This window comes from Zeugodacus cucurbitae, chromosome 2 (genome assembly GCF_028554725.1).
Source record: "Zeugodacus cucurbitae isolate PBARC_wt_2022May chromosome 2, idZeuCucr1.2, whole genome shotgun sequence".
NCBI classification, from domain to species: domain Eukaryota; kingdom Metazoa; phylum Arthropoda; class Insecta; order Diptera; family Tephritidae; genus Zeugodacus; species Zeugodacus cucurbitae.
The window spans coordinates 83251293-83538547 of NC_071667.1; the positions used below are offsets into that span (position 1 = coordinate 83251293).

Genomic DNA, 287255 nt, shown 5'->3' on the forward strand with positions numbered 1-287255 from the left:
AATAATAAAATAAAATAAAATAAAATAAAATAAAATAAAATAAAATAAAATAAAATAAAATAAAATAAAATAAAATAAAATAAAATAAAATAAAATAAAATAAAATAAAATAAAATAAAATAAAATAAAATAAAATAAAATAAAATAAAATAAAATAAAATAAAATAAAATGAAATAAAATAAAATAAAATAAAATAAAATAAAATAAAATAAAATAAAATTTGATCCTAAATATTTTTATTCGGATGGATATATCGAATGGTACACCCTAAATTATGTGTATGAATATAATGCTGACTATGTTAGCATACGGTATTTTGCATACTTATCACAATTTTCTCATCTCTCAACCTCTTGAATTCTGAAATTCCCTCTCTTCAATAGTTCTCTAATACCGTGTGCTATAATTTAACAAAAATTTGCAATGTCATTTTGCTTGGTTTTGGGCAGTACACTATACAATAATCTCACTTTGTAATAGATGCGCCTTTATCGCGAAATTTCACAACTGGTGATATATTTTATAATAAATTCAATTGATACAATAATAAATAAAAAGTACATGTGTACATACGTTGGAGCAGCCGGCAAGCTCATCAAAACATATGCTAATCAACCAACAGCTGTATAGCCGGCCAATTTTGATATGAGCTAGTAACCCAGCGAACCATTGTCGCTATAAAGGAGACTATTTTTAGAATAGTTGAAAAATGTATTGCTAATATATTAACATATATTATTTATTAATATATTGTTTAATATTTTTCCAAGTTTAGATTGCTACAATTTGTTAATGCTACTTGAGCAATATGCTGTAATCTAAATTATGACTATAAGTGCCTTATCACTTTAACAATTCTCCGGTCGGGGTGTGCGTTATCAGTGCACGATAATAAAAAATGTAATGAGGTAATATGTAGCATCGAAAATACTTAGTTACTAAGAGTATTCCACACACACTCACATATATTTGTTCCTAACCTATTCACCATCAAACAAGTTAACCAAATATAGAAAAGTTCCATAAGTATACTGGAATATTTTTAAAAACCAATACTCTGGGTACTCAATAAAAAAAAATAATGTTGATAAGATTCCTCTAAAATTGGCAAGATTTTGTTTGTTGGGAAGTTCGGACTATTCGCACACTTGTAACAACATAAATATATATGGTACATACCTTATGTATTAATTTATGCTCTCTCTATTTGATGTGTGGTACGGTAGTAGTGGAACCTTTAAATAGACCACTATTTGCGAAGCATTTTCAGTTGTGAATAGTTCCTAAAAGTGAAAGCAGTGGAATCGAAGCAAATTATTAGGTAAAATGCGAATTTATCTTATAATGCACATGTATACATAAAATATATATAATAATTTCTTAAAATTTTAGTCGCCATGGATTTTTATTACCTCATCGAATCTGCGCCCTGCCGTTCCATTCTAATGCTCGCTAAAACATTGGGCCTGGAATTGAATCGCAAACTGTTGAGTTTGAAGAATGGTGAGCAGTTGACGCCTGAATTCCTGAAGATCAATCCGCAACACACCATCCCCACTTTGGTGGACAATGGTTATTCGGTTTGGGAATCACGTGTCATACTCATCTACCTGGCCGAGAAATATGGCAAAGACGATTCGCTCTACCCAAAATGCCCACAAAAGAGAGCTCTTGTTAACCAACGTCTATTCTTCGATCTCAGTTTGTATGGATTCTTCGCCGATTACTACTATCCCATCGCTAGAGATAAGCAGGCGCCAGTACCAGAGCGTTTGACCAAACTCGAAAGCCAATTGGAGTTTTTGAACACATTCTTGGAGGGACAAACATATGTGGCCAACAATAGCTTGTCCATTGCCGACTACACTCTGTATGCCACGATCTCGACGTTTGAGGCTGGCGGCATTGATTTGAGCAAATTCCCAAATATTGTGCGATGGAGTGAACATCTCAGCAAAACGCTGCCCGGAGCAGATGAGAATAAAGAGGGCTGTGAATTGTTAAAGAAATATTGGTAATTCGTGTATCACTCATGAATTGTGATACTAATGGAATATATGGAATATTTTAATTTCAATAATAATAATAAGTGCTTATTCATGTTACAGTTACAGTAATTATCATAATCAACGTGTAGCTAAGTGTAGCTTATCAATCCATTTTGTATAAATAAACTTTTGTTATCGTATTACCACCGCAGAATACATTCTTATCTCATGTGTTGATAATTTACTTTAGTTTAGTGAACCGATTCTCATATTATGTTTGCTATAAAATTATTGCGAAATGAAAAGGTTGGGTGAAGATGTGGGTAAATCATGTTTTCATATACATAGTATGTATAGTCCATTAACCTCATATATTATTGTCATAGGACAAGCTCGATTAAAAGACATCTGAATCTTCTGAGCTGTATGTTCTGTTTAGCTGGAAATACATATGTACATATATATTTGTTATACTACAGTTTTTGGTCTGAGTAATGCGTTGAAAATCAAAGTATCTTCTAATCGTATCGTACTATAAGGATCTTATTGCGACAGTCAAGTAGTAAAAGTAGCATAACATACTGCTATTAATTTGCTCAACAGTGTAATAATATGAGCGTATGGAACAATATGCATCTGCACAAGTGAAGTTAATCCCGAAATTTTAATACTACTTGAGTCCGGAAAATATCAGTATTAGATCAACAATGTCGTGTTTTCCGTGATTTCTCTAAAATATTGGAATGGAAACCGAATTTGGTTGACGATATAAATTAGTATATTTTTAATATGAATTATTCGAAATATTTGTGGCTTTAAGAGTGTTCGGGATTAGCTGGAAGTGGACCATCTTCTTTAAACACAACCGAGTGCAAAACATCCTTGGATCGTAAAAACCACACAATGGAAAACCCTACCATCTTCCTATATAAACTGCATAAGTCATGTCCATGTCTAGAAATAATTGCGTTAGCGGGGAATTTCATGATCGAACAACAAGAATTGCACGCCGAAAGAGAATACATACAAACCAAAGAAGATTTCTTGTTCGCGAGCAAAACTTGTTTATGAATATGGTATTTACCGGCTTCAATCATCAGCAATGGGAGTGCATACCGTTTGGTCTAAATATGTCGTAGCTTCGCAGAGAATCAATACGCATTTGCCCATGTATGTATGTTTGTAAGTTTGTGTGTGTAGAAGTTTGTATGTCAAAGTGGAAATGACGTATGCGTAGGAAAATAGAGAAATATCGGTGCTCTGAATCATCTCATTGAACTGCAACGCAAAGGGTTTCGGAATTCCCATTTTATTTGTATGTATGTAAGAAATACATTTCTCTTATTAGTTGATGAGTAAATTATTGTTGAAGAGTATTCTGCAAAAATTTGCGTGGTCATCAAAAATCAATTAAAAGAATATTCGAGCGTTTGCCTAAATTGAGTTTTTTACTATAAAGTTTATCATAAAAATTTAACAAAAAAATTTGAAAATATTTCTTAGAATGTGGAGGAAGTGGATCTTATTATTTAACATTTATTAATAATACTCAGTACATTCTAAGTATTTGAGAGATCATTATAAGAGCTTGCGCTGAAAATATGGCATTGGGTTGACTACCTTCGTACCTTTTCTGAAAATAATATAAATATACGCCGAACCCTATGTGAGACAATTAGTAGTTGAATTTATGTAGTTTATTTTACAAATAATTCCAACTCACTAATTGTCAAAGTCACTCAGATAATGAAACATTGTACTTCCACATTTACTAATTAATTAGTCAATTACTAACTTTGAGCACTTAAAGAAGCGCCAATTTAGTAAAAATAATTTAAAAATGAGGGCCAAATACATGAGCCTGAACTTAAAAAAAACATTTATTTAAATAATGATTTCTTTGGAATTACTCGTCTTAGTCATTTCATATTGGCATGAATATTTCAAATATTTCGTTTTAAAATAAAAATATATTTTATTGATAACAAATACGCTTTTTTGTTGCTTTTTCCACTTTGCGATAAGAGCAAAAAATGCGAAGAGAAATATAGTTTCAGTGTAACTCTCTTATGACTCTGGCTCTGACTGTGCTCAAACAGTGCGTCATACACGTCAGTGGCTTAGACCGGCCGCCGCTTGTACACCAAGCGCAAGTTGACTATAAAAGGCCAACAACACGACGCTAAGGCATCAGTTGCTAATACGCCGTTCAAGTTCAAGCACTTAGGGTAAGTTGAAAGTTTAAAAAAGTTGAAAGCAAAAAATGAAAACCGATTAGTGTTTGAAAGTGTGGATTTATCTTTTTTTGTCTTTGAGTTATATGTGACTTGCTGTGTAGTTAATGAGTTTTTCGTTCAAAAAAAGCATCGCGTCTGTGTCTATTTATGTTGTTCCAAAAATGTTATTGTGTAAAAAGTGATAGAAAATCAATGTGAAGTTGAGTTTTGTAATCTGTAAATTGTTGATTGAAAGGCTTGGTTAATATATTCATGAGGGCAATAGACAAAAGCTGTGTGGGTATTGAGTTAGCTTTTGTTAGAGAAAATGGAAATCTTAAAGCACAAACTACATTCACTTGCTTTTGTATAGATATTACAACGGCGTGCGGTGTTTGAGGGAGAAAAATCATAAGAAATTTGTAGCTTTGTGCTACGGAAATGATTGCCGGATTTCTCAAAAAGCTTTGAATAACAGTTAACTTTCGAAATATTTAGACCTTGACAACTGAAGTTTAGAAACTAAAGGCTATAATGTACAGAGCTATAAATTGCTATGAAACTTGCGTTGTGTTTCTACAACAAATGCACACACACATTAAAAAAATATATATTTATCGCTTTCAAGCTTCTTAATCACCTTCCGTTTATAGCGTGAATATTGCGATTGAATTAGCTAATTGACTAAATTAAGAAACTAGTTGTACTAAAACATTTCTCTCTCTCTTTCTCTACCATTCCAGCATTTACCAAAACAACACAATACAAAAATGGATTTCTACTACACTGCCGGTTCCTCACCCTGTCGCGCCGTCATCATGACCGCCAAAGCAGTCAATGTCAACTTGAATAAGAAGAATCTGAATCTTATGGCCGGCGAGCATTTGACACCAGAATACCTGAAAATCAATCCCCAGCATACCATACCCACTTTGGTGGATAACAGTTTCGCGCTCTGGGAGTCACGTGCCATTATGGTCTATTTGGCTGAGAAATATGGCAAAGACGATTCGCTGTACCCCAAGTGCCCGAAGAAGAAGGCCGTGATCAATCAGCGTTTGTACTTCGATATGGGTACACTGTATAAGAGCTTCTCCGACTACTACTACCCGCAATTGTTCGCCAAGGCACCGGCAGATCCCGAGTTGTACAAGAAAATCGAGGCGGCCTTCGCATTGTTGGACACCTTCTTGGAGGGTCACAGCTATGTTGCCGGCGACGCACTCAGCTTGGCTGACATAGCGATTGCTGCAACGGTCTCCACATTCGATGTGGCCGGCTTTGATTTCAGCAAATATGCTAATGTGGCTAAGTGGTATGCTAATGCCAAGCAGGTGGTGCCCGCCTTCGATGAGAACTGGCAGGGTTGCTTGGAGTTCAAGGCGAAATTCTTTCACTAAATATTCGTACTAATCTAGTTTGTAGCTTGTTTGCACTGTGTGCTGTTCTTTTTTCTTTGCAATTGAAAGACAAATGTATTATCTGAATAAATATGTATTATTTTTTTAAGAATATTTTTTGGTAAATTTTTATTTATTGCACTAAGCGCTAAGCTAACAAATACTCTTGCAACAGGTACTTTGCTCCTAAATAGAATACAATTAACAACTAAATAAACATACATACAAAATAGCTAAGTTTTATAAAGAACTCTCTGCTCGTTGACTTAAAAGATCGAACTGGGCTTCGTGTAGTCCATGGGCCGTCGAAACGATTGCTCCAGATTATGGAGACGCTCCTCCAAATCGTTCATGGAGTTGCGTAGCATGTGGCCGCGTGGACGCAGCGAAATCTGCGGCGAATGCTGCACCAAGTCGTCCTTGACACCGGAGAAGGAGTGTCGCACGCACGAGCGTTTCTCAAAGTTGGTGTTTTGATAGTCGTGTCGATGGTGATGATCGCATAATGAGCTGTGCATGCCATGCGTGCTGCGGCAATTGGACGCCACCAGGGGCTCGTCGTTCTTCAGCGAGTCCTCGTAGTTGTCACTTTTGAGTGGGTAAGAGCTTGATTGTGTGTACTTGAAAGGATATATGCCTTAATTACCTGCTGTCGTTGCCTATCGCTATGGTGCCGCTACCGCCACTTCCACTCGTATTGTTGTTGCTGTTACTGCTGTTGTTGTTCTGGTGCTTGTGCTTGGCATGCCTGGGGCAGAGCAAATCCGACGGGTTCAAACTCTGTGAATGCTGTGAACTGGTTTTGAAGGAATCCGGCGAGGTTTCGTACAACTCTCGACTGCTGCGGAAGTCCACGCCCGAATCTTGTCCATTGGAGTGCAACGAAAACATAGAGGTCTCGTATGCGCTGGGTGAACTATTGAAGGAAAGGCAGTGAGAATATATATTTGTACAATTTGGACAAAAATTTATTATGGGCGGCGGCACAAATGCATACATATGTAGACATGTAATTCTTTATCCTTATCTGCAAGTTAATATATAGTATATATTGATATGCATGCATTGAACTCTGTAATTGTGTCAAAACCCATTTTTTATATCCGACACAACATTCCAATCCAATACATTATATACCAATGCATAACTGTTTTATCTTACTTTTAAAAGCTATGTGTATTTGCTTTTGATTTTGTTTTTTATTTTTTAATTTTTTGTTTGTAGTTGAACTTACAGATTATTCACTGGTTGGCACACATTGTAAGAGAGTACAAATGGCAGCGACGTGGGCTCGTTCTCCATTGTTGTACAACGATTATTTGCCGCTAGCTTGGCCACCGATTTGGGTAGTGGCACGTCGATATATTCACGCTGCCGCTGACTGTTTGTAGAAAAGATAAAAATAATGTAAAAAACATTAAACATTATGTGCATGCAATTTATTTCAGGCCGATATACCAATATGGAGTTTGAAGGCCATTCTTTTTATACATACATAAAGCTAAAGAACAGCTGCACCAAATTTTTGAATATTATTATTTAAGAGTTCAAGGCTAGATTCTCGTTGTCTTAGACAGACAAAATTTAAAATTTCTTAACAATATAGAGATGTACTTTGAGAGGCTCTATTTGAAATAAGCTTTCTCTATAATTTGAAATTTGTCCCGAGCGCGATTCGAATCCATCAAAGTGGTTCTCACGTCCTAGCCTTGGGATTATAATTTCATATTCATTTGTGTTGCCACTCTTCCAGGCTTCAAAGCGCTCGCCCTAAACACTTTTTATAAGGGTTTGAGCTTTTGCTCAAATGCGGACTTTTTAAGCATATCAAATGGAAACAGGAATCATAATCACTAGATCTCTTCTATACTAAGGAGGTGGGCCGAAATGATGTTCAAAACCGCCTGTTGTTAATAAAGCTCAAAAATTTATGTATTTGAAAGTCTTTAATTTGGGGTTCTGGACTGGATTCTCGGAGCCGCAATCAAAGAAAGCTTTTTTCATAATTTTAAATTTTATTCCGACCGCAGTTTAAATCGATGGTCTTAATGGTTTTCACGCAATTAACGTAACCTAGCCGACGGCTTACGCCTTCAAACTTATTTGTGTCGGTGCTTTTCAAAGCGCTCGTCATAAGAGCTTTTGGTTTAACGGTTTCGAGCTTTGGTTCTAATATGATCTAATCAAACGCTCTTCTAAAATAGAACTTTCGGTTTTAAAAACACGAGTTACGGTACATAGATCCCTTAAACACTAAGCAGGTGAGTCGAAATGGATACCAAAGCCGGGTTTTGTTCGACTCTGGAAAGGTAAAGGTTTGCAAAAGTCTAAAAACACCCCTTATAAGAGTACTTTAACGGGAATATTTTTACTTAGAGCAAGTAAGATCTCTGACATTTGTTTATTACGGTAATTGATTTAAAAAATGTAAAAGGATGAAGAAGATGCTATAAACTCGATAGAGATAATATGTATAATTAAAATCAAATTCTGATAGCCAAGTTAAATAAGTTGACTTCTTTCTCCACAGAGTGCGGTATTAATCATCTGCGTCAAAGAGAGAAACTGTCGGTCTACATATCGTTCGAATTAGATATACCAGGGTTCTACATAGTACGTAACATACTTATACTCCTTTCTTTACGAAGCATATCAATGGCCCATATTTTTGACACGGATAATAACAAGTATTTGCTTTCACATGCTGCACCTACGTAGTTTGCTTTGGAATGCTCCTAATAGATCAGCACATATGTAGTTCTATGTACTTGCACCCATTCAGGTCTGACCCAAATACGAGGATACGAGTTTTATATATACATATGTCTTATGCAGACAAAAAATCGATCTAATTCTAAGTCTAGACTCACTCTGCATGATGTTGATGGGACAACTGTTGCTGTTGTTGTTGCTGCTGCTGTTGCGCATGACCACTCTGAGTGTAATGATTGAGATGCGAGTGGAGCGCATGATTATGATTGTGCGAATGGTGATGGGAATGTTGATGTGGATGCAACGATTGCAATTGATTATGTTGCTGCTGATGTTGTTGTTTATGTTGATGCTCACCGTTCGGTGAAGCAGCAACCGCTGTGGACGGTGTCTGCGACGAGGACGAACACACCGACTCTGGAATGAAAGAACTTGTGGTCTTGACAGACTTACCGCAATGTTGTACTTGCTGTAGCTGGTGCTGTAGTTGTTTGTGCTGATGTTGTTGTTGCGTATGTTGCAATTGGCGTTGGCGACTGTTGCGATGTTGTCGACAGCTGCCGGCCACCGCAAGGCCAGTACGTGCAACACTGTAAGTGAGACCGGTTTCCGATGAGGGAAATTCCGGCTGTGTCCAAATGTTGTTGCTAATAAATCAACAACGATCGGTAATCGGCAATTGACAAGCGGCAAAGTGGCGGTTGTTGTTGTTGGTGGTGTAGTTAAATGTGCATTTTAATGAGTGAATCAAATATGAGTGTGCGAGATTAAACTATAAAGTAATATGCTATATACATATATAAGCGCACTACACACATACATACATACATACGTATTCGTATTAACTACTTGTCCTGCATTGCTTTCAGCAATACCGTACATTGTGTTCTAGTGCGCTTGGCCTCAAACATGACTTTGGCCGCGCTTGCGCAAATCACACACAAACTGGTTGGCATTCAAGTCGGTTGGATTGGTAAATGTTGTGGGCAAAAGAAACAATGCCGCAAATATGGGTTGCATTAGCTACCAATGAACCGTTTGGTGGCATTGCTACACAACTTGCTACACATTGCGCTGTAATAGTTAGAGTGGTTGTTGTTGTTGTTGTTAATGTTATTGTAGTTTATTATTATTTTTTGTTGTTGTGTCGCCTTATGTGCCTGGACTTTTACAGTTATAAATTTTTATGTACGAGTTCACATGCCACAACCGGGCAGTCCGGATGATCGACCATCGAAGTGACCAAAAAAGTCGGCTCGCCAGCCTTGGCTAATACATAATGAGTTCCTCTTAAGTGACGGCCAATAAACTTGCCAACTCGCCACGGAATGTGTGCAAACATTTCTGGGATAATTATGTGACGAACGTGTGTCCGATGTAGCATTGAGAAATAAACAACAAACAACCAACTCGTTTCCATTACTTCACATTTATTATTTGATGTGTTCAAAGTGAGCCTTAAGCCTGTACTAGTTACTACACTAACATTAACTATGGCTAACCTATGACTAAATATGCGTGTAAATACCGTGTGTATGTATGTATGCATGTGCTTATATGGCGACTAAGCTACGCGTAATACTAGAAGAATGTGCTCTGTTTATATATCAAACTCACATGCCACACTTCAGTGTAAGTATGCATGTATGTGAATGTGTGTTTATCAGTCTTAACATATTTCCAATTACAATACGTGTGTGTAAGTGAAAGAATTCTTAACTAAATGTTAGCACTCAATTTTTATATTGATCTTTACCGTTTCTGTCGCAGACACAGGAAGCAAAGCGCTATCATTGATGCACCAATGCCGCACAGCACAATCAATACAATGCTGACAATCTCCAAGCCGCTGATGAAGTTCGCCGAATGCGGTGTGTTATGTGTCAATTGTCCGAATTCGGCCAATTCTATGATACGTGGCATTATTTTGTTGCTATCGTATGCGCCACCATCGGCTTGTTGCTGCTGTTGGTGTTGCAATTGCAATGCGTCTAGCTGCAGACCGGCAAGCAGCCTGAAATGTGAGAAAACAATTAGCCTCTCGTGGCGGAAGTGTAAAATATTTTAAATTTCAAGTTGAGTTTGAATTCTCTACCGTTAAGTTATGTATATGCCAAGTAAAGTTACATTGAAATGCCAAGAAGCCTTGGTATAATAGAATAAGGAAGTAATAGCAAGATGCTATGCTAATACAGTCTCTAAATACTCCTTAACTTTATTCAAGAATATAACTGTATTGTTGCAATGTGTAAAGTGTTATACAAGAAAGCATAGTTCAAACATAAGGAGCAGAGATGTGGGCAATCGAACACTGCTAGTAGCTTATATTCACGACTGGTCACGCGTTTACTCGTCAACTTATGCCATATCATTTGTTACCCCTTTGTCTGTGGTCCGATCCCTTCGAAACAACAATAAACAACATAGTGGGTACCATAGGACCAAATAAAAGCTGCACAGAAATTTCTGATAGAATTTGTTCCTAACATTTAGAGCCCCTGTAGACTGGCTCATAGTCATGTGGTTCGAACTCTTTATTAGGATTGCACTGTTCGTTGGTTCAGTCACTTGGTTGGAAATCAATCACTTTAGATCCGTGCATGATGCAAGGAGGTCAGTTTATGACTCAGGAAATGATAAAGTAAGAGTAAAGAGAGAGACGTAAAATATTTAGTTTCTTTAAACAAATTTTATTCGGAATGAAAATAAACTGAAGGTGGAGCAGCACAGAAGTGATGTTTCTGGAATTGTAATGGTGTTTAAAGTGACAAGGTCGGACATGTCACTAGTTTCACAAAAGGGTTGATTGGGAGAACGTACGTTTCATAGGGAAGAACGTACGTAGTAATTATATCTGATGAGATATGAGTGTATATGATCCCATTTCAGCCTCTTAGCTCTTCAAATATCAATACCTTGAACCAGATGTTCATGATTATACTTATCGGAGAATTTTGAGTTCAAAGAGATGATGTTTCAGAACCAGGAACACTTCGTTTCTTTGATAGATCTATCTTCGATAGAATGCTTCCCCAAATTAATGTAATTTAATGACTATGATCATGACATATGGCCAGATAGATATGTATATTGGGTTGGGATACAATTTACTTATACTATTCAAAAAGTACTCACTCCTGCAGTTGCTCCATTTCCAAAATCGCATTGGTGCGGAAATCCACAGCATAAATATAGGCATCAGTGCTATAAAAAATAAATGCAAAAATCATAATAATTTTACGAAAAGTTTTCTCTAAATTAAGAGAGGTTTTGACTTACGCCGGTTCAAGTCCGCCCACATGTGGTTCCAACAGACGTACACGCACATCCATTTGTATAGCCTCACTAAGTACCTGCATGAGCGCATCGATGCGCTGCTCCACTTCTACAGGCTTCCCAGCGACCACAATGCGCACTTGCCGCGCCTCATCGATGATGTAGACAAAAACGTTTACAATACTGCTGCGTCCATCGTCGGCACCACCACGATCCGTGGCTTTCACATCAAACCCATAGACGCGCTGATCCACCGGTATGGTACCGATAAGACGTATTTTACCCGTCAACTCATCGATGCCAAAGAGACGCGATGGCTCATTTAACAAACGATAGCGTATTTCAGCATTTAGTCCCTCGTCTGCATCGAATGCTTTCACAATGGTGACGGGATAACCAAAGGTAGCAGAACGTGGCACCACTGCAATAAAGGACTGGCCTGCGGACTTGAAGCGCGGCTCATTATCATTCTCATCTTGTATGTTTACAATGATGCGACATTCGTTCGGATCCAAGCCGTCGACACGCTCATCTGTTACGGGATATGAAATACGCGCGTAGTTGCGCGGTTCACGATTTAGGCGATCCGCTCGCACACGTAACTGATAGCGGTTCTTCAGTTCACGATCGAAAGATTTTAAGGCAAAGAGCGTTGTGGACTTCGGATCTAATTCAAACAGTGGTTGTGCATCGAAGTTCTCTTCGTCACTCTCTTCAATAACCAAGCTCCAACGGAAGACTTCGGGGTTTAGACCATTGGTGATGTTGATCTTGATTAGTTGCAGCGGAACTATATTATTCTCTAGCACTTGCACTTCGTGGTATTGATGTTGAAATATGGTAACATTGCGCTGCTCATTGGGTAGCTCTGTTTCATCTGTGGTGGGCTCTGTGACAGCTTGTCCCTGCAAATTGATCAGTACAATGGCGGTGGACGAATGTGCAGGACTGCCCAGATCCGAGGCGACAACAGTCACATTTAAGTGCTCATAATCATTGTAGCTACGAAAACTTGCGACAGTAGTGATCGTGCCGTCACGTGAATCTATTTGGAATATGGGATTGTGAATATCCTGGTGCAATATAGAGTAGAGCACCAAACCATTCCCGTTACCAACATAGTCCTTATCAATGGCATTCACTTGCTTCACAAACATGCCAGGCTTCGTGCTGCGATCAAGATAAGCCTTGTAAATCGGTAAAGTTAATGTGCGATCTGTCAAATCGGCAATATATTTATCGGCGTTCACCACATCATCGTACCCGATAAACTCGGGCTTATTGTCATTGATGTCTATTACATTAACTTCTACATCAACAGTGCTGGACATGCGATACAGTGGTTCGGCGTTATCTGTGGCAATAACTTGAAAGTTATACTTGGGATGCACCTCTCGATCCAACAAACCGGTGATCTTTATCACTCCCGACAATTCTTTTATTTTGAAGGGCAAATCGGTTTCGCTTAGACTGTACGAAATATTTGCATTTTCACCATAATCCAGATCTACGGCCAACACTTGCCCCAACACGCTGTCCTTATATTCGCCCTCCTCTGTGTCGAAGCTGTACCAGGACTTCTTAAAAACGGGCGCATGATCATTGACATCGACTACCGTGAAGCGCAGACAAGTGATATCCCTAAGTCCGTCGATGTCAGTGGCGCTGAGATTAAGCAGCATATCCAGATTTGCGGCTAACGGATAATTGACTGTGAGCTCACCGCTCAACTTGTCAATGGCAAAATGCCTGGCGCCGGTAAAACGTGGTGAAAATGGTGCGCCCATTATGGGACGGTCGACGTGTTCAGCGATCAGCTCGTAATGCACCAACGCATTGCTGCCATAATCTTCATCCGTCGCCATAACTTGCAACACTTTAGTGCTGATGGGTGTGTTCTCATATATGGCAAAAAGCGGGCATTTCATAATTGGACTTTGTGCAGTGCCACGACTTAAACGCTTACGTAAACGTCGTCCGCGCTGTTGTCGTACATCTGCGAAGCTGTTGTTCAAGCTAAACTCGGAATTGAGACGTGGCGAGCCCGGTATATGATAGGGTGGCGGTACCATTGCCGATGACATCATGCCCATCATTTGTACGGCTGAGTTGTCCACAAAGTATATTTCCATATCGGTGGTGTACTCGCGTATCTCAACCTTGGACTCCTTGAATACAGAGATTCGTTCGAAAATGGGTGCGTTATCATTAACGTCGGCCACAAGTATATTGAGATGTGAGTAGGTGGACAAACCGCCAGTATCGATGGCGATTAGCTTGAGCTTATAAATCTGATCTTTTTCGCGATCCAGCGGTCGTTTACCACTGTAGGTGACACGGAAGTATGGACCGCTGGTCAATCTAATATCCGATTGCATAAGCATATTTTGCATCTCAACGAATTTAAATTCCTCATGCCATTGGTCGGTCAAATTGAAAACGCTGAAAGTGGCAGGCGTCTGCGGCGCGTGTCGACTTTTATTTTGCGCCTCATTGCTGGCATTGTAGAACTCAATAGTGAATTGGTCGCTGTAGTCACCTTGTAGTATGACACGAAACTCGGCGTTCTTACCCAAATCGGCATCGATAATTTGTATTGGTTGATTCACCGATATCTCTGTGCCACTAACGCTATTCTCATTGATTAGTCCCACATAAGACAAGCTATTGAATTTGGGCGCATTGTCGTTCACATCGTCTACTTCGACGGTCACTTGATATATGCCGGCGCCACTAACCAAGCCAGTTGTGTACTCAACAATAACGGTTAGATCATACTGATCCTTTTCTTCGCGATCCAGACCGGTTAGTGTGAGCAGTGTGCCATCTTCGGCGATGCTGATTTTGTTAACCACTTCCTGTTGGTTCGCAATGATATAACGCAATTTGAGGTTCGAGTCGCTGACTAGACGTCGGGGAGCGCGCAAACGTGCTGACGTGGATGTATTTCGACTACGGCTGCGACTGCGAAAGCGGCTACCCATTGTTACATTGCTGGCGGGCTGGAATTGTCGGTAAGTGGCCAATTCGTTGTTCAGCACATTAATGCCGTTCTTATAAAGCAGTTGACCTATAATGCCGCCCACAATATTCTCCTCGATATGAAAGTGTATGACATTCAAGTTGATTTCCCTGCATCAATTATTTGAATTAGAAAAGTAGTTGAAATATTTAAAGAAAAGCTTACTCGATAACCGGACGCAATGGCACTTTATTCTCCGGCTTCATGACAACATGTATGGTGACATTGGTTATTAATACGCCCTCATCGGTGAGCTCGGCGGGCGTAGGTGCAGTAGTGGCAGGTGGCGAGCTGCGTGACATGATGAGCGATTTGGTGGAATTCGCGAAAAGCTGAAAGGTTTTAAAATTAATGTAACGGTAGAACAGAAGGAAACGGCGCGCTACTCACATAATTGGCTACCGCTTCGAAGAGGTACACCTTTCGTGTGAATTCGGATAATTCGCGTATAACAGTAATAATGCCGGAACGCTCTTCGATCGCAAATGGTACGCCTTCCGAATAGGTGTGCAGCAGATCGTACATAATTTCATCTTCGCTATCGTAGATGAGTGTGGTGCGTACCTGGCCGACAGAGGTGCCTAGGGGTGCGTTAGAGCCTACCCAGAACTCATATGGAGCGCCAACAAAATCGATAACTTGATCATCGATTGTTGCGTAAACCTCAATCGTAATAACGGCAAGCGAAAAACGACGCTCCGATGGATTTGTGGGCTGTAAGCAAGTTCTTTAGTATCACAAATTTTATATTAGACTAAATATTACCTGATCGCTGGCTTCCACAAATACCGCAATACGTCCTCGTCGTAGCGGTCCGTTCACATAAATTGTACCATTTTTCGTATCCAATTGAAATGGTATGTAACCGCTGCCCTTCGGTCGATGCAGCTCATATAATAATAGGCCGTTGGGACCCTCATCTGGATCCAACGCAACCACTTGCCCCACTTTGTAGCCCACCGGCGCCGTTATGGGTACCTTGAACTCATACAAATTGCCATGTTCGAATTTGGGCGTATTATCATTTGTATCGAGTAACGTAATGTCGACTTTGACTTTGCTCGGACCGGGTTTGCGCAGATTGACGTCTGGCATGTAAGGGGGATTACGTTCGATGGCTTCCACCATTAGATGTAAGGACTTGCGTTGCTCGCGATCAAGCAGTCGGTCATCATTCACTGTGATCCAACCGCTTCTGGCGTCGATTCGAAATGCATCAGCCGCTTCTGGCTCCTCGGTTAGCTGATATAAAAATTCGGCATTCTCGCCTTGATCGCGATCGATGGCGTTCACTTGTAGCACGCTGAAGCCGGTGGGTAGGTTTTCAACAATTGAAATGTTGTAGAAATCTGCTTCGAATTCTGGTATATTGTCATTGAGATCGAGTACTTCCACCTCGATTCTATTGAAGCAAAAAGGAAAATGTTTAAAACTAAATTAGAGGAAGATCTAAAGATCTTACCTAGCAACAGCTTTCCGCAAAGGATTTTCACGTTGTCGCGCCTCCACCTGCAGCACGAACGTATTGCCCGGTAAACTCTCTTCCTCCAAATCGACCTCTTTTTGCAGATACAATATGCCGTTGTTGGGGTTGACACGAAATAATTTACGCTCGTTGCCCGAAATGATCTCATATATGAGCGTGGCATTCAGTGAGTCCTGATCAAAAGCCATGATCGGCGGTGAGAAGTAAAGTGGTACTCGTATGGGTATGCCCTAAAGTAGTGAGGAGTAGGAAATTGACATGAGATAGAACTCTAAAAATATAAAAACTCACCGTCATTGGGTAGAACTCGTTGATTTTCGTGCGATAAACGCCTTCGGTGAATTTCGGTGGCAGATCATCAACATCGCGCACATTAATGGTGATCGTTGTATTCACCTGATTGGCTGGAGTGCCGCGATCCCATGCGAATAGCGGTAGTTTGAAGAGACGTATGCCATTATCGAAATCCAAGTCTTTCTTCAGTATAAGCAGTGGACGATGTGGACTCTTTAAGGAAAAGTATGGACTGCCATCAGCCGACAGCTGTTCCGGCACTGTGGACATACTGAAATGCACCTCCGAGTTGGGTGTATTCGGCTTATCACGATCGAACGCTTGTATGCCCTCAAAGACGATAGTACCCGGCGGCGTATTCTCATCCACATCAATGATGTAGGGTGTGTTGAGGAATTCCGGTGCGTTATCGTTGACATCTTCGATGTAAACGGTTATCGACATGTAACTGCCCTACAGTTGGAGAATTTTAAGGTTTGTAATACTTTCGCTAGTGTTTCTATGAAATAAATCACTTACCTCTTCGAGCTTTTCATTTTTACCCGCACAAAGCACACGGAATTTCAACAAATTGCGCGGCACATCACGATCCACCAGATCCTCAATAGAACGTGTTAAAGAAATGCGCACCGTGGTCGTGTTCAGTTCGGTGAGTCCAAAATATTTGTGATCACCGGAATTGTCCACACTCCTTAACGCTATGGCCGAACGCGGATAGGCGCGTAACAGCAGTATTTCCTTGCCAATCTCGGCGTCCTCGCGTAGGCGTATGAAACGCACACCTTCGCTTTCAGCGGAGACGCCATCGTACATGTGAAAGGCACACCCTGGGGTAGCTGTGTGGTGCAAAAAGACAAGAAATAAGATTAAATTAATTGAAATTCATTAGAATGAGGGGCTTAGTAGTCCTTGAACAATCCATATGATAAAAGAAATTCCATCGTGATTCTTTAGTATTGGAAGCAAATCCTCTCAGAAACCAGCTATAGGTTTCAGAAAGATTCGACGTAATGAAATGGGTGACCTCTTAATCCAGTTTATTCAATAACTTGAAGTACCTTTCATGACCGGAGATTACAACGAGAGAATATATTTCTTTAAATTATAGGTTAGATTCGTCAGAGTTAAAAACCAAAACTTTTAATAACACACCGTGAGAGTTTAAACACCCCGAGACTCTCGAGAATATTTAACGACTGACGAAATTAGAACTTTTAATACTAAAATAGGGACTTGAAGGCAACTTAGACAGACTATTATATTCCGGAATTGAAGCTTAATGCTCAAATTACCACTCCCAGACTACTTTTTAAAGAATTAATTAATAGAAAGGACCGATCTCGATCCCAATAGACGAGAAAAGAGTTTATAAAAATTAGCAATTAACGGTAAATCAACAATTCCACAAAGTACATAGTTGATTTCAATTCAGCTCAATAAAATCCTAATTATTTTCTGCTTAAGCAATCGCTAATTTGTGTCAGTAAAATCAGAAAAAGACAAATAAACACCTTACAAATCAAACAAGAACAACAACAACAACAACGCCAAATGTATGAAGAGTTGACCGTGCGAAATGCTTGCAACACTCCCACAAACCCACAAAGCAACGAGCAGCAGCAACTTTTCCTTGCCATACAGCAGAATGTGGAAACAGTTGCCGTTGTTGCAGCAATAAGCAAACTTGTGACAGAAACGACAAAAACTTTCTTTGTTTAATTTTTTGCGTTTTTCGCTGCTGCGAGTTGGTTTGGCTAGTGGAAACTGGATGAACTCCCAAAGCCACAGCCGCCTTGCACACGAACCGGTGGGGTGCCAAGACAACATTTGGCTGGGAATGGGTGGTGGTTGAAACTGGAGGAGCGTAGGCACGTGTGTGTAGTTGGTTGTGCCACACCTGGTTGACTGGCGTATGGTTGCACATAGCAATTTCAGTTTTTCTGCTATTGCTGTTGTTGTTGTTGGCTTGTGAGTTTTCCTCGACAATTTTTCACTCTTACTACTTGCTTATGCTGTTGTTTTTGTTACGCCTGTACACCTTCCGAAACAATGCCACAACAGCCTTAAATGAAATGCATGCAACGTGCAGCATTTTAATATTTCTCCCACCCTCATGACATAATTAACTAATTTTTCCATATGGCATGAGTACAACAAACAAACAATTAGCTTGCAAGCACCCTCATACACACACACCATACATGCATTTGACTGCATAGGTGGCAGGTTGGCAGTGGTGTTGCAGCAATGTTGATGAAATTTTTATTGCTCTCGCGCTTTTTGTTGCTATTGTTTTTGTTCTTTTTCATGTGCGGTTTTGATTTAAGTTAATCTATTCAAAGCAGCAGGTCTCTTGCATTCGAAGAATTGTTGCACATATGACGGGTTGTTGGCAACGCAACATTTTCATTGCAACGTTGAGCTATTGACACGCGACGCTCCAACAGTTGCTGACATTTTTTCCGGCAACTTGATTGTGAAATGCCTTACTTTTGGTGAAATCAAAAGATATTTTTTTCTTTTCCGTGTGTCTTGTTGTTGTGACGTGTGCATATAATCTACAGGTTGCAGATAAAAAAATTTACAGAAAAAAAAAGTTGAATGCAAGCGCTTTTCATTGTAACCTAGAAATATTGCAGATTTCGCTTGAGATAAAGCAAGGTCTTCGCATTCTAATCAATTTCATTTTAATTAAAGTAATGTTGCTGGCAACAATGTTGCAATGTTGCTCACAAATTAACACTTTATTTTGCCTGTATTTGTCCTTTCAGGTTGGTACCCACTTTGGTGAAATCTTATAAAGGACATATTTTCAAGAATAATCTATTCCTGAAGGGTTTATAAAAACTTTTTTGATTTCTTAACTGTTTATGATCAGGCTCAGATTTAATGTTATGACCAAGAATATAGATTTTTTATAAATATAACGGTTTTCCATTATGTTCTAAAATTGATTTCTGACAAGTGATCGCCGCAACTGGTTCGAATAGATTTAAACTGAGAGGCCTAATTTTCAAACATTTTTTGCAGCAATTGGGACAGTATGGAAGCAAAGGGAATTGTTCCGGAGAAGGTCCGTTCAATATAAAATAAAAACCAAACTGAGTCTAAGTAGAAATCAAGTAACATCTGTCAAAAAGCAGAACTCGGAAAAAAGTATAGCCTCTTTGAAAACCACATATCTAAACACACCTTATACTTATAAGTTGAACTTTTCATAAATCAAATCACAATATCAATGTTCTAGTTTATTCATAACGGGCTATAACTAAGTTTTTTAAATTTTATTTTATTTTGATAACAGTTGTTTTCTTGTTGGCTAATTTCTGTTTGCAATGTGTATATTTTTCCAGTAGAAACTCTCTACTTCCCGACTTTGATGGATATTTCTTGATAAAGACTATAATAGCCTGTATTTATTAAGAATACGAGGCGTAAAGAAAACGTTTTGAAAACTATCTTCAGGCGAAATCAGACGTGCAGAAATCTGAAGAACCATCAGGAAACCATTTGACGTTTTGGTGATTTCAACATTATCCATAAACATTAATCAAAGGAAATAGTTTTGGTGAAACAGAATACTCTACAGATGATAAAAGAGGAGATTAATTGCTCTTTTAAATAAGAAACAAATAAATATCGAGTTAAGTATACATAGTTCAATAGATTAAAGCATTAAATCACGTACACATTAACATGGTATCAGATCACGGTGCCTCATAAGGAGAGGAAACAATTACATTCTAACCCAAGAATGATAAAGAACAGAATAGAGATTCCGACAATTCCGTACCATTACCTGCCTTTGGTGTGTGTATGACAGAAAAATACATTAGTTCATGGCATCGTAAACCAATGAACAGAAGGCTTTTTTATAATTGGTTTTAATTTATAATATGGTTTGGCATTTCCAGTAGATAAGTGAGATAATCTACTCAACAGCCTGAATCTCGCGATTAAGTAATTCTTAATCTGAATTAAGTGTGGCATCAGCTGTCACGAGAATTTTTAAATCTTCAGAAATTTCTGAGATTCTTTCCAATTTCGTTAGTCATGGAACAGAGTCAGAACCTCGGGGTCTCCGAAAGATTTTTTAAATATGTATATATCTCAAAATTTGTATTTTATTCATTTCAATCTTTGATTTGCAGAGTCTATACATTTTCGCAGGTTTTCTCTTTCAAAAGTGCATATTGTGATTAACTATTGCAACTTCCGCCAATTAATTGCAGGCAACGCTGTCAAACTCCGAAATTGGTGCTTTCCTCAAGTCACACCTTTAAAAAGTTAAAAAGTGCAACTAACAATTTTCATAATTTAGATTTACGTGCGGAGGAAATTGGGAAAATTGAAAATTGCACAGCCACGGCCGGCCCACTTGCCGACGGCGCATGTTGCAAGCGTACATGAGCGCCGTACGCTTTCCTGCTTTAAACAGCTTGCGGTTCCCGAATGCGAGCGTGCGAGCTTCGAAAATCGGGTTCACAACCAAATAAACCACAAATTGTGGCGGCAATTAAAAGTAGTTACTTTGACCGAGTATATATATTGCGCATTTATTAAGGTGCCACAGAGAGCAAGCGTTAAACGGGACATTTATGAGTAAACACAAACGCTCGTCGACGGCATGAAAACACCAAAACAAATGAGCATAAAAGTTGAAAAATTAAAAAAAAAATGATTAAAAATGAAAATGATCACATAAAAGCATACGAAAGAGGAGCAAAAAGTCAAACAAGATGTACGGCCATTTAATACAAAATGAGGTTATTTAACGGATCATTCAACAAAGTGGCAGCAGCAGTGGTTGTTGGTGGCGCTTGTGCTTGTTGGTGATGGCCAATGCCATGGACACAAGAAGAGCGCGGACGCGCGAGGCCACATAATGGCCACAACGAGTACGCGTTGACCATAAAGGTGCGTGCGCGCTGAATTAATGCGGACGCGCGCACACATGCGCACTTGATGATATTATGAAGCGCGCACACACGCGCCGACGCAAACGCAAAACGCCCGCATGCAACACAGAAATATGCGACCAATTTGACGTTATTGAACCACAAATAGCTTTTAATCGCAGCAATTGGGGAAATAAATATATGGCGAAAATAATGCATATGGTAGGCGGCAGGTGGCGCGCATGCACCGTCAGTAAACTTGCCTCGCACAAACCCCAAATTCGTGGCATTTAAAACGATGCAATTACAGATGAATATAATCCACAGGTTCAATGTATCCTTGGCGCTCAAAAGCATTTGCATTTTTCCACAAACTCGCGCTCAGCACTGTTGCACTTGCAGTTTTATTGCTTTTTTGCTGTTACCAATTAGCAGGCGTAGTTGGTTTAATTTGTTATTCCAATTTTTTGTGGTTTGTGGTTTTTGGTCAGTTTTCACAACATTTCACTTCACTTCACTACAAATGGTTGGTGGCAAGTTTAAGGTCACACTGTGGCCCGTGGAGATCCTTAAACGCTTCGAGCGCGACGCGTTGGCTGGCGTACGGTAGCCGTTGGTACTTAATTTTCCGGGTTAACTGCGATGTCAGCAGTCACTAAGTCACACACAGACACATTTCATTTCATTTTTCAAAGCCACAGCAGGCGACTCACTGGATATTCACTTTGGTTTATTTTTCAATTTCTTTTTTAAGCACTTCAAGCCACTTAGCTTAGCTATATTTGTACGCGCGTTTGCTTGCTTGCAATTCAACTGAGTGACGCTGTGACTCGGGATGCGCGCGCGCTTACTTGCAACAACGACCGCACTCTAAGACGAACTAACTTAACTAAATCTGCGTTAGTTAGACTAAGCAAGTGCGGACTAGCTACACGCCACGAATTACAGCAACGACGGCAGACAACAGACGACCAAGTGTCGAAGTCGGTCTAACTAAGTGGCTCACTCAACTGGTTGTTGTCGAATGCGATGCGATGGCTTGCGCCGAGTTTGCTGTCGTACGCTGTTGTTATTGCTGGTTGGTGTTGTTGCAATGGTTGTTGCTTCTGCTGCATCGCAGTCGCAGCTCGTCATGTCGGCAAGATCGCCCACTTGCGGTTGCATGTGGCGCAGCAAGTGCGCGTAAGAGAGGAAGCGCGTTGCATGTTACACCGAGTGCCCGCACCGCTTCTGGCGCGGGTCCACAGGTGTGACTTGTTGCAGCAGTTCATGCGCTTATCAGTCAGTCAGCCAGCCAGCTGTCGGACGGCTTTGCGCGCACAAGGAAGTGTTGCATGTTGCTTTGTGCTGCTGTGGTGCGAATTGTTTGCGTGTTGCATTGTCGACGCAGCGTACAAGTTGCTGGCTGCCAAGAACTTGCGACCATGCAAACAACAAATGCAGCAATGCCATCAACGACGCGCAGCGCGTGTGCATTGAAAGTAAGTACTAAGCAATGACGGCGATTATGCAAAGACCCAATTCAAGTTGAAGTTTCGCACACGCTCTGCGCGCAAACACATTTTCCACGCTTTCATTGGATTAACACAAATATTTTCATTTCATGGCTTGGATTTCCGCAAAAATTTCTCGAACGCTTTCTTTTTCGTTCGCGTAGGGCAGGGCTCAACGTTGGTCTTTGCATTTCCATTGGAAGTTCGCTATATTCTCGCATTCCTTCTGGGCACAACCTGACCGTTATATTGACATCCCCTGTTTAATATTCTCTATTTTATACAAGAAAGTAAGTACCAGAAAAAAGTACTTTACAGCTGTTTTTTCAATAATATACCATACCAAGAATATGTATATTAGAGACCAATAAGAGATCCAAGGGTAAATCTCAGCGAAACTTTTATTTGCTAGAGGTTCTCTAAAGGAGAGAACTTAAGATTAGATGAATTTTGAGTCAAAATATTTTTGCGCATAAAGTATCAATATATACGAAATGCCGATTGATATGGAAAAAAAATAAAATTTGAGAAACTGGGCTAGAGCATTCAATAGGGTGATTAGGAGCTGTCGTCTATTCAAGTCGGTTCTCGCTGGAGTAAAAACTTTTATTTTCTTAGTCCTTTGGGTCAACAATGTATCAAAAAATGTGACTTTACTTTATCCATAATTTTCGTTATAAATCGATATTGTTTACTATCGATTAATATCGATATTTTAAATATTTGAAAAATATAAATACACCAAAAAATTTTAGATTCCTTAATCGAAAAACTTACATATAAATCGGTGTTATCCATAAATATCGGGAAATTCATCAAAGATTTGAATTTACTTTGTCGATATTTTTTGATATAAATCAATATTATTTATTATCGATATATGTATATCGTTATTATGGGTATGGGAATACATTTTTTATATTTTCTATTCGTAACTTCTCATGCTACAATTTTTTAGACCTACCCGCACTGTCTCTTGATTTTGTACCCGGGGATCGATAACCCTTTTCGTATTAATTTTCTTTATCAGCTATCATAGTGAATTTTGTACAGTCTTACAAAGGATTGATTAAGACTGATCGATTTTAAAATTGTCAGAATTTTTCTTGTTTATAATCGAATATTTATAAGGTAATGGTTATTCTACCAATTTGAATTGCATTTTTTTTTTAATTAATTAAATAGTGATTTTCCAATTGGGTGCAGAAAGAGTACGAAATTTAGCAATTAAAGATCATCAATAGTAAGGATTAGTTACTTTCTTTACACAAGATGATTTCGCAGCTTAAGCCATTCAACAAGAAGTCAAATATTGGCACAACACTCGGATAAGGGCCAATGCACTTTAGCACTGCAGTGTGTAGATTGCTGAAAAAAGTCAGCCAACAAATTAGCAGCTCACAAAAGTTAAGCGAAAACTTTCATTTGCATAAAGTCATGCGCGTTGGGTAACTGTCTTCGGTTGTATGTAATATGTCTTCATTTTTTGTCTGCAACGCAGATATTTATATTTCGCCCATTCACGGTTAACTAAACCAAAACATTTCGATATTTCATGCTCACTTTGTGCATTATCATAGCGACATAACTAAAATAAAAACAAAAACAACAACAAATTCACGAATATCACAATCAGCCAAGCCATTCACTCGAACGCTGCCGATTGTTATGGTTTGTCATTGATCAAGTGATCACATAAAAGTGAAGAAAAAAGTGGAAATAAATAAAAATAAAATATTTTCGTTTTCGCTATCACTGCGCCAATGAAATCCAACAAAAAATCCGTATTGGTAGCTGCAGCCAAGCGCAACAACAACAATAAGCAGACGGGTCACAATCGAATGCGGACGACGGCAAGTGAATAACTGCTTTTCATAACTTTGAAAATAGTTTAATTTCATAATAACAATAAAAAGGCATTAGCATAAAACAAATTCACAACACGCTAATCTCTGCGCGCTCGCCATGTCTGAAGCGCTTAACTGTAACATTATGGCTCATAAAACGGCGACCATAAACACTCGCAAACACAGTCGTAGAGGCGTGTCTGTGTGCGTGTGAGAAAAGAATGAAGCGCATAACTGCCCACCGCTGACCACATGGCTGCGGACCCACCATACCGACATTATAGCCATTAGGTGAACGGCATGCAACCTGTTGCACCACCAACCGCCGACCGCTAACAACACGGCTGGCTGTCTTTGCCGCTGCTTACTTTCGTGCAACATTCGTAACAAAGTTGCCGCTTTTGTGTGTGTGGCAACAATGAAGAGCGCATAAAGAACAATGCAATCGTTAAGGCGACTGTCGAACTGGTGAATGCCGCCACAGAAAGAAAGGAATGAACGGAAAGTAAAGAGAAAGAACTCTTGCAATGCAATGCAGCTGCAGCGGCAGTGGGCGCGCACGGGGCACACATGACAGTCAACAGACACAAAAGAATGGAAAGCAACTGAACAGCGCGCCGAGGTGCCAAGTGTAAATTTTTACGAACACTCGCAGCTGCTGAGTTGCTGAGCTGCGGAGCTGTTGGGCAGTCAGACAATGAGACATCCAAGCAGCAGGCGATTTCATGGTGGGGTGCATCAACGCCGCGTAACGGTGCATCACGCGTTGCTCACACATCAGCATCGGCTATCATATTGATTAGTATTAACATAATTGTAGAGTTGTAAGCTTTGGAAGACTCAGAGATTTGTATGAATACGCAAAAGCCATGCAGGGAAAACGATGGGTATGAAGTGAGTGTCTTATGAGTGAGAATCAGACAGCTGGTTTGAGTGGGAAAAGACGAAAAATGAAATAGAGTTAATCTTAAAAAAGTTTCAAATAATCTGTATACTTCTATTTGATGTTCTACTCAGAATTCGCTTAGGTTAGATTCGGTTAAGAGACAGATCTCTACGACTGCAGAGAATCTCACTTAAACTGCCCTTTGTGGCATCCGAATACTCCTAACGGATCAAATGACTCCCACGATTAGACAAAGCGCTTTCACTCTATTACATAGTTCTTAGGACGGCTTATATTAATTCCAGTCAATGCGCTACGTCTTCCGAAGATGTGTCTACCGATGTTTTTTAACCTCAGTTTGGCGAATGCTGGACATTGAAGCAGGAAGTGCTTGGATGTTTCCTTTTCGTCTTCCTCCAAACAGCATTGGTAACTTGCGTCTGGCAGGATCTGGAATCCCAACCCAAGTGTATCTATTGGACAGTATACAATAAGCACGCCTATGATAGTGCCGAGATGAACCTTTCTGAAAGAAAACAGCTTGAAGGACAGTTTCGGTCCACCGCGGACCAAAAAGACCTCGCAACTGCACTGTCCAGTGGTGGTCCAGCATTTGGCGAAAAAACTTGTCTAGGGTCTAAACTATTTCCATTCGGAGTATTTTCGTTGAACTGGTCGAGTGTTTCAAGACAGCGTTACTGTCATCCGAAGGCATATGAAATATCAAAACAGCCTTAGGAGAACTTTAAAGCTCTTGCGGTATGTGAAAGCTCCTCATAGCTTTTTTTCAAATATTAAAGGGACAAACCCACGTCCTTATGCCTTAATATTTCATAAATTATCACAATTATTGTATTTTAGTCATCTTTTTCTTAATTCCACACGTTTTAACTAGCCTCTTGGGGCTTGCTAAGCTTGTATAACAAGAAGAAATGTAGAGCTTTCATGTTGTTTGGTGTGTAAGTCGCTGCTATTTTGAGCTCGCTATCAAAATAAAACATTTAAAATTCAACAAATCAGGCAAACCAGTCTTAGTTGATATGAGCATAGACCATTTACAATCGTAACGGTGTTTTCATATACAACAAGTGTAGAAATATAGAAAAAACCGTCGCGCCGTTCAGCACTCAGACAAAATCGATTAGACGGTTATCACACTAAGAAATCCGAAGAAAAAAAGTCTTTAAGTCATTTCGTTGTGCGAAGAAAATCCTTCGCAAGACAGTAATTTAAATTGAGAGCATTTCATTATTTCGCTGCATATATGCACATATCAACTTAAATACAACAAACACATGCAGGTATGTCATTACTAACTTCCGTCACACTTTACATAACAGAAACTCACACCATTTTACACAATTTATTTATTAACTCAATTGAATATTTTCCGTTGGCGTGCAAAGCACACATTTTCCTTTTCAGACGTGATTTTTTGTGTGCTCAGAGAAACAGGAAAGTCTGCTGAAAATGCGGTCAACCGTGGCGAAAGAGGTGATCCAGCTGCAACTGGAGGCGCCGCCGCGGCAAAGCTGTTGCTGGTTGCAGGCGCTGTGATGAGGCTAACAGACAAGGCTCTGGCGGTTGCAGAAAATTAAAAAAAAATCAATTAGTTTATTTACTTTGTACACGAAGAGTCGCGCCAGCAATAGTACTACGACAAGTACCAAATGCTCATTGTGCAGGCCGCCATGGCTGGTTCTAACTTTTTTGTTGCCTTTATTAGGATATCCGCGTCCCGCGTGTTGGCCCGTTTTTGTCTTTTGGTTTGTCAAGTTCAGGCTTTCGGTTGCATGCTGACTGGGTCCAGTGGTATTTGTTGTGATGGTGGCGAGTGGTGAGTGAGGCACTGGTGGTTGGTTGTCAACCAGGTTGTGGCGGCTTCAATTTGCGGTCAGTAAACATAAATGTGACAAGCTGTACTTAACCTGTATATATGCACGCCAAAAATAGCTGTTGGCTAACGGTAAGGAGTGGCACTTTCATCCTCTTACTGGGACAAATTGTTGTAGTTTCTTCTGCTAAGCAGAGTAGCAGCGTATTGATACGCGGGAAATTCTTGTTTGCTGCTTTCCTTTCTGCAGGCGCAATGCTATTAATTAGCTACTCTTGCTGAGAGTCATTGAATATTTTTAATAATGAATATTTTATGGATTTTACACGCTCGATCAAAAGCGAGAAGAAGAAATTTTTGAAGAAATTAGTTGAAATCCTTTAAATTCTTCTTCACTCTGACATAGTCATCCGTTATTGCTATCCGGACTTGTTGTTGCAAATTTAAAAAGATTAACTGTTGGATTGGTGATGGATAAAGGTACAAAATGGGCTAATGTGTAAAAAATAATCCTAAAACTATGTTCAGATAAAAGAACATAGAGTTTTATTTCTTTTTTATCACAACTAAGAAAGGCGCAACATGGTTCTACGTTTTAACATTTAAAGAATTTTTTATCTAAAATATGCTTCTTCTAGAAGGTAGCATGGCTAAGCAGCTCTATCGAAATATCTCAAACCAAAACTAGATACCGATACAAACAATATATTTAGCTATAAAAGCATGAAGACACCTTATAGTTCATTCCCATGATGGATAAATATGCTTAACATAAATAAATTCTATATGAATATTACGAATTGAGGAAAGTAATAAATAAATTGGTTTTAAGCGAGCAATCTGATTGTACATCCGTTTTCCGGTGCTACCAAGTGTCGTACGCTTGACATTTGAGAGGCACTGTAGTAACATACAATATGGAGTTTAGCGCCACCTATCTTTGATTTTTACCGAAATCAGAAATCAGACGTTAAATAAAGCAAGTAAGAAAGTGCTAAGGGTGTCACCGAACATTTTATACTCTCGCAATTTATTTATATAATTTTATACTCTGAGCAACATGTTGGAGAGTATAATGAAAATACTTTTTTATGCTGATATGGTTATCTTTTTCAGATAATAGTAAGAAACTCTTGTTTATTTAAATTTGAGTTAGCGGAACCTAAGAAAACAATCCTTTTCAACTTTTACACAGTTTGAAAAGTCCATCCAAATGACGCAACTTGAGAACTCAACGGTTGTTTTCATCTCACAAAACGTTCCTTTAATTGAAGAAGCCAAACTGCACTATGATGACTATGAAATTCACCGAATAGGAGGCGAGGAACAGCCAAAACTCATTGTTCAGCTCAAACATGCCAAGAATATCAAATCTAATCGGTTGCGGCCATAATACGTCTGAGTGAGTTAATTCGAAGCGCCAATGCTAAAAGAGAGTAGAATTAAATAACTGTCACCTGCATTAAATACAATCCATACTTACGGCCGACGGCTCCTCCAAGACCAAATCGCGATTAAGAAATAGGTGAGTGACCTTCCTGTGCAATTCGCAACAGAAATGCACCACGTGTATGAGTAGGTACAGTTCAATGCTGATCTTGGCGCAGTAGAAGACAAAGGCGAACCACCAAGCTTTCGTTATGACGTAATAGTAAAGCTGAGCGTACAAATTGGCCAACACGTTAATGAATTCGCCCGTGACAAGTAGAAAGAGCGGCAGCTGAAAGACACGCTTCAGCTGTAGAGTAAGCTCATACAAAGCATCGTGCAGTGAAACCAAATCCTCGTAGTGTAACTGCTCACCGCTTGAGTCTTCAGGGAAGTGCTCCAAGCATTCCGCCAACTGAGCATAGCAAGCGATCAGCAACAGCAAGTAGCCCATAACCAGCAATTGCAGCGTTGCGCGGCACTGTTGCAGGTACAGCGACAGCAGGTTGACCAGAAACTGCCACGGGTCGATTTTGAACGCCAGTTTCGACAGAAAGACGAGCTGCATCAACACATCGTACAGCGTCAAGCCCAGCTGCAGCCACAACAGTAGAAGAACGCGCGATTTTATGAAGTGGCGGCCGTGTATGGTGCGTACGCGTTGCACCGTGTCCTCGAGATGATTCAGGAACTCACATAAGCGTCGGCGTTGCCAGATCTGCGACAGCAGGGAAATTAGCACAATGCTGATGTCGCAGACTTGTGATGTCATGGCGATGAGCACGAAGATGTTGTCGAATTGCACGCCCACGCGCTCATAGGTGGCGGCGATTATGCGCAGCAGGAACGGTGCGGCGCCACACAAGAGCAGCAGTACGAGCACTGCAAAGCAGCTCAAAGCACCATGCGTCCGATATGTACCGCTCGGTTTGGAACGTATAATCGGTGCCAGTAGCATCACTTGTGCGGCGAGCAGGACGACGCGCAGGCTGAAGAAGAACGCGACGCTGTAGAGACGACGGCGGCGTTGCGCCCAATTCGACATTGCAAGTTGGAGTGGAAAGTTTTGCGAGTACAAAAAATAGCGACCTTCCGCGGTTAGTGTCTATCGGTCGTTGAGTGCTGGGGTAAAACTAAAGTGAGGCAAGGTCCTGTCGTGCTGTTGGATTTAATGACTTGGTACCTGCATTGATATGTGTAAGTATGAGTTTGTATATAAAGGGTATATTTTCAGACATTCAAGAAGAAATAAAACGCAACACTTAAAGCTATGTCCAAGATCTAGCTTCATTATAAAGATAAGTGATTGTTTAAAAAATAATTTCTGGCATGTGATTGCCGTCGCCAAATCGAATAAAATCCAACCGAGAGGCCCTATTTTCGTCTATTTCTGTAGCAATTGAGGCCGTATGTTAGCAATAAAAGTTGCTCCGGAGTAAATTTGTTCATGAAATGAAATGGCAAACTAAACTGAGTTTAAATGAAGTAAAAGCTGTGAAAAAGATCAATCAGGTAGAAAGTATTAACCCATTGAAATCTACACGTCTCAATAAACACCCGTTATAATACATATGTGTAGAGGCACTATATAGGCTGCAGTCCGTCATTGCGTGCCTTATTACATCATTTTTATAATTGCATACTTTTCAATGAGCAGTTATTTTATCGGTCAGCCGATTCTCCAGTGAGAATTGACTCTATTGGGATCCACGGTTCGGTGATTGTTGCAGACAGTGCTAAAAGCGTTAGCAGAAGTAGCCTCATTGGTGGGAAATAATAACAATAAAATTGGAAAAATGTAAAAAGTTACGTTCATATTTCAGTTCAATATTAACTTTCATTAAGAATTGAATACAGTAAAGAAATAAACCATATAATAACGTTTAATATTGAAAATAGTCGTTCAGTTGTGTTAAGTCAAGTGGAATATCAAAGGAATATCATTTTCAATAATTACCATCATTAAGCGTCGAACTCTTCTGTGCTTGAAACAGTAAGCCAATGAGAGTGTGGAAAATAATCTTAGAGAGCCTTTTATTGCAACGCTACGCGTTTTAACATCCGTGGAACAATCTTACAATCAGAAACGAATCAAAATTTCATTGTAACTGTAACAAGTGTTTCCCATCAGTTCATTCAAGACGTTATGAAGTCAGGGGCGAACGCAGGGGGGTTTTGGGGTGTTAAACCCCCCCCCCCCCCCCAAGTAATTGAATTGTTAAATAATAGAATTTAATTCTACATAGTCATTTGAAAAATTGTAATTTGTTTTTTTCAAAGCAATCTTTCTGCCGACGATGTATGAATATGTAAAATAAATGAATACATTAGTCACTAACAGCGTTGCCATTTTGATACATTTGTATCTTATTTGATACTTTTTTTCTAAATTTTGTGATTTGATAATTTTTTCGTTCACAAACGGCCTATTTTGATACATTTCTGCTGATAGAATTTAATTTTTTGTAACTATGAAAATGTTAAACTAAAAACAAACCTAATGTATCTCGATAGTATTAAAAAGTTGTGGGAATGTAGGCCAATTAAAAACCCAGAAAAATATAAACTGGACAGAGACATTTTTTTAATTTACTTCAAAGTAATGAGTTTGCCTTATAACTCTGTGGCTGAACTGGATTTTTTAAGATTTAAGGGGAATTGTGAGTCGAAAATGGACTTCTTTTGAAAATTAGTTCTGAACTGAAAAGTCACCAATAAGGTTTCTATTACTTTTTTAGAGTTTATTGTTAATCATAACACAGGAAAACTAAAAACTCATTTATTATGACTTTCAGTTTTCGTTCCATGAGCAAACTGTTGTGAAATAAATTTAAATTAAAAAAAATTATGGTATTTGCAAAAAAATACTTGAGTGCCTTAACTAAAATGTCTATATTTTTAATAAAAACAACCACAAAAAACTGGTCTGAATTAGATACACAACTTTACTTATTATTTGTTTTTCAAATGAAAATTTTCAAAACAGTGAATCGTTTTTTAAAGATTGGAGCAACAATCCCTATATCTGTCGCTTCAAGTGAACGCTCGTTTTCCTCACTTCGCAGGCTTAAAACATATTTAAGAAATAAAACTGGAGAAACACGCCTGAACGGAATGGCTCTCTTGAATATCCATAGAGATATAGACGTGACGGAGGAAGAGATTTAAAATGTTATGGCCCAAAATAAAAGAAGATTAGACTTCAATTTGTACATAAAATAATGGAACATTGTCTTTTTACCTAAAGCCCCCCCAAATTTTTTTCCTGCGTTCGCCACTGTATGAAGTGATGAATTCTTCCGTAAAACATATTCAACAAAGTGTTACGATGCTGTCGCAATATCGTCAGCTTTGGATCAATGGAACCTGGAATGCTGGTGCGAAATTTAAGTATTTTCGGGGGTGTTCGAGTAGAATAACCAAGTAAGCCAAACATTTCATGAAAAATTATGGCTTCTTTTGAACTACTTGACATGACTTGACTTTTAATTAGCGCAACTTTACAAATGGTGCGTCATCTATCTGCAGCTGGTGACAAAATTAAAGCACATTGTTATAAGTATTCTGATAAGCGTTTAGGTCCCGCTAATTTAATAATGGACTTTAGGTGTCGAGTGAATCATATGTGAAAATAATAAAAATGTGTTTGCAGAAATATTAACGGTTTATTGACTATAAATTTTCTTGTGTGATAGTAACAATAATATTAGTATAAATTATACAATATTCAAATAAATTAATTGTTAATAACAAATAAATTTTACCGTTATTTCTTGCATTATCTTTACAAAGTGCAAAAAGAGTAATGTTTTCTATATTTTATTTGTGATTGCTAAAGCCAAAACACTTCAATTTGTTTTTGTTTTTGCATTTGTTTTTTATTTTTTTAACTGATAAGAAAAGCAAGGCGATTACCGTTTGAATACAACAGCAAAAACAACCCACGAATTACTGATATAAATGTATGTGTGCTTGTGTAGACTGTAGACACATACTCGCGCACACTTAAATGTCAATGAAAAAGATATGATAATAAAGCGATTTGTTTTGCCCGTTAAGTAGAAATTTGTTGTCATTTGTAATAATGTTGGTGTGGGCGCCGCTTTTTGTCGCCTTGATTACCATTGCGTTGACTCATTTGCCGGGACGACTCTTTACTTTGAGGTAGAAGGTTTTGGTGAGCGTTGAGAGGAAATTCGGCATCTCCTTCATCTGATTCAAAACCTCCACTTTGGCCAGCGACTGGTACTCGTAGGCCACCTTGCGATTGACAGCGGTCAGCAGACGCAACAGATCGCTACCTTCGCTGTAGGCTTCTGGTTTACGCGCGGCGGCAATAAGCACATCGCACACACTTTGTATGAACCACGAGCCATTCTCCACGTTGCGGAATGAGTAGTACTCTGCAAGTGAGATATATAAATATTAGTTTCACTCTAAAATAGTTCATTATTTTCAGCTACTCACTCTCAAAGGTCGAATACATCACCAGCATGTCGGCGGTATTCGGTATGGCGTAGGTTATCACAGGTGGGGTCTCTTCGGCCTGACTGGGTCCGCCAATTACTCGCGTCATCACGGAGAACTCGTTGAAGGTGACGGGTTTGTCCAAACGCTCACCGCGACAGGCCTGCGAGTATTTGTGTTGAAATAAAATAAAATTAAAATATTTAAGTTTAGTAAAGTTAAAAGGAGTTTACCTGTACAAAGAAAATTTTCGGCTTGTTGATTAAACTTTGGCAATTTTCGCCCAAAAATGGCTGCCAGAGCCGCTCTACGGGATAACTCATATCACTGGCAAATATGCGTCCTTCGGCACCGTGAGACATGACAACCAATACAAAGCAATCATTTTGGGTGTGATCCTCTTTGGCGACTGAAAAATAAAATTTATAAAACGATTAAACTTGATTAATATTGTCAATGGTGCAGATCGGACTATTGTCACGAACACAAATTATTCAAAATAAATAAAGAAAAATAAAAAAAAAGAAATTAGCACAGAGTCTAGGGTCCAAAAGCTTTGATCTTTCTGAGATGTCATATAATCAGAGTTTTCTCATCCAATGTTGTGGTCCGAATGGATCGGAAGCACTAACTTTCGAAAGAATAATGTCGGAAACATAAGGATTTTTACTCAGATACGGTCTACATAAAATTTGCTAATAATTCAGATAAGAAAATTGCAAAACATTTGCAATTCGATGTCTGAATATATAAAATTATACACACACCGTTATCGTTAGAAGACTTAGAACTGTATGTAGTACGTTTTGTATAGACACATAAAGTTATATTTGTGTATTTACGATGTGATAAGTGCCCCCACAGACATTTTCATATCGCATTGGCAGTGAAGGCGAGCTATTGTAGGTACAAAAACTGAATTTATATTTGTATTGATTTCTTTCACTTTTTCAGAATTTTCAATATTTATTCACTTTGAAAAGAAATCATCCAACACTTACTTGCTTTCAGTTGTGCGTCCACTTTTTCGAAGCTCAAATCATTATAGACACGCACATCGAAGCCGTATAGTGCTAGCGCCTCAGCGACTGTGTCGCGATCCTTCTCCGTGCCCACGCGATCCTTCTGACCCTTCACGTATTTGTGGTTGAAGATGACAGCTACGCCCACATAAGGATTGTTATTTCTATAGAACTCTTCGTCGGTGGGGCGTGATTCGATTATTTGATTTGTTGCTGGGGTGACGTCACGCTTTTGTTCAGAGACTTTAGCGGCGTCGGCCTTGTCATGTTTGCCTTTCGATTTCTTACTGGAGAAAAGCTCAAAATCAGTCTCATCAGACATGCTGCTGTCGTCTTCGTGATTTGCACTCTGATTTTTATATGGATTACAGTTGCCTATTTTGGATATATGGCGTTCTACCGACGCGCGCTGTGTCACTTGTAACAACGATGGAGTTTCTTCGCGAACTGCTGCACTAAATTCGCTTGAAATATTAGCGAGTGAATTTGGATTTATCTTATCAGAAGAATCGTTATCAGGGGTCGTAGTTAGATAGAGAGTAATTTGAAAAGTATTAGTTGATGCTCTTAATTAAATAACCATTTAAGAGAAATAACTCAGAAAAGAGAAAGAGTCACAATTTATTAAATATTTCCTATGCAGCGATTGGATTTTGATCCCATCATTGATTGATTTCACATTTTTTTTTAATATTATATAAATCTTTATTATTGAAAAACTTACAATGAAATTCAAAACAAAATATAATTTTTGGTTTAAATACGAAGCACAAAATTATAAATGCAAATAAGAACAATAAAGGCAAATAGCGGCTTCCACGGGAATGCTTGCGTTTAAATATATTGGTGTGGAGTGCTAAACAGTGGTGCATATTGCGCCTCCATATTGAAAATCCGATTTATTCTTTCCTCCAAATCGATTACTCCATCGAGTACTGGCAGATCGTCTTCGATCTTAGCATCGACACTTTTCGGCTTCACTTTCAGATAGAATGATTTGGTGAGTGTCGACATGAAATTCGGCATTTCCTTCTTCTCATTAATCAATTCATTGTCGCTGTACGATTGATACTCGTATGCCACTTTGCGATTAACGGCGGTGAGTAGTCGTAACAATTCAACGCCATCGGCTTGTGCCTCGCTGCTCTCGGCTGCCTCATTCAAAATACTGCAAAGGCTTTGTATGAACCAGGAACCACTTACGCTGTTCCGAAAGGAGTAGTAATCTGTACGCAACGAAGGAGAGAGACATTGAAGATATTGAAGAGTATAGATCAGTCGTCAAACATAATAAGGTGAGAGGTGATTTAAATTAGTTAAGGAAATTACTTACCTTCAAATGTGGAATACATAACCAAAATATCGGCCGTGGTTGGAATGGCATAAGTTGTGGGTTGGGGCATACTGGCTGGTTCAAAGGTTGCTCGTTGAAAAGCTGCACGTGAGGCTATCAATACTGGTTGCTGTATGCGCTTTCCACGACAGGCCTAAATTGAGAGTTGAGGTAACCCACACACATAAAATGAGTACACTTTTATTGTATCTACCTGTATGAAGAATAACTTCGGTTTACCCAATAAACTTGGGCAGTTGTCGCCGAGTAGTGGCTCCCACAGCTCCTCGGTTGAATAAAAGTCATCGGCTGCGCATATTCTGCCTTTATCACCATGAGACATAACGACCAAGACGAAGCAGTCATATTGGCTGTGATCCTCAGTGGCCACTATGGAATAATAAATAACGGTAAATTAGTGAATATACGGTTCTAAAAGCAATGGAACACACCTGTGTTCAAAAGCGTTGCAATTTTCTTCTTCTTCAAATCATTATAGACGCGCACATCGAAACCATAATTTTCCAAAGAAGCCGTAATATCATTGCAATCTTTCTCGGCTCCATTACGTATCGTCTGGCCCTTGATATGCTTGTGGTTGAGCACAATGGCAAGACCGATGTGTGGATTATCTGTTCGGTAATCGACTTCTGTTGTGGGTCGGGAAATTATTTTAGCGTCTTGTGAAGTCTTGGGTTTCTCAGGCACAGCTTCTAGATTTTGTGTTGATTTGCTTTTGTCCTTTTTCTTACTGCCGAAAAATGAGATGTCCTGTTCGTCCATTTCCACTTTGATTGGGTAGATCTGAAATAAAATATTAATGGATTTTAGGAATCTCGTAGAAGTATGGTAGTGAAGAGCTTCAGGCAAAACATTTCTTAGTCTAAAAGGGGATCCATTTCGAAGTTCCCAATTTTTTTAAAGAAAAAAACATAGAAAATTCAAATTTAATGGGAAATGTTTATTATCATTCGAAATAATATTCTTCGTCTAAGATGGCCCATCCGTTGAATCCAGTTTTCGATGACCTGTTCGAGCATTTCGATTGGTAACTGGCAAATGACAAGCGGGATTGTTCGCATAGTCTTTACACTTTACATACATCTACAGGAGAAAGTCGAACGGCGTGATATCACACTATCTTGGTGGCCAATTGACCGACCCGTGAAATTATCTGCTCACCGAAGTGTTCTCTCAATAAACTCATTGATTGATGTGATGTGTGGAAAGTGGTGCCGTCTTGTTGAAACCAAATGTCGCCGAGATCTCGAGCTTCAATTTCAGGTATCAAATAGTCGGTTATCATGGCGTGATAACGGTCGCCATTGACGATTACATTCTCATCGGCAATATTTTTGAAGAAATATGAACCACACCAAACCGTTGTTTTCTGAATAAAATGGCAGCTCTTGAATCTCTTCAGGTTGCTTTTCGTCCCAAATGCGGCCAAGAACGTGATTTTCGTAATAAAGTTGAACAATTTGTAACTGACTGATTGGCCTCTGAATGGCTGTGTCGCACATCAACACTTTCCAACACCAATGAGTTATTACCATTTAATATTATGAACTCCGACAAGTGAGAGTCAATTTGATTTCGCCATCATTATTAGCTGTCTAACACCTCGTGACTGGGGAATATCCCGCCCAATAACGGAAGCACTCAGTACCAGCAAACATGTGCCATCCGGGGTTGAAATGCCTTGAAATTTTCAAGACATGCTGGCTGTTGTCGTTGTTGGTGGTGGTAAAAGTACTATAGCGCCGGCGGAAGTGGGTGGAAATTTTCGGAAATTGTAAAAATTCATCGCAGACATTTTAAGGAAATGCGCAGAAATTACACATTGCCAATAAAAATCTAATTAGCCTATAAAGCGGTAAATAACTGTGACTGCTGACAACCACAATGTGACAAGTAACTGTTTTACTCCACTTACATACGCTAAGCGTGAGTGCGTGGTTGTGTGTGAGTGCGCGTGAGCGCAGTGAAGAGCAGAGTTGCGCGCACGACGGAAGCCGGAAATGACGACGCGGCTGAAGACATGAAGGCATATCGGCGCGAAAATCGTAAGGAAAGTGAAATTATGCATTGCGCAATAACGCAAATAGCCAGTAACCGGTGGATGGTTGTTTTGGTTCAGGGTGGAAGTTTTTAAATGAGCGGGATTTTTGATATAGACTAAGACGTCTATTAAATGTAATGAAAATATTCTTAAGCGAAATATCAATTCTAATGATTTTTAGAGGACTTCAATTCAACATATGCTTTGATATTTTTGTTATGGATAAATAAGATGTCTGTTAAAAAAATAACGGGAATTTTAATTTTTTGAAAAAAAAAATTAATTCGTCTACATTAAGATTGTCCTCTTTAAAATAGTCCCCATTCGTTATTGAGCTTCGTCCAATCGTTGAAACACTTCTCAAACTCGTTCTTCGTGATAGCCTTAAGCGCTTTCAGCGATTTCTGGTATGCTTATAAGACGGGCCTTTAAGGTTCTCTTCATTTTTAGGGAATAGAAAAACTCACACCGAATCATGTTTAGCGTATAAGGAGGATATATGATTAAAATTTCGTAATTGGACCCTTTAAACCCGGTACACTTTAAATTTTATAATTCCCGTTATTTTATGAACACATCATCGTAGGAGATTCTCTGGAAGTTCGTTTGAAAAGTCATGTGAGAATGGCTACATCCTCACGTGTAATTAAAATATATACTCGGAAAAAATATTGAATGAAAACATTGAGATTCTCTTTTGAGCGCAAAAAACGATTTTTCAATCAAAAATAATTCAAACAAATAACAGAGTTTAAAATTCACAAAACCTCTCTGCTTAAGTTCACATAAACGAGTGCCTACAGTATTTTCACGCGCCAAGCATTTGTCTACAGCTAGAAACAATTCCACACCACATGATGCCCACATTGACGGCACTCAACGCTCTCGCGCTCGCAATCGGCGAGCAGCCATCGGAAGTCACACGAACGCCATCGCCGCCGACACTGAACAGTTTCGGACTCAACGGCCAGGCAAACGCAACACACGCAGTCAGTCGAAGAATTAAAGTGGTCTAAAACACATTTGTGTCGACGGTTACGGACGCAACGCAGGGCAGTCCATGTTATTCGAATGCTAAATGTGCAGCAGACGCGCTAAGCTGTATGCCGCAACAACAAAGTGTGTGCGCACGTTGTTAATAAATAAAATAGTTAAAGCAATAAAAAATAGATAGAATAGCTCTATATGAAATGAACAATAACGGAAAGTAAATCACGGTTTATAAAAAAATATTTAAACATAGAATCGGTGTTACAGTGAGTGTAAGAAGAAAGTCCAGTGAATTGTGTAGAAATATTGCATAGAAAGCGTTAGCGTTAAATTAAAGGAAGAATTTCAAATTCTTTAAGGTCAAAGTGAGTGAAATACATACGAGTACATAGTGTAAGGCAATAATGTGCCAACAACAACAACAATATATCGAGCGTAAAGTTTAGTGAAAACCAAAACATAAAGAACGCCGACTCAAGTCCTAGGCGGGGTGGATTACAAATCAAATAAAAATACATACAATCCGATCCGATTCGAGCGGAAGAGGCGAAATAAAAACAAATAATAAACGCCGTGCTGTGGCGCAACTGAATTGTCAAGTAAGAACAACGGTAACTACAATAACAACAACAACAATAATAAATAATAAACAACAAGTAGTAAAAGCAATTCAAGCAGATGGCTGGCGAAAAAAGTAGAAAGAGGAGAAATCGGTAGTGGGTGTAGGAGTGTGTATGAGTGTGTGGGAGGGTGCATGAAGTATATTATGAATTGAGCGAATGAATGTGCCAAAGGGAATGCGCGAACACGCTATAAACACAACACAACGGCATATCGCGCGGCGGCGGCGGCGTGTAAGACCGTTTTCACACGGGCAATTTTTGTCGCGGCAATTCTTAGTTGTGAGTCCTGTTTGGCGAACGGCTGGCTGGCTGAGCTTGCCAGCGTCCTCTGCCGCTGTTGTGTGTGCGTAGCTGTGTGGGCGTTTGTATTTGAGTGGGTGCAGGAGTATGCTAGTGTGTCTAGGACACATGTTGGGCAAAGTGCAGTCGACTGAAGTGCCACCGCGTCAGCGCAACGCGTCTGAAACGTGTGCCAATTAGCGGCGAATAAAAATTTTTGCAAATAAAAATCGGTGGGTTTAAATAATCACTGCGATTTTGAATTGAAATTAAGATTTAAGCTGTGCAAGAGCTTGGCGGCGAATTAAGACTTTAGGTAGACTTCGTAGACGACATAAAGAATTGACAGTCCATATAACAAAAATAATACTTGAAATCTGTACATTTGCTATCAGAAGAAGTTGTGGTCGCATATAAGATTCTTAACTGTGAAGTTAGAAATGAGCTTTCTCTTCTTTTAAATATATATATCATAGACCGTGGGTAGGTTGAAAATGTATCTAAACGAATATGAATACTTTTATACTAAAAAGAGTGGAACGCATATTCATTATTACAAGTCCATTGGCATAAACCTCGACATTAATGTCATTACAATATCGTCTTATACTACTGACTGGCAGTCTACAGCCACGCCCTCTCCACTTAAATTATAAAGAAATTGTGAATGACTGATTTTTACTGTTCGATTGGCTCCTTTTCCAGGAATACATGAAATTATTTGAAGATCAACTTTAATCCGGGTATAGTTTCCAATAAGGCATAGGAATGGCCATTGTTGTAGAAACGGCTTATAATTAGACTGTTTCAATACACAGTTCGAATTCTCTCTAAAAATATGTTTAGAAATATAGTTTATTATTTAAGATTTTCACAATACTCCTTATTCCTGGCATGTAAAAGTGATCACGTTGAGTACACAAAGATTCCATAACAAATCTAAAACTCTTCTAGAGGCGTTTAATGTCAATATATCCAGCACAGCAATAACTTGAAAGTGAACTATCAATTTCCAACAGTTTATGTAACAGTACAAATAATTACTAAAACATTTCCGCAGTCCTCTCGCAATCCTCCGTACACAGCAATTAAGAGATAAGGCATATTTGCTTTTCCTTATTTTTTATATACCAATTTGATAGTAATCAAACAAGTCCATGGAGCTTTTGAGTAATTTAAGCGTACTGCTGGCCTAAAAGGAATTCAATTATTTATTTGTAGTTGTGGGCGTTTGACCACACGAGCAGCAACTATTGCAATTTTACGTACTACACTTGCTTTTATTATTCATGAAAAATTCATTTCTGAGCAAATACGCTCGCAAAAAGCTTTTATGAGCACATGCACACACACACAGACACACATTGATTGCATTTGTTTGTGTGTGTCCGCCAATTGGTTATACAATTAATAGCCAAGAATTGATATGCTTAGAGTCGACGAAGCCTTGGAGTCGTAAAACGAGCGAACTAAAATCATCAAAATACAGCACGTCGACCAATGCAATGCGCTGGCTAACGGCGTGCTTGACTACTGACTGACTAACGAACTGACAGCCAGTCAGGCTGTATGACGGAGTCACTGCAGCTACATCGTCGGTCGGTCGGTTGGTCGTCAAGCTTTGACTGTTGGCGGCGCACCACAACACTTCATAGCAGCGTGCTACAACAATAAAAACGCCTAAAACCGTTGTCCTACTTCCACCCCCACAACCACCAACACACACACACACAGTCATGTACGAGTGCAGCCCACATTTCGCTCTTATCCTGCTTGCGAAGCACTTGGAGGAGCGCGCAGTACACTGTGCCCGACGGCCAGAGTGTGGCGGTCTACGCAGCACTTGAAGGCACTTTAACCACTATCAAAGTGGCAGTCGCTCGAGTATCTCGTCAAGTGGCCCGGAATGGAGTAACGAAGGCATTGACGCTCTGGCGTCATTGTCGCCTGGGATGCGATAGCCGCTCTAGATGCCTGTCGGCTCAGTCGATGAGCAGGCAACCATTGACACACTTACCACACACCATCGACAATGGCTGGCAGGCTGTGAGGCAGGCAGGCAACAAATTCTGCAGCTTGCAAATAAATACGAGTATAATAAAAGCACAATCTCTCCGGAAAGTGATTGCAGATTGCCAAGTGAATATTCTAACCATTGCACTCGGCAGTAACTTGCCTTTTCGTCTCGAAACTAACTGAAATTACTATATTGTAGTGCCTCCATTTCTCCACTTGGCAGTCTCGGAGGTTTGTGGGCAGGGCAGCGTGTAAATGTTTGAATTTGGATTGATTAGAGGTTGAAGCTACATTTAATGGACTCCTGTCGCCTGCTCCTCAATAATAAGTACATAACTGTATAAAAATGAATAGTGATGTTGGTGTTGTTGCTAGTGCTGGCTGCAATGTTTCTTTTCAACTTGACCACGTACCGACAGTTGGCGCGGTACTCTGCAGTTTTCATCATCTCTTCAGCTTCGATGGTTTTATGCAGATATCGAAGGCGAAACTATGATTTCGCTTCAATTTGGTAGACTGTGTTGGCTATTCGAAGGGGTAGCACAGTTCCTTTTTTGGTGTGTTCGATGTTATCCGACAAGTTGATGGTACTTCGACTTTAAACTGTATCTGTTAGATTCGTTTGCATCCTTCCCAGGTGGAGCCAGTTTTGTCTTGAGAGGCAGTGGCAATCGGCATAATTTTAATCATCATCCTCATCTTCTCTGTTCCAATGTTCCGCGAAGCTTAGGTGCATTTCTAGTTCTAGGAGTGTTCGAAAAAGAAATCACGCAAGTCTTAAGTGAACTCAGCAATAGTGGAATTAGAAGAATTAAAACCTACTGGATCCGTTTTTCGATTTAATACAATTTTAATGATCTTGATTGCATTCAATATAGTAGCAGTTACTAGTAAGAAGTGAAGATAGTGCGGATGTTGATAGGACTTTGTGGAACAGATGGTTATTTGTAGCAATCAATCAAAGTAGCCTTTTCGAGAGCTCTAAAGAATAGGTGAAAATGATAAGATCGGAGTTTGTTTAAACATTTTCGAAAAATATGTTTTAAGAAACCTCCTCAATGTTGACACAACCAAAAATACAAGTATTAGATATGGGTCTCTCAAAATAGTTTCTGATAATTGCCTTACAACTAGTCACTAAAATCTTCGATGTTTAATTTAATCAATTGAACTTCGAATGGTTATGAAAAGAGGAAGAACTCTCTCAGGCTTCGTACAGAAATGCTACAAAAAATATACATAACAATTCCAGGCATTTGATTGTGTGTAATTGAGAAAAAGGCGCGTTGAAGCGTTACATATTTGACTTTGCCACAAGGCGCTGCAACACCAAACTCATACCCGTTTATGGCGTTATGATAGATGGTACAACAACACGACATACAACTGGCCGCAATGAATGAAATGAAACGCACAATGAAGTGGCACCAAGTACTCAGCAGAGAAGAGTTGAAGTGGAGTGGAGTACCATTGAATTGCGCTGAGAGGAACGGCGTGAAGCAACTGGTGCAGCAGGGGAATGCGGCAAGGCGGGTAGCGTGGCAAAAATCTGTTGATGAAATAAATGTTGCTGGTGGCGCGGCAGCTAATGTGCCTCAATGGTTGATGCTGCCACCGCCGCTGTTGCCTGCTGTAGATTATGACGCGAGATGGGTGATAGGCGATGGCGGTGGTGGTTTGTGTGATAATGTATGAATGTGAAGCAACGGCGACGATGACAATTTTATGAACTCAAATCAACCCTCTCATTCGGTGTGCTGTGTCACAGCGCGCGTTAGAACGGCAAAGCGACGACAACAATTGACTCGAATGGTCGGAAGTTGAACTGAAAGTCAAGTCGAGCGAAATCAAATGCAATAAATGCTACTCTATAAAATGCCAATGGGTTACGTACTCGTACAGCATACGCTGCGTTGTGCGCTATCAACACAATTATGAGACTAAATTGAGTAACCGGAGGCGCGACGCATTATTAAGCCGCACTACAACGGCTGTGCTTCCACACGTTCGTATACTCGCACACATTGCATGGCATATATATAACAGTGGCAGCAATCTCATCGGCTGCTGCGTAGCCCCCAGCGGACCAGAGATTCTCGCGGCAACAGCGCGTCATTAGAGCGCGAAAGCCGTCCAGCAGCGGTAAATGCGCCATGGTACATTTGTGTTCGCTGATTGTGCTGTTGTCTCACTGATGGGGGGTTGCGGCAACACCACCACTCGACATGAGTATAAATTTCGAATGGGCAAAATTATCCCGCTATTTGTGCTGCGTTGTCAATGAACCTGCTGCCGTAGCTAAAGCTGAAGTATAATTGCTACAATCGCTTGGCGTTGGGAATTTTCCAAGTGTGGAAGCCAAAATAGTTGAAAGAATAAATACTGAAATAAATACAGTAAATGATGCCACCCTTTAACTACCGCATTTACATATACTTCTATGTGCACAGCAGCATTAAGTGTGTGTAGTTAAGTGCCAGTGGACCAACAATATGCAACAACAACAAGTCTGCTTTAATGATAACAACCGGCGCATCACATCACATTTATTGATAACAGCAGAGAGAAGCGAACAGCCACTGTGTGTGTCCATTGCACAGCAACAGCAGCAACAACGTCCAATCAACTGTGCACCCCATTCAACAATTCAGCAATTCATTCGTTCCTTCCTTCCTTTTGCTTTTTCTTCGTGCTTCGTGCTTCCTGCCTCGTTGTTGTGTGTGTAATTTTATAGTCATAACAATAAACCTTTTATTATAATAATAGAAAATACGGAAATAATTTGAAAGCTCTACGAGCTGTGTGAGTGCGCTGCCAATGTTGCTTTGGAGTTGTCGCTACAGTTTGCGTACTTGCAACATGGCATGGCATGAACGTTATGAGTGGCATGGAAATTTAACTAGCTGGCGGCAGGGTTGGGTGGCAGTATCTGTGATTTGCCAAGAGTTGACTTTTCATAATTTTTCATATGTTATTCTTATTGAAGCACACTAGAAATCACTTTTGCGAAAGTGAAGTGCATATTTACAATTTTAATAGATGGAAACCATTGAATTTAACTAGAAATTTCAGTATGGAGTTTAGTAAAAGGCAGTAATGTAGTTGCAGTATGTTGTTTTTTTTTTTTTTTTGACAGATTTCGACCGATAAATTGCAAGCTCCAAAAAAACCAGATATTCATATCGAAGAAAAATTTATAAAAAAATGTTATAGTGTCCATCAGGCGATACACAAATTATAGCGATCTATCAAATTTTCGGTATCATTTTTGTATGTCTTTGGATTTGGAAACATATAGGAACACCGCTTTTCAATGCCGGTTTAATACTGGACAGTTTGACCTCGGCAGAGCTAGTGAGCTGGGCAAGCGCTGGCCAGTCATTAGCATTAGCGCAGTCGCTAGATTTGGCTTTAAGTGAATCACAAGGGGTCTATGGAAAGTTCACCTCCCCTTAGTTGTAGGGATTCTAACTAGTCATTGTCCCATAGGGTTAGAAAACTTAGTGGATGCTAGCTGTAAAAGTTGCCTTTAAGAGGACGAGATGGAATCATTTCATCACTTTCTGCTGGAATGCCCCTCCCCGGTCGAGACAACGATTTCTTGGATTTCACTTTTTTGAACAACCCGTTCGTAGGGTATATACGTATATATATAAAAGTGAAAAATCTCTGCAGGTTTGTGGTAGATTCACTGCAAATTGTCGAATCTTAATATCTAATCAAGGCGGGTGATACTGACTTCACAAAGGACTGTCTCTCATATCTTAAATGTGTTTCCCTCTGAGAAACAGCCATACACATTAACCTAGCCTAGGTCTTTTCTTCAAAATAATTTTCCCTTTGAGGTTAGGAAAGAGGTGATTCGCAGAATATGGTAGATGCGGAAGTGATCCGATTCTCAATTGATGAAGAGCCATCTTTTTTTATAGATTCGAGACACCGAACTAGCATTAATTCAAGTTCTTATTGCTCAATCCCGATTTAATAGTTCTAAGCGTCTTGGCAATTCTGTGTATAAAGAAAGTTTAAAATATCTCGAATTCTATCGTTTTTAGAAATATATATTTTAGCTGAAACACCGATTTATTTTGTTTTTGTAGAAAACCTTCGTGGGTGTATCACGGAAGCTAATAGATGTCTTGTAAATATCAAAAATTCTTTTCGAAAATATTTAGTCGTCCTATGTCTCATATGTCCATGTCTCTGAAGTATTAAATCAAATATAAATTAATCTGTAAAAGTTGTTCTTTACATGACAGACTTTTTGACCTTTATTCATATTATGTGATTGATTTGATTTTGTATGACCGGTCACGGCAGTAACGGAGTGTGTTTCGAAAACGCTGTTTTTTAACGAACAGTTATTTACACGATTAGATTTCAATGCAGATTAATAATAAAAAGCATGAGGCAAGCTCAAATATATTTATGTTCCATGTACTTTCTCCAATTCTTTACTCTCCTCGAGTGCTTCTCATTACAAGCCTACATATGTAGAATACTGTACAGAAAAATAGTAAGAAATGCAACGTCAAAAGGGAGCAAATTTATTTTGAAATTATGCAGTAATGGCCGACATTCTGCGAAATCAACCGACTGTTGGCGCAGAAAGCGTATGCGCCATTGACAAAGCTGCAGTGCGGAATCCGGAGTGCGCACGAATTCATTCACTCATTAAATGCGCCGTTATATGAACGGCAATATGCGGCAAAGCTAATGCGAAGCTGTGTCGTTTGAATGTCTATGTGTGTAGAAAGAGCGTAGGGCAAATGAGCGGTGATGCCTTACTGATGCTGTCAACGCTTGAACGGAAGGTGAAAATTAAGAAATTACTGCCGCATAATGGCACGACTGAATGTGAATATATTTATCTGTGTGTGATTGTGAGTATATATCATAAATAACGGTCATGGCATACTCGTATGATGACTGATGGGGCAGCATACCTGCGCTGCTATGTTGCAGCTGCTGTGTCGCAAATTGGTTGCGCGTAAGAGCTTTTCAAAAACTTGAGCTTCACATCAGTGTGGCAGGTATGTACATATGTACAATTTACAACACAAATATGTCCACATGCCGCACTTCACCTATCTTTTTTTTACATTTTCATATGTTTTTGCGATGCCACATTGCCGCTGCAGCCGGTTTGAGGCACAACTTGCAACTTAATTACGCGTATTTTTGCTGACTTGTCATATATGCAACCACTCTACTGCTGTTGTTGTACTTGTTTTTTGTGTCATATGATTTTTTTTCTGCGCGCTTGAGCCTCAAAAACCAAAAATTCCTACCAAAAATTGCAACGTTGTAAGCGAAGTGAAGTTAGTTTATTCTATTTTTATACGCTTTTTGTGGGCCCAAGGTTGATTCTGTGAGTCTGTGAAGTTTGTAAAAAGGCTGCCATAAAAACAACGCAAGTAACTAAGTGCCGCTGCAAGTGCCACCGTCATTCGCATAATTAATTTAACGCGCGCAAAAGGCCAGTGTTAAAATGCAAAAGAATTATAAAAACACAGTAACAACAACAACAACTATGCATATCAAAAGCAAAGTGTCACTCTGAAGTGCAGCAACCGCATTCACTTGGTAAGCCAACAAATGCAACAAATCATTTAACTGCCGACTTAACGCCGTTACTTAAGTCGCACGATGACGATGCGGCAGTTTGGGCGAAGGATGCTGCCGCTGGTGCGCTCAGAAGTCACAGTCAAGCTATGCTCAGGGCCAAGCGGAAATGTTTGGAATTCGGAGCACACAATTTTTTCGAGTCGAGACTTTTAAGTCCTTTCTTTCCATCTCAAGCGAAAGAGATCTGAAACGACTTTCATTTAGAAATCTCGAAATTATTCTCAATAAGCTCCTTGGGAACTTGCAAGTCAAATATAACGTTTAAAATCTGTTCCATTTCCTCGTCTATCAAAATCTCTCCACAAAATTTCCCATCGGCCCCACAACGAACGCTCGCCTCACACAATGCAATTACGTGTAACACACGCATTTAGAAAGGCTTAAATCTCGGCATCGGTAGCTTAAAATTAAGCTGACAACAAAAGATTGCTGCTGCAGCGTGTGCCACGTACAAAAGCAGCAACAACAACAACAAGGAAAAAACCTTGCAATAACAACCGCAGTGTGACAAGCGGGTCGTATTACACATTTGAAAAATTGCATGCCACCGGAGAGCAGTGCAAATTACTTAAATGCCCATTTGTGCGCACAAAAGCTCCCAGAAGAATGCGATGGAGGTGCGATGTCTCATGAAATGTGTATGAGTATGCATATTCATACGCATGACCGCAGCATGCTCGTACACGTGTACCTTTATGTGGCGACAGATGTATATATTTACATGTTTTTAGTAGCTCCGGGCATTAGGGTGCTACGAAAAAAAATAATATTAAACATGAAAGCTTTCGAAAGTTGTATGGTTATTACCAAATCTGACTTGAAAGTCCTCAAATATTATATAATGTATCGGTCCAAGGAATCTAAGTCTAAACTAATCTATCACCTAGATCCTAGAAAGAACTGGTTTTGGTGCATATTGGTCCGAGGGGTCTAAATCCAAAATTTCAGCCAGTAACTGTCTCAGGTTACAGCAGGTCCATATAGGTCTAAGGGGCCTAAATCCAAATTGCCGCCAGTACCAGAGTTTTTAGAAAGACAGCTTCAATCGCTTCGTCTTTGATAGTTAATGCTTGAACTTTTCTGTCCAAAAAGAATGATATTCGTTCAACCGCAGTGGTTTCTTTATTCTGGCTTAACATACAAAAGAAATATATTTTGGATCGAAGGATTCCGTGTTATTTCCACAAGGACGTAGTTCTATATTTCATTGATCAAGGAAAATATTTGCGTCTCCACTGGTTTCGTGAAACTTCGACAAATAATCGACTTACGATGCTACAATACATATATCGTGCAGTTCTGGAACCGAAAACCATCGGCATGGAATTCCTACGAAGTCCAAGTTGCACATAACATTTTTGGCACACCCTAATGAGAATATTTGTGCAAACCCGACACATGAAAAATCTACCTGGACAACGACTACCACACACCCCACCGTCTTCGCACCCAACTTTTCGGTAGCTAATGTGACCTGCCGCCACCGTATGACCGTCCGGTGGTGGTGGCGGGTGAGCCGCTGCTATTGGTAGCCGTTTCAGTGCGGCATGTGTGCGACCGAATGGTTCACCGAATTGCCTTGCCGCACACGCTGGAAACATAAATGCTTAAGCTCACTTGCTGTGCGCGCACCTCGTGCTATCCGCATAAGTCATCGCCAAGCGAAATGAGCGTCTGTTCGGCTCCACCACCTCGCTGTCGCCCTGTGTGTTTGCTGACCGGCTCTCGTCTGTTTGCCGTACGATGTTCTTTCTGCGCCAAACAAATAGCGCTAACGCAGTCTCTGCGGCTTTCAGCCTCTGAACCGAGACTACGGCAGGACACAATTGCACAGACACCTCTGTGTGTTTTCTTTCCTTCCTTCTTTCTGTCTTTCTGTTTCAAAGTAATTTTCCATATTCACATAAGGCAGTCCGTTTCCATTCACTCGGCCGGCAGATTGACCGGCTGATAGTTAGTTGGCTAAGATGCCGTTGCGCGAGACCTTTGCCACTCTGCCTGCTGGTCGGTCGTTCTGTTTACATTCTGTCTTTTGTTATGGACAGTAATTGCTGTTGTCGCTGTGTGTTTGGCTGTATTGTGTGTAGTGGTTTCTGGTCTTTCACACCATTTGCGGTTGCACATGCACACAGGCGGCCAAGTCATTTACATGTGTTTCGAGTTGTTGTTGTTTGTGTTATTCTGGTCACACCACAGCATGCGTAACAGCGCACCTTTGCACCCCAGATGAGATCAGTACACACACACATACATATGTGTATCTGTGTACAGTGACTGGCTTTTAACGTCGTCTAGGTGAGTTTAGCTGCCACTTTGCTGTGATATATGGGCTTGTGTGGCATCCACTTTCGAGTGTGGACAAGTACACATGTTAGTCTCTCACATTTCATCATAACTGCAGGCTCTAACTGTGGCTCTATACTATTTACTGGCACACCAGTGTGTTTGCACACAAAACCTGCTTGTGAAAATTAAGACTCTTCCGGCTTCATGTTTATTACTTAGAATCCAATTGCAATCCTTCCTTGGAACACCAGTGGCTTACCTGAGTGTAATTGTTTGTTTTGAAGACACGTACATGTGTAATCTGCTGTAGACATGTGCGATTTGATTTGGTAATTCTAAATTGGTAACAAGACAGCAGTTCTTCTTAAAAGAAATGTATTTGTGGAATAGAGTAATAGTGTACAAATTTGAGGAATCATAATCACAATGGCTTGAGATTCATTGTTTCTTGCTTCATTTAACTTCTGAAGACACTTTCTTGGGAATCTAAATTAGGGTTTATATCCGTAATTAAACCAAATACTTCGAAGAAACTGTCGAAAATATTGGAGTAATGACCTTACTTAGTGGAAACTTCTCTTTCCAGAGATACCGGGTGTGGAACCCAACTAGTATATTTGCAATTATATTTAAAATACCGCAACTAATCAACTTTCTGCTTCTCTCGAGTAGTCTCCAGCCATTCAAATGGACCTGGAAATAGTTCGTTTTCTTAACTTTTTGTTGTACAAAGTCGATGAGAACCCTTTCTATATGAAATAAATGATAATTTTATTCCATAATTGCAGTAATAGATTTCAAATTCAAACACTGCCTTCCGAGTATCCATTGGTATATAAAATTTGAAATTATTAGATTATAACTATTTTGCGTTTATATACTCAGAAGGCTTGTATTCTACCTTTATATACATACTATAAGCTTTAAAATCTACGGTTGTCTTAAGTGCTGACCTGGAAAATGAATGTCTAGCAAATTTTTCACAGTTTTAACGTCGGTCTATCCAAAAGTCTTACCATAATGAGAAAAACTTTGACATATCACAAGACATTTATTATGCACCTGCACATATTCTGGAAGACACACATGCATATTTACATAAACACAAACAACAACATGCTCAGCAACTAAACTTGGCGCATTTTCAGTTACTATCTCATGTAAAAGATGCTCGCAGACATTGTTATTGCTAAACAACTGCAGGCGAAACGTACTCGTTGGCTCACATACACTTACCTGTACATACAGATATACATATATGTATGTATGGTGGAACGACTCGTTCTTTTCCTGAGTTATACAGCATTAACTTCTATTTGTTTAGTAAACTAAAACCTTTGCCGCAAGTCGCTGTCGTGTTTATCTATTCGTGTGTCTTTTGCTCGAGAACTCAAATGTCTGTACGTATGTATATATAATATCCATGGATATAAGTTTACCAAATTACAGGTGTACATATGGAACTACTTATATACTTGAAGCAGTTCTACTTCTCTCACTTGTAAGTTTCATACATACATATATGTTATAGGTGTAACGGACTATATAGATGTAAAGTGCCATATTCTAAAGACTTTCTTGTGAAGCTTTCAGTTTAATATCACTTTTTGAATATAAATATGCTCGTTAATAGTCTATGAGTGATTTTAAGAAACATTTATGAGTTATGAATGGTATTCGCCTAATAATATGGTGGCGAAGCACATGGAATATAAGAGGGTTCCTGTATTTAGGCCCAACTTCAAAAATAACAGACAAGAATAGAAGATTCAGAAATACTGAACTCCAATTTCTTGCGAAGCATGAGATTACAATTTAGAACAATCATGAGAAAATCTTCTCTATTGACTCAATAGCTCAAATTGAGAGATCCTCAAAATGTTTGATATTCGATGTAAGTATAGTTCTCTTACGGACTTTCATTATCACAAATTCCCGGCTAGTCGTACTACCAAACGTGGTGTGGCGCTGGAAGCTCACTGAGCGTCTGCTGTTGTCTGTTCGTTCGCTTCGCCGTTGTTTACACAGTTGAGATTCTGTGTTTATTTGCAAAGGTGTGCAGTTAATTGTGATTCCGCTTTACTTTATTAAGCACCTTTTGTTGTGCCAACACACATACACATCGCGCAGTTGTGCGCTTCATATGCAGCGGTGGCACGTACGAACGAGTTGAGCCCGAATGCCGTAACCAAAACAAAGAAGGTAGTAAAACTACATATTGCGCATACGCACAAACATAAATAAGCCGAAAGGAAATGTGGCAAGAAAAATCGCACGTAAGGCCACTGCAGAGTCAATGGTTCCAATGCGCTGTAAATGGTGGCTCGAAAACAAGTTGCTGCTATTGGGTAGACTGACGGCTCTAGGTTGAGTTACTAACTTAGATAGAGCTTTTGATATAGAGTTGAAGGTAAACTCATAGATATGTGTCATCGAACTAATTTATATTTAACTTCTCAATATTTCTTTAAATAAGTAGAAAGTCAATTTCATATTTATTTAAAAAAATATGAATTTGGCTCACCCTGTCAAGCGTATAAACACCGTCACAGTGCATTCGTAGTCAAAACGGCGTGTGGCAGCAATGTGCGCCCGTAAAAATTCCTTGCAACACCACAACGAGTTGTGTGAATTTCGCAGAAAAGAAAGAAAATTAAATTCGAACGCGGAAATCAAAAACAGGTAAAACAAAAATTAAACACAACACAGTTAGAGTTATGCGTGTGTGTGTGTGTTGCCACCGAAATTCCGGAAGCATTTGGTGCACACAATTGCGCGGACGCCGCACTTTAGAAGAGACGTGGTTGCAAATGTTGTTGAACAAGAAGAAGAAGAAGAGTGTGTTGCAGTGCAAGTGCAAAATTGAAATTCCAAAAATGAAGCACTAATATCTATATGCACCCTGTAGGAATGTTACCACTCAAATGGTTAGTCTTTAAATATTGTTGAACTTGCAACTTAGAGCTATAATTAAACGTCTTTATTGTGCATTAAGCTGCGAAATTGATACCAGTCATCAAATGATATGTTATGCTTCCCCATCAATATATTTGTTCACTTTGTTTCATTGCGGTTCGTGCAACGGTCCCGCGCGCTAACATTTGTATTGAAATTGGAAACCACTTGCAATGCCAAAGGCTTTTAATCACTCCAGTCAAGTGTCTTGATGATGAAATGCACATGCAAGTCCATCGACACCAGTCAATACATATACACTCACTCACACACATTTCTTTGTATGTGTGCACAGTGGTAAATAACTGTTAACTTAAGTGTGCACACTTCTTGAAATGCCATTTCGCATTCATTTGGTTTACGATATTTGTAAAATGAGCGGATAAAGGGATGAGCGGATGAGTCGTGATGCGTCGGATTTATTGCCGCTTTCTATGACTTCATCTTGGCCTTTCAATTAGTTTCATTAAGTCATGAAATTGTTTGTGTTGAGTGTTAATAATGGGCGTGGGTCTTATGTGTGTGTGGTGCTATAAGCATTAATATTTACTTACAAATATATATATATATGTCTATAAATTACCGTTAAATGTTTGATATTTTAATTTATTTTATTCAATAATTTAGTAAATTCAGAAAATATGCCCTAATAAAGGCAAATTAGTTAATTTGTCTTTGAGTTCAATAATATTGATACAGGAGTAAAAATGGGGTGGAAGAGATGTTCCGACGATTTTTTTCGATGCATTAAATTTTTATTGTTTCGAAAATACTGACATCCCTTTATAAGCTCCAAAGTAAATATCTACGTAGACGGCCAAGCAGCCATCAAGGCAACAACCTTGGTTCGCATTTCGGCCAAAAGTGTTTTGGATACCAGGGTGGCAGTGTTGAGTGTTGCCAGGAACAAATGGCTACACTGCTACTGGGTGCCAGGCTATAAAGGCATTGAGGGCAACGAGATTGTCATTTGCCCAAAATTCCTACTGACACTTGATAGAAGGGGCTGTAGGAGTATGGTTGAAATACTCGCTGACTACTGTCTGGTAACGGCACACGCTTATAAGGTGGAACTGGCGGATCGAGAAACAATGGAGCATCTCTTGTGCATTTTTCCTACATTGTTAGGGCAATGTCTTCAGCAGTTCGGGCCTCACAGTATGAGAATCTGAAAGAAGCATCGATAGTGAAGCCACATAACCTGATCAAATTCGCGTGAAGCATGTTCATCCTAAAGGATGACTACTCCTCGTGGACTACGTGGCGGGTGACGGGATTCTATCTGGTATTGCAAAGCACCAAAACTTGGTCTATGTGTGGCTGATTGGCCTACCAGTCGAACCTACAGTGACAACCAGGCTCCAGTTATGTCATCTTGACTATAGTGGGACCCGGGCGCTATATGATTTGTTGCACTAATAATCACCTTTTTTTAACACATTTGTATAGTTCTATGAAATTCGGCCGTTGTTTAGTCGATCCGACACTATACATACATCATTGTTAAAATTTTTTTAGTGGGAAAAACTCAAAGATATAGTCTATATGATGTCAATCGAGCCTAATGAAACCCAAATTTCACCGTGTGAGTAATGCTTACGAAAATTTAGGAAATTATAGCGGAAGCTTCAGAATTTTTAATAATCTTTCCAATTTTTTTTTCAATAATCCAATTTTGTCAACATTTTTTGTTTGTCTAGCAAAGTAATGGCAGTAGCAGGAGCTCATTCTTCAAAAGCCATAATAAAATTTGGCAGCGTGAGATTTCACAATTAAAAATAGTGCATGAATGAACCATTCAATGCATGTTAATATGTATGTATGTATGCTCAATTCATGTTATTGATAAAAAAATTGATTGCAATATTTGCCTCCTTTTACACTTTTTATTTGCTCTTTTAGTTGAGAAGTAGTCGATACTTTTATATTCACATACATTTTTACATTTCAAGTTTGTTTACACTCATTTATCTCATTAATATTATACAAAGCGCTCACCAAAGCTAGAAATGCGAGAGAGCGCTTTGATCGTGCGCACTGATCTGCAATTCGCTCGCATCAAAACAAACATTTCAATTTCAATATTTATAAGAAAATGATAATATGTGCATTTGTATATGTAAATATATATTTAATGCACTTAACGGGTGGGTTCTGGGTTCATGCGAAGTATTGCTGAGTTGTTTAATTATTTTCTAAGAAAACTAACTCAGGTAGATAAGATGCATATATAATATAATAAATCAAAAAAAAAAAATTCAGTAAAATTCTATGAACTTAATAAATAAAGTACTTGTAAGCATTAATTAAAAAGAAAAGCTACGATTTTTTCGTTTTTCCTTACTTCAAATTACACAATCTAATCAGCAGAACAAAGGGCCGCGCGCACAAATGAATCACCCTTTATATGTACTACAGATCTTACTGGTGTATATATGTGGCGCGTGCGATTACCAGCAAAACATTTGGTTGCACAATGTACTACATATACATATATGTATGTAGATGTAACCAAAATTTACGATCACCGAAATCTTACCTTAAACTTGAAACTTTTTATTGATTTTTGGCTACTCTTCTCTTTTTTAGTTTTGTTGCTTTTAAATTTTATTGCTTAGCTTTTACGCTTCTACTCGTATGCTTATTTTAATTGAATTATCTCACGGATCGTACAATCGCACACGCTTATTCACCGCTTCCCACAGCGATGCTAACCGACCGAAAGCGAATATCAAACTGAGCGTAAATCGCTCATTGTTTAGTTGAGAGTTGTTGAATTTCGCAAATGGCAAAATGCGTTTAAAACGCTCAACACATGAATAAACACACACACATACTCCTACTTATATTCTTAAGAACATATTATTAAGCGTTAGTGCAATCATTTTCCTTCTTTTAGTGAATGCGGGGGAAAAACACGCACACAATTTGTAATTATTTTGAGCTACAGTGGCACACAGTGGTTAGGGTCTAAGTGAATTTTTTTTTAGATTACATAATAGTAATGTAAAATTCGAGATTTTAAGATAAATAATAAAGATCTTCATGCTATTTGATAACTTAAAACGTTTTTATTTTTATTTTGAATTTTATGATTTGTTTTAGATTGGTTTTGAAAACACTCTTCGTTCGATTTTCATTGTATGCCACTGTTTAATGTTTTTGATGTGATTTATTTTTCTTATAATTAGTCATAGGTTCTGTGCTTTTTCTGAAGAACATTTTACCATATGAACGTCTTTTTATAGACTTATTATCTATGAATTTGTCTCTTTTATTAGGGACTTTTTATAAGATAGGTGATAGAAATGTATCACCTTTTTAGTTTACTTTTTTCTATTTAAATCTATATTCATAATTTTTTTACCCATGTTGCACATAATACAATAGTGCTAATCAGACTTATCAAGACCCAAGATACCGAACTTGAGGATCTATGAATAATTTTTTTCCGCAACTACCGGTAAATCTCTCAGATATTGTAAAGAAATTCTTCTAATAACCTGTCTCTGTTCTAAAACTTGTTAGAATTGGGTCATAACTCCACTAGCTCCCATATACCTAATTATAGGTGGACTTCATACCTTATTAATCGGTTCATATGTGAAATATCTTAGCCAAATTAAGTATAGTCTAGGATCTAGGCGATTTGGTGGTGAAAATAGGTTCAGGAATTTCCTCTTCTTATACCATATATGATAATTTTCGTTATTCTAGTGGACTTTATGCCGAATATATGCGTCAAATTGTGTGTTATCTAAACAAAATTACATCAATGAATTGCGAGTTTAAAATGTTCGGTTACACCCGAAATTAGCACTTCTTCTTTTTTTCAGTTTTATCTCGACCAATATTCATTTATGAATCTATATTGAGTCGGAATATTACTATTAAATGCTTCCGCTTTAATTTCTATGGTCAATCTATAAAAATTATGTAACTAATAAGATAAAGGAGTTTAGCTTCAAGCGCATCCAACTTAATGAAATTTCAAAAGACAACCCCTTCAACTTTTTTTGTTAATCCAGCTTCGCTTGGCGCTATAATCTTTCTCAACATAGTTTTCCTCCATCGGCTACTTACACTTTAAATTTATGTGCACAGCGTTGCAACGGAAGGGAAAAATGTTTAGTTGCAGATAGCTTATTGGCTTTAGCTTGCCGAATACTTCAGTACAACTAGAGAATCTCAATGATTTCGGTGAATGCGCCTGCAAATTTCCCAACATTTGTTATACAATGTGGCACGTGTCATGTCGCTGTTGCACAGTCAGCACGTTGCGCAAATCAAGCGCTCGACGGCCTTCAATCAAAGTGAACTGACCATGCGGCCGCAAATAAAAGATACACCAACGACGGACCAAACGGTGATTGGCGAAAATTCCAATACATTTTCGTATAAGAGTGCTGCATTTCCAAAAGAAGCCTGTGCCGTGCAGGGTAGTTGCAAGCATTTCAAGTGGCAAGTGAAGTTCTTGGAACTAACTTTCTATTTTAAAAGTGGTTCCTGAGTGTCTAACGGCATTCTCTGAAACAATTTTTGGAAAGTTTCTTAACCAGCGGGAAAGAGCTCTCAGTTTTGGACTCTCTTGAGGCGAGTTTGGATCTATATATGTATGTATGTGATTGGATCTATATATAGTTCACACTTTATTGGTTACGTATAAGCTTTCATTCAAATTAAGCTTTCGGCACAACAGTGATGCAATTATGAAATAATTTTCGATGACTTTTCTAACCTAAATACCTGCTGAGCTGAGGGTTGGTCAATGCTCCGCTGGGTTCACGCTTGTTGAAACAATGTGTCCGCCTCTCCTCTCTGTGTCTGTATGTGAAAAGAAGTTCTTGCAGCTTTCGCCGGCTGTCTGCGAAATTCCTACACTTGAATTTACGAAAGTTTTGTTTATTTCATTTTACATGTCGATTTAATTTAACTTTTTTTTAACACTTTTTTCAGCAAAAAAAAAAAATCTATATGAACAGCATGACAACTGGGCAGTTTTTGTTGTAAGAACAAGCAGTGCAGAAGAAAAACGCCAAAAAATATATAGAACATTACTAAAGTTGCCACAGCCGTGTGTTGCAAGTGTTGTGCTAAAACAACAGTAATAAAGCAGCGAGAACAGCAAACTTGGCAGACAAGCGCCGCAAGTGTAGGGAAAGAGGTGGCACGGTGCGGGCAGAGCGTTGTTAAAATGGTTGGAACGATGACAATTGCCAGTTGTTGCAAGTAGCAAGCGTAGACTGTCAAAAACTTGTCAAACCAGCACACACAAGTGGCGGACGGCGCACAGAAGCTGCCAGGGAAGTGTGGCACGACAACAATACGAGCAGAACACTAGAGCCAACAGTAGCAGCGGCTGAAGACAGCACAAACTAGTTTTTGTGTGAAAAAAAAACAAAAATAAAACGAAATAAAAAATTTAAGTTGTTTCCTTCTTTTGCGCCAAAGTCCTTTCATTTGTCTTGGGCGACATAAGAAGAACAAGAGCAACTAATAAATCCAACAAAAGAAGTAGTACAAGCCTCTTACACGAACAAAACAAAAGTGTAGTCGGTCGAAGCATTAAACCGGCAGTGAACGCCACCCAGCAAAGGAACATCAACCTGACCCGAAGTTACTTGAACGACTTGAAGGAGCGCACACCAAAAGCGCAACAAAGCCATAAAAGCGCTTGAGTTTCGCAGAACACAGGAAAAGGTGTGACTGAGGGGCCGATAACCGTTAGTTAGGTTACGCAGCGTTGTGACAACGCTGCTGATAGGAATTTGTAAGCGTCAAAAGTCGGAGACAGCGACGGCGAAGAAGGGACGCCCACATGCTTTTGATTAGATGTTCGTAGAAATGTAATCATGCAGATAATGCGAGCATACCTACAAATGGCAACAATAACAACTGCTTACTAATAGCTGACACAATAACAGCAACAACAACAACATCAAGTAAGTGAACTTGAAGAAGCTACAAACAAATAATAAGAGCAATATTCAGCAAAAGTGAGCAAAGTGAGCTTGAAAGCGTGCTTCCATACTGGCAACGAGATATTCAAATCAAAAGACGTAGCAACTGTAACAGCAACAACAATAATAACAGTAGCAGCGCACACTAGCCAGAGGCAGAAATAAATGAGCAAAGTTGTTGGCGCGCTGCGTGCAGCATGTCCGTGAGGACATTGGAATTCTACAACGTCAAAGACAAGCGAGCAGGACACAGCAGGATAACCGGAATGTAATATTCTGCTGCTAACGGTGAAGCACAATGTTTGCATGATTTGATAGCAACAGCAACTACCAGCGCAGTAACAAAAATAACAAGAAAAGAAAACCAAAAAGCAAGACAAAACAACAACAAAAATCAAAACAATTACCTCAGCAGCAGACGCAGACGCAAACGCAAAAGAAAGAAAACAGTCAACAACAGATTGCAGTCGACGGCAGTCAGCAACAGCAACTGATCCGTAGTGCAACCTGAGTTTGGCAGCAGCGTATAATGCGCCAAGACAAGGCATTGAACGCCAGCCGAACGGCAGCCACTAACAGCACACAAAGCGAAACACCAACGCCAACAACAGCAACAACACAAGTGTCCACAGCAATGCCGCAGCAACAACAGCGCGTCACCAACAAGGCCAACACACAGCCAGAAGCTGCAGCAGCGCCGCTATCTGCGGGTGCCACAGCGACAGCAACCGAGCGAGGCGAAACCGAAGCCGAAAACACGCCGTGCGCCGAGCACCGTGTTGACATGAGCTGTCCAAACAGTATTCGCCAACAACAAATGTCCAAAATGGATGCGGCCTTGAGCGGCCTGCCCAGTGCAGCATTGGAGGGCAGGAGCAGCAGCGGCGCCGCGACGCACAAATTACATGGTCAACAAACAGTAATGCCAAATGCAGCGCATGCGGCCACGGCCGCTGAACTGCAACTAACGACAACAGCAGCAACAACAAAGGCAACAATAGATTGCGAAATAGTGCATGTCAGTCGCCTGCCAGCTGCTGATAAGGACAACGACAACAAGAGCAAGCACAATGCCAGCAGCAGCTTGTTGACACAACAACAACAGCAGCAGCAACAACAACAACAACGAACCGTGGCCATCACCGCAAAGTCAACGCCAAAAGCAGCCGAAAAGGCGAACGCTGCATTCCACACAACAAATATTTTCACAGCTGTCTGCCGTGGCTACAGCTGGACCAGGTCGAAGGATCGCGCCAACAGCAAAGCGCTCTTCCATCTACTCCATTTGATTTTCTTCATGCTGTGCCTCATTGCGTGCGCATTGGCGATGTACAGCATTGTGCGGCATTCGCGCAACGAGCAGCGGCTGCGGCAAGTCCTCCAACTGGACGAACGAATAAGTGCGCTGGAGTCGAGGCTGCAATTATGTGAGCAGCGCCACCAGCAACAACAACAATTTGATTTGAACACACAGCGACCGCTAAATAATGAGCACGAAGCCACGAGCCCCGATCTGGACACGGGTGATTTGCATAATCGGTCAGGGGAGCAATTGCCGCAGCAACAACAATTGCCGTTGGATGTGACACAAACGTTGCAGCGATTGTCGCGACAGGTGAGCGATTTGCATCGTTTGCGTCGTGATGTTTCGCATTTGCAAATGTCGCGTCGCCAACAGCAGCGCCGGCAGGCGAGCTTGACGGCGGCCACCACCGCCGATGGACTACTGTTGCAGACACCGCAGCAAAATGCGCATTCCGGCGAGTGTGGATGTACGGCAGGTGAGTGACTTTTAATTAAGGCAAATGATAACATATTTCCTAAATTCTATATAGTAGTCACAACAGTCGGTTAAAAATTCGTTTAGAACAAAAAGCCTAGGAGCCCTTGGGGATGATACGCTAATTGCACGGATCTTCTAACTACTCGATATCAATTTTGCTTAGTTTTGAGAATGATATCTTCTTATAAGAGTACATCTCTTTCAACCAAATTTTACTTTTCCAAAGTGTCCATTCATCATCTTCGGGTCTCATATGACCTCTATGGAATTGAAGAAAGTATTTACGAATGGTTTCTTCGTTTACCTCAGAGCTCGGATAAAACCCATAACACAAACCAATTGCCCAAAATATGTATACTCCTGCCTTTCTAAGGTTAAGCCTAACTGCAACTGCCCTAGTAACATAACGGTCTTTGACGCCACAGCTTGGAAATACGTAAACAGATAGTAAATAGATTCCAATTGCAATTTAATAGCACAACATTAATTTAAATTCCACCAGCCGTGTGTTGTGTGTCGCTACAAACTGTGCTATTCCCATTAACCCAGGAAATCAGTTTAAAATCAATGTGATAATTTCTCTGACAACATTATGCCTGCCGCTGCAACTGAGAGCTAATCGTATCGAAATAATAATTGAATTAATGCGTAGTTATTGCCAAACTTATGCACATACGAACACCAGACCCCCGAAAACCTACTGACCAAACGCACCAATATTACATACGTAAATATGTATACAGTTACTAGAGGCAGCTCAGCTAGTTCAATATACTTATCTATGAACGTATACAATAGGTATGGGTGCACCGATGTCCAATAATTACAAAGGAATGTGTAGGAGGCTAACGAAATTAACGAACCCCATTGCATGTGTTGGTTGCAGTAATGTGTGGTGTGGCGGTGGCAGTCGGTAATTATTTACGTGCAAATAGCAAAACCAGCTTAGGACTGTTAATTGCGTACAAGGTATCTGCTCAGCGGTACATACGGTATATATGTCTGTACAAATTGTATATAAGAGAGTACCTATGTATGTGCTTATATAAGTGGTAAGCCACGCGGCTGTTCGTGGCTAGTGCATAGCTTTGCATAAAGCGCGCCGACTAATCACTAAGCCCAACCAAAAGAATATATAGTTTAGCTTAATAAATATGTTGAGCAGTAACTAGCATTCAAATATATACTGTTATATATGCAAAATCATGCCTTCACATTATTCCTATCCAGCGTCCTCAGGGAAATTAGAAGTACTGACTCTTCACTGTTAATCAATTTAATGCTCTGAATAGTTCGTAATAGAAATGGACTTTCAAGCAATGATGTAATTGTATTAAGTATTTGACAATTGTCTTGAAATATGTTGGTCAACTATTCATAGAACTAAAAATTTATATAATTTTTTCATAACCTCAATTAATATTAATCTTCTATATCACTTTTAAAGATATTATTGTCACTGCTTTCATGTTAATCTTGGGTTAAGATAGTACCCATCTTTAGATTTGATAAATCCTTTGTTTTAGATCAGAGCTAAATCTCAAATGTAGAAAACAGCAACAGTACAAAATCGTGTGGGTTTTCAGAATCCCAGATGAGGTTGTGTTAATATAGACTTTAAAACATCCGTCGAGTTATACTCGGCAAAATATTCTTTGTCAGAGAAAAGCTATTTCGCCCTTTTCAGACACTATTCTCGAAGACTTCGAGTTATACTCGGCAAAAAATACTTATTTCGAGAAAAAACTATTTTCGCCCTTTTCAGACACTATTCTCAAAGGGCTGAATATAATAACACTCTATAATAGGATTTATAACATTCTTGATTGAGATTATATTGTATTATGTAATAAAAAAGCCAGACCCGACCACCCTAATACATAAAATTCGGCATGCGAGTACAAAATTGTGAGTACGAGTGTGTATTGCCAACAGGGAAGCCGGGATACAGTTTCTTAAATTTCGTCTTCTTGCGCCGAACTTCAGCTGCTGTTAATGCTCTTGACCGCAACGTCTGCGAGCCACAATTAGCAGTTTTGCCACACAGTTAGACACACATAAAGACAACCACTATATATACACTCATACTTGAGTATAAGTTACGCGCTGCTTTTTGTTCGGTCACATGCTTACTTTTTCGACCTTTGTACGAGTATTCGCACCCTCGCCAACTTCTAGTACAACGCATCCGTCGCCGTTTATTCACTTCGTTCATGTCTTGCGGCCAAAGTTTGTTGTTTTCCTTTCTTAAACCACCTCATCTCCACTGTCTTGCTATTGTTCTTATAAATACAGACTCGTATATTTCTTTCTTGTTGATGTTTTATCCACCTCCGGCTGTCGTTTATACCATTTCGTCCAGCAGCTTTGGCCCACCAGACCACCACAGTTGCTGCCTCATTTTCGCTGTTGATATTTAATTACTTAAGAGGGTGGCAAATTTATGGCAGTTTAGAGATTTCATTAATTGGAAAAGCGTTTCCAAAGCAGTCGGGTGATTTTGAGTATGTGTGTGGATGGATCCAGCACATATTAGGTGACTCGCCGATGGTGTGCAAATGAAATTGGCCACACTCGGTGTTGGAGATAGTATATAGTTGTAGTTAGATATGCCTGAACGAGTACATCCGCGTTGGAGCTGGTCTACCTCTCGTCTGCTTGACTCGCCTATTTAGCTTACTAAAGTTAATGGTGCGATAAATTTGGTTAAGGCTAACTTTTTCCATATAGGCTGCGTATTACCATTATGTATGCACTTATTCTCATATTTATGTAGGAATTTATTTATTTTAATATTAGCAAATAGTTTGGAAAATTGTTTTGCACATTGACATTTTTAATCTAGAGAGTTTGGTCGACTCATAAACACGTTTGGGTTATTTGAAGGAAGTGCTGATCTTAGAGTTTATGACATTTAAAAATATGTTTTTATTTAAAATAAGATTATGTAATGGAAGCGATGCTTCTTCTTTCCAAAGAATACCAAAAAAGTTTGTGTGGGAACTGGAACTCATGATGATATTTTAGCGATTTGAGGAAAATCACTTCAAATATAAAGCTTGAATCTTTTAAATCGCAACATTATGTCTTCTAATTTTGAGAGATAATGGCAAGGGTTTCTACGAATGTTTTTTTGACCCTTCTTGGTGCAATTACCTACCGATTCGTCCGAATCTCTAAAGATGTTATATAGTTTCTCGAGCTTCCAAACCGTTTCATCAACATCTAGTGTTCGACTAAAGTGGTTTTGAAGCCTTTAACTAGCAAATTCAAAATATTAACAGTTGTAAATCATTTTAATACAGTTTTCGATTTTTTGGTAGTCGAAATATCAGTCGGTTTCCATTTATTATAGTTTTCTTCGACACGAAGTGGTTGACCTAAACAAATTTGAAGTTTTCGTAAGGAAATGAAAGTTTTCTCAGAGATTGTTCCTTTTTCGTTTAACTTAATGCATATTAGTGAATTTGTATTCAAATTGGTATGCAAATATTTGTAGGTTAGAAATCCGAAGAAACATTCGAAGAGAAACTTTTAAATATAACTACAGTTGTAGTTGCCCACACCTAATTTAAAAAGTGCCAAATATGCACATATGTATCTAACACAGGTAGCCTTTTCATGCCATATTTTTTACGCCCATCCCCAACATATGTATGTATATACATATATATGTATATACATTTTCCATTTATACCTTTTTCTTTCTTTACACTTTTGTCCTGCGGTCTGCCGCCTCCAGCTCAACCAACTTCCATTACTCGCAACATGTTCAGTTTGCTCGCCTCACGCATTCATCCCACGCCCACATATTGCCTATCTTTCTTCCCCTCCTCCGACTTGGAACACTTCTAATGTATATATTTATTGGTGTTTAGCGTGTTTAGAGCTCGTGTCACTTGGGAAAAGTATTTATGTAGTTCGGTGTGTCGATAAAGTTTGATTATTCAGGGATTACTGTCGGATTGTACGCACCGGCCCACTGCAAAATCGTTAGAACGAACTACCGTTCACTCAAACATTGTTCTTTTGTTATTGTTGTTGTCGATGGCGTTATCCGTTTTGCATAAATTCGCACAGACGCTTGAGAATATGGAAATAACGCAGCGGCGAGCAGAGCGAGAAAAAAATTCAGTCAAAATTTATTTCGGACATGCGACGGCTGTGACGATGGCTGCGACGGTGACGGTGGCGGGGGTGAGCTTAGGAGGGCGCCGAGTATTAACACAATTTGTGTTGACATTCACACAATTAAGTCGCCTGCAATAAAAGTAAGTCTTGGGTTATAGTGATTGCGGCGCTCGGCGAGACGACGACTGGACCTGGCCATTTATGAGCACGTTTCATGCACTCGCTACGCAAACACACCGACACACACACTCTGGCGGTGGTGTTTATGTTTGCAGAAAAGTTTATCTAGGGATTAAAGTGGCGACAACATTTGTTGCACAGTCGGTCACTTAACAAACAGCACAGACAAGCCGCAAACTAACGACAAAGAAACTATTAGGAGAACAAAGAGACAAGTTCAACAACTAGACGTTAATCCTTTGTGTAGCAGCTTGTCTGCATATGAAAATATATGCGAATGTTCCAATGTGCGGTGTGTGGATGTGTGGGGGGGATTTCAGCAAGAAAAAGTTTGTAGCGCTTTGGCGCACATATTTCATATGCATTTGTGATTCACTCTTCGAGGGTCATTAAATTAAGTGTTGACATAAAGTGATGAACATCAACGCCATGCTGACGCTCACACACACACACACGTGCATACATGCAAACGGTACATATGTGACAAATAACAGTGTAAATACAAGCGCTTTCGCATATGAGCAAACAGTTTAAGGAAAGAATTGGCAAAAGGAAAGTGTGAGATTTGTTCAATAAAAAAATGGCAAAGGAGCAACTTCTCTTGGGAACTTATTTTTCGATAAAAATTATGTAAATTTGTGTAAACTTTTTGAGTATCCAATTCATTACTCAAGTATTAAGTCATTTTTGGGCGAACTGTTGGATTGCCAGTTGCTGTTTGCTCTTAAATTATAAAAAGAATCATTTTTATCAAGTAAAAGTCCTTTAACGATGTTCTGATTTCCCAAGATTAAGAAAGTTTGCATGGGTTAACAAATAATAATACAATAGCTATTTGAAGAATATTACTTTAACTTGGTATATTACTTTTAAATCGAAAAATTATGTCATATAAGTTGGGAAGTTCATTTTTTTACGGATGTTCCATCCTTCTTAACTGCTAACTAATTACTAACCGTTTCGTCCTAACCACTAAAATTGTAAATTATTTTTTCGAGCTCTTAAACTGTTTCATCAAAATCTGAGTGATCAAAGCCGTTCAATAGTGGCTTCGAAAGGTCTCAATAAATTAAAGGTCTCATAAAATTATAGATTAAGTTAGATTACAACTGATATTAACTGAGGCTGCAGCAGTTTTAAATTTGGAAGTCCAGTTTTGAGAACCGTTTGATAAAATTTGACACCCAATACGGAGCACCTTTTCTATTTCCAATGGACTGAAGACCAATACTATATTTACAAATTTGGTTTCCATTAGGTCGTACCTTCTTAAATGCTCAAAGAAAGCTACTGAGACCTTTTCCTTTTCCTTTGGAACTCTTCACGAATAGTGGCGCCTTGGTTCAGTATAAATATTTGAGATTTTTCGTCTTTACTATAGCGATTAATAACCAAAGCTAAATCGATAATTAACCAATCTTCTTAAGAAATATTACCTAGAGTTCTTTAAATATAACAGGAAACGTGTCGGATAAGGGATCAAACTATAATATTGAAACAAGGTACTTATGAGTCAGCGAATGGAACGATCTCATTAAAAGGCTACTGAACCTTTATTATGTTCAGCAATTGGTCATCGGAGAAGTCTCACATTTTAAGTATACAAATCTTTAACAAAACGCTAGAGGCGTCTCTAAGCTCTTAAGAGATATTTTATTGTGCCTATGGAGAAACTAATTTAAATAATTTTTACTTCTCTTCAGCTTGTAGTTTAAATTAATCAATTATAAAGTTATGATAATAGTGTAATATTTAAATTTTGGAAGAAGCTTCCCCAACACATTTCCTAATTTTGAGCTAGATTTTAACCTAAAAATAAAAGATTTTTTTGTGCGAAAAACTCTTTGGTTGAGGTATATATTAATTTATTCTTAAAAAATCTGATCTTAAGAACTTTCGCATTCCAACACATGTTCCATCAAGTATATGCCATAAATTGTTCCCACTTTGCTGTCACCAACAATTCCTTTAAATTCTTTCTCAAAATAGATGGCACTCCAACAAACCGCATTAGAGTGATTCCAATGATGACTCAATTTGTGTACACCTCACGTAAACACACACACATACAGGTCCATGCATCTACAAACCTGACTATTTTGTCATTATTGACTTCAAAGCCAAAATGGCAATCTTTCAAACTTGCCATTTTCGTTCTTATTGCCTAAGTTAGTTTGGTGCGATTGTAAAACAAAAACCAAGTGACCTCAGTAATTTTAGCCACATGAGGAATGCTTTCGAATGCAAATGTAAGTGGGAATTCAGAACACTGGAAGTAATTCGACACTGCACACAAACACACGCACAGAGAGACAAGACAAAAGTGGTCTTGCACACACATGGACAGGTGTATTGAAAGCATTTGAGTCCATGTCAACCCGTTAGCTCTCTTTCAGCATTAGCAGAGTTGTACTAAGCTGAGATGAGCCGCACACTGAGAGCAAGCACTTGCTGGCGCGCTGCACTCACCAGTGACCAGCCAAAGTGGATTTTCGATTTAGGATTTCGGCCTTACTCTTAATGCTTGGAGCAGCAGCAGCGTTGGTGCCGATGATAAATGAAGCACCTGATGACTGCAACTGTCGTTTTCAAACAAACACTCATAGCCCTTACTCTCGCACGGCAACAAAACACAGCTGGGCGAGGATGAACGCCTCCCACTCGGAGATATTTTTGCGTTTTTTTTTTTGTTCACAACATGCTCATATCGAGTTGGCAGCAACGCTTTTTGTCGCTTTCGTTAGCTTTGTTCCATTTGCTGTGTGCCGTTTCTGGCTTTGTACTGTGATCATTTGCACCCGTCAGCTATTTAGGACACACCAAAGCACTCAAAGCACACGCAATCGCACTCACAGGTTCGCAACGCATGTCTACATACATCTGTTGTCATGAAGAGTGGTGGGTGCCATCCACATGAGGATTGTGCAAATAGACGCGTGCTACTCATGAGGACATTGGAGTGCATCAAACCGTCAATACCAACGGTAAATGTACTTGAACCCTTGTGGATTTGTTGTGTTGGGTGCCAGTTGTAGTGTCTGCCTTTAATGTTGTTGTTGCTATTGCTGTTGTTGTCAGTGAGCACCTAACTGTTGCCGGGAACAATAGTGTGCCCAACGCTTCGATGACATTGTCATCTGCAAGCGAAAAATCTGCTGGCGCCCACGGTCAACTCGTCCAACCATTCGATTGCACGACCAGAGACCGTTTGCGACCATCGACGACCAGGCAAAGCTGAGTAAAGCCGTCTGGAGCTCGCCGAAAAGTAAGGTCATGTGGACTCTGCGTCTCTCCCATCCCTCAACTTCGCAACGGTATGCCATCGATTGTGTTGAAGTGAAATTTCACATATTTTTCCTTCCATCACGCTGGAATATAGACATAGTAGACAAATGGGCATATGCCAATGGCACAGCGATTGCCCGTGACCACATTGACATGTCATTGAACAGAATTACGAATTTGCATTTGGATTTGCATTCGAAAGGGCGATTGCTGAGAGCGAAGGGAAGGGCGCTGTGACATTGGCTGTCAGGGCGAGGGAATGCTCGATCTTTTCACATTCGTAGACACTCGCAGACAAATGCTGTTGACCAAGCGGCCGAACTGTGGTTTACTACACCAATCAGTTATCGACTGCAGATACATGAAACGCACACAATCACACACTCTCATATCAGTTTGAAGCATGACGCAATTAGATATGTATGCAGGCATTTAATATGTACATATGTAGGCAATCAATGATAGTTTTAGGCATACATGCGGGCCTCTGGCGAGAGCCCATTACACACTAGACATCGGTGTGCAGTCGCACTGTCACCAGCAGTGGTTCGATTTAAATGTGATTTATTATGAATGACTTTCACCTCAAGGCTGACATCTACACATGTATATGTATATATCTATGTATATGTGTGGTACGAACTCAAGTTGTCAGAGATTTATGTAATGCAATTAGTTGTAGTTAGGTTATCTGTACTATTGTTGTCTATTATTTGGCATGAGTATTATTTAAAATTGAACGCTGCTTGAAGTGCTGGTAACGACGTTAAAGAGCAATACTAATTGCAGCTCTTAATTTGATTTTCTGACTTTGTGTGCGATTGATTCTATCAGGAATCAGATTTAGTGCGTCCAATTGGGTTTGTGTGTTGTAGTTATGGAGTTGAACTTAAGTTTCATGCGTTTAATTTAGAGATCAACTAACTTGCAATAAGGTTTTAATGAAATTTACTTAATTTAAGTAAATAAAGCAATACAAATATAATCGAAGAAAACCTAAGTTTACTAAAATTGTTCTCAGTGGTGAGACTGTTGGATTACATATGACTTAGTTATGTCAAAATCAATGAACGTCTTTGTCAAACTGATGAAAATGGTAATTATTAAAATTTCATAGTAGAATGAGGTTCGTTCTTGCCACTAAAGTTCATTTAGCGGCATATCACAATTGAAATTGGCTGTTTCTTATCTCTTAATCAAAAACGCACTGTTGTCAAATTATTGTCACTAAATTTGACATAATGAAATTGCTCTTTAGATTATGAGAACAGCATAGAGATTTCTTCGTTTTTAATTTTCTCACAAATATTGAGAATTCTTCTAAATTTTCTCAACAGTTTGTTATGTAGAATTTCGTTTTATATATAAGTATATATAATTATATAATAATATCCATCACTTAGAGACTAAATTTTTCATTAACTTAACTGGCTGCTCAATAGCAACAATATTAAAGCTATATAGTAATGATGCCCTAAAGTTGTTGCAGAACTTAAACATATGAAATTAATTGATGCTCAAAGGCTAGACTGTTCGATTTAATATTAACTACAAACAAATGTCAGCAAATAACAACTGTAAATGCAAGCTACAAAGGATCATATTTGTACAGGTTTTGTGTGTAAAAATTATAATCACTTAACAAGTAGCACAGTTGTGGTATTAAAGGCATTGAAGTCATATGAAAATATGCCATAAATTCCTTTGAGTTTTATATATATGACCATCCATATAGTGTATATTTAACCAAAGGCAACATATCGCTATATAGCATAAAGGAAAATTGATTTTATTTATGGTATGTGAATAAGTTATTATGCTTATGTAATGAATGAATACGCAAATACTCATACATATGCTCCCGCTGCTGATAATAAAAGATAAATAAATTATTTTATACATAAGTTATAAGATATACGTAATTATATACATACAGGTATCAGTTATAATATGAAATGTTTTTAAGTTTATATCTACTATATATACCTACATATGTGCTTGCTGTCCACTTTATGCGCCACAAAGTGTAAACAGTTAAAAGTCGGTGAATGCAACATAATATACATATAAATATATGGCGTATATAATTGTTGTGCTTTTAATTATATACATACATAAATATATGTTTGTTTTTCACACCACACCAGTACAATCGTAGACAAATCATTACTCTGCATATTAATTGCATTCATTATCTGTTTGTGTGCTCTTTAATTAAGCGAATTTTTAGCAAAAGCCATTTACTAGTGAAGATGCGAGGGCTGCCGCTTTGAAAGTTGAACTGAAAGGTCACAACTCACAATAAATTTATACAACAAAATACTGTATCTTTGTAAAGTACATAGCTTTTTGAATTGGCCTCATAATTTCACAGCAATATCATATGACTTCCCATGTATCTACTGTCCTAAAGGACTTTTCCCGCTATATAAACCGTTGAAATTCCAGAAGACTAAATTCAGTGAAAATTAATTTGAATAAAGCATTTCGATTTACTTAATATTTTTTAATATTTAATGCTATTAGGTTCAAATTAAACATAGAAGTCAAGTTTGACCTTTGACCTCTTGGCAAAAAATCTGGGAACAAAACTACTTCACATAAGTGACCTAGTATCATTCTCTGGTATCTATATGAAGTTACTTACTTCTTCGATCCTTTGACAACAGTTAGTTCCAACTACTGGAAATAACTCCATTAACTACAACCAACAATTCTCAGTTGCACTCTCACGCTCTCTCACTTTACTCTTCTCTGCCATTATTTTAGCGTGGCGACCTATTGCTGGTTAACTGCAGTAAAGTGAGGTAAATTTTTTTAATTACCTACCCTCGTAAACTGAAAATGTGAAATAATTTCAAATGTAAAAATATTAATTGATAAGAGTATGTCTGTGCAGCACAAAAGAACATTGCAAATGATGCGTTTTGGCTTTTTGTTTTAATTTATCTGCTATTTTTCGCAATTTAAATTCTTAACACTGAGGTAATTTAAAAGCCTCATTAAAACCGTCATGAATGTTTCAACAGCTTTAATATCGTCCATAAATCGCTGGATATAAAGTAATGCTTTTTAATTGGATGCTGTTTCAGTTATTCAAAAGGAACAGACTATATCTAGATATTTATTAAACTGAATATTATAAAAGCTGGAAAACATATGAGTCAACCTGATGTGGTGCAATGCTGCAGAGAGAGCAATCAGTGCAGCTTTGGTTAACTCAAGTGACTCAGATCACGATTTAATATACAATATGTGATATGATTTGTTTTAAGGCAGTAGTCTGCTTTAGAAGTCGAAAAAAAGTTTTTTTTAGCAATTTTTTTGTTTTTAATTTTTACAAGCTTCTTTTCTGTATGAACTAAAAAAATACAGAAGCTATTATAAAATTCCAAATTTTTTTTGAAGTTTGATAAAAAAAATTCACTTTTTTAAGAAAAAAATTGACTTTAAGTTGCAAAACAAGTAGTTTAAATAATACTTTTGTCCAACTTTTTTAGTTCAAATAGAAGATAATTTATTACTGAAGCTAGATGACTTTGGTTTTTTTCGATCGGACATATATTCTTTTTGCTATCGCCCGCACCGTTTTCTAACACTTGTTAAAATGAAAACTCGAGAAAACGCGCTTTAAAGTCTGCCTGAGCATTCGCACCTGCTCGACGCTCGGCCACTAAAACTACTCTAGCTTCGAAAATATGTCGAATTGGCCTCTGGAATTTTAAAGACATATTCTTGGATAGTTTTGGAAGAGATTTAAAACAAAACAAAAAAAAACGATTTTTTGAAGCCTGTAAAGCAGAGTACTGCCTCAAGGGGCTTACAAGTGTAACCCATGAAAAATTAGGCGATTTTCGTGAATTTTTTTTAAAGGAAAGTACTCAATCGATTGTTTCGAAGTTTCTTGCACATAATAAGGTACATTTTCAGCTGCCTTTAAAAATTTTTATTTTGCAAAATATTGAAAAATAACGGAGTTATATGCTGTCTTCGGAGGTGCCAACAAAAAAAAAGTTCCTAAACTGCTGACATGATTCCGGCAGAATGAGTTGCTAAAACAATCGATTTTTTGAAAATGTTCCACTATTATAGCCCTATAGCCCCTTAAACTGATGCCATTGACACATAAAAATAATAATTATATATAAACCCAAGAAGTTCACAGACATTCATGAAGAGCGTTTTAAGGGTAATAATAACGGAAATTAGGCACCCAAGCTTTATAATAGGTGTTTAATGAGCTTTCTGCAAGTTTTCCAGCAAATATGAATTTTTTGCTCATTAATGAGCAACAACAATGAATTTAAGTTCGTGTGTTGTTGTTTATAATTATGGAACAATAATATATTAATCGGAATAAATAAACATTTCGAAATAAACTGCATTTCTCAAGTCTATTCATTTTCATATAAATCCATCTTACATATGTATAACAAGTACAATTACATGCCTAAGCAATTAAGAATCCACTTGCCTATTTATACATACCTAGAAATAAATACATTTCAAAGATTTATCCAAAGTCTTAATTGTTTTGCCAAGTGCGAAATAGTTTTGCTCGAAAATTTCCGCACTCGCTGCACAAAATGCCATTATTTGATTACTATACCGTTATACGGCGTGTGCTGAAATGCAGTGTCTGCTCTCACAAAATGCTTTCGTCTGCGCTCGAGCTTTTGTGCGAAACAACAATAATGACAGCTATAACGGCAGTTACAGCCGAAAAGCAGCGACGACGAGGCCGGAATTGTAATTGCATAATTTCCGAATGTTTTCCTCTTTGAATTGCCTGTAATTTCCCCTCAGTGTGCTTTGGTGATTTGCAAATGTTTTTTTTGTTTAAATCAATACTTGAATTAAATTTCAATTAAACCAAATACAATGTACATACATATATATATATGTCTGATTACTTGTTTGTATGTTTGTATGTTTGCATGCATTTGCATATATTTGCCATAATTTGTGTTTGCCTAGGCTTGTTTAAGGATACAAGAGAAGCGCTTCAATTCAAATCATTAGCATTTATAAGCGATACAGTACATACACAGAAGCAACAAAACAATACCAACAATGGTAAATATTTAGCATAAAGCGATTAGTTTGACTTTGACTTAATGCATGCGCTTTAGAGAGTCTACATTAGTCTCAGTACCCTCAACAACAGTGATTGTTCGAGAAATTCGTGTGAATTGCGGGTTAAATGAACAACTTGATTTTATGAAAGTCGAGGATAATAAATACACGGTGGTAATATATGAAAATTAAACGATTTTGAAAAATGTGTAGCATACTTCAAGGCGTTTTTCGGTCTAAAATGATGATTTCACAAATATGAAGTATTTTATCATTAAGAGTACGAAAAACTGCCTTGTATCTTACAAAAGAAAGTGGAAGCGCAAAAAAATCGACCGGAAAACAAAAAAGCTTCGATCCGAATGTAAACGGAAACGTGTGGCAAATGGGCATTTCCTCGCCAATTAAACGCACACACATACGCAGCGGCATGTTTGTTTATCCGTTAGACGCCGGCAACAAACGCTGGCAGCGACAGCCACGCCAGCCATGACATCAACACCACTTCGATTGGCGTCAGCCGCAGGTAGCTTTCGCACGCCGACACGCGCGTTTGTTGTTGTTGTTACTGTCGATTTGCTTGTTTGTTGTAATGTTCGTGTTGCAGCGCTCAATATTGCCGCTGTTACACTTGTCGTACGTGTAAGTTGACTTGCCACATAACCGACGTCGGCAAACGCGTTGCATGCCTTCCACCAAAACCACTGTCACTTGCCACACACAGTTGACGCTAAGCGCGGCGCTTCAACGCATCTTACGCAAGCTAAGCGTGTTCAAAACAAGAAAAAAAACAGTGAAAAGGCAATTTCCATTAACGGCAACTTGTTTGCGTTGTTGTGTTTTGAGGCGCTTGCGGCAAACGTGGCAGCACGCACACACACTTACACACATCTTCTATGTAGACTGTCTTCGAGCATTCCTTCTACTATAAACATATATGTTGCGTTTGTTTGTGCTTTTATGCCAATTTCCTTTTTCCTCTTTTTGTACTCCATCGGTTTGTGGCTGCTTTTATCTACGCTTCTCACTTTTATCAAATCAATTCGCTTTTGTTTTTGCAGCCCTAAAACACATTACAGACACGCACTCAACAATCCGTACAATCTTCATCGCATCGCGAGATAAACTTGAACGTGCGCGAGGCAGTCATTTATGGAGGGGTAAGCGTCTTTCACTCGTTGAAATCTGTTTCAAAGCCGTTAATCGTGAATGTGCCTATCGAGGTATCCTATCGACATAAATAAGTCAAATGAAAGTGAAAGGACCACTTGAGAAGCAAGTCATTTAAAGCGCCTTTTTGAACTTTGAGCTTTCAAATCTTAGAAGAAAGCTTTTAATATGACTTTACCCAGTTAAATCGAAGGTTCGCGAAATGTTTTTAGTGAGATGAAAGAATTAGATCCCAAATGAATCCATAAAACTATTTTAAGATTGAAGGGACCAGATTCTAGAAAACCAAAATTCATTTATGAGATTATTCGTCGAGTCTAATCTTTAATGAAAACATCAATCTATGCCTGAAAAGTGTCTATGACACTCCACATATGCACCCTAGTTACTCTGGGTCTATATATCGCATACTTAGGTGCACCTAATCGAAAACGTATCAACATAAAACGATTACTCAGAAGACAAATACAACAAAATTCATGCTGCACACACGAATAAATATATCATCTCGTTTCGTCTACAGTCGGTTTCAATGGCATGCCATATTTGTCATTGTTATTCCACAGAATATTCCTACAACTGTCGCATTCCCTTTGCACTCATCACCTTCAACCAACCAACCTCCATCTTATGCTCCTCTTCTAGCTGGCTGCCTCTTATTTAGCCGTTTATCTTTCTCGTACGAATTTCTTTTTCACTTGAATTATATTTATAACTTGGAGCATGTTTGTTTGCTTATTTGTTGTTGTTGTAATGTCTCGCGTGACTTGTTCGTATGTTGGCTGTCGCATCGGTTACGCCCGCATAGTCTTAAATGTTTACTAATAGCCAATAAAGCATTCATCATCAGCCAGTGAAAACACAAAGGAACCCACAAACTTGGGTTCATAAGATAAGTATATACATATGTATCTGCGCATATATAAAACTATATACCTTATATGTATGTGTATAAACCGTCGACATATTGACAAATATTGCAACTATCGTTGTGCTACAATAACAACAACTAAATTATTAATTAGTACAAATTGAGAAATGTGCGATTGTCATCATCAATTTGTTATTGTTGTTGGCATCAGGATAGGGTCTCAGCGCTTTGAGTGGCTAGGTGATGACATCGCGTTGTTGTTGGCGGCACAGTGATTCGTTGAGTCCAAAGTCTATTCGTGGTGGGATTATTGTTCGTGAACGAGTGTAGCGTTTGTGTTCTTCGGAATTATTTACACTGTCTTTAGTTGGTGAAATGCGGTGGCAAATCCGGCCACTCAATATTGTAGTGTTTATCAAGACGCTTAGAACACAATCACTATTTTCAAGTAAATTAGTTGTTTTTTAATTAATTGTCTGTTAGTTAACCCAGTGACCTTCGTAATGTTTAATTGATGAATGTTTGAAACCAATTGGTTTGATATCTGCTGGCAAGTTTCTCTTTTCTTTGCTATTTTGGAAATATTTAGTAGTACATATCTAAGAACTTTTAGAGAAATATTTCCGATATTTTAATTTGATTTGGATATTCTGAATTGAGTTGAATCCAACAAATGAAAGATCATCTAACTCGACGCTGTCGTTCTTGATTTATATATATATTAAGAGCGGAGAGCCTAAAGTATCGATTAAAAACCCAAAGAAACTCTCAAGAGATTGAAAAGTAAAGTCCTCTTTCGTCGAACCAAAACCAAACTATACAAGTCCCTCATCATTCCCATACTGCCTTATGGTGCTGAAGTGTTGAGATGTCATATTTTTGCGGAAGATTTATGGTCCTTTGAACAATAGCAACGGCACTCCACCTTTGAAAGTACTGGAAGCAGGGGGAGAGGAAGACCTCCGTTGGAAAGAACAGGTGGAGAAGGATCTGGTAGTAGTTGGTATCACCAAATGGAGTTAAACAGCGGAAATGAAAAACGAATGGCGTGCTGCTATAATCGCGTAAGTGGTGTCAACGCCAGTAAACAAAAAGAATTCTGTAGACGATCATAAACTTGATAGTCCTATCAATGATACCAGGAAACCTAACTGAGCTGTGGGAAAGAAAGGCATAGTGTAACTTATAATTTTGCATAATATCACTTTGAGACCACAACATTTTTTAAACCTAACCTCCAAATTTTGGTACATTTTTTCACAGCCAACACCACTGTACGGCTATCCGGGTATGTACTCATATATCAGCGATATTCATTTCAAGTAGAGACGTGTATGTTTGACAGGCTCCTTCAGCAGCCACAAATCAGCGATCAACAGCCGCTCCTTCAGACACAAGTATATCATTGTCACTAGCCACTAGAAATGGTAGCGGCGGCGGCAATGATTGCTTGGGTCTCGGGCGTATGATTGCCCGTAACTGTGCCGCACCCTTTTTTGCTGTGCGCCGAGCGTTTTTGTCGACGGTGCCACTGATACTGGCGGTGGACACGGTGAACACGCATTGTTGTTGACAAATTTATATGCGACCGCGTTGGGGCAACATGTTGTCAGCGACAATGACAACAAAAGCAACTACACACTGGTGAATATAATAAAAGGAGTGTGTGTGTGGGGAGACCAGGAGGATGACTAAGTTTTATTTATTTCTGTGGTGTTTTGACGGCTGTCGCTGACAGAAGCCAAGCCGAGCCACCGTTGGGTACACAGAGCACCGTTCGGGGCGGCAGCTAATATGTACGAAATAGTTGGCAACTGCTGGCGACTTCAAGTGGAGTTGTAGTGCTTACCTCTCAGTGCTTATGTGTGTGTGTGTGTGTTGGATGGCATATTGGCCCATGTGACATTGCCACATTTGTCTTGTATGACATTGAGAGTGTGTGTGTGTGTGAAAATAATTCCTTGCATTTTTTGCCGGCGAGCAGCGAGCAGCGAGTACAAGCGTCGCCAAGGAGCGAGCATGCAGAGGATTAAACGCCAAAGCCAAAGTGGTGCGGTGAAATATTATTACAAGAATTTCATTAATTCTGTTGTGAATGTGTGATTTGTTGGTTTTGCGCACACGACGAACACACACAAACAGATGACAATGAGCTCAAAGCAGCAGTTTGTCAGTCGCGCCGCCACTGCGAGCAGTGTGGAGGGAAGGAGTGGTGCGCTGGAGCAGCTGCCATTTGTCGGCATGTCTAGGTATGTGTGGTCCATTGTGTGCCGCCGTCGTCGGCTGAAATTTAGATTGAACGTGTGCGCCGCACAGCGCATGTGGATCAAGCGGCGAGCGGCTCACAGATGTCGCCGCCAACCGCCTCGTATGTGCCGTTGATGCGCGCGTAAATCAAAACGTATAAAAATTGCTGGGGAATAACCGGGAGTAATTTATTTCTGCCGCAGATTTTTGTCAGATTCGGCGTATTTTATTGCGTCGGCCGCTGTGCAACACAGGTCACGTTGCGCTGCTGCTGACGGAGTCCAAGCGCTGCGTGTTGCTTGCCTCCAAGTCGGCGTTGTGCTTATGTTGCAATGCTTTTTCTTTGCTCATTTGTTGTTGTTGTCATTTGATTTAAATTACATAACAAAAGCGAGCGCCGAAATTCTGGTCCGCGCCTCAATCTGTGGCAGCTGGCGGGAGCTTGCGTACGTGCGCACTCATGTGTGTGTGTGTGTATGTCTGTGTGCTTTTATTTGCGTTTAATATTTGCACTTTATTGTCTTTGCTGCGCCGCCAAACAGTCAAAGCAGGCTCCTGAGGCGGCAACACTGATGCTATCAGGCGGCGGCACGCCCTGTTGTTGTTGGCCACTCCAATTGCTATTGTCTCCTTTATCAGCGACATTCCAGTTCATTTTCTTCCTTTCAACACGGACGGTGACGGCGGCGGCGTTCATTTGCTTGCTGAGACACTTGTCGTGCGTTTTTTGTTTGCTCTCCGCTGTTGTTGTTTGTCTTACATTCTCTTCTTATCAATTTAAGTCGCTTATCTGCGACGTCGTGCAAGTCGATGCGTGGTGGCGGCAATACGTCTGCTAGTCAATCGGCAGTCGGCCCATGTTGCAACATCATTTACTTGCTCGTCTACTTACATAGCGCGTCTGAATTTCTTTGGCACGTTTTTGTTGCTTTTGTTTTTGCTTTCGGTGATTTATTGCCGACGCAAATTCCAAGAGATTTGTGTTGATGCGCGCGTGTAAATGGATGAGTAGATTTTTTTTTTCGTTCAAATATGTAATGATGGTGTTTGCCTCGTGCTTGGAAACGCGTTCAGCCTACGCCGCCACCGCCGCCGAGACTGACAAAGGTGCTGGCGAAGAAAAATGGAATCTTACATCAACGGGATTACTAAAGCCATCATCAACAATGCTGCGCAGATATGGTGCGGTTTTCTCCAGACACACATACTTTTACACGTGCATACCTACATATGTGGATATTTAGGAGGCAGTAGAATTTCACGTAAAATGCAATAAAAGGACTTTTAGGAAAAATGATAAAGCATCAAATATTTTGATATAGAAATACAAAAGAAAGTGTCTTGATAAGGGGTCTCCTTCCAACTGGATTTGGCTGGTCTAGACTAACTATTGTTTACTTTTTGTGTTAACAAAATAACCCGATTTGTTTTCTCTTTTAATTGTCTTGATAATGATTTTTTATCTTAATAAAGTGTAATGTGTGAAAGCAAGACTGCACTTCTGATTTGGTCTTGGAACTATTAAAAGTCATAAGGACTATATTCGCTTCCTTCTAAGACCGTCTAGATTTCTGCTTGGATATGAAAGTGTCCATAAAAGTCAATTACATAAGGAAAGAGTAATCAAGTTGATCAAGCAGCTCTTCAGATTCCACACAAAAAACTGAAAAAAATCTTCCCAGAGGTACCCTGATAGACAACCGAAAGTCAAAATCGCCTAAACAAATCGGTAGATTTGACGAAACTTCTAAGTTTTTGCCATCCCATCTGCCCAATTTCTCCAAGGTTAAAGTATTAGGAACCGTGGAAAGTCATCCTTCTTAACCGACTGAAGGCTGGACATTCGCAAAGATAATGCTCTAGCGTCTCATGATCCTACGCGCTCGCCCTGCATTCTGCCGATTCTACTGTACCTGTGATACTGCTTAGTTCTCCTTTGCTCAAAATAAGAATACTTACTTGATTTAAAAAATTCCAATTCTTCTCATTTACTTTAATACAAAACTTAATTCATAGACAAAATGCAATAGTAGACGGTAAATATGTCAGTAAACATGTCAAATTGAAAATTTAGCTAGTTATTGCATACAAATGAATATATTCAACCAAGGTAGGCCTCACGTATTCTAACATCTCCTGCGAATTTGCAAATTCGGACAATATCGCCTTAATCCTTATTAATAGCGTTGCATTGCAAACACCAGCACAGCAACCAACGCCGAAGACTTGTGTCTGTAACCAACGGCAAAGGCCTACAAACCGCTGGCATGCAAGGCCCCAAACCCCAATTGCAGCAGCGCCAGTGCAACCATTAGTCCGTAGGTGTCGCTACCACTCTGTATGTGTGTGTGCGCGTGCCGTGACAACAGGATTTGTAACCTTCAACGCCTCCGTTGTGGGATTTGCAGCTGTCTCCCAGCCGCTCTCTCACATGTACATAGTACCTGCCTGCCAAGCAATAGCAAAACGTCGCTTTCATCACTGTTTGGCTTCGGCGGGGACGTCGCGTCGAGTCGCTGCCCGCATATTAAGCGATAAATATAAGTTTTATGATGGATAATAAATGGCTTCATTCTCGGTGACAAATAGTCCGGTTTGTGCTTTTCGCTTTCGGCCTCGGCCCGTCCAACTACAGTACCGGTTTGCATGCTGCAGCACCCGCCAAGACACCGAAGCGTCGCATTTTTATCACTCACTTGCCTTGCTGGAGAGCTAGTCCGCCTTTATCTGTTCCGCAGCCCCTTTACTTTGCGTTTTTTCTTCTTGTTCCATGTAATATTTGCTTTATCTTCGCTTAATATTTGTTTTCTCTTTGCTTGCTACAATCACTGATTGTTGTTGTTGTGTGTGGTGCTTTTGTTTTTCTTGTAAATAAGCGAGCGAAAAATGGCGTTAAAGTGAAAAAACTTGATAGTGAAATGAGAAAAGTGACAATCGAAGATAGCACGGCTCTGCGCTTGTTGGGCGCTACGAAAATGGATGACAGGTGAAGAATGGTTGCCGTTGATGAATTATTTTCTTGGTGATGTCATTGCTGGGGATGCTAAAGCTTTAAGTTGGCTGTGTACGTAGGCATAGCTTCTCGTGGGTTTATTTCTAGCGAATGTTTAATTTAAGGTCGTCCTTTAATGATGGGCGAAAAAATGGTTGACAACTAAAATTACTGTTGGAGTGGCAAATTGTGTTGCAATGGAATTGTCAACCCACTCGAATTGTTAGGCTTTTTTGGTGTTTAACAGTAACTACCATGTAAAGGGAGTTTCTTTAGGTTTTCAAGAAAAAAATAATGTGTATACAGAGAAACCTCTCCAAGCGGACACCTCCCTAGAGTGGTCATGTTTTCATGCACCAAGTTAAATTTTTAGAACAATTGACCCTCTATTAAGTGGACACCTCTCTAAAAAACTGTGTTCCAAGGCTAACATGACCCCATTAACGATAGAGATTTGGAGCTTAATTTGAAATATTTGGAGACTAGCTGGAGAGTTTCGAAATTTAAAAATTGTTGTCTTTAGTCGGCAGTCCATAGGTTCGATTCTCTGCCCGATTAAATCTAAAAAATTTAAATTGACAGGAAGGTTGTTAAATGAAAGCTTTCGTGAGCTTTCGCAAGAGACAAGTTTAAAGCTCTTGACACTTCTGCACTAAATTATGTACTATAGCACTAAATGTCATAAATTCATATTCCATAAACTGATTTTGAAGAAATTCAACGAAATAAAAGCTACACTTTCTATTTGAAAAACTTTCAGAGCTTTTTAGAGCCGTGGCCCACCTTCGTCCTCCAACGCATTTAAGCAGCCAATCTGCGCTGCTATCACCATGAATTTAATCATTAATTGAAATCAACACTAAATCGTAAATAATCAGATGTCACCGAAAATGTCGACACAAATGTCATAAATGATAGATGTCATGTAGATATGTCACGGAAATTTCACTCACATCCATCAAGTGTCAACGACAGCAACGACGGCAATGACAGCAATGGCGATAAACACCAACAACAATAATAATAAAAGCAATAATAACAAAAGCAACAACAATAACAAAAACCATACAAATTACCAATGAATTAACATAATTTGTGACGGTGTTAGCTAGACGAACCATTTTATTGAGTTGGGGTGGGGAGTGGAAAACTATAAAAATACTAACACTAATATTTATGTATGTACCGTTACAGCTGCTAACAACTGAAATTGACACCAAATTAAAATTTAGTAGGAAAACAATATGACAGTAAAAATGTTTAATGTGCCTGAAAATTGATTATGATGATTTTCAACTCGACGCACAATGCACAATGAGATAACCGTTTTACTGGTTTATGATTAGTGGCAACTAACTACACTGGAGCTGGTGTGTGTGTTTGTAGATTTTCATGGCTTTTCAAGCGTTTTGTGTTTTCAACTATTTTGCTTCTATTTTTCTGTGTGTTTGTGTGTATTTAAGTAATGAAAACCGAAACCGCCAATCAGTGTCACGCCGTAGGTTTGACAGCGCGCTGTGGAGCGGCAGCGGCGCGGCGTGGCAAATTAACGTTATATGTAGCGCGGCATGGCGTGGCTTTTATGGCGCTGCAAATGCATTTTAGAGTGGTTTCCCTTCGTTGACTTGCTTTTAGGTACTGCTCCACGAATTTTATTTTATTTTGCTCCACTTTTTTTTGGCTGCTTAAATATGACCCACTAACGTTTGGGATGCGGGTGCGCTCGCTGGCTTATACAAACAAAAACTACAACAAAAACACAAACTACCAACTCTCACAACTTTGGCAGCGCTTGTTGTTGCACGTTGCGCGTACACAAACATGTTGCAAGTTGGAGTAAATCCGAAAAATCAATCTTCACGCTGTGCTGCCATATCAATTTCATTTCGCCTGAATGCAAGGCGCGCTCTACACAGCTTTTTAAACCTTTCTCGGTACACATTTTCGGCTGCCTCCAAAAACTTTCAAGCTTTCAACGCGTGACCCGTTTCTCTGCACCCCACACCCTCAGCGCTTTTTGTGGCTTTTTATATTAATTGTATTTTAGCGGGAAGAAGGTGGAGTGTGAGCGCTTTTCGTAATACGCAGTTAACCTAAAAACTGTCTGCGACGCTGCTCGTGGGGCGGGGGGAATTACACAATCGATCATTGTCAACAGCGATAAAGAACATACATACATGTCCAAGTAAACAAGATGAAGAATGAGAAAAGAGCGATTAATAAAAATAAAATATTTCAATCACATTAATGAACCGTATGAAGCGAATGAAGCGAACGGCAGTGCGTTGGGGGGCGGAGGGGAGCCTCAGCAGCCGGTTCAATTAGTTGGTTGGCCGTCAAGCGGACCTTTCTGCACTGAAGCGACGACCCAACCGATGTGCTTTTTTTGTTGTTGTCTTTTTTCTATTTGTCATTAAGCAGCAATACTCCAGCTCTGCTTTCCGGCAACCACATTATTTGTTATTAATACGGGCAGTCAAATGATTGCTATTGTTGTTGCCGTTGTTGTGCATACTGTTGACATTATTAATTGCGACGAACGGCGGCGAGACAGTCACCCAGCCAAGCACAGGCAAGCGGGCAAGCCCCTCATTTGTACTGATTGAATTTGATCGCCAATCAACTTTGGTCAACTGCATAAATTTTCACTCGCAATGCAATCAATATTCTCTCAACAACAACAATGGCAACAACAGCGTCAAAACAAAAACAAAAACAAATGCGTTGACAACGAACGCAATCAGCGTAAACACGCGCACTTGTACTTCTTTTGACGCGCTCATAAGTCAAGTTGATGCGTACGTGCAACAATAATATTCATGTAAATGGTGGCACAAATAAACGAGCAGTTACAAGTGGACACTGGCACACACAGACACACCTACATATGCATGTTTACAAACTAATGAAAATATTTTAGATATACACATACATACATATAAGCAAGTGTTGCATGTGTGTGTTGCACATTGCCTTTTGCGGCGCATCGCACACAGTACATTACCATATTGCATTTGGTCAGTCGCAGCCGCTGCTTGGAAATTGAAATTCCACTTGCAACGCCCTGTTCACGCGCACATACACAAACACATACTCAACAGCGAGCCCAGCACCGCTGCACTGCCGGCTTTGCTTTGCGCCTTTTGCGGTGAATGTCGGTGATTTATGCGCACATTCACACTATGAAACAATAATAAAGCGGTAAAATTGTGTGGTTTCGGTTGTCGTCAAGTGGAATAAACGATAAGCAGCGCTCACATAAATATGCATTTCACCATTGAGTGTGCCATTGGCGGTGCTTAACTCGCATTTAATGGCTTAAATTTATTTTTAAGTAAGCACCAACAGCAATTCGGGCATACAAATGGGCCAGAGGTGCGCCTCTTACCCATTACCGAAGAATATTGTCACTTGATATGGCTAACTAATATGTCTTACCATATTCGGAATGTAGCCATTAAATTATGCAGGTTCACTTGCAGTGAGCGTTTTCTAGCTGCCGAAGAGGTGCAAGCTTTCGTTCACATTTTTATGTTCAATGTTGTATGTGTTGTTGTTGTTTTTAATATTTCTTAATCACAAGTTTTGGTAATAAAAAATTCAATTTCTCATAAAACATTAAGTTGAGCTTTAATGTGCAGTTACTGTGGTAAATGTTTAAGTCTTCGAGAACAGGTTACAGTAGTCCAATTCTCGACATGTAATGGATTGTTGAGAATAATAAATAAATAAATCTCATCCCACTTGCTCTCACTGATTATACGAAAATAATATTTTTACAATGCAAATTAAGCATTGATTCTACACTTTTTTGTTAGTTTTTGAGGTTATGTCAAATAATGGGAAATTAAAGTGATTAAAAAGGATCACAGAGAAAAGTGTGGATGCCCCTTTAGTTTAAAAGTCTTTCAAACTAATCGCTTGTTACACCTTCTAATAGATTAATTTCACTTCCTATCAGTAAATTGTAGTATCTTAAATACAAAGTGAGAGAACTGCGTGAAAAAAATTTCTTCGTTCTATGTTAGACCAATAGTATTTTATGATAACGGAGAGAAATAGTTAAACGCAAAATATACTTTGTATATAACGATGCGATGTGAAATTAGTTAAAGTCCCAGAATTCTCTGAAGAATAAATCCAGAACAAAAAAATATTTGTATTACGACTATTTTTGACACTTAACTCTTCTTAACTATCGGCACGCTCTTTAGTTGGGCAATCCATTTCGACTTCTGGCTTTCTGGTGCCAACTGGAAACACCAAGTGAAGCCAAGTCAAATTCCACTTGGTCTTTCATAGAATTGAGCACTGGTCTTTCCGCGGCTTCCTCAAGCGGGCACTGCATCGAAAACTTTCAGAGCAGATCCAATATATGACAGCAGTTTTATTAGCACTGTTCTTTTATTTCCGAGAGAAGGGATTATTATAAAGAGGTACATTTTCTAAAATCAGTTTAATGCTATCGAGTTTACAGCATTTGGACGAATAAACACCCAGGTTCGTTCCACTTACATATGTAGATCTGCCTCTTGCACTTATTTATAGGACGCTTAGATTGCTTTATGTTTAAGTTGTCTCACAAGGTCTGTCTTCATCTACCAACAGATCCAGCAAATGGTTTAAAATTCGTTTGCCCAAACATATAGTCACAACTCAAATCACAGTGGAATTGATATTAATATCGAAGTATACTACATAGGATATGATATATTATATCTTATTTGGATATGAGGCTAAATATAATTCTATAAAAGTAATTGTATTGCTTTCATTCTTTTTTCTATTTTTCTTTTGATATCGGGATATATACAGTAGACAACACTGATCCACATTGACTTAACATTTAAAGCGATACAGAGTATGCAATTTAAACTGTTTATTTCGTATAAAATAGTTGTACCCAATTTTAAATTTATTGGTAAATCCCTCCCCTCAATCTCAGGTTCATCAGATTAACGAGACTCCTGAAGATAAACTTTTATGCTACCTTTCCGAACCATCCAAAAAAGCTTGAAATTCGTGTGTCCTTCTTACTTGCCAGAGATTGATGCAGGAAGAAGAGCAAATTCAAAAACACCAATTTTGCCTTCGATTTGAATTTCCTAACAAGTAGGCGGGTTTAACACAGCTCTTTGTACGGACCAACTCGCATGGGGAATTCATAGCCTTGGAGCACTTACATAAATGTCATGGGCACGAATTGAAGAGTCGTCTCTAACAGAGCAGCAGATGAAAGGTAAAAGGCGGAAAAATGCCGAAAACGACGACGAAGGAGATGTCGCAAAAGCTAGAGACCAGATCAACCAAAAGAAAATGAGTTGATGAGAAAAACGGACAAGCTGACCATAGACAACTGATCAAATAAACTTCGACGCTGGCATGTGGGTGGACTGGACGCCACATTTGCATACGCATGCACACACCTTCACATTCCTACATAGACGGGCTTGTTGTTTCGTATGTAAACACTTGTATGCATGTTTTTATGCGGAGCTGTCATGTTGCGTGAGTGTGTGCACTTAGATTGAATGTCTGCGGTCTGGGCTTGTCACATTGCTCAATTTGACAATGCCGTTGCCAAAGCCTTTGTGTCCGCACAGACAGGCGAGCGTAGCAATTTAAGTGTCAATGCGGCGGTTGAATATGGAGAAGCGAGTGGTCGACACACAACGCATTGCAACGCATCGCATGAATATATGCAACACTCGTGTGTGATGTGTGGTGTGTGTGGCATGCCACCGGCCAGCATGCATATGCATAGATAAGCGCGTAGAATGGGTTTTATATTGAAAATTCATTATGCATTGTGACGCTTCGACGCGTTTGCGTAGCGCTTTGATTTTTCGTTTGTCCGCGCTAATAACGGTACAAAGGGAATTTCCCAGCTCAGCCGATAGTTTGGGCCAAATCATCATAGCTTGACCGCAGTGTGCATATTGTTTGTATTTTCATGCGCTTTGGAAGCGTTATTAATACGTGCGACACATGCTTGCAACATACCACAAAAAACAATGGCCTCACACACGCCAGCAAACTCAATTAAGGCAATCGATGCAACGCGCCAATGCGGTCACTCGCTTTAGAGCCCGGCCCGTCGGTCTCACAATGGGCGCTGCGCCAAAAAGAATTGAGGAACTGCGTTGCGACATGTTGTCAACCGCAAGTCAAGCGTTCAATTTAAGCGTGTCACAGCATTTTTCCATATTCCACACATATCATATTGAACGGCCGCATTGAGAAGCGCGGTTTTGATTTGTATCTTTGGTTTGGAGCGTTAATAATGTTGATGCTTTCAGGCTTTGTTATTGTTTTTGGTTTTGGCGTCGCACCAAACACTTGTGCAGTTAATAATAATAAAAACCATTAGCATCATATCTTCACACGCGCACATATATTTCCACCATTTCAAAGGCGATCCGCATCCACCAAAACACAGCCGTATTTGCCTTTGTCTACCCCAGTTGCACTGGAGCTTAGGCCATCCGGTACAACGCGTCCCAAGCAGCATCAGTACAGCTTTGGCGCTATGCTGCGATACTCGAGTTGCTCGACACCACCAAGAAAGACGCCAATGCCGCACGTCCAGCGCCTCTGCGTAGCGCTTTAATTTGCCGCGCTTTTGTGGCGCCCCCTTTACCTCTAATACTTCAGTGGCTCCACACGCACGAGACACAAAACTCTAAACTTTTGTAAGAGCACATCTTTGTCGCCTCCTAGCATTACTTCCAGCACCTTCCACCTGCTGTCTGACTATTTAACTCTACTTCCACGGCAAGCTTCGTCGCTTGACTGCCTTCGCGCTCTGTGGCATTGTTGCTTTGTTGTGCAGTGTTGCTGCGTTCTTGGTATGTTGCTGGTATGTCGTCCTCTGAAATGCGCTTAGTTTATGGCATTTTCATATACGCAGTCTCGCATTCATATTAGTTTAGCTGTTGCTTTGCTTTAAGTTTTTAACTTTATTTCATTCGTCTTCTTCCTCTTTTTTTATTCTTTCGCATTTCGTTTGTTTTTATTTTTCATACAATTTCATTTCGTATGCGCTTGCGACAAATTCTAATGGGTCTGTTACGCCTTCGCGTCACAGCTACGGGCTCAGCTTTGTTGCAGACACAGACTCGGCGTCGGGAAGTGGAGTTGGCGTGATAAATGTTCGTCTGCGAGCTGACAAGTGCCACGAAAGGTGGGAAAACAAAGGATTTCGTTTGGCGTATGAAAATTACTCTTTAAAATTGAATTTAGTTTAAACCATGTTGCAATAAGAAGTTGAGCAAGGTTGAAGTCCAATATATGAAATTTAGTAGTCAAAAGTGGAAAATTTTTTCCTGAAAAATATATGCTTTAATTCATCAGCAAATCTAAAATTAGTTTGTCGTTCAATATTTTAAAATTTTCCCTTAGAGAAGTAATAAGAGGATTTTGTTTCTTTATATAGTTTGCTGTTCAATAAGTCCTTATCTCCTTTCATTAATGACTTCACGAACCAAGTATTATTCTGTCAAACGTTCTATATTTCTTTGATTCTTGGTGTGACTTATGAGTACAAAAAATGCCAGAATGAATTTAAATTCGTATAGTCATTCAATGAAGAGGGAGTAGCTTGACTTAAACTTAGAAGCAATTTTGAAGTTTTTTTAACCACCTTTGGTTATAGAATCCGAACTTGAGCACTGTTCTTTGAAGTGTCAGATCGTCTTTATTCTCGTCATTCGTTTATCTTCGTTCAGTTAGGTTCCATCATATTCGGTTCGTCTAATGTCATCTGTGCGATAAGTCCTGCCTAGAGGAAATAATACTATAATTTCAGCATTTTTATTAGCATTATATAATATATGGTTTCGAAAAACGAACTGAAGGTGAAGATCAGAAATTTTATCTGTATTTGTCAAGATAAAGATTTGTGTAAGTATCTTCTAAGCAGTGTTATGTTTGAAGAATCAAATATTTCTTCATTCTTACAAATTTCTTTGAGTTCATAAGTTCTTATACTGCACTCGCTTATAGCACTTCACTTAAAAACAGAGTGCAAGTAATTTAAGAGATTAAAGTCTTCAACATATAAATGTCTGCGCGGTTCAACAAACGGGAAAAGACAAAACTCTTTCACTTACTCACTTCCATTCGATATCGTAGAATAATTTTATAAAATAAGTAATTTAGTGGTGATAAATATGTAGATTAAGAACTTTACTTGCGTGCATGCGACACTTTCTGCAGCAAGGGATTGATCAAGTTTGTTGTTGTTATTTTTATTCTTGAATTGTGTCATGCATGTACTTAGGTGTTCAATAAAAATTGATTTTTAGTACTTTTTATGTCATGATAAATGCAAGCTGCCACATGTACCCCGTAGGAAAAAAATCACTCTTTATTAATTTGGTTGAGGAAAGGGTATTTCTTGAGATTCAAACGGTATGTAGTAATTTACGCTTTCTTGGAAGAATTTCTGTTAAGAAAACAGTAAAAAATCGACTACTCTTGTAATATTATTAGTTCCCGGGTTCGATTTCAATTTAAGTCCTATTAAGCAATTACAAGATGACTTCTTGGAATGTTCTTCGTCGAATAAATTTATCAAGCAATTCTTTTTGTTTCGATCGAGAGTAGAAATTCTCTGCGAGCTGGAAGTGAACACCTATCATATCGCCAATGAGAAAATATTACGTCCAATAGGCCTGAAACACTACTATGATTTCTTGACTTGACGGTGCTAAATGAGATCCTATGATAAGAGTTGATAGTACAATAGACCATAGGTAGCAGTGCGGTCCTTTTAATCTATTAAATTCTTACTCACAAGCCAATTTGAGGATCATTTGTCTGAGATGGTTGGACCAAGATGAATTGAGTCACAAATTATGATTTGTTATCTGGTTGTTTAGACTATCATGGAAATGCTCTGATATGACTAACTTCGACATTTTGGCATAGAGACCTGTGGAACTGTTTGGAACTCAAAATTCTACAATTTTGTTTTACCCGGAGCATCGAATGGTGGTTCCAACGTTTGCAAGATCATTCTCATGAAGAAAATTTGCGTATGCCAGTAACCCTCAACTCTAATGTGCTTTGAAAACCCTTCATATAAACTCGTTCGATTCACACTCGCTAATGCATTGTTGCCCACTATTTCTCAAGTGAACTGTTGTGTTGTAACAAGAAGTTAAGCAATGTTGAGCAGTCACTTCAGGGATGCCACTAAATCCAAATCGTTTAATAAAATTAAAACAACAACAACAACAGAAAAGTATAAAAGAAGTACTACGGAAGAAGTTAAAAGTAGAAATAACATTATTAACGCCAAGAGGCTGCGCTGCCTCTCAACTCAACAGACAACCAAACCAATACATTTACATAATACAAACCTTGATACTCGTATATATATATATATATATATAGAATATATATATATATATATATATATATATATTGATTCAAGTATGAGCATGGCAGCGACAATCTGCTCTATTGACTTGTGCAACTTGTGGCACTCACAATATATGTACATAAGTATATCTGTTGGAACGCAAGTAAATGTTGCAATCTGTGCGACAACGAGGCACTTAGCGTGACGCGCGATGGCGTCGTCGCGTCGCTGTGGCAGGCGACAGCGGCAACATTTATTATGTTCACAAGCGATGAAAATGGTGACAATACTGACACCTTTTTAGCGATTCACGAGTCAGCGATTTACATAACATACAACGGGAGAGGTGGGTGGCGGCGGTGGTGGGCAGAAGAGCAGCAGGTGGCTGGTTGTTGGTTGGCTGTTGCTTGTTGCAGCTATCAATAACGTTGCGCCTCGGGCGTCATGATGCTTTGCAATTGAAATATTGAGAGTTTCTACGATAATGAAATATAAATAAGTAGAGAATAGGAGCAGAGGACTTACATAAGCACATAAGTGGGCGCAAAGTTGCAGCATTGAAGATGCGGAGTAAGAAAGTGCGCTAAAGTAAAGAGTATAAAAGAAGGGTTCTCGTGCTTGCCTGCATGTTGTTCTTGTTGTTGACATGTTACCAAGGATATGGTTGTTGTTGTCGACAACCATTAAATTAGTTAGTTATGTTGTAGTTGTCATTCAAGCTGGCCGTCCGTTCGAGCGTGTATGTGTGTGTGCTTGCGTTGTCTGCTCGCTTGTCATTTAGTTAATCTACTGTTGCACAGTGACAGTTGCAACAGCAAACTCATTTCCCCTTACGCAGGCAGGCGGGCAAGCAACCAGTAACAGTAACAAGTTGTGCGTCAAATATGTGCACGGCTGTCAACTTCGGCTTACAACTCTATAACAGTGATTTCGACTCATGCTGCAGGCGCACAAAAACACACACAAACACACAGATACGTCAGGAAAAAAGCTCATTGCTCGTTTTGTCTGCTCACGTGTGCGTGTGTGTGTGTGGCAAGTGCATTTGTGTGACGTTGCAAATGTCACAGTCTGGTTTCAGGTTTTGCTCAACATTTTCTCAGAAAAATATTAAAGCCACATTTATGCAACACGTTTGGTTGAGCAACTGGAAAACCAGACATGAAGCATGTTGCAAGAAAAATAAAGAATCTTAAAAAATATATTTTTTTCCGTCGCACGGCCGCAAAATACTGTTAAGGTTTAACCAGAAATGTAGCCAACAGAATTTTCCTTATTGAGGTTTTTAAATTTTTTGCTTTTAATATATTTTTCTAGCATGATTCCTTTTACTATTTTCTTTTTTGTACTTGTTGTTGTTTTACGCCAAATTTCATTATGCAAGCGCGTGTGCCGCAAGCAGCTAAGTGTCCAATGTTTTTGCTCAGCTGGCTGCCCTCACACTGCACTCTCCACCCAACTGCCTTCTTCTTCGCATTCAGCAACTCATCCTCTCTCTTCTCTCCTCACTCCTCCACTTGCACTCACCGCTTATTTGGTTGCACCTTTTGCTGTTTGCCATTTGGCAGCAGTGTCAGCAGCATCAACTGCGTGTTGTTTTGGTTGCGTTTGTTGCAAGGCGTCTCGCTCATGCATAATCCCAGCGATAAAAATCATTTGTAGCCGCAGGTTTTTCTTTTTCCGTGGAAAAATTTATACTGTGTACCAATTTGTACGTCGTCTCTGAGAGATTTCGGAGTATTATTTTCGTGTCGTGGCTTGTGGGCGCGTCGCTGAGCCTGTCTCGCTGCACAAGTAAGAATTTGTTAAATTATAATTTAGCATTTCAAATTCTCAGCACACACATACATACATACATATACACCTTTTGGTTAGGAAATCTTCACGGTAGTGGCTGGCTCACGTATTTTCAATATCGCTCGCGGGAATTAAACAATCAAGAGCGCGCAGCGGGAAAATAAAAATAACGGTGTTTTTTTCGCTTGGCTTTACCCAGCGCCAGCTTGGAGTTTGGGTAATCATTTGTCAGCCGCAAGCTTCTAGATTGGAGATTATATGAGAAAGAAATACTTGTTCTATCAGATAATTAGAGGTTCTTTTTAACGGTAGTTTGCTAAGTCAAATTATAAAAATCATTTTTACAATTTTCTCTAACTCCTTCTAAGCGTTGTTAATTAAGCTTGAATTGATAGTCAATACACACAATAAATATCATTTGAGGCTAGTGCAATTCTATAAAGAGTACGAACCATAAGGTTCAATCGAAGTTTTCGCGGGTTCGGAACTATAACAATGTATTCGAAAAAGATGTCCAAATGACTGTAAACAACATCTGAGTACCAAGAAGTAGAGTTAGAATAACAACAAAAATATCCTCTACCTCTCTCTAATGCCTCTACCAGAAACCCTGGCTTACCAGAAAACAAATATGCATACATGCAACAAATAGGCGCAAAGTAGTACCGTAGCCGCCATAATTACCCTAAATACAAATGTATTATTAACATTACAGATGTATTTGAATTTTAATCTCTCGCCCTTTTGCATTCTACGAGGCTTATTATTGAATAGGCATTTCGACGAAGGGATTTTCTTTTCCTGATCCCTTTACTATACACATACACACACACGCATATTTTTCTGTTCTGATTGTAAAGCATTGAGTTTCCCTATTGGTCTATGCATTTTTATTATTTACTTAGCTCTCGATCGCATTCTTAAGAGTCGCAATGTTACTGCCATGAAGTTCAGTGAGTCGTGTGTACACATTTCAAATTACAATGCAATCAGCAGTGGCACAGTAGGTCAGGACGGATTAAAACAGAGTTAAATTAATTAATGTGAATGAAATTTCATGACAAATTATTACAGTTTTAAATTTAAGAGTACAAGATAATATAAATATATAATAATTATGATATCATCCAGGTTATAAAAAATATGTAAGTAACAGGTTCTTTCTGACCTGTTGTCAGCTTGACATATTCAGTGTCTAAAAAAATTTGATCGCTTTTCACTAATATAAACTGAAACAATATGAGTTCTTTATTATAATTGAAAATATTCAATATTGAACTTATTGTTCGAACTTGTGGACTTTTCTTATTGTTTAAGTGGGTATTCCGTTGTGAAGGGCATGAATTTCAAGTAAATTTTGCAGTGTAAAAATTCAAAAAATTCATAGCTGAAGAAGTGGGAGGTCTTAAAAAAATGGCACGTAACCCTATCCAAAAAAATTTTAATCTAGAGTACTTTTCTCGAAAATAATAAAAATTATAATTTGACGTTAAATATATTGTTCCAGCGATAGAGACGTCTTAAAGGATTTTCAAAGAATTGCTCCAGAAGTACTTAAAAAATCGTGAGTTTTGTTTAGAAAAAATGGGTTTCGAGAAAAAGGAAGTTAAAGTTTTTTCAAGCCGATGCATTTTGGATTTTGCACCAGAAACTCCTATTTCTTCGAAAATAATTTGAATTTTTAAAAATCTTCTAGTAGGCGTATTCTTAACCCCATCTAAGCCCTTTTACACCAGAATACTACTTAAGAGCATTCCGTTGATTATACCTTCCGACATTTTGTTTTGGCTAGTTAAAAAAAAATAACTTTCTGGTAACATCTTGTGGAAAATTCCATATTAAACTCAAAAAAAAAATAATACCGAACTAAAGTTACGGCTTCTCAAAATGATTTTTGAATAATTAATAGTTTCCAAATGGAATTTTCAATTCGAATTCATTATGGAGTCATAAATGATTTTTAGATTATTGATAAGATAAACAGTATTTTAATATGATCATTTGAATTCTGATAATAATAATGACATTTTTTTTTCTTCGGTTCGTCCCACTGTGCCATTGTGTAGCAGTCACTAAACGACTTAAACACCAGTTCGTTTGCCTCGCCTCTCTCCACAGCTCCCTCATTCGTAATAACTGCCTATGCCGACTCAAATTACACCCCTTTAACGTCGCACGGCGAGCATTGTGTTGCACCAAAGACGCAGCCTGCACATCTTTGCATCTGCAAGGCAACTGTCTCAACTGCCTTTTTCCAACTGTGTTCAAATGAGTGTTCGTGTGTGTGTGTGCGTGAAGAGTGCATGTTAAACGCTGAATGCTTGGATGCTTGAATGTTGAAATGCTGCGTGTTTTATTGTTATTTTGATTAGTTATTGTGTGCAGCTATTAAGGTTTATTGTTGCGCCTTTTTACTATTTTCACAATATTTCATGTTAACGTCTTTTGTTGCTATTTGTGCTATTATTGTTCGGATTGTTCGGCCGCAACGAGTGTCACGTTGCGACGCAGCACGCCTTTGCTACAGTGCATTTCTCATGGCCCTCGATGACAGTGACGCCAACTGCGACGCTGACAGAGTGCAGAGGCCATACTCGTTTATGGCAAGCAGTTCAACGCGTCGCCGTAGCCGCATCATCATCATCGTCATCTCTGTTGCTTGTTTTACTTAATTTGCCTGCTTCTTTTATTTCACATTGTTGTTATTGTCGCCTTTGCCACTGCTACAATTGCCTCTTGCCAGTGGACCAGTGCACCAAGGCGGGGAAAACACGCGTACACACACGCTGCTTACATATTTACATTGAATGTGAGTATGTATGTTTGTGTGCCTGAGTGTGATTTTATGGCCGCTGCGCACTGAGGTGTGAGCAAAGCCATATTGGTTGCACTTACAGCCAACAACTATCCGGTTGATGTGGAAGCGAAAGGCAAGCAAGGCGCTGAAGGAGATGAAGCAGAAGCGAAGAAACTGTTTGGCTGTTGCGGTTAAATGGGCCAGCTTCGTATTGAGTTCGTGTGCGTATGCGTGTGCGTGTGTGTTCCCATTGGTGTCTTTATGTGCGCCCATAAAAATCGCTTTTAATAATTGGTGCTATAAGTTTTAGTATTTGTTGTATTATGGTGTTAAACCATGGCATCGATTACGTCACAAGCATTGAATTGGCTGCGGCGACGACTTCATTACAATGCCTCAAAAGGCTCATGAAAATTTGTGACAAAAACTTTGAGATTATTATCACACTTAAGTGCAACAATAAAGACACGAAACGAGTTTAACATTGCGACACAAATTCATAAATTCACTTGAGAAACAGTCAATGAGCCGGAATAAAGTAATTGTTTCGCACAATTGACAGCTCTCCAGCCTGGGCATATTAAGCGTCTTAAGTTAATTATTGTTGGCGTTTTCATTGGGATGGAATGCTCTTTTCACTGGAAGTTTTTGGAATATGTGAATATGAATGCATAGAATGTGAACTTTAAGTCCAGTAGCCTTGAGAGACAAACAATATTTAACCATTATGCTTTTCTTAGTGTTTACAGCTCCTTATAGACTTTACTTTTCACTTCTCTTAACCCCGAAATTCATTACCATCTTGTGTCTTTGAAATTATTCTTTAAGATACCAGACGATGGTAGTAAATGCAGAAGCAAAACTTCCTTTGAGTTAGAAATCAATGAAGGCATGGGGTCCTTCGTGGTGATACCTATTGGTGTACTCTTCCTAGATCAAATAGGGCGCTGGTGATCTGTAGAATCTATCAGTTTTCATTACTTCTTTCAAAGATCTCGATTCAATCCCAATTCTGACTGTATTCAAAAAATTTTTTTGATCAGAAGCCTCCGACAAATAAATAAAACATTCAGACCCACTCCTGAATAATTAGCTTCAAATTAAAAAAAAAAAAAAAATAAAATCAAAATCAGACCATTTATATGTGATTTCTGAAGTTCGAAGCATCAGCGCCATCTTGCGTCCATATAGATATTAGCTAACGGAGTAATACTATTATTTTTGGAGTGAACTGTCTACATACGAACTTTTATCTAATTGCATTGTAACTCCCATAATATTTTAAATGTATTTCGTCTGCACTACCCTGTATATAGATAGACATTGTCTGCCATAACGTACTTTCAGTGACACTAATTAAAAACTCAAATTCGCTTAAACTCTTGCAGGAAGTACACTGCATACTCGTAGAGTATACGACTGTCTGTCGCTAGCAAAATTAACCCCCCAATGACCCTCAAGTGTGAACTTTGCATACTGTTGCGTACACAATATGCTGCAGCCGTAAGCTTGCCAACGCTGCCAAAGCTCTATGGACTGGTAAAACCCAAACTTCACCACTTTTTTTGCGCAAAAGCACAGCCAAATTCCCTCGAGCGCCAAAACTTATACTATTACGTTTGCCAGCGATGGCGGGAATGTGCGCTGTGTGCGTCTGAGTTTGTTATTTCTACTTATTTAATTATATTTTCATGCAACGAGCGCTCTTATAATCCCAACGGGAATTATTAGAAAAGCTAAGCTGGTTTGCATTTTTGAAGATAAATATTTTCGCAGTGAAATGGGAAATATATGAAAATTACGAAAAAAAAGCAGCAACAAGTTGATTTTTCATGCTTGCAAAATATATATAAAAATACAAAGTTTCGAAAGCTCGAAAAGCTAATTAGTATTAAGCATGAACTTAAATAAATATTTTAAATATTTGTCTTAAACAGTCTAATAACAATAATTTTTATCTCTTTTCCAGGTAATAAAATATTGAAAATATCCATAAAAGTGTCATTAATGGTAACATGAGCTTTAAGCACTCGAAATTTACTATTTATACGCATACATAATTTTAAGCGTCTTCGCATAAATCGTCTACAACATAAGTGATTAAATATTATATTTCTATAACTTTAATATTTGTTCGCCGTGGCAATAGAAAAAACACCGTGTCACACAGGTAGTTGACAACCGTTCCCATAAACATTAGCAACAATCTCAAGTAAACAATGCCCCTCATCTCGGCACTCAACTCTAATGTACTCATATTCCCTAGCACCCATTTACCCGCGTGTATTCGTACAAATATTATTCCCTTTTTGTGTGCTGTTCGCCTGGTGTTCGATTTCAACTTAATTGAGTTCCATAGACCATTGGCGTCACCGGAAAATTGCCTTAATTTATGATGCGTCAGATTAGGCCGGTCAGCTGGGCAAATATGTGTGTGAGCGCCTTGTTCCCAGCGTCTTCGAGCAGAAAGTATCGAGTTTCCCCTGATAACACAGAGGAAGCAATAATGGATTTCGAGTGATGCTCATAAAAAGTTCGAGCAGGTATTGAGCTGTAATTTCAATATTTTGTGTGTGTCTGCAGCGTGGAAGAATTATGAATATGGTTTTGTCAACAAAGTAGATCGTATCGCTAATTACCGTTGGCTTTTACGATTATATTATAGCAAAAACAAAACGACAAAAACACCAAATTAATGTTAAAATGAAGAGAATTGAATTTTTCGTGTCAACCTTAACCCATTAGTGGTCAAAAAATATTAAAAAATTAATTATTACTTTTTTGGAATAATTGAAAAATATTGTTCTTAAATAGATGAACTAAGTACCACATTTTTGTAAAGAAAATTGAAGAATAAAGAAATAAAAATTGTGACTTTGAGTTTTCTAGTGATTAATGACTAATAACTAATGACTTATAACTTATGATTCATGACTATTGGTTACGAGTATTGAGTGTAATACTCTAATTCCTAATAAAATTATCAAAATCTTCTATTGAATCCTTTTCTGTGTTAGCCTAGCTATAATTTCAAGTTAATGACTAATGACTAATGAAATATGAGCTATGACTTATGTCTTAATGCTAACTGTCTAATGGCTAACTAGTAATGCTCTAATCCCTAATCAAATTATACAAATCTTTATTGATTCATTTTCTATGTTAGACCAGCTATTAGTTGCAGTTATTGTAATACCTTGATCATAAAGTTATGACAACTCAGTTCTCTACACAGTCACAGCCGGGTTAACAGGTTACATTTTTGATTAAATTTAAATGAGAGAAAGTGAGGAAGCCTTCAGTGATGTCTTGAACAAAGTACGTAGATATCCAACTCTGCCAATAAAAAAATTAATATTTAAGTCAGTCACATTTTACAACAATTTTTCTTCGCTGTCAACTGTACCTAACCTAACTTAAGACCGAAAAATGGCAAAAAGGCTGCTGCATCCCTAAACATTTTCAAAGCAGATACAATTTTGAGTTCGCTATATCGTGCACCGACCGGATGTCGGCACGTTTGTGCAAACTATTAAATATTTAAACGCATTTAAAAAAATTATTCGAGACAGTGAAAAGTTACAACCTTGGACAGTACCTAAGTAAACGACGCTCTAGTAACGAAAGTAAAAACTCTATCGGCGGGGTAAGAGGTGACGAAAACTTTTAAATAGCTTGGGCAAAAGCTAACACTGACCCTACGAAGCACTTTCTGTGTCTTTGAAGTGACGTCTAACCGCCTTTTGACCCACCGCCATGTTGTTAAGGACAATTTGGGCGAAAGGAGAGACGCCAGTGTCAAGCAGTGAAAAACACTTAGCGAGCGCCAAAAGATGCGGGCAACAACAACATGACCGGCACTTTTGTTGTGTTTTGTTTAAACTTTCTACGCTTTGGAAGAAAATTCGCCAATTTCGCACATTCATTATTTTTTCACTTGCGTGAAAGCAACTTTTCGGTGAAGTCAAAAACATTGCAACCCAAATTCGCGCAAAAAGACAGCGACTACAACAAATAAGCGTTTTGTCGGTTCTGCGAAGGGGAAGCGGCGGTGTGTACATTAACTTGTGCCCGGGCGTGTGTGTATTTATTTACATGCCTTCAGATAGATAAACAATTCAGTTTTGTCGAAAAATAACAATGTAAACACATTTTTGTAGAATGAATTGAAAATGCGACATTTTATTGATTTTACGTTGTGGCAAAGTAAACACACACACACACACATACACACAGTGACTAATACAAATGTGTGGACAAAATTTGGAAAGCAAAATAAATATGTACATATGTTGGTGTATTTGCACATTACCCAAACACACTCAAATATATACATATATAAATATATAAATACATATGTATGTGACAGTTAAATAAATAGAAAATTTTGCAAGTTTTTGTTTTTGTTAATTTTGATTTTTTAAGCTGCTAATTGGAAAATCAATGCTGACTGCAGAAATTGTGCTAATTGATTGACTTCCGAAATTCAACCTTCAAATATAATTATATTTCACTTTCCTTATTTATTTGCTGAGTTTCCGTTTAAGAAAGCAAAAATGTAAGGTTATGTGCAGCAAATTAAGATTTTTAAGTTTAAAAAATTCCAAAATGTGATTCAATTTAACTTTTTTCATAAAAATAGTTCATAAGTCCCACAAATTCTAAATTACATACTTTACAGGAGTTTTCCATATATTGCGCGATGTGTTCAAAAAATAACGGGAATTTTCGATTATTGAAAAAAAAATATTAATTAATGTTGTCGCCATCAAAATTGTCCCCATTCAATACTATGCACTAATGCCAGCGCTTCTTGCAATCGTCGAAACATTTCTCAAACTAAGTTTTTGGTATAGATTGTGACTCTTTGAACGATTTCTCGTATGCTTATAAAACGACGGCTCTTTAAGGGTTTCTTTATTATTTGAAAATAATAAAAAAGTCACACGATGTCTTGTCTGACGTATATGAGTCCAGTGCAAGCAACGAAGTGTGAAATTCCCGTTATTTTTTGAACACTCCACATTGCTGTCGCTGTTCGCAGTCAATTGTTTCCACCTGCATTCATGTCGAATATTTTTGGTGACCACTTTTCCCATTAATTAACTGACAACAAATGAGAAATTCGGTTGCAAGCATGAGGCAGAACAATTGCAACACTGTGCCCCATCCGCATGCATGTGTATGTGTGCCAACAAAAATATTCTTATTGCTGCAAGAGTAGCAATTTAATTACTCGTGCAACATATGAGGCGCACAGCAACAAAACTTGCCACACACAAACACACATCCACATACACGCTGAAAAATCGACACACAGCCAAAGTAAGTGATGGATGCCAACAGTACACTCTTCCCTGGTCCCTACCTCCTCTTACCTCTTATGTGGCGTCCGAAATTTTGCGAAGGCGGCCGTTGAAGACCCAATTTGTTGGCTGTGGCAACATGTTTTGACAACTCCGCTTGACATTCGAGGTCAAATGTGTGCTCCGCTCGCCTCCCAACGGTTGAACTCGGCACGCTGTAAGGGTTCCCTCACTCTATATGTGCTCGAGTCACTTTTATTTTTGGTTTTTGTTTGCTTTGCCATTATTGTAGCTGATGTTGTTTTTGTTGCCGTGTGGCAAGCATATAAATTAATACTGTCCGGCTTGCATGCAAAATTTAATACAGAGATAAAGTTAAAGACTGACAGCTGTGACAAGTTGTTGTCGTTGTTATTGTTGTTGTTGCGCGTTTTTCGCCATGAATGATGGCGCACGTTGTGCCTCCGTGTGTGGTGGAAGGCGTACTGGGTCGCTCGCTCAGTTGGTTGCCACTGCCATTTTTTAAGGTCGTCGGTCGGTTGTCGTAGGTTTTGCTGATAGATGAGACGCTGCTGCGTTGGCGTTAACGGTGTACGAGTGTGTGTGTGTTTGTGACGGCTAGAATGTGTGACAGCTTTTCAGAAAATTTGAAAAACTGCAATAATTAAGATTAGATTAAAATATTTGTGTATGCATGTCCGTTTTTTTGTCCAGAGGTTATGCGGTATTAAGTGAGTGATAAAGTTATACCACAAATATTACTTTTTTCATTCACAGAAACGTATTAATAAACGAGGTTCATGTGAGAGATGATATATGTACATATAAGGGAAATATCTGTGGATTCTTATATGCGCTTGTATTTGTAGTCATCTAGGGAATTTTGCTTCGAAATCCATGCCATGAGTTTGTGTTTTGGGCTTTAATATTTTGGGTTTTGTTAACTTTATTTTAGTGTTTTGCACTCGCTACTCGCTTAAAAGAGAACGCGGCTATAGAAATACATTGATAGTCTTGAACAATAAGTACAATTGAATTCAGAGGCAAGTCTACGAATTTTAAATTTAATTTTGAAGGAGTTTTGACTTAAAATTCTATTTAATCTAGTAATACTTTTAAATTCCTAACAATCACAAAATTAGTATGATTAAATATTTTGAAGTCTTCGCTGACGACGAAGCGAGTTGTCATTAACTATTCCGCAAGAAAACTAATAAGCTCATTTTGAGAAGAAGAACTGAATTTCAGTTCAACGATTTATTTCAACTACTCACAAAAGCAGCAGATGAAAGCTCACAAACAACAACAAAAGCGGCGAAGAATTGAAAATATTCCATCAAATATACCTACATACCTACTTATTCAGATATACGCATACAAATATATATATAACTATGAACTCGTATAAAAATTCAACTAAGAATTCCAAAACTCAATTAGCACTAGCATGCTTCACTGAACTCTCAGATAGCCACCCCTCAAACTCCCACCAAATTACGGCTCACTTGGCGCGCGCTGGCATTCCTACAGCAGCTCGCGTAAGTTTCAATTACAAAGGACCGTCAAGGCGAGCATTTCATTGGCGCGTTGGCAAAATTTTCTATTACCTAATGTTATTAGCATCACGTGACCTGAAATTTCGCCATCAATAGCAATGAAAGGCGCGGGGGCGCGCAGCAAACAATGTGTAAGGTCGCTAATTCCCCACCCACCCACTCACTTCGCTTTAGCCACCTTTCAGTTGAAAAGGTGTGAGTATTGGCTTCTGACTGCGTTTGCGTTTGAAAAAGCGATTGCATTCGATTATGCAAACTTTCGAATTCCTCGCATTCCGCACCTCTCAATCCACTAAGTAATCTCATTGGGTTCGTGCGGGTTGAGCAATGAAAAAAGTCCTTATTTTCTTTTAACATTCTTAATGTCAACATCTTCGTCCATTTTTTTCGTTCTCCCTCTAACTGACCGACTGTCTGACTATGACACTCGATTAAGATTGAGCTGAGGTGTGTTTGACAGCGGGCATTTGAGTGTTTATGTTTGTAGATAATGAAATATAGATTTGTTAGCCACCCTGTAGGGAAATTCTAAGTGAATTTGGAACCTGATAATCAGGTGGGTGTAATGAAAGTATATTTGAGGAGCGAAATAACCTCAAATGTGTTCTAATGTTTCATTAATAGATTGAGTGACACGAAATAATTATTTTAAGAATGAGTAGGTTCCTTTTCGTGTGAGGAGAAATATGTAAGATTTGCCATTAATAGTTTGTAATTAATTTTGGGGTAATTTCCATTACCATGATTTGAAAACTTATAACTCAAAGGACCACAATAACGTAAACTTTCGGTATATATTTCGTAATTCGAATTTAGCCACAATCTATGAACACTTTTGTTCGAAAGGCGGACTTTTGTTCGAAATCTGTCCAAAAAATTCTCACAGGTCATTCCAAATGAGCTGAAGCCTGACACTATGCATGAGCGACCCGCTTTAATTACCGCATCAATTGTAAATTGGGGGGCTAAGAATAAATAAATATGAAGTAGGGAGCAAAAGATGCGCGGAGAATGAGACTTGCGAGACCAAATTGATGACTTACAGAAGTTCGATCGAAAACACAACTGACCCCACGTAACACGTAACAACCGTGAAGGCCAACAGTTAAATCACAGCTCTCAAGCAAAAAAAAAGTACGCGTAATAAATGAAATAGAAAAGTAAAAAAAATCAAATATATAACAGAATGGACCCCGAAAAAATAAGTGGAATAAATTGACGTGAAGTGAAACGAAAATAATAAAATTGTAATTAATGCCAGCAGCAGGTCGCGTAATCTCGCATTTGTGGCACCGCCCGCCAAATGAACCCGGTGTCAAACACACGCACATAAATATAGCTCGCTTACAAGGCTTATCAATTGTTATACAGAGTTTTTTGTTTAATTTTTTTTTCAATTTAGGCTTCACTTTTGTTCGATATTTTTGAGCTTGGAAGAAAAAACTCAGGAAAAAAATTAATGAAGTGGTAGATTTACTTGCTGCGTGTGCTCCTCGATTATAATTTTTTGTTGTTATTGTTTTTCATTATTTTTTCTAAATATCTACCTATTTACACATTATTTTGGCTGTTGTCTCGCTAATCTCTCTTGTAGCCGTATTCATTCAACAGTCTCAGGCGGCCGTTGCTTCATTGCTTCACTCACCCATTCAATTTCGGCTTGAGTGCTGGACATGCCAAGGCACCCGCCTCTTTGTGGCGACAGAACAGCGAGTCATTCTTGCTATTTTTCTGTAGTAATAATTGTCATTATGTACTCATGCCGTAGATTTCTGTTTTGTTATACTTACTGCATTGTCTACGTCCGTTGGCCGCTGTGGCGAGCGCAGTTCAAAAGTTTAATTACCATTTGAAATAAAAGTATAAAGAATTTCACTTCATTCAGCGATTTTGATTTGATTTCAGCAGCGTGTCTGTAGAAGCAATAGGAGCGTGACTTCGTAAACAAAATTCCTGAAGAATTTCAAAAAGAATGTGTAGCAACTACATGAAGTTGAGGATGATGACGTACCTGCTGCTGGCAGCACTACTCAATTGTGCTCTTTATTGTGTGTATGTGTGTTTGTGAATGTGTTTGTTTGGCATTTCTGTCATTGCTGTTGCATGTTCTTCTGTCGCAATCTCTTTAGTGTTGTTGTTATTGAAGTGATTATTGGGTGCATTTGTTTCGCATTTTATGCTCTTCAGCACTAATCTCATTCATAAGTTGCATTCTTAACGCTTGTTTACTTTTGGCTTAATTTCTTTGTTTATTTACATTTCTTTAGTTAGTGACTGTTGATGGTTTGTTTTTTTCTGAATTTTATAAATAATGTTCATTCACTCTTTTGATTTCGTGAATTCAAAGCTAAATCGTATCTGTTCATTACCTAATCATTGGTAATCTTGAAATACTCGGCAAATTGTTTTGAAAGATTGCAGATCCTATGTCTTTAATAAAATTCTCATTTTAGAGAACTGATCTAACCATTCTAAGGTGACGCGGGAGCTTTGCCATGATTAACCCAGCAGATTTTGGTCCCTATGTCCTATGCTCCTGGAATACGATAACATTTTCAGCTGTATTCATTGCTTACTTTGTCTGTAGAAGTCGCTAAAAAAACCAAACAGCCAAAGGCTATCCTAAAAACCGAGTTTGAGAAGTCTTTTGACAATTGGACATTGCTATACTGCCATAGTAACTATTTTAAAGGCGACAATAATAATGTAGACTAATGAATAAATATTTTTTCCGAAAATTCCCGTTATTTTTTGAACACACAAAATATAGAAGCCGATACCTGATAATAAAGACAGCTTTTATTGACAATATCAATGAATATTATGAATTCTTTATTATACCTTTTAGTTCTGTTTGGATTATTGTACAAGGTTAAGTAGAATCCTTACATATTAAAATTCTTCTCATTAAATGTAGGTTCTAAATACTATCACTATAATTAAGTAAGACTATTTGAGACACCTTCACCTTTTTGTGAGAATATTTAAATGAAATTGACAACTTCCATTAGCTTGAAGAAAAATCACTACATTAAAGATAACAGCGAACTCATAAATTCCCGAATTATCAGCACCAAAGCAGATGAGTCACCCCGCCTCGTAGGAACACACAAACAATTAAAATTGAGAATTATTCTATTATCCCGCAAGCGGTTGAAAGTGAATCAAAGCGTAATGAAAAAAGAGTAACGACAGCAAAGTGCATTCACACACAGAGCAATGTTTGACAGGAACCCAAACCCAACCGGAGCAGATATATATTCAGTTTTTGTGATTAAAGAACAAAACAAGCCACACAACACATACTGACGGTTGTCTTGGGTCAAACGGTCGGACATCAACCGGCTAACCGCAATCATAAGACGGATGAGCAGCGGCACTTGCCGACAGGCCGGTCTGTGCAACAAAGATTCAAAAGGTCACTTCAAACGTTTCCTTGATCCAAGCATTGACGAATGACTGGACAGGCGCTGCAGACGCAACGCATACGCAGACGCAGACACAACATATTGATTAATGAACACGAGTGACTGAATACTGACCGAACTGACGTAAAGTTACCGCCGAAAAGGGAATGGGCGCAAATGATTGAATGGCACATTGAGAATTTCGACAGGCAAACCGTTGAAAGCGACCGACTGGCAAGTTGTAAGTCTAGCGACGCACAAGTGTAGACATACATATATATTCCCAACTATTTGGATTTGAGTGCGTGTATGGAAATATATTTTGATTTCGAGTGTACCAACCCAGTAGACAGATAAACTGGCAGATTGACCAAGTAAGGTGGTACTAATTTTAGGCTGAATTTATGAAAATGTGTATATGTACTATTCGAGAATATTGCTGGAAAAAAAATTACTTTTGTGGTGAATTATTATGTAAACATAATACTGTCGAGGTAGGTTAGGTTAGGTTAACTCGTTTGCTTAAAGACTTTAAAGTCAGACATTTTGCTAAGTAAATTTAAAGCAATTAATAACAAGTTTATGAGACATATATATATATAATCATTTTGTGTTTTCTTTATTGAATCCGTATATAAGTAATTGAAAATCTATATACATTCGCACTTTTGAGCCATCACACAAATACTTCCTCATACATCCTCTTGAATAGTTGTTTGTACTCATTACTCCTGTTGATTTGTTGCCGGCATCGCACGTTTGCTGTTGATACTGCGTTGTTGTTGTTTTTGTTGTATTTGTTATTACTTTTGCTCGACATGTGTTGCAACATCAATCGTTTGATTCGCCTAATGCCTCAACAAACACACATATGCGATTATATTGAAAGCAAAATGAAGTGCATACCCAGTAGGAAATTGTTAATCATTTGGTATTAACAACGATAATTCTATTGTATTATAACTATTTTGACATTTCTGTTTTATAGATAAATTGCAAGAACTGTTAGAGAATACAAAAATGCTAATGTTACTTATTTATATAAAGAGGTTTCCTACTTTTTTAAGAACAAACAAAGAAAATTCAAATTTAAAGCGGAATGTTTATTATCATTCGAAAGAATATTCTTTGGCACTTATTTTTTAAAGATTATCTCTTTCAAATGTTGCCCGTGGCTACGTCTCAGATGGTCCATCCGTTGAGTTAAATTTTCGTTTACTAGTTGGAGCATTTCGACTGGCAACTAGCCAATAGCACGCATGATGTGTGCTCCTAACTCTGAATCGAAGCGGGGTTGTCCGCATAGACTTTAGACTTTACATATCCCCACAAGAAAACATTTAACGGTATGATATCACACAATCTTGTTGTACAATCGACGCTGGACGTGGTCTTTTCAGTCGAATATTATCCAATAATGAATGCTGGTTTTCAATGGTGTTGCGCATAGTATGCTCAGTAGACCGATTATATTGACCGTAAGTTGAGCGAAGCACGCGAAGAATAAGTTATTCTTTACAGAACGTGAATTTTCGGAATAAAGTTGAACTTTGTTCAGGCGTAAGATTTTCCATGATGAAATGATAAACAATACTGGACAAAAATAACATGACAGCTTGACACGACTCACGCGTTATCTGTCAAAAAAGTCTATTGAAAAAAGAACCTCTATTTGGATCAGCATTTTTCATTCAAAAAATTAAAAAAAAAATCATAAATATTTTTAAAAATCCAAAACCCATATTTTTAGAAACTTCATTGCTTAACAGCTAAATGGATGCTTTAATACTATCTTTAGATAGTTTTACCTTCAACCGCATTAATCCATCCATTTCCTGCAGGGTGTGTTGCAGTAATGTTCAACTTATATGCCCACATACATATGTATGTTATTTGCTTTTGTTTTAGCAGAGACTGAACACACATTCACACATATGGTTGTTTATAAATGTTTCGAGTGCTTGGTTTGTCGTTGTTGTTGCATTTATTGTGTGGCTTCTATGCTTTTAATATCCAATCAATTGATTTCGCATTGGCAACATTTGTGCGTCTCAACTTTGGGTTTTGCGCCTTGTTGCCTCCGCCAATTGCCAATCAATGCAATGAATATGCAAACTTTTTGCTTGCTTTTGTCGTATTTATTGTTGTTGTTATTGCTGTTGTTTGTTGCTACTACAAAATTATTTACGAAAAACAACAACAACGATTGACAAATGAGTGCTTATGTGCGCGCGTGTGTGTGTGTGTGTGTGTGTGTAGCGGTATATTTATTTAGAGATTTGGATGTGGCACGTTTTGTTTGGTTTGTTGTTGCAACTTATATTTGTTGTTTATTTGATTTGTTGCCGTCAATGCCGGCATTGCTGTGAATTACCGCACAACAACAACAATGCAACAATGCTGCTTGCAGCTACTGTTTGTGTTGTTGTTGTTATTGTTACTGTTGCTGCTGCTGCTGTTGTTTGCAAAAGCATTTAATACCGTCATGCTGCCACAAAACACACACACACACTTGCATTGCAAGTACAGTGTTGCTGTTTGCCTCGGTCAATGTCGTCTCGTTGTGTATGCGTGTGGGCACTTGCAACGGTTACGTGCCTCAATTAGCACAATGGCCAACAAGCAAGCAAGCAGTAAGCAGCAAAAAAGCGAAAACAACACCAACAGCTGAGTGGAGTCGTGGCGCGGCGCGGCGGTGCGTTCGGGGCCAATGTGTTTGACTGCAATTACCGGGCTGTGCAAGTTTAATTGATTTCGTCCCACAGACCGCCGCACGTTCGCCTGGACAGACAAGTGCCGCATCAGCGTCGTTGGCGGTCTCTTGCAGAGTACACCCTCAAGCTCCGCTCCACACTAGCAGCACAACCAATGCATACATATATGTATATATATATTATGTGTGTGTGTGTGCTCTTGCTCTTATTTATTCGTGTATTTACGTTTTCAATTTTAATGCTGTCTGCTTGTTGCTTGTCTTTTTTTTATTTTCGCGTTTTATTGTTGTTGTTGTTGTTGCAGCTGATGATGCTGTTGCTAATGCGATAGCGTGCAACCGACGTGGCTCATGTTTCTCGCTGTTATTCCCGCTGCTCCAACAAGTTATATCGAAAAATTATTAGAGCTTTCGCGTTTTATTGCGTTTCCAATTCGTGTCCTTAATGCACTGTGGTGCACTTTGAGAAGATTGTGAAAGAATTGCAACTTTATACTTATTGACCTTTATACCGTGACCTTTATAAATTCATTCAGTACGAAATCGGACTTCAGTTTTAAATTTAAATTTTCAAGAACCCAGATATCGAAAATATCGGATATTCTACAGAAATATACCGTATATATCGCTTAATATGTGACCTATCTTTGCAGAATTAAGTGGGCATATAGTCCGGGATATCCTGTAGCTTGATGACAAAACTGAGTGAAATCGGTCCAGGAATTACTCAATTCTCCATATACTATATATAATGATTTTCTACAAGTCTTTGGATTTTACGCCGAATAGAGATTTAATAAAATTAAAAAAATAAATTTTGAGAGTATAAGATGCTCGGTTACACCCGATTATAACCCTTTCTTACTTGTTATATTAGAGTAAGGAAAGTCATCTAACCTTGACAGCTTTGATAAGAGCTTCCTGAGAGAATTCCTGTAATTTCTTGTAATAGTAGACTTATTGAACTTTTGGAACATTCTGCTTTTTATTGTGATTGAAGGAGTTTGGTAGAATCGAAGCAACTCAAAACACCGATAAGTCGAATGATCCCGTAATCTGAAGCAAGTGCTTCGATTTAGACTCCCCAGCAACATCATTTGATAAATCATGAATTCAAAAAAAAAAGTTTTCTCTAAACTTTCTAACTCCATCACTTAACGAAACATGCCACAATAAATCTTTTGATTGCATTCCTTGCAACCAACTGCAGCTAAGGTTAAGTATATGTATAATACATACCGTTAGTTATATTTATTTCCTTTTTTGCGCGCTCCACAACAATTCGCGTGCATCGACATTGCACAACTGATGATTTTCATATTGTTGTTGTTGTTACTCTGCGTGGCTGTGTATCGCATTTCAATTTCAGTTGCAACATGAAAGAAGACTGCAAACGCGCAATGCCAAATAAACAATCAACTCTTGTTGCGCGTTATGCGAACGCTGCTATATCAAATGTCTTATTGACAGTGGAATAAACAAAGTGGAATGGATTTATTTCCCAATAACTGCAACTACAACTAAAACTCCGCGGGTTGGTGGGTGGTGAGTTGCAGGTGAAATGAATTTGTGCAGCGCGCACTTTTATGCATTTGATTGTAAAATTTTGTAGAAATTGCAAACGCCAGCAGCAACGATCAGCTGTAGAAGGCAAACAATCAATAAATATGCGAAATTAAGGGTTTCGTGCCGTGTGCAGGGTCATGGCTACAAACCGGTTTTTGATGAGTTGAAATATTCGTTTTCCACTTACTTAACAGAAAACTAAAATATTTCATAAGATCAGCGTCACTTATTTTTTCGGCTGGTCGGAGTTTCTAAAACCGCCCTATAGTTGAAATTCGGATGTACCAAAGTTGAAGCAGCTTTTAAAAAATCAGATTTCTAAAGTTCCAACAATAAGCAAACCCTAAAATATCCATGTCTACTCTCATGCGGACGTCCTTAGTCGAAAGCCTGGCTGTGGTATCATGCCCACACCACCTTACTGCTAGTAGAAGTAAGCTCGTCCCCCATGGGGTGTTGCTAGAAGAGAGCTCTCTTCTCAGACGTTAGCCGTTCTAGGAACTGTCGCCTTTTGGAACAAGCCGCTTTTGGTGTTCGGACGGGTTACACCTCTGTTGCTCCGTGTTCGTATATTCATTGCCAGAACCATTTTTACTGACGTTTTCGTTGCCCTTCTGTTTGTGGGAGTGAAACCGTCTGTCGTCAATGTCGAGGTGTCTACCATCGGGAATTAATAAAAGATGCTTAATATCGCAATAATGAAGTCTCCTATATGGTCCATGAGTCTTTCTTGCGTATGTTTCCGTTTCGTCTATTACATCTCTTATAAAGGGTGATTTTTTAAGAGCTTGATAACTTTTTAAAAAAAAAAAACGCATAAAATTTGCAAAATCTCATCGGTTCTTTATTTGAAACGTTAGATTGGTTCATGACATTTACTTTTTGAAGATAATTTCATTTAAATGTTGACCGCGGCTGCGTCTTAGGTGGTCCATTCGGAAAGTCCAATTTTGGGCAACTTTTTCGAGCATTTCGGCCGGAATAGCCCGAATTTCTTCGGAAATGTTGTCTTCCAAAGCTGGAATAGTTGCTGGCTTATTTCTGTAGACTTTAGACTTGACGTAGCCCCACAAAAAATAGTCTAAAGGCGTTAAATCGCATGATCTTGGTGGCCAACTTACGGGTCCATTTCTTGAGATGAATTGTTCTCCGAAGTTTTCCCTCAAAATGGCCATAGAATCGCGAGCTGTGTGGCATGTAGCGCCATCTTGTTGAAACCACATGTCAACCAAGTTCAGTTCTTCCATTTTTGGCAACAAAAAGTTTGTTAGCATCGAACGATAGCGATCGCCATTCACCGTAACGTTGCGTCCAACAGCATCTTTGAAAAAATACGGTCCAATGATTCCACCAGCGTACAAACCACACCAAACAGTGCATTTTTCGGGATGCATGGGCAGTTCTTGAACGGCTTCTGGTTGCTCTTCACCCCAAATGCGGCAATTTTGCTTATTTACGTAGCCATTCAACCAGAAATGAGCCTCATCGCTGAACAAAATTTGTCGATAAAAAAGCGGATTTTCTGCCAACTTTTCTAGGGCCCATTCACTGAAAATTCGACGTTGTGGCAGATCGTTCGGCTTCAGTTCTTGCACGAGCTGTATTTTATACGGTTTTACACCAAGATCTTTGCGTAAAATCTTCCATGTGGTCGAATAACACAAACCCAATTGCTGCGAACGGCGACGAATCGACATTTCACGGTCTTCAGCCACACTCTCAGAAACAGACGCAATATTCTCTTCTGTACGCACTGTACGCATTCGTGTGGTTGGTTTAATGTCCAATAAAGTAAACTGAGTGCGAAACTTGGTCACAATCGCATTAATTGTTTGCTCACTTGGTCGATTATGTAGACCATAAATCGGACGTAAAGCGCGAAACACATTTCGAACCGAACACTGATTTTGGTAATAAAATTCAATGATTTGCAAGCGTTGCTCGTTAGTAAGTCTATTCATGATGAAATGTCAAAGCATCTGAGCATCTTTCTCTTTGACACCATGTCTGAAATCCCACGTGATCTGTCAAATACTAATGCATGAAAATCCTAACCTCAAAAAAATCACCCGTTACTTCTTAAACATATATTTTAACATTATATAGTTACTAATCAAGAGAAGTCTTCACCCACTCACATCAAGTCTCTTTTGTGCCAAAGTTGTTCCAAATTTAATACCCATTTCCTTGAACTAATTTAAATATCTGTCTTCACGAATGCAAATGAACGAAGAACACAAAAAGTGAGCGCGCAAAGACTGCCGTTCGTATGTAGCTTTTAATCTGCGCCAACGCGAAAATTTAAATTTATACTGCAAAATAATTTCAATTTATGATTTCGTAAGTTGCAACTCAATTGAAATCTCAAAGCGCGGCAGAAGCACGTGCGCGATCACGGAGAAGAGGTGAAACGCATTGCAAAATGCATAAATGCGAAATGAAATAAATATAAATAAAACTAAAGAACACGCGACTCGACTCGAGAGAACTGATGAATTCATAAAGTATGCGAGTAATAAAAGCAAAAACTTTAACTTAAGAAGCAGGGAGTGAAATTAAAAATAAGATGAAAGCAAAGTAAAATAGAAGAACCGAACCGAACAGGAAGACGGGCCAAGTAGGAGCTGCTGGAGAAGCCAGGCGCAGCCAAGCGGCAATAGCAGGCATAATGCGCGTTGCAACAAGAACATGACCGTGCGGCAGGGCATTAGAGGCGACGATGTGTACTTACTTGCTGAAATGCTGAAGCGGCGACGCTGGATAAGATGCTCGAGCTGATCTACTTATGAGATACTTAACGGTATGAGTAGCGAAGACTATGAAGTTGTTGACGCAGGTGATGGACAAGCAAAGGAGCGCGCGGAGGGTGCGAGTAGTGGTGCAAGGGTAGTGATGACAAAAAGTACGTTGGAACGATAGATGGAGAAGTGCACTAGTGTGTAAGGCGAAGCTAAAGAGGCATAAGGAGCCAAAGTATAGTATTGAAGTGGCGCACAGAGAAATAAAACTATTCTCTACTAGAAAGACAACTAAACTCTGAAGCATGGCTGGCATTAGATTAAGCAGCAGTAGCAGTGGTGAGGAGCTGCGGAATATTGCAGTGGATGAAGTTGTTACGTTGCAAGTTGTGTCGAGGAGCGCAAGTTGTGGCACAGCGGCAGCAAGGAGGTAAGCTGTAAGATAAATGAAATTAGAAACGCTGACATACCAACACATCTACACATATTTGCGTGCATATTAAGCGCTGTAACGACTTGCACAAATAGCTGATGAATACAAATACTCAACTCTCAGTGGTGGCAACTTGGTAGCTAGCTGGTTGGTGGCTGTTGGCAAGCGGTTGCACAATGCGAGGGCGCATAATTAAAAATAATAAATAATAACACAAACAGCAGGTGCAAAAAGCATCGAAGATATTAGAGCAACAAACAAACAAATGAACGCTTGGCGGTAGTTGCAACTAGTACAATAAAATAAGCGACTACAAGGAGAACTTGCGGCAACTACAGCAATAAACAGTCGACACAAAATATGCGCTCGTGCTAATGGAAATGAGCGAACAGCTGCAACAGCAACAGCAACAACAATAACAACTGAAACTAAAGTGGAAATGAAAATTGAAAATAAAAATAAAATGTGAACAACAACAACAGTAGCGACAATAAATAACATTGGCATTGGCGTTGCAAGCAATGTTGCATGGACGTGTAGTGGTGTTTGGGCGCCACAGCCAACCAGCCGGCAAACAAGCAGCAGCTAGTGCCCACTAAAATAAGTGCTAAGAAAGCAACATGGAGAGCAATCAGCAAACGACAACAACAACAACAATGCGTGCAGCAACAGGCGTAAAGTATGCTCGATATATGTTTGCTTGAGTGTGGAAATTTCATTTGAGTTTATTGTTACAGAAATAAAAATTAAAAGGGCAATCAAATTAAATGCACTTAAGCACCAACAGCAACAACAATAACAATCAGTCAACAATAAAAAAACTTGAGAATACAAGCGCAATATACATAAATTTGAAAAAAAAAAAATTGGTGAAAAATAACTTCGAAATATCAGAGCAAGATTGGTGTGTGCCACACTGAGGCACAGAAATAAATATATTTATGTGTGCGAATGCCAACAACGCTTAACAGCCGACTAACGAACATTTAAACATAATTGAAAATTTCCAGCAACAAAACAATTAAGCTTAGCATTGTGTGGCAGGGGGACCTTGCAACAGACGCCGGTAAATGGCTGTAAGCAGCAGGCGTCAAGCCAGCCAACGGAATTGCAGGCCATCAAAGCACGAATATTGTGCTTACAAAAACACGAAAAACAATAATGCGAACAACAGCCATAACTGTGTTGCCGTCGTATTGGCGGCCGTGCCGGTAATAGGTTACAATGATTGTGGCATAAAGGGCAACAGTAATCAACACATTAAGTTAGGGCATGAGTAGAAAAGCAAAAGTAAAGTGGTTAAAAATGTTTATTAGTCTTTTAGTTTTAACTAAGTGGCAACTCTATACCAAAATATGTCTAAATTAAAGAATTTTAGAATTATTTTCTAGCGAATTTTCTCGGCGTACAATGCCTGCAATACATTTCATAATATTTATAATTTATGTTTTCGTTAGGTGGCAACACTGTTGCCTAATATTTTTTAAATTCAAAATGTCTGGACCACTTTTCGTTTGATACCCATATTGTATTATGCTTATTTTCTTTCAATGGCTTCTTTAATTTACTCATTATCTTCAGAAATCCTATTTAGGCTTCATCTCCGAGATATGCGAAAGGTTTCTTACTTACTTATTAGAGAATATTTTCCGAGTAAATGATAAAGTAATATTCCGAGTATTTCTTCCCAGATAACCTCATGAAAGGGCTTTTCTTGAGAATTTCTCAGAGGTTCTGACTCTCAGAGGAGAAGTGCCACGTTTTCCCCATATTTCCTTTATCCCCAAAAATTGACCCAACATTCCATTAGCTTCGCACCACTATGCCGCGTTTTTCACAATCAACACTTGCGGTTCGGCGACGTGTCAAAATCAAGCGCCAACCGCGGTTATTTGTACAATAAGACCACAACCACTGCCTAGAGCCCACGCTTAGATGGTCTTGGCGTAGGCGTAGGCGTAGACGGCAATTGCAATTGGCAAACCAAATAGAGTCAGACAAAGCAACAATGCGCTGAGACTGAGTCGGCTGGGGCAGCCAAATACGCCGAGGGGCGAACGGAAACTGTAAAAGTGTAAAGGCTACAAAGTGCGTAACTGCGCAGGCAAGCTCCATAATGCCGCACAAATGACAGAAAACTGCGCCACCCCAATTGCCATTGTGGACAACACACAGCACAAGAAAAGCAGCAAAAGAGCGAAAATCAAAAAATATAATTTAAAAAAATACGCGCGGGTATGGCAAAGCGTTTGCTGTTGTGTTGTGAAACTAAATTGCTTTCGGTTGTGTGTTGGAGTGGTTCGCAGCCACCGTGCGGTCTTCTTGGTGTCGGCGCCTTCGTGCCTTCGTTACTTTGGGCAGCGGAGGCGAGCGCCAACGCCTACAAAACGGCGATTGCTCATCAACTGGAGGCACAGCAGCGCTAAAGCGTCGCAGCTTCCGAGTGTTGCTGTTTGTTGCTGCCTTTGACCGCATGTTGCTGTGGGCTACCATTTGTGTTGCTGCTTTTTTCGCGGCAATTCGCCTGCGGCCCAAAGCCAGGTCATGTGGTTGGGGCGCGTTTTGGTGGCGCTACGTGTGGCATGCGAATGGGCATTATTCTTCTCACGAGTATTTGGGCCAGTAACAATGGACTGGTTGTTGGTACATACATATGTATATAGATGTATATCTATATGTATACCGCCGTTTGTAATTCTTCTTTGTTTCCTTGTGTTTTTTTTCCTGGGCTCCATCATTTTTCACTTAACATTTTTTCCCTTTAGCTGTGCTGGTTTTCATTTCATTTTTACTTGTTTACAGCTGACAATTGTTGTAATACCTACTAAAGTGGAATTATGATGAATTGACGTGTAGTTAAAGATGGTTTTATTATCGTGAAAGAAACCATATAAATACAGTTGGAAAGATATTTTCACCAAATAGAAGAAAGGTTGGCATTTGAGTCTGAAATTAATTCGAGGAATTATTAACAATCATACTATGTGTCGTTCCTAAGTGATCTTGAAGACCTCAGAACAATAGCCATTTACTATTGGACCCACACATCTTTTCCGGATTACGCTACTTAACAGAATATTTAACATATTCTGCTATGAGATCGTATTTTTAATTGTAATTACATAAAATTAGTTCTAAGATCTTGCAAGATTCCCGAGTTAGCTAAACTATAGATCACTGAATATCAACAAGGTTATCCTAATGAAAAAAAATGTTCCATGGAAATGTTAACCGATTTGGATGAAAATATGGGCTTGTAGTTCCGACTTCTAATATAGATCGGTAGTGGCTAAATCTACGGACAATGTCGAATTTTAAATTAACTGCTGGTTCAATACTTAATTGTGGGTTTAGTAATTATGTTGTTGGTCAGTTCTTGGAAAATGAACCCTAAAAACCGATATTGAACACCTGAGGTATTAAATTTTATAGCATTACGACATATTTTTCAAGACATCCTGGAAACCATAAGAACTTCAAAATACTTGAAAATTTCCACAGTTAAAGAAAAGAAGAACGACAATACTTCAAGTGGTTGCAAGTACGGCAATAAAATGGTGCTTTATTATGCCACAACAAAACATAGTAAAAAGTCAAATGAAGACATTAGAGAGGCAGAGGGAAAGAGTTGGCGGCGAATATTACTGAGGAGACCACTTGGATTATGAAATTTGTAAGCAACAATAAGTGGTGTGGCAGAGCACGCCAGGGACCGAGAGCGACAGCCAAACTATTTTACATGCAACAAGGAATTGGCTGCCACTGCAGCAGAACTACTTGCAACTAAAACAAAGACTCGAGCAGAGCAAATTTGAATTTTGCGACTAGAAAAGTTCCGCTTGAGCAGTGTGGCGGCAGCAGCGACAACAGAAGCAGTGGGAAATTAGTGCCGGCGAGTGGAGCGAAATGAAAGCGGGAAGCATAGCTTACACTGAGGTGGAGTGCTGTGCGGGTTGCAGTGTGCAGATTGGACGCAATTCTTGAGGGAAGCATAATCTAAAAGCAGGAAACTTAAGGCAAACACCAATAAATACTATGGCGACGACGACGACGATAAGCGTAACAAAATGGCAACTAAACAAAGTGCAGCAGCAACAAAGACATTAAATGAATTGCACTTTGTGCAAGGTGCAACGTGAACTGCCACAAGAGCAGCAGCGACAGTGGCAATGGCAACTCATTAAATACGAGGGTGAAATGGAAATTTAAGTAAAATTTTTTATTGCAGAAATGCAAAGTACATAACGGGAGAGTAATGATAGACGAGTTTGTAGGGCATGAGTATAATAAAAATGTTAAAGGAATAAAATGTGGCAAACTTTTCACTTTAAATGTCACAAAAGACCAAGTAGGTAAAATTATGAACTAAAGGGACGTTATATTAAAAGTAGGCGAGGCTGTGGTCTGATCTCTCCTAACCTCGAACTACGCTAAAGAGGCATTAGGAGAGTCGTTGGGTCCAAATGGCGTTCAAATCGGTCGAGCTGTTTGGGAGATATGAATATCTGCCTAAAGTGGGCGGTACCACGCCTATTATAAAATTTTTTACGTGATTTATATTAAAGACTTCCTCCTACTTATCAACGTTTCTGGCCTAGTTTTTATAGATTTAAGCTCATATACGGGCGTGACTATAAGCCTGACTGCTTCGTGAGATAAATACTTAGTTTCAGTGAATTGTATCATTAAATCTGATTTAATTAAACTACATCGAATTAAATGAAGCAGAAAAATGAACTGATATAAATCCCAATGAAGTAATACAGCCTTTATAGGTTCACTAAACACACAGTACTCGTGGCGGGCTACCGTTATTTGAAATTCATGGCGAACACTAGACCATTGAGCAGCTGCCTTGCAACAGGATACCAACGCGGCACCACAATGTGGCATAAAAGCGGATAATTGACAATTGTTTCGCTGCCACAATGAATGCAGTGTGTTTTTGCAAGGTTGACGTTTTTAATTAGGACACACAGAGCCAAGCGAGCGCGCTGACTAAAGCGAAACAAACCAGGCATAACAACAATAGTGCAACACACAGCTGCTAGTCGAGATGCGGCAGAAATGCAGTTTAGTGTTGCATTTTGAGTACAAAGACACACACACACATGCATAGGAGTTGCATGCCGCAAAAGGCGAATGCGGATGCGGATGTGGCTCACATAAGCGCATGCATTTTCTATGCAACCGAAGGGATATTCGTGCATATGTATCGCCGACTATAAGTAGGCGTCGGTTTGTGCGCTTGTGCGCATAATTAATGAATTGCTACTTCAGCTTAATGACCCTGTTACACTCGAGCCAAGCACCCGCGAACATGCCACAATGTTGCAAGCCAACAACAACAACAACAGCACGAGCTTTACACATACTTTGCGCTTATCTTAGCTAACTTGCCACACACAAACAGTGTGCCACACTGGTTTGTGTATGTTGTGGCAACACGTTTGATAGCCGTAATAAATAATAAATCTCAGCTGAAGCTGCAACTAGACAGCCTGTCAGCCCGGCAACAACAACAACAATGCATGCGGCAGGAAAGTGTTGATATGCAGCGCTTACAGCACACTTGGTTACGCAACACCGCCACCCTTTCTCCCTATCCCTCCATCCACTCACGCTTTTATGGCGCTTGTTCAATAACCTGTGTGCCACACACACACACACACAATTACAATGTATGGACTTTAGTGTGACCGTTATGTGGCACTGCTCACTGCTGAATCTGTGCCAACTCGATTAATAGGTTTCCGGCAGGTACGCGATTCGGTGAATCATTTGCTCGGCTCATATGTCCGGCGGAGTGGATGTTTTGAGGTGTTTGTTGCTGTTTGAAATGCACGAGGAGTTGTGTTGCATAAACATTAACTGTTAATCATAAATTGAGTGTATTAGCGCTAATATTGAGTTAAGGTGCTTAGGTGGTGGATTTGTGAGTAAATCGAAGCACTTTTACGGAAATTGTACTTATGAGTTTATGTGTATGTATTTATAGCAAATTGCTTTCGCTCGTTTATAGATAATTTTTATTTCTTTTTTGTTTCATTTATTAATCCTAATAATTTGTTTTCTTCTTTTTTCAGGTAATAACTACATTGCAATAACAAAATGCTTACGAGGTAACTTAGTTGTAACGTAATGTGAACACTTTGAAATAATTAGATCCTTGAGAATCTTGAGAAACTCAGTTCGATCGATTTTTAGAAAAGATCGAGCATCTTTCTTATAAAAACGTATTGACTCCAGCGACACAAATAGCGTTTATGGTTCCGAGTCAGGGTCGGTATAGTCAGTTAGTATATTTATTTTCCCATAGACCCTTGATGAAAGATATTAGTATCCCATGGCTCCGCTGGGGAGCATTCCTCTATTTATTATGATCTTTGGATAGCCTTTCTTGATTTCACTTCAACTCTTTTAGACCCCACAGATTTCAATATCCAAATTTCTTCTCCAAGTTAGAGCGGATCGGTATTTTCTTCGGCTATCTAAATTCCAGTCGATCGCATTGACCATCGCATTGTGTGGACCATAAGTCCGTATTAGAGTGGGTGACAGAAAATGGGTTTGTAGCTTTTGGATGTCGGAGGCTGCGAGATTCCATGTTACGCAACAATATAGATAGGTTGACTTAACGTAGATAAAATATAGCACCTCAATAAGGTCGGTATGTAAAATAACAGTATTCATCGACTGAAATTTGACTTGGATCCGAATAATATACTTTTTGTACAAAATAAAAACATAGATGTTAAGTTCCAAGAGATCAAAATATCTCCCGAAACATCTCATTAGATCACAGCGCTTTCATAGCACCATGTATATGTACATAGATCAGTATGACAGTCTATACTTTGATGTCTCTCATAACCTGTAACATAATATTTCGTACCATTTTCTTCACTCAATTATTTGCGTGTCTATGGCACATAATATCTATAATAAAGCTTCGACATACTGAACAATTTTTACGGCATTTCTGCAGCAGCAGCAACTGATATTAAATTTTTATAAACGGTATATTTAAATGTTTCTCTCCTTTGATAAACACAATTAAATTTAATTCGCGAGCATACAAACGGCGCACACCTATTTCACGCTTGAAAAGCAAATTTCCACGCGGCACCGCAACGCCGAACGCGACACGGCGAGAGCGCGGGGCTGAACACGGAGCGCGTTGGGCGCGCGCGTTAAGCTTTGTGGGCGTTTATGGCAACACAAAATTGAGAAAAAAAGAAATGAAATGAATGGAAAAAGGTATTTGTTATAGCAATAAAAGCCACAACAACTACTACAGCGAGGCAATTTCGTGCGACGGCAAACATGTTAGACGCAGCGCTGCCGTCACCCAATAACCTGCGGCTTAATTTAAACCAACAAACGGGTGGATAGAATGGGCGAGGCGCACGTACATAAATACATAGCGTTAAACAACAATGCAAAATAAAGAGAGGTGTATAAATAAGGTGCATATATTATATATAAATATGTATGCGTGTGTGTGTGTGTGTGTGTGTTTACATGTATTTGAATGCGGATGCATATGAATGATAAATGAAAATGCGCAATGGCAGAGACGCTTAAACCGAAAGCAACGCTTGTACAGAAATAGCAACACAAAATTATATAATTTCATATAAAAATAAATATCTAGATACATGTGTATATACATATATGTATGTATATAAGTACGTATATCGCTTAGTATAAAGCTTAAAGCGCTGCAAAGCAGTAAGCAGAAGAATGGAATTTAAAATATAAAAGTGCAAAAAATCAAAAGGGAAATCAGCGCTAATGGTAAACTCATCGTTTAGAGCTTTAAAAAAATGAGAATGTCTACAAGGTGACTGTGCTGAATATAGGGTTTTGAATTAGAAAATAAATACTCGTCAAATATGTATAAAGCTTTTAATACAAAAACAAAAATTAAAAAAAAATTAAAAATATTTTTATGTGAATAAAAATATTTGATTTGCTTTGGTAAATTGAGAAACTTTACTAAGTCGGAGAAAAATAATTTATTGGGGAAAAGAGTAGGAAAAATTAAGATATATATTCATTTCTAGGAACTTTTTATTTTTGTACTCTCGCAACCTGTTGCAAAGAGTATTATAGTTTTGTTCACATAACGGTTGTTTGTGTCACCAAGAAATAAAAGAGTTAGATATGGGGTTATATATATATAAATGATCAGGATGACGAGTGGAGTTGAAATCCGGATGTCTGTCCGTCCGTGCAAGCGATTACATGAGTAACTGAGATATCTTAATGAAACTTGGAACACATGTTCCTTGGGACCGTGAGAGGATTGCTTTCGAAAATGGGCCAAATCGGTCCACTGCCACGCCCACAAAATGGCGAAAACCAAGAACACTTAAAGGATCATAACTAAGCCATAAATAAAGTTATAACAGTAAAATTTGGAATAAAGGATCGCACTAGGAAGGGGCATATTTGGAAGTAATTTATTTGGGGAAGTGGGCGTGGCCCCGCCCTCAAATCGGTTATTTGTATATATCTCGAAAACCAATTAAGCTATATAAACCAAACTTTCCGCAGTCGATTCTCTTACGTACCCTACCACACACCATGAAAATAGTTAAATCGGATGATAACCACGCCCACCTCCCATACAAAGGTTAGGTTGAAAATTACTAAAAGTGGGTTAACTCACCAACGAAAAACGTCAGAAATACTAAATTTCACATAAGAAATGGCAGATGGAAGCTGCACTCAGATTTTTTTACAAAATGGAAAGTGGGCGTGGCGTCGCCCACTTATGGGTCAAAAACCATATCTCTGGAACTACTCGACCGATTTCAATGAAACTTGGTTTGTTATAGTTTCCTTACATCCCAATAATATGTTGTGAAAATTGGCCAAATCGCTTCACAACCACGCCAACTTCCTATATACCAGAACTTTGAAGCCGATCTGAATCGTTTACTTAACAATATATAAAGTAAGCACTAGTGAAGATATCGGTGCAGAGCTTTGCACAAATACTACGTGTATAGTGTGGCAGCCCCATTTTAAAAATCGCCAAAATCGGACCATAGGTTTTTAAGGTCCCATATATCGAACATGAGGACCTCGGTGCTTCTAACCTAATATTATGCTTTCCAACTTTCAATGGACTTTATACAATATATATGACGAATATGTGGGCCAAATTGTGTATTACATAATATTAATTAAGTTAAATAAATAAATTGCGAGAGTATAAAATGTTCGGTTACACCCGAACTTAGCCCTTCCTTAATTGTTTTTTTAATAATCGTACTTTTTGCAACTTTTTGTTATTGTTGTTGTTGTTATAGCAGCAGAAAACATTATTTCAAATAACTTTTAGAAATGTATTCGAGTCCTTGGCCAGATACTCGTTCAAGATACGTAGGCTCGACCTTCGTGAGAATGATTTTTTTTTCGATTCTTGAAAAGATTTCTATAAATATTTGTCAGAAAGAGCTTAAAAGCTTAAAACTAACTTTAGAAAACAAATTTTATTATTATTTTTGAACCAAATAATGATTTAAATTATTAATAAATATATGATAACCACCACCTTTCTTCAAATTCCTACTGGGTATGTACGCCATAAAGCTCATCGGCTTGTTAAATATGAGAATATGCGGTTTTAAGTTGCCATGTGAGTGCTTTTAAACACACTCAGCCAAACATAAGCATGAAAGCAAATATGTTTGCTACTGACTGACTCGAAGGGAAAATAGTTTATTTATCATAGCACTCAATTTATTTACACGCCGCGCAATTTCCGCACCAACAGCGCATAGCCTTTGTACATATGTATGTATGTGTGCTGGCTTTTTAGTAACGGACGCTGAAAGCTGCAAAGTTGCCAGCCAACGAGCTCAGTCAGGCAGCCCAACAATTTCGCTGCAACTCCCTACAAACTAGACTTGGTTTCAGCAACTAAATTTTTGCGCTCACAATATTCCACTTGTACATATGTATGTATGTGGATGTGTGTGTTTGCTAATAAATATATCTATTATGTATGTGCGCTTGTTCATATTGCAGGCCGCATTGATGATATGGAATGATTGCTGGTGCTTGTGCTGCAGCTGTAACTATACCAACCAGCAATTGCCCTCAGCAACTATCAATGTTGCAAGCAACGGCCGTTGTCTTGTATGCCGCGCACACACACACATAATTTTTTTTGCACACAATAATTGTTGCTGTTGCTGTTGTGGCGTACAATTTTTCGCTAGCTAGCTTTTAGTAGAACACAAACGTTATTGTTGTTGTTGTTGCTGCTGCTGTTGTATTTGCAGTTGTAGTGCATGAGCCAGTGGCATATTTACTTTTTGTCTTTATTCCACGCCATTTTCCACTCGGCAACTTCATGAACTGCAATTGCTCATCCCACAGTCCGCGTTGCACGTAGGTGTGTGTGTGTGTGCGTGTGGAGAGTACACCAACGAGAGCACTTTGTAGCACTTGTACTACATACCATGTTGCCACTGCGACGACGACGCTCACATTACATGCAGTTAAAACCTTCGTCATCGTCGACGTTGTACAAATAACATGTCATGTTTCATTATGTTGCAACTCCCTCGCAACTGCGACGGCAGCTACCACAGATCGCCACCGACACAGCCAACGCCGCCACTGCCGCTATCAACAACGCTTGCGCCACTCAGTATCAGCTACATCGGCAGCGCCACTGGATCATTCCATTCATCCGCTATCGTCGTCCTCATCGAATTACCACTTAGTGCCACGCCAGCGGCCATCCATTGGCGTACCACTGTCCGCATCGCGCCCTCCTTATTGTTGTTGTTGCTCTCTGCTGTACCCGTCTGTACTCTGGAAATACGAGCATCAGCAATATTTGCACTCGTGCAATTCAGCAGCACCAGCGGCAGCGAATGTTGTACGGGAATTTAGAATTTATGGTGTCGCAATGATTTGTAGAAGCAACGAAAACGAACGCTTTAAGACGGATATTACAAGGCTGTATATCGATGGCCATGAATGTATGTACAGCGTTATTGAAAGATGAATTTCTTAGGTCGGAAATAGCATGTAGTCAAGCATAAATGGGCGCAAAACAATATCGCAGAGAAGGTCATAGCGTGGGCGGGAGTTATTCTTAGCTCATAACTCTTAAAGAAGACACTTCGCTTTACTATTCAATTTGAAAAAATTCCAGGCTTTGGCCGAATATTGCTAAGATAACCTAAAAGACGTTCCATTAATCAATATTAAAAGGAAGAAAACACCTCCTTTCACACGACAGTCGTTTCTACGTAACCAGAACGATCCCGGATTATTACTAGGCCAAGGACAATAAACAAGCAGTATTCCGCAGTATTTTTGGAAATACCATCAATAAATGTCGCGAATATATTAAATAGTCGTTGCCCATATTGAATCTAGAAAGATGGAGAATCAGATTGTGGAAATGAGAAGATAACGAAGTAATATCTTTTCTTCCAGTCCTTATTCCCCAATATGAGTAGTATCTATTTGGTAGCCGACGGAATGTCTAGGCTAATCAATGACAATATGGAACTTCCTAGCCAAGTCACATACCCTTGTAAAATAAAATCGCGATCACGAACTTGAAATGGCGCATTCTTGCTGCTTCTACAAGATTTTCGGATTACGTCTCCTTCCCTACTCAACACAAAAATATATTTCGTGTATGAAAATGCTTCAGCTAATTACTAGTCCATATTATATTATTGCTTTATCCATCACATTCTCTTCTCATATCTGCTACTATGAAATTCTTTTGTTCCGATTCTCTAAACAATAAACGGTTTTATTGCAATTGATTCATTAAAAAGTTAGCCTAGTAATTCCACCTCTAATTTAATGATTAATTAATTTATTGATCCAATTCAATTCAATTTTGCCACTCTATTTTCAATTCATGTGTTGTTTATAGCATTAAACTTCATTGGATTTGTAAATATTCAATAATTTTATTTACATCGACGAGTATATTTCAAAACAAATGTACTTTGCAGTGTATTTTTGATTATATAATGGGGTCTACAATAAGAGCAGCCCAACTCCAAGTTAATTTTAAGGACTCTACTGAACTTTTAGCACAGATTGTTGCCTTTTGTACTTAAAGTGAATCTGCTGTGTCATCTTCAGAATATCGTGTTGGGGAATCTCTGTTTTGGGACATTCAGAATGTCGACTGTGAAGTCTGATTTTAATCACGCAGAGTTGATTCAAGCAGGCATAATATATGTACTATGTGTATCCTACGCCTCTGCAGGGACATGCCTGATTAGCCTGGTTGATATACTTTCGAGTCGTCAGATATCGTATTTATTTCCTCTATCGCCACGTTTATTTCGAAAGAAGCTTTTTAATTTTGGTAAATTCCTTTTATGCTCAGTCTTCTATGGAATTGGGGATCTACGGGAGGACAGTCGCATTGTGTTTTTATCACCGATGGATCATACAAGGAACGGTTTTTGTATCAGTTTTTTGTCGGTTATTATAATATTGGACTGAAGTAGACTATAAATTAGAATTATCTAACTCCAATTGAGAACCCCTCTGCACAATATATCTATGCAGTATGGTGTGCGCTACCAAATCAACACCAAAACCTGCTCTCAGTTGTGTGGCTTCCCACATGAACCGGAAAAAGATAATTTTATTTTAATTCATGGACACAGTCGGCATTAAGTGAGATTCTCGAGCTTACAGCAGCAGCCAGAGTAAACTATTTAATATTTATACGAATGTGTACCGTACTATATATCTACATATTTATACATATATGAGTGTTTAATATATAATATATACATATGTAGTGGCATGTGGAGAGCTCCGTTATGACTGCAATTACGTTTGCTGATTTTAGGGGGTATAAGTGAAGCTATTGGTGTGGCAGCTGTTATCAACGTTGCAGCATGGACCAATGACCGTTTCAGTGTGTTTGTTGTTGCACTTCATTTAGATTTTGTGTGTCCAGTGTTGCTGTTTTTGTATATTTCTCTAGCTGGAGTTTCGTATAGTTTATTGCAGTTGCAGTTGCTTTCGGACCTTGGGGTGCACTTTGGAGTCACTTGCAGTTGTGTCCAAATGTTGCTTTGATTCATATTTTCTAAGAATTGCACAGGCCAAAGCAACAACAAAACGATGAAAAACTCTATTTGTGCAAAAATTTTGTCATACGAAAAAAAGAAAAAAGACAAAGAAGTGCAATTTATCAGCAATGTGCTTTGGTAAACTTTACGATGTTGCTTTTCAAAAATAATTAATTTGTAAATAATAGATGCATGTTGGAGAAAAATAACATCAAGACTAAAAAAAAAATTTTTTTGTAATCTTTAGCCATAAAGCTTATCCGAACCAATTTTAGAAGAAACCAATTTTGGTTTTATATTTTCTTTTTACACTTTGGAGAACAACTTAATATTCTCCTTAAATAAAAAATGTAATCATAATTTCTCATCAAAAACGTTCTAAAATGTGTAAAGATACATGTTGCACGAACACCTTTGACACGAGAATCCGCCTCAAATGTCTTTAAAGGTGTGAACTTTGAGTGATGTTCTACACTACATGCTTCAAACCACATAGAAAATCAACTAAAACATTAGCAAATAAGTTTTGAAAACCATTTTAGAGTATTTCGTGCCACGCAAATGCAAGTTACACGCACCTAAGTGAGTGCAGCACCGCTGCAACATTTCGTGGCGCATAAGTGTGCGTATTTGTGTAAATTTACATGTCTGTGCTCTGCGGCGAAATGGCGGTGTGCAATTGAAAGCGGGAAACTCGCGGTGAGGCTGTGTGCGGTGTGTGGCATCGAGTCAACGCCATGGCGGAGGCACATGCAACGCATGCATGTGTAAATAGTTGCGCATCTGCAACGGAAGTGCAACAACAATAATAACTGTTTCACATATTGCCAAACATTGTTGCTGCAAGTGGCAAGATGCACGAAACCAATGCGACACCAACAACACACAGACGCCTGCACTCAGCCTCACACCCAACAAAATAACAAAATTTAATTCTCATGTATTGACATGTGTGCCGACGGCGTCGGACGATGTCACCAGCGGTTTTTTTAATTCTTGTTGCTGCTTACTAAATACAACTGCATGCTTGCTGTTGTTGTTGTTGCCAACATCCTTGTGGCGTAATTCACGGTAATACATTGCAATTTTAAATTATTGCAACATACCGACAGCGTGGCCACAATTGCATTACGTTTCATTTGATATTTTGCTATGTTGCAACACATACAAGAGACATGAGGAAATGCCACAACAGCCGCAGCGCAACAACCAACAGCTGAGCCAATGTTTGCAGCAGCTTATCCCGCGCTCGTACACACACTCACCACACCGCATCATCGCTCAGCGAATTTTCGCTTTCATCCTTCCACCGTCGACGTCAGCGGTATGTTGCTTACCACAGCCATGTCCTTAAACTTTCGCAGCTCCACTTACCTTCACCCAATTTCATTTCGCATTTTGCAATCGTAATTCAGCATTTAAATATCTACCAATGCAATGCTGACGCGACGATAACAACGCATCACGGCGCCGGTGTGTCTTTCGTTGTATGCAAATCATATGCATTAAATTAAAATCTTACAACACTCTGTACATTGTTGTTGCAACACTCACTTTCAATGCGTCCAGCGTCTGTGGCAGCTGTCGTAATTTGCTGTTGCGGATGTAATTTGTTGGCAATATAGTGTTAAAGTAGCTAGTGATGAGTAGCTGAGAACAGTGTGTTCATTTGGAGGCTGACCTAGAGACCTTTTTATACCTATAAAGTGATAATGCCCTAAAAAAATGACTTAAAAATCTTAAACTTCTCTAATTAGTTCTTCAATTTCAATAATATATTGGCTTTCTACCAAAACAACCGCAACTACATGGCAGCGAAAAATTTGATGAAATAAAAAGGAAAAGAAAGTGATATGACAACGATCTCCAGATAGATTAGAACCAAGCTCCAAAGTTTCCCTAAAATTTACAATAATTTCAACGGAGTACTAATGGTTTTCTAAATTGGTTCCATGTTGATCTATAATTTTTGAAAATCCTCTATTTAATTTAGAGGTTTTTAGAATATTTTAATACTTAATTTCTCATCTTAGCGGTCACTTTGACCATTATTTAAAATAATTGAAAATAATATTATTTTTAGTTTATATAGAGGGGTCAATTTATAAAATAATTTTAATTAAGAATGCTCTTAAATCAATCAAATTATTATTTTGGCTTGGCCATAGTTCTAAATACTTGAGCCACTTAGTCCCAACTATATATTCAACAATACTTAAGAACGCAAATATCAACAAATAATATGTATTAGTTGGGCCATTATTAAAAGTTTATAGGGTAGATAAACTCAATTGAAACGGTAGGCGTGACACTTCCCAATCATTCACTACAAAAGTCTCTCCATGGTCATCCTAGTCAAAGCGCTCTCACCTTATCCAATCAAAAGTAAGCCCTAAAAGAGAAAGTATAATAAATTTGGAAATTCTAAGAACCTATGAAATGATCTTAAACCGAACAAAAATAAATTACAGACACCCACCGTCGAGCGATTTTTGTCCGTCCGCTAAGAGAGGGTCATTAGTTCTAAAATTTTAACTTGATGCGTGAAAAAATGTCTCCTTAAGGGAGGTGTCCGTTAGTAGGGGTTTCTCTGTATATAGGAACCTATGGTCATGACAAGTTTGGACTTCATCTTTACTCTAAATGTTCTGGACTATGGACTCATCCACCACCTTCCTACGAATAAGCTTTTATACCATTACAAGCAAAGGCAATAAGCCATAATTTTTTATATCACAATATTCCCAAAGCCTACAGAATACTTAATACTTAAGTAAGAATATACAATCGTTCACAAATTAAGTAATGCCTCGAAGAAACTTGTCCACACTGTCACTCCCGCACTTGACTATTTTTGACTGCCTTTGAACTCCACCGTGAAGTAATGCATTTTGCTGTAGTTGTAAAAGTATACATAAGCCATTCATTCATTGTAAGTACTTAAAGAGGCATATTACATAAAAATTACTTTTAATCACTGTGCATTATTTATCCCTTTTAAAAGTAGACAGCTCTTCACGTCACACACACACACACATATCTGTGATGGCATTCCATCAACGGACCGTAGAATTAGCCTGGAGCAAGCGGAGGTCATATGCGAAGGTGGAGTTTTAATGCAGATGTCATTTAAGGTTAAAATTGAAACGTTTTAACCAATACAAACGCACACACACTCACACATTATGTGTCTATGCAAATAATGCGCCACATAAAATGGCAAAGGCAATATAAATAGCTCTGTGTGTTCATATACTATATACACACACTTTAGTACAAAGGTGACTGTTTATTATGGATGAATGAATGAAGGCAAAAAGCTGTCGCCCGTGCGCGCTGTCTTTCTGCCAACATTTACAACTGAGCGCAGGCAGCAGCATATGTTTGCAGACATATAAAGTTACATGAGCACACACACACTCATGCGCGCCAGCACATGAGCTTATCCACGAACATACGTGGAACATATGTGTTTATGGGCATGGCAACACGCTGTCGCCTGAAGGCGCTGTTGCGTAGGTAAACGCGAACGCGTCGGTGAGTTAAAGTGTAAAACTTTCAATTATTTAAATTATGCCGCATGAACAATGCCACAAAAGCGCACCGCAAAGTAGCGCGTCGCATGCCGTCACATGGCGCGTTGCACGTTCGGCTGTCAGTCAGCCAGTCAGTCGGTCGGTTGCTTGGCTGAAAAAACGCAGCGCGACCGGCATGTTGCTGCTGTCACTGTTGTTGACGGTTGTTGTTGTTGCGGTGTGCTTACACGGCTGTGGTTTTGTTGAACTTTTTCCAGCTATTTCACTATAATACACAAACAAAAAGGGTGCGCGTGTGTGTGGGTGTGTGAGCATTTCCATGCGCTTCTTTTCGTTGTCATTATGTTGCCAGTGGCCACAGCGGTGTTGCTGCCACTTCTGGCGATGCGTTGCAAGTTTAACGAATGTCAGGGCACATCGCATCATAACTCATTCATATCGTCAACATCGACACCAACAGCAACACCAGCATCAAGTGTCTGGATGAATGACTGAATGCTGTCGCTCCCAACGACGCAGCTGAGGACGGAGGAAATGAGGTTGAGTAGTTATTCGCTTGTTGGATTCGCAGCGCTTGTGTGTGAGTGTGTGTGGCGATAGTCGAATTTGTGGTCACGCGGCTGTTGGTATGGTCTGTTATCCCTCACATGTTTGCTAGTGTGTGTGTGCGACCATTTATTGCGTAAATATCACTTCATCAGTGGCAGCAACGCCAAGCGGACAGTGACATATTCTCACAACACTCCTTTGACACAGGGGGGAACGTCTAACCGCAGCTGCTACCCTCCAAAGGCGTGCCCAGAGTGCGGGTAATCACATCACAGGCATCATATATAATAAATATATCAATGATACTGAAAACACTCGCGAAAACGTGATTTTCGACTTAACCAAACAAACTATGCAGTGTTTCCATGAACGCATGTCAGTTTGTGTGCTTTGTATCGCGGCACTGACTTTGCTCTGGGGATTTATGTGACAATGCGGCAAATACGTGATTCGTTCAGCGTGCGACTTAGATAATAAAAATGCGAGTATTTTCGGATATAAATGCGTCTGGAAATAAACAAAAATAATTTAGTAATTTAAATATTAAATTGAAATTTAATATTAAAATGTGTTCTAAGCGAATTGCATTAAATATAATATTTTACTAGAGCAGGTAATACCTGGAAAAGCTTGAAGTGGACTGTATTATTCATTCACTAGTCATTGTCATTCATTTAGTTCAATGACTCCAATTCTAGGCTTTCATTATTATCATTAGATCCTTAAAACATATAAGTTCGTCACTCCCGTCTTGAAAACCGTGGATCACCGTGGGACATGTTTATTATCATTCGAAAGAACATTCTTCGGCATTTATCTCTTTCAAATGTTGGCCGCGGCTACGTCTTTGAAGCTCCATCTGTTGAGTCCATTTTTCGATGACTTGTTCGACTGGTAATTGACGTATGACACGCGTGATGTTTTGCTCTAAGGCCTAAATCAGAGCAGGATTGTCAGCGTAGACTTTAGATATTACATACCCCCACAGGAAAAAGTCTAACGGTGTGATATCACACAATCTTGGTAGCCAATCGACCGTCTCAAAATTATCTGCTCTCCGAAGAGTTCTCCCATTAAATCCATTTATTTATGCGATGAGTGGGAAGTGGCACCGTCAAGCAACAAATAGTCGCGATAATGGTCTCCATTGACGGTTAAGTTCTCACCGGCATACTTTTTGAAGAAATATGGACCGATGATTTCTCTATTCTTGTTTTGGGGTAAATAGAGACTTTTCTGTTAATTTTTCGGAAAGAATTTTATTCACAGGGATTCGACCTGCTATATGGAAAATGTAATCAACTTATGGTCCTGAAATATTATATTTTTTCTCGAACCTATTTTTCGAGTGAAATTTGTGGACCCCAATTATAGCGGTATAACCTCCTACTGTTTTGATTCTCATCGATTATGTTGAACTACTTATTAACTTATGTCATTCGTTTGACGCCTTTCGCTAAGATTTGTTTAATCGAAGACAGGTTGGTGCAGGGTCTATAATGTGCCGGCGGTTTTTCATATTCTCTTGTGAATCATGTTTTCAGAAGTTATCGAAAGTCTAAACTTGACATTTTTTATCCTGAATAAAAATACTTTAAGAACATCAGATCATCAAATTGGCACTACAACCGGGAGACGGTTTTGGCCTCGTCAATAAGCCTATGCCTTGCTTTAAAGTTTCGCCAGGTCTACCTCCACTTAATCCTTTCATCTGAATTCAGTTCGCTCGCCAGGGCGCACCGAATCATAGATTTTACTAGAAGAACATAATATTTCTAATTATTGCCACACTCGCACCATTTCGGCATATTTCTACTGGTAACAACTTTATTAAATCCAAAGCATTCACAATGTAAATTATTGCAGCGCTACTTTATTGCTTTTTTTTAACTTTTCACGAACTTTTCAATTTCACCGAGCAAAATCATTTGCTTTACAAACGCTAATGGCGCAAGTTCAATCCGAAACATAATCGAACTATGTAATTTTTTATTCGCTTCGGAAGGGTGGAGTTCACCGAACGTCTGTAAAACGTTGAAATTGCCAGGTAAACACAGAAAATATGTAAATTAGACGAATGAATTGAAATATGCGATGACGATGTAACGTGAGCGTGCGTGAGCAAAACGAAATCTAACTATGTAAAACTAAATCCCAGATAATCTTATGGAAATTTGCGCAAAAGAGGGGATTGAAAAAATCTCTATTAAAACCAAACCTTTTCGACGAACGTAAAATAAATAATGCCAAAAACAACAACAAACAAACTCAAAGGGAATGTAAAAAATGCAACAAAGCAGAGACGAAATGACGAGCAAATAATCCCAACACCCAACAGCAATTGAACTAAGCGGCGAATATGGAAAATAACGAAAATAACAATATAAAACTACCTCGAGAACACACAAAAACATAATCCCTTACGGAATGGGGGATGGATGCACGGCACACCAAATCATCGAACTTCGCTCGATTGGTTGGTTGCGGCGCGCGGCGCGACGTCAGGCGAAAGTGGGCGCGCTTTTAAAGTGGCAAAATTTAATTTTTCTATTCAGCGATTCGCGCGACCGTAGCGCATATGGACGCTGGGGGCAGATATTGCTATGGGGACTGCAGACGGACATTGGCAGTGACTGGCGAAAACCACTGTGGCGGTGGTGGCAACAACAACAACGACAACAGCATTACCATATAGTATAGTATAAGAGAGTGGGGAGTCACAGTCCCCGCACAGACAGCTGTACAAGAGTGCTGTTAAGTGGGAACACTTTCAATAAGCGCTAAAATCGTTTCCACGCAATTGCACCCAATGAATGGATGACTGGCTGGTTGACGGAATGACTGAGTGAACAACCGAGTGGAGATGAGTAGCTGTGCAGTGGAATGATGAGTGAGTGGTGAAACGGAAGCATAATGCGCGGCGAGGTGCCGCAAGTACAAGTAGCAAGTAAGTAGATGAGGTTGTGCTGGTGCTGAAATACGGAGGCGTGATGACTTTGTAAAATGTGTAGAGCGGAAGAGATGGCGTTAATCGGCAATGTAATAGTAAAAACATAAGCCAGCAAAAAACGTTGACAAATATCAATTGCAGAAGCAACCACAATGATGGCTGCAACAATATGTTGCAAGTGAGGCACATGTTTATTTTTTATAATTTTCGAAAATTTCTGAGAATGATTTTTTATAGTAAATTGTTGGAAATGAAATATTTTTATATTTTTATGTATTTATTTGAGTTTATATTTATTTGCCCGAAATTTCACTGCCTTCACTGAATGGGGCGCATAAATAGCTGTTTGCCTGACTGCTCGCTTGATTGGCAACTGAGCTACGAATTAAGGCTGGGCGCTCATAGCATAATATTTATCCGCGGGGTATCTACTGTGGCAACAGCGTGTAAAATATCCACAAGCAAAATAAATGAATGAACGAACGCAAATGGAAACGTTGATGGAAAATGTCACTGTCACACAAAAGTAAATACAGAAATATATATAAATATAATAATTGCTGGAAGGTCCTATTGGGAGACCTAGTTCTGTAGAACACAATATTTTATATTATTCAAACTGACTCTATCTCTAAGCTAAAATAATTATTATTCGAAAAGAATTTTTTTTTTTAATAAAAATTATCTATATTATTTGAAAAAGGTAGTCTATATCTCCTACTTCACTCTGGTTCCAGTGCGATTTACTGTGTGGAGAAGCACTCAGAAACTTGCTGTTACTCATACCAGTCATACCATATATACAGACATACAGCAAAGTAGACACAGACGCGGGTATTTTGCAAATTTGTATGTTTTACCTTTTTAAATGCGAAAAGTAAATGAACACGGGTGTATATATATATATAAAAGTACATGTTTGTATGAATGTATGAATGCATATATTTGACGATGCTTTTGTTCTTTTCCACCAGTGTGTACACATTTGCCAATGAATATGCAAAAGATATCATAAAACATTATATGACGGGCAGAAATTGTCGACAAAATAAATACAGCGGATTGTATGCGGGAATGGCAAATGAAAGAATGGCGCTGGCGCGCGCACGTTTTCAACAATCCAACGCAGGGATTGCACAGAAAATAGCTGTGATTTTTGCCACTCATCCTCTCACAAGCATTTAAAGGCACACACACATACGTATGTATGTGTCGGTGAAATATAAATGGTAAAAATCACACTGTTTTCCCATTTTATTACTCAGCCATAAAAATAAATATCTTACGTTTATTTTGTGCTTATCTGTATGTACCGTAAGCCATGAGCAATATAGTGAAAGTGTACCGGGATTTTTTGTATAAATTTTACTTTTGAAGACTTAGTGTGAAAGTTAGTTGACAATCAATCGGTTTTCTCTATAAAGTTTGGAAATTAAGTTCTATCAAATATTTAGAACTTCTCAGCAAGGCCTCGGAGCGGTCAATAATAGTATTTTATTAATGCGGTGGCCTTTATAGAGTCTGAAATTGAAAATTTTTCCGTTTTTTCCTTTTTTTGTGAATAATTCGATTTGAGATTTTGATAAATTTCTAAATTATTTTGGTTTTAGGAGAACCATTATGTTATTTTCATAGTTAGTTTGCTATTCGATGCGTTTAGCAATTCGAAGATCATAGAAATCGATCAGGTTGTTCTTGCGTTATTTATAGTTTCGCTAACCCAACTATGGTTCACTTTTATTGATTTCCAATTGTGGAAGAACTTTTAAGAACAACAACAAAAAAATATATGAATCACTAATTTTATTACAAGAGATCGCTAAAACAACCATATTTATAAAGGGACCTTGAAATATAATTAGGATAATTAATTGACAAGAAATACGCGGTAAAACGTATGGAAAACGATACAAAGAGCAGTAAGCATATGCATCAGTGAAGCTCTTAGAACAACGCCATTGGATCTCTACCTATATCCTATCCTCTGTATCCTCCCTTCTAGTAAGCTATAAGAAGGGACTCTGTAATATACTTAGCAAGTTCCCATTTCTACCCAACATCACGGATTTTCATAATCCGTCAGAAATAAATCTAAGTACGTTCCTCAATATTACCTTTCCCACTAGAGAAGAGTGGAATAGGACCGAGGTTGATAAAAATACAGTTAAGTATATACACAAACGGATCCAAACTAGAGGAACGGGTGGGAGATGTTGTTTTTTTCCGAAAATATTAGACGTCAAAATCGCTTTCCGACTACCAGATCACTGCAGTGTCTCTCCGGCAGAGATTACTGCAATCAAAGAGGACCAACTCACTTAACAAAGAGGGTGCTAATAACAAGAAATATACCAATTTTTACAGACAACTAGGTGACCCTGAAAAAAGTATCTTAGAGTCTCATCGAAGATAGTGAGAGAAATCCGGACTATTTCCTAATATATTTTTTAAGTATGATAAGAGCTTATGATAAGAAGACTATTTTGGAAGTTTAATCAAGAGTCTAACATTTTCTAGTATTTTAGAGAGAAAAAGATAGAGAAAGAGAGAGATAGAAAGGTTCGATTTCACTACGGTGCTAACGTCATTAGCTTTAAAAACCAAAGGAATGCCTGAAATTAGTAATTATTTGCGATAAAAATGTAATCCCAACTAAATAAAAGTTATAATTAACCAACGAAATGAATGCTCTCAACAACATATTCCTATAGATAAACAAGCGGATTAGCGAAGTGGCAACGCTGTTAACATATACATAAATCTGCCGCCAATTATTAGAAATTGTTGACAGTGGAAAGTTAGCCGGCGTTAAGCGGCAAAGCTAACAAACCTGTTGACAGTTAGCCATGCAAGCGGCGCGAAAGCACGCGACCGCCCGCCAAAAACTATAAATTAACAAATTTGTAAATTTACAAAATTCGCATTTCCCGAAGCACAAATTGATGCCAACATACAAATGTACTACTACTCTGTATGTATATCGTAGTGCAGTTGTTGCTGTTGTTTGTGGCATTATCAACTTGTTTGCTGTTTTCGCACTCGCACGCCACTGACTCGACCGACGCACGTTGATTATTTATGAAATTTATTGCTGTCATTTAATTAGCCTGTTGCCGCCGCTCCACAGCACTGGGCGAACTCGTCCGCATTCACACGCCAACAACACAGTGTCAAGCAGAGAGAGAGAGTGCGAGAGGTCCTGGGTTGATTTAGTGGCGGCGTTGCACAATTTGCAACAGCAGCGGCAACAACAACTACAGCGACAACAACGAAAATAAACCAACAGTTTTACTCGTGTAAGTGACAAAAGTAACAGACAGACGAGTTACAATAAAAACGAAGCTGACTTTGTTGGTAAATAACAATAACAACAACAACATTAGCATCAGCGACAACAAATTTGTCACTTATTTGCTGTAACGACTGCAATAAAACATACCACAAATAAATAAACAAACCGCAGAGCAGAATGCACATGCTCACCATACAGTGACTGTGAAAAGTGTTCGAGAGAAAATTTATTAAAAAATTGATTTTAATGACAAATTTATTTTTATGTAATAATATGGGTAAACTGACTAGAGTTAAAGAAAATCTAAGAGCTAGTCAGAAATATTTAATTTTTGCATATAAAATATGTTCGATAGAATTTAGTAAGACTACTCATATTTCCACAGCACTTACCAACAAGACAACATTATGGGATCATCCTAGATCATTTAAGAGCTTTTGTGGTTTCTGCCTTGCAATCTCAATTTTAAGCCTCGAACAATTTTCTGACTCACTGTACTGTAGGCCTGCTCATAAATCAGCGCCTTGTTGTTTGCTTCACTGAATTGCATGTAGTAGGTGTTGCTACAACATACTACATATGAAATTAATATGTGCACTCTTACTGCTATTGTTGTTGTTGTTATTGTTGCTGTTGCACATAGTATTTATTACTTTAAACCCGCTTATTAAAAGTTCATTATCGCAAATTTGACATATCCGCAGCGAAGTGACGACTAAAGCCACCGCACAAGCATGCTTAGCAGCAACAACAACAACAGCAGCAGCATATGAGTTGCAACTCAGCAAAAACAAGCCAGCATGTTTGGCTTTGTTGCACTAATAACAAGTTATGAACGTGGCATGCGAACGAGCCACAAGGAGTACTTAACTCACATACATACATACAAATATACAAGAGAATGTGTTTGTTGGTGTGTGTGTGTGACTTGTTGTAAGATGCACAATCAAGTTGCCTTAATGCCAATAAGGATAAGCATGTTCGCTCGCTGTAGCTGTTGCACAGGTACATACATGCATATATACCATGCACGTTATGCAGATGAGCTTTAAACAACAACAATAACAACAAAAGTGAGTGGGTAAAACGCAAACAGCACCTACTTGAGTCGAAACGTGAGCGCCTTAGCAGCCTTACAGCGCTTAATATGATAATTCACCAAACACACACACACACAGACACTTAGAAACACAACAACAACAACACACATCCGAGTCTCTTCATACAAAGCGCGCTTGCTTACGGCAGCGCAACACAGCGCGTCACGCATACGCCCTGACAGTCTAAAGCGCACGCTTAAGCTATACACACAGATTCTTATTAATGTATATGTATGTATGTGTGAGTATGTGTGAGTATGTGTGAATATGTGTGTCTATGTAAAGCTATGTCTTCGTTCGAAAGTCAGTCAACTATGCTTTGTTGGCGTGTGCTGAGCTGAGCAAATGAACGTCAGCCATCACTGCAGCTGCTCATATTTATGCAATATGCAACATGCGTTACAATGGCGCAACAAAAGCTTCTGCAAAATCAAAATGAAGAAATTCAAAATGCAAATAAATGGAGAGAGCTGCAGCTTAAACTTAAGTTGTTGCTAAAGTTACAGCGAAATTGTGCATGCGATAGATTCTTCGCTGCGCTGTCTTCTAGTTAACTCTTGATTGCAAAAGCATGCGTGTGGTTTGTGTGCGTAACTACACGCCAGTGATTGGCAATCTAAAAACTAAATTTATTATTTATTAAGAGTATTGTATATTTTCAATATCTTATAGTTCCTAGATAAGTAATTTGAAGCTGCTGGAACATATTAGTAAGTCAAAACGAACCTTTAGTGTCTACTTGCTGCTTGCAGCGCCCTCTTTTTCAACTATCTGTAGTGAAAGTTCGGCCTTCTTTCTGTTATACTAGCACTTCCTGGGTTCTGACTAAGACTATTTGGTTTGTTGTTGTTGTTTTCCTAGCTAATTACAATCTGTAGTTGCTGTATTCATGATTATTGTTGCTTGATTCGCATTAAGTTTGCCAAAGAGATTTCAAATCTGAAGTACTCTTTGATAAGGAGTTTCTGATTCTAAAGGCATACAGTGGTTTCACAAAATTATCGGCTTATAAGCTCTACAAAACAGATATGAAAAAGATAAAAGAAGCAACAACAAAAACTGTTAAACACTGCAATTATTGCAGCTAAACCCTGATCAAATGTGATCCCATCACTTGCTACGCAATCAAAAGAGTGAAAACCCTCAAAGCTATTGGCATTAAAAATTAAAGCAAAGCCATATCAAACAACTTAAATCTGCTTAAAACATCACTTTAACTATTTAGCACATCATTTGCCACTCCACAGCTTGTCGGAGCGCAACCTCCCGCCCTCCCTCGCTACTTATTAGACATACGCAGCAGACAAGACAAGACAGTCGTCTATGATTTTTATGGTTATTGGCTTGAAATAAAGCTCATATCATGGCAAGTAAATTTACAACACACATACACAGACACAGACACGCAGGCAACCAAACAGTAAGCATATTCAAATAAAAGACGAGAGACGAAAGCGAAAATGAAAATGAAAACGAAAAAGCGACGGAAAGGTTGAAAAGTTGGCGAAAAGTTGCCAGCAAATGTTTGCCAACCCATTTTGTGTAAGCCGCCGACAAAACTGCTCACGTGCATTTGCGTGTGTGCGTGCGTGTGTGTGTGTGTGTGTGGGATGAACGCCAAGTAAATGTCTTTGCTAGTTTGGCAAAAGGCGTGTCTTTCTCGGCTTTTCGACGCTGAATGATGCCGACAAACAAACGGTTGGGTGCAAATTACCGCCATTTCGGTTTCACACATATGGAAACCGAAAGCGAATTAGGCCACATGACAGACACAAACGCACACACACATCACATACAACGCAGAACAGACTAATATGCATATATATGTATATATACATATATATATTTGTATGTGTGTGTGTCATGTGGCACCTAACAGTAGGCAGAACTTTTGGCTAAATTTTGAAATTGGTTCAATTACATTTGAATACATTGAATTCGGCACAACCCGCACGCAGCCTGCCATCCTCCTATCTCCAAACACACACACACACACAGACACATGCATATGTTTGCCTGTAATATATGCTGAAAGTTATTAGGCTTGCCAAGTGCGGGAATATTTAAACAGTTGGGATTTTCAATTAACAAATACACGCATTCCAACAGATATATGTATATACATACAAATATGTATGTGAATAACTGTAATTTTATGTGTGTATTTGTGCCTGCAGTGTCACATGATTAAATGCTAATTAATGTCGGCGTCACAAATAATGCCAACTTAAAGCTCCACGCTCCACAGTTGGCATATAGTTAAACGTGCAACTACTTCCTTCTTTGTTGTTGTTGTTGTTGTTGTTTATTTACTCATTAATTCATCAAATTAAATCATCCCTAAATACATATATAGGTATGTGCACGACCTAATTATAAATACCGTTATTAGGTAATTATGCAACTAGCTCTATATCTAAATGAGTGTCTGTTTGTGCAGCAAGCAAGTATCTAATTTACAAAATTGTTGAACTATAAAATTATGAATGCAACCCTGCGCTGCTGCTGCTGCAGCTAATGAAAGTGACCGCATTAAGTCTGCTTACTTAGCGGTACTTGTTGTTGTTCATTAATAGTGAGTGTTCGCTATTACTTTTTATCCCAGTGACTTAGTGAGGAATTAGGTTTGTGAGCGAACCATTTCCCTTTCAACTGTCTGTATTAATAATCGAGCGCGCGGTCCATCGAGCATACTCGCTAAGCATACTTGTAGTATCTTTTTTAGGTTTCTTATGGGGAATGTGGCATGTTCACAGTGGGTATTAATATATTTTTTGTTATTTAATATGTATGGATTTTTTTATTCTGATAAAACAGGTGTGTTCATAAAATAACGAGAATTTTCTTTTTTTGAAAAACAAAAAAAAATATTTTATATCGATTATATCGATATTATTCTTCTTTTAATCGACGAAACACTTCTCAAACCCGATTTTTTGACTTTCCAAAACCGTGAAATTTTAAAATTCCCGTTATTTTTTGAACACACCAAGTATGTTGTAATGTGAACTCAGCCAATTCCTACCAATATTCATCTTGTTATCAATTCTCTAAGTTTCCTGTTTTCTTATTTACCAACTGACATGCTAACTTGAAATTCATAAACTTCCATCAATAATTTTACTCTGCGAACAATTTCGTGAATAACTGTGTAAATATCTTACGTGTGCTTGTAAAACTCCTTTGGCTGAGGGCAGTGGTAGCTTCAAAAGATTTATGAGTTAAGTGGTTGTGAAGCGCTACATGAGTTATGCTTCCTCTGTGTATTTATGCACTGGCAACGAACGAAGTATTTATTATCTGCCCACATGCAACACAATTCACGACATGATATAACATATATTCTCTACACACATATGAGTTTATATTAATATAGAAGAAGCCCTACAAACATGCCAATACAACCTGTTACAGCAGCAGCTCTGCTATGTACTAGTTGAGTCAAGGAGATCGCTCTTATAATTCGTGGAAATATTTAGAACAAGTTGCGGAGGTCAGCTATTGAGGAGGGAGGGGCTGTGTTGCCTGGATTGTGTGTGTTATGGGAAAAGTTTGACCATCATAATTTGCAACTATCGCACAAGTGCTGCGATATTACTTTCATTACACGAGTATCGAACGGGATTACTCGTAAATAGTTATGTAGTTGGGTGTAGAACATTGCAACAATATTGTGTAGTTTAAACAGATCAATAGATGAGCTATCAGGGTCACCTGTTCCCAGTACTACATTATTTGAGCAAAATTGCTCATTATAATTGTTTCTGATAAAAAATGTTCCTCTGAAAATCTTATTAAATGGACTTCCATAGTTAATTTCAAGTTGATGTTTCCATGATCAAATAATCTTAGGAGCTTCTTTCGGCTCTAGTCGAGCAGGTACTCTATAAAACCACCCTTTGTTAAAAAATAACGGGAATTATCGTTTTTTGAGTTACTTATTCAATCTAATCGTCGAAACAGTTTTCAAATTCGATCTTTGGATTCTTTAACTCCTTCAGCGATTTCTCGTATGCTTGTAAAACGACGGTCGCTTAAGGTTTTCTATACTTCTGGAAATAGGAAATGACACATGGAATAGAACTCGCCAAACTTCCAAAAGCTAAAAATTCCGTTATTTTTTAACACACCTCGTATGAAGCAGAGACATCTCAAATTAACAATAAATTCCTCAATTATGGCTTGTCTGCTTGTGCTTTGAAGAGCTACAAGTGTTATTATTAATGTTCAATTGAATTCTTGAATTGTATGAATCTTAGTTTTATAATATTTATCTGGCAACTACGTGACAACAGCGATAACAATAAAACCTAGGAAGCATTGAATGCCAATAAGTGGAGAAATATGACAATATAGGGAGAATTACAACGTTTATAGGCAAGAAAAAGAAATATAAAAGAAGAAACTGCAAAGAAAACACTGACTTTCCAACTTTATCAACAATAAAGACAAGCAAACCATATCCTCTTCTGCAACACACGCCATGCCTCCGCCTGCAGCCAAGCAAACTGCTAACATCTGCTTTATTTTATCAGCTACGGCCTTCACTCTTCACATCCTATCAGAGAAACTTAGAAGCTTTCTTAGTCTTACGTACTTTTCTTTCGCCGCCACCTCTGCTTTATCCATAAAACCCACACGTTGCATGCCACTCAACCCAAACAAGCTATGTAACTTAGCTAAACTCTTCGACTATGCAGTCAGCAGCAGCGACGACTGCGGCCGCAGTTCAACGCTCGATTGCCTGCCAACTGTGTAATGCGTTGTTGACGCAGCAATGTCTTCAATGGAGCTTTTCATATCACGCAGCCACTTGCGCGACGCGCCGTCAAACAGGCAGCAAGCAGCAGACAGCTTACAGTCACAGACAAAATCTACAAAAATACATTTCATCGAGAGACAAACACACACACACACACGCAGTGAAAGGCACACCTACATAATAAGATTTGCTCGGGAATCAAGCCAAATCAGAAAAATACGAAAATGCGTTAATGGCTTTGAGAGCTGATATTATGATTATTATGTAATTAGATTAAGAATAATTTAAGCTTTTTTCGAGTACATTTTCGTCTGCTTATGAGTGTGTTTGATTTTTTTTTCGAAGTTTCTCTTTTTCATAACGTTCTTAGCATTCTGTCAATGACAGTCTTAAGTCCCGAGTAAAACAACAACAATGACTAATTCATTTGAAGTACGCCTCATTTATGGCCTCATTCCTTCATTCCTGCATTACTTTTTTTGGTTTTTTGTTTTTGTTTCTGGCTTGCCACATTCCAATGAACTCATTGTCTGTCAGCAGAAATTATTCTATAATGATGCCACAATTGAGTGCAATTAAGATTGCAGTGTTTCTTAAATTACTTTTAATGACAATTTTCGCCTTTGCCCACTTGAAGACTCGATTGCATTAGAAATTTAAATATGCGCGCGGCATATAAATTTGGAATTTATTGTCGGATATAATAATTTCCTCGAATGTTCTCAAGTACTTATCAGTCTTTATCAAATAATTGATGATTACATGTAAGTAATGCATATATAAATTTCAGTAATTATAAGAGTACTGCAGTAATTTAAAGATTTACTTAGATTTAGATTTATTAATTTACCCGATGAAGTAGTAACCAGTTAATGGATAATTCATAGTAATGCATAGTAATCATAGAAAACATGCAATAATTCTGAAATGTATATTTGTGAGCAGCGACAGCATTTAGTTTAATCGGTAATTCAAAAATATAAATAATGGTAATGAAATATTTTGGTAATGATTACATTGGTAATCATGACAATTAACTTTAATTCCAAATACTCATTCATTTTTATGTTTATTCACTATTTACTCAAACTTTTCTAGCATTTTAAAATATTATAATAGGATTACATTTCAAATTACTTCCTTCCACTAATCAATAAGTAAGAGTCGGCATTTTATAATTACTTATCAGTTATTAACGCTAATTATTTAACCACTCAGTTTATCCGCTAAAATGTCAATAAACCCCTCTCATTATGTTCTCAATGCTTCCGGTCGGCGTTTTCAATCCTCAATTACTACATTATCAACTTCGCTGATCCACTCTGCTGCCTACGAGTTTATTTCGCAACTTGAATTACAATTTCTCGTTTGTTTTAATTAGATGCACAAAACTTTGACATCTTAAATGGCGACAAGTCGTTTTTATTGCAAAATTCTTCGTTCCACATTCTCCTTTGCCAGGCGCACTAAAAGCCCACGACTCGCCCACTTGCCGCGCCTAACTGCTTGCGGTGCGATTTGTCGCGGTATATGAGTTGCTTTCAAGGCAGTTTGAGGTGCGCTTTGTAGTATTTAATGAATTTAAATTGCCTTCCTACATCCAACTCCGAACTAACGGGAGCAATCATACACACAGAGAGAAAGTCAACCTGTGAGACAGAACTGTGAAACCTTCATTTTACTGCTGCTTTGCCACATTTTGCCACATTTCTAATTTCACCTTTCACAATTCAATGGAAATTACTTAATTATAACAATTAAGGCAAGTTGCTGCCTCGCTATGCATTTGCGTTTTGACTCACTAAATGAAGTCTTTAAGTGCCTTGATTAGTTTTGACTCAAAGTGAATGGCGGTGGTCCAAAATTTCAGTACAAATGTTGTTATTGTTACCTTCGCAGTCTGATATTTCCTTGATGGGGTCGCAAGTTGTTATTTCTTTGTGATTCTGGGATTTGATTCGTGCCGTGTTTGGTTGTCACATCCTTACCCGCATTTGAGATTATCAAGCTCCAAATATATTGCAAAAAAAAAAAATTTTTTCATTAGTTTCATTATTTGTTGTCGCAGTTACCACATGCCATTCGCTCGTTTACAGTTAACTCAGTTAATTTGAGCGCGCTCGAATAGTCGCTAAAGCGTTGACAAATGCTGTCTTCATTCGTTGCTTAGTGTTTCTCCTGTTTCTTCTGATAAGCTCTGCTTTTCTCTTCTTTAAACTGATGCTCGACCACCCTCTTTCTCCTTTAACTTGGCTCCTGCCATTATATTTTTGCTTTCGTTTTTCAACCATTTAGTTGTTGTTGTTATTTAATTAAATATTTTCACACCTACTTTATATAATCTCCATCGCATTTTCGGTATTTAGTGGCATCGTCATATAAGCAACAACGTTTCGTATTTACCGTACACTGCTGTTCGCTTTGTATTAAGCCCGTATTGCGTAAATTGTTGCTGCTGTAGCAATTATTGCAGTTGTCCTTGCTTCGGCTATTACTAACGTTTGAGTGGAAGATTTCTGTTCTCACTGTTATGCTGATATGGTCGCAATAGCTGTCGGGAACAATAAGGAATGCCAAGTGATTACAGATCAGCCATCAGTCTTCCAGTGCAATAAAATGGGCAGAAGTATGGATTACTTGCCACCTCCACCACCAAATCTGTGGTAGGGTTGCCAAAGTAAAAAGTTGAGAGATTTTAACAGAAACTTCTTAACGTTAAATTTTATAATTATATTTACCATTACCATTACAATTACCACTGTCATTACCATTACAATTACTTCCGCAAAGCAATCAGAATTTATATTAATTTTATATACTAAGAAAATTCTACGTTACTAAGTAAAATTCAATTAGATTTACAATCTCGATTACGACCAATACAATTACTATTACAATACAAATAAATGTCGCAGTTAGTTTTATAAATAAATTATTTTCAATAATCATTAAAATTGTCAAGTTAATTACAACCAGAAATATAATATTACTACATTACTACCAATATAATTGCTACTACAATACAATTATCCAATAGTTTCCCAATATAATTACAATCACAATTACAGCTGTAATTACATTACCCAAAATCACTTTCAAAAATGAATTTGGCAACCCTTTTTTGGCGCTTATCCATCACGGCTTTTAGTCTTTCAAACATTCGTTTAAATATGTCGCAGGATGCAATATGTTGGAGGGCGCGTAAAGTCAAGCGAGCAGAGTAATTGTTGGTTAGTCGCTCGCCAGTGCCTTCCTCCATGCCGCGCACATACGAAAACCCCTCACAGGAAGGCAGCGCGGCAAGTAATTGCGAAACTGCTGACTAACGATAGCGGCGAGTAGGCGGCGCGTCGTCAAAGGGGTACGGCTTCTGTGCAACTTCAGCGAAAGCTAGAGTGCTTTTTTATTACACTTTCACTTAACGCGCGAGTAACGGCAATCCAATTGGGCTGTTGGGTGCGCTGTTTAGGTTGACGTCGGTCGATGGAGGCACGTAATGAATAAAGTCACTGCGAAATTAAGTGCAACTGCAATTACATTAAAGTTTTCTCGTTTTTCGAAGCCACAGCGCAGCACACCACACACCACCACATGCCGTCACGCGTCGGTTGCCTGGCTGCGACTTCGCATTTTGGGGCTTCAATAGAAGTTTAATGAGTGCCACATAGCAGGCAGTCGATTGCCGCACAATAATCAGACCGCCGTTACGCACCCGCCTCCGCCCCGGCTGCGGTGCTTGAATTAGAGCGACAGCTCTTTAAGCACCATTGACGTTGCTATGATGTTGCCAATGCGTAGTGCTCTCCGCGCAGTTGCCACGGCACAGTCATGCGTGTCCTTCGGTTTTTTGGTGTAACAGTTTCGCAGTTCCACTTAATCTTCTAAACTTTAAATTGAAATTGCAATTTCCTGACTATAATAATAAATTTCACATCGCTTTTGTTTTGTGCCACAATACTAAACTATTGCTCTTTGTATCTTCTAGGACCACCTGGACCACCAGGCCCACCGGGCAAACGGGGGAAACGTGGCAAGAAGGGCGACCCGGGCGAAAAGGGTGATGCGGTAAGTAACTACTTTGAGCCCATGCACAATGGTCTTCTCTGATTCTGGTACTCTAATTTCCATGTGACAGGGCGTCAATGGCGTGAACGGCGAGAAGGGCGCTGCCGGCAGACCTGGCGACAAAGGTCAAAAGGGTGATGTCGGCCATCCGGGTATTGATGTCTTCCAAACAGTGAAGGTGAGTGCATGCGGCGTTCGGGTAGTCCACATGATTACCGAGTCTCTTTTATTGCAAATAACTCGAGTTAAAAACTACAGCTGCGCTGCTAACGGTACTAAAACAGGGCTGCCACTAAAAAATGTTTATAATTTAATTTCAATTTAATGTGCTCTGCAACTACATGGATATTAATTTACTAAAAATAATGTGTTTTTAGGGTCTGAAGCGTTCGGTCACGACCTTACATGGCGGCACTTTAGGTTATGCTGAAATTGTTGCTGTCAAGGTACCACATTATTCGCACTACATATTTTCATCACAGTTAATAGTTGTTGTTGTTAGCAATTTTTTGTATTTGTTGCACTTTTTCATCCACATTGGCTGGCTCACGGGCTTACTAACCGCAGCCAATTTCTGTGTGGTTTCACTTTGAAGTAGCGTATTTCGCTTTTTTTCCCTTGGTTTCGTTTTATTGTTCACTTGTTTTTGTAGTTGTTTAATGTTTTATTTATTTTGCTGTTTACAGCCTTTTTATTTCATTGATGATAATAACTTTAACTTTTTATTGTATGTAGTTTTTCCAACGCTGCCATAGTGGTTAGCGTTAAAAGTAGCACTGTAAGCACTAATTGTTGTTGTAGTATACACACATATAGCGGTAGCAAAGTCCTTGACTGGAATTTTATTTAACATTTGACTGTCAACCACAAAGCCTTTTAGAGCGTTAATTTCCTTTCCCATTGTTGAGCAAAGTAATTATTAGCGAAAAGTTGTTGTGGGTGTTAGTTATTTTTATTTTTATTTTTTTTAATTTTTAATTTTCTGTAGACCATAATGTAAGTGTGGAATTCAATATGGTTACATATGATATTATTTGTAGTTTTTGATTTTTTTCTTATTAAAAAATGCTTTATGCACATTCAACAAACTGTGGTTGCAATGAGTAATGGGATATAGTTATTATAAACATATATATTTTTATAAAAAAAAAAAAATTTAGAATAATAGTTATTAAATAATTTAAAAGTATCAGTGAACCAACAAAAACCCACTCTTTAAGTAAAAATTCACATAATTTTACCAATGCTAGCTTCATCAAAAACATGTCCTATTATTCGTTGCAGTTACTGTGCGTCATATATATATTAATAAAATTAGTCAATATTTTACTCAAACAAAAATATTCGGTCTCACAAAAAATGCAAACGAAATAATTAATTTGATTTATTGCAATTTAACAAATGCACTACCAATTATCCTATTAAATTTATTATCACCAATACAAATGTATATATGTATATATATATATATATATATATATATTATTTAAACTTTAAATTAGTGCATTAATTAAATTTAATCTGAACCACCAGCTTTTAATTAGTAAAGGTTTAATCTTAATTAAGTTAATGCTTAAATGGTTTTCCAACATAAACGAAAAAGAAATCACCTTCAAAGGTTGGAAGTATCTATGGAGGAGTTAATTTAAAATTAAGCCTTGTAAATATTAAGTTAATATGTAGCTCTTAGTATTGCCATAGTTTCGAGACTAGAAATTAATATGTATTTTGTGGCAAGATAAGGAAACCAGAAATTAAAAGGTATTTGGAAAGCATAAATCAGATTCTGATAGCCTTACGTATTTCTAATATGCTAGTACAGGAACTTTAAAATCTCCAATTAAATTTTTTTTATTTTTATTATGTTGATATACATGCCCCTGAAGTAAGAAGATACAAATTCTAGCTGTATTTATTGCTTAATTTGTCTATAGCAGCCGTTAATGTTAGAGGTGTTTTTATGAGATTGGCGATTTTCGTATGTTTTTCGATGAATTCTTGCTCAAAACCAATACTGTAATGATAGCCCAGCCACCATATTCGCCAGACATGGTGCCTTGTGACGTTTTTCTATTTCCAAAAATAAAGAGAACCTTGAAAGGCCGTCATTTTACAATCATACGAGATATCTCTGAAAGAGCTAAATCATATACCAAAAATCGAGTTTGAGAATTGTTTCAACAATTGGACAATGGAAAGTATTTTGAAGTCGAAAACAATAATGTAGATAAATGAATAAATATTTTGGTTCAAAAAACGAAAATTCCCGTTATTTTTTGAATACACCTCGTATCTATGAAATTTCAATCCCTAAAATAGTATGATAGTAGAATTTATTTTATAAACGTAACTATATTTACTCAGAGAATTTAACATAACATTTATACGAGCGTTGTCTAAAAGCTCCTTCAAACTCGAAACCAAATATTCCCACCCCAAGTTAGGTTTAATCAGATATTGATGCTGATTCGTCAGTTGTAGACAGATCCTTTGTACTGTAACCTCTAAAGATGCATGAAATCCTTATATTATATTATCGACAACGCTTCTTCAGCGTATCTCTTAAATCTATTTACAAGCCTGATTTCGATGCTATTTATTTGTTATTTATAAATAGTTTATTCGCCTGGTGTTTCAACCTTAGTCTTGCGAGCGCTGTAGAGTTCCCAAAAAAGTGACTTTTAGAATTTACTCTCAGCAAAAGTTCCTTGCAACTGCAGTCTGATGATATTGAAACGAGTCTTTTCTTGAATAACTTCAACTAACTATGTAATCCAGTATGGTTGGCTTCCCTAGTTGAATTTTTTTTTAATGTTGAGGTAAAATGATTGAATATGAAACAGAGCACAGTAAACCCAAACATATGTAGTTCTGAATTTAAATTATTAATTTTGAATAAAATTGGCCAATAAGACAGCTTCTTCTTTTTCTGCTCATAATAGAAATTGTTTTAATTGTTTAAAGTTTTCATAAGTATAATAACTAAATATTAATTATAGCGGACTTTTAACATTTACATTATTTTTTAATACAAAAAAGTGGTAGTTAAATTTTTTTTATTTCTTTTTTTTTTGTTTTGGCTTTATAATTTCATTTTGAATACAATTTCTATCGATATAATAAAACCAAGCCTATATAACACAAAGTTTAAATGGAATAAAATGCATAAAAAATAAAATTCCATAATCGCCACATAAAATGTAAAAGTGAATAAAATATAATATATGTATACACATGTCAGGTTTTTTAAGCTTTCCCCCTTATACGCAATAAAATTTTAATATAAACTTCGACACCATTAAAGTTAATGCATTTATGTAATCTCATACAAAACCTCACACACACACCACATACAAGACCCTAGAAAATTTTTATAATATCCATTATTGTAGTTGCCATGAACTTACAAAGCATTAGTAAATGTGATAAAACCTTAAAAAAAACCCAACTCCATACAAATCCGCTTAGCCGAAAATGCAACAAAACATTTACAACTTCACAGTTGAGCGCCAAACAAGCAGTAAAATGCACTTAATGTGCAGTTCACACAAAATCTTAAAGAAGCAACAGTCTCACATGCAGTCTCTTGGTCTTTTAAATACCTCACACGCTTTTAAGTAACAAATCCAATAAAACGATTTTGTTTACTTATTCTAACACCAACAACAAACCGACGACATGTGGCAACATTGAAGCTGCCATTTAGTTAAATCGTTAAAAAAGATACCGCTCAGACATTTTAACACTTTGCCGTTAAGTTACATTTTGTTGGTGACCACCACGCTCATTTCAAGCGTCATTGAACGTGCGAGAGGATTGAACTCACCGTAGACTTCGTTAAAGGATAAGCCGCGCTTTAAGTGATTCTTAACCAAAATAAGTTGCTGCTGCTGGACACTTCCGTTGCATACAAATATTCACCAGCAGCATAAGTGCACTTTGGCCACCAACTCTCCTTCTTAAAGTGCCGTTAATACTCCTTTACATTCAGAATGGGCTTTTGTTTTTCATTTTACACGTTTCACTGCTTCCGTTTAATGGCCATTTGTCGCGATTTCATATTGACGTGTGTAAAAAAAATTAAAGCGAATTATTTAAAGATGCACAACGCGCTCATAAATGTGTCTGGACAACGGAGATGAAGGCGATACGTAAGATACAGATGTTTCGTATATTAACACATTAACGGTTGGCAACCCTGAAGGAAATTCAAAGACGAGTTGCATTTGAAAATATACCCACTTGAAAATTGTTTCTTTCTGAACTTTCCAACAGCTTTTAAAATTCGAAAGAATGCTCTTCGAATTGTTTCATATAAATACAAGTCGAGAAACTTCGAAATAAAAACCACCATTGAAGACCCATTAATAAGTTGAGTTTGAGATCAGGGTTTCCAAGCGTCATAAAGAGACAAATTCTAAACACCTTTAAACACCGAAATTCATTTCAAAATTGTCACTGTCATAAGTGAACAAAATGCTCCCACTTGGGTTCCTCGAAGAAACCACACCCACAACACATCAAATACACATGTTGCATTGTATATGCCATGCTCGTACATAGAATGAATGTAAATGTAGAGATATTTTTTTTTTATTTTTTTCCTCAAATGCTACTGAACATGTGGCATCATCTGCAAGTCAATTTTATGAAATTTTTCAGACGGAAAACTGCTACACATATGTTGCAAATGGCCAAAAGAGCGAAGTGTGTGCGCTTACAAAGTTTGCAATGCAAAAACACGCTTAAGAATGTGCGAGTGTTCGTGTGCATAATGCTTTCAGCACGAAATTTTTTCCTGCTTTTATTTTCCCCATTTCCATGTGAGAAAGGACCTCACACATGATAACTTATAGTACGGCGTCTGCGTTAGGCGAAAGGTCTTAAAAGTTTTATGTCAAGCAGCGTTTAAGAGAAATTTGAGTGTTTACTGTTGGTTGGTGAGAATAAACTGCGAAAAGCATTCAAAATAAAGTACAGTTAAGTTGAAAGTTCACAAAGGGCAGCGAGATAATTGCATAAGCGGATTTCTGGTGTAATATAATAGAAAAACTTGTCGACGGAAAAAAAATATTTTGGATGTAATTGAAGGCGGTAATGATTACTTCATTAGTTTTTGAATTGGAAGCTCGCCAATATCATACCGAAGAAGCTTCAACTTTTTTTTAATACATTATTATGTTCCTTCAGGAGCATCTAATGCTCTTCCAAAGATATTTGTATAAAGTCATAGTATACCATCCACGGACTTGCTTATAGGCACACGAAATCCCCATTATTACCAGAAACTAACAGAAGATTTGACAGTTTCTTATATTAAATATGGTTAAAAATCATAAAAATAAAATAAAATATAATAAATGAATAAATTATATTTTGTAACTTCCATTTTAATTTATTTTAAGTTATTATAAAAAATTTAGTTGTTGTTGTTGTTGTTTTTTCTTAATTTTATATTTTTTTAATTTTTATAATTTGTAAGGGTTTGCAAGAAGCCGGTGTGAATGTATCAGCCGCCACTGTCATACAATTGAAGGTAAGTGTCGGCATGCTGGAGTATACACAACCACAACCAAACGCACTCACACATTCTAGAGACTGGAAATAGTGCAAAATCTTAAAAGCAAAAACATATTCATGTATTTATGAGTGCGAGTTTGGCACATTTTCATGCATAAGTAGATGCACGTTGCACACATCCCCACACCCATACACCATAGACACGCACCCATACTCAGACTAAGCTAGCAGGTGGCCAAGCGCAAGCGTTATGCCATTTGGTCACTGCAGATTTTTAATATGTGATGTATGTGATTGGCGTTGCAACCGTTTAGCCGGTTATAGCCGAATCGACGATAGTGCGCCACCTGTCTCTCTCCTTCGCAGTTCGGCGCCAGTTGGAGATCCCAAGTGTAACCAGGTCGCTCTCCACCTGGTCCCTTTTTTTTTTTTTTTTAATTTTATTTTTTAATATGCACTCATAAAATAACAAACAGCAAATATTCATCAAAATTCATTTGAAATGCAAAAGTGCAATATCATAAGTGAGCTCACTCACACACAGCCAAACATACAGCAATGTGTGTATGTATGTAGTTAGTAAAGCTCTTCGCTCCGATGTCATGTCACCAACAAATAAAAAAAAAAATAAAATAAAAACAGAAGCTTAGAGGCATTTTGCGACGACTTTCGGCATTTCTACAGCATTTTCAGTTTAATAAATTTTATATGTTTTGCTTTTACTAACAGGATGCATGCCTTTGCAGCTTACACATATTTATTTTGCCATAATTGCATGCAAGCACTTCACATATACATATGTATGTAGATATGTAGTATATTTGTATGTAAATAGTAGTTGCTGCTAACATTTGTCAACTATTTTCACTAATTGATATTTGTCTCTTTTTGCTGCTGCTGCTGTTATTGTTGTTGCTGTTAGGGTGAACCTGGCGAACCAGGTCCACCTGGACCACCGGGACCACCCGGTGAGCCCGGCTCACCTGGCATGAATGGCGGACGTGGTCCACCTGGCGAGACTGGCCCAGCGGGACCTGCTGGACCACCTGGAGAAGCTGGACCAATTGGCCCACCTGGCGCGCCGGGCACACTAGGACCTAAGGTAAGTGCAGATATTACACGTTTTGCTCATTTGATGACTGTTTGTGAAACCTTTGAGTTAATGCAAAAGCACGCGCGCAAGGATGATAGATGGAAAATGGCAAATGAAACCCATAAAATTTGTTTTTCAAAAATGCAACAGAAGCATTTTATGTTGGAGGAATTTTTATGCAATTTCGCTTAAGTTGACAGGGGCAATCGTAAATTATGCAAATGAAAAAAGGAATATCTAATCCAATTCAATAGAATTGAGAAGTATAAAAGCAAATGAAGAAAACATTAAGGCTCTTTCAATTTGATTCAATTGAAAGGCATGAAAAGTCTACCAGAACTCATATTATTCCAGTTTTTAAGTTTCAGATTTTATTATAATAAGTAAGTGAAAAAAGAAAAAGGTCTCCGATCAAATTTTCATAAATAAAGGGTGATTTTTTAAGAGCTTGATAACTTTTTTAAAAAAAAAAACGCATAAAATTTGCAAAATCTCATCGGTTCTTTATTTGAAACGTTAGATTGGTTCATGACATTTACTTTTTGAAGATAATTTCATTTAAATGTTGACCACGGCTGCGTCTTAGGTGGTCCATTCGGAAAGTCCAATTTTGGGCAACTTTTTCGAGCATTTCGGCCGGAATAGCCCGAATTTCTTCGGAAATGTTGTCTTCCAAAGCTGGAATAGTTGCTGGCTTATTTCTGTAGACTTTAGACTTGACGTAGCCCCACAAAAAATAGTCTAAAGGCGTTAAATCGCATGATCTTGGTGGCCAACTTACGGGTCCATTTCTTGAGATGAATTGTTCTCCGAAGTTTTCCCTCAAAATGGCCATAGAATCGCGAGCTGTGTGGCATGTAGCGCCATCTTGTTGAAACCACATGTCAACCAAGTTCAGTTCTTCCATTTTTGGCAACAAAAAGTTTGTTAGCATCGAACGATAGCGATCGCCATTCACCGTAACGTTGCGTCCAACAGCATCTTTGAAAAAATACGGTCCAATGATTCCACCAGCGTACAAACCACACCAAACAGTGCATTTTTCGGGATGCATGGGCAGTTCTTGAACGGCTTCTGGTTGCTCTTCACCCCAAATGCGGCAATTTTGCTTATTTACGTAGCCATTCAACCAGAAATCATAAGACCATAAATCGGACGTAAAGCGCGAAACACATTTCGAACCGAACACTGATTTTGGTAATAAAATTCAATGATTTGCAAGCGTTGCTCGTTAGTAAGTCTATTCATGATGAAATGTCAAAGCATACTGAGCATCTTTCTCTTTGACACCATGTCTGAAATCCCACGTGATCTGTCAAATACTAATGCATGAAAATCCTAACCTCAAAAAAATCACCCGTTACAAATATATTATTGTACAGAGTATTTTAAGCAATTGTACTTTTGAATTCCTTCGTTTTCGAATACATCGCCGTCTCGATAGTCTTAGAAGTTGACACAATGTCTCTTTCTCTTCACTCTCTCAAATGACCGATAGCAACGTCAATAATTTTAATGGCAACATGGAATTGTAATCTGAGTTCAGTCTCATGGACTACATATGTTCCCATCGGGATTAAAAAAGCGTTATAGTTATATGTCCAGGCGAAAAAAGGTTTGCCTGAAAAAAAAAAAATTATGGATTCGGTTATGATACTTCGTCTAATGTTAAGAGTGGAGATGACGCAATGATGTATACATGCTGTTGGGGTAGCTTAAATAAAATTAGGAAAAATTAGAGCGTCGAAAAGATATAGATGAGGAAAAAGAGAAGAGTCTGATAAACTGGAAGCATTAGCGTTACGAAGAGTATATAGGGTTAAGTGTGGAGAAATAGAAAATGAAGCGAAACTAATACTATTAATCTGCTCTGTGTATCATCCGCTAAGGTTAGACGTATTTTTATAAGCTTTTCGATTTTCATTTGTTAAAAGCTCGAACTTGGCTTGTTGTTCGTGACTTTTCAAGAAAAACAATACTGTTACAATGTATCATCGAAATGCGCTAGATATGACTTCGTGTGAGTTTTTTCAACAATACAATCATGCAATTACAATCATGCGAGAAATCGCTGAAAGAGCTAAAAGCTATCCCCAAAATTTGAAGTTTAAAAAGTGTTTCGACGATTGGAAGAAGTATTATGGCATAAGTCCATAATATCGAATGCGGACAATTTTGAAAGCGACAGCATTAATGTAGACGAATGAATAAATATTTTTTCAAAAAACTAAAATACCAGTTATTTCTCGTACTTTAATTTGGTACTCATATTTGTAGGAACAACAAGAAAATGAAAAACTGTAGAATGACTTCTATGGAAAACTAACACACTTTTAGAATTCCCTACGATAGTTTTTCAAAATACTTATCTACGAAAAAATTAAGCTGATTAATCAAACCGCAGAGATTATCAATACTTTGATCAACCAACTCATAACGAACAATAGTTGAGCATTAACCACTAATCAAAAAAAATATATATATTCTCATAATCCCACAATGGAGAGGCATATTTCAAGCACATTAAAAGGATACTTATGAATTAATGGTTGTCCCGATAGCGTTAACAAAGCAATTCAAACAAAGTAACTACACAACAACAACAACATCAATAAGTGCACATGTCTGTGTGTGTGTGCGTTAAGCGTCGTTTGCATTGGAAAATTGTGTCGCACAAATAATAACGCTATTAAGGATCTAATATTTCAAAGTAAATAAGTTGTCAAGGGTCAATTTATGCACGCATCCTCCGCAAACACACACACACAACGCCAATTGCGAGAGAAACGTGTTGGCTGTGACTGTGACATGAGATCCTGCGCCGTGCTGCAGCTGCAGGCGTGTTTTTTTTTCTTTCTCCTTCGTTAGTGCCTATTCATTCCATATTTATATACACTTTTGTTTTCCATTATTTCACCTCCGCCACGGTTTTTATGCTACTATTTATGCGCAAACAACAACAACAAATGCACACTATTATCATATCAAAACGGATATTTATGTGTCTGCACTCAAACCCAAAAGTGCCGACCAACGACGAGTGCGCGTATCAGTTGCAGGCGAAGGACCGTCGCAGCGGCAGATAGTGAGACAAAGTCGAAATGCTGGAGAGTTACTCGGAATGTGATGTGTGCGGTCGCTGACTTGTTGGCTGACGGCTCGGACGTCGGACTGTCACATCATATTTATCATTTGTTTATGTTCTTGCATGTTTGGACATTTGCTCATTTTAGTACACTTAATTCCTTGTGTGCGTGTGTCCTCGCAGATCATGAGAAGATGCAGATACATGCTGGGTCAAAAAGATTCCACCACTCACATCCATATGTGCTAGTGCTTAAGCAACCTGCCACAATGGCAATTGTCTTTGAAAATGTTTATATTTATTCTCTATTCTCACATTGTCCTTTGCAGGGTGACAAAGGTGACCGCGGCGACCGAGGTCTTACCACGACCATTAAAGGTGACGAATTTCCCACCGGCATCATTGAGGGGCCACCAGGTCCACCGGGACCACCTGGTAAGTAGTTTACATTGCTGTATTTGTAGCCTAATCAATTGTCTATACAAACTACTTAGTCACACACACACACATACACACACATGCATACCTCGTCATGTGTCTATTAAGTAAGTGATGCCACACTCTCGAAAATAAATAAATAAATAAAATAAAACAACAGAGTATTTGTTGTTATTGCTGGCAGCTGTACATATGTCCCTACTCACACACACAATTCCTGTTCTCCCCTCTCGCCCTAACTCTGGCTGATCGAACCGTAATTCACGTGCTGTTTGTTTGTTTTCAAAGGTGTTTGCTGTTGGCATTTGTTATGCCACACGCTGTTAGTGTGCATACACATTGACTAAATAGATATTTGTCTAAATACATATGTGTCCGTCCGTCCGCAGCTATAAATATACATATGTATGTGTGTGTATGTGTGTGTGTGTGTGGCATTTATTTGTTTTTGTGGTTGTGCACATCTTTAGCTGCTATGCCAACAGCATCAAAGTGCCTGCCTGCCTACTTACCTACATACTAGAGAGCATTTTGTAAACATTATTAAAAGGCAGGAAAAGTGCAATAACAAAATCATACGCTCACACTTCCCTACTTCGCTTTGCTTGTCTTGTATTGCCTTTAATGTTGTTGTAATCGTTGTAATAGAGCAAAATGTGTTGGTTGTTTTAATTTATGGCCTGCTGCATGCCGACGCAACGTTGGCAGCGCACTCGTAGCCAGCGGAACAGTGGGTTGAACTTGGAGGACTGTGGACTAAATATTTATTGAATTTTTATCTTAACATATTAAATGAAAAATAGCGGTTAATAAATATTTATTACTTTTATCTTTTTTTTATTCTTTAAATTTTTGTATAAATAACGGTTTTTCTTTTGGGCAGTTGTTATTTGATTTGTGGTTTATTGCTGATATACGGCCCCGATTGATGCAAAAAGTGAACGAAAATTAGACCTCTTGGTTGGAATTTATTAGAGTCACTTGTCAGATAGCATTTTTAAAACATAATGGCAAACCACATGTCTGAAAGAAACACCCTTTATTTCAAATATTATTTTGTGTAGTTTGTAGTTTCTGTAACAGTTTTGACTTTTAATAAGCTTCAATGGGTTAATTGTCCCATCGGGATCCACGCTGTTAGGTTAAAAATCTTGCCGCATACTACCTGTAGAAGCTGCTTGGACGAGGTGGAATCATCTCATGAGTTTCTTCAGAAATATCCCACCTATGCGAGAAGAAGTCTGCAGAATTGTAGTAGGGTCAGGGCGCTTCGTCGTCGCTTTAGATCTAATCCAAGCTGTGATCCTGGTTTCGCAAAGGACTGTCTCTCATAGTCTACGTGTATTTCCCTCTGAGGAACAGCCATACAAACCAACTTAACCTTACTTAATTGTTCATATTTATGAGAAAGAATTTGTAAATATTCCTGGTTCTACACTATATAGAACCTAACAACAACAAATACCTAAATTCAACTTCATACCATTTACTGATTTCTATTGTTTTTTCTCTTCAAAATTATTTTGTGAGAACACGAATTATGTATCGTGCTCCAATGAACCTCAGTTTTCAATAAAACTCTTATAAAATTGTTGTACAATATTTGAGCCAGCTCATACGAATATTGATTTCAGAAAATAAAATTTAATTTTTTTTTAAACTGATAATGGTAAAAAGTCTTGAAGGATTTGGCACTATAAATATAGATTTCGGTGTCTATAACAAATGGTTTACTTTATAGACTCAACAAAGTTTCATTTAAAAAGACAGGTTGCATTCGTATATCACAAATATCCAAGAAACAGGTTAAAAAGTATATAAACACTGTCTCACTAAATCATTCCGCTAACCCAAGAGAAAGATTAATATTTTTTTTAATAATTATAGAAATTAATAGGAAACTAGAATGGGTTCTGAGCATCCCTGTTCTCTTACAAACACTTGCAAGATACTTGCTTTCAGATCAGATGGTACTATAAGCATATGTGACATTACAACCAAATACCTTTTCGTGGCCTAACATTGACTTGAAATTGATATATAGCACCCTCATCTCCACCATAAATCCGTACGTGTCTTTTTGGGAAGAAACCAAAGCACGATTAGCAGCGGAATAAGTTCAGGAATATCAAGTATTTCATTTAATTTTTTTTGTCTCACAATCAATTGGTTTCTGGTGTCCAACAACACTGTTCAATAATTTGCTCGCCACTTCGAATGCAGTCAAGCATTTATTTGTTTTCGTGCTGTTTGGCTGGCGTTACTTTCAACACACCGTAACTGCATGCACAACAAAACAAATATGTGTACAACAAACACACACAGAGAGGAACAAAAACATATTGCTTTGGGTGTATCGAGTGGCACTACAGCAAATGCAGCGGATCTCTTAGAAATTTGTTGTCGGCGGACTGGTGTTGCTGTGCGGCACTTAATTGAGTCACTTGAGCGCCGCCCAGGCCCAAATTAACTGGGAGTGCAATACAATGGGGCCAGCGATTAATTGGAGAGTTTACTTTTAGTTGCAGCAGCAGTACAACAACAACACACATGTGCATACAATCGGTTTTTTTGGTGCTTTGCTGTTGGTGTTTATAAAGATTTGATTATTTACCAATGACATTTTATTTATTTTCATTTTCTTTATTCTAATTTAAAAGTGTATCTTTCACATTGCAACGCCAACGGCGACACGCTGTGCACTTTCCAAAGTGTTTCTGCTTCTTCTTCTTCTCATTCTTCTTCTGCTGATTTCCTTGAATTGCCACGCATTGTTGACATTTGCTGTTGATTTATGAATATCGCTTTGTGTGTGCTGGTGTTGTTGTTTTGGATTTGTGCTCACCTTCAGCGCTGGTATTGCGCCACGCACTGTTTTCGTTGGCGCTTTTACATGGAATTTATTAGAACAAAAAAAAATTAAAGAGACATTATAAAGAAATAAAAATGAAAAGCATAAATTGTAATGGAAATTAGCGCACACCCGCCGACACTTGTCCCAACGTCACGCCATGCCACACGTAGAAGATGAAAAGATGAATAAATTCATAATCACACAAAGACAAATGCAAATGGAAAGGCAACAATAACAATAACAACAACAACAAAAGCAAGCTAAATATACAAGCCGCTTAAGAATGCGTAAATAAAATTGAATAAATTTGAAAACGCTTTTCGGCACATTAATCATCCGCAAAGGCGTACGGGATTAACGCGTGACGCGTCATATTTAACGCCTCCGTAATGTAGTTGGAAGCGGCAGTGATGCTACAAATCAACGCATATGAAATTAGTCTACATACATACCTACATATATGATATGTGTCTGCTGCTCCACCACCGCCTCCTTCACTCAGGCGTGCTGCTGCGATCGATCAAACTGGCACTGTACGCTGCTGCTTAATGAACGCTATGAAAAAACAACACAGGAATTCTTAATATTCTTATTGTTTTTGTGTGTGTGCCAAGCGGAAGCGCGTACTAATGTAGCTCCACATTAAGCGAGTATGCACTGGCCTTCAGCATCAGCTATTTGCTTGTTTGTCGTCGCATTTTGGGTATTGTTTAGTTTATTAGCGGCCCCCTTTGCTTTCGCGCGGCAGCTCATTTGCGCGCACACACAACCAAAAAAAAAAATAAAATAAAAAAAAAATAAAAAAAAACACAAAGAACAACATATGCACTTCCATATGGCCCATACACTTGTTTATTGGTGTGAAATTCTTTATATGCCTCAGTTCATTTCACACATTTACGACTTGATCCGCTTGCCGCTTGCCACCGCCGCCGCGTCAGTACAAATAAATTTCAGTTTTTCCCCTAGCGCGCGTATTTTTTGGCTTCCTTCCTTTTTTAATTATTTTTGTACAAATTTTTCACATTGTTATTGTTTATTTTTTATATAGTTTAGTTAGCCGCATCTAATACTTGTAGCTTTTTTATGCCGAACAAAAGCAGAGGAAGGGAAATAAATATTTTCTTAATACTAGGCCGTGTGGAGAATTTCACACTTAATTGAAATTAGAAATGAAAATATTATGTGTTTCAAAATTTATTTGCTTTTTCATTTATTAGCTAAGCGCGCTGCACGCTTATTGTTTGTGTTGCGTTGCGTCGTTCGGCACATAAATTATACCATTTCGTTCGTCACATGCCGTCGCCGCCCTTTTGGCTAGCACCAATTCGCCTTTCCCCGGCATAAACAATTTAAAGCTTTTAATGACACATTAGAAATGCATTCAAAATAATTTAGTTAAGGCGTTTAATTGGCCGAAGGCATACAGAGGTCGTGCTGATTTCGTGCGTAAAGCGATTTCTCGATTGCTTTCGGCGCAGAGTTGAGCGCATTAAATTGTAATTTATTTTCACACTGCATCATCTGGGTTTGGGCAGGATGCACTGCAGACATTAATGGAGTAGCTAAATGACCTCAATGAGTTATAATATTTTCCGTTTCTGGTATCGAGCATTATGCGAGTGTATGGAAAACTAAAATAATTACTGTTATTAAAAAAATCTAAAAATGAATATTAACACTTTTCAAATCTCCATATAAAATCAAGCAATAAAATGAAATAAGACTAACTTTACAAACATTTCTTATGATTTCTAAAAAAAAATAGATTTTCTTCCTTTGAATTATATATGTACAAATATCGGAAGTTAAAATGTGTCAAAAATTAACTATTTTATTTTCTATACATATTTTTCAACCTTTTAAAGCAATTTTATAGAATTATCTTTATCATTACCCACTTCCATAACCATTTTTCTAACCACTTCCACTACCATAAAGTACAAAACAACTGTTATTGTGCGGCTTTTCCTTTGTCAGCACTTAAACGGTCCGTGAATTTGCGCAAAAACACAAAAACACCAAAATGCCTGCTAAAATTTATTATATTTTCCCTCTTAAAGTAAATAAACTCGTATCCCTATTGCTTTATTTGTTTTGCCAGCCGGTTTTGTTTATTTAGTAACTGTCATTGTCATTTAATTTGTTTTCTTTATGCCGCTTATCTTATCGCAGCCGTAATATATTTACATTTGTCTTAATTCCTTTTTTTTCAAATATTTGTTGTTCGAATGAAAACACAATGATACAATACATGCCTCCTTTACACACAGTAAAGTAAATAGTGAAGAAAGAGTAAGTGGGTTGAGATTACGTAGGTTTTGGATTCACTGCTTAAGCGTTTTCTTGGCATAATTTGTTTAAATTCATGCAATAAATATTGAAATAAAGTCCTTTAAAGTTTTCTAAAGTGTAAAGAAACCTGAAAACTATTGGAAAATATATATAGAACTATATGTACATAGATAAATGCATAAATTATAGACAATAGCATGAGATGACTATATGAAGACTCTGAGTATGTTTCTCACTATCTTTATTGGTGCTTTCAGCACATTTATTATTTTTAATCGAAGTCAGTTGTCTTTAATGTGCTCTACGGTGATAATTGGGACCTTCATCTTAATTGGGTCCATTTTTATAGCTACTTTGCAGAATCCACTACTAGTAATACGCAGAAACCCCAAATACTTCATTAAATTTGACTAGGTACTACTTCCCAAATCGTCTCATCATTGTATATTATAGGCATAGGATTTATAAATTTAATGTTTTTTCGTTGACTAAAAGTTTGTATGGAAAAAGTTTGAAAACACATTTCTAGAAAGCCGAAAATGAATCGATTACATACTAGTTCTACAATATGAAAGCATAAACCTTTAATTTACCATATTTCATCTTCCGCATAAATCCTTCAATTCAATGTCGAAGTTTAGTCTACGAATTCATTGCTTTTTCAGCTTTCTCGCTGATAAAATAAGGCGTGTGATTCGCCTAATATGAAAACTATACTATATTGAGAGATTTTTAAATAATTATATATAAGGCTTACTGCCTTCCTTCCTAAGAGGGATTATTCGACTTTAATCACGCAAATCAAATCATTTTGCTCATAGTATTATTTGAATTTCCATCTGTTTGTATCTAACTAACCGACAGAGAAACTGCTAACTTCCCCCAAAATTTAATGTTTTGTGTCACCCAAAAGCCAGTAGATATTTTCTAAATAAATATTAATGACTCACTGATTGAGTGACATATGTGAACACATACAAGTACCTACGTATGATGTGCATTTGCTTCCCGTTCAAATAAATAATAATTCCGAAAAACATGAGAGGAATGACTTCCTGCGCATATAAATAGAGTGATTAAAGCAATTTGCATAGCGCAAACTAAAAATTTAACACAGTGATTTAATGGAAATATCGTTAAACCACAGTTCAGGCCAAACCAAGCAATACATATACGAATAAATAGAAGAACAAAGCTGAGCACACCCAAAAACTATCGAACACATACAAAGAGCAATCCTTTTTGTGTACTACAATAAAAAGCGTCACAGTGACAGCTGTTCACAGCGACTTCGAGAAGCATAAGTTAAGGCACAGTGGTGACCCGCCACTCCATTCATGCCTTAATGTGTTAGCGAGGTTATAAACTCTAAATGTCCAATAAATTTTAACTCGACTTGCAACTGAAAAATACACAGATACAAAGCCATTCTTCACGTACCCATGCTGGCGAATACTTGACCAAATTGAATTTCGCAAATCGCCAGTATTTTATGTTTATATTTTATACATTTATTTCGCCACACACCAACTCTCTCTCACTCACTCCCTCTTTCACTCTATGTTCGCTTAGTCCATTTTATTTGTTAGTTAAGTCACCGCCATGAAAGGAGAAGAGCCATTAAACTATGAAAAGTTCCAACTGGCTTTTGTTAAAAGTCAACCAAATGCCAAATACTGGCTGCGCTCCGCCATTCCAAGGCCACCACATACTCATGCGAACCCAAAATACCCAACGCCACCGCCTACTTGATTGCTGTGGTCGGGGCCGTCCCGAGTGCTATTGTTACGACTCTGGCTATCGCTTAACTATAATTTTCTTGTTTTCCCTACAAATGTTGTGGCTGCAGCTGCTGTCAACGCGCTGCTGGCGTCGGGCTCGTAAGCCTAGTTGGTCGTTTGTCGGACCCCAGTTGCCTGCTGCTGCTGCTGTTTCGACTGCTGCTGCTGGTCGAAATGATCAACTGGGGAATCGTAAAAGTAATGAAAAATTGTTGTGGTCGAGTGATGCCATTCAAAATGGCAACAAATTTTATCCATTTCCTCGTTTTTTGCACCAGCGATTTTTATTTGTCGTCCTTCTCATCGTCGTCCATTGTTTGCGCTCGTCGCATTAGACGAGCGGGTTGGTGGCATGCGCCCCGCCGCTGCCGTTGCTGCTGCCGCTGCTCGGTTCGTTGCCTATCGAAAGTTTATTAAGTTTCTAAATTGCGCTGGCAATGGAAATATTATGGCATATTACATGGTCGTATAGATTTTTGATAAAGTGATGATAAGCCGCATTGTTCGCGCGCTGTCGTGTCGTGTGCCATTCATTTTACATAATTTTATTTTTGGTTTTTGTTTTTTGTTTTTTCATTTGTTTAGTTATAACTTTTATTTGATCACTTTTATGCGACTTTAATTTATTCAAATGGCGTGTCATCGGTTCAAAATTGTGGCAATTGAACGCAAATTTATGGCTGAATTGCTGCCACAAAAATGTGGTGACGTCCACATGCGTGTAAATCGTATTTGTGTGTGAGTTGAATGGCGTCCAGTTTGCTTGAAATATTAACTGAAAATAATTCATGGAATTTTTGCATATAAATATGGGTTTAATAACGGTATTTATTGGTTAATTTAAGATAATTTTCAAACCGCTTTTGGCTTGAATATGAACTGAAAGTAATTATAAAATACACATTATGGTTCCATAATATATTTCCTACCATTAAAGCTGCAAGTTATTGATTTATCTGACAATCTATAACGAATAACAGCATCATGATACCAGTTTATATTTGTATTTTGTATTTTATTATATTCAGAAAACGAATTCGGTTATCAGTAACGGTTTTTTTCAATAATTATAATAATAATAATTAGGTACTATGTAGTGTTGAATTATGATCGTAGCTCTACCCACTGTTTGGTGCAGAGCAGAACTCAGGAACCACTCGACCAAATCGAACCATATTTGGCATATAACTTTCTCTAGATAACAGTATGCTACAGTTTGAAGTTGAGAGAAATCGAGCAACAACCTCGCATAGTTGCCATATCGCATTATTTTAAATTCAGATTTATCTACTTTATAATATATCATCTGATATCTCAAAGCATGAATGATCGGTATAAAATGTGTTTCAACTAGCATTTAAAAATGGTCAAAATGATACTTGACATTTGCAAGTCCCTATATACCAAATATGAGAATCTCGGTGTCTTTTGCTCAACTTATTCCGAAAACATCGATCAAAATGTGATTCCGAATGAAATTATAGAGGCATCTTTTGATAATAATGTGATCTGCAGTTAGGGATGTTTAAAATCGGTACAGGGTTTCCCTTAGCCTCCATATACTAGCTCTTGAACAAGAGATAATAAAAATACATATTACCATCAACATTTTCCATTATTCGCACAGAAATTCCCTCGCAATAGCACAACACATCGAAACATATGTGTAATTCCGCTGTTAAATCGATTATACGCCTATCTGGCTATTTATTCCACCAATTTCATCAAAAGCTTAAATTAATTATTCCGCAAGCGCTCGTTGTTTAGTTAATTTCGATTTGCGTAATAAAAGCCATTTTCATGATTTAGTGGTTGTTGTTATTTAAATGTGGTTGTTACATGGAGAGCGTCAAATTTAAATACGCATTGAAACCGATTTGACATTGCTGGTGTGAAATTTCACTTTTCCAAATTTAATTATACTCGCCTGCATATTGTGCGAAATCGCGCATCAAAATGTGCTTATATAGATACCATATATATGTACTTGTATATACATATATATGTGGTATGATGGATCAAATCAGCATTAGAGTGGATCAACTATTTTGTCTGTTTTTATCTGTTGAAGGCGATCTTACCCAATATATTCCTTATCTCATTTCATTCAACGTCTAAAAAGTGACTATAATACTGGGAGAGAGTGGATTTACAAACGGTTTCTGAAAAATTATAATATATGATCTAATACTGATGATATGTCTAGAAAAACTAGCGTTTATTTAACAACTAAATATAATTTTCACTGATATACATATCTATGTTGTTGCAGACGAAATAAATCTTCTAAAGGATTTAAACATTACATTTTCCTCTTTAAATCCCCAGAAATGCTTTATTTTGTAGGCGACAAATCGACCCAACTCAATATATAGATCCTACAACTATATGCCCCCAACGAAATCACCCTCCTCTGGCTAACGAATTTGCCAGGTGTTGAAAAAGGCGCATTGTTTTTGACGCATTGTGTCGCTCAAATTGAATTTCAACGCATTTCCATGGGCGTCACTTCAATTTCAATATACATATATATGGAAGTGTGTGCGTTTTCCGATGGCCTGCATCAGTTGTCATTTACTGCGCGTAGATTTGAGCCTTCATCAACGACAACTGCAGCATCAGCGTTCGTGACATCAACAAAAACACCAGACTTTCATTTCAGCCAAGTGTTGATTAACTTTTTCAACCGTATTGCCGTTATTTTCATGTAAAATATTTAGCACTAGTTTACCGTTTTTTCGCACTTTTTGGGCGCAAAATTCAATTACAGACCACATAGCGGCGATATTGAGCTCCAGTCGGCGTTTAATTTGAAGTTCACTCGAGCCACAAGTTGTTATGCAGATTAATTGACGTATGACACGCGCATAATTATTGTGCAATATTGTGATTTTTAGTTGTAGTGGGTGTGTCAGGGATTTGTGAAAAAGGTCAACGAATTTTATTTGCTGAATTGAATATGTTAAAATTAAGGTCCATATACATATGTATATATTTGCATTGTATATCTTCCAAACCTCATAAACAAATTCTCAATGCCGAAATGCAAATTAAGAATCTTACTAATCAAATTCAATTTCTTGCAGGTCCACCTGGCGTACCTGGCGATCGCGGTGAAGTGGGCCCCGCTGGACCACCCGGCCCACCTGGCGAGAAGGGACCGCGCGGCAAACGCGGCAAGCGGGTAAGTGAACCAGCACAGCCAGCATGCGCTGGTGCAGAATGGTGTAATTAAATTCCTTTAACGCTTTTGCTTTCTGCTTTCATTCGCGTACTTTGCTTACCTTTACTGTTGTGCGGTAGCTGTTAGTTAGTTGGCTTGTTGCGCCGCCAGGGCGTATGAGCAACAAATCTTCTATTATCTGTACATATGCAAATGTAGTTTAGACACATACTAGATACCGCTATGCGGTGGTGTATATATTATATTAGAGTTTGGTTGAAATTATGCAGATGGAATGTAAATATTTGTGAAGCATAGAATGTATTTATGATGCTTGAAGTAGCTTTAAGTGGATGAAATATTATATCGTATAACTGGCGGATACGCGAATAGCAGTATATGCTATACATCAGGAAAAATATATATTCATATAAAAATATATATGTATACATTTGTATCCATGTACATATCTCTGTGTGTGCTTGAGGCGTGTAGACTATTTGCATATGCATGTATTTGAGTTGTGGGGATGAGAAAACGCGCAGTTGTTTGTTGTAATTTGATATTATGTAAATGCAAATGTATGCGCATGTGTGTGTGTGTGTGTGAAGACAAAGCGCGACTCCCTCTCTGAGTGTGTGTTTATATGTTTATTAGTATGTTGATATGTGTTTGTCCTCGCATTGTACGCACGTCTACACCGTTGCGGCACTTTATATTGCCACACGGAATTTTTCAAATATGCCAAAGCATGCGTCAACGCCTCCACTACACTCCCTTTGTAAAATTACCTTAGCTCAACCACCGCCGTGTCGGCATTACATACTTCTTTGCACGTTGCCTACCTGCTAAGACTAACACCTTTGACAGCACGTTGTTAAGCCCATAATACCCCCACAACCGTTGCTATCAAAATCATCAACTCTTGTGTCCCTTGTGCATATTTTCCCTCTACCACCATCCACAGATACTCAGATTTCTTGTACAGATTTTGTTAGATACATTAAGGTCTCAGCCCAATTAAGCTAGACACTCGCACTTGTAAATATAATATGTATAGTGCGTCTCCTCATCTCACTAAGCCCTCATATGTGTATTCTCCTTCTATTGAACTTCCTTAATCTGCTCCAGCTTAATCTGTTTTCCCATATTGCTAGCGAAATTATACATCAATGAAATTATGTCTGCTTGTTAACGTAATTGTCCTACATGTTGTCGCCTCATTATTGTACTCATATTTTTTAGCTTTCTTTTTGTTATTGCTTTTGTTTTTGTTCTGCGTTCACGTTACCAATTGGGCGTCGCCTCGAGCACATCCAAGGTTTGCAGCAGAGCAAAATAACCCACTATTTATTCCAGCTCGTTTATCAAAGGTTGAAGGACGACTGCTGCCATATGTAGCGCGCTCAGTACGTGCGTACGGTCGTATGTAGGTTAACCGTTGTAGGACTCACTACAGTGACTTCGAAGTTTATTCGCGAAAGGTCTGAAAAGAGTTTAAAATATACTCAAGATAGATTTTTAGCTTTATATGTACTCAAGAATTTCAGATCTGCTAGTATTTCAGTTAATCATCATCGAGTGTGCGACCACTACAAGATTGGTTATAGGTTCGAATCTAAAATTAAATTTTTTTAGTCTTAGGTCTCAGAATACTATGAATTAAATTAACTCACTTAACTTAAGGACTTGTAAGACCCTTCTTTTAGGTATATATATAATACAAATATTTCAAAACGATAGATATATAATGTGAGCTCTCGTTCATTTTCGGAAGTAAGTGTCCTCCGTTACAGCATCATATTCCCGTGTAACTGTGTCACTATTATATAATAGTAAGTCATTTCACCTGCGTGTGTGTTTGTGTTGTTGTTCTGTGGCACGCATTTAAGACTTTATTACATGGCCTTGGAGAAAATCGGCTGAGCTGAGCCGATGAAAGATACGTGCGACAAAAATAATGAAACAGAGTGATTACAAGAAATAAATTGGCAACGAGCCCATTGAGAGTTGCAGCATGCCACCGAGCAGCCAAACGCCACCAACCAAAAGACAGGCAACAACAAACATTGTAGCTACGATGTGTAGGCGGCATTATCGTAGATAAACTGCCGCACAGCGCATGGATAATTCCCACGGGCACTATATGGCTACATAATACTAACGGATTCATTTGCGATTGATGAGGCTGAATTGGCGAAGTTTGCGCCAACGCGTCAATGCCAAACTAATGACGTTGTCGAGAAACTTGTCTTCGACGCGCAACGTGACGCGGCTGACAACGACTATGACGGCGATGACGTCGATGATGATGATGATGACACCGAAGATGCCGCTGCCGTTGCCGTTGATGTTGATGACTATGACGACGAAGAGGCTGAATATGATGCCGCTGATGGTGCGAAGATTGCCAAGTACATGAGAATTTCGACACTTCTATAAATCTACCGTTAGGAGAGAATCATTGGAACGAGTTGTGCGAACGAGTGTCGAACTTCAGTTGCTGGAGAATGGACCGCATTGCTATCTAAACGCACAATCAAGCAATTCTCCTTGTAATTCATTGTTATTTAGGTTATGTGCGCAAGAAAAAACATTTTTTTTGTTGCCATCAAAAAGCAAAGTTGTCGGAAAGTTGCAGCGCGCTTCGAGCGCTTTTGATGCTTATCCAGGAAGGGTGCTCATATTTTCAAGTTCACTTTTGTTGTATTATTTTTATATTTATATTTATTTGTATTTTGTTGTTGCTGTTTTTTTTTAATGTGCGCTTAAATGATGCCTTATCTATGCGTGAATGTGTTTGTGTGTGTGTTTTGTTGCATGGTTTCTAAGCTTTACTTATATGTACGTGTGTGTGTGTGTTCATCTGCTCGTATCTCTCATCTGACAACGCAAAGCTACTTAACATTTTTATTGGCACTTGAGTTTTGCACAACAATGATATCTGTCAACAACATTTCAAATGCAAAAACAAAAGACCTAAAAGGAGTAGGAAAAAAGTTGAATGGGTATAGGAATAAACACACTCAACAACACTCGTATAATGCCAGTGTGTAAGCATGTTGTTAACAACAGTTTCAGCTTCGAAAGCTTCAAAAGCACCAGCAATGACAGCATCAGCGCATATCTTGTGTGAAATATCAGCAACAAAATGACAGCAATTGATGTTGCAACAACAAGCTTTCATTTGCACTGTGGGTCAGTCACTTGAAGTGCTTCGCGTTGTATTGAATGGAATTTGGTGATAATAATCTTTAAATATTCTAACAGTCAGTTTTACGAAAATTTAAAAAAAATTTAATATTTGGATTTTTTATGAACAGTGGTTTATCAGAAAGAAACATTTTTTTGATAAAACTCTATTATAACGGTATTTAAATGAACAAAAAATCGCTAATTATTTAAGAATTTGGAAATAACATACAATTTGGTGTCCTGGTGTCATAATATCTAAACTCTTGTGAGAGTGTCAAGCAACAATGGGTGTTCGAAGGGATTGATGACCTGATACTTTATTCGAAATCTGGAGGAGACGTTCTTTTATCAAAGTTGATTTCCGAAAATTGTTGGATCTGTGCCTTATAATCTCTTTAGAAACTAATATTTGTTTGTTTAGCACCTCAAAAGATTATATGATTATTTGAAGAAATAAAAGAAAGAATTTTTTTTGAAATATTAGAAAATTCATTAGTAGAAGCTATCCAGTATCTTTATTCGACCAGGATAAGCAGGGAATAATGAAATAACATCCAAAGTATCTTGTTTTGTTTAGAATGCGAATGAGAAAGAATTACGAATAATATGAAGTCAGCTTTGATCCAAGATCTCAAGAGATATTGTTGTTGTTGTCTTTTTATGCAGAATGTATTCTCAAAAAAATTTTTGGAATGCGATCGAGTTCAAAGTCTTTTTACATATATAAATGCGGGATCGTTCCGGATGCTTGAGCTATGAACTTCTTAGTTTCGCAGAGTTCTTATGAAAGTTCCCCAAAAGCATCTTGAATAAAGAAATATACGTTTTATTAAAGTAAAAAAAAAAACGTTTTTAAATTCTTTAAAATCCATTTAGTGATTTATGCGTTAGTAAATTCCCGTTAGTAACACCACTGCCCCAGAGCTAAAGCTGCAGTGTGGCACCACGGATGTCAGCAAGCTCAATACTCGTATGTATTCCTCTCCATATTATAAATATGCTGCAGCTGTTGCTGGCTTCTTGGCCAATGTACATTATATGTGTTAGTCGTGGCATGAATTTCAAATTATTTCAGCATCCACGCTTGCTCTTTAGTTTTATTGCAGCGATTTGCATTTTTACAACAACGCACAACAACAAACACACACGCGCCCCAGTCTCTGTTTACACGAGTGTTGTACATTGTAGTTGTATTTATTTTATATTTGCGCTATTTATTGCGTATTTATTGGGTTGCTCACACTCACAAACTGCCAAGCGAATCGAAGAAAATGCGAGCAAACGTTATGAAAAATGCATAACCACATTCTCGCCGCCTCGAATCGCAAGTGCGCACCCTTAACGGTTATGCCTTGGCACGAAACGCCCCGCTTGACTTGGCTATTATACGTATACGTATCAGTGCGCTTGCTTTATGCTATTTATTTCGTACACATTTAATATTTTTTTCATTTTGTTTTTGTTTTGGTTTTGTTGGTTCGTCGATCCGCGCATTATTGGTTCGAGCGTTGCCAAATCGCTTATTGGCCGCCTGCTGTTGCTGCTGCCATTGCGAATTATGGCAAAGGTTCAATAAATGTAGCGCCCTCGAGCCGTGCCCATTTCCCCCTGCCACCCGACAGTCACGCGACGTCTTCGTCCGTCGGCCCTAACGGCATTTATTGGCAACAGCCGTTACAGCGCTGTCTTGTTGATTGTCCTCATTATGAATCTAATAATCTGCGTCGAAAGCCGAAAATAAAAAATATGAAAACAAAACGCGAAAAACAAGAACACAAACAAATCCACTGAAAAATATAATAATAATAATGAAAAGTAAATCAGGGCATAAGTGCTGAGCCGCGGCGGTCGTGTGTGCGTCGAGCGTGGGTTGTTTACGAGATACAAGATGGCAATAAAAGCAGAACGCTTCGCTTAAAGAGCGTTCGAGACGCAAGTTTTTTCGCGATTGTTTTGATTTTTCTTTTGCTTTTCGGCGAGTTCGACGACATCGCGACAGCGCCAAATGGTTTCAAGCACTTGTTGTTGTTGACTTGTATCGCAATTTTCGCATTTCGCACTCTTCTCACGCTTTTATTATTTCCTCTGAGTTTCTCAGCGCGCGTACACTTCGCAGGCAAATAAAAACTGAATGCCAATAAAAAGACGCGTTAAGGCAAGATCAACAACAACAACAACAGAAAAGCGTGTGATATCGTATGCGAAGCTAGTGAACGTGAGACATAAACAAGTAGCATATGCTCAGGCGTAGAAACGTGACGACGGGCATATGAGAACACACAACGCATACACCACCTACTTGTAAGTGCGTCAACACACACTCACACTTAAATCCCTAACATTTGCCAGTTGTGCTCATATACATATGTATGCTAGTGCATAAATAATCGCCCGCTATGTATATGTACGAGTATATGGATGTATGTATTCGTACGAATTCATAACGCATCGCAGTGGTGCTCATAGTTGATAAGGCCAAAGGAACTATCCAGTCACACTTCTTGTTTATTCATTTGTATTCGCTCGTGTTGCACGTTCGACGATGTCATTTGCAATATCATGCGACGAACGATGCGTGTGGCATGCGCTGCCTCGATGTATAAGTGAAAATAACTTGCATCTACTACTTGCAACGGTGACTGTCTTGCACTGTAAATGTATAGTTTTTAAAATTCGTATTTCTAGTAAGTCACAGGTTACTTTAGTAGAGCTTAGATAAAACAAGAATCCTTATAAATGATTATCCTGAGATGAAATTGTAAAATCATGCTAAACTGATTCATATACATGTAGATAATTGTGGTAACTGTTAATTAGCTTAGAAGTTAATTTTTTTTTCCAAAACTCTCTTGATGAGGCGTCAATATGGGAGTGGTTCGTGTTAACTCATAATCACTCAGTCACATTCTGCAGTTTTTTTAATGTGTCTATACTCCTATATTCGTCTAGTATAATTTACTACGTCTTTCTTATTATTGCATAAAGAGTATTTAATGACAAGTAATGTAATCCAGTCAACTACGTGTAGACTTGAATCCTTATACACGTGTATATGCCGTTCATAATGATTTGACATCACATCAGCGTTTTTTATTTGACTATGTAAATTCAAAAAAATAATGTTTTCCATATCTCATTTAAATTCCATGTGATGTGATATCATAAGATGACATCACATGATGTTAGGAAGATAGATGTGATATCACCTGATTTGATAATGTGACGTGCGTTGATGTGATGTGTTGCGGTTTATATTTTACATCGAATTACAAAGTAAAGTAATGTGTATCAATCAACTTGCTGCAGACTTGAATATACATATTTGTTGTTATTATCTTCTTATTTTTCTTTGACATCACATTAGCATTTTTATTCGGTTAAAAATATTCATAAGAATTTTTTTGTGTCGCTTATGGAACTGATTTGAATAAAAATCCATGTGATGTGACAACCTAGGATGACATCAAATGATATCAGTAAGGTTGATGTGATATCACATGATTTGATAATGTGATGTGTGCTGATTTGAATTTATGTTGCGGTTGAAATATTGAGTTACACTACAGGCTGGTCCAAAAAAATTATGAAATATATGCGATATCTTTTGATTATATGATGTAATGTGAGACAGGATGATACAGCGACGATGTCTTCTTCTGTGGTGGGATGATGTAATGTACGGCATATGATGATTTGATTATTAAAATATACAAAAGCCCTGGAATTTTCACATATTGATAAAAAAAATTGAAAAACGAGATTTAAAAATCCATTATTTATAATAAAAATGCCAAATAGGAATACTTTTTATAAAAATTTTGTTATCATTTGATGCTTCATATGGGTTTCGGCTATTGTTTACATTTAGAAAGAAATAAATCCAGTCAAGATAAGTGTAATGGGGGCAACCATTGTCTCTACTTTTGTTTATCACTATATAACCATCAAATAATGCGCAATGAACCAAATATCTCATTAGTTGAAGAACAACTTCCTTAAACTTCACCAAAGTCATACGATATGGGCCATCGTCAAGCGTTATTGAAGCAACTGTTTGCTAAGTACTTAAAGAAACACAACCGTTGTCAACGCTGGTAAGCGCTCTCCGCGCTTATGAGTGCAAACTTTGATGTGTTTTTAATAAAGTAAAAACAATATTTTACACTCAATGAAGCATTTACGTCACATTTATGTTAATTTGCTGAATAAAAATCTGCATAAATTTCTACGCGCTCTTTTTTCTTGTCCTTTTGCTTTGTTTTTGTTTTTGTAAAATGCTATCTAAAGGCACATCACGCGCCAACCACACTCAAGTAGTTGCTTTTTGAAAATTTTAAGTTTGTTTGCGAGGTCTGTATTTTAAATGTACGCTTGTGTGTTTGTATGTGTGTGCAAGAGCTCTGTAGTCCTAAGAACTGCTGATGTAGGCTGTGCAAGCACACAAATCCTATCAACAAACATAAAACCCAAAAAAAAATTTATATCTGCATGGAGGCAATAAAAAAGGCTAAAAAAGTGAGTATAGATAGAGTCATAAAATTGTCGCAGAAACTTGTGTTTTCACGCACGCACTACATACTATACATATTATATAGATACTACGAAAGATATATACATATATCTACAAACACAACATAAATAAATACACTGTTATACCGTTACAACGCTACCCACCCAGTTTTGCATCAACAAGGTGCTCCAGTGCGTCACTTTCGTTTACACTACCACCCTCGTAACAACAACAAAAAACTTCGTGAAGCGAAATGCCCAAAGATGCCAAAAGATGTGTGTGTGGCGCATGCGGCAGAGGGGTGGGGGGCATTGCGGAAATGTGGCAAATCAAAGTCTTAAACTTACGACGTCACATATGGGTGCACATGCGACCTTTTTCCTGGCGATTGACTCGAGGGTTGACGGAGGCAGCATGCGAAGTGCCTAATATGGGCATTTAAGCGGTGTGGCGGCAGTTGAGGGGCGAAAGGCGTGTGGAGCATTGCGAGAATAAGGAAATATAAGCTCATGTATAATGCAATAAGTTCGGCACTTCGACAATGCTTAATTTTTTCCGTTCTTTTATTTTATTTTATCATTTCTGCGCAAGCAACTCAATTCCTCCACCCTGTCAGCCGTCGTAGTCTTTTATCTCGGCTACACCGCAATTTTTCTTTTTGCGGCTGTTGTTGTTATCTTTATGGTTTATGTGTGTCTTACATTGTTGTGTTTTGTTTTCTTTTGCTTGGTGCTTGAGTTTTTTGTTGGTTGCCACCACTTATAGGTAAACACTTGGCGACCCAGTTTGCAACCACCCTTCTGCAGAGCAAACAACTTGGCCGCGCTGTGAAAAAATGCACATTCGATCACATTTTCGCAGCAAATTTTCAAGCACCCATGCAAAGTCCTCCGCATAACAAAATTACCAAGTACGAAACACGAAAAACGCACGCAAATCCTTGAAGAGCCTTGAACAGCGCAGCGCGACTTGATAGCAACTTTTCACATTCGCGTCATTTGGTTGCAGTCACAGCCGCCGTTCGATGGCCCACATTATGCTTGCAGTTGCCACAAATTGTGACACAGGGATGCTTCGACTGCTGCCATGCAAATATCGCATGCCACCAACTTAAAGAAAAGAAATGTTTTGGAAAAACTGCTGCAGCCACGTGTTGTTGTTGGTGTTTGCGTGGTGCCTCTGCCGCCAGTATATGACGCGTAACGACTTTGTGATTTTGAAATAATAGGTTCAAATGTGTCCCCTGCTCGCAGTGCTCTCTTGTTCCTGCTTGTAATATCTTTTTGTTTCCCTGATGCTTTCGGTTGCACAATGGGGCACACGCAGTGGGTGCTCCGTACCGCCTTTGTTAATGCGCTCGGCTTGGGCTTTTGTGTTGCGTGTAAAATTCCTTTGAATCGTCGTACTCACCGCATGGGCGTTGCCATCAGCACGAGTTGTGGGCGCTACCGCTGGTGGCTGCCATTATATTTCGCTCACAATCGAAAGGAAACATTAGCGTATTATTGCTTCTGTCATTGCTGGGAAGTAGGACAAAAGTGAAAATGACAAAAAAAAATATTTTTTTATGATTTTTTTATTTATTTAAACGCGACTTAAAATCTAAATAAGACTATATTTAAAATATTGGTGGTAATAAGAACAGAAAATATATTAGTTTCATTTAAAACCGTTCCTAACAATTTCTAAACAGCAATAAAGATATTTCGGAAAAAAGAGAGTTGCCATATTATTCTCATTTCGAAAATCATAGTAAAAATTTGAGAGAAATATGAAGTCCCTCACCCTTTTTGGTGAAATTTCAATCTTCAACGAGCTTGCATTTATTGTGATTTTTAAATTGAAAATGTCGAAAAAGAATTGCTGCCATAAATCCCAAGCAACTCCTGCTGAGCTTCATTTTAATTTAAGTAAATATTTTGGTTGTGAAGCCATTATTCATATTGGAATGTAAGCGCGATCTTAACTAGAGCTCGCATGTACGGTTACAACTGCAACGCTGTGCTATTTTAACTGTTGTTTTTACCGTTAGCTATTTTTTATATGTCAAATCTTGGATTTTTTTTTTGTGTTGTTGTTGTTTGTTGTGCTGCTGCTGCATTCGTTGTTTGGTTTTATGCCGCATTTTTTACTCGAGGGAGAAAGTAACTTTTATTTTATGGCGCACGCTGATGGCGGCGCAATGGGGATAGCAGTGCGAGTACATCAGTTATAACAATACAACAACAAGAATAAGCAACGAAACGCAACAATAGCCTTCATAGTAAATACACAAGAGCACACAGCGCAGCGCGGCGCAATACGGCTCAGTCGAAAGAAACAACAACAAAACAGCGATTGAAAACAACAAAACACACACAAAAATACATACATGCATATGCCAATGCAAAGATTACGTACCATTTATATTAATATATATATGCGTATGTGTGAGTGTGCCCGCTTAAATGCTTACACTCCACATGCCCGCAAGTTCACAATGGCGGTTACGTATACGCAGCGTATGCCCCCAAATGCGTTTAAAAAAGATTCGCTTGAGTTGAGATGAGCCGACCAAAAATCAAAAATACATACAAATACATTGCGTGTGGTGGTTGGGTTGTAGTCTGTGAGTTTTAAAACCGTATTTTTATGGGCTACCGCCGTCCAAAAGTTTCCAAAAATCTTATTATAAATTGAAAGGCGAAATAGCGGAACAACAGAGTTTCGACATGCCCTTCAGTGTTGTCGAAATTGTTCAAAGGAATATGTGTTTGATAAGACATAAATTTTCTGTAGGCCTATAATATGTGACGGAACATTACTACAAGAATAAGGGCAAGTATTGTTTAGAGACTCATATACTTTGTTGTTACTTTCTTATATAATGTCTTCTAATTATTCACACTAAATTTTTTAGATAACTTTTACAAGTGCTTTATATGTCTTGGATCAAGGAAATAGCTTCTTAAATATAACTCAGAGATATACAACAGACTCTTGAGAAACTATTCAATGAATCTTGATATTATATAGATGTTTTGAAGACCGTTTTCTTGAAAGAAATCTGTAGAAGCAATGTATATATATAAGTCAAAATAATGTATATGATGTCTGTTCAAAAAATAACGGGAACTTACGTTTTTTGAAAGAAAAATATTAAATTAGGTTTTTGGCCAAGAATTATCGAACAATCAAAGAACAGTGAGCTTTTAACAAACGAAAATCGTCAAGCTCTAACCTTAGCGACTGCTACAGACAAAGTAATCAATGAATTTAGCTGGCAATTTTATCGTACTGGGGGGAATATATGTAGATCAACATATTAAAAAATAAAAATAAAATTCTTAAAATCGTACTTTTGTACAGTTTTAAAATTTGCGTTATTTTCTGAAAACACTCTTATTTTTATATCACATTACTTTTAATTTACAACGAAAATTTAATGAATTCTTCTTTCACAAAGAATGATAAATCTATCGCAATTTCCAGTATCGCTTTAAATATCTTTATTTATGAATTTGCATGTCTTATACAAGTTCTTCTCCAAGGTCACGAATATTTAAAAATATCCTTTTTCCACTAAAATTTTTAAAACACTTGAGAATTTCCAACACTTGAATCCCTCACATATACACAATGGTTTGCCAACCCCATCAAAATGCTACAATTTATTTTTGTTCAACACGAGAGCATAGAAAGTGCCCTCCTTTCTAAATAAATTTGATGAAATTGAAAGCAACATCAAATGTGCGACCGCGACGATTGCGAACGGCGTTGGCATAAAAAGGGGAATGTGTTTGAACATGAAAAGAAAGCAATGAAAGTAACTACACTACACAACACTAGAAGTGTAGCACGCTTATTGCCACTTAAAGTGCACGCAAATTATTACAGCTCCACCCACCAATTCTCAGCAATTTACCAAACTCAACTCTCGCACAGAGCACTGAACACCAAGAACATGACTAACCGACAGCGCAAAGTGTTCACATGAAGGACGTTTTAGGAATCTATTATTTGGCGTCACTTATAGCTTGGCTGGCAGACACTGTAGGAAAGTTGAGGCTTAAGACTTGTAATATTCTTTATGCAGAGAGACTTGAACGATTTCAAAAGATTTTTCATATTACTGAGTTGGCCATTAATTAGAGTCTGGAAGGAGGTTCACTAAATAACTTATATAAGGTATTAAACGCTATATATGATCTCTCATTGGATCTTCTCATAAATTGTGTGGAAATTTTCCAACTCAATCATTTCTTAAATTTTTCACGAGTAAATTTTTCTAAAACTCCTTCTGAGCATATAAACTGTTCGAGCCTTTAAGATTTCCCGTGGGTCTTTTCAAAGTACTGTGTGTGTGAGAGTGTGCATGTAAAGTTATTTGAGCACGTCATGGTCATGATTCTATTCATTCAAAACGCAAGCTCTCTCTCTTTGTGTGTATTTGTGTGTTCGTAAACACGTATTCCAGTTGCGTGGACACAACGCTGAAGTTGTTTTGAAGTCGAAGGTTGAGCTATGTCGTAGTCGTAAATGCGAGTCAGGGGTCAAGGCGTCGAGCGTGCCAGCACTGCCGTCGATTCCCTAGGCGAGCACGCGAAACTCATGTTTGCCACACTTTGTGGCAACGCGGGTCAGAGGTCAAAGTGATATTCAATTTAATGCGTTTGCATGCTGGCATTTCCGCTGTGTCATACATTTTTCACTTTAAATGGAAATTATTTGTACGCTGGCGTCGTATAGTGTGGGTGTGGGAGGGTATTGCTGGAGCAAAGCATACTTTTGCAGGCAAACACACGCCGAAACCGGGTACTCGAAAATTTGTTGCGTGGAATGGCGGCAGATGGACAACTCGATTTCGATTCGCGCGGCCTTTGTCGGCGTACGCCAGACACCTTCAGGGCAATTAATTTGCAATTACTTGCATACTTGAAGGCGAACGCGCGCACACCGGTGTAATGTTGCGAGCATTACTCACCCAAAAACAAACAGCCGCAATCGGCCGGCCATTCGGTTGCCGTCAATCGGACGCAACGCAAGGAGTTGAGTCATCGATATGCCGGAGAGTGAAGAGACGCAACGAGACGCGGTGGACGCTTAATGGCGTTGGGCGTGCGGCGTAAAATTAAACTGTAATTTAGTGCAATTAAATAACAGTTTAATGCTGTACGAATGACCAGAACGACTGGCAGGGAGTAGGGAGCAGCAGCCGGAAAACAGAAAACAGCTAACCAGACAACAATCGGACAAATCGAACCCAAAATAAAATTAAAAATACCGTAAAATAAAAGTAGTGGCACTGGCATGGCAAGCGGTCTCTCTTTTTGAGTCCTATTTATACGCTTTACTTGACGCTTTCAAACATTTTTGTTTTTGTTTTTGTTGCTGTTTACTTCTTCTTTTGCAGCTGCCATCGATCTATTTGATTGCTGTTTATTTGTTTCCTTGCCTTCTTTTGCTTTCGTTGGGCGGCGGAGGCGTATTTACATTTATTGCTGGCACTGTTACTGGTTACAGTCTTCTCCTTTTATTTTTGTTTACAACGCCGCTGTGTTGTTATTGTTGCAATATCTTTTTGCAAATTAAATTTGTCCTTAGGCCGTGCGGCGCGCAATTCAAGCAAATATTGAAACGTTCTAATGGTTTTTTGCTACTGCCTGCCACATTATGGATCAAAGCGCAGCCAACCCTAAAAGTAGGCAGCAAAGAAGACTAAACAAAAACACACAAACACACATTTTAAATGAACGTTTGGGGAAAAATTGGAAATTGGAAAGCTTCCGTTTGCATTGACTTCGAATTTATAAACGAGCAAATAAGTTGAAAGGCCGGCAGGCGCAGTGGTACTAAAAGTGTGTCCGTCAGTAAATGTAATACAGCTTGTGCGTATTTCTGTCCTAATTTATACTGTCACTCCCTTTCTGGTTTATTATTTGCTTTCGATTTGTCTCAAGGTATGCCGGGTGCGTCTTTGACACAACTGATATTTCAAAAATATCACCCACTCGACGCACTTTATGCCCTAAGCTATTGCCTACCTTGAGGCGCTGTTGCAACCCAGCGGCTCAGTTAGCAAGTTGTGGCACGGAATGTCATACAAATTACTGTGTATACACCATAGATGGACAGATATCTGCACACATTTCGAGAATGTTGTCTCTATTATTTCGTACTCATTATACAAAAATACTTTTCGCAATGATTTTGTTGTAATTCCTTTTCACACAATTCGGATTGGACTGCTACAGATCACTACCGTTTTGTATAACAAATTAAATTTAAAATTGTCATTGACATAACCTACAACTTGTGCAACAATGCATTGCCCGACATATCGATTGACATGCTTTATATATATATACTATATATATACATATATTTGTTCATGCTATGGCAAGTATTGATAAACTGCAAGACACTTTAATGCTTCTGCAAACAATTTGTTTAATTAAATACGCAAATTGCATATGAAAAGCTTACATGAGCTGAACAAATTGAAATGAAATTTGCTATTGTACGGGTAACGAGTAACGAGAAATGAGTAAATTTTGATTTGGAAAATTGCTTTGTGTAATACATTTGGCATTTGGTTAATTGCATTCAGCTCTCTTAAGTCAAGCACAAAGGTGCTTTTTGGGAGAGTAAAGGCATGCATTTCTAAATGTGCGATATTGTTGTTTTCCTTTTTAATTCGAATTTTAGTTGGAAATGTGAACAAATGCTTATTGTACGATTTGACAAATATACGATACAGAATAGTACAATTTGGATAATAAGTAATCACATTTAGAAATTAATTTAATTTTAATTTTTCGAGTAAATAAATTGATAAAGGCTTTGCAGTGATCTAACTGATATCCTTTTGCACGCTTCCATACTTCATTTCTTTCTTTTGGAGCGTCTCTGATTCAAAATTGTCTGATGTATACTTCTGCAGAAAAAGAAATTAGTTCAACAAAATCTGAAGGCCTGATTCATCTCTTTTTGATATCAAACCTGCCAGTACTTGAATTCCAGGGTGACACCATGCGACATCTTGTTGAAAGCCAATACTTTTCAACATCTGAAACGGGATTAGAAAGAGTACATGTTTGGCTCTGGTATGGACTAGCATTATTAATTTCGCACAAAAATTGGACCTTGGAACATTTTTTTTGAAAATCACCTTTTTTTCAGCCACAAATCAAGTTGAAAAGCAAAGAAGATCTTCACCGATTTGATTTATTCTAGTTCATACCATAGCTATATATGTATTGAATAACGAAGCTAATATACCCTTCACAGGTGCATTTCTTTTAGTAACTATGTGTTTAAGCAAATCTAAAAACGTAAGAAAAAGTAAATAAAAAAAAGAAAACATTTTACTAACCGATCTAAACAATTTTTTCGGAGATTAAATTATTTCTATGAACAATAACTCACACCAAATTTCGTGAAGATCTGTAGTAAAATGCTGAAGTTTTCCATACAAGCCCTTGATTCCGATCGTTTGTATGGCAGCTATATGATATAGTGGTCCGATATCGACAGTTCCGACAAATGAGCAGCTTCTTGAAGAGAAAATAACATCTGAAAAATTTCAAAACGATATCTTAAAAACTGAAGGACTAGTTCGTTCGGCTAACTCGACTCAGTTCAACATACTGATCATTTATATATATACTTTATAGGTCCCCCGCGCTTCCTTCTGGGTGTTACAAACTTCGTGACAAACTTAATACCCTGTTCAGGGTATAATAACCGATTTTTTGAAATTTTTTGAGAATGGGTCATCTTAAAAGAGCTTATACTCAATTTGTTTTACAATTTCATAATGAACAGACTAACTCCTGAACAATGTTTGTTGCTAACATACGGTCTCAATTGTTGGAAAAATTGGTTGAATATTGGACCTCTCGGCAGGAATTTATTGGAACAAGTCCGCTGCTCGGTTATTATGGAATCATCTATCGTTGGATCGCATCTGAGCGCTATACGATATTCGCTACGAACACTGAAATTTTACATCCCAAATTGCTTCGTGGTTCAGGTTACACGGTCGATTCCTTTTGTGTTCGTTAACCCGATTGTCAACTCAATGAAAATTTTGTACATTTATTATTTTATTATTAAAAGGTCTGTCCCCTGTTATCGGGTAGTACGATTGGCAAAATTGTCTATTATTTGTCATGTGAAAATCTTTAATTCTCCAAGGGATGCATTCCCAAATAGACTAGTAGCAATGCCCAAATCCGAAAGCTTTTTTCTTTTGTTTCTTTTGTTTCTTTGAACTAAAAATATTAAAATTAAATAGAAGCTCACAAAAAATGCAAAGTGCTTATGCGCAAGTAATTATAGAACATACATATTTATGTAAATTTTATTAAAAAAACAGAAAAATTAGAGAGAAATGCATAAAAGTTGTGCTAATTTTTTTTACACATCTTTTGCGAGCGTTCATTTGTGAGCCGCCATTGTTCGGTAGTCACACGTGCGTTGGTTATGGGTACCCGGAAATAAGCACTTTACACAGCCACACGCACAGACGAACATACACAAAGAGAGGTACAGGCTCCAAAATACAAAGTATGCATTGCAGTTGGAGCAAAAACGGAGCGTTCGCCTGTTTTTATATTATTTCCCTGTTTATTTTTATATTTTGTTGTATTGTATTTGTTGTTGCTGCCCATTGTGAAACGAAACAAAACACGTAATTTCATTGTTGCTGCAAAATTCAACACAAATTGTTACTAATTTCAGCAAACAAATAGAAAACTTTGTAGCTTTGCTGCAGCAGTAGAACAAATGCTAATGGTAATATAAATAATAAGTATGTGTGTGTGTGCGTGTATGAGGCACAAGGCAGGATACGGAAGTGCGAAAAAGCTGCTTTCGAAAAAGAGAGGAACATGAAAGGAGAATGAAAATGAAAAGATTAAACACAGAATACCGCAAAACGTTGCCGCATTAGCAACAATTCACTGTAAACCGAAACAGTGGCAACAACAACAACGGCCACATTAAATGGAGTACACAGCAATGGCAGCAACAAAACAATGCCAATGCGACAGCATCAGCATCAGACAAAGAAACAAGAAACCGCACAACAACAACAACAACAACAACAAGTCGTTGCAAATAATGAAAATATGTATTTATTTTTATATGTGGCAACATATGAGTGTTGCCGCTTGTGTTGCTGGTAATGTTCTCGCACACATTCCTATATACATACAAGTGTATGTGTGTGTGTTTGCTTGTCAATTTGCAGCGTTTTCTTGTGGCGCGCATGTATGCTGCTTGTGTTTGGCATGCAACGCATCGCCGCAGAATGTTGTGGCACGCGCTTGGAGTGCGCCGGGCGTTGCAGAGTGGAGTGCAGTAAATTACTGTCGCAGCCGCAACCACAAGCCAAAGTACCAGCAACAACAACAAATACAACACCCCACACACAATGCACACAGCCACGCCCACACACTTCGCAATTCCCCAGCGCCAACATGTTGTGGCAAATGCGTTAGCCGCCACACATTCCTCCACACACGATCAGCATGCTTCTTTATGTGAGTGTGTTTTGTATGCGTGTGCTGGTGACCGCCAAAGTATGCTTTTGCGTGTGGCATGTTGACTACCTATTAGATTCTCGGCTGATTCCAGTTTTAAAAATAAAATATTTAAAGTACAGTTTTTAACTTGATCAGTGAAAGTCCTTTGGCAGCAATCTTCATTGCTCCACTTGCATGTGAAAATGGTGATCAAGAGTTGTTGAAAATCACCAATACGACCCTTAGCTTTTAGCTTGAAAGGAACCACAATATTTTGTGATTTAGACGATAAATAGCATTTTTGATCACAAATGACCTCCTCATACTCTCAACTTTGAAATCAATCAAAGAAGCATATCGCGAATCAGAGCTTAATCTATCCATTATATTCCTTTTTTACAAAAAAAAAAAAGAATTTCGAAAAATTATTTTCAATTTATTAAACAATATTTTTATTAAATTTCACTTTTACTCCCCAACAATTTCGCCTTCGACACCTCATTCTGCCAATACAGTCCGCCGCATTAATGCATTAGCTGCCGTTTACGACTTGCCACATGCCACATACCACTTGCCACCATCCAGTCATCTACGCATAAACAGCTATGTTGAAAGCATCACGCTGCATACTCTGGTGTGTCGTGTGTGGCACTCGCGTTCCATCACAACATGCAACATCTAAGAATGCAACTTAACGTATTTGCGTGGAAATTGCTTTTGCCCTTGCGGTTTCCGTTTCACTCCACGGAGCAATTCAGAGCGAGTTTGTTGTTTCCATCCGACAATTGCGAAATTATTTTAGTCAGCGGGTACATGGCATATACATATGAGTTTATATATATTCCATACATAACTAAGGATAAATGGTTATGCGCGCTTTATGCTTTTGTGTGGATAACCAGTAGGAAATTGATAGGTATAAAATAGATCTGGTCTACGAATTTTTGTTGAAGAAAATGTATTCGAACCTTACACAAGTGTATATATCAACTTGATTTGAAATTTATGGTGCGTTCAAAAAATAACGGGAATTTTTAGTTTTTTTATATTTTTTTTAATTTTTATTATGTTGATATAGATGATGAAGAAACATACAATTATATATAATATATAACGATAATATCGAAAGAATAATTTAATTTTTTTTTCAAAAACGAAAACTTCCGTTATTTTTTGAACACACCTCTAATATTTAAAAAAAGGCGATACATTGATCAGTTTGATTTATGAGGCCAAATTTAGAATAAATTTCTAGTAAAAAGACTTGCCACCTTTTACTTCTTCACTTATTTACATTTATGAAATTCATTTTCCCATTACAACAATAACTGTGAGCAGGTTTTATTACTCTTTATTTTAGCTATTTTTTACTATTGGCTAAATGCTCTGCTCTCTATGTTCGAATAACTATAAGTGTATGTATGTGTGTATGTCCAAGTGTTTTTTGTATGAGAATCCACGTGGATGAATATACTTATGTATGTGTGAGTGATGGTATTACAGATAACGTTATGTGGTTTTATGTTAAAAGCTTCACATTTTCTTCTTATTTGGTGTTGGTAACTTGTAATTTAGCTGATGCGTATGTATGTATGTGTGGCAGGATTTTCTTATTCAAGCGTTAAATTTTCTGTTTTTGCGGCTATGCTCGCAATACAACAATATATGTATGTATTTATATTTGAAAGTAGCTGTATATTGTATTTATATTTCCGCCTTAAATTGCAACGAAGCAATTTCACAAGTAACGCTGCCACAAGTTGACACAAAAAGGCAAGCAAGCACAACGGCGCTGTGCACTTACAAGCAGACACTTACATACAAATACATATGAATGCTGCTTATATGCTTTGAATAACAGTTTTTTTTGCACTTGCAACCTCAACAAAGTCACACACTGTTGTGCTGTCCCTGCCACATCAGTTGCTGATGGCTCGTATGCGCTCTTGGGCGGCAACAAGGCAACAAAGTAACAGTAAGTGCAACTAATTTGCCACTACGCGCATACATACAGACATATATGTATGTGTATATGTTGGTTTATGCATTTCATGGCTGTAATGCTGTCGCTTTAAAAAACCAAATTTATTTCGTGTCACGTGCGGTTGTCTGCCCCAAAAAGTGTGAAGTTATCTTATGAATAAATGTGTTGCACACACATATCTAAGCTTTTTACACACAACTATGTATGTGTAAGTATGCAAGTGTGTTTACATAAAGGTAGAAGGGTTACATTTTAATAACTTAAAATCCATTGCAACGCCATTTTCCAACGATTGTGCAACAGCGTGTGGCAGTTGAAGAAAGAAATTGCAATTAAAATAAGGGAAATGGTATGACATGGCGTATACGTTATGTAATCTAAAATAATACAATACAGGGTGTCAAGGATATTTTGAAGGCTTCATGCACCCTCTTCAACAGTTGCTTTAGAGCTCCCAGGTTGCACATTTTTTATTCCTTCATTTTTATGTGGTTGCCACATATTAAGAAATATGCTTCCAAGAAAACGAAAATTAAACCGAAAAGTCATTAGAATAAAACACGGCAAAAAGTTAGGGACAAAACCCAAGTGTACTTGAACATAACCTCGCACAAATTGCGGTGTTCACCCACACATACATACATACACACATCAGGAGCTTAAATGCTTACAGCAATAGTGTCTGTGCGCACTTTAAGCTTTTACTTATTTTAATATCTTATATTTTTGTATTTTGTTGTTTTAGTGTTATTTGTAGTATGTTGTTGTTTAGTGTTAATTGTAGTGTAGTGTTAATATGCGCTTTGTGCGAAATTGAAACAAGGAAAAGTTATTAAAACAAAAATCACAAATAACAGTAAATAAAATGGAAAGTAGACACATACATATAATAGTAAAAGCGCACTAAGCACCAACGGCTAACCACAGTCGAATATAAGCACACTACTACACACACACGTACTTACCTACTACCTACTAAGGTGCACATGAACGCGCACGCGCGCTTACGCTGCACTTTAACACGCTTAACTGTGCTTTCAAAAGCCAACCAACTGAGTTGCCACTTCACAAAATTATTATTTTTACTCTCCCCTGCTGCTGCTGCACCTCTACTCGTTGCAAATCGGAATGGAAATATACATTAACATCAACCAACAACAACAATCGAATGCCACGTTCAACAATAGATTTTCGGACCCGGCGGCGCTAAAGATGAGGACTATGACGATCCACCGGTGCAACTATTGCGCGGCCCACCCGGTCCGCCGGGCATGCCTGGCAAAGACGGACGCGATGGCCGTGACGGTAACAAGGGTGATGCGGGCGAACCCGGTGAGCCTGGCTCGCTGGGCCCACGTGGTCTGGATGGGCTACCTGGTGAGCCAGGTATTGAGGGTCCACCTGGCCTGCCCGGCTATCAAGGTCCACCCGGTGAGAAGGGTGATCGTGGCGATATTGGACCGCCCGGTCTGATGGGTCCTCCTGGACTGCCTGGTCCACCCGGTTATCCGGGCGTGAAAGGCGACAAGGGTGATCGCGGCGATTCAGTGAGTATACTATAAAGCTACTTTTTAATTGCTTCACAATTCCATACTGATCACACATTTCAACTAGAAGTATAGAAAAATGCGCCGGCGACAAGATGAGGGAATGTCGGATCAGCCACATATGCCAACCATTGAATATGTAAGTACTTGATTTTGATGTTATTACTAATAAAGAGGACTAATTTGTGAATATTTGTTTTAATATTTTTTTGAAATTAGCTTTATGGTCCACCTGGTCCCCCCGGTCCTATGGGTCCGCCCGGTCAGCCGGGTAAACATGGAGAACGTGGTTTGGACGGACGCAAGGGTGATTCGGTGAGTTGAACAAGCTTTTGTGTAAATGTTTAAACTGAATTTATAATAATTTTATTTGATGCGGAATTTTCAGGGTGAGAAAGGACAAAAGGGCGACCAAGGACCAATGGGTTTACCGGTAAGTAAAAATATTGAATAATATAATAAAATGAGTTATTTAAAGCATTTCGCTTTTATAAAAGCTAGGTTAATTAAAATTCAGAAAAATGAGGATGCAGGACTTAAACCCACTAAGTCCACCTTATATATGAATTTATCTCGAAATAATATTTATTGGAAAATACTGCCAAGAACTTCTAACTAAACCACTCTAGCATTATGTATATAAACAATCATTTGATATTTCCAACAGGGTCCTATGGGTATGCGTGGTGATTCCGGTCCAATGGGTCCCTCTGGCAAAGCTGGCTTACCGGTAAGTGATTTCAGCTTTTGTTTTACTTACATTATATTTATTTTCGGCAAAAAAATAACAAAACTATAGAATTTCATTTATTTACAACAACAAAAACATTTGTGTTTTCCAACTAAATCGGCTTTAATGAATACTAAACTTGTTGTTTTTCCAAATTTATGATTATATGTTACTAGTTTGCTAATTGCTAATTATTAATTTCACTAATGTTCGAACGCAACAACAAATTTGAATTGTGTCTAACAAAATGGTAAAACATAATTTGTGTGCTTCTTCTTTTCTCTTTTTACTTCTAACAGGTGTGGGGCTACTAATTCTAAACAGGCAAACACACACATAAATTTAACTAAAAATGTTTACTAAAAGCAGAAAAAAATAACAAAAAATAACAACAAAAAATGCAAACTGAAACGAAGTTCATGAAACGCCAAAAATAGCATAGAAAATTGAAAGCAATGCAATACACAGACAAACACAACTACAGACACAAATGAATAACACAAACGCGCACACAGAAAATGCAATAACAAAAACACAACGCACAAAACAAAATATATTTACACTAAAACATACAAACACATATACACATAAACAATTTAGAAAACACACACAAACGCAAGACCTTAAGTACTTCGTGAACCAAAGCTCCGGAAATGCAAATATAATTTGTGTGACCCACACGCAGCACAGAATCAAAAATACAAGCAAAATCATCAAATTTCAGCAAACAAATTACAAATGACAATTTCGAAAAATTTCGAGAAATTTGAAAATAATAACACAAGATATATTCTTCCTTTGCTACGTATGTACATATTTACACTCCGAAATCAAAAGTCAGGCTTGTGCACACTGCTATTTGACCTTAGAAATTCATAGAAAAATACTCAGAGCAAAACAATTGTTAATAACAACACAGTTGAACTCGCTGAACTCCAACTCGACAAGCGGCAAGCATTTAACTTGCAAATAGATACGCACACACATACACATATGTAGGTGTATTTGTATACAAATGCAATGCAAGCTTAAGTACTTAAGTCTAAGCTTATAAATATTATGGTAAGAGCATTTCTGAAAAGTGTAAATATGCCCAAATAAATAGCAGCAACAGGCAGCATGCTTGTGGAATTTCATTTCATATTTTACTGCAACCAAATTTTCAATTTTGTTAATTTTTCTTTATGTTCTGCTGTTCATGGTTAAATGATTTGCCAGAAATAGATTTGTCAGATAGTAAAAATTTATCGAGCAAATTCTAGTTTTTTTTCATCTTCTTCATGTCTCTAATTAACGGTATTTCCATGTCTATGCTAATAATTCTCGCTTTCTTAGAAATTTTTTATGTGACCTATTGTAAGTTGTCTAAATTTTCAGGCTTCATTCCATTCAGTTTTATTCAAAAAAGAATAGTTCGTTATACTTTCTCAACTTTTGGAGAGTGACGAATCGAACCAACAACTAGTATAAACAAGATGCAGACAGAATAAAGAGGTATTTCAGCGTGAAAAGTTAATACAAGTTTACATTAATATTCCCAGAGAAAATTATAGAAATTATAATACAATTCAAGAAATCAGCCAACAAATTTGAATCGCTAAAAATCGCTATAAAGTTTGAAGAATATATAGCAGTTATTTGCAGCAATTCGTTTCGATCAAATTTTTGCAATGGGTATTAATTGATTTCATTTTATGTGCTATATACTGTATTATACATCGATCCGAAAAACACAAAAAGCTTGAATCCAAGTGCTTGAAAAATCAAAATTATAGCTTTCGGTATCGTGGATCGGATTATGGTCTTCCTGTGGATCAAAATAATAGTTTTAGGTCCCCTTAAAAAGTATTACGATATCAAATTCATAATATCAGAATGTCTTTTGAGTTACATTCAAAAGGATCATGGTCCTCCTCTGGATCATGATCGTAGACGACTTTCTGTTCTTTGGTATTCAAAAAAAATTAATTGACGCTAGCTGCAGAAGCTGCTTGGAATAGGATGAGGTAGAATCTTCACAACATTTCTTTAGAATGCCCTGCCTTTTGTGAGATCTAGGCAAAATTTCTTGTATCGCACTTTTTTGGGCATCTTCCAGAATTAGCGGATATATGTAGAAGTAAAAAACCTTCGTAGATTTGTGGTAGGTTCCAGGCGAATTCTCGATTTTTAAATTTAAGTGATAATTTTTTGGGCGTCACAGAGAACTGTCCTTAATAGTCTAATTGTGTTTCCTTTAGGAACATCCATCGAAAACTTTCGAAAATTAATTTAGAAAATCATTTTGTGAAGGTATTTATCTTCGCGCATCATAAGGCGCTATCCTGATTGCGACCTCATTTCCTGTAGATAAAACATTCAAAGTTTAGAATGTGAATGCGAATTTAAAGTGAATTGAATTCACTGAAACGATGGATATTTGCTACGAATACTTGCATGTGCTTATAAAACTGAAATACTTTTGATATTTAAATAACTTGAAGAAAAACGTTTTATTTATAAATTATAAAATAAATATTTATTTTCAAAAATATTTTATATCTCTAAAAAAATTATTTGGCGAGTCCGTAAATTTATTTATATTTTTTATTTTATTTTATTTTATAACTAAATTCAACATTTTCTAAACATTTTAAAATCTAAAAGCAATGCCACTAACTTGTACATGTACTATATACTATGTATCTATATGAAATGAATACACTAAACTTACGACGAATTTTCAACAAACAACGCAATAGTTCAAAATATATTTTCTAAAACTATGAATGCAGAAAAAAACCATATCATTTATGCATTTAACTAACTGAATTATATCAATATACCAACTAACAAGCATACAAAAAATAACAAATGCTTGCAAGAAAACAAATTTATTAGAACTTTCAATTGAAAAATAAGCTAAGTTCCAATGCTCTCAACTTTAGAACTGCCTAACTATAAAGGCATACATATGTACATCTATACTCACTATGTCCAAATGTATATATACCCATACAAGCTATAAAGCAGCTTATAACTTGAAGCGTGAATTTCCCGCACACACATTACACTGTTAAACAAAATAGCATTTGTGACTTTACTTCAAACTTCTCACAATTTACAAATTGACTTGAACTTGAATAAAAGTGCAACCGCACACATATACATATACAAACATATATATAAATATATATGTAAATATCAAAATGAATGTAAATACATACAAACAAGAGTAAGATATTGATTGACTTTTGAAGCGAAAAGTTATTAAGCAACCAAATTTGCGCATATGTGACATAAATATAAATATTTATAAGTGTTTTGTGTACCGTCCATGGGCTTTGTCTGCATACAAACATACATAAATACAAATATACAAACTCAGACATACATATATACAAAGAAAACTAATTAGAAAGCAAACACTGGTGCATATAAAGCCGGCATGCCGAGGCGTATGAGTAACCAACCAAGCAATTGAGCTTTAGACAAAAGCAACAACACATACAAACACACACACACTCACATATATATACATAATAGTTAAGCAAATATTAATTTTATTAAATTTATACAAAAATATTGTATAACCAACAGACCAAAATATAAACGATAAATGAGGAAAGTATGAAGCATAAGATAACAAGCTGTTAAAAAGTTTATTGAAATTGAAAAAAGAAATAACTATTTATTATAATATACAATAAAAACAATTGAATATGGACATGCGTCGGTCAAATTATACAATATCGCTTCAAGCTGCATGCGTGACAACAACAAAAGCAAATACTTTGAGAAAATATTTACTTTCAGCCTGGAGAAACTGTTGTCAGAGTATTAGTGCAGATTTAACGCTCGACATAATTGATGATTGTACAATAATATACACACACATATACCCATACATATATATGTATGAAAGCATATGTATTTGTATAAGCGCGTTTAAATGAATGCAAATGTCTTTGGCATTTGAAAATACTTTTATGATTGATAAATGAACGCATCTTCCATATTATTAGAAAGAAAATTCGATGATATAACATAATTGGAAGCGCGCTTTTAGGCAGTACGTAACGGTTAAAGGAGGGTTACTTGTATAAGTGTGTATTTTTGTAGACTAGTGTGGTTGTAATTGTAGGCAGAGTGTATTATAATTTAAAATAACGGATTAGTTAGGCTGATTAATGGAAGTTTGCGTGGAGATTTGAAGAATAAATTATTAAGACAATTTCATTGGAATCTCAATTAACTATTTACTGAATAACTGCAACACTGAGCCGAAATTCAGTCGAATTTCAACTTTTGAATATAATTTTTAATCAATTCTAAGGGCTTAAGAGCTTCTTCAAAGTGTTTGGAGGAATGTTGTCAAGGTCAGAGTGCAAGCAACTGGGTTTGTTCTGGCGATGTCGACCGAAGACTCGCTAAAAAGTTGAAACTTGCTTTTCGAAACACACTGTATTTAATCATTTAATTCATATTTTGTGTTTAAAAGTCATTTAAAATTTGAAAATTAATATTTTTTTTGGTTGTTGAGATTTTAGTCTGGCTAAATAAAAATATAGCTTCGGCATCTTATGGGTTTCAATGACATCTCAATAATATGTATAAATATTAAAATTAAATTAAATTTGAAAATTAAAAAAAAATATATTGAAGACAAATATATATAAATATTTAAATGAATATATATCTATATATAGATATGTAAGATTAAATCAAAAATTAAACAAAAACAACACTGAAACAAAAAGTGATCTAGCTAAGCAAATGAGTGTGTGAGCGTTTAAAGGCAAAAAGCAAGAGTTTAGATATTAAATAAAAAACAAAAAATCAAACACTGTAATTAAGAAAGTTTAACCGCAACAAAGGCAATTACTTGTGTATAAAGAAAAAATATGAAATTTCCTTGTATGTTTCCATGTCAATTGAGTTCAATTAATCACATTTCCATTAAAAAAAATTATGTGGAAAACAATTTTAAACCTAACTAGAAGTATCTCCGTCGATGTCAATTCCGCTAGCTCGTTCACCAAAGTCTCCTAAAAATATATAACTTTTCTTCAATTAAAAGATATATTTATATATATATAATATATAAAAATAATAATGTAAATAACTAAATAAGTTGCGAAGGAATGCACGCTCCTTTTTGCCTATGTAAAAACGTCCAAACAAATCTCATTCAACCAAAAACTTTCTCTTCTTTAAATCACAACAAACATACTAGATACTTTCAAAAAACGCTCAAACCATTTTACTAACAAAATTTATCAACTTCTATATAGCTACTTATGCTAACATATACATATTATATAATATACTTATATATATAAATTTAAATGCTAAAATGAACTTGCGTTCTTTGTTAGTTTTAGGCTAGAATAATGAAATAATAAAAAAATAAAATACCTTTAAAGATAATAATTATGCTAAATTACAAAAAATAAAAATAAAAAAAAAATTAAAATTAATAATTAACGGTAAAATGAATGAATAACAAATATGCAAGCCAGCAAAACCTATAAATATTGTATATTGTTAACTTGTATCATTATTTTCTGCAATTTATATACATAATTAATTATACGTATACATATATTGTATTTAATATATTTAAAACGGTAAACTAATGTTTGTGTGTAGCAATGTGAAATTTGTATTTCTAAATGTCGATTTATGCATAAATATCTACAATTAACAGTGACAACAATATCAAAAGCGTTTATAATTAAAATGCCATGCTATGCTTATGCAACGCATAAATGTTTACAATTCAATTGAAATGCCAAAAACGCGTTCAAAATCGCCAATGGAGTATGTTTGTATTGCATTGTGCATAGCAACTTTGTCCAATTCAAATTCATTTTTTCACCGTAATTATGTTGCGCAAACAAAGCATACATACACACACACACCTTTAAGCAAATAATAACTGTAAACATTTACTAACAAAGCAAAAGTACATATATATATATACATACAAACAAACAATTATATATATATATAAATGAATGCGCATTATGCTAAACATGAAATGTGAAAGTGTTTTATGATATTTAATGTGAACATTTCCAATATTTTTTTTCTGTTTTGTGCATTTGCAAATATATAATAAAAAAAAGAATGAAAATACTGAGTTTTTTACAAATAAACAATTAACTGTTTTTATTGCTACTGCATGGTGCGGGTAATAGTATTAACACAAACACTCATTTACAAATTAGTAGATTAAACTTAATAAAGACTGGTTTTGTATTTATTTGTAGGAATTTTCCGAATTTATAGACACACAATGTTGATTCTGTGTTTAATAAAAACTTGAAAAATAAATATTGATAAAATTTTAATTTATAATTTATATTCTATTTTTTCTAAAATTTTTATGCTCAATATAGTAATTACTTGCTGTCACATATTTGAAAATTTATTAAAAAAATTTATCAAAATTATAAATTTTCTGCATTCATAAAATAATGACATTTTGCACTAAAAAAGTAATTAAAACTTTGAATTATTGAATTTCAGTATTATATTAAAATTAATAAAATATTTGTTGCGCTTAAAGCTGTACAAACAAACCACTATAAATCCATAACCAGTCGACAGCATTATTGCAATATAATAATAAATATCTTAGTAAATAAACACTTTTTATCGTTTTAAATTTATTTCCACATAACCTAAAAATTTCCATTATTTCCACTTTATTAAAAAATATTTACACTCTTATCTTCAACCACAACAGGGTCCACCAGGTTTAGATGGCATGAAGGTAAGTTCGCTTGAAATCACTTAAATGTATACTAAATATTAATAAAAAAACATTCCGCTTACAGGGTGCGCAAGGTGAAACCGGACACAAAGGTGAACGCGGCGATCCTGGTTTACCGGTTGGTATTTTTTTTATATTTGTATTATAAATTCCAAAACAATTTTTGCATTTTTAAATGGTGTATGTTTGTAAATGTTTTTTTTTTTTATTTTTTTAACACTTAAAACTGCATGCTAATGGGCACAAGACAGCTTCGTGCATATATTTTCAAACAATTACAATGAATTATTTATATTTTGTCACCTTTTATATATATCTATACTCGATGTTAATGTTCTAGCACACACTACATTTTTTCCCAAACTATTTATTTATTTTTTCCTACTACTGTTGCAATTGCACCTTGTACAACAACAACAAAAACGTACACCTACTTATAAACAACTGTAAAACCGTTATTTGACTTGCTATTGACTCCTTTCCCCCGTGAACGTGTCTCAATGTGTAACTGTGTTGGTATTTCTAACTCTCCCTGTGTGTGTGCTTGCCAAATCACAAACAACTGTTTTTGGGATGATATATGGCGTTAATGAAAACAGGGCACCGATGGCATACCCGGTCAGGAGGGACCACGCGGCGAGAAGGGTTCGCGCGGTGATGCCGGACCGCCTGGTAAACGCGGACGCAAAGGTGATCGCGGCGATAAGGGCGAGCAGGGTGTACCTGGACTGGACGCGCCCTGTCCGCTGGGCTCTGATGGCCTGCCACTGCCGGGTTGTGGTTGGCGACCACCCAAGGTTAGCATGAAGTGGACAATAAATAATATTTACAGTAATATTTAATACATAACTTTAGTTATTTTTTCTTGTGTTGGTGTTGGTTTTCAAAATTTTTTAACGTGTTTCTTAGCTATTAACAAATCAAAAGCAAACGTTGCATGTTTAGTAATATCACAGACCAACCGCAGCACACAGCTAACTTAACAGCAATTAGCAAATTTCTTTGCACTTTTGCTATTAAGGCCTTACACACACACCTCCACACTCACTCACATATGCACACTAATCTAACTCATCTCTAGGAGCCGGTAATCTCCACACCCGTGCACAAAGACTATCTGCCCGATGTGACGGCCCATGAGAGCAATACCAGCGACTACGAGGCGGAGGAGGAGGAAGATGAGCAGAATGAGGCTGAAGAAGAATACGACGAATATGCAGAGAATCTGCACAATAACGACTAAAGCCAGTTGGCAAAGCAGAGCTCCAAGAAATGACAGCGAATCACGGAGTTAACGCTATTGCTAAGCACTTTGTAATAACCAAAAGGCTAAACACTAAACTAAAATTGGCACTTATCACAGCTTTGCTGCTAAATTAATAAAAATTTAATTTGTTTGTTTATTATAATGCTAATATACTAAATTATTTAGTTTTAACTTAATGTAGTTCTCTCTATTAGTTGCTTAACTTATAACTTGTCACACATTTGTTTTATATTTGTAAATCTAACATTAAGTCTCAAAACACGTGCGTAGTTAATATAAATAACAGTATTTTATTGGGTTATGGCTTAAGAGTTGTGAACCACGGCTTACAAATCAATTATGTTTGGCTGCGGATTCTCCTCACTTTGAAAAACGTAATTACAAATTAAAGAAATATTGGATTTTAATTTTTGAATTTATTTCGGTTATTATTATTATATTTAATATTTATTTTATTAGCTTTTAATTTTATTTCGCTTTTAATTTGCTTTTCGTTGGATTTGTTATTTATTACCCGTTATTTTAATTCAATTTCGTGTTTTTATTTTTGTTTCTTTTTTTTTCAAACACATAATTTATAATTAAAATCAAAAACTAATTGAAATTTTATAAAATCTTACAGGAAAATTGGCAGCAGTGGTTGAAGGAGGAATTGAATGCGATTCAGAGACCTGCACGAAATTAATGAGCACAAAAATTATACCGAAGTTTGCTTCTAATTTCACATTATTAAGAACGTTATAGAAACTTCGTTGTAAATGTTAACAAAAGTGCAGTGCAAGTAAATGTTGTCGAGCCGAATCTCTAAAATTACTACCGAGCAACTACACTCATAAACATATTTAAATGTTAGTTTATTATATTTATACTGATGACAGTTAATTACATTTTAAATTTAATTTAATTGAACACATTAATATTTATAAGAAATGTGCTTTATGTTTAGAGTAAAAACAAGTGCCGTAACGAATTAACACAAGTAGTAATAGTTGTATTAAATAATTATTGTAAGAACCAAATCACTCCGAAAACGGGTGCTATTTATTCAACTATGTATAATATATACAGAATTACCACCAATAACAAACGAAAACAAAAAGAATTTACGAATATAGCGAATATCTAAGAAAATACGAAGAAATTTATAACTATAAAAAATATTTATCATTTTGCATACCAAAATGAGAATGGATTATTAACCTTAATGTTAAAGCAGCTACTTATACACACTTATAATAGATTCATATTTATATACGTAAATATTTTGTATTAAAGTCGATTTGCATATATGTATGTAGTTTTAAATTGTTTCGAACACTTTTATAAATGTAATTAATATTTTTAATATACGAATAATAAATAATTATATATAACAAAACCCTAAGTGGTCGCATTGATTTCATTTCATCAAATATTAGGTTATTAGGTGGTCCGACGGACCAGAAATTAATCTAAGCATAAATAAGTTTTAACTGACGAACCGAAAACAACACTATTTTTTAGATACCGCGAATAGACTGATTACAATAAGCAGATTTTCACGATATCACTTTTGGATTACTTTTTACACTTTTATTCTTTCAGCAATTTTAGATTTTTAACAAATTTGTGCACATTATCTTTAACATATGGTTTTATTGCTATACACGTAGGAATATTTTCTGGCTGTTCAATCCATAATTTATGTTTAATTTCATTAGTTTTCAGTTTTTCTGCTACCTTCACTAGCGTTGCTTCATCTTTAGCCTAAAGTGGGGAAAAAAGATTATAAACGAACAAATTACTGTAGGAATGTGTAAAACCTCACATTCTCACCTCTAATACCACTTTATGCATATTATCCAAATCTTTTAAATAAGCAATGGTTTCCTCATCATCGGCATACAAATGCGTTATGGCCGCTGTAAAATAGGAAGCAAATTACCATTTTTCGTTTTAGAGGACTAACTGCATTCGATAACTTGTGATTTGTAAGGTTTACGATTTATTGGAAAAGGCAAATGGAATAACAAATGTGTTGGCAGTTTCCGTGGCCAAAGAATCGGCAAGCAATTTAGGCTCACCTGTCGCGTGGCAGCATTGCGCTATTACTGCACCCAATGGCCACCCCAAGCTAGAGCGCAAATCACTTCGCACAATTATATATTGCACAATATTCGACATTATTAAAAATATTAATAGACTTAACTAGAAATAACTATAGAAATATAAATAAATGCAAAGTCGCTGGCACGAAAAGACGTTTACAAAAGATGAGCCGGCTGTCAAAAACAGCTGATTGGTCATTTAATATCGTATACGATATTAAGCGTTGGAGTTGCCACATGATCCAAAATTTCGCCGGCTGTCAGCTAATTTGAATTGTGCTTCATTAGGTGTGTTCGCTTATTTGAAAGAAAACGTTTAACACTTTTAATGTCAGAAACATATATATTATATGGTATCGACTGAAATCTGACATATATTATTTACATGACACTATTAGATATGTTTGAAAGTAAGCAAATTTAAACAACAAACTTGGCCACTTCCCATATAACGCCTACGCATGAAAGTCAGCTATCAGTTAGTCGTAGCTTAATTACCAGAGAGCTTTTTATGAGTTTCTTAATACCGAATTGATAGAACTTCTCGAAACTCGTGTGTTCGTGTGGTCAGTCATTTCTTTGTTACACATAAAGCTAATGTTTTGCAATATGAATGTGTGTAAGTTTTTATGCAAATTCTTTCAATTTTGGAGCTTCGGTAGTCGTCCATTAATGGGTATAATCATTCCGTCTCTCAAAATTACCAGTGGTATTTTACAATTATATTTTCGGTCTACAACGTAATTTCTGGGTTCATAATAACCCTGTTGTTGTTACAACTATTATCAAGACCCAGGTTGAAAATGGAAAATGGAAATTTTAGTTGTCATCGAGGACATCTAATGGGAGGCCCACGAAACAAGCTGTTTCGACAGGGTCGGATCGTATGAGAGAAGTGCGGATGAATCGGGTTCTTTGTGAGGAGAGTAGCTCCGCTATGAATGGGATTATGCTATGACGTATAGTTTAATGCCGTCGGCATACAGTAGAAGTCACCTCTTGATGCACCTCGGAGGGTGTTATGCTTCAAACAGAGAGAATTAATTCAGCAAAAGCGCCCTATTAGAAACTGCTTGTAGAGTAGTTAATTATGCTCCTTGACAGGTACCATACCGGCCTCATTGTGGAGATGGCGTTCTGGACGCATCAAGAAGCATCCTGTGATTGTCCGGGGCACAGTAATCGGCACGTCTGCAACCACTTATGCTGCATCTTACTGCACCCATACCAATGCTGCGTAATTGAAGACCTGACGGCTGATTACCTTGTAAGTGACCATCAACGTTCTTCTGCCTTTAGTATTTAGTATCTAATACCGCTTCCAAATAGTATCCTTATTAAATTTTTTATGAATGATTTAAAAATGTTTCCCACAAAAAAGCCTCGAAAATGTAAACAATACTCAATTACAGCACAATTAGATATTAATAGCTGAAATACATACCTGCCTACGAATCAAAATTTAAACATGAATAGGTAAGTATAAATGAATTTATATGTGGCAAGTTGAGTTAATTTAGGCATTATAAGCATTAAATTGCATGCATACATACACACCCCCATCTACTAGGTGGCATTAAATTGTAGTAGTAAATTTCGGGGCCGATTGCGGCACTGATTGTCCGATCGTCCCCAAATTGTGTCAGCAACACTTTTGCCTCAGGGTGCCAATTATATTTGAATGTCGCTGCTTGTGCGTGTGAGCCAATGGCAACTTATTAAGCGCTTAATTTGCTTCATGGCTCTAGCTGCACACACACACACACACACACTCCAATGTAATGCATAAGTAAAAGGAGCTGCATAATAAGATGCACAGGAAGTGCACCCATACACACACACTAGAGCAATAATGCTTGTTCACATGCGTGCTCACAATGTTAACATGCGGATAACACGCATTTCATGCATTTCATATGTGTGTTGACATCTGTGCTGATGTGGTTGTTGGTGTGTGTGTATTTGAGTTAGCACTTAAGGCGGTTAGTCGCTCAATTGTGCCACACCGAAGGACCGGCTGGCTGGCCGGTGCCCCTAAATGTCGCATATGATTAAAACGTATTCCCTTGCAACGGAGCTGGACTCTATTTGCATACGCACGCACACATGTGTTTCTCGAACTGCGGGTGTGCTTCAGCGGCTACACTACCACTTGTTTGTCGGCAGTCGCCACAGTCAGTGGCACTGTCATTGTCAGTGTCGCCCAGGCGACATTGCAACAGCAACAGCATAGGAGCATGCAACACGCACTTCCACTGCATGTCGGTCACGTTCGTACAGCTACATCCTTTCTTGCTGGCCGAAGATTAACCAAACATGCTGGCGATGTGCTCCCCTCCTCCGCCATCGACCACAGCTTGCTCGGTGCTCGGGGCAATCGGTTAAGTGCATCAGCGCACAATTATCTGCACAAAATTTACTGTGTGGCAAGCACAAGTGCCACTCATGGCAGGCCACTCGGTGTATTTATGTGTGACTGTGTCCATCACTGCACCGTGGCACAAGCGGCAGCTGAGCTCCTTCAGTGGCTCAGTGACGCTTATTCGTCACTTTGGGGTTAGCCACTTTGTTTTCGTTTTATTGTGTATTTATTATTGTGCGCCGATAAGACATGAGATGTCAAGCAATTTATGCAAATAATTTTAATTTCAGATAAGCAAAACTCAGCTGAAGTGTTGCTGTAATGCACTTGAGCATCTGTGCGGTGCTGACTTATTCATCATCAAACCTCTGATTTGATTGCAAGCGATGAGGCGTGTTGGTGCATGTCACAAAGGGTATTTGCTGCTAGGCATTGTTGTTTTGGTGACATTGGTGCAGGTCAAGTCACCACTTATGGTTTATTGAGAGATTTCATGGAAATCTGCTCATTTTCCGTTGGAGAATCTGCGCTTTGTTGTTGCTTCTTCTTCAATTTATAAATATAATAAAGCACTGGAAATTACTTGAGATAATGTGACCGTGGATACATTGAGAGATCAGGTCAAGTTTAGATTTGTTGACACACACTCGTTTGATTTTGAAATGATATTAAAAGAAAATAGTAAAATATGAAATTAAATGATTTCTGTGTACACATTTTCTATGATAACAATTACTCTCCTGCCGATCAACCGATACGGGAGAAGCAATCCGCTTAATGAGCAAAATTTAATAAGTCTGCAAAATCAAGATTTTTAAGCCTAGAGGTCTGAAATCCTCAGTTACAGACAATTATTAAATTATTATAATAGTTAGACCCGCCGCTGCCTTGGCAACGCTGGAACTACAAACTCTTTTAAGATTAGGATAGAGGAGGAAAAACTTCAAACGAATCCGGGTGAATCCAAAAAGATATTAATGCTTTCACAACATATTGGTCAGGAAAGTTATTTTCGTTCTATTGCTGCCTGTCCTGTTATCACAAGAACCGAAAATGTTGAAAGACAATTTTATAGGGGTTCTACAATTCCTTGCTGATACAAGGTTTCAAGACAATCGCATAGTACTTGAAACCTTTACTTTTAAAGTCTTTAACGAAATAATAGAGATCTTGGTAAAGTGTTAGTGTGAGAGCAATAATTCCCTAATATTGAAATATTATTTCATAATTTCTTTACGTGGCATGCAAAGTATCTGAAACGACGATCGTACAACCATACTTTTGAAATTCAGCAATTCGCAATAGATTGTAAGACGACGGCTTGAAAATTTGAACCAATATAGCCACTGCTGACCATCCAACCGATATTAATTTTTCATTACTATTTTAGTTAGCCTCTTCAGAAAACTGAAGATTATGAATTCGAACATGAAATTCTGAGATATCTCGTGTGAAGAATCTGAGTTATTCACAAACAACCGCTAGCCTCTCATCGTTTCTGGTTACTTTTGATCAAACATAACTTCTTTTTTCGTTGTATGCTAATACTCTATTTAATGTTTGAAAGACATTCTTCTACTTCTTGACTGGCGTAGAAACCTTTTGGCAGTTTGGCGCCAATGGGTTATACCAAGTGAAGACAGGTCCTTCTCCACCTGGTCCTTCCATCGGAGTGGAGGTCTCCCTCTTCCTCGGCTTCCACCAGCGGGTACTGCATCAAAAACTTTCAGAGCTGGGGCACTTTCGTCCATTCGAACAACATGAACCAGCCAGCGTATCCGCTGTCTTTTTATTCGCTGGACTATGTCTATGTCACCGTTGCCAATGTTTAAGGGACCATAAATCTTCCGCAAAACCTTTCTCTCGAAAACTCCTAGTGCCGTCTCATCGGATGTTGACACCGTCCACGCTTCTGCGCCATAATGTAGGACGGGAATGATGATGGACTTGTAGGGGTTAGTTTTTGTTCGTCGAGAGAGGAGGATGGAGTCATATGTAGAAGTTCACGTAAGTGCGGAAAGTTTTTGACTGCCATTCACTTGGGAGTGGCCAGGAACGATTATTTTGTATGTGGCTCAAGCAGCTCACGACTTCCGGTCTTAGACCAAGTATCCTCTAAAGTGAGAAGGCGAATCCCGCTTATGCGGTTGTGCGTAGGGTTTGGGACCCACCATATAAAAACGAATAACCAATGAATAAGAAGCAACAGCGTTGGATGATACACCACCTTTTGTTTGAAAGACATTGCTGTTGAGATAAAGCAATCAAACCTACATATACTAAACCACTATAACGTTGTCATATCTTAAATTCATTTATGAGTACTACACCGAATGAAACCATTCGCTTTTGTTTAATAATTTTAAAACACTTTATTTGACATTTCATTTCGAATTAATTTAGCTACATACACAAACATTTATTAAACAATTACATCTTAAACATCATATATGTATATAGTTTACTACTACATATGTATTAGTTTTCTTTGTCGCCTTTATTTGTTTATTATATTTGGAAACATTCAATTTAGTTAAGAATTAACTAATTTATAATTTTTTTTTTTTTTGATTCTTCTACTGCAATTGTTACCACTGAGAGTTATTTCGTGAACATTTATCTACATTTATACAAAAAAAGAAAGAAAACCGAATTAGTCACTATATACCAAGAATGGTTATTGCATATTTGCACATACATACATACTATATAGGCTCACTGGCGACCTTTTGACTACAGTTATACACCATAGACCAACAACGCCAAAGGATACTCAAGTCATTATAATACATCTGTGTGTACATATGTATGTATAGTAGCATTCGATATAATCCAATATGCAATTGTATATATATTCTTCATATAATAGTTATAATTGAGCACATTGATCAGGAATCATATTATATATATATATGTGTGTATATATACTAAATAAAGTTGTTTTTATTGCATTAAAGTACATTTCTGCTAAAACAAGTTAACCATTTTCGGTTGCTCTTTTCACTTTTGGTCTACCTTAACATTTCGACTTTAACATTTCAATTATTGTTCATTCATGTTTTTTTTTTGTTGTTATTACTTTTATTAAATATATATTTTTTTATTTATTATTTTCAAAAACATTTCATTAATAGTTGCAAATCTCCAATCTTAAACATATGTGCCGCAGCACACCAAATCACATTACTCCCTCGCATTTACTTATACTTCCATCGGCAATCAGACCACAAAACCGTCTTGAAAACTTAATGGCATAGCTATGAGCGGGTCCACACGGTGCCGCTTTAGCCTGCTGTGCAAGTTTTAGTGCGTTAAAATGCATTTTTGCCGAAGATGAAGTTACCGGGCGCATTCACATCCTCAGCGGCGAAATACTCCTTCCACAAGGCGGCGAACTGATCGCGTGTGACCTCGGATTTGCCCTGAAAGCAAAACGATTTATTTGATATATAATTATTATAATTAAAGGTAAAGATGAAGACCACACACCTGTGCCATCTTCTGGAAGGCATCTTGACACTCAGCCTTGTCCAAGCCATAACTGGAGCAGACCAATGTGAACTCCTCCACGTCGATGCTGCCGTCGGTCGAGGCATCCTCCAGATCGAACATGAAGTTCATGTATTTCGTTTGCCAATCCATGACGCTGCTGGGGTCCTTGGCGTAGGCGTCCCACATGTTGCACCACTCGTCGACGGAAACCTGCAGAGACAGGAAAGTTTTAGTTTGCAAAACGGAAATATATTTTCTAAATCATTGTATGCTTAAAGCACTCAGTATTTATGTGTGTGTTCGTAGGCGTAGTTGCACGTCGCTCAATCAGCGCGTTCCAGCCCCCTTGCTGGCACAACCTTTCTGGTTGCAATAGAGCCATTTCGCTGAAATTTATGAATGTTGCGCGTTCAGTAAATAAATAAAGGTACACACACACACACATATTTCTTCGGTCGAAAATTCGCTACATGAGTGTGCTAAATACTTTTACAGTTAGCCAGCCATAATAAATCTGCATACCTAATATACCACATACACCCCCTCCCCCTGCTTGGAATGACCACCACATTACATTTGCAAGTATTAAATGATTCCGGTGTGTTGTTGTCTTCTTGTTGTTGGCATTTTTGCTACATTTTTGGCAGTCGCAACTCCTGCGCGAACACCGCATTATTTATGTATGTGTGCGGTTGGCTAACTTCAACACATGAACACACACCCTCCGGTGTGCTAATGTTCAACCACAGCTCTGTCTGACCAGCGCCATAAATATTCAACTAAACATGTTGCGGTGATTGTGGCCGCGATTTTGAGCATTGTGCCACTGTGGCAATTGGCACAGCAAATGCGAGCCATCGAAGACCACAACACAGCACAGCATAACATAACATAGAGCAGCTCAGCATAATAGCTTGCTCTGCATACAAGCGGCCATTAACACATGTCCGAATGTCCAATACAATTGTATCGGTTTGGGTTTATACATACATATATTTATGTATGAGTATAACTAAGTACAAAACAAAGTCAAGTTAACAAGGTCAAAACAAATAGGGCCAATAAGGCAATCGTTTATGATGGTCTACTGCTGGACGACTTTGGCCTTATGCCACTGGCAAACTTCGAAAAAGAAAATAAAAGAATGTGTTCAATATCGAAAAGGGGAAGGTACTCGTAATTGTTAGCACTACTTATAGACAGAAATGTAGTAAATTCATTTACAACAACTTGCCGTTTTTAGCCAGCAGTAAGCAGGTACAAAATATAACCTTATACTTCGTGATAGTCTCACTTGATAACAATTAAGTTCGAACCAGATTTATTTAAATTTATTTAGCGATCCCTTGGGAATTTATCCATATAACGATATATATCCGATGTATCTCATTGGAATCTGATACCAAAAATCATCTTTTTGAGACCAATTTCATTTTGTATACATCTCTCTCTAAATAGAGTACTTTAATTGAATAACATTTGTATTATAAATATTGAATTCAAAAATAACGATGTTTCAATTCCTCTACTTTGACTCCTCTTCTAAATGTTTTGGGTCGCTTTAACCATTATGATAGAGGCCGGTTTCTATCGAAGTTAGATCTGGTATTGATTTTTTAAACCAGAACCAATGCGTACAGAACCCTGCGATCTCAGAAAGTAAGCGATTCACTAACCATCGAAGAAACTCGAAGCAAACGTGACATGGTTTGCAAAAGTAAAACTATAAACCATTCAAGAACCAGGAGGAAGAGCCCGCAAAGTACTTTTTGCCACTAATTCACCTCAGAAAATTGCCAAACACATTACGGCGCACATAAATAAAACACTAAATAAAGGTCTGTCGGGGTAAAAGTACAAAAAGCAACAAATTAAAGAATATGTAAGAGGTGTACCACCCTTTTTGACTTAGAACCTCGTTTGCATTTACACACGAAACTGCTCGAATAAGGACAATTCAATTTAGCGGAGCATACAAAGCTTGATGGCAACAGAAAAACTGCGGTCATTACTTTTCGGCAATTAAAGACAACAACAAAACGGTGCATACCAGTATGTATGTATGTATGTAGGTAAGCAAGTGGTGAAATTAAAATGACCAGCTGAATGAGTAGCGAACAAGTGCGTAGCTAATAAATAACGGTACATGGCAATAAAACGGAAACAATTGGAAGTGAGACGTGTCGAGTTTAGATTAAGTGAGCAAGGTTGGCGTATATGTTGCATACATATAACGGTATATAACGGCCAAGTCAACAAAGTTGTCAAGTGCATGCTGACATTAAATGAAGACAACAATATAGCTCATATAAAAGCCATAAAACTGGCATTGGAAGCGCACATAAATGCTTGCTTATATAGTTTGCACCCTGTAAGGAAAAAATAAATGTCCTAAACTATTTTAGATTTTTCGAAGCAAATACCAGAAATGTGTTGACTCACACTATCGAAAACTAAAGAAGCACCATAGAACTTTTAAGAATGTTACTGGTATGAAGTGAACAGATAACCCAAAGAGAAGTGAACCCCAACTGTATCAATAATAAGGTGCGATAACATTTTTTTTGGCTTCTCAACGTTTCGAAGGGTTTGAAAATTTCTCTGATCCATGCAGCTACTGAAACCCCTAAACATATTCTGAACGGGAGTGAAGAAATCCCATCGAGTATTCGAATAATCTACTAAACATGTGTTCTACTCAAGGCGTCAATATTAAATTCCCGTTATTTTTTGAACACACCTCGTATATGAACAAAACGATAGCAAAAGAATGGCAAGTACGAAAGGAAAATATGAGGATAATTTCCGTAGCATTTTTTTAACAAAATCAGCAACAAAACCTTCTCAGGTTCTAAAATCCACAGAAGACATCATTTCAGCACTAAGAGAATTTTCCTGCACTGCATGTGTACCGTTGCACGTTTTTTAGCCGAGCCAAGCGTCTTTATTAAGCCAAAAGTCAACACACAAGATAGCAATCAAGTTGGTTGGCCACACTCTCTCGGCGTGTATGTGCTAAGTTAAATGCGGGTGACCGGATAAGTAATGATAGTGGAACGACAAGAATAATAACAACATAAGCAAAAGTTATTATGACAACGTGGCAGTTTACGTTTACGTTTTTGCGGCAGCATCGCTATTGTTGCAACGCTATGAGGACTAAAAATGTACTTATGTATACATATATGGAGGTAGCACACATTCACTCACGTGCTGACGACAGTCGACGAAAGCGAGGTATATTTGCAGGCGCAAAATGCATGAGTGCACATCCTTTGACATGTTTTTGGCCTCTTGCCAGCCAACAAGCAAACGAACCGCTACAAGCACCTGTACAGGTACCGCAATCAGCAGCCAGCACCGCAGCTGACACACACAGGCATGCCGGCTGCTACACGCTAACCAACATTGCTGTTGCAACTACCACATTACCTGCTGTGGCATGTTGCAGCCACTCATATGCAGAACTATTGTTCGGTTGCATGGCCATTTACCGTTTGCCACTTGCACCCAGCATGCAACAAAATGTTGCTTGCCACACATGCCACACATAATTTGACCATCACCTGTGCAAACACCCGCCTCTCCGCTAACGTTGCACGCTGCTGCTCATCTTTGGCCATGACGGCGCAAAAAAAAATTAAAATGCAATTGCACGTTTATCATTTGTACGACATCGCCTCACCCTCTCCCCTCGGCGAGCGCCCCCCACCAGCAACAAGCATGTTGATGAAAGTGTGCAGAGAGAAGGTGGTAAAACTGCTGTGTTGACACAACAATTTGTAGATTTATGCACAATAACTATAATCGTCAGCAGTCAAATTGCTGCAGCGACAGGCTCATAAACACACACACACACACAGACACACATAAGCACAAGCGCATACATGCGCAAGTGTCGGTTATGAGCGCTGTCAAGCATACTTTGTTGTTTTTATGTTGCTGCTGTGGCATGCTGCTGTTGTTGAGTGTTGTTGGTGCTGTGCCAAGAGCAAATCATACATAACTCAAAAACAACAATGCAACAATACAACAACAACAGTGTCAGCGCAAACATTTCCACAATTTAACAACACTAAATGTGCGCCTGTCGAATATCCTTCGAGTGCAACATTTTGCTGCTGCAGCATGTTTTGCTTGCTCGGCGCTTGCATTTTTCCGCTTTTAATTTCGCTCGCTATCGCAATTAATGCACATTTATTTATTTACGTGTTTGTGAGTGTGTGTGTTGCACTTGAAAGGTGCACAGCTGTCTATGCGTTTCTTTTCGCATAAATCAGCTCCGCAGTAGGCGTTCCTAATGCTTAGCTGCTGGCGCAGTGTCCTCCATGGCCTGCAAATTTCAATTTGGTTTCGGCACTTCGGATTTATGTATGCCTTTTCAGCGGCGTTTGTGTGCAATATGCACGCTCGTATTTCATAATTTATTCTATTCTTTCATTCAAGGTGTCAACTGCAGTTGCGTTCGTTCGTTTTTACAAATCTTCCTGGCACTTGAAGTGATAAAGAATTGTTATTAATAATATCCATGGATTTCACCTTGGCAGCATTAGTAAGCTCGCCAATTGGACAATCAATTGGAAATTGAATGTCAGATGACAAAAAATAATACTGAAATCCACAGCCATACGTATACATATATTAGAAATGGATAAATATATGATAAATGGATGTTGTACCCGTAAAAGAGGGACAGATGTCCGATCGGGTTTCGAAAGATTTTTGAAAACATTGCCTGGCTTAGTACTGATCACAACTACAAACCACTTTTCAATCGTTGTAATAATCATGAGAGGAACCAGGATTTAAGCCATTATAAGCTGGAAGAAGTAATTCATTCGAAGGAGAATAGCGTTTTCAGATATCCTTCTAAATGTATTTTGGGTGGGGCTAAGACGTAAGCTGACTCACACGTACAGAAAGGTTAGACACGGCTTTCAAATTTTTTACCTAATAAAGTTCAAATATTCTGCAGATACTCTCCGAATACGGAGAAATATTTTGGATCAGTCATGAACCGATGTTTTATATAACGATATACATAGATCAGTTTAGGTTAGGTTTAGGGAGGCTAAATTCTAGCATTTTAGGTAGCAGCAGATCCCAATGGGACAGCTAAAAATACAAGCCCTTTGTGATGCCCTCAAACAACACTCATATCTGTGGATTAGGACGATCTTCACGTATCGACAAAGCGCTTTGAATTTGTTTCAAATTTTAAGGCGGCTAATATCGATGATGTGTTCGCCTACCGAGATGCTATGACCATAGTCTGGCGAAAGCTATGCGTTGAAGGAAAATGTGCTTAAATGGTTCCACCTTACACTTAACAAATTTCTAAAACAGAACAATTCAAAGGACCTCTTGCGGTTAAACCTTTTCAGATTATTGTAAGCATAAGACTAGTTGTTGTCCAGCATTTTCAAGCTCGAGCGAGACCTGGATGTCCAACACTTGAAATCATGGCCAAGGCCTACCGTCTTGTTCCCAGTCCGATGGTAATGTAGCTAGGGTGCTGCCTTTTGGCAGAGGAAATAAAAGAATAATCGACTTTGTTCTTCATCCTTATTGCCCTTATGTAAGAAGTACGATATACTAAAAAGTTTTTTGTATAGATCTATGACTACTTCTCGAGAGCCATGGGTTCTAAACTCCACTGAGATAAATTTGAACAACTGTGTGAATTTGTGCAAAAATATTCTCTCATTTTGGTTGTGGCAAGTAAAGGTCTGAGGTTCTAACTATAATTGAGTTGATTCATAATACCACAAAACTAACTCCAATAGATAGATTGACAATTTAAAATTTCTATTCTATTCAAAATAAATTTTCCACTCAATTGCCGTTAGCATGCATCGGAAGATGCAACAAACCGGATGAATTTACGAGAAATTGGAAAACACACTCCGAATATAATTCATTCAGTGCGAAATTTTTCAATCGGTTGATTTTATGCAACAAATGGCAGCGATAAATTCCACACGCGACAATCACAGCGCTTACAATTGTAACGGTTTATTGTCGCGTGTTGTTGGTGGTACAACAACCACATGCACCACCAACAGGAGCACCTACAAGAGATATCATCGATAACGGAAATGCGCCAGCTGCTCACTCAGCCGGAATGCAAGTGCGAGCTAGCAAATTGTTAACGGGACCCCAAAAAAATGGCTACCTATTCAAACATTTGCACTTGGAACGCAACTCCGACTGCACTTTGCATGCCCGTTGCACGCTGGTTGCATGTAGTGTGTGTGTGTTGCAAGTGTGTGGGGGGAAATTCACGCAGCATTGAGTTTTAGGTTTGTGACATAGAAAATATTTATGCGAGTTTTGTCAGTGAAGTGGCGAATGCAAACTCAAACAGCCGAGCGGAACAAAACAAACAACAATAAACAATCGAATGGAATTGGTAAAATGCAAATGAGCAATGGAAAAGAGAATGCAAAGAAAAAATGATATGAGAAAATTTTGGCATTTGTTGAAAGAGAAATGAAAGCTCTGACGCATGCCGTTTTAAGAAATGGGCGCAATTTCCAGCCTTGAAAGAAACGCCTTGAAGATACACATATAAGCATATGAGCATCCTTTTAAAGGAAGAAAAATCACGAAATTTCTAGCTGCGAAATTCAAAATTCGAAAAGCCGAAAACTATTCATCAAAATGAAAAATGACAAAGCAAACACACCGTCCACTCGAAATTCTTTTGAAAAGACACCTACTATCCCATATGCACATTTCCTCGATTTGCATTGCCTCAAGAGTTATGCGCTCGAGTGTTTGGCGCAGGGAAGTGAAATAGTAACTGCCAATGCCAAAGAAATGCAGACAAATCGAGAAGCTGGCATATTCAAATTTACTGCCCAAAATGAAGAGCGAAGATAAAGTTTCACTGACATTTCGATTTACGATTAGATAGTCTTATTACCGTAACTACCCAGCAAAGAAATTGCCCGATATTTGAAAATAATCGAAAATAACACTCAAATCCAACATGAATGTCGTTAAAGTGGAGAGGTTGTCTCACGTGTGTATGAAGGTTGATAAGGGGTGTTGTCAAATGCACAAATCCTTGGTACAAAAATGATTGTTTACTCGATTTACTCAAGTAAAATATTCAAGTCAAGCTGGTAAGTTGAGTTGTGAGAACACCAACCGGGGGTACCAGAGTTGCTATAATTATAGGAAGTTTTTCTAATGTCCATTGTCTCTTAGCAGGCAGCATTAGGCCGCTGGGAGTATTTCTGATATGGACAGGCTTGAAACTTTCTATTAGAGTTATCTCTAGACCTAGCCATGGCACAGCCCAATCTTAACACCATATTTACTATAATTTTTATAGATTTTTAAGATATTTTTTCTAGCTGGTCAAATTTCGAATTACCAATAAATTGGAACAAAACATGTGAATAGTCTCACAAAGGAAAAAACTATGATGTCATTTGAATCCAAAGCTCACCAAAAACAGCAAATCAGTATGGAACCAGTTCTCATTAAAATGTATGGCGTGAATTTAACATTAGCCTAAAGTATACCAATCATTCCGTTGATCTCGAACTCGCTGAAAAGCTGCTCGGTGAGTTTCAACAGAAGTGGATCGCGGCTGCATTCTTATGACCTTTGCATGACCTTGGTAAAAATTTTGTCATTTAAAAAATTAATAAAATAGCCGTTATACCATTTAACCTCGACAAGCAATTTTATTGGCAACCATCGAATACGGTTGTGAGGTCCACTTCTCAATTTAATTACAATTTGCATTTCCATTTTTTTTAAACGTACACCATAGTGCTTTTATTTAAACATTAAATCGACCCATTTCGGACTGCTAATTCAATTTACCACACGACATTCATATGCAAATTGCTAAAATATTAAGAGCTCAACCGTGCGCCTCTTTTCGCTACTATAGGGTTTTACCATTATTTTTTCACTTCTAGTTTACTTTCACTAGTGTTTTGTTCACATGTTTACTCACCTGACCATCATTGTCCTTGTCGGCCTTGGAACGCAGACCCTCCCAGATTTCCAGCATGACCGCATGGATCTCCTTGTTCTTCGGTGTGTTCTCAGCCCAGCCGCGCAGTTTGCAGACGCGCTACAAAATAAATGCAAATAGAAGAGCAAAGCGGAAGAAAAAAAAAGCATGTCAGTAACAGTACAAAACAACAACAGCAATAACAATAATTCGCACAACGGCGATAAAAGGCAAAGCGAAGCGCACGCTGGAACGCACGCATAAATTACTTGGCGTTTTTTGGGGTTTCTTGTTTTTTTTTTTGTTTTACTTTTTTGATTTGCGTACCTTTTGGCGTATACTGAATGTCACAGGCATACATCTGGAGCATATGCATATACATACATATGTATATGTAAAAGTTTGCAACAACAAAATATGTGGCGAAATATGCAGACAGCCAAAAAGCGGTTGAGCAACTACCAAAAAAAAAAAAAATAAAACAGAAAAAACGAAGCGACCAAGTGTGGAACTACAAATTTGTTGGCAATTATTTGCATGCAAATAAATTTCACTCAAGTGTTGTGCCACACCGTACAGTCTGCGTGCCACTTTTCGCCCATGCGCCGGCGCGTTCGTGCTTCCGCCGTGATGAAAGAATAACTTGCAGGAAGTAAATTTTCAAACGAAACGAAACTTTCTGTTTCGCTTGTTGTTTGTGTCAACACTTACCTCAATGGCCAACTCAAAGTCTTTAACGTCGATTTCGCCGCTCTGATTGACATCTGTTGACGGATGGGGGGTGTTGACGGAGGTATGGGTAGTTGAAAAGTTTGTTGAAGTTGTTTTAAGGTACATTGTTGCAGCATACACATCGTTGTTGTTGTTGTTATTGTTGTTGTCGAACGTTGATTGTTTGTTTGGAGAGCACATAGTTGGACACATTGTCATTTGGCGTTGTCGTGTGTCGTTCATACGCCATGGTGTACCAAATGCAGGAAGAAAAGAGTGGGAAAGAAATGCGAATGAAATTTTTATATGTATTAAAGCGACGAAAGTTATTCAGTGTGAAATGTGGTGAATTTACAGCAAGCCACCATAAATTATAAATTATTTAGCAAGGTGTCATGTTTTTAAACTATGTATGGCATTCTATTATATTAACGCAATAATTTCGTATGCACTTAAAAAAAAAATTTCGACATATCTGACGCAGCTGCGCTTATTTAACCACAAGCTATCTCTATATACATATATAATATATATATATATATTCAATTTGATTGTGCAAAACTGTCAGCGCATGGAAAAGTTTGTAATACTCTAAAGTATTTTTTTTATTTTTGGCTCTCCCATTTCGGAAATCCAAAACTCTATTTTGAGTGCCATGCACACACAGCTGTCAACACTTCCGCCGCCTGCCACATTCCATTGACATTGGCTGTGTCAGCGTCACGGCAGCGGAAGCAGCATCCAGCCAGACTCCCTTCAACCATACGCGTTCGCGCTTGGCAGTTGGGGGTTGCCAACGGCGCTTTGTAAAATAAATTACCTATATAAAATTAATTGGTTTTCCATTCTGTTAGTCGTAAAGCTAGTCAATTTGAAATTTTATTACAAAATAAAATGGTTGAAAATTCAGCATAACTGTCAGTGCATTAAGCAATTAAATTATTACACACACGTTAGTCCGCCCGCCCGCCATACTAAATCCCATAAGCGAAATGTACAAGCTCATGAAATTTAATGTAAATTGATATTTTAATTTTTTGTAAATAAAGCATGCGCTGGCAATTATATATATAGCTATGCTTAAGTGCAGTTGTGTGTTATATTATATATTAGCTATATAAGCAGCTATATCTATGTGAAGCTTAAAGCGCTATTTATTTTAGCCATTTGTATAAAAATGTATTTAAAATATTCAATTTTTTTTAATGAAATACAATTAATAATAATAAATGCCATAAATCTAAGCATAAAGGTAATTGCGGAATATTAGAATGAGTTGACCACATAATCTGATTGGATTTTGTTTGAATAATATCAGATTTTAAGCATACTCGAGAAATAAAAATTAAAATTTTATCGCATTAGAAAATATAAAAAAATATTTGAATTGCGGCTTTTCTCAATTTTGTTAAAATCAAAATATTTTATATTCACACTGGCAACTCTATTGCTTAAATCAAATTCGATTACTCACCAAAGAAAACGTTGAACAGGAAGAGCAATTTCTTCTTACGGAAGTCAGAGATCGACATGATACTGTTGTTGTTGTTGTAGGTGCGTTAACTATAGAAAAACTATTGACAAATGTCGTAGCGCTGCAGTAACTTCTTTATGCGCGAAAAGTTGCTTGGAATGCTGAAATTGAATTAGGTAAAAGAGAGAGAGAAAAATGTGAAAAGTCAGGAAGAAACAGATTTGTACAATGTTAAATAAGTGAGCACTAAGTATGCCGTAAAATATAAGACGAATTGCAATCACAGCAAGAATTCGAAAAATTCGTGAACTCGAATTTGTTAGTCTAAATTAGGTTGTGCGACTATTACACCTTTTCAATGTTGTGCTCTGAAGTGCGTAACACGGTTAAATGTTACATTTTGAGTACAGTGTTTATAAGTAAATATATATAAATTTACCGTTATAAATAAAAAAATATTTATGAATAATACGCAAAGTGAACTGATAACACTATACCACACTCGGCTGAGTATTGAATCAAACTATTTTTTGGGGGAATGGAGTCATAAGTAAAAAAAAAAAATTTATTTTCCGATTTTCGAACTTAGCTTACAATACCGAAATATTCACCTTCGAGTTTCGAAAAAATTGCTATACATTTTTAAAAAATCAAAAATATAGATATAATTTACATTTTTCTCTTAATTCAATAGTGTATGAAACTTTTCTGTCCAACTTATACGACAGATGCTTTAAAAGGATCGATATTTTTCGATTATATATATCTTTTTTATTTTTATGAAGATCCAACTTTGACCCTTCATAGAAAAAAAATCGATTTGTGTAACCAATTGTTGGCTGGGTTCTATCGGCTCTCCAACTATTCTGCTCAGACTATGCCTTCCAGAGTTGCCCTTTGCTCAGTGCTGCAACTAATATTTCTGCATATTCTTTTCTACACTTTCTTTTCTAAAAAGAAGCGGTCAATTTCGCCACGGAAATTGCACTTAAAATGTAATCACAACTGTTTTTTGCGGTTTTTTTAGCAACAACAAAGAAGTAAAATGAAATGATTGCGCTGTAAAAGCATAGAGAGAATATGATATGTAAAAAAGTGAAATCATAAAAAGATTCCAAAAGAGCTTTATAAAAGCTTTTATTTACAGCTTCGCTAAACTAAAGTGAGACAAGACTTAAAGCCAACCATATTGTCTATTTTACTATTGAATAAATTAAGAATGACATACTTAAGCTTTTTAATATAATATGCACGGAATGTCTACGATAGAAATACTATAGTATGGTTAAGGAAGATCGGAGGAGAGCTTTTTGAGACAATCACCATGACTGTGGGAGAAATTCTGGTTGAGCTTTCGGATATGAAGCTGCTAAAGAAACGTACCCTAGAGGTGCCAAAGGGTATTCTTGCTAGCGAAACACAAACTCAAAACCTCAGCCAGACCCCTTATTTACAGTAATGAGCTCTGAGTATAAAAATTGAACGTATACTAACTTATTGATTGGCTTGAAAAACTACATTTATTGAACTTTTTGGCAGCATCTGAAAAAAATAATCTCTCGAACAGGCTTGAATTCTATTCAGTCTTTTATTTAACAGTGTAATTCCTATAAAGTCAGCTCAGTCAATATTTAAATACTGAAAATATTTTTTCCGCTTTTGGCTTGCATGGAAATCCGCTCAATCACCGAGTTGCATTTCCATGCGTTTCCATGAATGGCGGTGTTTAATCACCACAGCAGCCTTTAATTTGGTGCAGTTCACCGTGAAATAGGTTATCAGCGTCGTAAATTGACCAAGTTAAAAAAACAACAACAGCTCTTTTTTTTTCAAATATTACTGATGAATGGCATGAAATTCCGCAGAGCAATTTTAAAATTGGAATTCGATATGCTTGTGTACGATGTTTACGTATTAAATAATTTGCCGCAGAGTCAACAGCTTTGACTGTGATTATTCGCAATTACACATGTATTTATATGTATGTATAGGTAAGTAACGGTATTTACATTTAAAAACGACGCATTCACATGAGACATTAATTCACCGATTATCTACTTAATTAAATTTGTAATTGCCGGAAAGTGAAGTGCAATGCAAAAATACTTCTACGCGCTCGAATTTCAGTTATTTTGCCTTCGAAATGACACTTGTTTCATCTCACGCAACGCGAAAACACTTTTTGCCACAGTTAATTAAAAATAAAATATTTTGGCAATCGGTTATAAATGCTTATTTGATATAAAAATAAAAAAAAAATGTATTACTATAATATAAAATGATCTCCCATTGCGAAAATATAAATTTTTGTTAATTTGCCCCACACCAGCGCCAACAACTAATCAATAACCAGATGGTGTGAAAAGAAGCGACCGAGTCATAAATAATGTAAATATGCTAAAGCCATAAATTATTTCGGTTAATTGCTTTGTTGTTTGCCGCCTATTTAGCGCTATTAGTATGCGTGTTTGGCAGTCTGCAAAAAAACTCACGTTTGATTTTTTCATAAATTACCAATAAATGGGACCGTAAATGAGGCAGCCGCCCCAAAATAGCCAATAACTCGGTGTGCGGAGAACATAAAGCGCATATAAAATGCAATTAGAATATTGATACAATCTGCTTTAAAATTCTGTGGTTTGCCACACTTTATAATCATAATTAATGTAGTTCACATAATTTGCTCTAAATGAAATTTTATCGCCTTCATTGTTGTGTGTTCTGGGTGTATTTCCCTTTAATACTCCAACGCACACCTTGAAATGAGTGAAATCGGATAATAACCACGCCTTTCTCTCATACAAAAGTGATGTTGAAATGTGCAAAAAGTGCTTTAACTAACTAACTTTCTCGGTCGTCGTCAGAAACACTAAACTTCACAAAATAAATAGTACACAAAAACTGCACTTAGAAATCCACAAAAAAAAAAAAAAGTGGGCGTGGCGTCGCCTACTTTCGGATCAAAAACCATATCTTAGGGACTACTCTATAAATTGCAACCAAATTTAGTACCTGAACCTAATGTTATGTCAGTACCACCCTCAAAAAATTGCAAATTTGGATTCCATCTGACTTGTACACTTTACATTATATAAAGAACCAGTGAAGATATCGGAATACAACTTTGTACTTATCCTACAATGGAGGTATCGCATCGCTCATCTAAAGATTTGCGAAATCGGAATATAAATCTTCAAGACCCCACATAACGAGCATAGGGACTTCAGCGCCTATGGAAAATTTTTTACTTAAAATATAAATAAATCTCGGAGATATTTTATAAAAATTCACAGGGAATCTATTCCTTCTGGAAAAATGTTTCTGTGCCAAAATTGTTTAAATCCCCTTATATGCCTAACAGTAGGTGTACTAATAAAATTAAATTAAATTTCATATATAAATTCCGAGAGCATAAAATGTTCGGTTATACTCGAACTTAGCCCTTGTTTAATAGTTTTTTTATTATCGTCTCTTCGAATAAATAAAATACATTCCAATAAATCCCCAATTCTAGTATTCAAACAAATGTCTTTAACGAACTTTTTCTGAGCACACAGCAACTCAAACAACTCTAAATAAATATTGTGAGATTTTCCATTTTTATTTTCGTAAACTTCGATATGGCCACTACACTTCTATTAAATAAATAAATTCCTCAAAGAAATCCATTTCGTACAGACAGTTTTTCAAATGTGTGTGTGTGAAAGTGCACGAAAGCTTAAAAATTCGCCGTTATTTTGCAACATTTTAAGGCAATAGGAAATGTAAGGAAGTAAACGAAACTGCAGCACAATCAAGCATTCAATGGAATGCCAAGACACACTTGTACACTTGTACGCTTGTGCATTTGTAGATTTCTGCAAGTACTCGAACGCTTTCGAGCAAATCAAAAACAAGCGGCCAACAAACTATTGAGTCAGCAAGCTGGCTTGTGGCGTGTGTGAGCGGGTGTGTGCGTGCATTCATTTAAACTTACACTGATAAGTATGTATATATATGTGTGTGTGCCACTCGAAAACGTCGCAACGGCTGCATATTCGATGGCTTTCGCTCGCTTTTTATTACAAGAAAGGACGCTACTAAGTGGATTTATTGTAAGCTTTTAACACGCGCAAACAACGTCGCGAGGGGAAATTTACGAGTGGAGCGGGATGTGCTGCCACCACTTCCACCGCTGCCGTTGCCATTGAATGCGGCGACAATTCACAATTCCAGCAACTACGGCCATAATCAACGCCCGCAAATGTTTGCAAGAATGTAAGTATGGACGCAGCGCTTTCTTGAATAGCGCCGGCAATTCGTTTGTGTTCATTTCGAGTGGATTATGCATTTGTCACAGTTGCACTGAATATACCTCCATACGAACGCTCATATGCTTGCATTATCATCTTGACTGCGCTGCCATGCCCATTGCAGCGTTGTCAAATGTCAAGTGTAACTCTGCACACACACACACACACACATATGGTGACTTTCATAAATGCCACCTTGATGCCGTTGCTGAGTTGATACTATGTGTTAAAAAGTTATTGCATTTGTTGGCAGCGTCTTTCAAAATTATGAGCACGACCATCATAGCCCAGTAAAATGCCACTGCACACATACACACTTATGTTTTATGCGCTGTGGCCATATGTGTGCTGTGGCATTCATATGCGCTGGAAGACACTTAAATGTAGTGACGCATCATGAGATTCCCTTAGAATGGGCACTAAAAACTTGTATGTCAATAAACAAATGCAAGGCGGAGTGTTTGCAAGGTAGTAGGCCACATGAGGAAATTTGGATAAAAAGTCAGTTTTGATAACCTTGATGATGATAAAGTTTTGAAGTAAAAATTTTTAAAGGAAATTTTCATATTTAGCTGGTGTTTATAGAGTTTTAACAATGATAAATGTAATATTATTGGCCTTTTTTTGGAAGCTAATGGAAATGGTTTCACCTATGAAAGCTTTCCAGATGGCGCAATAAGAACTTTCTAAGCTTTGAGTGCACATTTCGATTTTAAAAAACTTTTTAAAGAAATAATAAATGGTGGGGTCACAAAACTATATTATTTACTAACTGGGCATTTAGCTGTTATTTATAGAGTTTTAGCAATGATAAATATAACGCTATTGGTCTCATATCCAAAGCTGCTGAAAAGCTTTTGACCGGATGAAAGCTTCGTAGGTGTATCTACATATAATAAAAGTGTGAGCTCTGTGAATTTGAAAGAACTTCGGAAATAAATCCAAACTCTTCAGATAATTTAACTGAAGTATTTACTATGTGACATAATAATTTGGTGATTATTATTTAAAAAATATTTCAAAACTTCAAAAAAATTTTATTTGCATTTATTAAAGACATTACTATCAATTACCCATCACTATCAATTACACACTTTGCTTCATTGGCACAAGTTTTTACTTAGTGCCAAATCACCGATTGCGGTTTTCGAATTTGAATTAAAAAACAAAAGTCAACTTCAGTTCAATATAAAGCCAATTAATTAGTACGTACATATAGAAGTGCATTAGCCATAAAAAATTACTTGTTTCGGCATGTGCAAACTGAGTTCAATGCCTAAACTGGTTATTTTTAATTATTCTCAAATTAAAGCAAAGTGTGTGGCAGCGAAAAGTAATCGGTGTTACTAAGTCTAAAAAAAGTTTAAATAATTAATTGCTGCGTTTATCTGAATTATTTGCATGAAAGAATTTGCAAACTGATTTCGAAAAAAAATACAAAAATATATATATATTATTCATTTAATATTACATAACAACAGAGATTTTCGATTTTCGGATAAATAATTTTCTTAATTTTTACATGTACAAAACTATAAGGAAATAATAAATATTTTTCTATTAATATTATTTTATAAAATTTTAATTTAACAAATATCGTCGTGACTTTGACTTTTAATAATTGCTACCTGGAACACAGAAAGTTGCATTTTTGTCACTCCGAGTCTTGCTTGGAGTCCTACTCCAACTTTGGAACATATTTTTGTAGGGATATTACAACTTATAGATTTATAAATAGAATAATTTATTTATGCATTTTTTCCTTTATTCTAGAGAATTCTCCCGAAATACTCATTTAAGCTCACTAAATATATAACAAATATTTCACTCAGCATATTAAAATATCCATTTATAATTAAGAAATATGTCAACTAAGCCGCATATTGTGTCAGAGTATTGAAAATAAATAAGTCGAATACAGTTCAAATGCGTTAAAATTCTGCTTGCTTATTAATTTACAAGCAGTGTTAAGCCGCTGCGCAAACTCGTTCAAATGTTACTGATTGTTTATTTATGAGCATTATCTTATTTATTGTTAACGATTTTTTGTTGCATCTACAGCTGTCATTCGTTGTGAGTCATAATCATTGGTTCTGGTGGCCTTGTATTCATATGTTGACCTATAATGTCATTGCTGTTGTCAGCGGGCAAAAAGAAAGTGACAAAAACTGGTTTCGGCGCAATTCAAATATATTTATTAATTAGCGAACATTTGCATTTAAGGCTTTAACAATAATTAAATTTAATGTAGCTTACAAAAGAGGTGGCTTATTTGAATGCTTTGTAATTGGATTCGTTGAGATTCAATTCAATGTGGATAAAATCAAAACGTCATTTGGTATTGGAGTTTATTAAATAAATTGGAAAGTGGCCTGCCTTTGTGGTAAACTGCAAAAAGGTGTTTTCAAGAAGGAGTTTTCAAAAAACAAAGAGTACTTCAACAGAGAAAAAAGGCAAGCCTCCATTTTTGCCATATTATTTTTCCACTGTGAGAATTACTGTATTTAGGTAGTGCACTTTATAAGCAAGCATAATTCAAAGTAAGTCGTAAATCGTTTGCTTTATTATACAACAAAGCCATCCATCAACTCAATCAACAGTTAATGGATAATCCCTTTTATTTGCTAATAATTTTCTCCACTAAATCAACATTAATAATCAATAAGATGAGCGAGTGATAAACGAGGAAATCGCTGCGCTTCATAGTCAATCAAACTTGAAATTACTTTTTCTCATGTGTATCGAGAGCGCAATTTCTGCATCCTGCCGTCGCTGAGTGTCTGTCAGCGCGTAAATGTGTCGCTTTATCAGCGATTGAGATCACTCATACGCCAGCGCGTACTCTTAAACAAAGACGGCATTTATATGAAAACATCATTTAGAACGCATGAAGCCTGGCTGTGCTACCAGCATATGAAGAAATCAAAGTGTTTGCAAATGACAATGAGACATCGCGTAAGCGCGCGGGAGCAAAATCAACATGCATAAATTTACATGGCATTAATGTCGCGTATACGCCGTGCCAGACTGTTCATGCTCGCCTGCATCCATGTCATTTGTACCACATCACTACATGCCGAGTTCGAGTGGCTTGTGAGCCTATAAAAAGTGCGCATAAAAGGTATATGAATTAAGTGAGGCCTTCTCATGTTAACTTTTCACTTTTGAAGCATCAAAGTAATTTAGCAACAGCAACAAAAAAGGAGCACAATATAACTGTCATTTTCATTACACACAGTGAACTGGAACGTTTGAGTGGCTGCCAGCGGCACTTGTAGTGCAAATGAAATGTGACAAAGTGTCATTATACATACATTCAGTTATATATTGAGTTTGTACAAGCGCCATCATTGGTTCGAATCCGCAAAAGCTGATGTTTCGTCATTCAAATTGTGTTATTACACAGCATCGAGAGACCCAAAAACATTATCTATGCCTCTTTTACACATCACTCAACTGTTTATTTATTTTATTATTTTATTATTTATTTTTTGTTTTGATTTCACCCCGCTGCCAATGGCATATGTAAGACATACATATGTATGGTATATCTACAAAGCCAGGTATGTCTGCTTAATTGGCGTTGGTTGCATTTGTTCTTCATTTGTGGCTTCATGTTTAATTGTGTGCATTTGACCAAAGTTTTCACATTTTCTAATTCTAAGCAAATACATATATGTCGTTGCACACACACACTGATGTGAAGGTATGGACAGACAAGTAAAATTTTAGATAAAGGAAAAGTAGAGTTGGCTAGCTTACTTGCCGCCTGAAGCTTTCACTTGAGGCATTGCAAAAATTAATTGGAAAATGCAATGTTTTGCTTCAGAACTAAATATTTTGATAGCAAAAAATTAGTTATGATAATGCAGGTTTAGTTGCACTGGATTTAGTATAAAATGATATATAATATAGTTTTAAGAACTTTGGTCTTATTTTATATTATTTTTATTTTATTTCATTGTAATTCCATAATAATTGACTTCAGGAAAGATAATGACGAATATGGCATAATCATAATGACCAATGCTCGTTAAATCTTTAATTTTATAGTCGCCAGTCTTTAAAGAAATAAGTTTCCAAATAAATGAAGGGTGTATTTTAGACATGTCATTATCAATGAGGGTCTTTGAGTTAATTGAGTTATACTCAGTTTGGCTACAATTTCATAATGAACAGACTTACTCTGGAACAACACCAATTGCAGCAAAAATTGGTCGAAAATTGGGCTTCTTGGCTAGAATTTATTCCAGGAAGCCCGCGGCTAGATCACTTGCTCGAAATCATTTTTATAACATAATAGGAAACCCTTATCCTCATGATAAAGCTAAATTCTTGGACTTAATATGGAATTATATGCGTTTCATTTCATCTTGAGAAATACATGCTTAAAAAATACCCTTTACAAGTACTAATTTTTTAGTATGTTAAACTTTTTTATAAAATACTGCTCAAACTGATTATTCAATTAGAAAAAAATGCGCTTTGAAGCTCTATTATTGTAAGTATCTTAAACACATGACATAAAAGCTACACAAAAGGTTCAACAGCCCCAAACTGGTTTGAATTAGTTCATTTACTTTGTTCTAAGGAAATATAGAATTTAAGCTCTAATTAATTTAACAGCACAAATATTTTATAAAGATATTTATATATTGTATTTTGATTCATATCATCAAATACGAGACATATGTATGTAATGAAATTCTATTTTGTACAAAAATAAAAATAATTTATTTTTCAAGTATAATCACAAGGTATAATTAATACAAAGAGTTTTATGTATTCTGAAGCATTTTCTGACAAAGAATTGATTTCACGAATTTAATATTTAACAAGCCTTACTAATGTATTTGTAATTTTAAATTTTTTCGAAAACGAACAAAATTTGCCCGTTTGTGGGGACCTAATAATTTAAAATTTTCTCTGTTCTCTTTAAATATAACTGCTTAACACATAATTCGTCTGAATTGCCAGATTCGCTTGATTTTCTATGACTAACTTCCGTAATAAGTCTTCATCTGATTTTCTTAAACTTCGAATAGCGTGCCTTTTGCTCCCTCTACCGGAATTTATAGTAATTATTTTTGAAAATGCCTTAGTATTAAAAGTTTGGTATAAAACTGGATTCTACTTCTCTTACTAAAATTATAAACTCTCTAACGCCTATACTCCCACCACCACACACTGATTATAGGTACTCAAGCATTGACTTTAAGAAATTTTTGAATTTTATGTTAACTGCAAATGAAAATTGCAAAAATTCTGTACAAAGTAATGGCAATCTACGATTTTGTTCAATTTTAATGTCAATTTAGTTCATTTTAGGGAAATCTGTATGTAACTTTAACACAAACAGCAAGTAAAACCTGCAATTTGCTAGCAAAATTCACTAAATATATCGCAAGATGTCAAACTAAATAGAAACACTTTGCAAGTATTTTGGCAAGTCTAAATTGAGAAGTTTTTTGGAACTCAATGCAGTATAGGCGACACAATATTAATTAGCCACACCCTAGGTATGGCAAATACGCAGCAAGATGCTCAGATATATATACTGTGTGAACATTTATAAAACCAAGAAAAGTCCTTAATCACCACGAAACTTTTCCTGTCCACTTTATCTTAATTTGGTGCCGAATGTTGTGCGGTTGCCGCACACAGTGGCCTTTCTTCATATTTATACACATACAAACACAACCGAGTCAGAGTCGACAAAATTGTACGTGAATGTGTGTATGTTTTGCACTTTAATGTCCATTTAATTTGCGGCAACACAAATTGTTTCTCAAGTTTTTCACCTTCAGCTGGGTGAGCCGTTTTTCAAAAATGCTCACTGATACTTTGGCGGCACACAGAAAGAGGCGCAGCCAACACAAAAAAGGCAGTGAGCTCGACACAATTGTCTGTCTTGCAGCTAACACTTTTCAGTGCCACAATTGTTTCTTCCATTTGCAAATTACCGTTATTTTTTACTTATTTATGAAAACAAAAATCTAAACTATGAAAAATTGCGCAGAAAGCGTGCGTTCTTTCATGGCCGAGCATGCTTTGTGCTGCAAAAGTTCGTTTCATGTTCTCATTTTCCATGTCACTTTTTACGGTTTTTTACCTTGAGCAATTCGCATTTCGCATTTATTTCAATTTTGTTTATTTCAATTCTTCAACTCTACCTTGTTACATACAGACAAGTTGTGAAATTATTCTGCGCACTCACTCACCAAATTATTAATCGCTTCTGGCAATTAAGATAAATTTTTGCGACTCCTGCGGCCTTTCTTAATTCGGAAATCAACGGAGACTTTCGTTAGAACACACTGTGCCTTACGGTTGGCTGACTGCGATTGCGACTGTTGCAAGTAGCTGGTTGCTGGTTGCGCGTGCGAAACGTTTGTGATATTGCCGCATGCACGGGCTGTTGCTTTTATACGTCCAATTGGCTGGCTGGATGGCTGGCGCTCGTCTGCCGCTGCCTCGGCGCGTTCGTGTTGGTGCAGCGCCTTTTGCTCGTGCGGTGGGGTGGGTGCTCAGCTGCTGGGATTCTTGTTCCATTCTCACAGTCGCGCTGCGGCACTGCGATGCCGGCGTCATTGTTCGTTACTTCGCTTTTGTTATCGCGCAGCAGCCGATGCTATCTTATCGTTGCGCCGATTGCGACATTTCGTTTGGTTCTTCGCCCATTGCCGCAGCCGCAGCCACAATTCCGTTGTTTCGCTGCCAAGTAAACATTTGTTTGTATTTGCTTTGATACGAGTATGACTGCAAATAGCTGCGCAAATATGTGCGTGTGTGTGTGTGAATCGCTTGCCTTTTTGTTTGCCGATTCGGTGTTTGTTGTCATCTCTGTCAAATCAGCGCCTCTGTACTGGATATGCACTGCAGCGCGGTTGGCGGGGGTGTGTGTGCGGCGAACGCTTAACCACGTGCACTCGCTTTGTTGTTTTTTTTTGCGGTAATTCGACATTTCGGCCAACGGGTTTAATTTCTAATTTGCATTGCTCGCCGCTTTGCCTTTAATTTTGGAAATACTCGTAATGCAGTGCGACTGCTTAGATTTCGTTTGATTTGGATTTGCTTGGCTTACTCGTCGTTCTCTTAATCGCGCACACGTCATTTCTACACAGATCAATGCGCTGTATTACGAATCTGGTTTTGATTATCTTTAAATTGAATTCACAAATGTTCTGAACCCGTTACAAAAAAACTTTCTGACTAACATTTCAACTTTCTAACATAGGCATATAGATTTTGAATTATTAAGGAACTCCAGAGAGAAAAACTATTTATTGAATATGGATATATAAGCTAAAGTTTATTATTATAGGACCTTAGTAATCCTGCTTTCACGCTTCATCTCTATGTTCGAATAGTTGGGTGCTCTCAATGAAACTACCTATTTCCATTATTGTTTTTGTGACCAGCCGTTCAAGGTTTGGTGCCTGATGAATTCCAAGTGTTCAATGTCTGGTTTGTGATAGGGAAGGACATTCACAAAGAAAAAAAGAGAAAGAGAAGAGAGAAGAGAAACAAAGAGAAAAGAAGAAGATAATTTGCTCCACCTCGGAATCATCTATGGTTTTCTGATTTTGCCAGATCGCCCGATTTTTCGTTTCCGATAATGTTCCTATGGTCGGGAAACCAGATTACGGATAGTTGTAGTTTTTCATGAATAACTCGAAGGCTCCTTATTGTAAATGCTCATAAAAAAAATATAAAAAAAACAACCTTGGCTTGCAAAATGCCTTTGAACTCATGCAACATTGTCCATTTCCGATCTTCCTCTAACCGTATAAGTATGTATTTCGAACATAACTTTGAAGTTTCGTAAAAAGCAAATTGATACCACATAGAGGGTTCAAAAAGTTTTCTCTGGAGCCTAACTGTCATTCACACTATTAAAAGAGTTTGAAACTGCAACGGAAAGGAGAAGGTAGAATTTTTGTTCTCTTCTCTACTAAACGAATAATATTTTTCGGACTAAAGTGTATTTAAGGGGTTAGGGGTAGTCAGAAACACGAAAAAATTAATGTTTTGACTTAAAGTCACGAAAATTTCAAAAAAAAATTCATAATTTCCAAAGTTATAGCGGTCTGTGTTGACCCAGTTTCAAAAAATGGTCCTTGCGGTGACAATCATAAGTCCTTTGAGATTCATCTAAAATCAATCGGATAAAAAAAATAGTTTTATAAATAGATAATCCTGGACCTGATCAAAGCTTTTTTTCAAAAATTAACAAAATGGCGGCCTCAGAAAATTTTTTTCTAGATTTTCGAGAAAAAATCAACAGTTAATTGGTCTTAAAAATCGAAATAAAAAAATCCTTCGATCAGGCCTGAGTTTATTATGTATTCTAAAAGCTGTATAAATTTCATTAAAATCTACTGAGCGGTTATCGAGTTACAGTTGTCACCAGTTCAAAAAACATAGTTTTGAGATAAACGCATTTAAAGTTTCACACTATCGTGTTGGAGTGCCCGAGCGCTCTTTGTTATTTGTCGAATAACTCGAAAAGTTATTATCAGAGAATGTTTTTAAGATTCACACCTAACGAAAATGCAAATAAAAACATTGATTTTTTGAAAATCCTAACTACCTCTAACCCCTTAAGACATAAAATTCAACTATTTACACATGTCCTAATGTGCGAGGCTTAGAGCCATACGTGGTGCAACAGCAGAAATCGCACAATGTAAATAATGTGTTTTTTTTTGTACTTTTGCATAATCTTGAATATTTAAATTATTATTTGTTGTTTGTTTCAAGTGGTAGCGCAGCATGCGAGTACAGTGGTGTCAACTTGACACAAACCGCTGACAAATGTCTTTGTATGATACAATCAGCCAAAGCCAACCAGAGGAATTTGGCTGACCTTGCTTAAGTGCAGCACTGCACATTCCCATGTTAACAATTAATTTCAATGCAACGGGACAGTTAGGGTGCTTTGGGGGTGCGGAGGGAGACCGCTGCAAGTTTGCAATAATTTTACAACTCAATGCTAAAGCAATGTGCAGAGTAATTATGCGGCAGCAGGAGACCCTTCACACAGACGCAGACACACATACACAGTGGAGAGTGTGATCAAAAAAGGGTTTGCAGAAAACTTACACACACACATCCACACTTATGTTTATGCTCTTTGTAGCATAGCCAACTATAGATAGCTGTGTGTGAAATGCCTTTCAATTTGTTGCAAGCATTTTTTGAGCGCTCAGTCGCTCTCTTGCCGGTCCTCCTACGCTCTCGGCGCTGCTTTGTTGCAGCATAACAGTGAAATTTTGTAAACAACATTGGCCATCTCGTGTCGAGCACGTGTGTTCTGTTGCCGTTTCGTTTCGCCACACAATGATGGCGGCAACGTTGCTGCTGCGCTGCGCTGCCACCGCCTTGCCAAGTTATCCTGTTGTACAGCAGTGCCGTGGCGCCCTGAACGCTGCTACCGATTGCAGATGACCATTTTCTGCAGTTCACTAATTCTGATTTCAGACCAATGTTTCGTTCCGCTTTTGGGCCTATTTATTTTCAATAAGCCCTGATTGCTTTCAACTTACAAGCAAACAACATTTCGCACAAAAATACAAAAACAGAAAATTAAAAAAATAAAAGATTTGAGTTGTTTAATCGTATTCTTAAATTAAAATTCGTATTTGTTCATTAAAAAATAAATTAAAATAAAATAAACAAATTAATGAAGAGTGCGCTTAAATTGCTGTAAAATTTCATCCCGATCACGAATAACCAGAGCAACTCTAATTAGTATACATATCTACATTTACTCATAATCTTTATCAGCAATTTATATGAGCATAAAATGCACATTTTCGTTTGCCTTTTGTTAAACTTATCTCTGTATCGCAATATTTTTGCAGCTCTTCAAAGCAGCACCCACACCTGAGTACAAGTTATTGCTGCCTTCATGTGTGTGTACAAGTGCTTGCTCAGTTATTTGCTTCCGTGCTTGCAGATGGCACCTCAAAATCGGGATAATAAAAATGGCATTGACACACATTCCACACACCACACGAGTATGGCTAAGCCGAAAAGTTCTAGCATTGTGGCAGCATTTGAGAGCATTAAAAATACCGCTAACTAACTGGTCTATTCACAGTTGTCATGTGTGGTCATTGGAATGGTTTCTGCAGTTATTGATTCTTTTAAAGGTGTTTTTTAGTTTTTTTTTTTTTAATTTTTAGTATTATTTAATAGTAAAGTATAGTAATCAAAATAAAATTATTGTTTTTTCTTACAACTTATATATGTGGGAGAAAGGTGTTTTGGGAGATTTGTTCTTTTATGTATATGAAATTTTTTTCATTTTCTTTTTTTTGCTTATTGGAGCATTGAGAACCATGAAACTAGATCTTACTGAATAGCAGAATGGCATAGTAATCACTCCATTCGATACACGATTTTTGGGATTAAATTCGACTTTTCCAACGATTTCTCGTATGCTTGTAAAGCGACGGCTCTTTTAGGTTTGGTCTAGACAAAGTAAGGAATGAATACAGCTGACGTACTTTATACTTTTCATACTTCAGGAGCGTGTATACAGTAGTTTTCCGAAATAACGAACACATTAATTGTCAGGCCTGTTCGCTATATCGAAAGTTTCGTTAATTCGAGTACTCACTTAGAGATATTTTTATCAACAAAAATGAGTTATATATCCGAAAATTGCAGTTTAATAAATTGTTTTATTAATTATTTGTTAAAAAATGAAAAACCATAACAAAACAATTCAAATCCTATAAATTCTTCCAAAATGGATCAATTCTGACCCTCATACTTCTATTTGGTGCTGATCAATAATTTTAAGTTTTTTTTATAAAATTCAACATTTTTTGAATTTGCACATTTTTTTTTTTTGAATTTTTTTCCAGTTTTATTTTTAATTCTGGTTCGATGTTATTTGATTTTTTCCTCTTTCTTCATATGTCTTCTTCATGTTGTTCGTTAAACTGAGTACTTACAAATTCTCGATGTTCCTTATTTACGGTACTCAATGTAACAAATTTGCTTGTTCGTTATAAGCGGTTATCGTTAAAACGAATATTAGTTATTTCGGAAAACTACTGTATTTTAAAATTCCCGTTCTTTTTTTTAACACACCTCGTATTCGAAAGAACAACTGAACGGAAAGATACCTCCTTATATCGCGGGTTAAGATTAGTGGTACCTACAACATATACTTATAACGACTGGTATACACTGTCTGAAGATAACCATAAAGATTTGTATCCTTATATTCGGTATATAGAGACATGTTTTGACAAGCACTGTTACTAGAAAGAGCGAAGCGTTTATTACCCCCTTTTCTCTACTTCTATCGTCTTCATTCAAATATTTTAAAAGCCAATAACCAGATAGATATCATCTCCTTATGGGACCCTTGGGTCTTGAGTAACCTTTTATGAATTCCCTTAATAAAACCGTTTTGTGACCATGACTCGAAGCATACACGAAATCAGTTTAAAATTTATCACAAAATTCTAACACCTATTCATTGGTGACTCGCAACAACGTAAATCTACAAAATCATGGCATGTGTAGAGAGTTTAAGTTAGAGAGACCAGCACTAAAAGTGGTGTGTGTCTAAAAGATAAACTAAGTGATTTCCAAGGCGATTCATTTTAATTTCATTAATATTTTGCCGTTAGCAGCAGCGTCGTCAGCACGCAAAAGAAACACACACACCCGCTCTTGATGCCAACTGTTCTAAGCTCCCGCTGTTCTAGCTCGGCTTTCCATTTTTGTTTTTCATAGCAATTTCTGATTGTTGCACGCCACGCTGCGAGCAACAATGCAAAGCTTAACCATACACACGCATATATTTAACATATATGTATATATGTAGCACTGCCTTGGTTTGCTGCCGTAGCGCAAGAAAAATAGCAATAACAATAGCGCATTGCTGCTTACCTTGCCACAGTGATAATTGCGGCATGCAATGTCTAACAAAGCGCACAAAACGAGAAAAAGTCCTGACAACTTTATTAGACTTGGCAACAAACAACTGGACTGGCGGCCCAGCAGAGAATTTAGAATTTGCGAAATGACTTAGAATTCGCCTTGGCTAAGATACTCGTAGTATGCGAGCGCAAGGCGGCTCCTCAGCCGTTGCAACACTTGAAATAGGCAGTGCATTTATCTTCGTGAAGCCTTGTCGGCATTCAGTTGACGCCCCTCTTTTTTACTTGCACTAATGCTGTCTGTTTTTTGCTGTTGTCCTTCTCCAGGTATGCTTTGCTTAGCTACGTTGCAATGCTACATTCAGCCAGCAGGTGGACAGGTGGGCTGCCACGCCAACTTCGTTCATGTCCGTCCCATCATGTTGCCATTCAAGCGTGGCGTCGTGGCGTCCCATCGTCTGTTCATCTCATTTTTTGCGCTTCGCCTATGCGAAATTAGAAATTCTGCCACCGTTGTTTCAGTTGTTACCACATTCTTTTGCCATTTCATTGCATTGCATTTCATTTCGAATTTGTGTTCTTCTTGGCACACTTTTTGCTATCATTTGTGGCCACCTACTTATGCCACTCCACCTGCTCCGCTGGTACACGCGGTGGCTTAAGGGGGCTCGCTGTTGCATGGCTTTCGCGCCAGACGCAGCACCGCTCACGTGCTGCAAGTACAATTTCGTTGCATGATGTGCGCTTTAGCTGAATTTCACGGGGATTTCAATTGTTTTCATTTTGCTCATCTTTCATAGGATTAAATCAGCCGCTGCCACAGACACAATCACAGTCGCGCGCATCACAATTGCCACTGCCGCTGTTGCATGCGGCGTGCCTCCGTGCAGTCATTTATATAAATATGTGTGCCTGTTTGTATTCGGAAATGGTTGCTGGTTTAGTGAGCACAAAATCTTCCACTTGTGTCTCAACTCACTCGGGTTGCATGCCGCGTCGCCAGCGCCAAGCGTTGCCAGTGTTTACATTCGCCCAAAAACAACATATATATTTAAAGGTGAGTGTGCGAGCGCACCTGTGCTGAAAGTCATACGCTTTCGCTTCGTCCCATACGTGCAACTAATTTATTATTATACTCTCAACAAATCCTTTGCATTTGCTTTTCAACTGCACCAATACACACACAACCTCGTACGCACACACGACTTTAAACCGCCATCATGCGTATGTAAGATTTCCTTTTCTCCACTTTCTTTATTTTATCGCCTCGCAGCGTTTAACTCGAAACTTTTCCCGCTCAAGTTTGTGTCTGCGTCCTTCCGTTTCTTCTGCGTGCAGTAATTGCACGTCATATATTGGTTACACGACAGAATTGACGTGATTACTTGCAACTTTTTAGTTTGTCTGTTTGCTTATTGTTCTGCTGCATGCTGCGCAACCCACTCCGCCCTTGAGCAGACACAGAATTCGTAATTTATCAGACTTAAGTAAATTCTAGAAAATTTTAAGCGTAGATTTGTCAGCACAAATGATGCAACGTCATCTCTACTAGCGACATCTTTGACAATTCTCCCAACCGCAGGCACTAAGTGGATATACATATGTACAACATTGTTAATTTACTTTTTCAATCTCGAAGATGAATTCACTTAAGAGGTTTGAACATACCACAGGAAGGAAAGTGGTGACTTTATACGATCAGACCTTAAACTTATGCTAAATATCAGTCCTATCATGATAATTTATTCCTAGGTGAACCTTGTGACGAATTTGTGATTTCCACCTTGCTTGTTTAACCGTCGTTCTTCAATGTTAAACTATTAGTACCAAGATCATGTGTACAGAGTTTAATTATTGAAATATTGTAATTTTCAATGAGACAATTCTTTTTTTGGAGTGGGTCTTTTTGACAGTTGTTAATTGATTTATACTCAGTTTGTTTAGCCATTTCGTATTGAACAGACTTCCTCCGAAGCAACGCTTTTTGCTAACATATGGCACTAATTGCTGCAAAGAGTGATCGAAAATTTGGTTTCTGAATTGGAATTATTGGAGCCAGCCGGCGAGTCACTTTTAACCACATTAAAAAAACACCCTTTACTTATTACTTCTTATATGAATAAATTTCATTGGCATTATCATAACATATATTTGATATATTTACAGGGAATTACTGTTTAGACATTTAACAGTTTTATGAAAGAGATAGCGGAGGAATCTATCTTACCGATATGAACAATTTCAGAGCTATGGACAAGATGGGAGATACTTCAGACGGTTTCAAAATTTAATAATACACTTCAAAAATATTGCCGATACCTAAATATGGCAAGATCATTGTCAGAACCCGAGTTCTGACAAAGCAAACATTCATAAGTGGTTTCCTATTTTCATACATCAACCACTTCAAGAATTCCACCAAATGAGAAAATGAGAATGGATGCTTATAAAGTGAGCCGTCCAACCTCACAATTGGGCTTTAAAATACCGCCGCTTCTATCGTATCCTAAGGCTATAAATGTTCGCTTAAAATAGATCATCGAACCTAAGGTCCATTTTGAGACTAAGAGCTAAAAATTAACTACAACAAGTAAGGAAATGCTAAGTTCGGGTGCAACCGAACATTTTATACTCTCGCAATTTATTGATAAATTTATACTCTCGCAACCTGTTGCACAGAGTATCATAGTTTTGTTCACATAACGGTTGTTTGTGTCACCAAGAAATAAAAGAGTTAGATATGGGGTTATATATATATAAATGATCAGGATGACGAGTGGAGTTGAAATCCGGATGTCTGTCCGTCCGTCTGTCCGTCCGTCCGTCCGTGCAAGCTGTAACTTGAGTAAAAATTGAGATATCTTAATGAAACTTGGAACACATGTTCCTTGGGACCGTGAGAGGGTTGCTTTCGAAAATGGGCAAAATCGGTCCACTGCCACGAACCAAAAACACATAAAGTGTCATAACTAAGCCATAAATAAAGTTATAGCAGTAAAATTTGGAATAAAGGATCTCACTAAGAGGGGGCATATTTTGATGTAATTTTTTTGGGGAAGTGGGCGTGGTCCCGCCTCCAAATTGGTTATTTATATATATCTCGCAAACCAATGAAGCTATATAAACCAAACTTTCTGCAGTCGGATAATAACCACGCCCAAAGGTTAGGTTGAAAATTACTAAAAGTGGGTTAACTCACTAACGAAAAACGTCAGAAACACTAAATTTCACATAAGAAATGGCAGATGGAAGCTGCACTCAGATTTTTTTACAAAATGGAAAATGGGCGCGGCGTCGCCACTTATGGGTCAAAAACCTCAAAAAATATCTCAGGAACTACTCGACCGATTTTGATGAAACTTGGTTTGTAATAGTTTCCTTACATCCCAATGATATGTTGTGAAAATAGGCCAAATCGCTTCACAACCACGCCAACTTCCTATATACCAGAACTTTGAAGTCGATCTGAATCGTTTACTTTACAATATATAAAGTAAGCACTAGTGAAGATATCGATGCAAAACTTTGCACAAATACTATGTTTATAGTGTGGCAGCCCATTTCTAAAAATCGCCGAAATCGGACCATAGGTTTTCAAGACCCCATACATCGAACATGAGGACCTCGGTGCTTCTAACCTAATATTAGGATTTCCAACTTTCAATGGACTTTATACAATATATACGCGAATATGTAGGTCAAATTGTGTATTATATAATATTAATTAAGTTAAATAAATAAATTGCGAGAGTATAAAATGTTCGGTTACACCCGAACTTAGCCCTTCCTTACTTGTTTTATTAATATAACACACAATTTGACCCAATTTGAAAATCCTATAATTAGGTTAGGGGAGTTAGTTATGACCCGATTTTAACAATTTATGGTACAGAGACATACTATTAGAAGAAAAATATTTCCTCTGAATTAAATTAAGATACCTGAGAGATTTACCGAAATTTTCGGTGAAAAATTATCATGGGGCACTGAATTCTTCATATTCGCTATTCGAGGCTTTGAAAAGTTATAGTCCGATTTTGACAATTTTTTCCTAAGTGATTCTGTGGCATCACAATATACAGTATTTGTGTAAAGTTTTATTTCGCTATCTTCATTGGAATTCAAAATTGAGTTACATGGGAAATTGTCGTGGTTGTGAACCGATTTCATCCATTTTCCACACGTGTCATCAGGGTGTTAAGAAAATATTATATACCGAATCGGTCGAGTAGTTCTTGAGATATGGTTTTTGACCCATAAGTGGGCGACGTCCCGCCCATTTTCCATTTTGTAAAAAAATCTCAGTGCAGCTTCCTTCTGCCATTTCTTATGTGATATTTAGTGTTTCTGACGTTACTCGTTAGTGAGTTAACTCACTTTTAGTCATTTTCAACCTAACCTTTGTGTGGGAGGTGGGCGTGGTTATTATCCGATTTCTTTCAATTTTGAATTGTATAAGGAAACGGCTAAAAGAAACGACGTTTGGTTTATATTGCTTTATTGGTTTGCAAGGTATATACAAAAAACCTAATTTTCCAAAAAAATTACACCCAAATGTGCCCCTCCCTAATGCGATCCTATATAACCCCATATCTAACTCTTTTATTTCTTGGTGACGCAAACAACCGTTATGTGAAAAAAACTATAATACTCTGTGCAACATGTTCCGAGAGTATAAAAATGGCACCAAAATGAGAAGAATCGCTTTAATCGATGTTTGGACTTGGTTGGCACTTATGTTCAATACTAAAAGTCGAACCACGGTCTAAACATTGCCCTTTATCAACAAAAGGTGATTCAAAATATCCATTAACAACGCCATTGCTTCAAATTACATTTCTTTTCTAAAAATAAATAAAATAAAAAAAAAATATAAACATTAAAAATTAAAAATTAAATTGATAAGATTTTTTCTTCAGGAATGAAGTAAAATTATTCAAATTAAGTAAGAAATATAATTGAATTGCAATTTATTAAGAAAAAAATGGGAATCAGAACCTTTCAGATAAATATTAAGTTCGAGAAAATATTTAATTTGATTTTCAACACTTTTACGTCATTTTCTGGTAAATACATATATGTGTGCATAGAAAAGCTTTAGCGTAGCCGAAACAAGTGTATTAATTAATCGAAAAAGCCGAACATGAATTTTACAATTTTTCATATACAAGCATATACATATGTACAAGCAAATAATGAATATCGATACACACAAAAATGTCTAACTACAAGTATTTTCTGTAATCACAACATAATATCATTGAATTTTGAGCTGCAACAATAACTGCATGAATGCAGAATAAGCAAGTGAAAATGGCTTAGCTAATGTCATGATACAACACAAATACAAATATACAAATAACAACAACAATTCAGTGACGAAAAAGTGATGACAGCAAATCAGCCTAAAATGTGAAGCATCGATTTTGGCAAGCAAAACAACAGAGGCGACAAAAGCGCACTTTCACTGCAAGGCAAATGGTTATTGCTTTAAAGACATACATATATAGTATAAATTAGATTTTAAAAAACTAGAACAGCAAATGAAAAATTGGCGTAAACAGGCAAGGGGCGTTGCAATGTGTGACCAACTTACAGTCACGGACCTTATTGAATACATTCATACATATACCATTGGCATTAGGCTTCGAGCTGACCGAGCGGGCGTTTTGCGCCTAAAATGACAAGTCGCTGACTGCAACCAAAGAATAGTTGTTGCTGTTGGCGCAATAATTTTTTTTTTGTCAAATTTTTACGAGATTTCGCCGCAGACACTCGGAAGTATAATTGCAAGTGCATACCAATACATAACCACTTACACATACATATTTAATACCAGTCCCTGCCAGCCAAAGGTGGTGAAAAAGCTGGTTAAACCGAAGTTTTTTAAACCCACAAAAGTGGTAAAAAAAGTGGTGAGTTTGCCATAGGCCAGCATAGCTGCTTGTGAGTTTTTTAACCACTATTCCCCTCACACGTACGAATACAAAAACAAAACAACCCAAACGTGTGCGTTGGTGTTAGTAATTGAAGAAACATGAGGGGAAAGTGGTTAGGCCTGGCTGGCAGGGAGTCATCTCCGCATGACACACAATTAACTGCAAATATGCGCGGTCTATATGTACATATGTGTGTGAGCTTGCGCTGCTCAATTACTTACTAGGTCGCTGAGGCCAACTAGACGTTGAAGTGGGCCACATATAAATTTGGCTGGCTACTTGCACTCACACACACACACACAGGCATACACAGAGACGGACTTTATGGCAGATGCATTTGCTTTGGAATAAAGGAAGGCCAGTCGGGGCAAAAAGTCGCATTACGAAAGCATCGGTCGGCGCGGCAAACAAAAAATCAGCTGGCAATTGGCAATGAATTTAGCCGACGGCGGCGTAGGGCCGCGCAGCGTCGCTTCACTTCACATTGGAAGTCGCTAACGATCGCTGCTTTTTCAGATACACATTTCATTGCATACCCGTACATAGTTTCTTCTGTTTGTTGTGTGCTCAAATGTCAGCTACAATTACCGCATTAGTATCTCAAAATCGTTATTTATTTTATGCCTTTTGATAAAGAGCACAATTCAGTGGGTTTCTTTTCGGTCCATGCAGTATTGTAAACACAAACAGCGAAGTGTACGCTGATAAGCCACCACCCGCAGTAGCAACAAATGTCTCAAGGCAATAGAGGGGTTTCACTGATATTCACAGAGAGTTTGTCTTTTATATTTTGTTGCATTTTGTTGTTATATGTCATCCTAATGGTGATAAGTGATAATATCTTGTACTAGAAGAATAGATAACCGGTATGCCTAAAGAAAATTGCAAAGCATAGCAAATTCTTGCTCTATTTTTATGGTTTGCCGAGATTTTTATATCTCATTAGTGATGAGTTTACAACACCTGAAGCGTTAGTGATAAGGTTTTATCTATTTATGTCTTTGAAGCTGCCATGGAAATTTATATGCGACCTATTTTAATATTTAGTTGACCCCAAAAACCCAGTCAGTAATTGAGCAGGTCTAATTTCAAATCTAAAAACAAGAAAAAACGTTAACTATTTACAATTACCGAAGTTAATATACCCTTCACAGGTGCATTTGTTTTAGTAACTATGTGTTTAAGCAAATCTAAAGACGTAAGAAAAAGTAAGTAAAAAAAAAGAAAACATTTTACTAATTCTTTTTAGCCGGGTTGTTTGCTAGAAACATTAAAGTTATATAGTTAACCGATCTGAACAATTTCTTCGGAGATTATATTATTACTTTAAGCAGTAATCCATGTCAAATTTCGTTAAGACACCACGTCAAATGCGAAAATTTTCCATACAAACCATTGATTCCGATCGTTCGGTTTGTATGGCAGCTATATGCTATAGTGACCGATCTGAACAATTTTTTCGGAGATTAAATTATTTCTATGAACAATAACTCACACAAAACTTCGTGAAGATATGTAGTAAAATGCGGAAGTTTTCCATACAAGCCCTTGATTCCGATCGTTCAGTTTGTATGGCAGCTATATGATTTAGTGGTTCCGACAAATGAGCAGCTTCTTGAAGAGAAAATAACATCTGCAAAATTTCAAAACGATATCTTAAAAACTGAAGGACTAGTTCGTATATATACAGACAGTCGGACGGACATGGCTAAATCGACTCAGTTCAACATACTGATCATTTATATATATACTTTATAGGACATCCGACGCTTCCTTCTAGGTGTTACAAACTTCGTGACAAACTTAATATACCCTGTTCAGGGTATAAAAAGAGTGATTTTACGGGAGATGATGTTCTCTCGTTAGCTTATCCTTAAAAGATACCTAAATTTACTTGTAATCTAATCGAAGACTTCAACTGATCGAATGAAAAAAAAATTTCTAAAATGGATGAGTAGGAAGCAGTTCTCGAAAATGCTTTTCAGAGCAAGTCAAGTTTTCCAAGAATATATGAATGAACTCCAAATACTACTGAGTTCGAGGATATAACTTAGAACCCATAAAATTTAAATAAGTTTACAACTTTGAAAGAATTTTTTATTTTAAAGAATCAAAACGAATAAGAGAAGAATACGACACTAATTAGTCGGTCATACATTTCTTGTGCTTGAGGTACAGGAAGAATGCTTTATATTTATATTTCGATGAGCAATATTTCAATATTTAACTGAAAGCGATTAAATGGGGAATAAAGGGCTCTTAATAATCATACAGTTGATTCTAATAGTTATTATTCATTCAAATACAACTCTCTCAAGCAAATAAAGCTGAATCAAAAGTGTGGCATTGTTGGGTGGCTAATCATCTCGCGACCTTATCTCAATGCTGTCATCGCGAGTGGGTGTTTAATTTAAGCAAATTTTGATAGCTTTCCTTGCGCACATATTCAAAACCAGTATATATTTACTTAAGTAATAAATTGTAAATGCATTTGATGAGCATCCACTCCACAACCGAGTATTAGAGGTAAAAGTACTTGAGGCACGACAAATGCGAACAAATGACAGGAAATGCAAATAAAATTGCAAATGTTGCATAAAACCATCTAACGCAGGCCGCATCAATTGCCGCAGTCTTGTAATATGTAAATTCAAATGTACATATATAATTTCATTTTTGTTGTTTTCTTTTTGCTCAAAGTTGAGGTTGGTCCACTCATTGCTCTGCCGGCTTCTGTGCAGCAGTGATTTCTGCCGCTTTGCGCCGGCAATTAAAATGCAATTAGTAATCGTCAATTACGTTTGTCTCTCGTTATCTCTTCTCTTTCACTTATTTAGCATTGTTATTGTTGTTGTTTATTTTTTTAAATTTACCTTTTTATTGAGGCTTCCAATTTTTACTGCTTTCATAAGCATTGTTATTGTACTGGTATTGTGTATAAAGGTCTATAGTAGATACGGCTATTGTAATACATTTCAAGGCAGAGATTATATAATAAAATCATATTATTTATGAATATGCATAAGGGCGTACATACCTACGCCTACACACACTTTGTTGTTATTTCATTTTGTATCGTAATTTCTTTGTAATAACTGCAAATATGTTATGATATGTTATGTTATGCTATGTGAAATCAAAAACAACTACCTTTGATATCAGATGCATATAATAAGTGTATAAAGTTAAGTTAAGTTATGTTATGTTATGTTAAGTTATGTTATGTTATGTTATGTTATGTTAAGTTAAGTTTAGCTATGTTATGTGATGTTAAGTTAAGTTATGTTATGTTATGTTAAGTTATGTTATGTTAAGTTATGTTATGTTATGTTATGTTATGTTATGTTATGTGATGTTAGGTTAAGTTATGTTATGTTAAGTTATTTTATGTTATGTTATGTTATGTTATGTTACGTTATGTTAAAAATGCCTTTAATATCAGAAAAATATCATAATAACGTTAACCTAATTTTTGGAATCAATTATATAAGTGCTTGCAAATCATAAGTGATTACGCTTAATTCAATGGAACTCACAACCAATTGGAGAGCAAAAGTTAACCTACCATGTACAGTTACAACAACCTGGAACTGCACCGTGCTTCCGTATATCGAATTATCTATGAAATTTACAATTAAATCAATTTTATTGCTCGTCTATAGTACATATGTATGTATATGAAAGTATACAAACTTACAAACAAAGCGGTCGTTCGGCAACAGCGAGCTCTGCACTACTTAACGGACGTTACTTGCATTTTAATTATCCGATTTTGTGGACAAATTTATTTCGGTCACTATTTGACCTACAAAAGCTGTTTATAGCCATGAAATTTGTTTGTTGTTGCATTGTTGTAATATTCGGTAAATTTTCACTTGTTTGATTTTCAATTGGGGATGTAGCTCAGATGGTAGAGCGCTCGCTTAGCATGTGAGAGGTACGGGGATCGATGCCCCGCATCTCCAGGAAATCACCTTTTTTAATATATTTAAAGAAACTTAGCTTTATACAGGCAAATATTTAAATTTAAAGAAATTAAACTACTTAACTTAAGACTGAAAAATATCGGACCCGATAAATGTATATAACACTGGTTAAAAAAATGTTGGTTTTTTTTTGTCACACGAAAACTCAAATTTGGAATTTACTATGACCCCTAAACAATATTTAAAGAAATTATTCGTGAATATTTAGCTTCTGGAAGGTTGTTTTAAGTCTCCAACCATAATCTGCTGGCTTTCCTGAACTCCATTTCCCTTGAAAACACTTCTCCATAAAGGAAACGTCCTGATGAAATTCGCCAAAAATAAACTAGCCAATGTGTTTTTAAGGACATATTACATCCCAAAGCTTTATATGATATTATAAGTTCATTTATTAAGTTTTTGTAATTTTCCGATTTATAGTTTCCTAGAAAATTTTGGCTAACATTCACAAAACATTTCCATGAGAATTTGTTCTGATTAGTTGCCGTATTTTTGGACCTACAAATATTCTCTCTTAAATTTTTGCCTCGCTAAGTCGTGAATTCTCATTTCGGTACTATGTAAAATGGATCTGTTAGCTATAGACAAGTTTGGATACTGTGTAGGGTGTTTGGGCAGGATTGTAATGCCTTTTTTCTTTGAGTCAAACAAAAATAACAATCACTTACATGATTCTTTGATTCGGTCCATCTCATTTGTACAGCAATTGGCTTATTACTGGGTTCTTGTTTAGTCAAATCTAACACGTTACACAACATTTATCTGAAGAATAATGCGACTTAAAAGAACGTTGGCGGATACTTACATTCCTGACTAGACCCAGTTAAGATTATTGAGGGCTTCAGATTTTGCATCAATGTGATCTTAAAGCTCTTCCGAAAGCTTAGTGATTTAAGCAACGATCACTGTGTATTATACTCGCGATTATAGTTTGGATAAGTAATTTCTTTCTTGAGAGTTTCTCTATATGTATACTTTTTCATCATGTTTTATCCTAATCGTTGCCTTTTCTAAAGCCTTAATTAAGTTTAATCCATTCCGAATTCAAGTTCCTTTTCAATATAGAAGTCATGTAAGTCGGGTTATATTTTCATACTCGGAAGGAATTTGCATTACTTTTATAGATTTATAAAATGAAGAAGACTAGTTATAATGACTGATTTATTTTTTATACAAAACGACCGATAATATTAAATTTTATATATATTTATTTATTTATGAATATCTAAGGAAACACATCAGCCCAAAAATCGAAACTTCATCGGAGTAAATCATCAACCTCAAGTGATGAATTAATAGATATGTTACTAACAACTATCATCAAACTCAAAAGCAAACTTTATAATTTAGTTTAATATATTGTAAATACAAATACAAATCTTAATTTATGCATATTTAAATACAGTTATTTGCCTAACTAAATGACACCGGCTGTCACTGCCACTGCCACTACGACTACAACGTTGATTACCATAGCCAATATGTTGGATTTTTCGCAAATTACACGCGTGCAAATAACACCGCATTTATTTAAATTTAAGTGTGCAAAAGTGAGTGCAACAAATGCAGAAAGAAGCAGCCAAATAATAAAAAAAACAGAAGCACAACAACAACAAACACCATGAAACGTAAATGTAAATATTATGCAGTAGTCAAGCGCCATAAATGTTTGCGATAAACAAAAGCAAATAGAAATGCCAAATGCCAAATGCGAAATGCGAAATGTATAAATATTTGTGCAAATATTTGCATTGCGAATACTCAAAAACGACAAAATGCAACTGCAACTGTGAGAAGCGTGAAGTGAAATAACAGCGAAGAAAATGCCAATGGAAGCGATCGTGAGTTGTGAGTTGTGAGCTTAGCGCCAATCCAAATCGAAAAACACGTTCACCACCGATTTCCTTCGATTGCTTGGTGGTTGCTCATGCTTGAATTTATATTATATTTATTTTCATTACACGGTATTTGTTGGCGCGCCATTGTTGTTTTGTGACGACGTCATAAAACAAAAGCAACGGCAATTTGCAGCGTTGAATTAATTAAATACGCGATGCGATGTTGCATGCAACAAATCTGAGGAAAATTGCCGGAAAAAATGCGCCACTTAAATGAATTTCCGAACAAAATAGCCAGAAACAACAGCAGCAACAGCAAAGGCCAATGTAAACGCAAGCGCCACCGCGCCAGGTGAATGTGTTTGGGCACAATGAAGTGGCGTGCGCGTCCCGGCACACACGTATGTATATGGTCATGGCATGTTGCAAGCATTTGCTTTGCGTGTGTGTGTATATGTCAACGTGTGCTGTTGGAGCGCTAGGCATCTTGCGGCGCACATACTCGCAGCAGCCAAAGTGGTTGATGCAGGAAACAAAAGGCGGCATTCAACTTCACTTTCGTTTTCGTTCGAGCGTCACGCGAGTTGCCAAGCGAGTGTGGTGTGAGTTCAATTATGCAAACACAGTTGCTTTGCTATCTACATACGAGCAGATATGTGAGCGCTTCGGTATATGTACATATGCATATCACATTGTCACTTTGCGCCGAGGCAAAGGCATAGAAGCGCAACAGAGAGTTACGGCAGCGCCATTGGGTATTTGATAACAGTAAACGCTGGGAATTGCAAAACACGAAAATAACGGCAACATTTGTAATTGTTGTTGGTGTTGTTGTTGCCACAGCACCATTGCCACTGTCAATGCCATGGTGGTGGCGCTGCGATACCGATCAGCTGTAAGTTAACTCACGTCTGATCCCACAAACATTAGACACATATGTACCAACAAATGTACGCGTGAGTGTATGCCAGTGCATGCCACATTGCGCACATATCGTCAACAGCAACGTTACACGTAACTGCGACAGCATCACCAGCATTTTAACATGTGTATGAACATAGTTGTGGACAAACAATGCCTCGGAAAAGGCATAAATAGCATGAACATCAACCACAAAGCGCAAAATAGAGAAGAAGAAGGGGTTTCGCCACGTTCCGCTTGTGGTTCATCACCAACCCCGCTCTGCGCCCTCGTCTGTGGTCTACACTTCTGCGCTCGACGCCATAAAACCTCATCATCTCCGATTTCATTATCAGAGTTTTTCGACCTGCTGCTTCTGCACAGCTGATCGCACGACTGCCTATCTGCAGCGCTTATTCTCCAACTTCTTTTTCTTCTTTTTCCACCGTTTTCGTCGACGTTTATTATTATCTGTATTGTTATTTATTTATTTGTTCAATGTGGATTTTTGTTGCTCTCGGCGTTGGCTGCATAAGAAAATCGATGATGCAACTGCAACAATTGAATAACAGCTCATCCACGCCACTGGCAAAGTCATGACTGCAACTCGTGGGTACACATACCAAGGCTTTGTGAACTTATTGTAGCGAAGAAGATTTGTAAATTATAGCCCATACACAAAAGACATCCGTTGCAAGATGCTGGAAGGCATTCCACAGCATAAAAAGAAAATTTATTGGAGAAAAAGATAATTTTTTAAGAGCCTGACCCGATAGGCTTTGCAGGATCCACTAAAAATAATTAAGCTACCACACCAAAAGAACTGGCAAAAGACCCTCAAAGATTGAACGAAGAAGACAGCCAAAATATCTATAGACCGTATTACTAGATATCGATATTTTCGATACATTTCTCTACCCGAAAATAGATCAACATTTTAGTTTCATAATGCTCCAACGTGTAGTTTTCAGCTAATACGCTCGATCGGTGAGTAAAATTTATGAACTAACGCTATGAGTAAAATCTATCGATAAGAAAAACTATCGATAACAAAAATAAAGCTAATATCGTTAGTTTTATCGATATTTGGAGAACTCTATTTACATGATTCTATGGTCTAATAATGAAAACCTTATATGAGGGGTATAAAAGTAAGCGAGATCCGAGAGTGATTCCCTTAGCGCATGTAAATAGTAGCCGAAAGCGAATACACGTCATTTATTTATATAGGCTTTTTATTGTTATTTTTATGTTTTCCTCCTTCTCACAGTTGTTGCTGTCAGTGTTGCAACCATTGTTGTTGAATTGTTTCACTTTTCTTTCACCGTTTCGTTGTCGTTTTTGTAGATGCACCAAGGTTGAACAAGGTCTTCTACTGATCTTCGATTTCTCTGTGACTCTTGAGCTCTTCACCTATGAATTAATGTGCGCCAGCATATGTCGGTAGGAATATGAGTATATGCCATACGTGCTGAACATACTGTTCCACAAGTTCAGCAATTAAATTCAAATTTACATATTGTCTAATTTAATTATAAGATAAATAAGTGGGAAAGGAAGGTTTTTAAAATATTATATTATATATATTTTTTTTTATTTGTAGCTTCACTAAGCTTCTCATAAAATTTGTGAGACCAATGAAGATGATTTCAATATTCACCAAGCAACCAATATATTGAGTTTCTTATGAAATATTTTGTGAGTTTCTAATAAGGTCTGTAGCAACTACATGCCCTGGGTATAAATAGCAGTCGATTCCAGCAATACAAATTTATTTATAATTTCTGTTTACAGTTATTGTTTGCTTCCTGTGTCTCTTTGCTGCACTTTCATTGCTGGGCGATTGCATCAACTTTGCGCTAATGAGACATCAAAAGGAAACCCCGGCAGCCGCAAATAATAAACATTGCTCATTGTTAACCCATTTGCAGTGCATAACAATGCAATTGCTTGCACAACGAACAATAAATATAAAAGTAAATATAAGTGAAATGATGTAATTGATAGAGATAAAGAGATAAATTGAATATATGCATGGAAACTATAAGAGGGTTCATATAAAATGCATTTGTTTAAAAGAAGCTTAAATCGTTAAATTTATTTGTAATTTAATGTATTTGGAGAACCGTTGCTTATAAACAAAGCCTCGGTAAAACCTACACTTAATGTTGTATTTATTTTATGTAGATTAGGGGATGGAGCCATGTGGACGTTCACATAAGTGAGGAAAGTTTCTGTCTGCCTATCACTTGGGAGTGACCAGGAATGATTCTTTTGCTTATGCCTAAATCAGCTCATGACTTCCGGTCTTAGACTAAGTATCCTCAGGGAAACCAAAATACAACCGTTTAGAGGCGAGCTGAAGTAAGAAAGCGAATCCCGGTTGTGCGTAGTGTTTGCGACCCACCATATAAAAAAATGTACCACAATGAAAAGAAAGCAACCGCCTTGGATGAGGGATTCCAATTTTGACACCACAGACGATGGAACGATGATCTGTGAAAATTTTACGACGACATTGACGACGACATAGTTCAGCGAATAAAAATACTGACTGACTAGGTCATGGTTACAGCCGAGTCATCAACAGCGCTCGATTCTTTTTTCCTATTGGCTGTTTGGCGCCAGGTGCTTCTACACATTGTCTTTCCAACGGAGTGGATGTCTTCCTCGGCTTTCACCAACTGTTACTGTATCGAATACTTTACAAACGATTTTGAGAGGTGCTGCCGACAGTTCTTAGTCGAATCAGCATCTCTTCTGTCTTGGACCCGACTGTAGTCGAAATAAATGGACTTGATGGAAACTCTTGTCTGGAACATATGTGTTATAAACTCCAAGTGAATAGAATAATTTTACTGAACGTTTGATCGATCGTTTGAAATTGATTTGCTATGGGCCCTAGGGGATATTTTGTGGTTCCTTTGCATTATAAACACAATTTCAATTAACTCCACAGATATCCAATATCTGCACGGCTGAGGATTTAGAGAGTTTTTCAAAGCTGGTTTTTAGGATAGAGAGACAAGTTCAATAGGACCATCTTTAAAAGGAATTTAAAAACAAGTTCTTAGAAAAAATATTTAGAAAGATCATATCTTCGATGACTAGATAGTAATATAAAAATTTTTGGAGTATTAACTTTATCTTGAATAATGAAAATTAAGTTCCAGTGAACTGTGAATATAGTATATCCAATGCTTCACAGGTGAACCTGCAAGAATCGAATAATTTAAGGTTCAGAGCTCTTCCAACTACGAACCTCTTACACGTGAACTTTCTGTATACAAATAAAAAGGTGTTATAAATTAATTATATATCATAAATCAGACGCGTACATGAAAACGGAGTAATCCACTGAGCTACTTCGCAATTAAAAGCATATGAGTGCACAGCACACAGCTGGCGTAACGTGTATTTCGCAATACTTGCGCTTTCAATGAGATGCTTTTCAACACTTTGCCAACCAACGGTGCAGCATCATAAACAACACCAACAACAGCAACATCTACGGCATTTCACATTATAAACTACACCATCATCGTGACTGTCATCGCCCAAGCAACAGTAACAATAGCGCCCGATTCAACAACCGTAAATGCAAAAGTAACAACAAACAGTTAACGGTAATTATGTGCACAACAACGGTAATAGCAGCAACAAGATTATCATTGGCCGCAATAACAATAAGAGAGGCACAACCCAAAAAACTCAAGATGGGCGCCAGTAAATAAAACGACGAAGCGACGCTTGATGCACACGGATGCCGCAATACGCCGCCTACATGACACAAACTAATGCCAATGGTCGCGACTACAACAACAACAACATTAACATCAGTGATCGTATAAAGTAATAACAAGCAAACAGGTAACAACAACTTCCCGGTTTATGTTGCATACAACAATCAAGCGGATGCGATTTATAGCTGGCATGCGCTAAAAGAGAGTGAGAGTGCTGAAGTGGTCGTCGCTATTAGCGGCGCTACAGCTGCTCGAGGTGGCAGAGACGGCACAGCTGATGCGCTTTGAATAGTGGCTTATGCTGCTGCCACCGCCGCGTCAACAACAGCTAGCGCGCTAGAAGGCTAGCAGTGATACAATGACGACAACAACAAGCAATTAGACGCTGCTTTGGCATAGTATTAACTGGCAGCCGACGGCTATCGTAACATGGCAAATGAAAACGAAAGTAATCGAATAACCGCAAAGCGCGCTACTCGATGCTGGAGCGTGGAGCGTGTGCGGCTGTGGTCTGGCCACCTTGGCGCACATGGCGGCGCGGTTGGGTGGCTGCCTGACTACCGCTAGCAAGTAGACTGTTGTTGTTTGTTATTAGTTAGGCACTAGCACAACGACTTGCGCGCGGTGTTGTTGTTGTTGTTTCAGTGTTTTTGTTTTAATTCTGCTTTGCTGTTACTTTTCATCATTGAGTCGTCGTTGTCGTCGACTTTTTTCTCGCGCTTCACTTTTATTTTCATTCAAAAATTTCCATTCCCAACATTCATTTCATTTGCACTCGCATTTTGCACCGGCGACGCCGCGTACCGCGTTGGTTGGCTAGTCGATGGTTGGTTGGAGGAGTCGATACAAAAGGTGGCAAGCAGCAGCAGCTTGTTGGTCTTGCGCCACACTCGCGACAGCGATGAGACAAACAGCGCTGCACAGAGAGGGGGAAGTATCGCTGGTTGCAGAGTTGGGCGCGATGCCCGCTGCCAGCGCACACGGCGCCTCGGCTCTTGGGGGCTGAAGTCGAGGCCGCGTTCACAAGAGGAGCTCAACGCAGTTGCATTTCAGTAGTGGTAGCGAGCGAGTCGTCTATCTCGGAACGCGGTGCACTGTTTTCATTTATCCTCGAACGAAGCGGCAGGATCACGGAAAATTCCGAGCGCGTTGCACTAAATCATTTTAATTGCACTACAGTTGGTGGGCATGTAGATTAATTGGCACACCTGTCTGTCAGCCGTGACCTTCCATTGCATAAGCGCCTCTCACTTTTTTTGGCCAAAACTAAAGCAAATAATTCGTGCCACTTGTCCATTGTGATCATCGCGTTCACTTTTCACCAAACAGCAAAGCACTGCTTGCGCTGCCGCGGCTGTGACTGCTTTCCGTGCGCTTTGTTGGAAGTGATTAATGGACTTTTCGGTGAATTATACACAACAGAAGCGCATTAGCATTGCTCGCCAATTACGAACTACACCGATAATTAAGTGTGCAGAATCGAAAAGCAAAATGGCATTAGCACGCGCATCAAATAGCAACATTAACACAATTTAGTGTAAATCGCAGTTCATAATAATAAAGTGTGGAAAATACATTTGCATAAATGCGGTTATAAAAAAGTTGAAAAGCATTTGCATACCAAGAAACCCAAGAAACGAAAAGAAAAGTAACTCCGCGCGGCATTTCTAGCAGTCGACATTCCGCGCTACCGCATAACGGTTTCGTTTCGTCTTGTGTGCACAACCACGTGAAAGTGGAAATTCCGCGCGCACCTAACCAAATCCGCAAGCACGGCCTCATCCGCGCTGAAATACCGGTGGCGCAATCGCAGCGCCATAAAAAGCTTACAAATTGTGTAAATAAGGACTGTTGTGACACCGTATCGCCAATCCAATGCTAATACTCGTAAAGTTCACAAATTGAGTGTTAAGTGTGTCTGGACACCTGTTTAACTGCGCATAAATGCCGGCGTAGGCGACCAAGTGCCTCCTTGTGTGTGGGTGTTAGTGGTGGAGGAATACACGTTTGCGTGCGCGGAAATGCAGCGCGTCTTGCTGACTCTCTAGCGCTGAGCTGAGCTGTCCATGCAACAAGCAACAGTGTATAATGTGATTAAAGATGTTTTTTCTGCCTCGCTCGTTTTTGCTGTGTCTCATCATTTTTGTGCCAATCGCAGCAACAACAACTCGCAATTTCAATTATCAACAGTTTAGTGCAGGTAACTTCAGTAAAGTGCCAAAATTACGCACGCTGTTTGGCGTAATCAAATCTTTGAACATTGTGATAACGGTTAATTGTTCACGGTGCTCACAAATATAAATGCATTACCTCCTGAGAATTTGCAATATATCGAGTTTAATTCATAATAGGATGAACGAAGAGTACAAAAGGGAAAAAGGGTTTCTTTCAAAAACCTCACTGTGAATTTATAATAGCTCATATCTCTTGGTTTCCAATTACATCGAGGTTTGATATCCTGCCGCATCCTTTAAACATTTTAAATTAAATTTGCAAAACAAAATTGGTCTACTCTTGTGCTATTTTCCTTGAATATATTTTACTATTACTTACAACCATTTCAAATATAATGCCATTGAAAGTCGGATAATAAATATGTGTAAATTTTTAGGTATTCTAACATACAATAAACATCCATCTTAGAGCAAAAACAGGTATCATCAAGTTAATCACATGGTTTTTAAGATATAATTATTATCTTAAATCAACTTAGACTAGCCATATATTTTTATTTCTTAAAAAAGTTTAACTTATCAATTATTTCAATGTAATTCGAAGCCTCATATCTTATTGTAACACAAAGTATTAGGTCTACAACTTTGCTTCCGCCGTTTTCCAATAAATGTCTCTAGGGTCAAGCACTGGTCGATTAAATCGATTTTTTTATGTTGATCTTAGACATTTGTGTCAACATTAACCCAACAAAATATTTGTAGAGATCTGTTTGATCCCAAACTTATTCTCAACTGGAAATGTCACTTTTTGAACCGAATTCTCGACATTTGCGGGAAATTTACTTTTCTTTTTTAAGTCCAAGAAAAGTGCGGCTGAGGCTCATCGAATGCTTTCGGATACGTACGGTGAGGCTGTCTTAAGTAATCAATAAAGCCTGTAGTAATATATAAAGCTTAAATTGTGCGACCTGCAATTCTCAACGACTTGTGATGATGAAAATCCCACATAACATAATATAACATATTGCCGGCCGAAATATTTTGTTTACTTGTGATATATTACTGATAGATTATCATATCACTAGTCAAATTAGGAATGGTTTGATATTTTATAAAAGCGTTGTGGGAATGTTGGTCAGATTATAGGCCATTCGGTTTGGTTCAGAAGTTATTTCTTCTAGCGATGAGTGTTTTTTGCTTACTCAAACACTATAAAGTCCTTTACACCTTGTTTTAGACATGTGATTTTCAATCAGGAAATAATTTTTACGGAGTTGGTCTCTTTGACAGTTGTTCCTTGATTTACACTTAATTTGGTTTGCCAATCCAACTCCAAAATATTCTGTGTTCCTTACCCAATGTGTACCCATTGCTGCAAAAAGTAGTCGAAAATTGGGCCTCTCTGCTAGAATTTATTTATTTATATAATACAGTTCTTCTAACTCCTTACTCCAAGATAGTTTGAATGTAAAACTTTAAATGCGTTTATCTCAAACTGTTTTGAGTGGGTGGACACGATATATCATAAGGTTATGAAGCAGTTTTGTTCAAATTTTGCACTCATCTTTGAAATAACTTTATGTAGTTAATAAACGATTTTTATTACAACTATTTTATACGAGCCATATATGCCGAAAATGTTACCAATAAAATTAATGTTAAAAATTTGTCAAAATTAGAAATTTTAACATTTTGTTTGTTTCTTCGTTCAATAACTAGATTTTTCATTTACTATCGTACATTTTTTGGTTTATTGATTTTAGATCATCTAGTAATGAGATGAGGTACCAACGGCTGAGTTTACAGAATATTTTAATAAAAAAAACTACAAAAAGCTTTTTAAATACGTATCTTTGATATCCTGGATTGTTTAAATGAAATGAAACCCACCTAACCCCTTATATTATTTATATGCGCTCTATTTCTTCTTAAAATCACATAATCTAAAAAGTACACCTTTAAATCGTTCAAATTGTGTAATGCAGCTCGAGACATTCGAAACCACACCTTTCGTGCACACCACTTAGAATATCAGTAATTATGAACTTAAATAACCAGATGAATTCAATTTAGCTGTCACTTGAAAACTAGTCTTATATGTGTTATACTCTTAGAGGTTCGCTATTTTGCAAAACTCTCTATCCAACTATTATATGTATGGAATTAATGCACATATTCAACCTAAAAGTACAATATATAACTTCCTGTTCCTGAATAGGTTGCGGATCGCGCTCCAGTCGACGAGAACCACGCACAGCAGCAGACACAGCTCAACAATCGGAAGAACAGGGCAATCGCACAGCTCGCATTATTTCTGGTGCTCCTACTAAAGATGGCCAATATCCATGGCAAGCATCACTTGAGCTCTTACATCCCTCAATGGGCTTTTTAGGCCACTGGTGCGGCGGCGTACTTATTCATCCATATTGGATACTTTCCGCAGCACATTGCATACATAAGTGAGTGAAGCAACCATCGTACTGTATGCTCAATATATTTTAACTTTTTATTGTTTTTACAGTGATCTCTTCAACCTACCCATACCGCTGCTGTGGACCGTCGTACTTGGTGAGCATAATCGGCTCGAGGAGTCCGGCTATGAACAACGCGTGCCTGTCGACAAGATCATACTACATAAGCGCTACCACAATTTTCGCCATGATCTCGCGCTAATAAAGCTTTCTAGCCCGGCTAACCTGGCAAAAACCTCCAACATTCGTGTAATCTGTCTACCGTTCGCATTCAATGAGCAGTCACTGTCTGACATAAATTTGCCAAGCAGTGATGAGGAGATAGTGGCCGAAGGTGAGTCGGAAGACCCTTTGGAGCCGGGACTTTCTGGCGTACCAGATTTAAACGACAATTTCCTGCGAAGCGTGCAAAAGGTGCGACGCAATCGAAACGTAACGCTGCCCAGCATGCGTGAACTCATGAACACGAAAATACTGAGTCGCTTGAAGCAGACAGACATGCAACGGCAGGGACGCATGCTACCTTCGACGCGCCGACGAAATGACAAGCTGATGAAAGTGCAAGGCAACTATCGAGAATACGAAGGCAGCGCGGATTCGCGCAAACACTACTGGACGGATGGCGAGGAGCTCGAAGACTACAGAGATTTGCCCTACAGCGACTGTGTGGCGACAGGTTGGGGTAAATCAAATGTCAGCAGTGACCTAACAAATGTGCTGCTGAAGACACGAGTACCGTTACACAATAGCGAGAGGTGAGTCTGAGCAGAAGTTTATATGTTTGTCTAATGAAAATGTGTTAAACTGCAGATGCAGAGCGGCGTACGGCAGTTTCGTGAAGATCCACCGTGGTCACTTGTGCGCCGGCAAGCTGAACGGCAAAGGCGGTACTTGTGTGGTAAATCAGGAAACGAAATTGATAAAACATGTTCAAAATATTGCTTCTTATAAACTACAGGGTGACTCAGGCGGCCCGCTACAGTGTAGACTCAGCAAAAGCGGACCATGGCTCTTGGCCGGTATAACGTCTTTCGGCTCGGGGTGTGCCATGGAGGGCTTCCCAGATGTCTATGTGCGCATTTCATACTACATGAAGTGGATTCAAGACACAATCTCGAAGGAGTAGCCGATGACCTATGTACCTATGTATATATACATACAGACATATATATGTGTAAATAGTAGTTACTAATATACCCTAAATTAGAAATGGAAAAGATGTTCCAGATTTTTTCTGAAATTGTATTATTTGCTCATGTAAGCTAACTAAGTTAAGCTTAGATCTAATTAACAGTTAATTAATTTATACAAATATCGTAGAATACAAAAGTGTCACTTATTATAATTAACTGTAATATATAAATAGCTAAATTTTTAGTTCTGATTAGTTAGTCCCTGCTAGAAATCTAATGCATAATTTACGAAATAAAATGGTATAAATTATATGCTTAAATTCTAATATCACAGTTCGGAATTTTGTGATGGCCTTCGCTATCTTGACACTACGCCACCACATTTCGGTGTAGCGGCAGCAGCGTCACATCGTAATCAGGCTTCCTTTGACCCGCCCCTTTCGGCAGCTTCTTCAACTCCACTATCGTCGGCTGCTTTAACAGCGGCAAGAAGCCCACATTCGCTTTGAGACCGGCTTCAGCGCTCATTGCCTGGTCCATAGTTCCATTGATGGTTTTCCAAGCTGGTGGCACCCAGAAGCAATACAAGAAGGCGCTGCTCATCAAGTACACACCGATTCCAATGAGCGTTATTACCAGCCCTAACTGTAAGCATGGACAGACACGAAATAGTAGAGTGAGCAGCGCTTTTACGCCAGGTGTGAGATCCTCTACGCCCTGTGGGAGAAATAGGAATTAGAACTGCTAATATTTAAAAGCTTATCAAATATTACCATTTCGATCCAAAATATGGGCAACGCCATATTCTTAAACTGCGATACATCTCGATTATATTTGACATTTGCCATCAGTAGGTTTATCTGAAAGCGTGAACGCACTTTCATGGGTATTCCAAGTTGCTGCAAAAAATAAAAAACGCCTTAGTTGTATAGATCTCACAATTGAATATGTTTGATAGCCTAATCAGCTTTAATTGACTAATTTGATCTAAGTAACTAAAGGTCTCAAAAAGAACCTCCGACTGAATTGGTCTAATTTACACTTACCGGTTGTATGATTATTTCTGTACCGTGTCGGTCTTTATCCGGATTCAGTCCTTCGATATTTTCCAGTAGACTCGTTTCTCCGTTGAAGAAATGGGGAAATGAGACTGCCAGCGGTATATCTAAATTGCAAATAGTGAACTAATTAATTTCAGACTCAGCAAATTTATCAAATGTTCTCTTACTGTAATAACAAGGCGCAATATTGCCGAGACCTTTCTTCAAGCAACGTTTATTCTTGCAGTAACAGGACGTCTCCGAGTCACCGAGATCACTGTCAAAAGCATTTTCTTTCAATTTGAATTTATAGCCCTTGAAACCATTAACGGTTTCAGGGTGTGAATACTGTATGGGTAGACTGCGACAGAAGGCTTTGCGATACACACGAAATGTTTCGCCTTTATGGATGTTGCGCGGAAAGAGCGTGCCGTCGTACGTGCCACGCAAAGTGTTGCAAGGTGTATTGCTCGTGCTGAAAACAATGAAGGAGATCATGAGTTTCAAGGTTAAACTCAGTGCGAGCAGGGAGCAAACTTACTTGCGATTCTCGTTATAGTCCCAGTTTTTGAAACCTGTCTTGCCATTCCAATTATCAATGGAGAAATCACGATCCTTCTCCGCAACTTCATCCTCATCACTCACTCCCAGCTTGTTGGGCAATTTCATAGTGACCACGTTATGACCTTCATCGAACATCTGTAACATTTCGAAGATTAGTATGGAAGTCATCTGGAAACAATTGCACCCAGCACTCACCCGCTCCATTAGGCCAAAGCGCTGGAAGTGTATGACGCTTGGCACCACTTTCGACGCCAAATGCACCAGTGGATCCTCATAGCCCCAGAGATAATCATGCACACTCAACTCCAGCATCGGCTTCGAATTGAACTTCTTTGTCAACGCATTCACAGCCATTATAGCGAATATAGAGTAAGCCGATGCCGCGGACATCACACCCAAGTAGGGTATGTTCGGCGCCATTATCTTATCGATTGTCGGATCACCAATGGAGCGTTCGCGTACAAAACGCACAGTACGTTGTGGCGTGAAAGTGACAGTTTTGTTGTCGTTAAATAAGACATTTTGGTTTTCCAGCACCTCCTGATACACATACGGACCCACCTCGACCAACTTCAACTTGCTGTCACGTCCGCTCATGAACGCTTCCACATTGGTGACATTGAACATGTACACACTGATGAACACCTCAAGCGGTGGCTTCAGCCACAAATTATACAGCAGCGTGCCAGTTTTCAGGGTCAATTGCTGCAATGAAAAATATTCGACAACAAATTCGTTAATTGCATGTGGAATGTTGTAATAAAAAGAATTAAAGGTAAACAATGCTCGCAACTAATTGAGCTGTTATTGTTGAAATTTTGTTTATTCTGGGCGCTTCACTTACATTATCGATGAGTATCTGTAGTGGATCGATCGCGATCATCAGCACGGCGACAATTATCAGCGCAATGCCAACACTCGATAATTTGAGTATCCCTGAAATAAAGCAGACAGACAAAATGTTGAAATTCTTGACGGTTTAAGGTTTCAAATCATAAAGTAAGCTTAACTTAATTTATAGTGACGCTAGTGGTTCTACAGTATTAAAAGTGTAGATAATCGTCGGTACTTGCAATAAACTGCTTGATAATAAAATTATGCATTATTTTAATATTAATTGTATGGGAATACATTTTTAGGTTAATCATTTTAAACTTCATACAGGTGGTTTTGTTGCGATAGTTATATGTGCTCGATAACGAATAATCGATGCTACTAAAAGTATCGATGACAAGTATTCAATCCTACTCAAAGATATTTAAGATTTAAAAAAATAGGAAAATATAGGAAACCGATTTTTTATAAACAATGGTAGCTATAGTATGTAATCGGCCGCTCTGAAACGATAATTCCTTATTTATTCTATAAACGTAAAAGAAATAACTCTAACCATGTTTAATATTACACTCGATGGTCATCATCTTGGAAAACTCCCTCGAGTATTTTCTTCCAAATATATCAAAGCCGGTAAGTCACTCATACGAGATGTGCCCATAAATTTAAAAATTTCATATTTTCGAAAAGTCAAAAAAAAGTCAAAATCAATTGTCCAATCACTTCGCGTGATTTTTTCCCATTTCCAAATACAAAGAGATCCTTAAAAGGCTGTCGTTTTACGAGATAGATAAAATCGCAGAGAGAGCAAAAACTGAGTTTCAGGAGTGTTTCATCGATTGGAAGAAGCGCTAGCTAGAGACGCTAAATTAAAAAAAAAAAGTTGTAATTCCCCCAATTTTTTGTACACACCACATATACATGCTTCGAAGATGGTTTTCAGTTTTAGAAGGACTTGTTACAATCCTTCAAAAACTAAGACATTTATTTGTGTAAGTCTCAAGACAAAATGACCGAGAAACGAACAAAAAAAAGCCCGATATTCTCAATAAACAGTACGCTCCCAATAATTTTCAAAATATTCGGATAGCCATTCGAGAGTTACACAGATTTTATTTATCTTTTAAAACGTGGAATAATCATCGAAATATCGATGAACTATGAAAGATTGATATTGGTTTTACGTTTTTGAACCGATTTACCTTATTTTGAATTATCAAATCTTCTAAAACCTTGAGGCCTCTGACACAGAAGGATATGTTATGATCTACATATTCTGTATATACTGTATATTGAACCGCGGAAGATTTCAATACAGTGTGTACTATTCACTGACTCCATCACATACTACAAAGTAAATACCTGCCTCGTGTGACACCTGTAGCAATGACCATGACAATGAAATGAAACAAGAAACATTGGACTGCATATTTGTTACTTATGCTTTGTAGGGCGAGTAACGCGAGTGCAATTATGTTGGGTCCAACGATCGAAAAAAACTGGTTTGCACTTTAAGTATGATAAAAATTGGTATGTAATTAATTAGCAGACAACACAAATTGCCGAAACAACGAAATTTATACATGAATGAAAAAAATAAAAATAAATAAATAAAAAACCAGAAAAAATTAAATTTGAATAAAAAATGCCATTGATACGAAATGAACTAAGGATAAAATAATAATAAAAATACAACAAACAACAGCTATTGATGCAAGACAATCGCTAAACGTTAGCTGTAACAAAAGTAATAAAGTAAATAAATCAGACTACAACAACAACAACAAAACAGCAATAGTAACAACAGCAACAATAGCAACAACGGCAGTGTGCATAGCAATAGTGGTAAGCCAGTCAGAGCATTGAACCGAACGGCTGCTCGCATTGTACCCGCACATTATTTGCGTATATGCATAAAGAAATATATAAATATATATGTTTGTATACGCACTGGTTGCTGTGATCATAAGTATGTATGCATGTAGATGGGTAAACGGCGCACCGATGTCAGCAACACCGATCGAGGGTACATGATAGCGCCAACAATGGCCATAACAATGGCTATTAGAGCATTGGCAGCAGCTCCTACAGCAGCAGCAACACAAGCAACAACAGCAAAACACATTAAACATCGCAGCAGTAACAATCATTGCTGCCGCTGGCTTTGCGATTGTCAGACAATCGACAGCATCGGCAGCATTTGTCTCCGCGCAAATCCATTACGGCGAATGCAAGTAGCGGATTAATAAAATTGAATAATAACCTCGCTGCAACGAGCACAACAACGCAAAGCAAAGCAACAACAATTAGCGCGATCATAATTAGCGAAAAATTAGCAAGATATATTATGATTAATTGCCGGCGGTTGTATTTGTTGTTGTTGGTGTGAATTATTTTCTAACATCTCTTTGAAGCAGTTTGCGTTGTGACAACTTCAAAGCAAAGAGAAGTTGTGATATTGAAAGTGATAAGTATGGATTGGTACTGCGAAGTGCTTGAAGGGAAAAGTTCGAAGTATTTGAAATGTTATTGGAGGGTCCCAATATGGTGAAGTTATCTATTTTTGATATGTGTATGCATTTTTATAACCGCGAATGCCTATCTTAATATTATCGAGTGCTTAAAGTAACATCTCAAGAGGTATTGTTCCTCAAAACAGCTAAAATGAAGTTCTGAGCAGCAAGGTATAACTTTCTGAACAACAGTATTATTTACACTTAAAGAATGATTTCTTGAAAAGACGGATCCAGAAAATTACTGTTATTTAAGAATGTTATTTATTAAAAAAAATTTCACAATATAATATTGATCTAGTCTGGTCTTGTCTATACTTTTTGAGAGTTCATATGCTTCTAGAGTTCTCCAATTGTAGAACTATAGAGACAATCGCTAGTAGCCGCTAAAAAAAATAGACTGAGCACCAATTACTTGGTGACTTCTGAAATCATTAGAAAAAGTCAGTTCAATAACAGAAATTTTATATATTTGTAATTGGATCGAGGGTTCTCATATTATTCGTATCATATGCAAAGCTTCTAAAAAAATTCCTGGAAGACAAACATCACATTTGAAGTGTCGTCTCGATCAAACAACTACCAAAAACGTAGGTGATATGCTGTTCTTATTATTGGATATTTACCGCTAATTTACAGAGAAACATATGATATATAGACATAATGAGCGAACTAAATAATACGACATAATACGATATAAGATTAAGCTCATTTAAAACAATATTCATCGCTGAAAATAGTATTCTTAACTCGAAAGAAGAAAACATAAACAAATGTTTAACCAACAAACAGCATTACATGTTCCATCCGGATAATTTTTCAAAGTCTAACGATAACCTTCAGCAGCCAATCAAGCATCTGCCAAACGGTTAAAGAACTTTTATAATTGTTTACAACGTTTAAAACTTAAAGGCTATAGGGTTTAAAAACATTTCTATTTAATAGATATTGCTGTTGTTGCTGACATGCGGTGCTAAAAACAATCAAAGTAATGGATATAAATAATATAAATAGATATACTCGCATAAGTTTGTATAACTGTGTTAAAGCATAAATAAACGTGATCGCGGGTTTATTGGCTTGCGGCAGAAAGTTCCTTGAACATGACACCGTGATGTATTGTAAAGTTATTCCTCAATATTTGAATTTAACTACACACTTGTTGGCTAAGCTGGGAAGGTAAATAAAACAAGTCAACAAGCGGCAGATAGTTCGGCACACTGTTGTAAATATTTTATTATTTTCATCATTTTTGTTGTTGCTGCAAAGCAACGGCTGACAATGCGATCATTGTGGTCAGTGAACAGGTAAAATAGCTTTTGGCTTTGGTTTTAGTTGAAACAATGAGATTTTATTTACAACAAGTGTTGTTTTAATTGAAGGAAAATATATAAGGAATATAGGCAAGAGTTATTAAAGAAAAGACCTCCAATAAATATTGAAACTACATATCTGATTTTGCAATTAAAGAAATCCAATTGTTTAAAACCAATAGTTTAATTCTTGCATTGCGAAAGTTAAAGTGAAACTGTAGCGAGTGATAAAAATGCAGCCGTTCTGAAACAAGTGGGATTTATTGAGTGATCTAAAAAAATATTAATTTATTTAGATCGGAGTTTTATATATACAACTACTTAAAATCATATATAATCATATTTTTTTTCAAATTAACCAAATGTTTTAATTCTATACACCAAAGTTCTAAAAAAATTATGCCAGCATCTTTTTAACGGATTCTCCAAACATTTCCACATTCTTTTGAATAAATTTTCCAAGCATCACGTTCAGTTTAATTGCTCGAAGGAGTCCACGAAGAGCAACGACCTGAACAATAATTTTTTAAGGATCATGTATACTCTCGATCTTAAAATGCATATTCATTGACCTCGGAGATACATTTTTGAGGTCACTGTAAACCACTCTAACATAGCTCACATGTCAAAAAATTTATTAAATATGTCTAACTTTTGAACGACAACGTGAGTTGACCCCTGACAAAATGAATGAATCGAAAGCTAGAAATATAAACGGCAACCCAGGTATGAATTATAAAGCAATTTGTGAACCAATTAGTAGTTATTTCTAGAAAAACTCGCATATCCTTATGCATAATGTTGCATTTTTAATGCGCGACACTGTGAACGAAAAATTACAAATGTCAACAAATGGCAGACATGACTGACTGAATTTTGATGCTAACACATTTATGCGTGCACATACAAATGTATGCTCTTGGTTGTCTGTCTATATGTATTTAACTGTATACATATGTATTGTAGTATATGTTGTAATAGCAATTTTACGATGCGGATGCGAGTCGGCTGCAATAAAAGCGCATTCAAAGATTTTCGACAATGAAACACTTGATTGTTGATTGTGGCTATGTGACAAGCAAAGGTCAACAATGCACGCCCAAAATAAATATTTATGCACACAAATTGGTTTTCATGTTAACGCATGTGCAGCCGCCGTAAAGCCAAAAAAATTGAAACAATGAGAATGATGATGAAACAAATGGTCATGAATGAGTTAAAAATTCAGAGAAATCGGAGTAGATTTCAGTATAGTTAACAAAAATTCAATTCAGGCTTTTATGAACGAGGCGATATGAGTTTAGAAGCCACATTATAAAAAGCTGATATCATATTTTGAAATAAATAATAAAGTTCTATGAATTAAAGATCCCGATAAAGATCTAACAGATTGTATAAATGTCTAACAAGATCTCAAATGAAAAGAAAATGAAACCTGAGTCTTTACATCTAAGTTTTTCATATAGTCCACTTTCACTTTTATTTCTCAAACACAATGAAATTTGCGACCAAGTTCACTCAAAATCACGTTCTTCCTTTTCTTCTTTTCTACTATATCATGACTCATTCTCACTTAAAATCACTTATTACTAAAGTGGTTTTGAATCATGTAATAAAGTTATCAATAAATTATCCTTTACCTGCTCTAAATCCGCTTCCGTGTACAAGAAAATGAATTAAGTTAAGACTTTAAAAGAATTATAGTAAACACTGTCCACCGAACAAGTTCCGTTGAAAACTGGGATAACCGATTTGTTTACGCAATCGTGTAAACAAAACTTTCCATTAAAAAAAAGAGATAACCCAACCGAGATTTTTTATAGCGTATAGTCCTTTAGTGAATCGATAAAAGTGTAATTCTAGATGAGTACATATGTACAATTGTGTATAACAGCCTTTATGCCTTTTAATCGTCTGTTGCCATTTTCGCCTCAATGAAGTTCAAGTTCATAGCAAATTGCGGCAGATTTTTTTCCTTCGCATGTGATCTCTGTGTCGTCGTTGTTTTGCTTGTCGTGATTACCTGCGCTGTCGCAGCGATGCGTGCAGCATCCGCTTGAATGGCTGCTTCTTCTTCAGTTGTATTGATAAAGGTGAGCGCTGGCATATTAATGTAATCGAAGCCAATGAGGTGCAGAGATGAATACGAAACCGGAAAAGATCACGTTTTTGATAAAACAAAATATTCCATTAAGGGAATCGCCAGAAATTCAAGCAATTGCCACTGAAGTACTGCTTAAAGATTGAAACAACAACAAAGCCTTGTAAGAGCAATGTAGTAACAACAACAACCTAGAAACTAGAATTATATAATCTCAAGAATATAGCCATATTTAGGCAGCCGCTCAAGGAAAATGTTCACGCCCATATTTGTGCAAGTCGTAGCCACTCTGTTGGCGAACTCACTGTGTGCAAGACAAAATTTTTCACGTTTACTAGTATTTTTTTATTGCATATTATTTTTATGCATATATTTTGGGTAAATTTATGCGAAAAACCAAAAACAAAAACAAAAAAATCTTATTACTTATAACCAACTTGACCCACTTGCTGTCTCTTGCTGTTGTTATTGTTGTTGTTGCTTACGGTGGTGTAGTAAGCAGCAGATGGATCGTCTCATTGCATGTGACTGCTGGCGAAGTTAAAGTCACTGTAGCTTTGATCTTGGCAGTGACAGTGAGTGTCAAGCTGCGGTTTCCGACAACCGGCGAGTGAGAAAATGAAACTTTAATATGTTCGTGTATGTATGTTTGTATGTGTTTAATGTATGTGCGAAGTAAATATGAGACAAATTTTGAGAAGCGGCTAATTTATTCAAGTTTTTTTTTGCGTTTTTTGTTTGCTCTTTTGATTGTTAAATTGTTAATTTTTTCGGTTTGGAATTTGATTTTGTTTGCATTGTTGGTTGCGATTTTTTGCCGCCAGCACACCTTCGGCGTTCACTTCCGCAAAAGACGCGTTCCAACTGAAGAATTATGCGTCTGCGGTATGGCCACGCGGCTCCGTGAGGAATGCAGCACTTGCAGTTGGTAAAAAAAACTCCAAAAAATTAATTCAAAAATAAAATCAACAAAAAGTGATAAAATAATATTCAAATGCGTGCGTCACAATGCATTTCAGCTAAAGCTAGCTAAAGCTCACATAAGTGATCGACATTTATTGAACCGTGAAAATATTTGTATTTTATATATGTGTTATTCTACCATCTACTTATAGAAACTTGAAACTGAATTATGACCCTCGTAATAAGGTCTTCAGGTGAGTACAGCATATTCAAACTTAGAACAAATCATAGATCAATCTATATTGTATCGATCAGTCTCTCCACCAAAATGGTAAAAAGCCGAGCAAATTATTACAAAAAAAATGTATTTTATTATATAAAGATAGATGAAATTATTTAAAACAATAATTGTCATTTGTTTGAAGTGATAATTTCTGTAATTCAATTTCATAAATTCAAATATTTTTTTTCTAATTATTCTATATTTGGGTCATTGTTATGTAAATGCTCATCATATGAAAATCATCGACAGAAGACGCCGGCAAAAAGAACAACATAAATGCGCATAAAATTATTAAAATTTGTTATTCAAAAATTAATTTAAAAACTATTTAGTATTCTGGCTAATTAATATAAACTAGTTGTAACATCTATTTTTAGGTTCAAGGCTGGCGACCTTAAAAACCAAAACGCACCTTTGTTGTGTTCTCCACCAAATATAGGGTTGCCAGATTTTTGAAAAAATAATATTCACATATTTAAGATGTTAAGTGGATGGTTATGGAAAGGAAAAGGCTTATTAGATTCTTGATCCAACACTAGAGCACAATCGATAAAACAAAATCCGTTAAAAGTTCTTCAAGACGGAGCATCTCCTATTCAAATGTCTCTCTGAGAAGACGTCTAGAGAAAAGTAAGGTCCCACTAGTTTACTGGATCACTGGTCACTTCCAGTAAAATAACCCTTTTAAGCCCCGGGGCCTTTAAACTCACCTCTAAGAAAAGGAGTGGATAAGTTGTAGATAAAGCTAATAAACAAGTCAAGGTTTTAATTGTAGCGGGAATTCGAGTAATGTTTAAATGTTGATAATAAATATTTTCCAGTTTTTAAAACAAGGTATTTATATGAACCCTTTCTCTCGAAACTTTTTCATACCAATCCTCCCTGTTCTTACAGACGCCGGTATATTGACTGCTTTGTAGAATTCTACTGCCATTCAATGCTATGGTGAACTCCATTCTTGCAAATACTCGATCTCTAACCCCTATAAAGCTACAAAATTTTTAATTAATAATAATAACCAACAGAGTTCAACGAAATTCCAGCCCCTTTAACGAAATTTCAAATGTCAGTTATTAACAAGTTTTCAAATAATTACTCTAACTCTAGCACAAACTCGACGAAAGACCAAATTCAACAACTCATTTTGAATTCAACTACATTTATAGACAAAATCCGGAAAAGCTTCATACAAGTATTGCACAAATAACCGTAATTACTAACTAATGCTGACCAACAAAATTGTAGTCCATTTCGGCATTCGTGAATGGACAGCTAAAAGCGTGTGTGTAACGGTGAGCGCATGTGGCAACTGTGGCAATCACTTGAAAAGTTGTTTATGCGCCATGATCGCTGTGACAGTAATCATTTAAACGGCACTCAACGCTACATTCGGACCAAACTAGTACTAACGCTCGATTCTAAAGTTAAGCACACGTTTTACACACGCACAAAGTTACATGAAAACACGTTCGTAAAGTGCCAACAACAACAAGAGCCAATCTTCATCAGAGCTTACAATATTAGTTGCGCTCTCTCGGAGTGAGAGATCTCTTTCTAGCGTTTTTTGATGCTCCGGACTTGTCGGTTAGTTTGGGCTGTTGCCACGTGCGGTTTGTTTACATTGAAGTCGATAGATGATCGTATCAACAGTTAGAGCCAAAGTTGATTGGTGATGAAGTGTGTTGCTGTAACATGTTACTACAACAAACCGGTAAACATATGTTGTAAATGGTGAACATAAACCGTTTTTGGGATTTTTTCTACCACTTTTTTTTTGGAGAACGCTATTTTGTTATCAACTTGTGTCTTTGCTGTATATATGTTCATTTGGTCACGTCCGTTTTAATGAAATAATGAATTCCGTAACAATGTAAAGCGTGTTTTTACAAATTGCATAATTTATATCTCGTTGTTAACTGTAGTATGTAATTTCAAACCTGGGAGACCTTGAACGGATTTATCAATAACTACCAAAGCAAATTTACATAGTGGCCAAGAATATTAACTAAAAAATCGGGTTAGCGGCTCCCCGCTGCGTTGGCCACTAAATGACTGAAGTTCTCGTTAGGGTTGGCCAGAGGGTTTAAATTTTCGACGCAGACAGACTGGCTACAAGTTTTCAGTTTGAAACCCTTTGAGGGTATATATTCAAATGAAAGCCAACAATTTTTGCATATTTATGTTTCTTGATAATTTCATTTATGTATGCCTTCATTAAATATTCATGCCCAGCCATTAAAAGAGAACAAACACTGGTTGTTATTAAAACAGCTGGTGGTTTTTAATGAAACATTTTATCGTTTAGGAGATCTTAACCAGCAAACCAGTTAGGAGAATGTGCAAAAATTTAAAAACTATTCAAAACACGAAACACAAAAATGAATTAAAATCGCATAAAATATTTAAATGTCTAATGGGTCAGGCAAGCGCCTTTCTTTTCGCCAATTGTATATGTAAATAGTCTCGGCACACGCTGGAAACTCATAAACTTTATTTGCGTGAATTTCGCAAAAACAAAGTCAAATGCTGAACTAAATCGAAATTTGCCAATTTTATTCATTCTACTCTAGATATATATTCAGATAAAATGTTTTGCGTCACAACTTCACAACAACAATAATACGTTCCACTGAATTTTCCAATGATCTGACTCTGTTCATGATATTATATTGAATCTAACATAAGATAGTGTCACTGAGGTTGTTAGTATAAAGACCGAGGTTGTTAGTAGAAAGAGACCGAAGTATAAACAGAATAAATTCGTTTTAAACTGACCAAGTTTCAGAGTATTATTGTAGCCGTTCTTGAACAACCTTGATAAAAATCGCTCTTGAGTTTTAGAGGTTGCGCTAATACTTCTGGATAGAAAGACGTCGAATGATAAGACTCTCACAATAAATTTTGGGGTACCGAAGAGTATCCCCGAAAGAAATTTTGTTACTTAAATAAGTATTTTTTCGCTTCCATGAATTTATAATATAGCCAAAAATACTTCTTTATTGAATCATAAGCATTTTAACAACTTTCATCAATAATTGAGTCAAATATTTTGTGCGACACTGTACATTTCAACTCAAATATGAAATGCTAAATATATGCATATTTAATTTTAAGCAAATTAGAAATTAATTTACGATGCAAAAACAAAATCGTTGAATAACAGTGCAAACCCTCCAACTAATGAAAGAATGTGGTCAAAAGAAGTCTTTATCAAGAGCATACAAGTTTGACTCCTTAAAGATACATATGTTGGCACTAAAAGTCTGGTATACAAATGTAGGAATTTGTTAATTTGTTGCTATTTTATTATATTCGCAAACTAATTATGCAAAAAATAAATTTTTGAATTCCAAATAAATGTAAATAAAGACTTAAGTTTGTGCTGAGCGTCGACAAGTTCGGCACGAACCAGAGAAAATTAAACTGCGGGTGACTGAATTAAATTGAATAATTAAAATTTAATAAAGAAAAAATTAGAACTGATCAGTTATAAAATAAAATAAAATAAAATAAAATAAAATAAAATAAAATAAAATAAAATAAAATAAAATAAAATAATTTTAAATAAAATAAAATAAAATAAAATAAAATAAAATAAAATAAAATAAAATAAAATAAAATAAAATAAAATAAAATAAAATAAAATAAAATAAAATAAAATTAAATTAAATTAAATTAAATTAAAATAAAATAAAATAAAATAAAATAAAATAAAATAACATAAAATAAATTAAAATAAAATAAAATAAAATAAAATAAAATAAAATAAAATTAAATTAAATTAAATTAAATTAAATTAAATTAAATTAAATTAAATTAAATTAAAATAAAATAAAATAAAATAAAATAAAATAAAATAAAATAAAATAAAATAAAATAAAATAAAATAAAATAAAATAAAATAAAATAAATTAAAATAAAATAAAATAAAATAAAATAAAATAAAATAAAATAAAATAAAATAAAATAAAATAAAATAAAATAAGTAATAATAAAATTATTTTATGCATAGGTAAATACATTTATGAATGTGCTTCAGATATGTAAATATACACACGTGAACTCAACCCGCACTCAAACCTAATTTATGCTAACATGCTAATTCGCGTAAAATTAGATTACACATTCAGAGTGGGGGTTTTTTACAGCATTTGCCGATTCCCAAGCCATTCGCTATTAGCTCTGTTTATGTTCATTTTTTAATTTATAAAATTGGTGATTATGGTATTTGTAAATATTGCGTATACGTCCAGTGGGACCATACAATAACTTTACATTCTCATGGGTCCTCTGAAAAAACTAAATTTACTATTCTTTAAGCCATGTTTTATTGAACATTACACATTTAAATTGTTCGATAAATAAATTAACTTAAAGAATTATAATCCAAGGAATTTCCCCAAAAAAACTGGAGCGTCATTAATGTATACAAATAATAATATCAAATTGAAATATATGTGATTGATGAGTATAAACAGCAAATGTTGCTCAACCATTCTATACATGCATAGGCAAAAACTCTGACTGCTCTAATTACTCCCTCTGTAATATTTATTTCACAGCAAGTGCGAAGAACCACATTTTATCAGAGTCTGCGCATGCGCCCCCACTTTGCCTCGCTGCAATTAGCTAATTTGCATAATATTTGGCGCTCAGACGTATTAAATAGCATTTTGACTCACGAACGTGAGATATTTGCAAATCATTTCAATTTGTTTCTGCTGTTATTTAATAGTCAAACAGTCGCTTGTATACCTCTTTTGTTGTTGTTTGGTTGATCTGCTTGTGCACGCAGCTCTTTCATATCTCTAATATTTCTTTCATATCTAAGTGCTTCTTTCTTTCGACTTCATTCGCTTACTTCCTTCAGTTGGACTCTAGTATCTGCCTATTCGTTTGCTCAGATATCAATTTCATTGCTTTTCAGTAACTTTTTGGGTTTTTTACAAATTATTTGCACACTTTTGTTGTTGCTTTTAAAATTCATAAATGCTTGTGCTGGCCAAGTGATTTGCTATAGTGATTTCTCTAGTTATGTGTGCTTTTCACTTAGATACCGACAATATCGTGCGATTTTTTTGTAAGTGTGTTTCTCTCGTTATTTTTGCTTTGCGCTCGTTTTGATAGCGCGTTTAACCTACTGCCTGCCTAGCGGCCCTCTATCATTGTTTGTAAACAATCGCGCATAGACAAATGCTCATTTCTGTCTTGCCATGCACACACGCGTGCACATTTATACATAGTTATATTGGAGTTGAGCTTATTGCTTTGTTATCAAATCAGGTTTTTTTTATCTGCTACGGTCATATTTTGGTTGGTGTGCTCCATGACCTTGGCTTTAATGTGTTGACATTATTTTATATATGTATTTTTTAGTGTTTCACGCTTAAAATATACCCAGCCAAGCATTTATTTGCATCTAACGGTAATGCTGGGTGCTTTAAATTTTTTTTAATGTTTTTTTTTACTTTTATTACAAGTGACTAGAGCTGCCTTCCACGCTAATATAAAGGCTTAATAACTGACAATATTCAAATTAAAATTATTTAAAATCTAAAACTTTTTCATTTCAATTTTAGTAGTCACTGTATCCACTTTAAAATTCTTAAAAAATTTTCATAAACCAAAAAATTTATTTTTAGAACCTTCACAAATTTTATTCTAATTTTTTTGCTTTAATTCGTATTACTTACGTCCACTTTTGGATCCTGCTGCAAAAAACTTCATCTTTTTATTTGTATTATGTCACTTTTTAATTTAAAGAATACGGCTAGAAAAACCCGAAGTTTTGCTTTGTTTCTGCTGTCAACTGATTTACTTTTGTATTGTTGCCTATACGCCTTGGTATTCTTTTTCTTTTGTTTTTTTATGAATAATTAGATTCAGCTAGTTTTATAAATTTGTCGCAAATTTTTATTTCATTTTTTATTTTATTTTTTAATTAATTATGAATTGATAGTACGAGTTCCATTGTGTCACGACTGCATAATAAAAATAAACGATCGTGTTATAAGCACTTCCTCACTGTCGACTTTATTTATCTAAGAGCGTAATAAATAAACACCGAGATCAACCGCACCTCAAATGAATAACGGCTTCAGGAATCACCGAAATATTTTTTGGCATTACTCATTAAATAAATAAAATAAGTTCTTTACGAGCCAAATCTTAATGAACACGCCTATTTTTTTTTTTTTGGAGCGCACCGGAAGGGTTTAAGTTGTATTTAGTTTTTATGCGTTTTTTTTTAAGACGAAATTTATTTTTTTATTTTTTTCAAAAAATAATTTTCGAGACATTCACTTGTCTACGTTCACTGCACTTGTTCTTCTTCTTATTCTTATCGTTTTCTCACGTTTCGTTTGTTATGCGCACGCGCCCAGCACTTCTTAGCTAATCAAAATCTTGCGGCTAAATGCGGATCTCATAGTTGCAACTTGACCCTTTATATCGATTCTAGCCGAAAGCCAAAAAAATAAAAATCAAAATGATCACCAACAACACGTTTCAGATTCGACAACGCCGACTTCCACAAACGACCGCTTTTAAGTAGTCGCACAGCCAAAAGCAGCATAACTAGAAGTAGAAGCCAAAACGCCGCCGCCGCAGCAGCCAACACCGAAAATCACAACAACAAAACACAAGCGCGAATTGTTGTAGCAGCGCTCGGCATCAGAGTAACTAAGCGCGAGTGTAAAAAAAAAGCTAAAAATAAATACCTTAACTCAGCCTCAGTGTTGAAACGACTAAAACTAAGCAAATAAGATAAAAAAAGAAACAAAAACCCAAAAAACACGAATTTCAAAAATACTTTTAATCGCTGCAGTCATTTCAACCGGTCTAGTTGACTTCTCAATTTGTCGGCTTTCTTGTGCATTTTCCGAGCGTCAGCTTGAGCTCGCATGTGCAATGTTACTCCCCTATTGCCCAAAGATATTTCGTATCTTGCGATTTGTTGACATTAATTTTCCGATTTTGGTTAATCATAATTGTTGTTTTTGCTTTGTTGTTGGTCTTTGTTTATACTCGCACATTCGCCACTTTGTCTCTAGTCTCTTTCTGCATGCTCGAAGCGTTTCTTTTCTGCTCTTAACGCAAGAGACATCGCAAGCTGGACTTAAATTTCGGTTATTTGCTCACTCAGAAGACAATGCTGTATTTTCTTAATGTTGGCAATATTGCTCTATTGGATCTTATAGCTTTTATTGATTTCTCAAAACAAAAATTGAGCTTTTATCTATAGTTTCTCATTTAGGATGGATCTTATTGAAATTACTGTCTCTTAAATGATATACTGTGTTATTTTTGGATAAGAAATTGTAGGCTCTGCGGTTCGGGATTCCAATAGTACCGTTGTTAAAGAATTGATTGTCACATGTCACATACAGCTGTGGAAGGCTTTCAGTAGACAACCCTAAAGTTAATTTAAAAACTCAAAGGTTGTCAAAAATTTCCTACATTTCACTATATTGTTTTTTTTTTAAATTACTTAAAAGTAAATCTTCAGTGTCAACGTTTCGAGCATATTTAGACTTAGCAACAGCCGTTATATTTCAAGACTCCTCTGACGCGTCATAGGAAGAACTAACCCACAGGTCGCACGCTTATTATGTTGTTGTAATGTCCCTAATGTAAGCTTCATACAAAACCAGTGAGTAATTAAAAGAAACAACAATTTGTATGTAATAATTGCCCGCTCAATAGTTGAATTGTCGCTTACAACTTGACACCTGGATAATTTTGAAGAAATACATAAAGTCATTAGAACGAGCATGACAAGTAAAAATTACAAATTCGCTAATAAAAGCACAAATTTGCCGAGCAGGGTACAGACAGTTCGGCTAATTGTTGTTTCATTAATTATTTTATGAGCGAAAGCAATGCTGGACTGATACTAATGGGGCTAATTTGGGGTGATTTTCCAAACGGCGGATAGTCGTTAATGTGTTCTAAGTAGTTTTCTTTGTTAAGAACAATTTATCTGGCAAAATGATAAATTGGGCAGGAGCACTTTTCACTTTAATTTTAGATTAATTATTCATTTCTCTGTTATTTATAGCAAATTTTTATTTTTAATTCAATATCATTCCCAAAGGTTTCGTAATGTCTGCGAAGATGCACAAAAAAGTTAGACTGAAGTTCAGTAGTTAATTCTAGACCATGTGTCTACGTGCTATGTACCTAATTACGCAGGAGACTTTCTGCTCTTAATAGTTGTTAGTGCATATAAAATATGTTCCAACTTTGACATTCTAAAAATATTATATGCATATGAAGTAAACAATGACTTTCAAATTATTTTGGGAAATAAGTAATAAAATAGGGTGAGAGTTCTCTGTAGTGATTGTCAATCTCTGTAATAATTCTTTCAGGGGTAAAGTGAAGGAAATGAAAGAAAGGCAAGTATATCAAGTTCAAAATGTCTGGACAGATGTCGTCTTAAGTTCAAAAATAAATTGTAATCTTAGTAGCTATCAGGAAAGATTACATATAGTTGAGTTCAGAGAATTATAAAAAGCTTTAATGTACACATATGTATAATCTACGGATATTTTTTTATCATTTACTATGCCATATCTATTCCCAAATATTCCTTAATTTCTGTTTAGAAGCTTGTAAAAATATGTTAATTTCTTTAAAATTTATTTGAAAGTCATTTTAATAATTTCAAATTTTTGAATCCAACAGATTTTTATTTCATAGTCAGCAAATGCGCGCCATATTTTTAAAAGCTTTTCGGTGTAATTACTTGATTTAAGCTTCTACAAACGTTATTATTAAAGCTCGTTTGAATAAAGCGCAAGTTAATAAAGCTTTTTGTTTTACAGTTATTTCTTAACAGTAATTAGTTAACAGAAGCTTTTAAAAGACAAAAGTAAAGTAAAAATGTTAGTATAAAGCTAACTGGCAATATAAATAAATGTACAGGCATAATATTTAAATTGTCGACAATTTTAAACTAATTGTATAAATATTTTTTTTGGAAAATTGAAATATAGTTGTGTTTAAAATATAATAATGTTTAAGTTTCAGGTTTTTCTAAAAATAACTATGGACAAAACTTTATTAAATTTTTTAATTAAATTTAACGTGAAATTGAGATTAAACAAAAGCGTATATCCAGTAATATGATATTTCTGAGTCTAATTGATAAAGCGATATCTATATACAGTGGAACTTCTCTAACTCGAATCATCATAATCCACAAAAATTCTTCGAGTTAGAGAGACTTCGAGTTATAGAATTTTCATTAAAACATAAATTTTTCATAAAGCTGTAAATATAGATTTAAACCCAGCTTTATTTATTTACTTCGCATAAAGTTTTATGTACATACGTTAAAACCAATATTCTGTAATTTTGTTTGTGGCAGTTTGCTATTTTTTTGGATCTTGACGTCTGTATCGCATGCCTTTGTCACATGATTTATGCAATCCATAAGTGTAATATCACATTTTTTGTGCGCCGCCATACGATATAGAGAGTCTCTCTGCGATTCTTCGTCGATAGTAAAATTTTAAATTTTGTATTATGCTTTGGTCGAGAAGTTCGATTTATGGAAGAAAATTTTTATGTAATTTGAGTTCTACTGCCAATTCAAGAGTTCGAGTTATAGAGATCTTCGGGTTATAGAAGTTCGAGTTATGGAAGTTCCACTGTATTTATATATGTTGTATATGTAAAACTTATGCATGTTTCGAGAACAACAACATTTGGTATAAATAGTAGTATTTATCACAATCATTTCCGATAAAGGTGTCAAGGTGTCGGCCCCATAGTTATCAGAAAGTCTAGAATTGATATCTGTCCTCGAACTGTTACGTAATAAGCGACTCAAATATGCGTATCTGAGTGACACCTCAATCAAAATCAATGTCCCTAATAGATTTCGTGTAACGTCATTTAATTCAATTAAAATAATACACATACATATGTAAATATGTATATACATCTACAACACAACCCCAATAAAGTAAAAAGTTCAACATGAGGAAGGCCTAACCTCAATATTTGACGGAGGAAGTTCCATGGGTTTCGTCCGGGAAAAACGGATTTTATTAAGTCTTAAATGAAATATTGAGTTTACCTTTTTATTGTCTTAATGATAGAAATTTAATGATAGAAATTTAATGAGGGGTTACTGATATATATGAAGAAAAATATTAAAATCCCTTCCATCGTGACGTCACATACGTCCGTGCACACGGCAAAATGTGCGTCCTCAGTGACAGCATCATCAGTGAAAATTATAAAATGCGTATTTAGTTAAGACTTTAAACCAGAACTTGGAATAAGGAAATTTGCTTTAATAACCGACTTTGAACACATAGTTTTGAAAAGAACACGTTTAAATTTTCAGTAACAATAAAGCTGCCATGGAGCAGGCAACTTGTTCAGAATGTATCTCCAAAACGATTGCTCGAATCGACTTCAAATTTTAGGACAATATTCCAGAAGAATAGAATAGTAGAATTTAATAAGACAATAAAATATAATTTTTTATGAATCCGTATAGTTATTTGTGATTATGGAAATTTGAGCTCACGGCCCTTCAAGTAGTAGTCACAACATTAAACCACTTAATCACGGCAGTCAGGGCAATATGCGTTAGGCCAAGCGTTAAAATCCAATAGTAATGATGCAAACCCCTTCAAATCCGCAGGCGTCTAGAACTAAGGTTTTTTATCTACTTTGTTGTATGCGAAAAAGATAATAAAATTGCATAATTGAGGCAAATGCGTTAAGCAAGGTTTAATATTGGAGTATAGAGTAAATAAAATGGAAATAAAATTGCACGCGCATTCTACAAGAGCCGACCCAGGTGGCATGCCGCATTGCAAGCTCCATGTTTGATAAGCTGATATGCAGGTGTGAGAGACAAAACTCAATTTCGATTTGCCTGCCACTAAATCATAATCCTTTAAGTATCAGAAATTATCAACAAAAAGAGGGGACAGTACTGGTGGCAAAATGTTTTTCATTTAAGTGCGATTTGTTCGAAAGGTAGATTTTGAAAATTCTGCGCCCCTGAAATACTAAAAAATATAGAAATTAAAAAGTAAAATATTAGATAGATGATTTAATGATTGACGAGCCAGAAATCATAAAACAAAACTGAGTTTAAAAGCGGAGAGAACGTCTCTTTAAATATCTGCTCTTTGAGGTACAAGATGAAAAAGCTAATTTCTTTACAATTTAAAACAGAAAAAAGTCGCAAAGTAAGTTTCCTAATTAAGTAACTGTCAGTTGTAATATTTATCAAAATGAATATGAATATACATACATACATATATATGTTCACACGCTTTCCACTGCTTGCAGAGGAGTATATGCAGTTTTTCAATCTAAATTCAACAGTTGTTATTAAAATACGAGACACTGAGGAAAAGCAGAAATCACCTATTAATTATTACTTAAAAAAAATGAATGCGAATACCATTAAGCATTCAAAATTATGCGTTCTGCTGTTTATCTGCCTTCACACGCCACGTGATGGGTGGTCTTGCGGCAATCCCTCCTCTTTGATTTCGCGAACTCAACAAGCTCAGGCTTACAGCTTTCGCAGATAACAGCAACCACTGCGGCCCCAACTGTCCGCTTTGGTTTTCGTTGACACACTCGTAACGCACCATGTTTTCGCGTGTCTGCAAATTGCTCATTATAAGCGATCGTATTCGCTGGTTTACCATTATTATCGACGCAAATGAATATAAAAGCTGTGCAGGACTTGCAGCAGCCATCAGTTGATTAAGCATTTCATAACGGTGCACAACCAGCAGTTGGCTCAGTCAGTCTTCAAATATTTTGGATTAATTCATTCAGGATACAAAGTTGTAAGAGTACACTGTTTGCTCTGTGATTTTATCCAGTGCGTTGAAAATACCAAAGAATTCAAAGCGTTTATAAGTAAGTTTCTATGAAACAATAATTTTACAAATTACAAAGAAAGCTAAGAACGTTTGAAGACTTAGTATTTAAGGTGTAAAAAAGTAAAAAAATTAAAATAAAATAATAGTTGTTGGTGTCGATAGATTGTGGATTCTGTTGGATTATAAGAGTTTTAGTTATGGAAGCTTTAGTTATAACAAAAAAACCGTAAAGGAAGAAAAGCAATACAACGGTGTATAAATAAAAATTTTCGAAAATTTATAATAAAATAAATTAGCCTTAAAGCTAATTAATAAAATATTTTATTGTGTTTTTTTTTTAATAAAAAAATAATTTCTTTTTTACCTTCACAGTCATGTCGACAATGCTACGTTGCAGTTTCCTCCTTATCATTGCTGTGGTTCTCTTGAGCGCTCATAACACCTCAGCTAGCAACTCACGGCCGCCACGAAACAACGACATCAGCAATATGGCCGACGCACTGAGGTATTTACAGGATCTGGACGCTTACTATGGCGATCGGGCGCGTGCCAGGTATGATTAGTGCTGAAAGAGTGTATGCCATGGCGTATGATTAACACATTTTTTAATGCTTTTTGACTACAGATTCGGCAAGCGCGCTCCTTTGGTACAACTTTTGCGGCAACATCTACTTGAGAACCCAGAGCTGGTAAATAGTTTGAATAAAAATAAAGTTTGAATAATTTCCAAAATCTTTTCCGCTTTCCTTCACTCGGATTACGCAGTTGCACAACTCTGAGTTTAAAGCAGGAGATGAAGTCTATTAAATAGTTACCTGGAACCCTCTAACTAAAGGCAACGGACAAAGAATCTAGTAAAGTAGACAACATGACAAGAATATAACCTCACCCAGATAATGTCATATCGGATCTCTTTAATAATTTATTCAAAACTTTTGGAGCAAGTTTTTTTGAGTTATACTATATAATGTGTATATGTTTTTGAACATCTGCACACATTTTTGTAAAATATATATTTAAATATTGTTGAATAAATAATATATATGAATATGCACTTTTAAAGTGAAAAAATAATGCAATTGTTATCACAATTTTTAGAAAATTTTGATTGGATATAATTACAATACAATTATTGAAACATAAAATTAGTCTGGTAAAGACTTAAATAGCTTGTTCCAGCTATTTAATTGGAGTTTAGTATTCCTAGAGGAAAACATGTATACACATATTGGCTGAAATGTAACATAAATGATCAACAAATTCTACATTTGGAGTAAAATTTATATTTCACTTACACGCCGACTATAAAAATGATATTTCTGTCTACTAAGAGGCAAATGGTTCCAGAAGGATAATAAAACCAGCAAAAAGATAGTGAAACAATTACTTTATTGGGATAAATTTTTGGAGATTGACTCCTTTAGATTACTTTTTGTGGTGTATGACCAGATGGTAGTCTATGCGGTAATATAGGTTTGACGAAAATGAATACTCTGTGGAAGAAATTGATCTCGCAAATAAAAAGGTTTACAAATTGTATTGCCAAACTATTCCTATTGGGGTTTTTGCGTATAATATAATATAAAATTGGCAATAAAAATGTAATTACCAAAGCATATCGATACGATTATCAAAGTAAATACGAATTTCGGTGTGCTGCTCGTGCCATGGGGATTCCGATTGATATCTATAACTATGATTAGTGACGCATGAAAAGTGTTAAGTAAACGCCACGCTATTGTCTACCTTTAACGATATGATTTAATAGCACACTTAATGGACTCAGCGCGCATAAACAAATATATTTACATAAGCATTTATATACACACTTAGTTTATGGGTATAATTTCATACTTTGTCACTCGTCACTGTTTGCCTACAAATCAAAATTGTTGCTTCTCGTTATCAGCGAAAGCTTTCAATTATTGGATTTGTGATTTCAAATTAAACCAATTATGATTCCACTTGAAGTATAAACAAAGTAGCATCATCGACGAATGTCAATCGGCACAAATGCGTGCGATAAATGGGCGAGCGCTTGCGAAATGAGTCGCAAATGAGTGGCAGTGAAAGTGTTTATTAGTACAACCGTCAAGCAGGCGAAATGTGGAGCTGCGCGAAAGATTACGTTAAACTGAAATTCAACAAGTTAAGCATGTCAATGCAATCGTAACGTTATTATAAATGATAAGATTGTTCGGTACAATCAAACTAGCGTGGCACACCAACTAACTCTGCTTTCCCCCAATAATTTAGCAGGCAGCAGCTGCGGCGGGAGTTTGATAAGCTTTCATCAAAAATGCAGATATGCGAAAAATTCAATTTGTTTCAGGAACGTCGACGTTCATAATCCCATAATAAGCACCAGAAATAATTACCGTGCATCGGCGTTGTTGTTTTATGAATGAAATGTCACACCTACGAACCGGTGTGCGGTTTGTCATCATAACTGCCACAATAATAACTAATAGTTAGCGCGAAAATTCGCTGGAATGACAATTATTTTTTCTGTGAAACAACGGATTATAAACGTGAGCGCATCATCGTATTGATGAGTACATTAGTAAAAGTTTAAATTAATAATTACCGAACTGTCAGGAAAGATTTGTATGTATGTTTGTAATGAATAAACTCAAAAACTACTGTGCCGACTTCAAAAATTCGAATTCGAAAGCTAAATTCTCCTCGACTAACATAGGCTATATTAAAACTATGAATGTATGATTCCGAAACTTTCGAAATTCGATACACATTATCACTGAAATATTGGCTAAAAGAATTCCCTGCAAAAAATTGTTATTGTAATGTCAAAGATTTTTTAAAGAAAAATTAAAAAAAGTCAAAAAGTAGTACTTGGAAAATTATGCGGGTAATGTAACCGTATTACCAACACAATATCAACGATTTAGAATTTTTTTCGTTTCGCGTGTGACTATAGTTTAAAAGAACCGGATCTACTTTAGACGGTTTAAAAATTGAAATATCTTAATGAAACTTGGTACACGTGCACCATAAAAAGGTTAAGTTCGAAGATGGATCACTGCCACGCCCACAAAATGGCGATAACTGAAAACCCATAAAGAGGTATAACTAAGCCATAAATTAAGCTATGAAAGTGAATTTTAGTACAAAGGATCGTTTTAGGAACGGGTATATTTGGATGTAATTTTTTTAGGAAAGTGGGCGTGACCCCGTCCCCTACTAAGTTTTTTGTACTTATCGTAAACTAATAATGCTATGTCAACGAAACTTCGAGGAGTCGTTTTCTTCATTTCCTTATACAGTAAAAAAATGGAGGACATCATGTGACCTTGAATTGACATCACGTGATCAGGGTGGGGTCATTGACCCCACTCAAAAATTTAAACAAAAATATCACGTGACCTTGTTGTGACATCACGTGATCTTGGCGGGGTCATTGACCTGTAAAGAAAAATATCACGTGATCTTGAAATGACATCACGTGATCAGGGTGGGTTCATTGACCTCCGTCAAAAATGTAAACAAAAATATCACGTGACCTTGTTGTGACATCACGTGATCTGGGCAAGGTCATTGAGCTGTAAACAAAAATATCACGTGACCTTGTTGTGACATCACGTGATCTGGGCGGGTCATTGACCGGTAAACAAAAATATCACGTGACCTTGATGTGATATCTCCTGATTTTGGCGGGGTCATTGACCTGTAAACAAAAATATCATGTGACCTCGAATTAACATCACGTGATCAGAGTGGGGTCCTTGACTCACACAAATATGTAAACAAAAATATCACGTGATCTTGAAAGATCATCACGTGATCAGGGTGGGGTAATTGACCTCATGGGGTAATTGACCTCATGGGGTAACCGGATATGATGTTATCGGAACCGGAAATAGGGCACCCGGAACCGGACATGGATAACTATGTTACCGGAACTGGATATGGGTAACGGGATATGAACGATGGAACTTGAAATTGGATAACCGGACATTGCATCTGGAAATGGATATGTATAATGATATTGCCGGAACCGAAAATGGGGTGGCTGAATATTGTCACTGGAACTGGAAGTGGGCATATGGAAACGGAATGAACCACTGGAACCAGGAATGATGTGCCGGAACACTACAGAAAGTGCTTAGTGACGGAAGCAGCGTCAGCTTCAGGGCTTAACATAAATGTTCCCTGTTTATGGAAGACTTCCGTTTATATCATATTCGCTTCCGTTATGAGGCTTCCGTTTCCTGTAATCGTTACAGATATTGGTGTAAAGTTTTATTCCGATATCTTCAACGGTATGTATGTATACTACTATTATAAAGAGGAAAGACTTGTATGTATGTTTCTAATTAATAAATTGGTGAAATTCTTTCACCATTCGAAAGCTACATTCATATCGAGTAACATAGGCTATATTTATTGCTAAAATCTAAAGATTTTGGAAATAGTGCCCAGGTGGGGGTATCAAAAAGACTACGTGATGGAGAATCTTAATCTGAAACAGAAAGTAGTCAATTTAGAAATATTTCGTAATCCGAGAGAAAGACATCGGACACCAAAGACTAGAGGCCGGAATCAAGATTTAGCTCATTACAAATAAAATATAATTTCATGCTCGAATTTTCTTCATTTTACTTTTTTAGATGATCCCACGCAAGAAACGGAAAGTACATACATATGTATGGGAGCGTGTGTAAAAATTTATAACATTTGAATATATTTGAAATTATAATACTAATTTGTACATGAGTGCGTCTGTGTATTTGACGTAATAAGAGCTAAATGCCAAAACATTATTCTAATTTTATACACAAGTTTATATTAAAAATTATTTGCCAATGCTACCATATGGGTGAAACAAACTTTCACTTTATTCTGCAGCTTTGTGGTTTCTTCTGTCTGTCATTCGTTTTAATGAAATTAAAAAAAGTGTCACTGAACAACAATAAGATTTAATAAGCGCAACAGGTAGTGACAACATTCAGTAGCTTCTTGCCATTTCTTATTTTTGGTAATGATTTTTTTTTCAACCCTCAATCATTCAAACAACATTTTCACTGTTCATTCCCACCAAGGAAGCCACTTTCGTTATCCGATTGCCGCTATCATAATTGTTGTTTTTATTTGTCATCTCTTTTTGGCACACAAGCGATCAAATTTCCTCTCGACAAATGCAGATAGTATTTGGATATAAAAGGAGCAGAAGCCAACATAGCTTATCAGTAGCCAAAGCTAGTGGCAGCGGTAAAGGTTTAATAATTGCTACGAATACCGTTACAGGTGTGTTACTTTCACAAATTGAATAAACGAAATGATTTTCGTAAATAGTGTTTTAATTTCAAAGAAGATTGCCAAGACGTGATTTAGAATAAAACTATTCCATAAATAAAACTATTCCATGTAATTTGGATTGCGGTGTTATCAGAATACTCTCGTGATTAAAACTATTATTTTATTTTGTCAAATATAAACATTTCAGTTAATACTATTTTTCGATAATAGCTATTTTATCGTGTGTCTTCAGATCAAACTTTCATATGGTCCATGCACAGTCGCGAAATTTATTTTCTTCCTCGGATTGTTGGGTACACAAAATAAATTTTGTAGTTGGTGGGGTCATTGAGATGCCAATAGAACGACGAAAATTGGAATTCCAATTAACGCTTTCTATTATATTTTCATTTGCAGAAATGTCCTCAATCATACGTTTTGCTGTTATTGTGATTGTTGCTTTGGCGCTTTTGACGGCACACACCGCAACAGCCAGCAACTCCCGTCCGCCACGCAACAACGACATCAGTAACATGGCCGACGCACTCAAATATTTACAAGACCTGGACACATACTATGGAGATCGAGCACGCGCCAGGTAACCACTCTTAAAATGTAAGAGAGTCTATGTAAGTAACACTATTTTTTACTTTCGTCACAGGTTCGGAAAGCGCGCGCCGTTGTTATTGCTTTTGCGCCAACATTTGCTTGAAAATCCTGATGTGGTACATGATTCAGCTAAATAATTATATGTTGTCCTTCTATATCCTCCTTTTTGTTATCTTATTTTTTTTGTAGGCTCGAGCCATTGAAAATCCTTCCGCTGATGAACCCTTTTAGAGACAAATGATTCTCTTAAGACCACTGGATTAAAAATAAGCCCAAAACTATTATAAATGCAAGAATTAATAATAATTGGAAAACTCTTTAACTCTTGCTTACTTAAAAAAAATATATTTTTATTTACTTTTTTATAAACTATTTTGTTGTTTTATGTATAAACGAAACTGTAAATGATAACATCTATGTATACTCGTAAATGTACAAAAAAGATTTTTCGATGTTTTGGATGATAAAGCTTATAACCCATGTTAAAATGTGACAAATGTTATACAAGAAAATAAAAGCAAAATTGTGGAAAACAAAATAACAAAAGCAAAACGCAGTCAACATTTTGATATGGTTCATTCATAGGCTTCCTCACACAACTCTTCTCATATAGGTAGAAAATGCACCAAGAAGGCGCAGACTAAAAAGAAAATGAAAAGAAAAAAAGGAAAAGTAAATAAATAATTAAAGTAAAATTGAATATTCCCGTAATTTATTTGTATAATATTATTAAAATAGCACACAATTTGTCCAATGTATTCGGCATAAAGTCCATACATAATATTTAGTGGCTGTTGTAATTCATTCATCTATTTCAGCCATTTTAATTAATTTTGATAAAATATCTCAGACATTAACCAACAGAGACATTAACCGAGCCCACCAGCAATTTTCAAAAGTTTATGCCTGATATATGTGGGCTAGAGGATGTATTGACCCAATATTCTTCACTGTGGCACCGGACACAATATTATCAAGAAAAGATCTCCTCTTAATTATATTAACATCCGAGATTTACCGATATTTAACTCAAAAGTCAACCATAGGGTTTGAAGAACTGAAGTTCTGTACATGGGACTTTAAAAAGATGTAATCCACTTTGGACAATTTTTAAACAGGTAATGTCCCACCAGCAATATAGAGTTTGTGTAAAATTTTGAACCTACATTTATTCTTAATTATGGCATTTATAGCTTTCCGGTTAACCCCATTTTGTAGGCGTGCCAATGATCTAAGTTAGATCATCTACAATAGCAACATTATGGGCCCTAGGTATACATGTGCCAAGTTTCATTAAGATATCTCAAAACTCCTCACGTCATATATAACTCAATTCCCAAGTCGTTTTATGAACATGTTGCGAGAGGTTGACTAGTGAAACAAAAAAAAAGACTCACTCAGAATCGACGCCGTCAGTATGGCAAACGTTGTATTACAATAGGGTTCCAGCATAACGCCAATCATATTTGAAGCGACTATCACTCCCAGGCGGCCCATCGCCATACCAATGCTAACCGCTTTGCCTCTGAAAGGAAAAAAAAATATTATATAGTACAGTAGCTACGACTCTTAATTATTTTCATGCTCACCTCAATTGCGTCGGCACTAAATCCACCATGGCACCGCACATAATCGATATCGATAATCCCGGCATGAGTATGTATAAGCAGAATAGCACCAGAACAGCTTTTGCATTGGCGACGAAGTGCAGCAGAATTCCACTCAGAGTACCAATGGCCAACGCGGCCATTAACACATTTTTGCGACCCAACGGATTTAATATGGCACCCTGTATGGCAAAACCCACCAAAAATGCGCAACCCACAATCATGTTGTCTATATATGTCTTGGCCGTGATAGTATCATCACAGATCTGAAAGGAAAATGCAACATATTTCAAAATATAATTTTTCTGCTGATCTAAGTCTATCCATAATTGCAGCTTGATATTTTTTTGAGATGTTTAATTTCTTTAAGAAATATATATTTTGAATTTTGATTTATGTTTTTTTTCAACTAAAATCTTAGTTATGCTTTTAGGTTGGATACAGTATCTTTCCTCATAAAACATTTCACTTCAGAACTAACCTAACGGATCGAATCAATTTACTTACCTCCTCATCGACGGAAGTTACATTTAAGCGTTGTTTTTCGAACGAAGCTTCTAATATTTCACACACAGACGAACTATTGCCGGCATTATCACCCGACGAGCGATTCACTATTTCCGGATACCAAATTTGCATGCCCGCCGATGTGAGAAACATACCAAATACTGAAATAATGCTCAAGAGGAAATTCACACAATGTGGCTTGTGAAAGAGCGGCACTGTTGCTCTCCAAATGTTCACAAGAACGCCACATACACCACCCGCGCTGCGCAAAGTGTCGTCAGTGATCTGTTCCGGTTTTAATTTGAAATCAGCATCATTTCCGAAAACACTTGCTATAGGACGTCCACGATTAAATTTACAGATCCATTCCAGCGCTGCAATGGCCTCGTATTCCTTATCCTGGGCCAACAGTAACTTTGGACTCTCCGGGAAGGGGTACAGCATGATTGCTCCAATCAAGCCCGGCAAGAGATTCAACAGGATTATCAACCGCCATGGCCGGAATATGAAACCGTCGCTTATGTGAAGAGACCAATCGGCGGAAAGTACAAGCCAAGAGGTCGCTGAAAGTGATGATTTCGAAGTTAAGTATAAATAATCTCTGCTTAAGCAATGAATATATGAAGAAATAACGAAAGATACAGTAATTATCATTCATTCACTAACGCGAGAAATAGAGAAGTTAGCGACATATCTAGCAGCCCTTGTTAAACCACTGCCCTTCTAAAAACAATATAACTATACGTGGTTTTCAATTCACATTAAAATTATGAATATTAATTTTTAAACCAAGCAGAACGATATTTTTTGCGAAAACCTGCTTAAGTAATTATATCGCATTGAGTATTTAAATATAAATAATTATATTATATAATATTGTTAATACTTACCAGGCATATAGATTGCTGCGATGCTTACGAACATGGTTGAATAATTAATAACGACGGCGCGATGCTTGTCAGTATTGAACTCGCTAAGGTATGCGTAAATAGCAGCTGAGACGCCTCCTAAACTATATATAATAATTTATCGTTATTTATTGTAAATATAATTGACTCAATTAGTCGTACTTACCTGATGCCCATTAATAAGTTAATAAAGTTGAAAACCCATATATTTGTGATAAACATGGAGATCAATTGTAGCAGGTTTGTCGCCAGTGTACCATAGAAGAGTACCGAACGTCGACCGAAAGCATCACTGGCATAACCCCAAAAGTATGTGGATAGAAATATTCCTGTTACACACGCCGCCATCATTATGCCCTTCTCCCCTTGACTCATGTCAAACTCGCATTGTGAAGCGATGGCCATGATGCCCACGGAAGTTTGCGTGGCCATGGAGCACAATGTCAGAAGGCCAGAGATGAGCAACAGTAACCATTGTGCTTTGCCGAAACCTACAAATGATGTTAAAAAATATCAGAAAATTGGAAAAGCAGCTTTCATTTTTTCGAATAATTATTCCAGTGTAAATAAAAGAACATTATTCTAGTTCAACCTGTTTTATATGTCTTAGCAACAAAGTCTGAATTACAACTCCAATTGAGCTGCTTATTTGGTTTAAAAGTGTTAATAGAAACTCATTTTGAATGCAAAGCAATCGCTGCATAAGTCGATTGTTTTGTATGCTGTGCAAAAGTTGTATATTTTCTACTTGTAAAGTGCTGTTATGTATATTTTACTTAACATAAAAGAGAAAGGCTGGAACTGCTTTACTTGTAAATTACATAATTAAAAATATATAGAAACTTTTAGTCTGAGCGAGTAATTTAGAGAATGGATTTGAGATTATAAACTTCGTTAGAATTTTCTTCTATTCCATGAAATTGTGGAAACTATTATGTAGTCACATTCGTATACAGAACCTTTAATTATAAACTTTCTATCAAAATAACATAAATAAAATTCAGCATTCTCAAAAAAATAGTGAACAGGCAATCTATCAATCGAAAGAGTCCACATTGTCGTGACTGAATATGTACAAAAAATAAAATACCTTATTTTAATAAGTTTCGATTTCAAATTTCACATCACGATTCTCTCCCGCATTTTTAAAATTAACAAAACCTTGAATATAAAATCAGTGAAAGAGATGTCACACTGCAATTCAAAAATTCAGTATTTGCGGTTCTGAAGGGAGATCTATAGCTTATCATGACAGATATTACACTCTCAATAATATATTATACATTTATTCCTGTTACTCCTGCAAGGACTATAAGGCCACCAAGTCTCGATAGTCACTGAAATTATTTTGAATTCAAATCTGTATTCTACTGTTCCACTAACAAACAGAGATAATTAAAATTATTTACAAATCGAACATTTTTCTTTAAAAATTTTGCAGAAACAGTTATTTTTTGTGTTGTTGTTGCAGTAAATGTGTTTTTGTAAACAGTGATCTATACCTAAGTGAACGAAGCCAGTTTGGCATGGCTGAACATATGACAGAAAACAAAGCAAATTAACTAATTACCAACGCGATTTAGCCCTTATCCTTGGATTTGGTTTGAGTAAGAATAGTGGTTGGATTCTATTGCATTCATAACAAAGGAAGTCCAAAGTTAATTCTCATAAGATCCGTAGAGACTTAAAAAATATCACTTAAATTTGCTCAAGCAGTTTATAAGTTTTTAATTAAGTACTGTTAATTCCATAATTTTAATTACTTATGTTTGAATTGTACTAGTAATTACATCACTTATGGCTTCATTTGCTTAACATTATCAAATGTTGTATTTATTACACATCCTTTGAGCAGTTAGAAAGTAATGATAAATTCACATTTAGCTTGGACTATTCTTGAACACACATTTTGGTTTTTATAAAAAAATTAATAGTTGGTTCCATAGTTGAAATTTCAAATTATTATTATTCGAACACAAATGCGCACTTATGTCATGGATAACACCTTTACTATCCAATTCCATATAAAATTTTCAACTTTTAATTCTAGGAACCTGTGAAATGTTTAATTTTCAACGATAAAACACAAAAAGTTCCAAACAAAACTTGTATTTTCAGCGAATTTTCCACTTGTTTGCCCGTTAAACTTGGCACAGAAACCTACCAATGCGCGCCAGCACATATTCATAATCGAATTCGTTATTCGCGCCAAAGCCCGCCAGCTCAGCACGAGTGGCCGCCTCTGAAATGCCTACTCCGATAGGTTGGCGGCCTTCATTCTTGCTATCCGAGAATTGCATTTTACGCGAATTGATAAAAATTACTTGGAATTACGAATCGAAATACTAGTCTAGCCACGACCAGTGCTCAACGACTACTGAAACACACAGACGCCAGCAGCACACTCCTTCGTTGAATGATTTGTAAGCGCTTATTGTAATTTCCATTGACTGCCGGAGTCGTGAATTTATTTTCAATTATTTACAATACAAGTTTTCATCTAAGTTATGAAATTAGAACTAGACACTTGCTACCAAGCGTTCTAATAATGTTGCTTTTGCAGCGAGATGCCAATACGCTGTGGAGCAATAACAATGAGGAAGGCGTGAGCGTGAATGTACGAGTTTGTTTTTTTATACCATTCTGAATAGTAACTCATTTTTTGTTTGTAAACAAAAGTCCACTTATGCATATGACCTGTCAAACTTGATCGTGTTGATGTATGAGTATCTCCTACATACATATGATACCTATGCTTATTCATTGCTAAGGTACGACATTTAGCTGTTCTGAGTAATATTCCGGTTTTGGTAAATGATGGAGATTTTATAAAATCACATGTGAGATCACCTGTTCAGATGTGTACATTGTGTGTGCATAAATAATTGTAACACGTAACGATTTAATTAGGGTATTTTTTACGATTGGCTTTTTGGCTGCATTCCGAAGGTTGTTGGATTCTCCATTGTGACGTCTTCGTGCAGTGACTTCTAAATTCGACTAAATCCCAGATACAGTGTGACAAATTCTGCACAAATGTTAAGCTTCAGAAAAATGCATAAACAGCCGATTTTCTTTAAAAGTTTACAATTACAAAATATAAACTATAACTCATATATATCCAAAATATATAACGCTAGCTCCTCCTATACATATTTATACTCTCGCAACAAAAGTTGCTAAGAGAGTATTATAGTCTTGTTCACATAACGGTTGTCTGTAAGTTATAAAACTAAACGAGTTAGATATAGGGTTATAGATATCAAAATGATCAGGGTGACGAGACAAGTCAAAATCCGAATGTCTGTCTGTCCGTCCGTCCGTGCAACGGATAACTTGAGTAAAAATTGAGATATCTTAATGAAACTTGGAACACCATGAGAGGGTTGCTTTCGAAAATGGGCAAATTCGGACCACTACCACGCCCACAAAATGGTGAAAACCGAAAACACATAAAGGGTCATAACTAAGCCATAAATAATGTTATAAAAGCAAAATTTGGAACAAAGGATCGCACTAGAAAGGGGCATATTTGGATGTAATTTTTTTGGGAAAGTGGGCGTGGCCCCGCCCCCAAATCGGTTATTTGTATTTAACTCGCAAACCAATAAATCTTTATAAACCAAACTTTCTGTAGTCGGTTCTCTTACGTACCCCACCACACACCATGAAATTTGTTGAAATCGGATAATAACCACGCCCACCTCCCATACAAAGGTTAGGTTGAAAAATACTAAAAGTGGGTTATCTCACTAACGAAAAACGCCAGAAACACTAAATTTTGCAGCAGAAATAGCAGAAGGACTTATGGATCAAAAACCATATCTCAGGAACTACTAGACAGATTTCAATAAAATTCGGTATATAATATTTTCGGTTCACAACCACGACAACGTCCCATGTAACTCAATTTTGAACTCCATCTTATTCCCTTACTTTATAATATATATGTACATAAGGAACCAATGAAGATAGCGAAATAAAACTTTATACAAATACTGTATATGATATGTGGCATCACTTGTGAAAAAATTGTCGAAAGCGGACTATAACTTTTCAAAGCCCCGAATATCGAATATGAAGAATTCAGTGCCCCATGGTAATTTTTCATCGAAAATTTCGGTAAATCTCTCAGGTATCTTAATTTAATTTAGAGGAAACATTTTTCTTCTAATAGTGTAACTTCCCCTAGCTCTCATAAACCTATTTATAGGATTTTCAAATTGAATCAAATTGTGTGTTATCTTAATAAAAATATATCAATAAATTGCGAGAGTATAAAATGTTCGGTTGCAGCCGAACTTAGCCTTTCCTTACTTGTTATATATATATTTTTCCCATAGTTCCTAGATGGAACATGGGGACTCTATAACAAATTATATTCAGTCTTATCTAAGTAAGGAATTTAAGATAACCCCTTTCTTGTCCAACAAGTTTTGGTAGGTCTCCCGCAACATCGGCTTCCTTGAGGATTCCAATGATCCGTGCTGATTTCGCAAAGTGCTGCCACTTTCATTTACGGCGTCGAATTTAAATATGGATCAGTAGCTGTTTGGTTACGGATCAGAGATCAGCATTCCTAAAGACTTATGATATTGTTTATTGTTTTGCTCTTCGGAAAAATGTCAAAGTTGCTAAAAGCGAAAGATCACCAACTTAGCTTGTGACTGAACACTTCCAGCTTATATTGCCAGAAGGCAATACAACGAAAATTCTACAAAACCTACAATATCTTCAATAAATTGATGTGTTTTTATATTTTTCTATTCATTTGGCATATCCTATTATCAATATTATCAATTTATTGTTTTTGTATGAATCAACCGCGAAATTATTTTAAATTAAACAATTTATAGTTAAACACTTTGCTAAACGCTTAAGTTCGGCATCTTTTACATATAAATTAAACTTAACTGCTGATTTTATTACCTCATAAATATGTTTGTGTTAAAATACGCTCAACGATTGTATTAACAGGAACGAGAATATAACAATAAAAATGCAGTGATTTTTTATATTTACCCACATATATGTATGAGAATCTACCTCAAGGGATTTCGCAGATTAAATTCTTTTATGTATTCGTGATGAGAAACAATCGACACGTGTATTTCCCCTTTGTATATACATAAAATGTAAATGTATATAAATATATGTATGAAAATGTTGCACAGAAACATGTTTGCAACATAGTGTTGATCGTGCTCGTTGTTATGTTCCGGAGGTTAATTAATTAATCAATTTTACATTCATTTATTATTGTTGGCCTCAGTGGGAATGATTTTTTTTTTATTTTTTGAATAATTGTTTTAAGACTTCAATCGACTGTTCGATGCAGTACCCGCCGCTGGAAGCCGAGAAAGGGAAAGGCCTCCACTCCGTTGGAGGGACCAGGTGGAGAGCGACCTGGTTACACTTGGAATCTTCAACTGGCGCCGAACTGTGAAAGAAAGAGAGGACTGGCGCGCTCTTGTCGATTCGGCTATAACCGGCTAAACGGTTCAACGCCAATCACATACATACATACCTACTAGAATAACAGGGAAGCACAAATGTCTAGAATAAACC

At 37.2% G+C, this 287255-nt stretch overlaps 13 protein-coding genes and 1 non-coding gene across 29 annotated transcripts; 6 read left to right on the top strand and 8 right to left on the bottom strand.

The window, feature by feature from the left end:
• Window positions 1-1161: 1161 nt before the first annotated feature.
• On the top strand, window positions 1162-5719 carry LOC105220730 (uncharacterized). The gene is made up of 4 exons (XM_054233282.1): window positions 1162-1322; window positions 1394-2016; window positions 4191-4217; window positions 4949-5719. The coding sequence occupies exons 2-4, from the start codon at window positions 1399-1401 to the stop codon at window positions 5603-5605; spliced, it is 1302 nt and encodes a 433-aa protein (XP_054089257.1). The 5' UTR covers window positions 1162-1322; window positions 1394-1398; the 3' UTR covers window positions 5606-5719.
• Window positions 5720-5823: 104 nt separating this feature from the next.
• Window positions 5824-21765, bottom strand: LOC105219246 (cadherin-89D). Its single transcript, XM_011195252.3, has 14 exons — window positions 21557-21765; window positions 16915-17231; window positions 16393-16848; window positions 16078-16331; window positions 15381-16017; window positions 15006-15329; window positions 14781-14947; window positions 11597-14725; window positions 11453-11521; window positions 10074-10331; window positions 8476-8964; window positions 6840-6986; window positions 6252-6521; window positions 5824-6193 (listed from the first exon to the last, which is right to left on the bottom strand). Exons 1-14 carry the CDS (start codon window positions 21654-21656, stop codon window positions 5872-5874), a joined length of 6939 nt encoding a protein of 2312 aa, XP_011193554.2. The 5' UTR covers window positions 21657-21765; the 3' UTR covers window positions 5824-5871.
• Window positions 21766-28573: 6808 nt separating this feature from the next.
• On the bottom strand, window positions 28574-30002 carry LOC105220729 (putative gustatory receptor 89a). Its single transcript, XM_011197193.2, has 2 exons — window positions 28837-30002; window positions 28574-28779 (listed from the first exon to the last, which is right to left on the bottom strand). The coding sequence occupies exons 1-2, from the start codon at window positions 29824-29826 to the stop codon at window positions 28618-28620; spliced, it is 1152 nt and encodes a 383-aa protein (XP_011195495.1). The 5' UTR covers window positions 29827-30002; the 3' UTR covers window positions 28574-28617.
• Window positions 30003-32753: 2751 nt separating this feature from the next.
• On the bottom strand, window positions 32754-34735 carry LOC105219169 (caspase-3). Its single transcript, XM_011195144.3, has 4 exons — window positions 34250-34735; window positions 33482-33657; window positions 33249-33411; window positions 32754-33184 (listed from the first exon to the last, which is right to left on the bottom strand). The coding sequence occupies exons 1-4, from the start codon at window positions 34590-34592 to the stop codon at window positions 32916-32918; spliced, it is 951 nt and encodes a 316-aa protein (XP_011193446.1). The 5' UTR covers window positions 34593-34735; the 3' UTR covers window positions 32754-32915.
• A 215-nt stretch (window positions 34736-34950) lies between these two features.
• On the bottom strand, window positions 34951-55187 carry LOC105219109 (caspase-3). Its single transcript, XM_011195039.3, has 5 exons — window positions 54982-55187; window positions 36056-36407; window positions 35818-35993; window positions 35604-35757; window positions 34951-35496 (listed from the first exon to the last, which is right to left on the bottom strand). Exons 2-5 carry the CDS (start codon window positions 36384-36386, stop codon window positions 35105-35107), a joined length of 1053 nt encoding a protein of 350 aa, XP_011193341.2. The 5' UTR covers window positions 36387-36407; window positions 54982-55187; the 3' UTR covers window positions 34951-35104.
• LOC105219118 (collagen alpha chain CG42342) lies at window positions 38594-195657 on the top strand. 15 transcript variants are annotated; one of them, XM_029043825.2, is made up of 19 exons: window positions 38596-39266; window positions 57399-60183; window positions 145083-145162; window positions 145233-145340; window positions 145540-145608; window positions 150645-150698; window positions 151605-151784; window positions 155190-155295; window positions 165315-165412; window positions 185777-186136; window positions 186204-186275; window positions 186356-186451; window positions 186525-186569; window positions 186804-186866; window positions 193600-193626; window positions 193691-193744; window positions 194226-194423; window positions 194708-194940; window positions 195516-195649. In XM_029043825.2, exons 2-18 carry the CDS (start codon window positions 58932-58934, stop codon window positions 194867-194869), a joined length of 3024 nt encoding a protein of 1007 aa, XP_028899658.2. In that variant the 5' UTR covers window positions 38596-39266; window positions 57399-58931; the 3' UTR covers window positions 194870-194940; window positions 195516-195649. The 15 variants fall into 15 exon arrangements, with proteins under 15 accessions (XP_054092060.1, XP_054092049.1, XP_028899658.2 ...); XM_054236027.1 differs by having other exon boundaries at window positions 38596-39254; XM_054236029.1 differs by having other exon boundaries at window positions 38597-39266; window positions 186207-186275.
• LOC105219151 (putative peptidyl-tRNA hydrolase PTRHD1) lies at window positions 195164-197159 on the bottom strand. Its single transcript, XM_011195123.3, has 3 exons — window positions 196957-197159; window positions 196709-196794; window positions 195164-196639 (listed from the first exon to the last, which is right to left on the bottom strand). Exons 1-3 carry the CDS (start codon window positions 197054-197056, stop codon window positions 196466-196468), a joined length of 360 nt encoding a protein of 119 aa, XP_011193425.2. The 5' UTR covers window positions 197057-197159; the 3' UTR covers window positions 195164-196465.
• A 5241-nt stretch (window positions 197160-202400) lies between these two features.
• Window positions 202401-223692, bottom strand: LOC105219161 (calexcitin-1). The gene is made up of 6 exons (XM_011195134.3): window positions 223511-223692; window positions 212998-213158; window positions 211524-211576; window positions 210813-210932; window positions 202832-203044; window positions 202401-202764 (listed from the first exon to the last, which is right to left on the bottom strand). Exons 2-6 carry the CDS (start codon window positions 213053-213055, stop codon window positions 202654-202656), a joined length of 555 nt encoding a protein of 184 aa, XP_011193436.1. The 5' UTR covers window positions 213056-213158; window positions 223511-223692; the 3' UTR covers window positions 202401-202653.
• A 15334-nt stretch (window positions 223693-239026) lies between these two features.
• Window positions 239027-239099, top strand: Trnaa-agc (transfer RNA alanine (anticodon AGC)). The gene has a single exon. It is a non-coding gene; the product is annotated as a tRNA-Ala (tRNA).
• A 7298-nt stretch (window positions 239100-246397) lies between these two features.
• LOC105219098 (uncharacterized) lies at window positions 246398-251498 on the top strand. Its single transcript, XM_011195027.3, has 5 exons — window positions 246398-247801; window positions 249994-250234; window positions 250297-251001; window positions 251057-251144; window positions 251205-251498. Exons 1-5 carry the CDS (start codon window positions 247702-247704, stop codon window positions 251370-251372), a joined length of 1302 nt encoding a protein of 433 aa, XP_011193329.2. The 5' UTR covers window positions 246398-247701; the 3' UTR covers window positions 251373-251498.
• A 75-nt stretch (window positions 251499-251573) lies between these two features.
• LOC105219089 (lysosome membrane protein 2) lies at window positions 251574-267409 on the bottom strand. The gene is made up of 8 exons (XM_011195017.3): window positions 266624-267409; window positions 253828-253919; window positions 253179-253688; window positions 252961-253118; window positions 252608-252894; window positions 252426-252544; window positions 252153-252278; window positions 251574-252096 (listed from the first exon to the last, which is right to left on the bottom strand). The coding sequence occupies exons 1-8, from the start codon at window positions 266655-266657 to the stop codon at window positions 251749-251751; spliced, it is 1674 nt and encodes a 557-aa protein (XP_011193319.2). The 5' UTR covers window positions 266658-267409; the 3' UTR covers window positions 251574-251748.
• A 5248-nt stretch (window positions 267410-272657) lies between these two features.
• LOC105219078 (neuropeptide F-like) lies at window positions 272658-273874 on the top strand. Its single transcript, XM_011195005.3, has 4 exons — window positions 272658-272837; window positions 273173-273353; window positions 273426-273489; window positions 273566-273874. The coding sequence occupies exons 2-4, from the start codon at window positions 273175-273177 to the stop codon at window positions 273605-273607; spliced, it is 285 nt and encodes a 94-aa protein (XP_011193307.2). The 5' UTR covers window positions 272658-272837; window positions 273173-273174; the 3' UTR covers window positions 273608-273874.
• A 4056-nt stretch (window positions 273875-277930) lies between these two features.
• On the top strand, window positions 277931-278980 carry LOC105219041 (neuropeptide F-like). The gene is made up of 4 exons (XM_011194968.3): window positions 277931-278065; window positions 278474-278654; window positions 278718-278781; window positions 278855-278980. The coding sequence occupies exons 1-4, from the start codon at window positions 277957-277959 to the stop codon at window positions 278894-278896; spliced, it is 396 nt and encodes a 131-aa protein (XP_011193270.2). The 5' UTR covers window positions 277931-277956; the 3' UTR covers window positions 278897-278980.
• Window positions 278981-278988: 8 nt separating this feature from the next.
• On the bottom strand, window positions 278989-284130 carry LOC105219058 (synaptic vesicle glycoprotein 2A). 2 transcript variants are annotated; one of them, XM_011194986.3, is made up of 7 exons: window positions 283852-284130; window positions 281854-282178; window positions 281670-281791; window positions 280780-281342; window positions 280255-280538; window positions 280063-280190; window positions 278989-279305 (listed from the first exon to the last, which is right to left on the bottom strand). In XM_011194986.3, exons 1-7 carry the CDS (start codon window positions 283985-283987, stop codon window positions 279271-279273), a joined length of 1593 nt encoding a protein of 530 aa, XP_011193288.2. In that variant the 5' UTR covers window positions 283988-284130; the 3' UTR covers window positions 278989-279270. The 2 variants fall into 2 exon arrangements, with proteins under 2 accessions (XP_011193288.2, XP_054091948.1); XM_054235973.1 differs by lacking the exon at window positions 283852-284130 and adding an exon at window positions 283258-283458.
• Window positions 284131-287255: the final 3125 nt, after the last annotated feature.

Coding starts and splice junctions, on each gene's coding strand:
- LOC105220730 (XM_054233282.1), top strand. CDS start 1,399: ATGGATTTTTATTACCTCATCGAATCTGCGCCCTGCCGTTCCATTCTA. Junction 2,017..4,190: donor AATTGTTAAAGAAATATTGG/TAATTCGTGTAT, acceptor ATCAGTTGCTAA/TACGCCGTTCAAGTTCAAGC. Junction 4,218..4,948: donor TTCAAGTTCAAGCACTTAGG/GTAAGTTGAAAG, acceptor CTACCATTCCAG/CATTTACCAAAACAACACAA.
- LOC105219246 (XM_011195252.3), bottom strand. CDS start 21,656: ATGCAAATGCTTTTGAGCGCCAAGGATACATTGAACCTGTGGATTATA. Junction 16,849..16,914: donor AAAATGAAAAGCTCGAAGAG/GTAAGTGATTTA, acceptor CTCCAACTGTAG/GGCAGTTACATGTCGATAAC. Junction 16,332..16,392: donor ACGAGTTCTACCCAATGACG/GTGAGTTTTTAT, acceptor TCACTACTTTAG/GGCATACCCATACGAGTACC.
- LOC105220729 (XM_011197193.2), bottom strand. CDS start 29,826: ATGTCGAATTGGGCGCAACGCCGCCGTCGTCTCTACAGCGTCGCGTTC. Junction 28,780..28,836: donor TCTTGGAGGAGCCGTCGGCC/GTAAGTATGGAT, acceptor ACTCTCTTTTAG/CATTGGCGCTTCGAATTAAC.
- LOC105219169 (XM_011195144.3), bottom strand. CDS start 34,592: ATGTCTGATGAGACTGATTTTGAGCTTTTCTCCAGTAAGAAATCGAAA. Junction 33,658..34,249: donor GGACGCACAACTGAAAGCAA/GTAAGTGTTGGA, acceptor TTTATTTTTCAG/TCGCCAAAGAGGATCACACC. Junction 33,185..33,248: donor GATGTATTCGACCTTTGAGA/GTGAGTAGCTGA, acceptor TCTCACTTGCAG/AGTACTACTCATTCCGCAAC.
- LOC105219109 (XM_011195039.3), bottom strand. CDS start 36,386: ATGGACGAACAGGACATCTCATTTTTCGGCAGTAAGAAAAAGGACAAA. Junction 35,758..35,817: donor CGAAGTTATTCTTCATACAG/GTAGATACAATA, acceptor CTCTCAATTTAG/GCCTGTCGTGGAAAGCGCAT. Junction 35,497..35,603: donor TATGTATTCCACATTTGAAG/GTAAGTAATTTC, acceptor CGTTGCGTACAG/ATTACTACTCCTTTCGGAAC.
- LOC105219118 (XM_029043825.2), top strand. CDS start 58,932: ATGCGCCAAGACAAGGCATTGAACGCCAGCCGAACGGCAGCCACTAAC. Junction 60,184..145,082: donor CGAGTGTGGATGTACGGCAG/GTGAGTGACTTT, acceptor TGTATCTTCTAG/GACCACCTGGACCACCAGGC. Junction 193,627..193,690: donor CAGGTTTAGATGGCATGAAG/GTAAGTTCGCTT, acceptor TTCCGCTTACAG/GGTGCGCAAGGTGAAACCGG.
- LOC105219151 (XM_011195123.3), bottom strand. CDS start 197,056: ATGTCGAATATTGTGCAATATATAATTGTGCGAAGTGATTTGCGCTCT. Junction 196,795..196,956: donor GCAATGCTGCCACGCGACAG/GTGAGCCTAAAT, acceptor CCTATTTTACAG/CGGCCATAACGCATTTGTAT. Junction 196,640..196,708: donor TGCATAAAGTGGTATTAGAG/GTGAGAATGTGA, acceptor TCCCCACTTTAG/GCTAAAGATGAAGCAACGCT.
- LOC105219161 (XM_011195134.3), bottom strand. CDS start 213,055: ATGTCGATCTCTGACTTCCGTAAGAAGAAATTGCTCTTCCTGTTCAAC. Junction 211,577..212,997: donor CCTGTTCAACGTTTTCTTTG/GTGAGTAATCGA, acceptor ATCCGTCAACAG/ATGTCAATCAGAGCGGCGAA. Junction 210,933..211,523: donor ACTTTGAGTTGGCCATTGAG/GTAAGTGTTGAC, acceptor TTTATTTTGTAG/CGCGTCTGCAAACTGCGCGG.
- LOC105219098 (XM_011195027.3), top strand. CDS start 247,702: ATGTTTTTTCTGCCTCGCTCGTTTTTGCTGTGTCTCATCATTTTTGTG. Junction 247,802..249,993: donor TTATCAACAGTTTAGTGCAG/GTAACTTCAGTA, acceptor GTTCCTGAATAG/GTTGCGGATCGCGCTCCAGT. Junction 251,145..251,204: donor GCAAAGGCGGTACTTGTGTG/GTAAATCAGGAA, acceptor TATAAACTACAG/GGTGACTCAGGCGGCCCGCT.
- LOC105219089 (XM_011195017.3), bottom strand. CDS start 266,657: ATGAAGTTTTTTGCAGCAGGATCCAAAAGTGGAC. Junction 252,895..252,960: donor GACTATAACGAGAATCGCAA/GTAAGTTTGCTC, acceptor CATTGTTTTCAG/CACGAGCAATACACCTTGCA. Junction 252,279..252,425: donor CAGAAATAATCATACAACCG/GTAAGTGTAAAT, acceptor TATTTTTTGCAG/CAACTTGGAATACCCATGAA.
- LOC105219078 (XM_011195005.3), top strand. CDS start 273,175: ATGTCGACAATGCTACGTTGCAGTTTCCTCCTTATCATTGCTGTGGTT. Junction 273,354..273,425: donor GGCGATCGGGCGCGTGCCAG/GTATGATTAGTG, acceptor TTTTGACTACAG/ATTCGGCAAGCGCGCTCCTT. Junction 273,490..273,565: donor TACTTGAGAACCCAGAGCTG/GTAAATAGTTTG, acceptor CGGATTACGCAG/TTGCACAACTCTGAGTTTAA.
- LOC105219041 (XM_011194968.3), top strand. CDS start 277,957: ATGCAGATAGTATTTGGATATAAAAGGAGCAGAAGCCAACATAGCTTA. Junction 278,655..278,717: donor GGAGATCGAGCACGCGCCAG/GTAACCACTCTT, acceptor CTTTCGTCACAG/GTTCGGAAAGCGCGCGCCGT. Junction 278,782..278,854: donor TGCTTGAAAATCCTGATGTG/GTACATGATTCA, acceptor TTTTTTTTGTAG/GCTCGAGCCATTGAAAATCC.
- LOC105219058 (XM_011194986.3), bottom strand. CDS start 283,987: ATGCAATTCTCGGATAGCAAGAATGAAGGCCGCCAACCTATCGGAGTA. Junction 282,179..283,851: donor ATATGTGCTGGCGCGCATTG/GTAGGTTTCTGT, acceptor CATCATTTGTAG/GTTTCGGCAAAGCACAATGG. Junction 281,792..281,853: donor AACTTATTAATGGGCATCAG/GTAAGTACGACT, acceptor TATTATATATAG/TTTAGGAGGCGTCTCAGCTG.